Source organism: Ptychodera flava, chromosome 18 (assembly GCF_041260155.1).
Source record: "Ptychodera flava strain L36383 chromosome 18, AS_Pfla_20210202, whole genome shotgun sequence".
In the NCBI taxonomy this organism is placed as follows: Eukaryota; Metazoa; Hemichordata; class Enteropneusta; family Ptychoderidae; genus Ptychodera; species Ptychodera flava.
The window spans coordinates 16,178,452-16,422,051 of record NC_091945.1 but is presented as its reverse complement, the minus strand read 5'-3'; the positions used below and the strand labels follow the sequence as shown (position 1 = coordinate 16,422,051).

General features: G+C 36.1%; 8 protein-coding genes across 16 annotated transcripts in view; 4 read left to right on the top strand and 4 right to left on the bottom strand.

The window, feature by feature from the left end:
* Positions 1 to 1,504: 1,504 nt before the first annotated feature.
* Positions 1,505 to 27,014, bottom strand: LOC139116993 (uncharacterized). Of its 2 annotated transcripts, XM_070679785.1 has the most exons (15): positions 26,821 to 27,014; positions 18,251 to 18,393; positions 15,932 to 16,067; positions 15,212 to 15,309; positions 14,181 to 14,286; positions 12,660 to 12,787; positions 11,846 to 11,981; positions 11,306 to 11,394; positions 10,407 to 10,512; positions 8,765 to 8,961; positions 7,290 to 7,425; positions 6,320 to 6,568; positions 6,099 to 6,179; positions 5,864 to 5,953; positions 1,505 to 5,035 (listed from the first exon to the last, which is right to left on the bottom strand). In XM_070679785.1, exons 1-15 carry the CDS (start codon positions 26,864 to 26,866, stop codon positions 4,887 to 4,889), a joined length of 1,890 nt encoding a protein of 629 aa, XP_070535886.1. In that variant the 5' UTR covers positions 26,867 to 27,014; the 3' UTR covers positions 1,505 to 4,886. The 2 variants fall into 2 exon arrangements, with proteins under 2 accessions (XP_070535886.1, XP_070535887.1); XM_070679786.1 differs by lacking the exon at positions 6,099 to 6,179.
* Positions 27,015 to 29,796: 2,782 nt separating this feature from the next.
* LOC139116992 (protein arginine N-methyltransferase 3-like) lies at positions 29,797 to 43,205 on the bottom strand. The gene is made up of 14 exons (XM_070679784.1): positions 43,075 to 43,205; positions 41,774 to 41,980; positions 40,910 to 40,959; positions 40,253 to 40,361; positions 39,434 to 39,605; positions 38,049 to 38,259; positions 37,400 to 37,521; positions 36,518 to 36,590; positions 35,800 to 35,905; positions 35,248 to 35,435; positions 33,707 to 33,793; positions 31,685 to 31,735; positions 31,055 to 31,142; positions 29,797 to 30,002 (listed from the first exon to the last, which is right to left on the bottom strand). Exons 1-14 carry the CDS (start codon positions 43,088 to 43,090, stop codon positions 29,893 to 29,895), a joined length of 1,590 nt encoding a protein of 529 aa, XP_070535885.1. The 5' UTR covers positions 43,091 to 43,205; the 3' UTR covers positions 29,797 to 29,892.
* Positions 43,097 to 82,576, top strand: LOC139116991 (cold shock domain-containing protein E1-like). Of its 2 annotated transcripts, none has more exons than XM_070679782.1 (20): positions 43,097 to 43,192; positions 49,922 to 50,248; positions 53,179 to 53,264; positions 53,901 to 53,940; positions 54,973 to 55,069; positions 55,862 to 56,022; positions 56,873 to 56,929; positions 57,341 to 57,444; positions 60,220 to 60,346; positions 61,427 to 61,686; positions 63,706 to 63,973; positions 64,317 to 64,364; positions 65,118 to 65,243; positions 66,228 to 66,368; positions 66,754 to 66,926; positions 67,659 to 67,785; positions 68,525 to 68,627; positions 69,558 to 69,745; positions 70,459 to 70,625; positions 77,611 to 82,576. In XM_070679782.1, the coding sequence occupies exons 2-20, from the start codon at positions 50,228 to 50,230 to the stop codon at positions 77,756 to 77,758; spliced, it is 2,442 nt and encodes an 813-aa protein (XP_070535883.1). In that variant the 5' UTR covers positions 43,097 to 43,192; positions 49,922 to 50,227; the 3' UTR covers positions 77,759 to 82,576. The 2 variants fall into 2 exon arrangements, with proteins under 2 accessions (XP_070535883.1, XP_070535884.1); XM_070679783.1 differs by lacking the exon at positions 43,097 to 43,192 and adding an exon at positions 43,692 to 43,777.
* Positions 82,577 to 89,047: 6,471 nt separating this feature from the next.
* Positions 89,048 to 102,564, top strand: LOC139116990 (E3 ubiquitin-protein ligase Praja-2-like). 2 transcript variants are annotated; one of them, XM_070679781.1, is made up of 8 exons: positions 89,048 to 89,183; positions 91,428 to 91,614; positions 91,986 to 92,829; positions 93,253 to 93,418; positions 94,287 to 94,425; positions 95,148 to 95,268; positions 95,795 to 95,910; positions 96,752 to 99,031. In XM_070679781.1, the coding sequence occupies exons 2-8, from the start codon at positions 91,465 to 91,467 to the stop codon at positions 96,797 to 96,799; spliced, it is 1,584 nt and encodes a 527-aa protein (XP_070535882.1). In that variant the 5' UTR covers positions 89,048 to 89,183; positions 91,428 to 91,464; the 3' UTR covers positions 96,800 to 99,031. The 2 variants fall into 2 exon arrangements, with proteins under 2 accessions (XP_070535882.1, XP_070535881.1); XM_070679780.1 differs by having other exon boundaries at positions 91,986 to 93,418; positions 96,752 to 102,564.
* An 802-nt stretch (positions 102,565 to 103,366) lies between these two features.
* Positions 103,367 to 115,886, bottom strand: LOC139116989 (F-box/LRR-repeat protein 17-like). Of its 2 annotated transcripts, none has more exons than XM_070679777.1 (7): positions 115,779 to 115,886; positions 113,962 to 114,968; positions 112,200 to 112,311; positions 111,424 to 111,555; positions 110,754 to 110,861; positions 109,556 to 109,763; positions 103,367 to 108,733 (listed from the first exon to the last, which is right to left on the bottom strand). In XM_070679777.1, the coding sequence occupies exons 2-7, from the start codon at positions 114,882 to 114,884 to the stop codon at positions 108,135 to 108,137; spliced, it is 2,082 nt and encodes a 693-aa protein (XP_070535878.1). In that variant the 5' UTR covers positions 114,885 to 114,968; positions 115,779 to 115,886; the 3' UTR covers positions 103,367 to 108,134. The 2 variants fall into 2 exon arrangements, with proteins under 2 accessions (XP_070535878.1, XP_070535880.1); XM_070679779.1 differs by having other exon boundaries at positions 115,495 to 115,784.
* Positions 115,843 to 163,430, top strand: LOC139116987 (tyrosine-protein kinase Fer-like). 5 transcript variants are annotated; one of them, XM_070679775.1, is made up of 17 exons: positions 115,843 to 116,019; positions 136,318 to 136,548; positions 136,784 to 136,957; positions 138,308 to 138,404; positions 139,232 to 139,424; positions 140,024 to 140,161; positions 141,333 to 141,458; positions 141,696 to 141,827; positions 142,679 to 142,883; positions 143,491 to 143,628; positions 151,553 to 151,741; positions 154,136 to 154,309; positions 154,984 to 155,197; positions 155,620 to 155,743; positions 156,651 to 156,808; positions 157,271 to 157,393; positions 158,222 to 163,430. In XM_070679775.1, the coding sequence occupies exons 2-17, from the start codon at positions 136,336 to 136,338 to the stop codon at positions 158,362 to 158,364; spliced, it is 2,541 nt and encodes an 846-aa protein (XP_070535876.1). In that variant the 5' UTR covers positions 115,843 to 116,019; positions 136,318 to 136,335; the 3' UTR covers positions 158,365 to 163,430. The 5 variants fall into 5 exon arrangements, with proteins under 5 accessions (XP_070535876.1, XP_070535874.1, XP_070535877.1 ...); XM_070679773.1 differs by having other exon boundaries at positions 115,870 to 116,447; XM_070679776.1 differs by lacking the exon at positions 115,843 to 116,019 and adding an exon at positions 125,950 to 126,075.
* Positions 163,431 to 165,916: 2,486 nt separating this feature from the next.
* On the bottom strand, positions 165,917 to 233,884 carry LOC139116986 (alpha-1,3-mannosyl-glycoprotein 2-beta-N-acetylglucosaminyltransferase-like). Its single transcript, XM_070679771.1, has 12 exons — positions 233,743 to 233,884; positions 213,858 to 214,084; positions 203,524 to 203,638; positions 202,668 to 202,854; positions 179,772 to 179,880; positions 178,629 to 178,767; positions 177,957 to 178,091; positions 174,508 to 174,598; positions 173,542 to 173,646; positions 172,841 to 172,931; positions 172,118 to 172,288; positions 165,917 to 171,090 (listed from the first exon to the last, which is right to left on the bottom strand). The coding sequence occupies exons 2-12, from the start codon at positions 213,957 to 213,959 to the stop codon at positions 170,977 to 170,979; spliced, it is 1,359 nt and encodes a 452-aa protein (XP_070535872.1). The 5' UTR covers positions 213,960 to 214,084; positions 233,743 to 233,884; the 3' UTR covers positions 165,917 to 170,976.
* Positions 233,885 to 237,746: 3,862 nt separating this feature from the next.
* The window catches only part of LOC139116983 (uncharacterized), a 26,058-nt gene continuing 20,204 nt past the window's right edge, over positions 237,747 to 243,600 (top strand). Inside the window, exons 1-2 of the mRNA XM_070679765.1 lie at positions 237,747 to 237,801; positions 241,671 to 241,836. The gene's annotated coding sequence lies outside the window, so the exon portion shown is untranslated. The remainder of the gene's footprint in view (positions 237,802 to 241,670; positions 241,837 to 243,600) is intronic.

The following is a 243,600-nucleotide window of genomic DNA, read 5'->3' as shown; positions in this document are numbered from 1 at the left end:
AAAAAAAACAAAATAGAAGAAAAAATGAAATTAAAGAGAAAAATATAAACAAGCAAGTAAACAAAATAACAATTAAATAGATAAACAAATAAACAAACATAGACACATACAAACCAACAGCTGACAGCAAAAATTATATGACAAGTGCGTACAAAGCAATTGTTAGAATTCTAACACATGCATGTAATCAACTTGCTACAGAAGAACCTTCCTGTCTCTACATTAGAGAAAATTGGACCATTCCATAGCAGGGGTGATTTACCCTATGTACAATGATTACAAGTCTTGCAATTAGTGTACAGTACATTTTTATCATTCATATATTTTACACTGTTTGTTGTTTACTAGCTTTATTGTCTCTTTTATTTCATTCTCTTTTCTTGTTCTGTTTGTATGTTTGTTTCTTTTAGTTTACTTGTTACTTTGGTTACTTGTTAGTTATCCAGCACAAGTCCCATTACTTTTCAAATGAACTGAATATTTTACATCCATTCAACAAAAACTATAGCAGTACAACTTATTCATAAAGGGCTGTGTCCATGGTTTAACAGGCCTCAGAGGCAGTATAGTTTGTAGTTGTCTTACTCTCACTCACTCAGTCGAAAAATGTTCAAAACTTGATACAGATACTGTGCTTGAATTGATACTGCTCCATGGTCAGCTGTGTGTAATACCTACATTCAACACTGCTATGCATAAAATGTGGCTCAAGGAGTTTTTTGAAAAGTTCAAGTTACATAATTAAGTGAATTCTTGGACTGTTGACTCAGAGTGATCATTAATTTAACCCTTTGAGCGCTGTAATTTTCTCCCGCCAAATTTTAAGTGCAAATTTTCACTAATTTTTATGAATTTTTCTGTGATTTTTTGATAATTTTGGACCAAATGGACATCACATTTCATTTGGTTGTTTTTTCTCAAAATTTTGACAAAAATCTGAGGAAAATTGACGGGTTTATTTTATGAAGGGAACAAAAATATACTTTGGCGCTCAAAGGGTTAAGGTACTTCGCACCTTGAAAATGAAAGACTTGCATTTTTGCTCAAACTTTCCTCAAGCAAACTCTCTACCATTCTTTCAAACTCAAGAGTGAAAATCAGGGGTCACTGTGCTAATTTTGGTACCAGAGCAGCAAATTACTTGATATTTTCTGATATTTGAAATTCAAAATGGCCGCCATCCCTGTGTTAATGGATACAATAAAATCGGTGATTTTTCATGAAACTGAGCAGGTGCTGAGCTTCACAATGAACCCAATGAAGTGGTGGAATATCATATAATTGCAAAAGTTTGAGAGTTTGAATATCCGTCTCTCAAGTGCATTCTACTTTTACACTGTTTACCCAGCGGCATCGTTGTTTTATCGTGGTTGTTGAAACCAAAACATAAATATATTTCTCTAAAGTTCAGCTCAAGAGCTAGTTCCAGAGTCTTATTCAGATAGTTTCCGTGATATTCGACTGGTAACTCTTCATACAGAATTAATACACTGAGAAATCCAAGTTTTTCCCAACACATCTTTAAATACTTTATTTGTAATACTATACAGTGGAAGAAAGGATAATGATAAAAGAGAAAACTGTACATGAAAATACTACTCAAAGTTGAAAAGTCTATAGAAATTGTAAATGACATTTACAAGTGACCAATATAAATATGATGAATGTTTACCATTTTTACAAAAGGAAATGATTTTATAACATTTGGTTTCATCAGTTGTAAGTTTCAAATATATTCTTGTGGTACCTGGTTACAGTCTCGGAGATAGAATAGCTGACGAATGTACTGGCAATGAAGAAAACCCACTTATTGATAGAAAAGTTTGCATAGTTTTGGCAAAGTATGGGATAGCAAGCCGGAAGAAAACGGAGATAAAAATGGGTACAGTCAGACTGTGACCGTGAGTCATTGGCATCAGCAAGAACAGTTATTGCATGTCTTGTGAGTATACATACAGAGTATTGTGGTCAAATCACAGCTTAATGAGGAGATGAATACGGCAAGGCTACGGCACCGGTTTTCAAAGTATTCAGAGTGCTTGGGCTAGCTGTACAACACTGAGGTGAAGCCTGCCAATCACTCCTTAAAAATTATACAATACCTTTGAGATCTCTGATATTTAAGTCTCAAAAATCACACATGGAAACAATCACCAATTAAGATTTCAATAATGACCAAGTTCAATGTTGCAGAATGCCAAGAGTTTTCTCTTAATATTTTGATGTTTTCAATGACAAAAAACATGCTTCTGTGTTGTAGAATGGGCATTACCTGGTCATTTAATGCGCTATTTGGTTTGCCATCTCCCATGATGCCGTACATACTTGCAAGAAAAATGATTGGTGTATTATGAAATGATATAGACAAGGACAGCTAGCACAGATGAGGCTTTGAAGATGCTGAAGAACATATCATAAGTATGATGATGATGATGAAAATTATGCACCTGACCAAAAGGACATTTTTCAGCAGGGTTCAAAATCTATCCACACTTATACTTAGGTATGGCAACACTGCAAACCATGTGGAAAAAGTCTATCATTGTCTGTGGTTTTAAAGATATAACTGCATGGTTTTACTGAATGTGGCGACTTTGTGCCGTCCCAACATTGGACAAGACACCGTTTCCCAAGTGTCCTTGGACAACATCCAGCAAACATGACAGCAAGATTTGGCAATGTATTTTCAAGAGTGGAATACGGCCTACCGGTTCGTTAAAATTAAGCCCCTTGATGTTTCATAATCACATCAACATGGCATGCAGATTTCCCTTTTCCACTATGCAAGCAAACAGAAAAACCGTTACGTTGAATAGAAAAATGGGCAAGTGTAAAGACCAGTGGACACAGAAAAATGTTTTGCACTATTCTATAGTCGGGAATGAAGCATGTTTCTGTGTCTGTACGGCAGCTCTTTAGTTTCTATCAAAACGTTGGTGTCTACTGGATTCTCTCTTGCAAAATACGAGTACAGAAGATTTAATGTTACTGATCACCAAATGATTAATATAACAAAACTTAAAGAATGGCCAAACTATGTATTGACAAACAGAATAAACACTTCCTATGCTAGTACACAATATGCAGTCAAATCTGACTGAAACGACTCATAAAATGGTAACTTGTGAAAACACTTTATGGTAAATGTGAAAAAAACAACTTGTAAAACAATTTAAGAAAGACTGGTTTATCTAAAGGTGAAAAATTACGTCAAATGGAATGATAGTGATGAAAAATAGGAAAACTGTAAAAATATACAGCACTTATATTCTGTCGAGCAAGATCTTGGCTAAAGTACAACTAAATAACTAGATACTGGTAACTGACAAAAAAATTGGAAAAGAGCCTGGTGTCTAGTTTGGTGCTTGTCAGAGCGACTTCTTTAAAATATTGTACGGTTAAGTGTTTAAAATACTGGTAATGTACACTTATGTATATTTGGGCAGCTACTTTTTACTTGAAAAAGAAACAAATTGAAATTTGTACCATGGGTCTATTAATATATCTGTCCACACACTCTATTACTGGTATAATATGCACAATCATATTCATATGAAGGTCATCAGTGCTTCCAACTTGACAGAGAAACAATACAGAATTTTGACAAAACCGTTGCTACAGTGACAAATATGTTTCAAACAAAAAATAAGCCCTGTCATGTTTTTGTGTATGATTCAAGTTTTCACCCTGCCTGATATTTTGCACTGCTGCAGGATGCGGAGTTTTCGAGGTCCAAAATACAATTTCCCAGGTATCATCGATTTTACAATATATTATTTTATACAGCATTTCACATATCATATCAATGATATCATGACTGGTCATCTTGTCTTTTTTTGAAAATGGGGTGGTTTATTAATTACCGAGGACTTTCCAGTAGGTATTAAAAATCCAAGGAAGCATACGGACCCTGAACGCTATTATGGAACATCATTGTACTGCAAAGTGAAGTCAACCCCATGTCATGGTATTCTGAGGTGCAGTCCAAAAAAGTATTATTGTCACAACAGAAATATTGATATTGTGGTGCATGACATTATAAACTTTGAAGTAAGCATGGAAAGAGGGGCGACAATGGAAAATCACTATAAGTGAAGAGAAAGCTGTGTTTCTAATCAAACAAAATGTTCTTTCAATGGCAAGATTTTATATTAATTGTGCTAATGTAATAGTAGGATTAATGCTCTGTTGTGTGTTTTATATTATGTAGCATAATATACTCTTGCTCCCTGTTCCTCCAAATTCCCTTTACACAGATTTGCAATCACCATTGGTAACAATGGGTTTGAGCCAAACCATGGTGGTGAATAGGGTAAGTCATTTAGGCGACGTGAAGACTTTTACCAAGGATGGATCAGATTTAATTTAATTCCAGACATCTGGGACAAAAACACTGCAGCAGCCAAAATTCCATAGTGGGGACATAAGAGATCACAATGACCCCCAGTAGTGGACAGATAACATGACCAAGCATGTCAATTATGACCCAACCAGAAGGCGGTGGATTGGTAGGGAACTAGGCAAAAAGCCATCAATAAACATTTCATTAAGGGCTGCAGCAAATTATTCATGCATTTGTGAGGCTAGAATGCAGTGGCAAATTTTGCTTAACTGTAGAAATAGGGGGTATTCAACAGCATTTTTTGGGCTTCACTTTTACGATTCCGTGTAGTAATACTACCCCTTCATCTAATTATTCTAAGTGTTGGTACAAAACCCAATTACTGTAATAAATGTGTGAATTTGTTCTGAAACCACTCACTCTCACCCCTCCCCCAATCTGTTTTCAGCAACTTCAAGGATATGTGAATCAAAATGCCCTTGAAATTGATCACTCTTTTTTTTTTCTGATGAGCTAAAAACAATCTCTGATTGGTCAACGGTTTCTATATGACTGATGTTGACTGTGACTTGCTGTCCAATAGGATAGTTGTCCCTCCATACTTGAGGCACTGGTACCTTCGCAGGAGAACCACCGCCACGATGACGCCGAACACCACCAAGACAGCAACAACCACTCCCACTGCGATGGATGCTGTGATTATAAGAAGTCAATTTTAGCAGATGGTGGTGATTAATTACATCTTGCATTTGCAGTTGAATCTCTCATTAGGATTTAATTTTTTAGCATGACGGGGTACAGACTACATGCTTTAACCTGTTCACCCCTATTTCCTGTAAAAAAGGTCCATACTCACCATTGATAACAATGGGTTTGGACCAAACCATGGTGGTGAAAGGGTTAAAGACCAGATGGAACACTTATTGGTATGGTCAAAGTAAAAGATACATTGTAGACAAATTTTGCGCTCTAAATCTTCGCAGTAATGAAAGGAATGATCCACCCCATTATAACGTACTTCATGACATATGTATAAGGCAAAAAAAAATACATTGTGCTGTTCTGATAACATGGTTTCCAAAAATAAGGTAGGTAGGTCGGCAGTTTTTTTTTTCCAAAATATTTTTATTTTTAAATACGCATTTTTCAGGGGTTCAGTGCGGTCAAACACTGGCCACAACATTTCCAGAAAAATGTATCATACAGAAAAAAAACATAAAAGACATCCTCGTTCAAGCAAAAATCAAATGCTAAGTAATGAACGCATGATTTTATGGGGTTTTTTCTTTTTTTTACTTCCTTGTTTACGTAGCTTTAAAAAGTTTAGGGTCTGCTGGTAAAAATAGGGTAGGTCAGGTTCTCGGAACAGCACAATATTTTTTTGTTCAGCCTAACTATTGAGCAAAGTTAAAAATGAATATCATATTTGAATGTTATGATATCAATACATAATCACACTCATTTTCATAACGTTAAGTACAAGAGGGTAAAATCTTTCATCTTTATATGCAAGACACTTACTGGTATGAGGTGAGGAATCACCACTTTGTCCATGGAACTTGTCCGGTTTACCACCAGATGGTTTGGATGGACTTACTGGTTTATCAGTACCTGTTATAAAAAATAGAGTACTGCATAAATATCAAACATGTGATTGTTTTAGATAAAATATACTGTAAAGTTTCATTATATTTTAAGAATATGAGTGAGACAGCCGTTTAGAGAAGTTCAACATACACAGGCTGGGGACAATTACCTTTGCCAGGTATTGGGGGCGCTGCTGTCTTGATCGGTTTACCACCAGATGGTTTGGATGGACTTACTGGTTTATCAGTACCTGTTATAAAATACAGTACTGCATAAATATCAAACATGTTGTTTTAGATAAAATATTCTGTAAAGTTTCATTATATTTTAAGAATATGAGTGAGACAGCCATTTAGAGAAGTTCAACATACAGAGGCTGGGGACAATTACCTTTGCCAGGTATTGGGGGCGCTGCTGTCCTGATTGGTGGTGGTGGTGGTCTTGTTGATCCATCACATGTTGGTAGTGGAATGTCTTCATCTTGTACCAGTGGTAGCTTGGGCATTATGACAATGTCTCCCGGCTGATTCTTGCCAAATAATAGATACATACTCAAGATGAGGTCGTGCTCTTCTTTGATCATGTCTACCTGCATGTAGATCTGAACTCTTTCCAAAAGAGGAACATTTACACTCAGGCCTGTAAATCAGAAGAGAAAATCCTCTTTAACTCTGTTATGATGAAACAAATTGTCACAACAGTATCCAGCAATTGAGTGATTAGTTTGATTTCGAAAAGCCAAATAAAATATACTAGCTGTGTCAGGCTGGGAAATCAGTCTTGATTCTTGCTGTCTCTTGGCTATCATTGTTACAGAATATCAACATGACTGATCATGGCATGTCAGGTCATGAGATCATGAAAATACTCAATCTTTTACAGTTTCCTTTGGATGTACACATATTTTCAAAGTGACTGAGAGTTTGAGTGGCATTCAATAGTCATCCCTAAATTTACATCCTATTTACAGCCTATGTGGCTGAAAAGTCAAATTGCTCGAGTATAATAAAGGTTCTCCCTGATACAATTTTAGAATTGATGAACCAAAGGCAAAAGAAACAGATAATGGGGCTCTAACCATTTGAGTGCTGTAATTTTGCCCGCCAAAATTTTAGTGCAACATTTTTCAACTTTTATTATTTTTTCTCTAAGTTTTCTGACAATTTTGAACCAAATGGACATCACATTTCATTTGCTAAAGGTTTTTATCAAAATTTGGCAAAAAGACTGAAAAATATTGACTAGGGTATATTTTATAAGGGTAAAAAAAATTGACTTTGGCATTCAAAGGGTTAATTACCTTTCAAGTCCATAAATTTGTAATTTTACAATGTTTGTGTAAATAAGTATGATCCCTTACCATCAATGGGCACGGTTTCTCCATGGGTGAAAGTTTTCTGCCAGTCGAGGTTTTGAGACTTGCTTCTCAGAGCAATGATGAGCTCTATGGGGTCTTGGCAATGATGCAAGCCAATGTAGGCTTCATAGTCATCACCCTGCACATTTTTGAAATATTGTTGAGAAAATATTGATCAAAATAATGAAAAAGATAAGTCAAGCTTCATAGCCAATTGTCGCCGTTTTGCAACGTGATGTAATGATATCACCAAGATTTAAAAGTAAAATTCATTTCCAATTTAGCATATTCTTCCTCTGAAATTTTAATTTAAGTACAGGAATTGCAATGAAGTTTCAACATACAGCATGGTAGGCATGCATAACTGTAAGGCCCCATATAGATCTTGCTAATAAAGTTGTGTTGATATTGACATCATTTGACCTGTATGATTTGACATCTGCCGTCTTGTGAACTCTGACCTCCTATCTAAACATTATGTAAAACTGGATAACACTCCTGGACGTATCAATTAGTTTGTTGATCACTGTGATCATTGTGCCAAATGGTTCATTGAGGTTGTTTAATTTGGATTGTTGAATTGTCATAGAGACAAGACTTTCACCATGGTCAGCCTAATCTCCACACAATTTATAAAATTCATGTAACATACATGGCATATAGAAAACATTGCTAATTGACATCTGAATTTGCTGCGGAGGTGGCCAGGGTAATATAGGTATCAAAACTGAAAGTTTTGAAACTTTGGCTCACAGAAACCTTAAAGCCCATGTAATGCTAACTTTTGATGATAATTTCACCATTTTCATTTTGAATGTGAACCATAATTCCTCGTTCTTTCCCGAAAGAATGTTGATATACACAGTATCCACCTTGACAACTCAGCCCCTGTGGTTGTAAACTGCATTGTTATTGTTGAAAACTGACTTCTGGTCAGACAAGAATTCAAATGTAAACAATAACCATGCATTTTATAAGAAGTTATAATTGATTTATGAAATAAAAATAATGAAAAAATCACCAAAAGTTAGCATTACTGGGGCTTTAAATATGCGTTTCATACTAAATAAGAATGTCAGAAGTTACCATGTTAAGATTTCCTAATGTCTGAAATTCAAAATGGCCACTATCTTGTGTTAACTCTATGGCCAGAAATATTTGATTTTCACAAAAACAACACATCAAACTAATTTTGACTATCTTTGTAGCAATGTATTGAAAAACCTTGAAGAGTGTAAAAATCTTTTCTGGGGGTATTCTATGATAAACTGGTGCTATTTCCTGTAGAAAGAGCAAAATCAAGACCAATGAATATTCACCATTGATAATGAACCACTATCTGTTATTTCCATGCCCATATAATGCTCATTTACATGCTCATTTACATCTAATTTACATGCTCATTTACATTTGCATACTTCTGGCGAATGAAGACATTTACTCAGGGAATTCAAGTGTAAAGATGGTTTCTGACTTACATTATAAAGTGCAGTACAATTAATTCCTGTACAGTTGTCATTTCGAGTACATGTTGCGATGTGTTGATCTGGCTGAGGTGCGGTCAGCTGTCTGATCATATCATCCAAGGCTTTACATTCAGCATGAGGGGCAGGTGTAGGGTAGGTGGGGAGGCGTGGTGGGGGACGTGGCGGCAGGGTGGCAGAGGGCTCTGAATCTGTAAAGCAAAGCAATTCACTTTCAAGATATAATATCATTTAAAATTCTCAGACCATGTACTATTTAGCATTAAAAACTACCTACTGTTGATTGGCCAATCAGAGTGCTCAATTCAGGGTGTTTTATTTACTCGTAAAGCCTTGGTCACCAAATTCCAGAAACGAATGACAGCGCCGTAGTAAAGTACTGTCCAATCAAAAGTGAACATGTCATATTATGTAGACATCTGGTACGTTTTAATATTCAAATTTGGTAACACAGCGGAAACCAGCTGCAACACAAAATCTGCTGTGCCCTAGGGCATTTATAGGATGTTCCATTACATTGGAAGGCTATTTCACAAATAAAAGTTTTAATTCATATCCTAAACATGTTACATTGACAAAGGGGACGGTTGACGTAAACACATTGAAAACGAAAATATATCAGTTAGGGGCGATAGTTTTTAAGTCGGATAAAACCCTCGTACTCGGGCTCTTCTGGTATATAAAGTCCAGCCCTACGATAAAATGTCTCGGCCTGCGGCCTCGACATTTTATCGTTGGGTTGGACTTTATATACCAGAAGAGCCCTCGTACTCGGGCTTTATCCTATACTTATGACCAATGGCTGACCCAGTTTTTACCTTTAAAAATTTTTTCAAATTCGCGAAGATTTTCTATCCTTGTTATTGACCTTGTTCTTTTCAATCAATTAAGATAGTTTCTGCATTGAAATGAAAACTTTTACTCAAAAACTTTCATAAACAAACTTTAAACCATTCTTTCTCAATCAGAACAAAAATTGGGCGTCAGTGTGCAACATTTGGTACCAGAGAAACAAATTACACAATATTTACTGATATTTAAGATTTAAATTGGCTGCCATCCATCAGTTCTGTCGATTGGAGAAAATAAAACTCTCATCTAAAAAACTACGCTGCTGGAAACTTCAAAATGAGCTCCTGCAAGTAGAGGCTCAACATAGTAATGTAAAAGTTTAACCCTTTGAGCGCTGTAATTTTCTCCCGCCAAAATTTTAGTGCAAACTTTTACAAATTTTTATGAATTTGTTTGATATTTTTTTTAATTTTTGGCTGCAGTTTTTTCTCAAAATTTTGGCAAAAATCTGAGAAAAATTGACTGGGGTTTATTTTATAAAGGGGTCAAAAATAGACTTTGGCGCTCAAAGGGTTAAGAGTCTGAATATCTGCCCCAAGGCGCATTGTACTTTAAAGACAATGAATAAATTAACTGTGACCAATGTATGAAAATGAATAGCTCTCTGTTTTAACAAATATTGTAAATATATACCACATTTAAAATTAAGTAACAGTTTTCCAAAAGTGGAGATGTTCAAGAACCTTCACCTTCACTATGTCCTAACATTTGTGCTGAATTAATGTTATAAAAGAAAATATTGTAAATTATGTTGACGGTGTAACAAAACGCACAGTATACTTACGGCAAGGTGGCACAGGTATCAGCGAATTATCCAGAATTTCCACTCTGGCAGAGTCCGGACACACCAACCCAATAATCATCGTACTTGCACAACCTTGATATGTGAGCTGATGTGACAAAACACAAATGAATCTGTTTAAACAGTGATGATCTCTTGTGGTTACACAGTCAGGCTATTTCCAAAGACACTGGGAAAACGATGGCTGTATGATTGAGGTAGAATGCGCCTCAGGGACAGATATTCGGACTCTCAAACAATTCTTTTCTGATCTACCACTTGTTGAGGTTCATTTTAAAGCTCTTGGTGTAAGAAAACCTCTCACCATCATACTGTAGTAATCTTTCAAAAATCAAAAAGGTTATTTTTCTCCATATAGTTAGCACAATGATGGCGGCCATTTTGAATTTCAAATATCCGATATCTTAGGTGATTGTTTCTCTAGGGCCAAAATTTGCATGGTGACCCCCTGATTTTCATTCTTGATTTTGACAGAGAATGGTTGAAATATTCCTTTAGGAAAGTTTGAGCAAGAGTTTAAATCTTTCACTTTTGAGGCGCATATTACCTTAAGCATTGAAACATAACCACAGCACTGAGTATACACACGGCAAGCAGATGGAGTTCCTTGGTACTACTCAAGGACCACTGAAATTAGTGTGGATTGCCCATCAAGGCCCTTCAATACAACTGGTGACTGAAAACATACTGTTATATCAACTAAAGAATTTTTTTATTGAAAAATTGAAATCTTTTGCTCATGTCTGATGAAATTTTAAAAGCATGCACCACATCAACTATGATACTGTAACACTGATTGTTACAAAAGGATTTTTGGAAAAACGTATTTGGCATAATTTCAATATCAAACCTACAAATACTTTATTATTACCGCAACTTACTGAAGTCAGCATGTAGCCATCTTTGGGAGGTTCCATTTGCATGTCCAGTTTAACAAGGACAGGCATTCCATTCCACATATAATCAATATCTTGACAGAAATAATAAATCATAAATAAATAAAATCAGTAATTGTCATAAAAGAATAAAACAATAAATTATAGCTATGATTAATAATGGTAAATCCATGATCTGTGCATGCAAGTGAACATCAGTGCCTACTGAGTTGGATAATCCCTGGTTTGATGTCTGGTCATTACTGAATTCCTAGTCCTGCCATCAGCTAACCAAACAGACAGGTATAATGCTTTTCACAGACACAGGAAAACTCTGTGATGTAGGCAGAGTAAAACTTTGTGTGAGCGACTGCAATAAGGTCCACTGTGTAGGTGTTGGTGAGTATATTAAACATTAATTTCAAAGGTTTAGAGAGGCAGAGTTTTTTTTAACATCTCACATCATTGCCATCGGTCGAGATGTTGTTCTGCGTTTGAAAGATGCAAGAAAAAAGAAAATGCTTGGCAGGATTTTGTTATACTCACTGTCAATTTCCACAACTTCACTGTGAATGAAAGTATGCTGCCATGGGAAGTCCTGATGACTGCTGTCTAATGTGATTGTAAGCGCCACTGGGTCATCACAATTGTCAATCTCCATAGACGTTGTCACGTTCACTCCCTGTAACAGAACAAATGGTATAAGGGATAGTGATGCCCCTAAATATTTTCCTTGGGGATATTTCCCAACTGTAAGTCAGCAGTCCTGATTATAATGTCTAAAAAGGGCATAGTAGGATTGACCAATCAGTGATCGCGTTGACCGGACCTTATGAATAATTAATTATTCTCTTTTGCCTAGCATTGACAGCTTGTTTCAAAGATTATAGTCTAAGTTTAACCCTCTGTTTTAAAGCATTCAGAAGCTTTGTAATCACCACTCACAAGTATAACAGTTGTAAAAACGAAGACAAAAATGCACGAGATTTACAATTTTTCTGATTTTGCTTGTCATCTATGGCACAAAGAAATTAAGCTGCGAACATGACAGCAAAGGTCCTCTGTTAGAACTATTGCAGATCACTGTAAACTACTGGTTCGAAAAGTAGCTTTTATCATTTTTTAGCTTTTTCTAAATAGCAATGGTCAACAGCATTTAGATATAGACTGATAACACTAATTTACAGGCTAATTTTCTCCTCGGCAGTGATTTGCACTAACTTGAGAATTCTTCTCCTTGCACACATCAAACATTATCAAAGTTCAACTTTATCACTACAGTAAACCAAACAGTATTTTTGACAAGTTGAAATGACAGCACTACCTACTGTGAGCTATATTCATACCGTACGGTACTTACACTGATGGCACCAACACAGCCTATCCCCATACAGGATTCATTCTTTGCACAATCAAAATCATCTTGGTATGGTAACTCTGACATTAATCTGTCCATGTGACCACACTGCTCCTTTTTCAGGTTTGGGTCTGTGAAATGTAAACCAATCATAACATTTTAACATACAATTTGTGACATTTTTGTTAGATTTGCAAAGATTACTATTAGTGAAATTATTAGTTTAGATACTAAAACTCTTTAACTGTGAATGATAAAACTTATCTGATATGTTATGCTCCCACTTTAGTCAAAACACTTCAAACACTGATTGAAATAAGTAAATGGAATCATAATTCTATGAACTGTTTCATTCACGCTTTAGACATTTTATGATTATCAAAACAACAAAAATTTTCATAAAATAAAACCAGTAAACCTATCAGCACAAAAAGTTTCTCTTCAAGGATATTATGGGTGTCAGCCAAAGTTCAGGCTTCAATCACAGACAATTGTCGTCTTCTACTTCAGTGTCTAACTGTACCCTTCAAAGAAGGCACACATTAAGAAGACTGCCCTCTACAGGTCAGCTCGCAATAATTGGCCATCACTTCATGCGTTGCCCTCCTAACTACCCACTTTCCCATGCACAGGTCCAGCTACGCCATGGAAAACAATACAGATGAAACCATAGCATTTGAGAAACGGAGAAGGCAAGACTCTTACATACAAGCAATTGTTGGAAAAAAACATTTCACTTTTTCAACAATGTATGATACAAAGATAGTCCTAGTAACCATTAAGTCAAGAAAAACACAACAATAACATTCATATAAGAGGGCATGCCAACTGTGTCAGACAGTCTACTGTCTTCAACAGGCTTTCAGCTTATTTACGTTGGTATTATATAGCTGTGAGTTCATATACGGTAGGTGATTCTCTTTGTATTTGCCTATATTCACAGCTCTTTGTTGTCCTTCTTTGTTACCCCAGCTTTTGTGTGATCTTGAAGAACACAAATACGTGAAGGAGCCATTTCATCATGTACTCAAAAATCATCTACCTTTATATCGTGTAGCTTCTGATTCAATTTTAGCAAATGAATTGTAGAACCCTAGACAAAGTCTCAGCATGATTACGGTGAATAGCTGGCCATATATATGCAGTGTGTACTAGTGTGCCTTTGCAAACTGGGGCAAAATGTCCATAGGTAAACTATACAGAAACTTGTCCCAAACTTTCTAGTGTATGAGAAATCCTTCTACCCTTTTTCAAAGGGCCAACTTTGCCACAGAGGAAAACAATATGGATAAACCAAAATTTGTGATGAATCAGTTGCAAGAACTTTGTATATACCTCCCTCTCGGGTGAATCTCACAAAACTGGAACATAAATGACTTTCACATTTATTACAGAATTTCTTGGACTTTCCTGTTAAATAAAAATTGACATAGTATCGAGATCACAAATGTATAAAACAAAGAGTGTTAACGCTGTGAAATGAGGTAGAATTGACTCCAAAAATGACTAGAAGAATTTGCTTACCAAGATGTGGTCCTTTGATACATGGAGGGGTAGGAACCCTGTGATCTTGCAATATTGGTCTTTCAAACATTATCAGATCCTCACTCATGCCTGCCTCTAGTTTGATCTGATAAAATAGAATCAAAGCCAATTTGACAGATTGGATGGAATTTATGCACTTATTCCTTTATACACAATAATGAATCAATAACTCAGTATTAGTAGTCTTCTATCCCAAGAAGTACGTTGCAATACAAAGAACTGATCTTGCAAACAATTCATTGCAAACAATATGCAAAGATATATATAGTTGACAAATGAATGAAATTCTTGACCAAAATTTTCAGTTGTGAACCAAATTATTGGATGTTAACATAACCAGAGTTGATAAGTTGGGCAGAGGATATTTCAATATGGGAGTTGAACAAGAAACTGTATTTTACAAACACTGAAAAGATGGAAAATACATCAAAAGTTATAGCTTATGAGGCCTGGGGCTGTAACCTTTTGAGTGCTCCACTTTTTCCCCCAACATTTATTGCAACACTTTCCAAAATATTATGTATTTTTCTGTAATTTCTTAAATAATTTTAGACCAAATGGAAATCACTTTTAATTGGCCTCAATTTTTGATGAAAATTTTGGAAAAATCTGGAAAAAAAATTGTCTGGGTTGTATATTTTGTAAAGGTGACAAAAAATTTACTTCAGTACTCAAAGGGTTAAACAGGCATGATTAAATACTATTTAAAGCATATGATTCCCAGAGTTACACTGCACAGTCAGTACCAGACAAAACACCTACATTGGTATTGTTCTGAATTACTGTGTGGGCTGGAAAACCTTCCCATGAAACACCACTTTTGACTACAAAACTTAATATTGTACTGCATATTGAACTCAAATACAACCAGCGACACTTAATTACTGACTCCAACATTTTTACACTATACTATAGTGCTGTGTTTTTTAGAGTCAGTAGCATACTGTTATATCAGACAGTTGTGGTTATGTGTTCAGAATGGAAGGCAAGTGTTAACAGTAAAAACCTACCCCAATAATCAGCCCATCGTCGACTCTCTCAAAATCTGTTGCTATGTACACATGCATGAAATTTGCCAGCTCACTCAGCCCAGGGATTTCTGAGAAATCTGTTGAGGAACATACATACTCTCAATATCACAAGTCAGTAATAGTTTGCTATCTGTACTCCTAAGGATCACAAGTCAACAATGTTCAGATATCATATCATTGATCAACATTGTAATCTACCAAAGCTGTTGCCAATCCTTTATAATCAACCAATTCACACTCATATTCAGCAGTTTGCATGATGATGGCTTTTGGTGTTTTGTTTCAACATTTTATCTTGTCCTTTGAATATATACCTGACAAAAAAACTATTCAGCTTCACAAACCAAAGCTTTCTTATCTAATGATTTTTCCTCATCAAACAATCTGTAACATTTTTCTGCAAACTCAGAGAAAATTTCTTGATTTCAAGGGTTCCAAGCAGTTGTCATTCAAGGACCATTATCCTGCCACGTCAATGGTATTCAGTAAAGTATATAATTGCTAGCCAGCTGAAGTGATCGACACACACCATATTTGTGTAGGTGAATTTTGAGGGGGTTAAAACTGCCCCCTTAAACCGTGAGGGCTTAATTGAAGTCTATTTCTTACAACTGCTAGCACACATTCAATAATCATTTGTAAGATTTTGGCAATGCTGAAATATTCTCAAGCAATGATATGTAAAAATTTGCAACATACCCATGATTTCAAATTTTTCACCGTGGGTGACTGTTTTTTGGAAGTCGTACGTCCCATCAGAGGTGTACATTCTGAAATCCATGCTTGGTGGGGTGCGGCAATGATGGATGTCTAGAGTCACGTAGGTTGTCTGAGACTGAAAGAGGAAAGGCGAAGGGACAAACCATTATTGAAGAGACTGCTTCTATGGAGTATATATGTATCTTTTAAAAGTCAAGTACACAGATTTGAGATATCTTCAGAGAATCTCATTGTACAGTGCCTGTAGCAAACACTCTTTTCATAGCTCCAGTGCAGTGCAGTGGCCCTCTCCTTCTATCCTTGATCCTCAACCATAGTATAGCCCAGTTCAGCCAGCTGGCCTGACTTGGAAAGTTCTACCATTCACGTACCGGTATAAATGGCCTAATTTAACTCCACTGTTAAACAGTTGAGGGCACGTCTACTTTATGTAAAAATCAAAAATTGTTTGATAAAGAACCAAGCAACTGTGAGTAGAATTTGTGAATCAGTTATTTGACTTTCTGTTCAGAAACCGCGGACACATCTGGTTATCAGATTACTGTGAGGTATGAGGGTGTTGCAATGCAGAGAAAAATGTATGCACTCTTTACTGATAAACAGAATGACTACATATAATGGTTTTGAGGGACTACATGAGAAATGTTATTCATTTTCATGTGGCTGTGTATTTTCCTACTTATTATTTTATTATATTTATCAACATATTTGTTTGCTTGTTTATAGTGATTTTTACAATATTGCAAACCAGCATTATTGTAGAGCACTGAACTATTATGGTACTGAGGGTACATATTATGGTTATTGTTAATACTGTGGTATACTTTATTATCACTTGGAATTTATTTTTCGCTATGGAATAAAATCCTCTAAAATAAAATTCAAGTGAAAATTTGAATTTTCTATACTTTGCATGTAATCAGACTAGATGGAGTGAAAATAAGATATATATCACAGTGAAACATTGAAAGTCTGTTTTCAGTTAAAATAAATTCCAGTGAAAATAAAATAGTCCACAGTATTCTGTATTACTGCCCAATGGTAGCTACCACGCAGGTCAAGGAGATACATACTGATATATTTAACATAAGATTACAATACCATGTACATGTATATCAAAATTAACATCCCTTCCTCTAACACAATATGAGGCAACATTATTTCTGTAATTGCACAGCTGCAGATGTTTAATGCCTAGTGCAATGTACAATATGTTATGACTCAGCTTCAGGGGATAGATTTTCAGAAATTGTTTATCTGTTGTCTTGATTGTTTAATTTATTGAACACTGAAGGCAAAGTGAAAAGATTTTGAAAGCTGTAGTATGTGACATTTGACAGTCTTAGGCCAAGAAAAATAAATAAGTTTGTTTCTCATCCTTGCGCGCATCAACTCAGACCCGCCGCGTCAACCTTTTTGTTTCTACTCATGAGGAAATATTAAAAATAAAAAAAAAATAAACGCAAAAATATGCGACGATAGTGCATAACACAGAGCTGTATAATGTGAGCAAAGTAACTGACACTAACATTCAATTCAGAACTGTACACATATGTCACTGTTACATTAAGCTGTCAAAACTGTGCATTGCTGCACTAAAAGTCAAACCACAGAACTGTTGCTATACAAAAATACTAAAGCAACGCTGCTGTGCATTTGTCTCTGCGTGCATTACTACGTCGTTTTCATGTTTTTATGAGTCCTTGTTGAAGCATTAAAAAACATTGAGAAGAAAAAAACCATGTCACCACATCATTTTTGCTATATGTCTAGGATGAGAAACAACCTTTTTATTTTTCTTGGCCTAATATTTCAAAGACATTGACTTTATCCCCTGGATTTAGGATTATTGATGTGTCAATCTGGAAATTAAGCAACTTTGTTGAGTAAGACAAAATACTATCAGTCTGTTGAGCTTCAAATGTTTCCTGGCATCAGAGTGTCATGTCTTCATTAGAAGACTAAGTTTAGTGTAGCCATTTCATAATTTTTCACAACAGGAACTCAGCCATTCATGGAATATCAAGACATTTTCCTGCATTGAGAGATCAGCGGAAAGGCTGTTACACGAGATAATGATACCAGTACATGCATTGGTGTAAAAAAGAATGATCTTATGAAAAAAGAGAAATGATCTGACAAACACCTGTTCATTAATTTTCAAATACCGATAATATGTACCATATATTGAATGAATACCACGGTAAAAAATTCAGTCACGAATTTATCTGGCTCCACAGGTAAACTATCTGTGATGACATTAATTTTGTTCAAAATTCTCCAGAAGGACGTGTTTACCTGATATGTCAAGGCGCAGGATAATCCGGTGCATTCCCGGGACCTGTTGCAAGAGAGTTGTACATCTTGCAGTGGTGATGCAACACTGTTGCTCATATCATCCAAAGCTTGACATTCCGGACCGTATGGTATGGCTGTACTACCTGTATAAACAAGATGTATGGTAATCTTGACATGAATCTTATACTTGCAATGATTGAAAAAAAAAATCTTGGCTCCAGCAGTGTTTTCTCCAGGTTTCTTTCACAAGGGGGGAATGTCGCCCCCTGATTGAAAATTTAGGGGGATGTGGTTCTGGTTGAGGGTGACTTTAATAAATTATGCAAATTTAAGTGAGGCAAATTGATATTTTTTTGCAGTGTTGGCATATTGAGGTTATACTGGCACGTATCAAATAAAAGAAGCTCCTCTTTTTTTCTCATCTAGTAAATGTTGAATAAATTAGAAGCCTACAAAAATCATTCACACTTCTTTCATTTCAGTTCAAACACAATTTTGCAATCTGGAGGCAATTTTAGTTATATGTCTTTCAGCTATATCACATGTCTTCTGTAGATATGAAGCTTGTACCACTTCATTCACAGTAGCTACATATAGTGGATTACATCAACTGTATGATCTTACATCATAGACTAGAAATCATAAAGTGGAATGCTAATTCATATAGCCACTGTTCGCGATCCCTGGGATTGCCTTTATTCTAGTCTGTAAGATGATTATGGAGGTGTGAAAGCCTTCTGTTTTCCATTGAAATTGTAATCTGGTGGGTAAATTTTCTGATGAGACAATCTGGTGCCAACACAGGCCTTTAAATACTCTGTGTAAACCATAATCTCAAACCTAATTGTACATAGGTGACATGGACGTGGCATGGATTGTCATTCTTTGAAGGGGATTTGGATTAGATAGGAGGAGTCGTGCAATCAGGCATCCTGGAGAAAACACTGCCAGTAAGCTAATCTGAAGGTGAAGTAAATACAACAGTATCGAAAGGGGATTTGTTTATTTTTATTCACCACAAAGGCATGCACTCTAAGAGAAGCACTGCTGTTATGTATAAAAGGTGCAACCCATAATCGTTCAGGTGTGATGACAACTTGCAGTCCAAGCATTTGTGACTTGACTTTGACGATATTTTCAGGGAGACATCTGAATAAGGTTGTCAGGAAGACAGGAAAGGATCACAATTTGATTGCTGCAAGTTTAGTCAACTCTTTTATTTCATAGCATTGGAGCAACCAGATTGTCGTGACTCGACATAGGCAGCTCCAAGATCTTTAATAGTATACATGGTATATCTCTCTCGAACAGTTTTGTCTTTAATTTTGCCAAAATAGGACTTCAATTTCATAATGTCCTCGTATAACAAGTGCTGGAGATTGGGGGCAACAATTCAATTGACAAAGACAGCCAAGGTTGGTATTATATTTAAGTAGTACCGGTATGCACCTTGAAAGTGAAAGACTTTAACTTTTGCTCAAACTTTCCTGAATGAAACTTTCAACCATTCTCTTCCCGAATCAACGATAAAAATCGGGGGTCACTCCACAAAGTTTGGAACTAGTGAAACAAATTACCCAACATTTTGCGATATTTGAAACTCAAAATGGCCACCATTCCTGTGTTAAATGTATAGGAGAAAAAAATGAAAAAATGATTTTCGAAAAACTATGCGATGAAAATTTTTCTTTCTCCAAGAGCTTTAAAATGAGCCCCCACAAGTGGAAGATCAGAAAAGAATTGTAGAAATTTGAGAGTCAGACTATCTGTCCCCCAAGGCACCTTGTACCTTAATGTGAAGAAGATTGGGCCGAGTTGTTCTTCAAGTGTATTGATGTATATACTTGAACTACTGCTGAGTGCGTACACTTAAAGTGCATATATCTATTTAGGAAATTGAGTGTTATATGGTAAGTTTCTTGGTGTATAGGCCCTACAGCACTAGTTGACTTGTCAATGTAACCAACAGGCATAGGATGGAACCAATAAACATAATCAAAAGAATGCCCTGTTGCTCTATTTCCATTGTAAGCTGTACCAGGTACGGTGTGGTACAAAAACCTTTATCTATCACCAGGGTACTCTTAATTTTAAACACAACAACAAAACTACTCAGCCCTCACGTTTGACAGAAAAGTGCAGCATTCGGGTCAGTTGACATATTGATCTGTACAGTTATATATCACAGGTTGAATATGTCCGGTGTGTCGAAGTAAGCGTACTTAAATACAGCTATAAATCTAAGCTTTATTTAGAGGTTACAATCCGCAAGTGAGGGTATTTGGTTGCAGATATAAGACCTCTGGGGTGAAAATTAGCATATTTGGTGGCAAATAATCACAGAGCGAAGCAAGCGCACTGTTTACAACCTCATTATAATATGTTAAAGATAAAAACAAGTGGACAATGTCGTTCTTCAGGGCTTAAGTTGGAACAAGGGTTCAGGAGCACCCAGCCTCACACAAACTCTGAAAAGAATGTTTCAGAACACGCGCGTGCACATTCCGTAAAGAAATACTGTAAAGCAAGGCATCGGTGTTGCGATCACACATCGAACTGAAGAACTTTACCTAAAAATTGCTTTAAAAAACTTTAAAAAATTATGTTGTTTTTACATAGCCGTCTCCGCTTACACAATCTCTTCATTTGTGGGTTCATTGAGTTGCACTGGACTAAAATTTAACGATCAAAATCAATCTCAAGTGGCCATGGTCGAACAAGTGTACGGCTTGACTCAAGCCGTACACTTGTTCGACATTATGGTGCATTGAGTGCTCAAGCTGGTATTCGAAATTTGCGCGAGCACAGAAATATTACACGGCGCACAGGTCTTCTTGTTGAGGATATAAACTCCGGCTCCAGCCAATCAGATTGCCGGATTCCAGCAAAGCATAGTATAATCTGCTTTCTGACTTTACTCAAAATTTACTGCCACCACAGAACTTTGAAAGAGGTACTGGGGGGCAATCCTCCTGTTGATACAGAAATTTTTTTAAAGCTTTGCTCATACTTTCCACAAGGGGAAACTTTAGTGAAACCATTCTTTCATTTAAATCATGAATAAAAACAGGGGTCACTTTCATAAATAACAGAGTTGTTTTCTTAGTTATTTCCAACTTTCCCGCAATGCAAGTGCAAACAGTGAAGTTGGCATGTTAATTAGCTCCTCTCATATCCTTTCTTTGAACTGCACCAGATGTTTTGCTTTCATTTTGTTACACAATATAATTACGCAACCAAACTAGTATTAGAATCTTGATATTTACCATGAGATCAAAGAAAACTGATTCTCTAGTAAAAGAAGAAGTGGTTGTTCCTTTTTTTCCTTTTTTCCAATATCCTACAAATACATTCTATTATTAATTGTTATTTGCAATATAATACTTTGAGAAACTGCGAGTTCCATAAACTGTAAATAGCGTGTCTACAGTGCTGGAGATATTTATTGTTTGGTAGTTGACATTTACTTTCTATAGTCTGCTTGAAAATATCCTGAAATTACATAGCTGGTGAACTTTTTGTACTTGATGGAAAGTCAAAACAGGCTGAATGTCAACAGAATAGCATTTGTGCTAACATAAAGGATATTTTTCCGTGTGACTAAACTTCTAAAAATACAAGTGCTTGACTGGTTGACACTTCTTCGTGCACAGGTTGTTTGTATAGTCTTAAATGTTAGACTGTAATATTGGAGGAAACTATTGTACGTGATGGATTAACATGTGGCCAAATACTGAAGGCATATGTAAGCACTGGCTCTGTGTGTCATATGGTTACTGAGAAACATCAAAGTGCCAAAACAGCACAGGCGGATGCAGACAGGCTAAAATATGGATTGGTACTGAATAGATGTGGTATATGCATGCGTACGGCTTTTAGGACAGAATTTGAAACACTTTGGGTCATAAAACTATTTGCATGTTTCAAACTTACACACCTTAGCATTTTGAGAGCATATTGCACATCCCGCAAATTTCGGCAATGTCACCCCTTTTTGCCCTTTTCCTTGAGTTACACAACGAAAATAATATTGAAACTAGAACATTCTGAAAGTTTTGACAACCAACTTCACCTCCACATGCACTGCTGCAAGAAATGCTCTCTCTTTATTTCAGCCTTTTTCAATACCGTATATTTTCTAACACACACTCAGACACAAAAACTATTTTATGCCAAAACAATGGTATAATCACATCATGAATTATAAGAATCATCTGTGGCTCTGTTATATGGTTGTCTGAGTGTTCCAGACCTTGTTTCTAGTATGGGTCAGGGTTATCCAATCAATAGTCTATATGCAAATGTCAATGGCAAGACAGAATTGCCTAACCTTGACCACTGATTTCATCTGAAGGTCCTAAAACACAATTGGATCAATTCTTTGTTTGTTATTTGACCTACTGTATCTTTACATGCAGTGACCAAAAACTAGCTACCTCAATACCTATATAATGCATGCCTGTGTGTACACTCTGGAAAAAATTAACAAAGGGTGAAGAAAACTTCAAAACATCACAAAGAAAAACTTGTAAAACTCTACCAATAGGTTGTGGGCAGAGGGACGGTGGTTAAAGCAATCTTCTCAACACAAATGACAGACTAGGCTGATGACAGAACTGAGCTCTGCCTGGGGTTACAGATCTAAACATTGCCCACCTGGATTTTTTATTATATGGGACATCAATATGACAATGAACTCCAAGTCAAGGTTACACTTGTTTACCAGAATAATACAATAGTTTATAGGCAAGGGATTGAAAACAATACACTAGAGGTTAATCATTGTGAGAAAACTCCTTTCAACCTTGCCCTCAGAATTGGCTGTGAGGTAGAGTATGTTTCCCACAACTTATTACAAAGGCAGGACCACTGAAAAAATAGGATCTCACACTGTAATCAATAAATTTGCCATGACTGATCTCAAAAGGCAAAACAGAAGATTGATATGAAAAGGCTGATCTCAAAAGGAAAATTGAAAATATGAAGACTTGTCATTTCAGTGTTTCTTGAAAATTTGTAGTGTTGTGAAAGTGTTAATTTTGGAAGAGACAATGTCTGCTGTTGGTCGGCTGAGGAGGGAAAAGGCTCTGAACAGACAGGCCACAGACACAAGGCAAAGAAAACAAATGCCTTGTAGTAGAATTTGCACCACACGTAGCCTAGACTCTAAACAGAGTGTTTTGGTTCTTTTTGCCTTTGCCACATTGGAGTTTGGTGAAGGCAAAAAGAACTCTGAGGCTAAAACACTCCGTTTAGAGTCTAGGCTACATTGTACTACACCCCTCGGTGCAAACACTTTCTGTTGAGAGCCAGTATTGTCAATATGTTCAAATCTGTGTCATTGCTTGAAATGTATGACCTGAACAATCTATTATGGGCTGAGAAAAACATTAAGATGAAAGTTTTAGCCCTGGGCATTGTACCATTTGTCCTTCTCTATTGAAGAGTTCCAACAATTGTACTCGATTGGTACATTCATCATCACTGTCGAAATGTCGCAATATTTTGTGTTCATTTAAAATAGCTGATGGCAGTATCTTGAAACTGTTTTGCTGAAATTTTAGCAAGAGATGACCCATTTACTTGTTCTGAGGATTTGGCAAACTGTTAACCTGCCATATTGCGTATCTAACCTGCCATATTGCCTATCTACCTTTCCTTCACATATCCACTCTCTGTGTATGACCATAGACAGTAGAGAAACAGGAGTTTCTCTACCGTCTATGGTATGACATGATGTGCCATTTTGTGTACAGTAATAATTGTCGCTTGAAAGTATTTTAAACTGCATGAAGCTACCTAGGGTACACTATTGTACAGTCATGTTGCAATACTGGTTTTCCAAATTCTCATTAATTCTGATGCCATGTGATCAGTTGCATCTGCAACATCACTATTACTACAACACGCTCAGAGTGAAGGAAGTCAAAATTATGTTTACATGTAATTTTTTTATAAACTTACAAATCAAACTATCACCTTGCAAGTTCCACTCAATTTGAAATGTCACATCTGTTCAATGCCATAAGTTTCGAAGTAAGGCATTTATATATGTACAGATGACTCATTAGATAACATTATGATTATGATAATCACAATGGACCATGTCAAAAATATCCAGTTTCAGATCACGTTTCTCAAAAGGATTTTTAGCATGGTGCACTTGATGAATCTAATAGTGAGGTGGAATTTCACAAGCTTATATACCAGGTGCCATTTAATATTCAGCCCACTTTGTACAATATATCATATAAATATATCACATTAAAATTTTACAGACAGGTACTAATCCCAGGAACCGGATATATACAGACAAATATGTTCACTTATTGTTGATCTAAGGTATTAATTATTCAGGCCACTCAAAAGATTAAAATGTGACAAGAGTTTCAGAGCATACTTTTCCAAGTACATAACATTTGCTAAGATATTTTGTTCATAATTAACCCTTTTCCTGCCAAGTTCATATTTCACCATCAGGTCAGGTGCATTTTAACAAAGACTTGAAGATTTGAAGGTCTCTAAAGACAGAGATATTGTATTTTACAAAATTGCTATAACATACCAATATATGCCAAGTGGGTGAAAATACATATGGCTTTAGCTCAATACCACTTTTTACTGACTTGGCAGATGGGAAAGTGATACTGTCTGGCAGGTAAAGGGTTGAGGGTAGTCTCACCATTATAAATAATGTTCCTGATGGTTTTAAATATTGGTTGAGGATAATGAAGTATTTTTTCGAACAAAAATCTTAAATAAATGGCTGGAAAATCCTACTCATTTACGTCACTTGAGTTGGTTTATGTCACAGGTGCTTGGAGTGTTCAGTGTACAGTAACGTAAAAAGGGGTAGGTACCACACAGTTTTATCCTCTGGGACTTTAAAACCAATAAAATTTGACAAATTTCATTGTATAAGGCTAAATAGCCACCTGGCTCTATCATTTGATATGCCTGTCCCAGTGTAACACATGCTGATCATGATTTAGTTCCATTTTTCATCCCAAAATACACTGCTCTTGGTACATACATACCTTCGCAACAGCCGTGCAAAAATGGTTTTGAGCTATTAAACATTGTGACTGAATAAATCCTGGCAAATTCAAACTTAGGCATTATATAGCACAAGAGGTTTCAAAGTTCAACATTAAACGTCATATTCGTCATCTGGAGAGTATGATCATGTCATAACTTCAATAGCGCTGATTGCAATGACTTAATTTTTCTCTCATTAATATGCATAAATATTTGTCTGCATTTTCTGCAAGAATAATGAAAATAAAACCTGCCAGTGTTACAATGGGTACTAAAAGTCACATAATTTGTATGAATTATGGCTCAGACTACAAGCTGCAACAATAGCCTCGCATGCAGCAACAAAATTTGTCCGAATTTTAGGCAGCGTTGTCCGACGTCGCGCGCATGCAGCCATATTTAGTAACAAACCTGAAATCGCGATCAACGCTATTTGTGTCAGCGCATACCACAGATGACACTCAATGTGCCTGTGGGTTATATCTGTCTTGAGAGCAAATACAAACAATATTAATTGAAAAAAGGAGGGCTGTCAAAGATAACTGAGTAAAAAGGAATTCTGCACTCCTTATTGAAATTTGTGGTCAAACCCCAGAGGTGTTAATTTTTTATAGCTTCAAGCTGTACAAAACAAATTTTTTACATAATATATCAATTTCAAAAAATTTTTTGAGCCTAAGTTTTTGAAATTTCACTGAAAATTTTACACATTTTTCTACATATCATGATGGAAGGACTGTGACGTCATTTGGAATCAGCCTCTTATGTGTGGCAGTGATGCTATAGAGTAGATGGTGAGTAGAATTCACCTCAACAAAGACTGATAAAATTGTTTAATATTGCTACTCATAAATAACAGTTGTGAATTTCCACGGCAACGGTGCTGTTAACTTAGATCGGCAAGCTTCGATAAGTCGCATATGAAACCAATACATGACACGCAATACTCCAAAACAGAGCTTTTACTTGTATAACAAAACTGCGCAATAATGTTGTATGCATAACATTCGATCGGTACATATTGTTTCATCGAGGTCAGTTCCCTCCTGTGCTATCAAGGATACTGACGGCAGGGTGCAAATGTGAAAATTTGTAAAAGTGAGAATGTGTTTGTTTGGCATAACCCTGCTCTTATTGAATGGATCAATAGGCCGCAAAGCATATTGTTCCTGAACAACAACACAGCGAACACAGGGTGAACTCGCCACAGAATTTTGCAATGCCAGTCACCGTATCAAGATCACCACCACTAACAACGGCGGGCAGACGACTGTACACTGAGTGTGCGGTTCCCGGATTTTACAACCTCGGCAACACCGAGCACGTTTCTGATATTAAATAGGCGACTCACCGAATTCCGACTTCTTTAGGGTAAACTGGACAACAATGGCTTGTTCAAAATAACTTACTCGGCTATCGTTTTATCATGTATAACAATTAACATACCCGGCTATTGCGCTGTTCAAAATTTTAGCAGAGAAAGAAGGATCCAGTCGCGCAGCTCTCTGATCTTTGCATAGAACGAAACTCACCTGTCGTAAAAAAAGCTGCAAACAGGCACAAGTACAGAACTTCCATCTCTGTTGTGATAACACAAGTCGAAAACCCAGAAAATACTAAAAACCACGTCGACGATTAACCAAAAACTACGACATTTGGACGAAAGACTGAGCGCCTCCTGATATCTCTTTTGCGCTACGTCCCCAAACAAAAGTGAAATTGAATTGCGCCACCACACGACATGTTGTCGAAAGGCACAAAGTATGAATCAGTGAATATAGGGACTGGTTAGGGACGAACCATTAGATCTTGGGGGTGATCAAAAACAGAAAAAAAAATTCAAAGCAAAAAGTTTGGGAATAAATCTTCAGACTAGTTTGCAAAAAAAAAAATAAAACCAGAATGCAAATCTGTGAAAAAAATCTGCAAAATTCTTTAAAATCTTGAATTTTTTGAGATTATACCAGCAGGAAGCAACTATCTGTATCGAATATACCCCGAAAACCGAAGTTGGGGGTCATCTCATTTTTTCATGAATTTTGCATCTCTGATCACTTGAAAATTATAAAGTCAGTTTTCTGTGAGTTTCATGCATACAAAATTTAGAATGTACCAGGTATACCACTGAAACTACAGTATGGTGGTCAAGACAGAAATGTATATTTTGCTTTTTAAGATCTTGGTGTACGTCGTACAGATACAGGCCAAGTAAGAAAAAAGTCCAGTTGGCAAAAGCATTGAAACGTCAATGCCAGGCAATGATTTTGTTATTCCTTGAAATGAGGTAATGGCAAACACAAAGACAGGAAAGATATTCTGAGTATGGGAGGGAGGTTATTTTGATGATTACCATAGAAACAACAAGAATAATAAGAAAAGGACTCCCCACGTGCTTATCATATTTACCTGGCATGTATAAATCTAACTCTCTGCAGCTTCTCAGGAGATGTCATTTGAATCAAGTGAAATAGGCAGTTTTTGTCATGGCTTTTTATGGTTCGAACCATAAAAAGCCATGACAAAAACTGCCTATCAATAACTATCATTTTACTCATGAATACACACCTTTTTTGAAAACCTGACACAGGAAGGAAAATGTATCCCTTTTGTGTGTATCAATGAGAATGGAAAATATCTTTTCTTTCCCTAAGTAAAATATATATATCAATTTATTATGATGTATTATTACATGTTTGATTCTCATACAGAGATCGCAAAGAGAAAACACTAAAAGGATCGGGTCGTGCTTTGTATGTAATTTGCAGATTTCAAAATGACGAGTACATTTTGCAAAACAGCCTTTCAATTTGTAAACATTCAGATATCACATAGGATGTAACACCACAGGTGTGAGACACGTTGACAGTGTGTCTTGTGCCAAGGTCTTACAATTTCATTTCGTCACTGACAGTAGAAGCAAATATTTTGAAATATATTTGATCTTGCTTATGTTTTCAATAACTTCTGTCATTTGAGTTTTAGTTGTATTTATTTTTTTGGAGGAATCAAATTTACACAAAACAACTGGATATTTCTTTCTTTTAGCAAAATATACATTTCCATGGAGACTGAACAACTGAATTAACTCTGGAGAGTTGCAGAGCATTAGGCAACAGGCACTTTATTCTAAGATTTTAAAAAATCCCGATGACCTGAACATATATACAAGAGTATTCAAAATGATGCATTCCAATTTACCTTAAGCTGAGCAAATGAAAAATTGTGTATTTTAGATGCACTGAATTGAAAATAAATATTGTGTTTAACACAAATTTGTTTAAATCTTACCGGTAATAGGGTTTACAGGAGGGATGCAAATATGATTCAATTAAAAACAATTGTTGAAAAAACTGTCGTAAAATATGATATACTTTAATTGAACTGACAGAAAAATTTCAAGAAAATGAAAATATTTCAACAAATCTTTTCTGGCATTTTACAAAATGGAAACTTGAAAGCTGATCCATCCCTCTCTAAGAATAACCTTGAACTCCGATCCAAGAACATGTGATGGCACGATAACCAATTTCACTAAAATACTCCAACTGGAAGTCCGTACTTTATTATTCCATGCAAGATGCCAACCCAAAACAACGGATCCTTGTACTCGTTTTTCACAGAATACAGATGTTGGTTTGTTGAAAAAATTGGGTTGCTATGAAGAATTGTGTGCATGAATACATTACCTTTCTGGTAAACAGAATTTTCTATCTTTGTCTGATCATTTCTACACTACTACCACATCAAGTTATTTCTGTGGCTGAACAATTTTTACTACTTAAACCCCCATCAGCTGTATCTTTTTGCATATTTTTGATAAAATGGTTTGAAATCAAATGCAACTTACGTGAAGATGCTTATCAAAATGTGGCCACAGAATGTTTTTCAAACATTGGTGATGAACACACAAATTAGATTTTAAAGAAGGATGGTTGTCGAAACTGCACATATTTTTCTGTGCCACTTAACTAGTTTACAAACAATGTATTTCATGCATGATATGTAGATACATCACGTCAACATAGCTCCAACAGTTAAATTTTACAATATTCATTGGTAACAAACATGTTTTAATTTTCATCAATCGCCAACGTACCCTAGATAAAGTGTTTTCATTGGCCGTAGGGGTCCCTGGCAACCTTTAAGCAGAGTTCCGACAACCCCCTCCCTTTAACAACTAAATAATTTTTGAGTTGCAGCTCAAATATGCCTGGCCACTGCAAACACACACAAAAGTGCCTGAATTCAATTGATTGTATAAATCACCAAGGATTTTAAATTGGGGAGGGGTGTTACTATGTGACAAAGCCAATGGTGATGCACACTGGCACTGTTGCAAATTATATCAAACCATATCTGATTCAGTAATGTAGCAATAAAAAACTAGTCAGACAATCAAAGAAATTCCATTCATTTGAAAAGAAAGGAAACATCAAAATCTTTGACGCTAGATACGCCACCTATTTCACAGCGATATTGTTAGTTCTCCATGAACAATGACAACAGTCTTTTATCTTGCAATATTAATTTATTTCTCTTAACATATTAATATATCAATACAAAAATTGAATTGCAATTCTGTGAGAAAAATTTCCAATATTCATCTACTGGACACAATATTTTAATGTTTTGCCGTCGATGATGAAAGTCACCAGAAGAGATCGCTGGTCCTTCATGTTTTTCTTACAGCTGATCCGTCCATTGATGACGTCCCCTGAAAGTGAGAACACAAAGTTTTGAATTTGTTCCTTCTTTAAGTTTGATGATCGTATTTCACTTGTAAACTGTCAACAAAACTGATGATGTGTATGATACTGCTGTTACTGATAAATTGCAAACAAACTGTGGTTTCTGTAATTTAATACCATGCTAAAAGTTGAACCTCGTTGAACTCACATGTTATTTCGTGCAGTTCTTGTTTTTTGCTTGTACTGCATTCCTACCTGGCAAATTTGACCTGCATGAAACGATATGATAACATGTGTCGTTGGTCAGTTTCATGAAATTTATGACACATTTCTGATCTTTTTTATGTGCACATCATGCATGCAACTTTAGACAGTGCAGTGCATATCAAAAAGCGCTGGATAAATATTACAGGTAAACATATCCTATACGGTATTTTTTGTCACGTAAAAGAAGTCTGCCTTGTACAAGATTTTTTTCATTATTCTTGTTGTTTCTATGGTAATCATCAAAATAACCTCCCTCCCATACTTAGAATATCTTTCCTGTCTTTGTGTTTGCCATTACCTCATTTCAAGGAATAACAAAATCATTGCCAGGCATTGCCGTTTCAATGCTTTTGCCCACTGGACTTTTTTCTTATGCTACAAATCACTTTCAAGTACTTCCACACTACAATTTTTCTCACTGCTGTGTTTAGCCTGACACTCACTACTGTTCCTAAGTGCTTCATTTGCATGAAGTAAACAAATTTGTTAAAAAAAATATTTGTTTGTTTCTAGACTTGCAACAACCAGGTAAGGTGATATAAACACCACACAAATTTTCTGGTCTTTCTAAAAAAACTCACTCATCACTTCTATTTAATCTCACAAAGAAAATCTGTGGAGAAGTTGGTTTCCTCTAAGAGCATTATCATCTCTGAAAATCTTCAATAAATATTTGGAAGGTCCATAGAAGAAAAGCCTTTACACTGAAGGATATTATCTTCTTTTGAAGGTAGAGGCATTTTTCACTGAAGAAGCTACTGGTGACAGAATGTTGGGTAGCATAGCATTTTGAAGAATCGAAGATTATTACCTTTTTTGAGTGAAATGGGATTTGCCAAAGTAAACACAGTTTGTTTCCAGTGGGTCTTATCACAGTGAGGAGCTGTTGAAAATGAGACCTGCAAGGCAGAAGGTTGAAATGAAAACATATTCATAGACGCTTACTGTATGAATAGCCATGGCAACACAGAATTCATACCTGTTGGTGCACCTCAAGAAACCACTCGGTTATAGCCTCGTCTATCATAATACATTTACCTTACCATAACAGTACCCTCTAGCGTGGCACTGAATTGTAATATAGATGTAAAAAAACACAGCACTCCAGTCTTGCCATGCACTTCAACAAAATCTTGCAGCAAACGGCACATATATCAATATTGATTTGTCTTTTAAGGTCAGCTTATCCCAATTATTTTGACAGAGCTATATCTTTGAAGTACCATGCCCGTCATAGAATTAATTCTGTTTAATTAATGTGGCAATGACAGGTTAATTATCAAAGCAATGAGTAATATTCCTATAAACCAAGGTGAACGAACAAAAGGAAAAGTAATTTTCATTCCAGAATGTTCCTGAATGATACTTTTTTTTTGCCTTTTTTCTTTGAAATTTCTCTTCCTAGCAGAAAGAATTTTGGAACAAACTAGGACAAACACACCTTAGTACTGCAGTCTTTTTCAAAGAAAATGTCGAAGTATCCAACCAGTGCCTGAAGGGAGAAAACAAAGAAATGAAATCATTGGAAGACTTTCAGCTGTTTGCGCTGCTGGCAACTGGTATGGAATTGACGATATTGCTTAGAGGAAAACTTGGAAGGAGATAATGGAAGAGGGAAGCTATTATCTGGATGTACTGGGAAACGTGTCAGTATATAATGCTGCCAGAAGGATTTCAAAGAGCACGTTCACCTACATGAAAATATTATGGTACCTCACAACAGTTGGATAAATAAACCTTTACAGACAGCCTACATGTGTTCATCATGTGCGCATTAACCCTTTCACAACCTGACTTGGTTTCACCTCTCTCATTGTTTTCAATATGGTGAAGAGACCAATGTACAATAAGTAGTATTGGAGGTAGCTAGGGGAAGGATTGAGAGAGGATGGAAGCATCGACAAACTGTAGATGTTTCAAAGTTGTACATTTTTTTGGCAGGAACTGGATGTCCGCCAGTCGATACATGATTCCTACATCATAAACGTCACAGTTTCACGCTGATACAGAAAAGTAAATATTTGTCCACATGTTTTCCAGATACTTGCAATTATAATGATTAAAATATTGGTATGCTGGTGCAATCAATCTTAAATTGGTTGTAACTAATTATACCATACAATTAGGGAATGTAAGGGAATTAAAAAACAAAGGATGCACCCCTCTGCTCTTTCTGTAATGGCAATGACAATTGAATACGGGACTTTTCATTTTAAATTCTCTGACACCTTCTGGGATGAATTTTATAGACTACGAAGAGTACTCTTTTTTTCTTGTTGTGAGACTTCAAGATGTACTTTTTGGAGATACAAGTTTTGCATTTATCTATAACCATCTCATACTTACAGCAAAACAATTATTGATTTATGCAATGAAAATGAATAACAGGAGACCATCATTTGCTTTGTATTTGCTAAAGTCAAACACAATTACCACATTGCGTAGGAAATTATTCTGGAAAAGGACAAAGAGACACATTGTATAAAATGGCTTACAATACTACCTACACTGATAATTGAGAACTGTAGTGTTACACCTTTCTGACAAGCACTGTAACCATTTACTGATATCAGTAAAATGTCTTCAATGACAAAAAAAAACATAAAGAGCAGCAATACACGCAGGTCCAAAACGACAAAATATGTGATCGTTTTGTGTATTTTCCAAAAGAAATGGTTAATATGAAACATGGTAAACCATTTATGACAGACAAGTGAAATTTTATGGCCTGAATTTCAATACAATGTCTTGTAAAAGTGAACTTGGTGGTGTTGGTGTGTGCCAGGTACCGGTTTACTTGATTAATTGATGTTTGACAATGCCATCTTGTCCACACCATCTAACAATCTTATCAGCTTTAATAGTGATAATACCTTTGAGGAAGGTTTGCAAAAGAAAATATCAATACACGGGAATGAAATAAATTTCAAATGTTTGTGTTGATATGTTATACATGTATCATACAAAACCTTCTCAAAGGGTTATAACCACCAAGGTACTACCATGATAATAAGCCGTAGAACGAGATGATAACCCCATTATACAGAAACTTCACAAAGCACTGCCTGTAAGACGACAACACTGTCACCACTGTATCAACATTGTCAAGTTTACACATCAACGAATACATTTGTCATGATTTGATGCAGGAATATTGACAAGGAAAGGCAAAAGTGATGGAACACCAAAACAACATTAAAATGTCCTTTCTTCTGTGACATTGATAGAGATAAAAAAAACATGAAAATGCAGAAAAATTCAACCACAAACATTCTGCATCAATAAATCATGAAAATTGACTTCTCAATCTATAAGACATTATATCACAACCCGAGTGTTGCAACACATTATCTGATGTGTCACTTTGTTTATGCAGGGGGGGGGGGGTCACTTTGTTATATACCTTGTAATCATGTGACCAAAATAACTAAAATGATTGGCTGGATGGGGACTGGTTACTTACAGTGCAAAGGTCATCCTTGGTTATTTGAAGACAGAAATCTGAACTAAAATCCAAATCTTTGACATCCGTGCATCCAACATCAATCACCTGATAAACAACAAAAAGAAAATTTTATCAACTTCAGCTGGTAATAATTTGGAAAGAATAACTGACGTTTACAATAACATAAATGACTGAAAGTTAATAACTGTCAGTATAAGTTGTGACTTTCAATTTCTAATATATTTGCATGCAGATTGGAACTTCTATTATGGAGGTTCAAGTTGAAGTCGTAGATAATAATTTCAAAGAAGGGAACTAAAACTCAACAATGTATACGCAAATTGGAAATTGCATTCTGATTGGCTTTATGAAACGGGCATATTAAAAAACCAACTGTGAATTGTAACGCAATACTGAAGTAAACCAAAGTAGCTAAAATTTAGCAAGTTCAGTGTAAGGCATTTAATGCAAGAGCACCCATGCTCAGACAATACACCCAACCCCAACTTCGATGAAACTTTCAAACTGAGGCAATTTTTGGGTGAAGACTCAATTTGATTTTTCAATGTTTTCACAAAGGTCATGCATGGCATTCGTGTTTGTAGGAGAAATATGTCGCATCTTTAATGACCTTTAATGACCTTCATTGTCAATATCTTACCATCAGGTAAATACAGGAAAGAAATTACCAAAAATGGACTTTAAAGTAGTACATCAATGTCAAAAGGTCAAGACTACAGTTATTTCCATGATGATTGCTAGCCAAGTGTGAACTTTTTTTAACACATGAGGGTGGGGTCCAGGTACGGGTAAGCGCCCACCCAAAATATCTGAAGAAAATTACATGCTTGAGACCCTAGGCACTTACATGGATGAATTTGATACAATCATATGATGTTCAGTGGTAAAGAACTGATCTATATACACATTAAACATATTAAAGTAATAGGCAAGGACCATTTGATGTATTCACTTGAATTGTTATGCTTTGCATCTCTGCCGTGAAAGGTGAAAGGTTTAGCCATGTTGAGTTTTAGATTAATCATAAAATTTATTTATTTATTAACTGGTACTTTTTATTTTTTCTTATTACTCAAAATTTTGATGATCAGCATGTTGTCAGCTGGCTCATAATGATTAGAGTGTTGACCTACGAAAACCTCCAGAGCATTTTTAGTTCAAATTTTCAAGATGAATTTTCATTAATAATATCCTGTGTGCGAAAGACAGGATACAATAGTTGGTTTCTTCCCCCTCTACTGTCTATGGTTTCTTTCAATATGAGACTTGGTAGAACTTTCAATTGATCCTCAAGATGAAAGTAACAAAACAGATCCTCACGCTTGTGGCTAATTTTTAAATGTTTTTATGTTATACATTAATCATCAAACTCGTAGTGATATATTCAATTTCTTTTTATCCCTGAGCTAATATGTCATATAGGACACAGAAGCCTCACATTGAATTACCGTAGTTATGCATACCTCCACCGAATATATTTAAATAACACAAAAGCAACACGACTGCTTTTGTCTCGCTTGTCAATAAAATCTAATTACCTTGACTTCAGCTGGGGATGAGATAATACTGTCTGGGTTGACATCTTCAACACAGCTTTCTTGCAGGACACACGTCTTCATACAATTCATTTTGAAGCCGTACACATCTTCCCAGAATGCAATTCTAGAGTCGTGCATTTCTTTGTCACCGACGGCAACCAGGCTGATGGTACATCGGTCTGGGTAGACTGAGGAAGAAACGAATGATATCAATTTGAAAATTGCATTTCTTATTAATGTTGATTTCAGAATTTAAAACAGATGTCAGTAGAAATCTTATCACATTCAAAACTGTTTCTACAGAATTGATATTCAACAAGTATTTTTGAAATATTGAAAATTTTTTCTGTCAAAATTTCTTATTGTAAAAATTTCTATAAAATTTCTGTTGAAACAGATTAGTGAGTAAATATTATCAAGCAAGCTTTTCTTTTACTGAGAATTAATGCTACTTGGAGGACTATCTACAAGAAAAAATAGATCAGAGAAATAGAAATAAAACAAATTGCACAAGAAATTCTTGAGTTCTGTCTGTTAAAAAAATGTTAATACCTAAACCCTGAGGAGCCAGATACTTGTCCCTGGCATAGAGGACAGAATCTAACATTGATTCAAACAACAAGAAATATCCCATCCACTCAGAAATGATGACATCAACCTGGAACAAAATGTAATGAATTTATGTAAATACCATTGACGAGACAAAATAATGTCACTCTACAAAATAACTTTGATAAAGGATCTTGACAAACCTGTGTTGTTATTTTTAAAAAGTTGACCCACATTCACTTGTATTCAAATTTACATGTAACATGTTTCCTTCAAAAAAACAGAATGAAAAAAGGAAAAAAGAAAGAAAAATATGTATAAATGGTGACATAGATACAAAGGAAAGATGTTGCCAAGTCTAAATGCTGGTAAATAATAAGTTACATGTAAAATGATTGGCCTGAAGCTCTTGTTTCCAGCATCCTTTATTATTGAGTCCCTGTACAAACCCTGCTATTACACTTCATATCTCTTTTACCACACATGGATATGTGGATATATGCAATTAGGCGATGACAGAGTAATAGTTTACTGACTACCAAGTATTGCAATATGCTTTGGGGAATGGAGTGAGAAGTTGTAGTTGACACAAACAGTGGATATGAACAAAACAGAAATCATTGTGAAAACTCAGAAGAAAGTAAAACTGACACAAAAAGATTGTTTGGGATGCGATGGTAACATTCTAGGTAATAATGAAAATACAACAAAGGATTATCACCTTTTCCACAGGAAGGTCAACATCTTCTATTCTTCCTTTGATTAAAGTAATTTGTTTTTCAAGCCCATTTTCCCTGAAACCATAAACATTAAAATTTCAGGATAAAAAATTTTTTGAGTCAATACAAACCATAGACCCTGAAAAAGTTCACATGGCACAACCTTTGTTTTAGGGTCTATGAACAAACACACTTATACCATAGACCCTAGGGATTTTTAGGGTCTATGCTTATACTACATTAAAAACCTACTTCTATAATGTTTTCATATTTTCCATTTAACTCTTTGAGTGCTGTAATGTTTCCCACCAAAATTTTAATGCAACATTTTACCAATTTTTATGAATTTTTCTGTAATTTTTTTTATAATTTTGGACTGAACAGACATCACATTTTATTGGCTACACTTTTTTATCAAAATGTTAGCAAAAATCTGAAAAGAACTGTCTATAATTTATAAAAGCGACAAAAATTGACTTTGGCGCTCAAAGGCAAAGAAGCTTTACACCCCTAACGTTTTCCAGTACCAAAGTACATTGTATACCTTACCATTGAATAAAACAGGGTGAATGAATTCTTGTACAGGTAATTGACTGTTTGAAATTTGACTCATTTTTGTCGCTTAATAAAAATATGATCATACTTAATTAGCACGGTAATTGTGTCAAAGTAGCAATAAAATCATCACAATGACAGTCTGTTGAAAAAATCCAGCTGCCATGGCAACCATTATTTTTATTCATTCCTGAGAATTTAAAATCACTCACTGCACAAGGACAACAACCATAGTTAAATTACATGCATGTCTACAATGATGGAGACACACATGTTAAAATAAAATGTTGTTTTTTACAATTTGTCTTGAAGTAAAAACACAGTATCACCTGACTATGTCCATTGCTTGGTAAATAATTTCTGATTGGTCCACAGCGATCACCTGACGAGCACCAGCCTTGGCAGCAAACATTGAAAGGATACCGGTTCCACATCCCACATCGAGAACAACCTAAACCAAAGAGATAATAAAGGAATGAAAACGGGAGGGTAAGACTGAAGATCGCTGGGCCCATATACAGAACAATTTAGGGGGTTTGATTTTTGAATAACAATAGGAAGACTCCCTGAGTAAACTCAATTGTTTTCATAAGGAAGATTGAGTCTAATTTTCTTCATGTTTGCCAATGCAAGAATGGAGTCAAACTGAAAAGGACCAAGCTGTGATATCTTATTTATTTAAAATCTGTACTTTTCCTGTCTTCATTTTCCACATGTAGTGTTATCCTAAAAGAAGTGGTTACTCAAAATAGACAGGTATATTATCCTACACACATTGCTACCACTTTTATAAGGTGTAATCTCTGTGGTTGTGTTCGAATTATATGTACTCTTGCATGATACAGTTGATTTGTTGATTCTAATTTTACAACACCTCACAGACAATTTGCATTTCCATCATACTGTTAGCGCATGGCTTTACTATCAGAAAGTTCAAAACCAAAACTGGTAATGAACAAATAACAAACCATTTCTTACCTTGTCTTTGAAGACATGACTGTTTTTGTAAATGAAATCTCTATAGCTTTCAGTCCTCACTTTGTCTTTCAACATCTCCTCATGGATACCATAGTGACCGTATGATTCATAATACGCCTCCTCATCATCAGCTGTGAGTTGTAGTGTGTGGATAGTTTGGTCACCGGACACTGTGGCTTGTGATGACATCACAAAATTTTTGGCAAACATTCTGGAAAAAGTATGAAAATTGTAAGTTTGTCTTTCTTCAAGAACACAAAAATATATATACATATATATATATATTTTTTTGATTTTGCATAAAATAAACATTGGGCAACAACACAATACTCTTTCTATCACGTAGACAGCTGTAACTGATGCCATCAATATTCTAGTGCAACATTTTTGCAATTTTCTTGAATTTTTCACTCTCTGTATTTTTTTTAATTTTTGACCAAATGGACAGCTACAGTTTCTCATCAAAATTTTGGGAAAAATCTGAAAAAAAATTGTCTGAATCAGAAAATGTGTGTATTTTATAAAGGTGCTAAAAATTGACTTTGGCACTCAAAGGGTTTAATAGTGCTCATCACAATGGCTGATATCATAAATAAAGTATCATGCGTGTGACATTGTGTGCTATCAAAAGAAATTTGGACAAATTTTTTTTGTCCATCTTTATCACTGCAGCAGGTCAAAGTATAAATTTAGCCATTCCAACAAAAGTAGTTTACTTTTGGACAGATAAATAATTTTGAAGATATTTTGAGCATATTATTTCAAATCGAAGGAATTTGATAAAAGTTGCAAATCTTGTTATTATCATAGCAAAATGGTATATTAATAAATACCATGTCTGTAATCTTGAAGATACATTTTCCTCTGTAATTGTTATCAGAAACAAGTGATATCAAAGAACTCAAGCACAGAAAATTTTTTGGATGTTTTGCCTTAAGTGGTGTAAATTTTTTTGATCATTTTGTTGTAACTTTCAGATATAGGTACCTTCATGAGAAAAATACAGTTTGTGAAAGAAAAAAAACTAAATATTAGATAAATTTTGAACTTCAATACTGAAGGTGTAAGATCATTAAGAGTCAAAAGAGGGCACACTACATTTATTCCAAAGTACCGCCATCTAATGCTTTAATTTCCTAACATATTAATTTATGCAAAGAGTATTAATGAGCATTATTTGAATATGCAAATAACTAAAATGTATCATAATCAATGGAGAATGTTCATGGCCTAAAACTGAGTACAATGTAACTACTACATAGGTATGGTAGTAATACACTTATTCATATAAGATACATACTTTTAATATACCTGAAAAGAAATATACAGAGTCCAGTCGTGAAAAATGACAAAAGTTAGGTTTAAGATGACTTTAACCAGCTTACTTTGCTACATTGAGGTCCTGCATGGCTCTTACTAATGCACTTTCTGCATTGATAGCCCTCATCTCAAGTTGGTTCACTTTCTGTAAAAGTTGCTCAGTTTGGTCACTAGGGGGATCTGTCATACCCTGTTTTACACCTGACATTGCAACCTCTTCAGCTAAGGATTCAATGTCTGAAATTTGAAAAAAAAAGAAGATGAATCACCCTGTTCAGTGCACACAGAAAAACCATAAAAATGAAAATCTTTGATTTAATAATACTTTTATAGTGTCAATAAACAGAATGCTATCAACATAAGAAAGTCAAGTTAATAACATATAATAATGGTGCACAGAAAACCTTGATGATTTTCTAGTCTTTAAAAAATACATGAATTTAAGCAAATTTGGTACAACTTTTTTTGATATATGACAAATTTACAGCTGTTAAGGAAATTTTTTTAATTCTATACCAAAACTTAAATCATCACAAACATTGCAATTAAACGACAGCCTTTATTTTGGCAGACGGTCATACTAAGATTGATGATAAAAATGATGTTTACATGCAGTAATGTGAACCTGGACTATGCTTATACATAATCTTGAAGACTTGAATTCAACACCAGAATATTTCAGAATACTGCATTATCTGTGCCACTGAATTGTAATTACCAGGATCACAACGATTAATTAATGTAACAATTCTCTTCATGTTCTGCATCACCATCCCGAGAAGCTTAAATGCAGATCTTGAGACCTGTTATTTCTGCTGACAAATGCATTCTGCACTTGTATTTTACCAAGAAACTTGGCAAAGAGTTCAAAACTGCCAACCTACCAAACTGAAGCACTGGATCATTGTCTATCACAGGTTTCATGTAGGAGTCATTTTCCCATGGTGCTTTGCCATAAGGATGTTTTGTAGTAAGCGTCTCACTTGGTACATTCTGTACAACGAATGGAGCAACAAGAAAATTGTGAGAAATATAAAACTAAAGTTGTACTCTAATCTGTATGCTCTCTCCCTCCCTACTCTGTCTGTTTATCTCTGTCTGTCTGTCTATGTCTCCTTAATCGCTTCCCTTTCATCTACTTCTTTGCCATTGATTAGTGCATCAATTTAGTGTGACAAAGATTACCACTTCTTTTGACTGTTGTCCATTTTGTATTTTTTGAGAAGTAAGAAATATTGTTTGTTATCCTGAAAGAGCAAACTACAAAATATACCTTCAGTTATGCTTATATACAGAACTATAAAAGAAAGGTAATGATGATATCATTTCTGGTATCGATTACAATTTAACAAACAGCATATTAAACAAAGTCAAAAATTCAGTTTAAACATTTAACTATCAACATATCATACACTGACATAAATTCAGTTCACATTTCATTTCACAATGTCAGAATAAATTCTATTCCATGGACGAAAATAGCAACTTTCTCCTTTACGTCATAAGATGATTTCTCTTCACTGATACTCTTATGTACTTACTGTTGATCTTATGTAGTTGATCATCTTGATGTAGCTGATGCAATCAAGGCCTATTAGTGGAAAAAAAAAATTCATGAAAGGCCATATTAGATACAAAGAGATAAGCTATTTCACTGTCATTGCATGAATTACTGCAGTATACATTTGGGGTGTTCGAACTATTTATGGGGCTTGGAATTTTTGTTGCTGGCCAAATGTGGAAAGAAAATATTTGTTTCTGATGCTGAAGGGAAAAGTTTGCTCCAGGGGGGCTGTTAGATTAAAAATGCTGTGATGCATTGAAGCCAACCAAAGGATGGCAGACATGGCTTCGGTGATTTGTCTAGCTGCAGGCTGCCTGCATGCAGTTGCATTTGTGGGTATAAGTATCTCTAATTCTTTGGTGTCTTGCTTTGAGAATTTTTTTCATTTATTTTTCAGCGTAAGGTAAATGGCCTACAGGGACAATTACACTTGAATTGATCAAATTCTTAGATCTGACCCTGAATTATGTTCAGGAAACAAACACACACATGCACTGACAAGTGCACGTGGAATATAGGCTGTTGTGGATTCATTAACCCTTTGTTGTGCCAGGCCTATCATTTCCCCATTTGCCAAGTCTGTAAAAACAGGTACTGTGCAATCTCCTAGACAATATTTTCAACTACTTGGCATTATATTATAGCTGGTTCAGTAAGTAAAATCTTGTTTTAAGTATCTGTCTTTGAGGGCCTTAAAATGTTCAAATCCTTGTTATTAAAGTGCAATGGGCTATATTATGCCTTACTGGTTTTAACCAATTTGTCTTGATAGTGACATATGAACTTGGCAAAATATGGGTTCATTGTAACTTTTGGTAAAAGAGAACAACTTTCAACTTACAATGTAACCTTTGAATACTTCCAATATCAAAATTATGTTTTTCTCTGCAATGTTGGAATGTGATTTCAGGGGAAGTTTGCAGTTCTTCACAAAAGAGACATTTCACTGGCTCAGTGGTGAAACCCACCCCATCTTCAACATCTTGCCAAGCATCATCGTCATCATTGTCACACTCATCATCATCTTCCAGCTCTGGCATGTCCTCATCTAGAATGAGCAAAAAAATATTATCGGGTCAATCAATTTTTCATCTATCAACATTGTTAAAATGTGTTGGAAAATTAATACTGTTTATTTTTCACTTCAGCAAATGCATTAAATGAAAGCATTTTAAAGATTTATCAAAATGTGTCTTGGTTGTCAATTTTATATTGGTTTGGGTTTGCAATCTATGATACCCACAATAGACTATCTGGCAGCCATGGATATAATAACAAGGAAATTCTTAATGTTTGACAGACTTTATATTTATTCTATTATTTGACCTTATTTAATGAGGGTACTCTGGTAAACTCTGAAGAGAGATTACCCCCCCAGCGCCCCAATATTAAGAAATGAAATATGTTTTGTAGATGATATTGTTAATAATCACAGGCAGATATATTAATATCTGATATTAATAGACGAAATATGTTTTATGGTGAAATGAACTTACTTGATTGCAAATTCTTGTGTATATTCTCACAAAGGTTGGTAAAATCAATTTGTATTGCATTTGGCAATCTATCACACCCCCTGGGGTCCTAGTGGGAGTATGTTGTTGCACAACCTTAAGGTTCCCTTATATCTGTTCTCTTATATAAATATTGAAGCAGTAGATTATTACCGATAGGCACGAAACTGACCCTTTTCAACCATGGTTTGGCCTCAATCCATTGTTACCAATGGCGAGTGTGGATCCGATTATCGGAAATTGGGGGTGAACAGGTTGAATCAAATATCAAATTTCATGACCTCATTCGGGCCTCGCAGGTAAAATATATTTGTATCTATCTCGTTGAAAACATTGCTCGTGTGGTACATACTGGTGCCGGACGATATATTACGTATCATTCAACATGGTTCCATGTATACGGCAGCAAAAGCTGCATGTATCTTTATCTCAGTAGTTTCACCGTTTCCGAGTACTGGTTTTTGTAGGGCTTCACTGTTTCCGTCGTGACTGCCACTACACATACTTCTTAACATTTGAAAGATGAACAAGGAAAGGCATGAAATGCGAGCAAATATACGCACATCAGAATCACAAAACTGAACCAAATATACAATCAACTACACTCATACACACTTATCACGTGTACCTCTGTACGCAGCCATGATCTTTGCAATTATGCAAATAAGGCATGTCTGGAATGAAATTTCCCATCGTGCTATTCACAATATGGCGGAGCTGCAGTGCTGCTACTGTGCCGTGTTGGGGTAAGTTTTCCCGAAAAATGATTGAGTGTCTTCTCATATTTCCACCATACTGTGGCTTTATGCCCGAAATGTAGTGAATGTCGCTACTACTCAATGTTATGGCGAATAACCAACCAAAGATATTGCATTTACGGTTACTTCAAGCGACCACTTTAAATCAAGGTCTCAGACTGCGGGGTATTACCCGTATTGCGACATGTGTGGAGTCGGCGAGTTTGGGAGTTGGTTGAGAAACCATGTATTGACCGGGTAGCTCAATTTCACAGTCACTTATTCCTCCTTGGTCATTATGTGAAATGTCTGTAAGCAGTAAACTTAATAAGTTTTGAGCGAGTAAGCGTGAAAACGTTTGTGCTCTGACGTTTTCCTCGACGTAAACAACTAGTTTCTATTGTCGCGAGTAGCTGGTTGGGTAGATGACCGATATAGTACACTGTAATTGCGCAAAATCCTTACTCTGGGAAACTTGATACACCAACGACGCATTGACATTTAATGATGCTCTGCGACGATGTGATTAAGTCGCCCAGCCGCATGGACAAAGAAAGCGGGATTCGTCGACAGAGTCAAGGAATGTTTCGTTCAGTCAAAGTACCTCTGCTTCCAAAGGAAATTACGCCCACGGTATTTATCTACTACAAAGGAAATCTTTGTTTATTTTCTGTAGAACACGACTTCGGTTTTTGACTTTTTTCCACGTGTGTGTCTTCGTGAAGTCGAATCACTGCGCTATTTAAACTGCGCAGATCACAATGAACTCAGATTAAGTCACAGATATTTGCTGAATCAGTGGTTAACGTGACAGTGATTATTCTAGTTTGATAATGATATGATATCAGGATAATGTCAATTTTAAGAGCAAAAGTTAAAATATAATAAGTGGTTAACTTTAATGTCCATAATTAAAACTTGGTGTGAAAATATCGTTGGGCATTTATTTGTGGGTGGAATCTCAAATACATATGTTAAATAATTCTGTACAGTATAGGAACAGCAAGTTTGATCATTAATCAATCCTGGAAGGTCAGTGACGTGGGCATCATCATGTGAGGAGAAATGTGATATCAAAACCGCTGCATTGATGTTTATGCTTGCAAATTAGCTAGTAGTTTCCTACATCATCACATAAAAATTTGAATTCCTACAGCGTGATAAATACCCACTTGAAGGCAACACCGCTCATGGTGTTGTAATGAGGTGTCCTTGAGTTGAAACTTCAGCGAGAGTGCTGAAAGGTTTTTGTCATGTTATTTTTAAGAAGGAGATTTTTCATGTTGACAAATCATGATAGGTCAGTCACCTTTCAGTGCGGTTGTACCGATAACATAGTGTGCACACAAAACGTCACATGAATGAGATCAAGGACAGAACACAAATCAAGTACATACAGCCAAGTGAATCAGCTTGGCAAATATGGATATGGTATCTGCACAAAGTTGTTCACATTGAAATTTCCCAGCAAAAAGAAGTTGTCAAAGTACAAATACTTTACCCAATTCTAGATTGTTTGTTGTTGGTCAAGCTACATGTAAGCTATCAGACCACATGTTTAACGCAGTTTGGGGTTTCCACTTTCCAGACAGGTAAATAACACCCTTTCTAGTACTTATATTTTTAAGATTTTCTTATAACAGTTTTAAAATATCATGAAGTTATTTCTGTCAGTTCATGGGTCAATATTTCACCCAAGTATGAAGTTTGCATACTCAAAATTTGAAGTCATTAGCTTACAATTTCAAGCATATGAAAAATCGAGACATTCAAAATGCGTTTTTTTCATGTTTCTGAATATTCTCAGTAAAGTAATAAACTCTGCAAGCTTGAACTGTAGATAGCATGATAGGTACTTACAGTGGTTTGCGATGACACATTGGCATTGTACAAATGAGACATATTGTCTAAATCGAGGTGTTGCCAACACTGCCAGGTGTAATTATTAGCTGAGCAGCAATTCCAGTGGACCACAAAGAAATCAACTTGCCAAAGTTGAAACATTGTCTTGCAGGAGGTCAGACGTAGTCAAAACAAAAACACTTGAAAGCAAGTGATATGACTTGAACAGTGCGTGGACATATGTGGTGATGTTGTTTGACTACCACTATAGGGAAAAAGTGCGTGACTAGAGCGAGAAACTGACGCTTTCTCGCAATCGGTGAGAATCTTTTCTTATTCTCACCGCTGTCGGTGAGAAAATTTTAATCTCCACTGGAGATTGGTGAGAAATGCACTCCTTGGCGAGAATCAAGTGTGAGAACAAATTCTCACCGGTGAGAATGGAAATTCTCACTAAGTACAGCGAGAATTGAAATTCACTGGCGAGAATCATCAAGACTCGCCTTTCGGAGTCTTTATGATTCTCGCCAATGAACGGCGAGTCTTGATGATTCTCGCCAGTGAATTTCAATTCTCGCTGTACTAAGTGAGAATTTCCATTCTCAGCGGTGAGAATTTGTTCTCACACACTTGATTCTCGCCAAGGAGTGCATTTCTCACCAATCTCCAGTGGAGATTAAAATTTTCTCACCGACAGCGGTGAGAATAAGAAAAGATTCTCACCGATTGCGAGAAGGCGTCAGTTTCTCGCTCTAGTCACGCACTTTTTCCCTATAGTGTACTATGTCTGACCTCCTGCTAGACAATGTTTCAACTTTTGCGGAATTGATTCCTTTATGATCGACTCATGTCACTGCTTAGTTTATAATTGCATATGACAGTGTTGGCACCTCGATTTAGACAATATGTCTGGTTTGTCTGATGCCAATGCGTCAACACAAACCACTGTATTGGTTCAATTGTGTCCACTGCATCAAAGTGTAAAGTTACAAGTGTGGTATTTGCAATTCATACTACTACTGCAATATAGACAAATATCTATTTTGTTGTTTCCCTCTATGTCAACCCAACCAAATGTTGATGAAATTTTAGTTTAATGTATTTTGATTCAATCACTAGAGACTGTAATAGTATCATGGGCATCATGGGCCAGTGGCTAGAGCAGTGGACTCACGATCACAGGATGGTGAGTTCGAGCCCCGGCATGGCCATGGTGTTGTGTCCTTGAGCAAGGCACTTTATTCCTCATTGCTCCTCCCCACCCAGGAGTGATGGGTACCTGGTAGGACAGTGGTTGTAATGTGTGTGTTTAGCTCTGCTGCGCTTATTGGCTGCACCTGTGAGCTGTAGTTTGCTCCCCAGGGAGTTGAGTGGTATCATATTAGGTCCAGTGACCAGGGGTAATAATAATTGTAAAGCGCCTTGAGCACATGTACTTGTGGATATGTGCGCTATATAAGAACCCAATATTATAATTATTATTATTAATCTGATCAATTTACTTAAATTAAATTTAATAAAATTGAAGTAATTAAATCATTTCAAGTCTCTACAAAGAGATACACATATTACGTATCTGTATGGACAAATATTTTGAAGAAACAACTCTTTCATGCAGATTACCCTCTGCCTAAATAAAAAGTTTATCCAAGACATTCTGTAAAAAAAATATTATACTTTAAATGGTGCAAACAAATTGCCCATTTGCAAGCTAACAGTGCGTAGGGAAAACCTCTGAAGAGTATATTGAGTACAAAATGTGCATGATGTTGAAACTTTTTATCACTGATATGTTTGTGAATTTATGTGTCATACATAATTCTCAAAATTCTCTTACAGGTTTGTGATGCTTGTAAGGTTTCAGAAGGCATTATGCCTTTTATGTTACAATGACATGGTGAATAATACTGAGTTGTTAGCACTACTCGAGTTGTTGCTTTCTTTTGAAGGAAAACAGTCTGAAAATCATCTATCTGTTGAAAAGACATCTTTGCAAGCTTTTAGTATTGATCATACATACAAGGGGAAATTGGGGTCATAAGGTCAGACAACTTTGTGCTTGCTGTCCAAGTCATTCCGTGGGTGAATGACCTAGTTTCTGTGGATTTCCAATGTCATTTCACTCACATTTCAGAAGTGAATTTTTTTATTAGCATGGACGTTTTGAATTTTATATGGTGTTTCACAGGATTGCCAGTAGAATCTTTTGACTGGAATGTATTGTCAGTGCTTCAGAATCAGATGTTGCAATAAATTTCTTTAACCCTTTGAGAGAGCTGTAATTTTTCCAACTAAAATTTTAGTTCAACATTTTACCAAATTTTTATGAATTTTCTGTAATTTTTTTGATAATTTTGTACCAAATGGAAATCACATTTCCTTGGCTACAGTTCTTTATCAAAATTTTGACCAAAAATCTGAAAAAATTTGACCAAGATATATTCTGTAAAGGCGACAAAAATTGACTTTGGCACTCAAAGGGTTAAAATTTATATGTAAATCATTCATTACAATACTAGAACATAAGAACCATACCTATAGAATGTACTCATAATGTTTCAAATAATTATCAACGTGTTTTACTTGTTTTTTATGTACATGACATAATCTGTGACCTTTGAACGATACAAAACAAAGCATTTTATCAATTTTGAATCCTAATTTATTTAGTTTTATGACAAAACATGCACTGCATTCTTAATTAAGGACTAAAACATATCCTATTGTCTGGCTATTGTTACTAAAATTTGAGCCATAACCTTTGTAATTATAATTTTCCTCTATTTCAAATGGTGTTTTCCATGGAGTGGTTTATTTGAAACAGTTATAATAAGTCAAGCGATTGACTTGTAGTCCAGACTGAATGTATGGTCCTTGAATAGCTTTTATGTCATGACCTTCAAATTACAGTAGATAAATATTTTAAGTAAGAAAAAGTAGTACCGGATAGTCTTGAAAAGGGCAAATTAGGTCAAACTAACATATAAACTGTTTCGATCATGCCTCAGTGTTTATTCAAAGAAATGATTAAATGCCATCTTAGATAATATTAGTCTGGCAGAGACCCTGCGATTCGCGTTCTTCCCTGTTGGAACACGCGTGCCCTTCAGAGACGCGACGCGAATCCCAGGGTCTGGACGTTCTTGCAAGCGACCGGTCGGATTTCTGCCTGATCCGTGTACTTTATAGAACTCCACACATCCGTTAATCAAAACAAAAATGACAGGTAGCACAGCCAAATAAAATTAAAAATGAAAAATAAAAACATACCGCGTATATAGGTCTACCAGCTCTAGTATATATTCTCTCCGCCCAGTTAGATAGGTTTTTCTTTTGACGTCACACTACCCTTATGAATATACATTTACTTGCAAGAACCGACAGTCGCTGTGTCTGGCAGCGCGCACTCACAGCTGTGCAGCCTTTGAATGCAGGCCCATCGCGGCGCGCACAAAACAAGGCAGAGTCTAAGATAATATCATAATATATTGTTGAGAGTCTAAGATAATATCAACTGTAAACCAGTGGCAAGTTACAGCAATTGTCGGGACAATGAAGAATGACATCTTTTATTAGGTTCAGGGGCAAGTGGCTTGATTTGGTATGGTATATTAGTAATACCTCATGATATTTTGCTGCAGGGTGTCATTCGAGTGGTAGATCTACATGAACATGTACACAGAGGAGTCATTGTGCTTCTTTCTGCATACAAGTTGTTAGCTAGACAGTTGATTTGTTGAACAGGAGAGCAGGAAATTGTACGGGGGCGACAAACAATGTTGTCATCTTCAAATTAGCACAGCATGACATGGTTGTCAAGTAGTTATACATTAGAGACATTAAAGTCACAGCCCACTCATTTCCTTTTGTGGTTTGTACCCAGTAAGGAACGTTACTTCTAACTATTGTTGAAAAATAGGATGTCAAGAATAACTTGATTGTTTTAAGGTAGAATGCACCTCGGGACAGACATTCAGACTCTCAAACTTTTACAATTCTTTTCTTATTGACCTCTTGTTGAGGTTCATTTTAAAGCTCTTGGTTTAAGAAAACTTTTTACCGTCTTAGTATTTCAAAAATCGAAAATTTTATTTTTCTCCATAGAGTTTACACAGGGATGGCAGCCATTTTGAATTTCAAATGTCAGAAAATTTTGGGTAATTTGTGTCTTTAGTACAAAAATTTGCACAGTGACCCTGCGAATTTTATTCTTTTTGATTTTGAAAAATATTTGTATAAAGATTCCTTGAGGGAAGTTTGAGCAAAAGTTTAAATCTTTCACTTTTTAGGCGCATACTACCTTAACCCTTTGAGCGTCAAAGTCAATTTTTTTCACCTTTTTAAAATATACCCGAGTCAATTCTTTCAGATTTTTGCCAAAATTTTGATAAAAAACTGTAACCAATGAAATGTGATATCCATTTGGTCCAAAATTATCAAAAAAATTACAGAAAAATTCACAAAAATTCATAAAAATTGGTAAAATGTTATGGAAAAATAACAGCACTCAAAGTGTTAATTGACCCATATATTGAATTATAAAAACAGCAAACAACCCAAAATGGAAGCATCTTGAGTTGGGATATTCATAAGGTCCAATAATGTCAGTATCAGTTAAATAGCATACAGATATCTTTGTTAAGATGAATAGTATAAATAAAATTCTATGTCCTTTAAATCAACTTTATAAAGTTGTTGATATATGAAAGAGACTGATGTGGAAGTTTGAACCAAATATTTTATAATCAGGCTTTGCATGAGGTTATTTATATGCCTGTACTGTGTCTCTGTACTAGTTCATATTTGCTGTATTTTTATCCATGACAAATACATCTGGTATGTTCATTGAGTTTTCTCTCATGTTTCCCTCTTTTTTTCTTTCTTTTCCAACTCCAGTATCGCCCCTTTCTCTACAAGCTAGCCCATGAGAAGCATAGCAATTCTTGCAACTGGCCTAACACAGCACTAGTGAAAATTAGAGTCGACATTACAGTGAGAGACTTTCATAGCGGAATAAAAAAGAACCAGCTGATTGACGCCTCAGATAGTAAAAAAAGCGCTGTCGGCAAAGACAGCTTTTTGGGGGAATCAAAGAAAAGTGAATCAAAAACCAAACAAGACAGCAAGCAGCACTGTCAGGAAGATCATCAAGGAGTTGTTATTATTGTGAATTAAACAAGCAGAGGACTATAAAATCTCAGAATGGCTAGTCCTCAGTGGAAGGTAAGACTTTGTTACAAATAATACTTCTTCATTCATAAAGGTTACAGTTCACAACTACTAGTATGCTGAATTTAGTTGAGAGAACGTAAAATTTTTGATTAAATAGTCTAAAAGTCTACCCATATTGCATGCATATCTTCTGGATTTGATGTCATCTATTGAGTGCCCAGTAGAATATAATTGTTTGTTTTTAAAATAATAAGAATTACATTGACTATTGGTAACTGTTTTGAACGTGAATTTTCACCTTTCTTGAGAAGTTCAAATCAAAAAAATTACTCTTAATTAAGGTAGCAATTTTAAACTGTACTATAAACTCATATTTCCGGAGATGCCAAAGGCATAGAAAAAGGAAGAGCCGCACCAAATTGCAACTCTGTAAAGTATCAATATATCTTACATAAAATTGTACTTGAATATCTGGATAAACAATACATGCTATTTTAAGTTTTCCTGAAATGCCAAAATCTCTTAGATACCCAGAAATGTTTGAACTTAATACATTTTCATCATGTGCGGCAATACAGGTTATGATGCCATATTTTCAGTGTAAATTATCATAAACAGGAAGCCATAATACTGATTGACTGTTTCCTTGACCACCGGTCTCCATAGTGCCATGTTTCCTCCAGACATTCATCATTTTTTGCTCTATGGTGCCTGCACACTGCTGGAAATTCTGAGAACACGAACAACTGTCTATGATTGATCATAGAATTTCAAATGCCATGATTTAACCTGTTCACCCCCAATTCCCTATAAACAGGTCCAACTTTACCATAGATAACAATGGGATTGGGCCAAACCACGGTGGTGAAAGGGTTAATATGCCAAACATATGAGTTAGTACAGCTTTTGTCAAGCTGTCTACGTGTAACTTGCCCAACGCTACTTTTGTGAAGGATTTTGAATCGCTATAAATTGTACTAGATTTTGTATAGAACAGATTAGTTTGTATAATTTAATGTCCGTATGGAGTAGATTGATGGAACGTAATTAACTGCAAAGAGCGGAAATATGAAATAAGAGTTGAACTTATCAGTACTTGTCATAACGTTTCTTTGCTCAATATGACATCTATCACGGCGGCTTGCAAATCAAATTACTGTATGAAGCAATTATTCTCATTTATTGTCTTTTCTTTTATTGTGATTTTTGTCATCAGCTTTTTTCCATTTAACCCTTTGAGCGCCAAAGTCAATGTCTATCACCTTTATAAAATTTACCCCAGTCAGTTTTTTTCAGATTTTTGCCAAAATTTTGATGAAAAACCTTAGGCAATGAAATGTGATGTCTGTTTGGTCCAAAATTATCAAAAAAATTACAGAAAAATTCAAAAAATTGGTAAAATGTTGCGTTAAAACTTTGATGGGAAACATTACAGCACTCAAAGGGTTAATTTTGAACACCACAGAACAGGTCACAGAGTGCGTCATGATGGTTGCTCAGCATACAAGAGAAGTTCAATGTTATGTTTGTGTAGCTGAGCGGCAAACCTATTCCATGCTCACAGTGATTACATTGTGCACATTTGTTTTCTTTATGTTTTCATTTATCATTCATTTCTATATTTAATCATCATCTTCTTGTTAATTTTTGTTGCAATTCAGAATCCCTTTAGTGAAATGTCTACCCAGGGAAAATATGCTACAGTTTACATTACAATGTATAACAAATAAGCAACAATCATTGACGGATATGATATTATAACATTTGTAAAGCATACGTCATGAAATGGCAGGTCACACTTCTTGATGGTATTTTATTGGCATGTCTGGTCACAAGGTCACATACATGCAGTAGTAACTTTACCACGTGTCAAGGTGGCATTTCAGTCATCCTCAATAGTGTGCTTTGATTTATGGTGAACAGATTTGCTCTCAGATTGTGGCAGTTGGTTTTATTGCTGAGCTTCTGTTTCTGAAAAAGGAAGGTTGTTGACTTTAATACCAAATTTCATTTTCAGATTTTCTCATACTTTTTTTTTTGTTAAGTGTGTTATTAGCATGGCAATGAAAGCAGACACTGCTGTTAATTTGCTCTTTCACCCCATTTCAACGTTCAGAAGTCTAACTTCATTGTAGAAGGGAATATAGTTGTATCAAGTTTTGTGGTATTAACCCTTTTCCTGCCAGACAGTAATAACTGTATCACTTCCCGATCAGCCAGATCAGTAAAAAGCGGTATTGAGCCAAAACATGACGTATTTTCACCCACTTGGCTTGGTATGTTATAGCATCTTTGTCCACAAAAAATCAACTTTACAGTATTATGTTTTCAACAGCCTTCAAATGTACAGTATAATGTTAAAATACATCATATGGAATACGTTGTGTTTCATTAATTTTAACCATTTTGACCTGGTGGTGAAATATGGACTTGGCAGGAAAAGGGTTAAAGGGTTAATATTAATAGTCAATGTGGGTGCACAGTGATGAACTGGTCTTATTACAACGTTTCATCCAAATTTACTTTGCGAAGGTCAGACTGTACTATACCCTTCTACAGGGCCTTTAACCCTTTGGGCGCCAAAGTCAATTTTTGTCACCCTTATAAAATAAAACTCAGTCAATTTTTGTCAGATTTTTGCCAAAATTTTGATAAAAAACTGTGGCTGATGATATATTGTATACATTTGATCCAAAGTTATCAGAAAAATTACAGAAAAGTTCATAAAAATTGGTAAAATGTTGCATTAAAATTTTGGTGGGAAAAAATACAGCATTCAAAGGGTTAAGGGCTAAACCACACATAAAATGGTACCCCTTTCTACCAAATTTTAGTACAGCCATATAGATTTTTGTTGAAAAGTCAATGTCCATACATGTTAATGGGATCGAATATGGTCAAATCATATTGTCTATGTCAACAATGCTAAACTAAACATAATTAATAGATCATCAACAGTATATTTTGTTTTTTTCTTTCAGAGTTATCCCAAAGAACATCCGCCAACAAGTCGCAACAGTAAAGTTGCGTTCCAAAGATCTGTCAGTTACCCAGCTACTACCATCGGGTAAGACAGTGAATTTATATTTCAGCATGAGTGGCTAAAGTTTGAACCTTGATTGGTGTTGGGGAATCCCTCTGATGTCATAGGTTCTCAAGGGTCAAGGGTCAAAGTATCAATGAAGACCAGTATGTGTTCTATCACATGCTCTGTTTCAGTCATTTTCAGAATTTCTGGAAAATTCTGTGAAGCAGACTATATCAGTGTGTGTAGTAAATGACATTTTCCAGAGCAAGAGAGAACTTACTGGAATCAGTGTTGTGTCAATTTTGGGCACACAAAATTACAAAATTTTATCAGCACTATGCCAACACAAACTAGTTAATGGTGTCAAGACCTGTGATAATTGTGTTATGATCAGCTACTGTTCATGATTAAATAAAAGTATTGTTTTTTTCTCGACAATTTTAATTAGAGCTGTTATATATTTCCTTACCCTTGGCTTTGTTCATGTCTTTTTAGGGAGGTTGTTATCTGAGATGGACATTGAAGTTGCTTTCTTGAAAATTATTCAGGCTTTGAAACAACACATACAATAAACTTATTTGACAGAAATGTTACTGCAGTCGGGAACACAGCCAGCTACAGTATTTTTTTTCTGCGAATTGTCAAATTTTCTCTTGCTGTTTATCTTCTCAACAGGGTAAATTCAAGGGAAACAGGCGTTGTTGAAAAGTTACTGGTAAGTGTGATACACTTTACAGTTTTATTGATGAATTGTCTCTGCAGTGTTTTTACATCACAAATCTTTCTTGCAAAGTCATTTTCAAGGGAATACCTGTTCATCCAAATCCCTGAACACGGATCCATACTTCTATCTGATGCTCCGTTTCCTACATGATTGAATTCATTTATGCAAAGTATTAACCTTTTGAGCACCAAAGTCAATTTTTGTCGCCTTTATAAAATGTACACAAGTCAATTTTTTTCAGATCTTTGCCAAAAAATTTTCACGAAAAAATGTAGCCAATGATATGTGATGTCCCATTGGTCCAAAAGTATCAAAAAAAATTGCAGAAAAATTCATAAAATTTGGTAAAATGTTGCACTAAAATTTTGGTTGGAATAATTACAGCACACAAAGGGTTAATGAGCGTTGTTAGAATAATATGCAAATCAACCAATCATTAGTGGTTATTATCGGAGAATATTTATTGGCCTAGAATTGTGCATTATGTACCACACTCACCATCGACAAAAATAGGTTTTGGTGAAACCCATCTGAAAGGATCATTGAAACAGTCAAAGTTCAGCCCTCAATAGTATGTGCATCAGAAATGTAATAAAACAATTGCCCAATTCATTTTTAACCCCCCACAAACATCTTTGGGCATAACATATACAAATCATATTGAAACCTCATGTACACTACAAAACTAAAGTAAATTGAGTGTCGTTTGACAGGTTTTATTAAACCATAAATCATTTAGCCCACAATGCAGTAAAATGACTTTTATAGATGGTATGTATTATGAGTAATTTCATTATCACATTATACTTCTGCATTGGGTTGAAACCCCCCCCCCCCCACCCCATGCCCCTTTCAGCAAGAGAAATTATTAAGAATGAGGAAAAAAAATTAGAATCAGTGTATGGCAGATTCAATTATTTGTTCAGGAAAGCATGAAGTGAAACCTATATGGTACTCTTTCTTAGAATGTTTTGATGGGAATTTGAGTCTTACTTCAAAATTATATTTTGACACATCTTCCAGCACTCCTATGGATTTATCCAGTGTGCAGAGAGGGAAGATCGCCTGTTTTTCCATTACAGCCAATACGATGGCAACATTGAAAACATGAAAATAGGAGGTAAGTTTGTACAAATATCTTTGAAATACGTCTGTGCTGTCATCAAACCTTCATAGCTTTCATGAGGGTGTTACCAGCATTTAGCTTAAATTGAAGAGTGTTTGACTTCCATGTGTCTGTAGCATAGTTGATAGCAACCACCAAAAAACTGATATTTATTTTTGATAGAGAAATTCTAAATTTGGGAATAGAGTTTTAGAAACCAACTGGGATAAACAGAAATGACATTTAAGAGGATATTTGTGCAGACGTTGACACCTTGATAAAGATAAAAACAATAGTCAATAAAATGCAACTAATACATTTTATACGGATTTTACGCGGCACATGTAAAAATATCTGACACACAATAATCAAGTCATGATTCAGCATAATCTGCCCTTTTTGTGAGCACTGATCGTAAGCATTTAAATATCTCGGCAAGAATGAAAAATGCTTGAAGCAAACGGTGTTTGGCATTTATAACCAGTAACCTAGGGAGTTGTTAAGGTTAGGGGTAAAGTACATAACCAGATGTCCCCCTAGGAAACCCTTCAGTTTGTATCCCAATGTTTGTGTCCACTAACCTTCACTTATGCTAAATAACTCCAACATCTGTAGTTTCAATGATAGGATTTCAAGCAAATTTTCACATGGACATTGGTATTATTTGGCAATATTACAAGTACTTGGTTTGAAATGATTAACCAGTAGAGAAAATGTGGTACAAATGAGTCTGATGTGAGCAAATATTGGGAAATCAGTAACATCGATATGTGTGAAATATATTAAAATATATATAAACTGTTACAGATGAAGTGGAATTTGAGTCCACTTTAGATCGACGTACTGGTAAACCAATAGCTTGTCATATTGTGAAGCTGCGTCCCGGAACAGTGGCTGGTGAACTTCTGAGTGAGCAGAGAGTTATAGGAACTGTACTCAGTGAGGCTAAGGCCTCCAAGAAAAGAAATGTAAGTAAAGAAATTGTGCCTGCAAAACGTAATCAACTTCTGAATGACATCCATACAGCACCCAGTGTGGATATGCTGAAATGCAGCCTAAAAAACTCATCTTTGTCAATGTGCATTCTTGTGAACTGTGCACATCATTGAGCATCCTTGTGATGGATGTGAGGCGCTATATAAACAATTAAACTATAAACTATTACAGAAATGCCTCCTGTAATGAAAGCTTTAGGTTTTCTGAGTTTTGACATTTCTCCTCATCCAAGGGGTTATTAACATGAATCGTCATTGTGTGCTTACATGACTTGTTTGCCATGAGGGGGCAAAGGGTGTAGAATGAAAGGAGCAGACTGCATTTTGCCGGTTATTGAATCACTCTTTTTAGAGAGTGGGGATTTAGCCGAGCGGTTCTGTCTGTTGCCTCTCTGCTAGGTGACTGATGCCGTATGTTGTGAATTGGAACCCGACTGAAAACTAGCCGTATTATCACAAGTATTGATAACCAGAGGAGTCAAAGAATAGTATACATAGCTTAAGGCCTTGAAGGAAAACACTCTACTTTGCATCCAAAGTGTTTTTTCCCAAAAAGTATCACTTGTACTTGTAAAGAATTTCATTCAAGTTTAATCTTACAGTCTCATCTTTAGTTTCCATTGTTCATATGAAAATATCTACCATACACCCTCACTATGTGCTGGGAATCATTCAAGCTGAAGCAGCAAGCTGTCTAATTCACCCGTAATAGAACATAATGGAAGTTGTATTGAATGCAAAACTTTTACCCACTTCTGATGGTGTTATTGAAACCCTGCTGCAACCTCTGACCTCGGTGTTTTTGTGTGTATTGTACTTACAGTCTGGAGGAAGTCCTGCATCAGTTGATCTGGGCAAGGTGTCGTATGAAATGAATGGGGTGAGTGTGATTTGGCCTGATAAATACCCATCTCTCTTTAGTACACCCACCACAGTTCAGCTTCAACCCACTATACTCAACATGTTTCTCACAGGTTCAGGCACTGTAACAGACTCATTGCGTGACTCTTTTTGTCAAGTAGGTGACTATTCGTCTTGTTTTGGGGGGAAAAAGTCTGTGGTGCTCCATACCACTCCGCCGATATACTATTCACAGCTTCCAAGTACTGTAACAGACACAGTATGTGCCTGCTCTGTTGTGGTATGAGCATCATTACCCGTCAGGATTGTTTCCATGAATTTGAAAATTATTAACTATGAATTCTTATATTATTTGCTATGTCTATTCATGGACAAGTATTTAAAAATGTCAGATTTGAATAGGAAAATTTTCAATTCACTTTCCATCCAGGAATGTTTCTTTCTGTCCTTTGGACTGGACGACATTGAAGATAGTGAGCCAATGGATCTGAAGAAAGGAGACAAGGTCTCTTTCTATGTTGCAACTGATAAAAGGTAAGTGTAACTCTAGTATCATTTATTTGATTGTGTGCTTTCAATTTTTTTTCTGACAAATCTACTTTCCAATGTCCAGTGCAAAGTGAAGAAAGAAATGCGGGGGTGTATCTTTGATGCTTCAGGAGAGGAAAATAATGCTGATAGTGTAATTGTGAAATGAAATCTTATGGATTGCATAGTAACCCTTTGAGCGCTATAATTTTCTCCCGCCAAAATTTAAGTGCAAAATTTTACTAATTTTTATGAATTTGTCTGAAATTTTTTGATAATTTTGGAACAAATGGACATCACATTTCATTGGTTACAGTTTTTGCTCAAAATTTTGGTAAAAATCTGAGAGAAATTGACTGGGGTTTATTTTGTAAAGGGGACAAAAATAGACTTTGGCGCTCAAAGGGTTAAATATCATGAGATTTGAAGAAGGTGTTAGGTGCAATTTCGTGACACCTTTTGAAAGGTTTCAATTTAATTCAACCAGCAGGGTGTGAATTTTAGTTCCCTTGTGAGATAAAAAGGTTATAGTTGATTTGATGACCCATTCTATCATGCAATGTACTGTCTGAATATGGCATGTTTTTTCAGAATTTTAAAGTAACAGTTACTGGTATCAGTTGTTCTGAACTTGAATCTGTAACATTTTTGCAGATGTCAGGGCAGAAAAAAAGGCATTCAACAGAATTCAACATGGAAAAATAGGATTAAATTTCGTGTAGTATGCGCCTCAAAAGTTAAGACTTAAACATCTACTCAAACTTTCCTCAATGAAACTGAACCATTCACTCACCAAATCCAGAATAAAAATCAGGGGTCACTGTGCAAAGTTTGTACTGGAGAAACAAATTTCCTTACATTTACCGATCTTTGAAATTCAAAATGGCCACCATCCCTGTGTTAACTATATGCAGAAAAATAACATTTTCGATTTTCTAAAAACTGAGACTGTCAAATTCTTCTTACTCCAAGAGCTAAATATAACATTTTGATTTCGAAAAACTGAGACTGAAATTTTTCTTACTCCAAAAGCTGAAAAATAACATTTTCGATTTTCTAAAAACTGAGACTGTCAAATTCTTCTTACTCCAAGAGCTTTACAATGAGCCCCAAGAAATGATAGATCAGAAAAAAATTGTAAAAATTTGACAGTCCAAGTATCTGTCCCAGAGGCACACTCAATCTATAATACTGTGCAGTAAAGGTCCTTGGCACTAGGCTTTGGCAACAACAAAGAGTAGAGTCATTGTTAATGTTGCACAAAGGCCTTTCAAAATCAATGTGCCATTCACTCAATGTTATGTTAATTCCAGGAAGTACTTCTCAAGTTACATTAAAGTTGACAGGGAATGCTATAGACTCTCGCCAGTCGCTTGTACCGCTTGGTCTCGCGTATTGGCGTAGCTTCTGGTATTTGCTGGTACAAGCGACTGTTACGCCTCACGCAATCCCCCTTGCTATTACATATTCATGAGGTATCGCATCATAGTAATGGGTGGGGTAATTATACCATATTTGGATAGTGGAAGGTCATCCTTCGGTCATACATTCATGTGGAGTATAGTATATTAGCAGGTTTCCAGTTTCTGCCGTGATCGTAAAAGACTAGAACTTACTGAATAGAATGAATCAATTTTCAAACTTTTAAAACCGATTTTTAGCATCGTATTTGTAGTCAAAACAATTGGGGTTCGGCCGTCCCTGGACTCTGTCTAAGCATGGTCTAAGTGTTGTCAGGCCGCGGCCGTCGACCGTGCTAAGCCAAAGGGGTAATGTAAAGTGCTGTGAGCACAGGGACACTGCCGTTGTTTGAAACGTCTTGTCGCGATCGTCGCCGCGTTGCTCGTGTATTGCTCTTGCCCGTCATATACATGTATCCAGGGATACTCTGTGTCTGAAAACCTAACCCAACAAGTTTCTATGTCAGTAAAACAACTTTTTGATTCCATGATCCCAACTAGCTGGGCCCTTCCTTTACCATAGCCGCGCTGTGTTTTCATGTCAACAGTCATTGTCTGGGAAGCACGTACAATCAAGGAATAGCGCTACCCCTTTCGGTGTCACTCGTTGTGACGTCACCGTCGCCTTTTTCATACGGTTCTGTGAGGGCGCATACAAGGTATAACAGTCCTCGTGCCTTCGGCACTCGATCTCGCGCCTTCGGCACTTCGGCCTCGCGCCTTCGGCGCTCGATCGCCTACGTTGGATTGCTACCGCACTTTAATAAAGTGAATCCGGTCAAAGAAGGCACGAGGGACTGTCGACAGTCTAGGAATGCTACTGTTCTAGAACAGATGTACATCTCTGTAGTCAGGGATATCTCAAGGGCATTGAACTCTGTCATAGCTGACCCTGTGACTATATTACTGTTTTCAATGTGTGTAGTTGGATACATCAACTGATAATTTACAGGGGCAGGGTATATCAACTGTTCTGCAGACATTTTCATCAATTTAGAAGTTTGGTCGTACCAATGTAATAAATTATCACAATATACATGCTTTATTATTTCCTAACCCCCCCCCCCCCCCCCCCCCCCCCCCCCCCCCCCCCCCCCCCCCCCCCCCCCCCCCCCCCCCCCCCCCCCCCCCCCCCCCCCACCCCCCTTCCCCAGGAGGGTATACTCTCAATGCAAAAATTGAGCCCTTCTGCATGTAATTATCATTGTCTCCAGTTACAAGTCATTCCCAAATAATTCTAGCCCTTATTTTCCCAGTGCAAATGAAATATATTGTTTTCTAGATTTCCTTTTCATGTTTTCCTTGCTCTTTTGCCTCGCAGGAATGGTAACATCAGGGCTGCCAAAATTGTCCTGGAAGAGCCGGTACCTCTGGAAAAATGCCAGGGAGTTGTATGCTCAATGAAGGAATCATTTGGATTCATTGAAAGAGGTGACTTAGTCAAGGAGGTAGGTTATCCTGGATGGGTGATGTAACAGCAGAGCTTTGCTACAGTAGTGTTTAACCCTCTCACCACAGTGGTTTGACCCAATCCTATTGTTTTCTATGGTAAGGTTGGACCTCTAGAGAGGGAAATGGGGTGAAACATTTAACCCTTGCACAAACAGTTTTAGTTTCTGTGGCTTATCTAGATGTACATTTACTTAAAGTACCATACTCCTTGGGGACAGATAGACTCAAAATTTTTACAATTTTTCTGATCTGTCACTCATTGAGGCTCATTTTAAAGCTGTTAGAGTAAGAAAATGTTCATAGTTTTTTAGAAATTGAAAAATTATTGTTTCCCATAGAGTTAACACAGGGATGTGCCCATTTTGAATTTCAGATATTTCGGTAAATGTTGGTATTTTGTTTCTCTAGTACCAAAATTTGCACAATGACCCCTTATTTTTATTCTTGATTTGATGGGAGAATCGTTGAAAGTTTCATTGAAGAAATTTTGAGCCAAAGTTTAATGTCTTTCACTTTCAAGGCGCGTACTACCTTAACAAGTCTGCAAATCTAGAAACAGTGACTTGTCATTTTCGAGAATGTTCATGTACTGTTTAGATGACAGTTAAAGTACAATAGAAGACCTTCATGTTGTGAAATAAGAGCAGCACAAAGTTTTCAGAAATCTACAATAGAGTGAAATAAAAATGTGAGTTTGATCTACAGGGATAAATTAAATAAAATATCAGTCATACAGGAATTTGTATCATAGTGATTTAAATAAAGGGAGAGGTTTAATATCAGCTCTAGTTCTATCTCTGAGCATATTGACTAACTGTGCACAACTTCTTGAAAGAGAACAGAGGATTAAAATCACATAAACAGTCAATGTCAACAAGCACTAGTGTGAGAAGTAGGGATTGAGGATTTTGCTGGTATCCACAGTCTGTCCTTCAAGTATGGAAAGTGAATGAGATACTTCTGAAGGTTTTTCTCACATGCCATTCCTTTACTGAAGAACAGATCTTGAAATTTAAGAAATCGGAAATGTACATACAAAAGCTAATTGCCATCTCTTTGTTTTGTTTACTCTACAGATATTCTTTCACTACAGTGAGTACACGGGCAACATCAACGACTTGCAACTCGGGGACGATGTTGAATTCACGGTTCAGATGAGAAACGGTAAAGAGGTCGCCATAAGCATCTGCAAGCTCCCGCCCGGCACAGTTGTCTTTGAAGATGTACAGAAAGCCAAGACAGTGGGAACAGTGCACAAACCACTGTCCAGATTCAACACCCGGAAATCTAACGACCCTTTGCCGGGGAAACTCATCTATGACAGTGCGGATGGAGGGTAAGAGGGGGACTCTGAAGGGGGGACTGTTGTATGAAGTTGAAATGCTCACGGAAACTAAGTAATAGAAGTGAAAGAATAAACAGTTACAATAGCAAAAACATGTTTGACAGTGTTTTTTATTTATATATTATGTCTAACACCTATTATTCATGTGTTGAAGTATATAAACTAACCTTAAACATGTAAAATTTAATCTCTTAGAGATGAGGAATAGTGTATAAATATCTTGAAACAACTACAGTGCTTTCATACAAAGTGTATAAATATTTACTCATCCAATCTACTGTATAAACTTTTTATCATGGTAAAACAATTTGAATGTATGAAAAAATGTTAATTTTATCAATATGTAGTGAGGCATATATATTACAATTAACCCTTTGAACGCCAATGCCAATTTTTGTCACGTTTGAAAAATATACCCAGTGGATTTTTTTCAGATTTTTGCCAAACTTTTGATAAGAATCTTTAGCCAATAAAATGTGATGTCTGTTTGGTCCAAAATTATCAAAAAATAACAGAAAAATTCATAAGAAATTGGTAAAATGTTGCAGTAAAATTTTGGTGGGAAAAAATTACAGCACTCAAAGGGTTAATCTAACACTAAGGGTTTGAAAGTTCTGATATGAGTAGTGAGAGTACTGCATGCATTAGGAATGTTTACTTCTTAATTGCAATTAAAAGCCAAATCAGAAATTGTTAAAAGTATGTGTTGATCGTATCGGTTAAGTTTTTGTCATTGCATGTCTCTGTTAAAAGTGATAACCATGAATGCAATACAGGAATGCCATTTGTTGCATATTTAAGCCGCCATAACATCAGGGCATGCTTTCACTGTTAAAATCATTTAAATGTTTAGGCATGTCAAATGGTGGCAGTCTTACTGAGCTCAAACTCTGCATGATCAAAGTATGTACTGCTTTCATTGGATGAAAAATACAGCACAAAACAGCCAGGTGTTGAATAAAAATTATTGATACAGGTGGGAATTCTGTTTCACAGGAACTTACTTTGTCTTATTTGGCTTTCTCATGTCAACATGTAAGCCAATCATATAAAAATGTTCTGCGTTCTAATATACGAAATTTGTGCCTTGAAACAGAAAGTTTTAAGCTTTGGCTCAAATTTTCTCTAGGGGACTTTAACCTGTTCACCCCCAGTGCCCTTTAACCCTTTACCTGCCAGATAGTATCACTTCCCCATCTGCCAAGTCTGTAAAAATCGGTACTGAGCCAAACCTTATGTATTTTCGCCCACTTGGCTTGGTACCTTATGGCAGCTTTAGTCTGCAAAAATTATTTTTACAGTATCTCTGTCATCAGGGACCTTCAAATCTTCAAGTCTTTGTTAAAATGCACCATATAGGACATGTTTTGCTTCACTAGTTTTATCCAGCTTGACCTGATGGTGAAATGTGAACTTGGCAGAAAAGGTTAAAAAGGTCCACAATCACTGTTCATAACAATCAGTTTGTACCAAACTATGGTGGTGGAAGGGTCAAGCCATTCTGATTTACCAATGGATGCAATTGCAAAATGGCTGCCTTGCCCTGCTCAACTCAATGGGAAAAAATTAAATTTTTGATATTCGCAAAAAAAGACAGTAAAAGCTCCTTCCACTCAACAGCTTTCAAAATGAAAACACACAGGCAGCAGACCAGAAAAGAATAATAAATATTGGATTGTCCAAAAAGCTGCATAGACGTCATTCTACTTTCAATCTACTATCTCTTCTTTTGTGTTGAAGTCCGTACAATGAAAATTTGTGCATCAGTCTAATTAAATCTACTGCCATAAACCTCAACTTTGTCATACAAGACATAAGTAAGCAAAATTTCTACCCGTATCAGTCAAATTTAATCAACACCATGCTGTCCACTGCTGTTGATACCGTAAAGAAAATTCCGGTACTTTCACACTCAAATTAGGTATTCGCTTCTATTTGTGGTATCAATGTTTGCTGTTTTGTTTTTTGTTTTGTCCGTGTTTGTGTTTTTTATTTCCAATGGCTTCTCAGGCAAAAGGAGATTCCGTTTGGAGACAAGGACCAAGTCGGCGACTACACTCTACAAGTTGGGGACTTAGTGCAATTTAACATAGCCACAGACAGACGAGATTTACTGCAAAGAGCAACGAACATTGAACTCCTTGAGGAAAGTTTCCTTAAATCTCGTGAGAAGAGAGAAAATGGGATTGTTGCGGCTGTGAAGGAAGGCTTCGGATTTATAAAATGTGTGGATCGAGACGCCAGAATGTTCTTCCATTTCAGTGAATTGCTCAAGTCAGTAAGTATTTGCAGTTGTCCTATTGTCAGAATCTAATCAGTCCTTGGCAAGGAAAGCTTGATTCAGATTCAGAATCAGCACCAATACCAGGATTCAGATACTCTTATATTTTATCAGGATGTCAATTATAACTGTTTGTACAAATTTCATCTGTGTGTCCTGGGGACAGCAAACATTACAGAATTGATACAGAATAACCTTATTTTTATAGCATGATTATGGTAACCAAGAGTGCCTGACTACAGTATAATTCATTGTACATTTTGACAAGGTTGTGAACAGTCAATCTAGCCTGTCATTTGTCACTTTTCTCCTTATCATGGTATTTGTCATTGTTTTACAGGCTCATGAAATCAAGATATCAGATGAAGTGGAATTTACTGTTATACCTGTAAGTTGTTACTTTTTGTAAAATGCATCTTCTTATAAACCCCTTTGTCCCTTAACCAACTTGGCTCATTTTTGTAACCAAAATCCAGCCATCAAAAATTACAACAATTTCATATTTACTGTTTGTTTGGAGATATCTCCAGACCAAATTCAACTTTCCCTTGTCAAATTGCAAATTCACTTTTGAAGCTTTTGATTCATCGCCAAAGAACTTTCCCTCACAGTCAATCAAACATGCATACACTGCACATACACTTTCTGGAAGAGGGAAAAAAATATTTCCATGATTGTCAAGATGCCTCAATAAGAAAGGAGTGCTTTCAGTGTAGTCCACTTTTTATCTCCAAGTCAGAGTAACCTAATAAAAGTGGTTAATGGACCAATACCAGCTGTATGTTATTCACCAACTCGTCCTCCAATATACAGCGTGTCCTACTGCCCCTGTAAAGACTACAGATCACAAAAAGTACAGTTGCTTTTAGCAACTTACATGTACCCATCGAATGTATCACAGAAATTTTGTTTTCTACACTTCAGCACCACATGAATATTACAAGAGTCCATGTTCTTATGCAATCAATAATATAAGTTTTTATCAAATTTTTACACTCTGGAATCAAATTCCTATTGGATTACCATCTCAAAACATATACAAATGTGATCTCTTTAATGGTTATGTTGTAATTGTTTGCTGAATTCTGCATGCATTTTGCTTTGAAATCTCACAAATGGTGTGGTTTTTTTTCTTCAACAGGACCCAACTGTAGCTCAAAGGTTGATAGCAGTTAGGATAAAACCTTTGCCAAAAGGATCTGTGACATTCCAGACTGTTTTACCTGACAAGTACCAGGGCCATATAATGAAAGTTCCAATCAACCAGGTACGGCTACACATGGCTTGTCTTCAGAGCCCTCATAATGTCACCTCTCATTGCATATTTTAACCTAATGCATAGGCTTGACCCAATACTCTGTATGAATGAGCCTTGAACACATCCTGGGCAAAACAACCATACTGCCTGTGTACTTTGAAAATGCTTTCACAGAAGAATTTTATAAATTACCAATATTCACATGAAGTGAAATGTTATCAAGGCATAGCTGATTTTGTCACTGATCCACCACAGCATACAGTTGGTCATTGTAAATTGGATGAACGAAATAAATGAAACATCCGATAACCACATTTTAACTGTTTCACCACCACGGTTTGGCCCAAACCCATTGTATCCATGGTGATCATGGCCCTGTTTACAGGGAATTGGGATAGAACAGGTTAACATAGTATGCGCCTCGAAAGTGAAAGACTTAAACTTTTGCTCAAATTTTCTTGAACGAAACTTTCAACCTTTCTCTTTCCTAATCAACAATAACAATCGGGGTAACCGTGCAAAGTTTGGAACCAGCAAAACAAATTACCCAATTACCCATCATTTTGTGATATCTGAAATCCAAAATGGCCTCCATTCTTGTGTTAACTCTATGGGGGGAAATTAAATTTTGAATTTTCGAAATACTAAGATGTGAAAGAGCTTTAAAATGAGCCCCCACAAGTGATAGATCAGAAAAGAATTGTAGAACTTTGAGAGTCTGACTATCTGTCCCCAAGGTGCGTTCTGCCTTTAAAGTATAATTGAACTCATTAAATTGCTATTCTGTATACAGTATGACAGCTTTTCAATGGTTCAGACATTAGCAGAAATTATATTGTTATGATCAGTTCATACCGTGCACCAATTACTGTGTAAGTGTTGTAGCCTGGACAATGATTTTATCCATGGGAGCTATAGTGAAATGATTGGGAAATACAACTCAGTTGTATAGTAACATAGATACTTTGTCCTCATTCATCGCATCATTGTCAGTGGGGGAAGAGTCCCGGGAAGAACAAAGACAAAGAAGCGGATCTTGGTTCCATACAGTACGAAGTCAACGGAGAGAAAGTGACCATTCCGTACCACGCCAAGGATACTGACATCAGACAAGTGCCGGACGAAGGCGATAAAGTAAGTTAAAATTTAAGTAATACGCCGTTCAAGGACTGTTATTCTGCCCAATCAGTGGAATTCAGAAATGTCTCCATAGAGTTGCAAGCTGAGTGCAGTGACACACACACACGTCACCAATATTTTAGGGGCTGAAAATGACAAACTGAGAACATGTTAGTTAAAATGGGTTGGGGGTCTTTACCGATCATTATTGACTTGGCAAGCTGGTGGCCAATGGATGCAGCAGGAAAAAAGGTTGACCCCTTTGTGTATGAATACAAGGTTCTACCAATGTTCATGAAGTGGGGTAAAGGGGTGATTTTAGTGGTGTTAAATACTCAATATGGAAATGTGCAAAATATTCATCTTTTCAACCATCTTTTCTTCAATTCTTTTTTCGTAGGTTGAATTTCACATTGCTGAAATCAAGCGTAACAATGTGCAGATGGCAATAGATATCCAAGTTCTAGACCGCAAAATAGACACTCGAAAGCAAGGCTTTATAGCCACGTTGAAGGAGAATTTTGGATTTATAGAAACTGCAGAACATGACAGAGAAGTTTTCTTCCACTATAGGTAAGTAACAATCAAGAGAAACTCACATGTGGAAAAAATATTACATAATTCTTAACAGAACATGATATTCACCCTTTTCCTGCCAGAGAGTATCACTTCCCTATCAGCCAACTCAGTGAAAAGTGGTATTGAGCCAAAGCCATACGTATTTCCACCCATTTGGCTTGGTCTGTTCCAACAGCTTTTGTCCATAAGAATCATGTTTACAGTATCTGTGATTTCAGAGCCTTCATATGTTCAATTTTTCCTTAAAATGCACCGAATGAGACATATTGTGCTTCACTACTTTTTACGAACTTGACCTGATGGTGAAATATGAACTTGGCAAGAAAAGGTTTAAGCATGCTGCTTCTAGATGCGTCATCAAGTTAGAGGGGTTTATGCAAATCAGACATGTACCTTTTAGTTTAGATATGTGGTGGTTCACCTTTGAAATATGTGACATATAACCTACTAGGTGCCTGGGACAATAATATTTAGTTTAAAAATATAAAACCTTTGACGCCAAATGATAGAGATATATCACCTGCTATATGCTGCAGGGGACTGAGGCCATCTTGGTATCTCTGTATGTTTTATTTTAAAACATTATTAAATATTTATCGTTTAAACAATTTGCATATGTCATGAAGGCTTTTTGCTCAGATATTTGCAATCATTTGCACTCCTGATGTGCCTACCAATGGTGTGTCCTGGTGTAACAGAAAGTTTGTGTGACTCTTTCTGTTTCAGTGAATTTGAAGGTGATGTGAATGCCCTTGACATTGGAGATGAAGTTGAATACTCGGTAACCAGGAAAGGTGCTAAAGTCTGTGCGGAATCTATCAAGAAATTACTGAAAGGAACTATACCAGGAGAGGTACGAATTCACTTCTTTCAATTCTGTTTATTGATTTTCATAATTGTCAATGATGTGATTGAATTCATATACAGGACAATGAAAAGGATATGCTTAACAAAAATATGAATTGATATCTCTATGCTGGTCTTTTGATACATTTTCACTGCATGTATTTTACTTCTGATCCAGTGATTGTGCCAGATTGTTTTTGCAAACTATTTTGCTACCAGAAACAATGTTGTAAAACAAAATTTCTCACATACTCTTACATTGATGTGCTTAATCAGCGGAAGTGTAAAAACATTGAAGCAGCATTCCATAATTCTGGTCCTGGCTAGAATTCAAGATAAACCATAACAGTGCATTCAACAGATACAGATAGATGCTGTGTTGACAAGCTGAATACTGGATGTTTCAACATGCTTTGGGGAGTAGAACAACAATTGATACACAGTTTACAAAACAAAATGAAAAATAGTAAAAATAACATCAAAAGTTACAGTTTCTGACCCTGTAATGTATTCATCTGTATATCACCAAACAGACTGATTCCCAGTCACAACATTTTATTTCCAGTGCTTTTCCTTGAGAAAGTCTGTAAGCATTAGTTAAACTACACTCGCAAACAACACATATTAAAACTGTATTTAAGAGCCTAAGGAGAAAATTACAAAATGTAATATCCTTAAAGGAAAAAGTTGACAGAACCACCGATGACTTCAGTCATATAACTATCTCTATATTTACTTTCACCCAGACTGTACAGCCAGGCACTAATCAGGGTAAAATCATTCGTCCTCTACGTAACATTGACCCTCAACAGAGTGAATATGAGGGTTTGGTGCAGCAAATGGAGGGAGGTGAGTACTAGATGTGTGGGACATCCAATGCCATCAAATAAGTGAACCTTTTATAGTCAAGTGTATGCACTCAAAATGTTGTATGTTACAAAAGTTGTGTTTTGTTGAGATATATTTTGTTATTAGCTAGTGTTGTGTTCGTGTCTTCCAAACACATACCAGTATTCATAAAGCCTTACTGAAGATATGAGCAGGTGCAGAGTGGAGCCACAGAACCAAAAAAGTATATTACTCAGAGAGACAATAGAGATTGAAATAAAAAAAATTTGTATTGTTGTTGATAGACAAATAAACTCAGAAACGTGATGTTCTTGTCAAATAGGCAAATGTGAAGATTACTGGACCCACAGTGTTTTGCATGAAACACCAGTAATCTGGGGAGTCATTAGAAGTAGGTTTAGGGATAGAATAGTTTGAGGCCCCTCAGGAAAACCTTTTATATTTGTATGCAAAAGTCTGTGTCCACTGGCTTTTACTCATACTCTTGGAGTATGACAACAAGATTTCATTGAGTACAAACACGATACTGATAGATGTGTATAAATAATTTTTCTCCTTTAAAAATATAACACTCATCAGATGTACCTGCTATATAGCAGAGCTGCCCTGTAAATATATAAACATGAAAGTGATCAAACAACCACAGTATCAATAAGCTTCCACATCCTTTGAAGGGACATGAAGCATGCTAGCAATATAGCAATACCAGAAAAAGTACATCTATTCAGTTCTTTGAAATAGCCAACATTCATCTTTGATACAGCATATAATCAAAATTGCATTATGGAAGGCATGCAATATCATTAAAAATCATTAGTCATTCAAAACATACAGTCACAAACAGAACACATCTTTCCGATGAAGACAATACACCGTAGCCACACAATCTCTCCCTGTATATCAACATATGCTAATTACCTATTTTTCCAGATTCCAACGAGGGAGCGATCTACCCGTATGGGATAACTGGCCTGGCTGACAAAAAGGATTTTCTTCAAAAGGGCGATGTGGTGCGTTTCCAAATTGGCATGTCCAAGACCAGTGGCAAAGAGAGGGCTTGCAACATTTCAGCCATTAGAAAATTTGTCAGAGCGTATGTGGACTCTATCAAGGGACAGGTAGGACCATCTCTGGTCTCTTTTTGAAATGTCCAACAGAAGGGAGCTTAGTGTCACCACAAATGGAAGCTTTCTCTAAACCTGTGCTGGTTTATGTATTATATGTATTAATCCTTTGAGTGCCAAAGATAATTTTTTGTTGCCTTTGTAAAATAAAACGCAGACAATTCTGGGCAATGTTTTCTTCAGATATTTACCAAAATTTTAATCAAAAACTCTAGCCAATGAAAAGTTTCGTCCATTTGGTCCAAAATTATCAAAATAATCAAAGAAAAATTCATAAAACTGTTGCACAAAATTTTGGTGGGAAAAATTACAGCACTCAAAGAGTTAATATTAATAATCATTTCATTAACTGAGAGTATAACTGCGTATCCAAACATGAAAGAACAAATTTAATATCTACTGTTTTGTTTTCACACACAGCACACATTTAATTTTAGGAATGACATAGTCAATGAAACTGTTGTAAAAAAACTATCCCCCTTATTTCACTTGAAAAGAAAAATGTATAGTCAGTTTGGGAAGGGTAATAACTGTTTTGTCACAGAATGTGAGCTTCAAAATACAATTTTTCCATTTCAAATTTCTTGAGAAAGTTGATTTCTTCAGAAGGTATGGTCAACTTACATCCATGAGATATTCATGTCTTCTGGGTGACTTTCTGCTTAAGCATCTCATAATAAATGTTTTTTTCACTTCCATCCACACAGTTTGGTTTCATAGATTATGAAGTCGGTGAAGAAAACAAGAAGCTCTTTTTTCACATGAGTGAGGTCCATGAAGGATCCGAACTGCAGCCAGGAGATGAAGTCCAGTTTGTTATAGTACAAAATCAACGTAGTGGCAAATATAGTGCATGCAATGTTCGTCGTATTAGGTGAGTTTGTCAACTGTCGATTGACCATTTCCTTTTTTTTACAAAGAAAGCATAAAGGCCTTTAAATGTGTAGGAATGAAGAATGATTGTCACATTCACAGCTGCTGTTTAATTAAATGTCTTTTAGGGATGTTTGTATTTATTCACCATTACAGTAGCCATGTCAAACACCCGAAAAATTGTTCTGCCGAGTGAAGTTCACATAAAAAGTCCCAACTTTAAAGGCATATTTCTCCTAAATAAATGATGGTTTTTTTTCACTCATGATACTTCATTTTGATTGTCATAAACTTCTCTCTTCATTTGTAAAGAAATAAAATCGAAAAAATAAAACAAATAAAAAGTTATAAAAACTTGAAAATGGGATTTCATTCTCTTGCGCAGATCGCCAGAAAAGGGTGATTTTGCGACCCCTATATTAAATGGAACATTCCACCTAAACGTATGGGCCGATTTTAATGTATGACACCTTGTTGGAAACGTCATATAATTTTCTAATGCGTCAGAGCCCAAATGTTGCAATATTCACATGTTGTCATCGTTTGAAATTGAAAGAAGAACTTTGATCGAAAATCTCGACCTCAAGACAGCAAAATTTTGGATGAGCGGCTATCTGATGATAAAATGTAGTCCATATTTAGTAAGATTCGAAGGTTTCATGAAATTTTGTTGAGCGGTTTCGATGGAAATTGATCGACAAGTACGTTGAGCGCGATCGGGAGGTAGCGTGAGTGCCACTATCGACATTTCCGCTGCAAAAATTTTAGCCCACGGGCCTTTGTTTGCCGTGTTGGCTGTCGACATAGCTGCAATAATTGTAGTCCACGTGTCTTTGTTTTGCCGTGTTGGCTATTCAGCCACTGGCATGGCCGGGGCTGAATAGCCTACACGGTAAACAAAGGCCCGTGGGCTACAATTATTGCAGCTACCGACATTGTGACTTGAGTGAGGCCAGTGTGTACGCTATCGCGTACTGCGTAGACAGTTTGGATGAGTGTATATTCGCGTAAAAACAAAATATTTACTCGTAGTTTTGGAAAGTTTGAAACCACTGTGATTCAGGATTTACTTCAGAAGATGCTTTAAAAATGGAACTTGTAATTTTTTTCTGAACGAATGGACAATATGGCTTTATTGTTAACAAATGCTAATAAACATCGGGTGGCAGCTCGCAGTATGCAAAACGAACGAACTTTGATGGAAATTTTTGACCTCAAGACAGCAAAATTGGGGGTAACTGACTTTCTGATGATAAAGTTTAGTTCATAATTAGTAAGATTGTGAAGTGTCATGAAAATTTGACGAGCGATTTTGATGGAAATTGATCGACAAGTGCGTTGAGTCAATTAGAAGCCCGAGCGCCACCGACATTATGACCGAGCAAGGCCGGGTGCGTGTGCTCATAGATTGTATATATCCGCGTAAAACAAAGTGTTTACTCATATCTTTGGAAAGTTTGAAACCACTGCAATTCAGAATTACTTCAGAAGATGCTTCGGGACTGGTAAATTTTCGTAAACTGAACAAAATGTTACTTTTTTTAATGTTAACATATGCAAACAAAATTTAGTGGCAGAATGCATACATCGCACACCATGAGTGTTTTTTATGGGCTAGTCTGGCACCAATGATTGTAGTTACCCATTTAGCTGACATATTGCTAATTATAGAAACTTACAATGATTAATCTTTTTGAAATGTAATAATTTGCATAAATTAGCATACCTGAAAGGCTGATCAGGAAAACTACATAGGATATGGTCAGACATCATTTTGAATGATTTCATCGAATTCAGCATGTTTGAAAACCTCCAAATTGAAAATTCTATGTCTCTATGTGGAAGAATAATCGAGATATTTAATTTTTGCATATTTAATTAGGTGGACTTAGTTTTTACTCACATTTGGTATACCAATGTGAGGTTATCGTATAAGCTGAATTGATTTGCATGTCTGTATATTTGTGGGTATGTGCGGATGTATGTCCGTCACACACAAAGGCTCCCATACTGCCAAAGCTACCGTCTCAGTATTTGGTGTACAGGTAGATGTAGGGGTTGAGATGTGAATTTGTTCAAATGAACACATCAGTGTCAAAAATGTGCAAATGAGGTAAGAAAAAGGGAATTTCTGCATGTGTGCAGGAGTGACAGGCAAACTCCACTTATCTTGAGTCATTTCCTGTCATTGTTTATGAACTGTTACATATTAACAGAACTGCCCAAACCATAGACAGTAGAGGGGAGGAAGACCGTCAGTAGAGGGGAGTTGTTTATGAACTGTTACATATTAACAGAACTCTCCAAACCATAGACAGTAGAGGGGGGGGAAGACCGTCAGTAGAGGGGAGGAAGAGCGTCTATGGTCAAACTAAGAGGGGCTAGCTGCCTCTCAGCTATGCATGTTGCTAAAGTTGACCTCCAGTACCTAAAATTTCAGACCTTAATTACTTTTGTCATTCTTGTTTTTCTGGTTTAAATATTTCTTGTTGTTTTTCTGGTTGTACTGTGCAGAAATCTATTGCGGTATTTTTTTCTGGTTGTACTGTGCAGAAATCATTGTCATAACATCAACGTAGAATTTTCCTCCACTGAACAGATAGAAACAACATTTATTGTTGATCTTTGGTACCAGGGTTAGCGGTAGGATTTTCAAGTTAGTAGCCACACTTACACAGTGTGGCTTATTTGGTCCTAATTTTATTAGCCACACGCAACTTTCATTAGCCACACATACTAAATACTGGTAGAAACATGCTTCAGTCTTGAAGTTTTTGATGTGATACATTCATAAATACACACACACACACACACACACACACACACACACACACACACACACACACACATATATATATATATATATATATATATATATATATATATATGAGATACATGAGACTATTCATTTCTTTTTTCACTGCAAAGGCTACACAGACAGTAGACATGATCTTTAAGTAAACTAAACATTTGTAAAAACACATTCAGAGACACACAAGACCTTATAAACATTTTTCAAGAACAGTCAAATCATCATTATCATGATTATGTGATATGGGAAAATTGTTTGAACTCAGACCAAAATAAAAATGAAAATGAGTAAAATATTGATGAACATGTTACATCCTCATCTATATATACTCTTTTGTTGTTGATTTTGCAAAACCTGTATTGCACTTTATGATCAAGATCCCCAATTGGGATAGGATTTCAATAAAGGCTTACTTCACTTTACTTTACATGCCTACCCTAGTTAAACCCCGATACGGAAAGGTGATGAGCGTATAATAGATCATTATAGTTAGTAAAATTACTTTTCCGATCAGCAAAACTATTAAAAAGGTGTTACAACAATGAGACATTGAAGTTCCCGCGACAGCATCGTTAGGGAAATGGCACGTTTTGCCAGTACCTTCATGAATCTGTGTCCCTCCGTACCCCCATTACCTAAATGGAATAGTCCCACTCCGCCCATCCGCCATTGTTATTCTCACTCAAGGCCACGATGCGACGCTGGTTTTCCTTCTCTAAATATGCAATTTCATTTGTTTGACGCTATTATCCTTTCATCAGTGAAGAGTTTTTACCGGTGACTATTACAACTTTCAATGCTATGTCGTTGTTTTCACAAGATGTAGACCGTTTGATATTGCAATGTCGACTTGCTTTTATGTGCAGTCAATGCACATGCCATGCCAGTTAGTTTACGGTTCACACTATGCTGTTGATCGACAGCATACACGACGTCTTTGTTTCACGTTTACTTTTTTCAAGTTATGATTAATGTGGAAATTTCACTAAAATGTCGCTGATCCAGGGATTGTGTAATCAGTTTGATTTGATACTCCGATATGAAATACTGTGTCCGATATGAAATACTGTGTCAATAAAGCTCGGAATCGTCGCTGAGTTTTGCTGCTTTTGGCTATGGTTGTCTATCTTTAAATAGTATCAACGTGATCGGAATGCCAGTTCATGGAGATCGAGATCGTGAGAATGTAATTGTAACTGTTTTCTGTATTTTGTCTTCCTTTACAATTTCAAGTAAGTGCTTTAAATAAAGAGTTTTTTATGTTGTCTTTAGCATATCAGTGGAAAAGCATTAAGATTTGGACTGTTTTATCAATTTCGACTATAGAAATCAGCTGTCGCCACGCTTTGAGATCGTGGCGCCGGCGACTGCCGATGGGTTTTTGTTCGCCACAAACAAGTTTTAGTCGCATTTTGCGACTGTGGCGACCTCTACCGCGAACCCTGGGTACCCATACTGGTATATACCAATTTTGATCAAATGTGAGCGACACCGTATAATTGCGGTATTTTCTGTGAACGCACTGTATTTACGATCTGTGAAATTAGATAATATTCAAATTTTGAATATAATTTGTAGTTGAACAAGTTTTTTCAGAGTGAATGGCCACAATTGGTTTCAAAAGGAATATTGCAACAGGTTTTAAGCTTTCATCAAAGTTATTTATGTATTATTTCTGATATATTGACATCAAAACTTCATTAAAATTAAAAACGTTAAAAACTTTTAATGAACGGCAGAAAAAAATACGAAAATTTATCACTTTAAAAATCTGTATCTCCGGAACTACTCGTCCAATCTTGATCATTCAAGGCTTGTTTTGTTCCCCTCACAGAGATCTATATATATTGAAGTACATTCCAATTCTCTACTCCAAATATTTAAAATTGGCCTGACATGGCTAATTACAGGCACCTCTAAACAAGCATCAGGATGTGGCCAAGTCTTGTTCATATGTCTCCCTCATAAGAAAGTTTTGGTTCATATTCGGTACACAGATAATCAAAAAAGCTTAAACTACTCAATTGTTTTAAAATTGTACGGATAGACTTCAGAATGTAACATTGTATCTCTGTGTGCTTTGAACCCTCAATCAGAAGGCGCTGTTTGCAATTTTGATGAGATCTCTCATTGTGGAGAGTGTTGCCAGGGACATAGGTGTCTAGTTATGGCCAATGGCATCAGGGCATCTCAATAAGAACTCTTGAAGTGTCTGTGGTGATCTGTCTATTGTTTCGACGTGTAATATATGATTGTCATGTCATATCGTATCACATCACCTTACATTATATTACATTACATTACATTACATTACATTACATTACATTACATTACATTACATTACATTACATTGCATTCAATTACATTACATTACATGATATTACATTGCATTCAATTACATTACATTACTATCTTACATTGCATTGCATGACTTACATTGCATTCGTTACATCACATCACATCACATCACATCACATCACATCACATCGCATCACATCACATCGCATCACATCACATCACATCGCATCACATCACATCACATCACATCACATCACATCACATCACATCACATCACATCACATCACATCACATCACATCACATCACATCACATCACATCACATCACATCACATCACATCACATCGCATCACATCGCATCACATCACATCACATCACATCACATCACATCACATCACATCACATCACATCACATCACATCACATCACATCACATCACATCACATCACATCACATCACATCACATCACATCACATCACATCACATCTCATCACATCACATCACATCACATCACATCACATCTCATCACATTACATCACATCACATCACATCACATCACATCACATCACATCACATCCCATCACATCACATCACATCACATCACATCACATCACATCACATCACATCACATCACATCACATCACATCACATCACATCACACCACACCACACCACACCACACCACACCACACCACATCACATCACATCACATCACATCACATCACATCACATCACATCACATCACATCACATCACATCACATCACATCACATCACATCACATCACATCACATCACATCACATCACATCACATCACATCACTCACATCACATTTCATCACATTACATAACATATAGTATAACTTTTATTACATGCCTCGATGCGAATACAAATCACTGCATTGATTTGAATAGGAACATCCGGGAAGTCATCGGTCTATGTGAATGATGTACTGATCGGTTTCCATAGTTACCCGGTCCAGTGAAGCCCTTCGACATTTCCAACATCAAAGTACAGGCTTAACGCTAGATGTAAAATATCCATGCGCGTTGCTATTTTGACTTTCTGTAAAATTTGTTTGATGCTGGTCGATCATGGTAAAATTGTTTGAAAAGGCCCTGCATGTACTTAATGTCATATAGCATTAACTGTGAAGAGGCATGTAATAAAAATATTATTGCCTGAATACATGGGTTTATGTGCCCTCGCAGCAGGAGACAATTTGCCCTCCTGGCGTCGGGCAAATTGTCACCTGCTCTCGGGCACATAAACCCATGTATTCAGGCAATAATATATAATATTGCACTTACATTTCATCCAACTACATTACATTACATTACATTACATTACATTGATACTACATTGACATTACACTGACATCACATCACGTTAGATCACATTACTTCGTGAAACTGCTCCACATCTATATGAACATAGACTGATAGACTGAAACACAAATACCTACGTACACTGTAGAAGAAGCTTGCGATGACATCACTAACCAATGAGGTTGATACTGTAGGCCTTGGTAGTACATTTCCATAGCAGTGTTTTCTGCTAAGATTTAGGAAAATTTGTGTTTGGTTTGGTGTAGAGCTATAGTTACATTTTGACAGTCTCCCCTAGGCTATACAATTGCTTTTTTGTGCTGTTGAGAATTTGTAACTGGTTTAGAATTCCAGCAATATTTACTGCCTAGTTGGCCTAGAATGGCGGCAAAATCTTGAGCAAGATGTGAAAGGTAACAAGCAGTGTATCAATTTTGCCAGGTACACATGAAATGTAAATTAGGCATCCCGGTCAATGACATTGTACACATACTGGCTACCAAGTCCACAATTCTTAACTTATGTACACCAATTTCTTTTTTTTTTTCCACAGTGACATGCAGAGACCAGAACACTTACTACGCAGACAAAACTCAATAATTCCAAAGGTTATCGTGATTCGACAACCTCGTGGTCCGGATGGAACGAAGGGATTCACTATGAAGAGACAGCCAACTGACAACTCCGTTGCTCCGCCATAAAAAATACAATCTGTGATTTACGATTGCTGAAGGGTGAAAGACATTTTTTGCGTCCTCGTAGGCCTAATCTGACCCCCCTGCCCCATTGTAGAAAATGCTCCAATGATGTAATTTGGTTCTCAGAGCTTCTACTGGTCCCTCAAGTGTGTTAAAATTGTTAGAGATGCCCTAACTTACCGGAAATTGGTAGCATTATCAAATTTTTGTTAATATGTAGAATATTTTTCCTGCTTGGTTGGACATGTTCTGTTTGTCTCATCAAGTCAGTGCTGATTGGATAAAAGCAATACTGGCAATGTGCCAAGGTTGTAAAGGTTTGGAATTCTGCCAAGAAACTGAGACATATCGAGTGAAGCATAATAATTTACATATGAAAATAGCCGCTTTTTGTAGACGTTATTCAAAATTAAAGAAGGGAGGACATTTTAACAAACTCATAATCAACAAATTGAATTTGAGCCACCAAACCAATTCCAAGTTTGAACCGGAAAAAAGGCAAAAAGAGACAAGTTCAACCATGCAGGCTCTGTGTGGTGGTGTGATTAGTGATCAAAACAAAAACAAAATATTCATTTGTCATTTACAATTACCTCATTATTTTTTTTTAACGTTCTCCGTCTGCCGAATCATGAAACTGATGACAATAATTTGTCACGCAAGTCACTACCCTTGCAATCATGGTGCCATAAATTTAATATCCAAGAAATTATCTGTAAACTTGTGGTAGCATCTTTGAAGTGAATATTAGGCTTGGATAGCCAGAATAATTAGGATCTGTCATGGCAGACATTAGGAGTAGAAAGCTTTGTGTTTTCTTTGCCTTCATGGGCATAAAATGGTATGGTTATGGATTTCTTAATTCCTGTCACTCAACCTTATGACCTTTGTGCCGGGTACCCAGAATGCAACACTGCACTGACAATGCCAGGCCTATATCGTGCTTTTTTTAGGCGGCAGCTGTGCATCATGCAGGAACTGGGGTTAAAGTTCAACCTTGCGCATAAAATACTGTGTTTCGTTATAGAATTGGGCAAAACACTGTGTGTTTTTGGAAGTCAGAATTTTGGTTGAACTCTGTTGATACATATCTGAATCAATATATAATCAATATAAGTTGTATATTCTCAACTTATTTTCAAGATATTCACACACGATGTTCCTGTTCTTATAGATTCATGTGACAGAAGAATTTATCTTTAGAACATGGACTGCCATGCATGCCACTTGCTCACTAGAAAATGTAACACAAAAACAAAACTACCACCCAACCACCATCCCTCCATCATGGAAGGGACCGTGACCCCAGCATAGTGAAAAAAGCTAGCATAACAAGTTGCTTCAAATGATTTTCCTGTAGTTTCGGTTGTCAAGATAATCTTTAAAACAATACTAGACGCGTATGGCCCATTACTAAACCCACATTAGTGAAAATATAAAGGTCACAACAATTTTTATGAAAATTAGAGTGACAGTATTTTGATAAATGATAGATATTGATGTCAGGGACAAACCCTTGACCTTTTGAACCTTGACCTAGTGACCTACGACATCACAAGGGTATTTACCTATAACAAGGTTTAAAGGGTTAATTTGAAAGTGGTACATGTCCTACCGTCTTCCATTATTTTCTAATGTTGTGTCCAAAGGATATTTTACTTGAGTGATTGATACTTTCACAGATTTCAAGTTTTCTTATGATTTTTTTCATTAATGTTAGACAAAAACCAAAATGACCAACTCAATACTTTCAAATTGAAAAATTACAAATTTAATGAAAAACTGAAAAAAATTATCAACGATTATACGTTCTTATCAAAAGATTAAAGAATAGATTCAATCTGAAAACATTAATTGAAGTGTAATATAGTATGTTTCCAGTTTTTGTCTCCCAAGTCTGCAGAAGTTAGATTCGTAAAATTCCCATGATGCACTTGCCGCTCAACAGCTGGCCACAGGACAGAGCAGTGAGTCATTTTTGAAAGAGTAATTTTTGAAGATGCTGAATTGTTAAATCACTTTCAGATCCATTTGCCGTGTCATCATCAGGTCATTAGACTAGGGCAAATGCTTGCCACTGTTTCTGCATAGGAACAAGTAACAAACTTCTCTCCCCAAAAGAATGAGTAATTTCAGATCTGTAATTCACCTAATGATAACAGTGCATTATGGGATAGATAACCACCTTTTGGAGATAAAAACGTTCTCAGTATTCAACAAAGTATATTTACAAAAGTTGTTATTTTTGTCATGAACTCAAATTTATTTGATGATCAGGGTCAAATTTGATTACTTTGTGGAGTGTAGACTTCCTGGTCGCTTCTTTCTTTAGCAATATTCTCATTTGACCTCTAGTTGTAATTATTGAAAGTGACTTTTTAAAAAAAAATCTCATTGCAACTTTATCTGCTATTTCATCTGAGCTACGTATTTATTATAATTAGAATGACTTACCGGTAGTTTGCCCTCATATGTCCCTGAGAACAAAGCTTATGATGTGCTGTTCTGGAAATGGCCAGTAACCATTTCACAGAACTGTAACTTTCAGCAAAGGTGTGGATGACATATTTTAGGATAGTGCGCCACCAAGTTGTCAATATACCGTACCCAATGACTGAGCTTTTGTTTTTACAACAGGGGACACTGTAACTTCAGAATAACTTCAAAATGTCACCATATTGTGGCTTGATAAACTTTTTTCTCACAATCTCTTGCAATCAAATGAAAACTTTGTCCCTGTATAGTGATCTTTCTGATTCGAGTGATTTTAATATAGCATTTTATGTTGACTTGAAAGAATATCATTTCATGTATTCACTCATTTACCAGAAAACTAAAAAGTATATGCTTATCAAGCAAATGATAAATACAAGGAAGCTCCAAGAACCAACATCCTCAAATTGCAATTCTCTTGACTTGAGTTCCTATATAGATAGATCGTTTGGTGTTTCTAAAAGTCATTCATTTTTTAAAATTCAGTGCATTATACAGTGAAAGCAACTTGTGATCCGATGTCAAGACTGCCGATTGGATTTCAAAATAAGGGAATGAGTTATTTATTAAATTTTCTAGCTGATTTTTCTTGTATTTTTGGGTTCTTAAGACATCCTCTGTTTCCCACCCGTTTATTGTGTATTTGCTCAAAACATTTCATTTAAATTTCTGATCTGAATGTTGTAAACGTGTGCTCATATTTGGCGTTGTAGATCTATGATATTTCATCCTGGGAACATGAATATAAAATGATAGTATGGGATTTCAGAACACGGTCACCATGTGTATAATGTGAAATTCATGAATATTGCAAGTTATTCAGAAATGATAAAAAGTTCATGAAAAAAGAATGCTCATGGAAACAATAGCAAGAATCAATCAATGTTGATATGAAGTTCAGAAAATCTGAAAAGTTGTATTGAACAAAAAAAAAAGTTAAGTAATCAACTTCATGTCTTATACTACTGAAGGTAAAGAGATACAATGAAAATAAATTTTTATAGAATGTAGAAAGTCTTGACACTAAGAGGAGACTTAGAAATATCTGAAAACTTTTGCTGTATCAAACAAATCCTCATACCCATTGGTGCTCTGAAGTTGATACTTCAATAGAAATATATAGGAACTCAAAAAGGGAGACAAATTTTGTGCGCAAGCTTTGTTTCAGAAAAGATCTTGCAGTTTTGCAAGATTTCACTATTTGAGGACGCAGCAGAATTATTTCATAAATGTTTACCTTTATAAATTCAGTATTTTTTTATTTTGTATCCCTTCCCCAGTATCCTGTCTTTTTTAGTGGGTATGCTTACACATTGTCTCTCACGTGAGGTGATGGGAGCACCCTCAATGATTTGCCCTTCAAACTGAAGTGGAAATTTGCAACTGCTTATTTTTACAGTTTAGAAGAGCAATATGTAACGTACAGTTGCCAAGGTAACTTGGAAGGGGAAGAAGATATGTTAGAGTTTGTAATTGTTAAACAGTAATGTTTATGTATTTTCAGAGCCTGAAGTGACCATACAAAGTCCATCCTCCGAAATGTATGGACGATTTTGATGATGAAGGATTTGGCAAAAAAGTGTTGATCTTTTGTGATGAATGTGGAAAATGAGTAGCCTATGGAAAAAAAAAAGATCTAATGAGAAACGAATGGAAATTGAAAAGTTGTAAAAGTGTGATGCTTTAGAATTATGTAATGTACACGATAAGTTGTAATCTGTAGGATTGTGTTGTCTGTAAGAGGACTATTCATTGATGATACACCAGTTTAATATCAGGTCCTTCGACATATGGTATCAGAATCAGAATGATTTTCAGAGAGTGAAAACTAAAGCAGGCAAAAAGCGTCTGCCTTAACGTCACTCAGTATACAGGTATTGTCATGATCCTGCTTGTCAGTCACATTGAAACTGATAGGTCTCCGAAGGTGAAGTTGTGAGAGCGCCCTCAACGTTCAACTCAGTCCTGTGTAATGGTCGTCGGGGCCAGTTTTCATGCTTTTGTCACGAAAGTTAGGGGGATCATGCTCTGGAAATATGGTGTATATAAAAAAATTCAGAAGTGTGTATCGTACCATGGTTGAATTCAGATTCTTGAGATCAATCAGAATCGAAATTTCAAAAAAAATTCAAAATGAAAATGCACAAAAAAAGACTATTGTAAGACTTGTAATTTTGAACTGTTGCGACCAACAGGGTAATGTAATTTGCATATAGAGTGTGTCATCCAGATATTGTCATGGTTACATACCATTGAGATAATCATATTGAGATCAGGTTGTCGACAAAATCACAAATACTATATGAAAATAAAACAGTGACAAATATACATCTTGTGCAGCTTCTTTTTTTTTCCAAATTCCCATTCTGTTGTCAAAAGTCAACCGGTAGTCCCTAAAAGTGGTTCCTGTAACAAAATTTTAGGCAATGTTTGAGCAATGTCATGATTTTCTTTCTTTTGCCCACCTGACTGGAATAGGAAACATGTATTTTTGTGCATAGGCTTCCCACTTGCTATTGCCATCCACTTTCTGTATGAATTTTCAAAATCCCTCTCAACCTATCTTTAACCTTTCTAGCTTCGTTTTCTTGAATATACAACAGCACTATCTATCCTATTCAAAACCAGGATGGATAGATATGTACCCCCGAATGTGAGTAATCTCATAAACAACTTTTCAGCTAAAACAAAAATCGTAATTTGTACAAGGATCATAATCAATCACAAAATACCAGATATGAACTGAAAATGCTCATGTGTTTCAATATATATTGCAAATTCTGTTTGAATTTGAACCTTTGCCACATGTTTGCAACTTCATTGAAAGTATTATGATCAACATAATGAACAATATTCACCACATTAATTCTAAAAGGCCATGAATTATACAAATATGTAATTAGCTGAAATAAAAATACTAAATTTCTTTGACTGCTGTCATTGTATCACCACTTTATATAGCAAGTGTAATTACCTTTTGCCAAGTCCTTAAAGCCATACATACCAAACTGTGAAAGCTCATTAGATATGCAAATTATAAATAAGCTGACATGAACATGTGAATCGGCTGAAGAGAAAATGCTAAATAACTTTTAATAATATTGTATTATATTGTCTTTAATGAAGATAGCAAGTTTCATCAATTTTGATCAAGTCAATTCAGATATATATCCCTAATTAGAAATTCATTTGATATGTAAATTGGGGATTGACTGAAGTAGAAATGTCTTTTGACTTTCAATAATGTTACATCATAGTGTCTTTATTGTACATAGCAAGTTTCATCAATTTTGATCAAGTCAATTCAGATGTATATCCCTAACTAGGAAAGTTCATTAAATATGCAAATTTGGTATTGGCTGAAGTAAAAATGCGTAATGACTTTCAATAATATTGTATCATAGTAGCTTCAATATATGTAGCAAGTTTCATCAACTTTGGTCCAGTCAATTCAGATATATATCCCTAATTAGCAAAGTTCATAAAATATGCAAATTAGGAATTGGCTGAAGTTAAAATGCTTAATGACTTTCAATAATGTTTAATCATAGTATCTTCAATATACATACCAAGTTTGGTCAATTTTGATCAAGTCAAATCAGATATATATCCCTAATTAGGAAAGTTCATTAAATATGCAAATTAGCAACTATCTTTCATGTCACCCCTAAATGGTTCCTACTGCTAATATATCTTGGTGTGATCAACATTTGTAGCAAGTCTCATCAAATTGTGTGCAGTCATTCTCAATGTATAGCCGTTTTTTCTAAAATCATTAATTATGCAAATGAGCAAAAAGTAAGCAAGCCACACCCACCAAAAACTAATCAGTTCTTGCCATTTGCTAACTGAATCTATGTACCAGATTTGATTCTGATCTGATCAGCCGTTTTTGAGATATCGGACCAACAGACAGACAGACAGACAGACACAGACAGACAGACAGACAGACAGACAGACAGACAGACAGACATCGCTGCGACATATGCTCACGTGTGTGAACACGTGAGCAAAAAATGGAACACTTGTGGTCCAATTTAGACACTTTTTGAGAAAATCTCCAGATTTGCAAAATTTTTACAGCGCGTACTACTGACTAACAAGTTCTGGGCCCTGATGTCGTTCACGTGGGAAATTTTCGAAAATTTTGACAGTTTGGGGGTTCGTTGATAATATAATGGAAATTAGAGACTCGGCATTGACTATTAAAGTTTATTTATGGGCGTGGGCGGGAGGAAAGCCAAAATTAACGGGCTCAGCAAGCCTTGCCCGTTAATTTGCATCGCATGTTATTTCTATAATATTATATACAGAGTATTTATAAAATAGTTTCGGTATAACATCAGGGTTGAGCTTAGTTTGTTCTCTAAAATACATTGAAATTCACTCAACAGGTACTGATCATACTTGAAAAAGCTATGGACTGCATGTCCACATCATTTTACACATATACATTGATGCCTGAAGACAGCTATGTTACAGTAAGAGTCGTCTGGTCCCGATCCATGATTTTTCAAATATTGTAGAGCAGAAAGGAATTTCAACCCAGATGAAATATCCAAAACAATTTTATTACATGCTGTAATGATAGACATATTCGTATTGATATTATTTTAATGATTGATATTGATGTAGTATTTCTTTAACTAATTCATGCCTATTAGCCAGCATGTGTGCTTTTTTCGTCATTTCAATTTTGATGACATTACAAATAAAATGTGAACTGTAAATGCTCACGTGTTTCATTATATATTGAAGTTATGTGTAAATTTGAACCTTTGCCACATGTTTGCAACTTCATTGAAATTATTATGATCAACATAATGAACAATAATCACCGCCGATTAATTCTAAAAGGTCATGAAGTATACAAATATGTAATTAGCTGAAATAAAAATATTAAAGTTATTTGACTGCTCTTATTGTATCACCACTTTATCTAGCAAGTGTAATTACCGTTGGCCAAGTCCTTCAAGCCATATATGCCGAGCTGTGAAAGCTCATTAGATATGCAAATTATAAATTAGCTGACATGAAAATGTGAAATGACTTTCGATATTGTTTTGACCTAGTACCTGGTATAATCATCAATGTACATAGCATGTTTTGCCAACTTTGATCAAGTAAATCCCGGTATATATCCCTAATAAGCAAAGTTAATTAAATATGTAAATTAGGAAGTGGCTTTAGTAAAAATGCTTAGTGATGTGAATGTTGTATCATGGTATCTGCAATATGTGTAGCAAATTTTGTCAACTTAGGTCAAGTCAATTCAGATATATATCTCTAATTAGGAAAGTTCATTATATATGCAAATTAGGAATTGGCTGAAGAGAAAATGCTTGATGATTTTCAATAATATTGTATTATAGAGTCTTCAATGTACATAGCAAGTTTCATAAATTTTGATCAAGTCCATTCAGATAAATATCCCTAATTATGAAAATTCATTTAATATTAAAATTAGGTTTTGGCTGAAGTAAAAATGTCTTTTGACTTTCAATAATGTTATATCACAGTATCTTTGATGTATATAGTAAGTTTGAACAACTACAATCAAGTTAATTCAGATATATATCCTAATTGGGAAAGTTCATTAAATATGCAAATTCGGAATTGGCATTTGTAGCAAATCTCATCAAATTGTGTGTAGTCGTTTTTTGCTCACATGTTTACACACGTGGGCATATGTCGCAGCGATGTCTGTCTGTCTGTTTGTCTGTCCGTCTGTGTGTCTGTCTGTCTGTCTGTTGGTCCATTATCTCAAAAACGGCTTATCAGATCAGAGTCAAATCTGGTACATATATTCAGTTAGCAAATGGCAAGAACTGATTAGTTTTTGGTGGGTGTGGCTTGCATACTTTTTTGCTCATTTGCATAATTAATGATTTTAGAAAAATGGATATATATTAAAAACAACTACACAAAATTTGATGAGATTAGCTACAATGTTGATCACACCAAGATATATCAGCAGTGGGAACCATTAAGGGTGACATGAAAGATAAATGCTAATTTGCATATTTAATGAACTTTCCTAACTAGGGATATATGTCTGATTTGACTCGATCAAAATTAACCAAACTTGGTATGTATATTAAAGATACTATGATTTAACATTATTGAAAGTCATTAAGCGTTTTAACTTCAGCCAATTCCTAATTTGCATATTTCATGAACTTTGTTAATTAGGAATATATATTTGAAATGACTGGACCAAAGTTGATGAAACTTGCTACATGTATTGAAGCCACTATGATACAACATTTTTGAAAGTCATTACACATTTTTACTTCAGCCAATTCCATATTTGCATATTTAATGAACTTTCCCAATTAGGGATATATATCTGAATTAACTTGATTGTAGTTGTTGAAACTTACTTAGACTTGGTTCAAGTCGGTGAATTTTAAAAAAATAAAATCATTTATAATAGTTTCTCTTGTGTCTCTCCTATTTCGTACAAACCTATCCGGAATTTGGCAGCTCACGCCAGGTTTTCCCAGCGATTGAATGCGTCACGTTTGAGTCTGCGCAGTAGTGAGGGATGTTTCTGCCGGATTCACTGACTTGGACTTCTTGCAAAGTACAGGCGGTGAGACGGACTGTGTACACAGTGACGTAGCGCAAATACAAAATGATTGACAGCCCCCGCCGTTATTCTGGCCAATAAGAAGAACGCATGCTAATAAACCTCTGCATGCATTAAAAAGTTTGTTGTCATCGCCGTGCAAAGCTAGACATCGAGTACGTTTTATATCTGGGCGAATAATGGCATCAAGTTCGTACATCAACCGCGTTTTACGACTGATCGGTCGACCATAGCTAATCATGCAAGATTACCAAAGAAAGCTTGTTGAGAGTTACATTGAGGGAAAAGATGTGTTCGTCTGCGCACCAACCGGCACAAGGCAGCGGAAAATCTGACATACGAAGTCGCCCCAAATTGTTTTGATTTCCATCGCTTTGGGCACGTAAGAGAACAGGCTACAACTGTAAGGACGGTGTTTTTTCCATCCTTGAATAACCGGCGACGATTTTCGCATTTTGCAACATGGGCCCCACAAACAACACAGATATTTTCACGCGTTTTCGGTGATACAACAGAGGTCGTGCTGACTTCTTGTGGAAGTGATCGCACTCGACATTTTGTCAACAACGCCATGTGAGTTTTATGCACGTCTCGTTTGGGTCAATTGGTAACTCCTCCCAATGTGTAAAATTTAGTGATGTCATCTTATGAATAATATATGAGTAAAGAAAACATCATCTCATGAATAATTTATAGCAACGCAGATCGTGCAAGAAAGCCAAGTCTGTGATTCCGGGTGAAACTCCGCTAGCTGTATAGCGTTCACTCCACTCATCGCAACCACTCACGCGCGCGTTTCACATGAAAGCAGAATACAAATCATTGCGTTCACTCCACTCAAACATTCACAAATCACAGACTTGAACCAAGTCTAAAACTTACTATATACATCAAAGATACTGTGATATAACATTATTGAAAGTCAAAGACATTTTTACTTCAGCCAAAACCTAATTTTAATATTAAATGAATTTTCATAATTAGGTATATTTATCTTAATGGACTTGATCAAAATTGATGAAACTTACTATGTATATTAAAGACTCTATAATTCAATATTATTGAAAGTCATCAAGCATTTTCTCTTCAGCCAATTCCTAATTTGCATATTTAATGAACTTTCCTAATCAGAGATATATGTCTGAATTGACTTGACCAAAGTTGACAAAATTTGCTACACATATTGCAGATACTAAAGCCACTTCCTAATTTACATATTTAATTAACTTTGCTTATTAGGGATATATACCGGGATTTACTTGATCAAAGTTGGCAAAACATGCATGTACATTGATGATTATACCAGGTACTAGATCAGAACAATATCGAAAGTCATTTCACATTTTCATGTCAGCTTATTTATAATTTGCATATCTAATGAGCTTTCACAGCTCGGCATATATGGCTTGAAGGACTTGGCCAACGGTAATTACACTTGCTAGATAAAGTGGTGATACAATAAGAGCAGTAAATAACTTTAATATTTTTATTTCAGCTAATTACATATTTGTATACTTCATGACCTTTTAGAATTAATCGGCGGTGATTATTGTTCATTATGTTGATCATAATAATTTCGATGAAGTTGCAAACATGTGGCAAAGGTTCAAATTTACACATAACTTCAATCACGGTCCGGACCGTGCTTCAATATATAATGAAACACGTGAGCATTTACAGTTCATATCTGGTTAATTATATATATATCCATTTTTTCTAAAATCACAATTACGCAAATGAGCAAAAACTATGCAAGCCACACCCACCAAAAACTAATCAGTTCTTGCCATTTGCTAACTGAATATATGTACCAGATTTGATTCTGATCTGATAAGCCGTTTTTGAGATAATGGATCGACCAACAGACAGACAGACAGACACACAGACGGACAGACAGACAGACATCGCTGCGACATATGCCCACATGTGTAAACAAGTGAGCAAATAAAATTTCTATTGTTTCGTTGATGTGTTTTTGAATTTTTACAGTTCAAATAATATTTCTAGGAATCCTACAAGTGCCAGTTAAAGGTGCAAAGGAGAAGTGGTAAAAATCATTAGAGGACAACACCGAAACATAAATCTATTTCGACATGGCCTAGCCAAACCCGTATATCACTTCCCCGTGCGGGTCCTACTGCTGGCTGCCGTGAGCAGCGCAGCCAGCGGTAAAAATGAGACAGGACCGTGCTACTGGAGAAATTTTGTTTCAAACAAACAGGAGTTCTGGTCGTGATCGTCATTTCCGCCGTGAACTGTTTCTGTTTTCACTGCACTGAAACCTGTACGTACAGTCACAACCAACTACCATTATCATTGCAGAGATATGCCAAGAGAATGACAGTAAGTACAAAAATACTACTCGTTTCACTACACTACTTTTTTATGATTATGCTTTCCATAGTGCAACGCGTACATCAGAGTTCGCCTTGGCCTTTGCATCAAAACTCGCAAAACCAGCCGTTTACGCAACGGTTGCACTCGCCTACAGCGCGCAGCGCTTAAATTCCGCACTCAGGTTTACAGTATTTTCTTGCAAATGCTATGTTGAAAAAGCCGTGATACTGTCATCCATCGTCATGCTGTCATCACATCTTAGACGCATGAAGGTGGCACACAGATTCTGTGTACTGTGTCCATAAGCAATCCCGTTACAAATCAGACAGTATTGGTGAAAGTGCTGAACCGACGGTGTTTGCGTGGCCATAGAGCCTTTGTAGGTAAAAAAGTATCTTTTTTACCTCCATGATATTCCAAATTTGCTTAATTAACGCAAAATGTTTTCGCACAAGCTGCTAACATTACTAGTAATAACACCTGGGTCTTTTCGTCCGTACGGTTTGTGTTGGCCCATGGAAAACTCCGATAGTTTCAGTACAGATGACAAAAATGAGGAAACACTTGACCCTAGTTGTTGAAGTAGCAGTAAAAATGGTAAAATTTTAAAGTCTACCGATATTATTAGGCAATGCAATAAGTCGTTGTGTAGGTTTACACATGACACCTACAGAACACATGCATGTACATATATTTTCAAACAATCACTGGGAAGTTCATTACCAGAGTGACACTGTTACATTTAGTCCTACCCTTGGTTGTGAAGTTAGTCGTGAATGGTATCTGTTCAAGCATCGGAACCTACCTTATAATATTCATGGATTATCCTAGTCACAGTCCCTCCACTTATCTTGAAATGCTCATTGTTTAAGGTGTAAATTATTCCTACCCAAAGGACAAGGCTTGATATGGGCTGACAGTCTCTGAATTTGTCACTTGTTTTTCAGCACTGATAAGTGAACAAACTCCCAAACTTTGATAAATAGGTGATTTATAGTTATGAAAATGTAATGTGTCATTTAAGGTCTCAAGTCAATATCATTTCCGAAAAAGAAAAACCTTCAGAAACTTTCATTTACCATTGGCTTTCACATCCTACTTAGGGTGATAATAATATAGCAATTTTTTTTCCCCTTATACTTGTTTCACAAAATGTAGTATACACAAAACTTGAAATAATGTACATTCTGAAGTTTCTTGAAGGTAATATGGCCTTCAGTTTTGCAATATTTTTTACAAAGAGCATGGAAAGTGTGATAATGTTGTAATTCGTAATTGAAATGTAGATCACATGGACAATGTCAACTAAGATGTTCATAATATCGACATCAAGCCCTGTCAGAAAGAAATCAGCCATGTTTCTAGAACTGTGATGGAGAGACTGTCTCTCATCGTACCTACATGCTAACACAATGGCTCCATCACTGGTCTGGAAATTTGGCTGGTTTCTTTCCATGGAAAAAAGTGAAAATATTTTAGGGAGCGAAAATGACATGATAATAGCATGCACAGCATTCGCGAATGTGTCAATTCTTGTGTACCCGTATAAACTTTGTCACAAGGAAACCAGTGCATTTTGAGACCAGTGAGGGAGTGACTGTGGTCATTGACTAATTCACTATACAAGAGGCTATCACATTGCCTAATCAATACACCCGTTGACACCATAAGTAGGTTACTTTGATAAGGTCAACACCTGGCCTACCTAGGAGATAGCTCATCAATTACTCGTAAACTACAAAGGTGTCCACAGCCTAAAGGGACCACAGTCCTTCCACCTATGCACAGACTAATCGACTAGGAGTTGTTAATGAGGTAAAAGCCTATATGTTGGGTAAACAACTGGCTTCAAGTTATGTGCGATATAAAAAATATAAAACAGTGCAGAAACAGTTTTCTTACACCAGATAAAGTTTCTAAAAAAGGGACATCGTCAAAGTTCTATAGTGGCATTTGAGATACCTTCTATGCAACTATTTTTTGATTTTATTATGAAATAGAATTCCAGTCAGAGGGGTTGCTTCATACATCACAGCTTGTTGCAACATCATTTACACCTGAAAACAATACCTGTTTGCAAACTGGTCATTGAGACAGAGTGCCCAACCCCCCTCCCCTTTCCACATGTACTAGCACATTCATTAAAACAGTGCTAAATAGTATCCAAACATTCTTCCTATTCCTCTTTACGGGTATTTCACAGTTATTCTTTTTGTAAAGTGGACCTTTGAATGATTGATTCTCTTCCAGGTTGGTGGGTCAACTCTTGGGTTTGGACCCTGGTAGCATGGAAAGGGGCCAGGAACCAAACAGACAAGGCACAGGATATCATTCAGCCTCTGGAAGACGTTATGGACGACAATACGCATACATGACCTACAGACCCATGCTATCTGCTGATACAGCCGATTACCCATGTGATGAATATAGCAGATCGGTAGGTTACTGTTACTCCACTCTAAATCAGACAGACTAACATAGACATCTTCATTAAAAAAACTTTCGGCCAGCTCGAAATCCTCTTGTGGAGAATCCTGTGATTTGTCCAATTTGATTATTATACATTGGACAGCACAGTACAGAAAGCTGTTCGGGCTGATGTGCAGCATCCTGGAAGCTGTTATCCAATTTGGTGGCTAAATCTGACTTTTATAATTGAATATTACAAATAGACTCCCTAAGTTGCTGTGAATAGTGACAATCAACCAATCAGATATAATCTTCTGACCACGCTGCACATCAGCAGAGCTTTCCTTCTTGGTAGGTAATCTCACAGCTGTCACTGTTACATTCTATATACCATTGCAGGACCAAGAAGAAATAAAAGTTGTGCACCAGGATAAAGACGTGTGCTCCTTGAATGAGAGCAAGGCCACAGTTGCAAAGGTAGCACTGGAGTACGCGAACCTTGGTGATAACAAGCCAAACATGAAGAAGAAAGAATCAAAATCTTCAAGCAAAACCATGGCAGATGCTTCTCACAGTGGCAGTAGTATCAGCAGTCATCTGCGACCAAAAGAGAAGAATTCTAGCGAGAAAAAGGAGAAGTCACACACCAAAGGGAAGAAAGTTTCACAGTCAAGAAGTAAGAAAGCAGTGTTGGACTCCTCAGTTGATGATGGTGGGAGAAGCAAAAGTCGAAAGACAAAGACAATCATTGAGAACAATGAAGGGGCTTGCTCTCAGAAGCAAAGTGGTGTGAACGGATCGGAGAGAGACTGGAACCTTGAAGGAGGCCGGCCCAAAAGCACTAGGAAAAGCAGTCCCAAGCAGCCAGCTGGTGATTCTGTGGATCAGCAGAGACAAGGCAAGAAACAGCTCCGGAGAAAGAGAGCTGTGTCCTCCAGCGACAAACAAGGAGTTCTGAAACATTTGAAGCACGGGACAAAATCGGTGTCTAGTGTCAGCAGTGCTTCTGTGAGCAATTCACCGAGTACCAAGCACAAGGCTAAGACTCAGAAAGACAGTCCCAGGAGCAGTTCTAGTGGAGCAGACTCCAGAAATCAGAAATCCTCACGCAGCAAGAAGTCGGGGAAGGACGGACAGCCAAAGAGTTCAAAGAGCAAGATGCACAGGGACAATCAAGGGGTTGCTGGCAGTCCCAAAAGTTCAGAAAAAAGAAAAAAGACAGGGAAATCAAAAAGACAGAGAAGTGAGTGTCAATCACGAAAACGTAACCCTGTGGTAGATAGTGTCGCCTCCCTTCCTAGCTTATGTGATAGTTCTGATTCAGAAACTGATGAGGACTCTAGTATGAGACGCACGCCCCCTCACCGACCTCGCACTCGCACCCAAAATAGCGGCCCCGAGCAGGGGCCAAGCATGCAGGCTTATGGGTCTGTAGTTCATGACATGATGGCGAACTTGTTTTCCAGTATGTTGGCCAGGTCTAGCAATACTGAACATTCAGAGAGTGACAATAGCATAGGCAGCCCTGATGACCAGATCCCTGACTTAGTAGATTTTGGCTCTAGCTTCTCCTCCAGCTCAGCTAGCTCTTGCCAGCTATCTGACAATGAAGAAGGGTCAATGCCTTCTCTGACCTCTGACACCAATTCCGACTCTGATCTTTCAGAGTTATCCTCCGTTAGCCACGGCGGCAGTAGCCTTGGCGAGACCAGCATGGAGAGTGCCATCGTGTGGTCTGGTCTTCCAGCTTTGATTTCAGACAGCAACTCAGACGATTCCGAGTACACAGCCGAGGAAATTTCAGATATGGAAGAGGATGATGAGCTATATAGGTAAGACTTTATTCTTGCTCACTTTAAACCCACTTTCATCACCAGAAATTGGTACTACCTCAATGTCACAACAATAAGGCTTGAACTTGTACACTCTGAAGTAAGTGTGAAAATGTTGAAATTTCACCTCAAAGATTTGACTTTCAGTTTAAGGGTATTTTTTCAGACCCATGGCTGCTCTCGTGCACAAATTATGTTATTATTGGAAGTTTGTCTCTCCTTTCTCTTTGAAAGTGTAAGATTTGCCAGGGCTAACCCTTCTCTGACTTTGAAACAAAGAAGGGGATCAAAGTACAATCATACAGAAGTGATTTATATTATGTGACTGCACTCAAATTGAATCAATTTGTATCAAGGGAGACTTAGGTGACAAATGTCATCACAACAATTAAGATTTTTACCCTTCCAGCGCCAAACTTTGGTCCGTCCCTATTGCTTTCAATGGCAAGTTCACTTACATTGTATAGAAATATAGGGGGGATTACAAAATAATTATTGTACTACATTGATTTCAAAACATGTGGCTAAAATTTCATACAGCATCAGGTTGATTCCCTCAATGGATACAAGACTTTATTACCATATTCCTTTCATTATAGAATAAAGTCACGTCACCCTACAGTGCATTTTGTATAGCATCAAATTGTCTCAGTAATATCAAAAGTATCATTTCACTTTTGTCACCACAAAGATAACAAAGATTGAACAAGTGATGGAGGCCCGATGATGAATCTTCCTATTTATGTGATAGACGAGACCCTTTCATGCAATATCATAAGGTTCTCTCACTCTTAAAAGGAGTCCTGTCTGTGGAAAACATAATGCTTGAGTTGAGAAAGCTTTGAGATGCTGTTATTTCATTTGACAGAGCTGCTGATGAGTTCAGTGAAGAGATAGAAGATGCCTTCTTTCCGTTCATTCAACTACCTCCTCCAACCAACCCCTTGGAAGAAATTATACACAACAGACTACATCACACACAAGAAGTTATGCAGACCCTGTTTGAGGTAAGTGGGATTCCAATATCTGATTGTCACATTTTGTATCCAGCACAACCAGCTGTATCTGTATTGGGTGTCAAATTTACCCTAACCAATGTGTAATTAAGAAATCAGAATTATCTTTTGTTGGAAAAGGTGCAATTCTCCCAGAAAAAAATATTTTCAACCACATTTAGTCATTTTGCTTGTTTGTATGTGTGCATAATTTAAAAGTATTACATTCCCCAATTTCTCACACTACTTTTGAATGTTAGGACTTTTACAATGATTTCGAACAATGTGTGGGATTTGATCGCATGATTAGGCAATCTGACTATCTGAATAGCTTGTGGTCTCGAAACATGTAAAGTGAGATAGTAAATTGTGCACATCCTTATGAAGAATACCTAAAAGATTTGTGAATGTCAAAGCGTGATACAACAGCAAATCACCCACTATTTCTTAAGGATCAGGTGATCAACTATCTACAGAAAGTTCTCAAAATTTGTCTTGTGGAATGCAATATTCTTTTTGTATGAGTGATTCTTTGGTTATTTGCATATCTTTACTTTGACATATTACAAAGCAAATGATAAGTGTGTATTTTTTGTTGATCTACATAGGTATGTACCCTGCCCTGAACCATGGTGGCTCCCTCTGAAAAGGTCCATATAATGTTACTTTTCGTGTACGCTCACATCACATTGGTATCCTGACTTCATTTGGTTCGCTTTTTTTTTTTCTTTCAGAATGCGATTCTTCACATGCTAGCATTACACCCTGATTTGCAAGGTGACCAAGCCCCTCCCCCTGCTACCAAAGAAGTCATCGACGACTTGCCCCTGGTCAAAATCCAGCAAAAACATATCGGTAAGTTGTGATCATTTTAGATGAAATACTGAGAAATATGCACAAAGACATGGGTGTCGTGTATAGTCTGGAAATTCACGGTCATGATGTCTGGCTGCATACTGTACATTCTTTTTGTAATAATCCAGTTATAGTACCTCGTAAATCCATTGTACCTGTGTAAGGCCCTCAGTGAAAGTCCATGGTATAAGGAATTTGAAATCATAGTGGATCAAAGACCATTTGAATGACAATTCTGTTATGACATATTTCTTTGAAACTGTTGCTTCTAGTAGTTAAAAAAATGTTTTACTATCTGTTCTAGTTCTGTTCATAACTGCAGATGAATATGTTAACGCTTGTTTCACCCAAACAGTCTAAATTTTGTGGATGTGTTGAGATTTCTATAGCCTTTGCAGGATAAAACTTTTGCACAATTACTTGTATTCTTTCAAAAACTGATCAACGTTATTTTGTAGTATGTATGTGTTATTTCCTACCTGTGACGTGAAAATCATTCATATCATTATGATTTCATTGCTTCCAGATGAAGAACTCAGTTGTGCTGTCTGTCAGTGTGAATATAAACTGAATGACTCTGTCAACAAGTTACCGTGTGATCATTTGTTTCATCCTATGTGCATCACAGCATGGCTTCAGAAGGTGAGATTTTGCACTACCATTTTCAATGCTTTTTCACTTCTTTGTCAGTGTAGTTTGTTATATTAGCTGATTTGATCTTTGATGTCGCAGTCCACTGTCTTCTACAGGATTGAAATGCCTTGAACAAGACAAAAGTTAATTACAGATATCTGTCAGCCCCACGATCCTCGTCCGATTAGGCCATATCTCAGTAAAATATGCCAAGGGGATGGAATTAAGACTTTCAAATTTTTACAAATCTCTTCTGGTATACCATGTGTCAGGGCCCATTTTAAAGCTTTTGGTTTAGATGAAGTTTTTGTATCTTGTTCTTGTGCACATCAAAATTTTATGTTTTGCCATCGAGTTGACTTAAATGATTGCAGCCATTCTGAGTTCCAATTTTAGACATTTTGTTTCACTGATACAAAAATTTGCACAGTAATCTCCCGATTTTGATTCTAAATTATGGAAGGGAATGAATGGTTTAAAGTTTTCTCTGGGAAAATATGAGCAATGTTTAAATCCTTGAGTTTTGAGGTGCGTACTCCCGTAAGGCTATTGCTTTAATCATCTATGTACATTGAATGCCTTGAAAGTAAGGACATGCTTGTTGTATTGCTAATGATTCTGTCCTGTACAGTTTGCACATTACGGTGTTCACAGCACCACAGTGTATCATTGGATAATTGGTGATACAACTACATCTAAAATGAAGTTCAAGGATAGCTGAAATGTTCATCAAGTTCAAAATCTTATCAAGGCCTGTGCGGGCAGTTTATCACGAACACAAAACTATGTCAAGATATCCATAAAAGCAGGATTATATGACAATAATCAAATTTTTGTTTTTATTTTGCAGTCTGGTACATGCCCTGTGTGTCGCCATGTCCTTAATCCTGACAGCTGAAGGGATAGATGGAGGCATATTAACACAGAGCAACGTTTTTATTTCAAGAGAAGGCTCCAGTACCCAACAACAAGCCGTCGAAGCCTGTCCTTGCTAAGCTTCAACATGATATCAGGTGTTGAGCACATGCACATGCTCTAAGGAATGAACGCTTTGTAAGAGCCAGTCAGTATTGAAAAAACTTCTTTAATTTTGTAAGTGTTCATAAAAGCATTGAAAATGTAACTTACACAGGTCAAAAAGTTGTGCTGGCGGGAAATTGTCACAAAATATTGATATTCTGTTTTTGTCAATTTTTTTTGTCCTAAAAAGCCAAAAGTTTAATTGCTTCAAATAAGTTCATCAGTGTTTGAAATTTCTACTATGAAAACATGGAGAAACTTTCATAGAATAATTCTTTGCTGATGCACCCACATTACACTATTTTCTTAGACTTGGTGTGTAGAGGGGGGCAGTACAGAAGTGAGATCTGTCTTTGAGATTTTAAAATGGACATTGGCTAACACATGACATGAGTAACAGCAATATTCTCATGCTAGATCAGGTGGCATTTGAGTTATATACTGAGCGTTGCATAGTGTAACACAGTGTAATGTGTGTAAACACAAAATGACAGATGTGTTATGTCAAATTCATGCCATGGTAACACATTTGGTAACACTGTGTTCTCTGCAACACCACATAAGAGTTTGTAGTACATAAGTGTTCACCTTACATCAATATACTGTCACTGTCGGCGGTTGTGTACGTACCATCTTCATCATTTGACATTTGATAGTCTTTAATGGCTTTGGACAGTGATTGAGGAAGATATTATTGTACTCAGAACAGGATTCAGGCAGTGTGTTGACAAATGTTGCAGATGAGTTCATGAAGCTGAAGCAGTTTATAATTCTTGCCTTGAAAAAGGGAGATCCCCCTCACAGACGAAAAGCCAAGATTTGATGTGTCAAAAACTGACTCACATTCTGCAAGTGCAAGACTGTCAGATTTTATTGCTGATGGGAGTGAGGGAAAGCAAACACAGAGTACTTCTAATTCTAATTTACAGAAAATAAAGCATTTGCATAGGAATTTTACAGTAGGTGACTAGCACAGAGAAGTTCATTGCTTGGCTGTAGCCTTTGTTTGAAACAAATATAGTTGATGCAAGACAAAAAGTGAGGTTTACACTTTTTGATAAAATACATTCACTCTGGCTACAAATTTGAGAACCACATGTAGATTTGATTAGATTGTTATTTATTGTACACAGTTGGCCATAACCTTGACAATTTAGCAACTACAGACACTTTTTGTTCCCTACAAACAATGTCTCATTTGTATAAACAAAGCCTTATGAACACCTGGCTGTCCTGTGCTGTACCATGTTTTAGTTTTTGCATTTTAAATGGTAAAGTATGCTACTTTACTTGACGCGGTGTGTTTACAAGCAGAGTATAAGGTGTTTCAAGGAGATAGAGGAATCAACAACACTGGGGAAATTATCAAAAGTCATGGCACAGGCCCTCAATGCACTGTTCATAGTTTCTGGGGCTTCAGCCCACCTCCCTGTGCAGATATACAACCTCAAACCACAGAAAACAATGGAACTGCCCCAAAAGTTTATGATGTGAGACAGTATACCAGTTCTCCCCAAATCTCTTGTAAAAAGTTCCTCAATCACCTTGACAACAATGGCGTTTGGACCAAACCATGGTGGTGAAAGGGTTTAAAAATTGTTGAGGATCTTTCGTTTTGAGGTTATTGAACTTAAGTAAAAGTTGAGTACTTAGCCATGTCTTCTCTGTACAAAGGAACAGGAAGATTTGTGCCTGATGCTCTGTTCCATATGCCTTGAAGGCTTACAGTTTACAAAAAGCTCACTTTTATTTATAAGAGCTAGAACAAGCTCTGTTATATTATGTCATAATCAAGGATATTTATGTTGTCTGTGTTATTTTGTTAGGTTTTTTGTCAGTCTTTTTCATCCCACCTTTTGTGGTATAACTGCTCACCAGTCCTGCTATCCGGTACCAATTAAGTTATTCAGTCACTCCTTGAGTAAGGTTTGCTCAGGGTACGTAACAGATGGAATTAATTCCAACTGTACTTTTGATTTCATTTGTATCACTGTCTAAGTGAAGACAGAACAAGAGGGCATACAAGAAACTCATTTCATGTCACAGAATTGAAGTTGCATCATTGAAAACAGTTTAGCGATGACAAAGATCTGCATTGCTTGACATTGACAAAAGAAAAAACAAACCAAATTGTACTTATCAAAATGTCCACATTTGAAACTTAATCAAATATTCATTGCATTCCTTGAAAGATATAATCAAGCCAGTGTCGGCTTCATTAACACATTTTTAACTACTATAGACTATAGTCTATAGAAGCTATTGGGATGGGTATCTGTCCGGCGTCCGTCGTCAGTCTGTATGTATGTATGTATGTATGTATGTATGTATGTATGTCCGTTTGTGAGGCGTCCGTCCACTCAAATATCTTGAGAACCGCAGTACTTACTGATTTGATATTTGTTGTGTAGATGAAAAATACGATTTTGAGAAACTATTTTTTTTAATTTTTTGATATTGTTGAAAATAGGCAAATTAATGCCAAAAAAGGTGTTTTTGGTAAAAAATCTTCTTCTATATAACCGCTGGTCAGACAGCTTTGTTATTTGGTATACAGGTCCCTAGGGGTAACCCAACTTAGACTTGTTCAAATTGTGATGAAATATGCAAATCTGTATTTTTAAGGAATTTTTTTGTCATTTTTGGTCAAAATTTGACTTACATTGTATGTAATTCTTGTACTGTATAAACCCTATCAATTCACCCAGAAAAAAATAATTAATATGATTTTAAATAATTGAATTAATTAGGAAATCATCAAAGCCAAAATAATTTTAGTGTAGAATTATCAGAAAGTTCAACTTTTTTTGACAGTTCATAGTGAAATGCTTACCATCTTGGAGGATTAAAACATGTAAAGGCAACTTTCCTGAATCCCAACTTTGACATATTCTGAACCGTCATTTATTGTGCCCTGTATGTTATCTAAAAGAAATTGCTCAAAATAGTCAATAGAGATAGAGATAATAGAGATAGAGATAGAGATAGAGAAAGTTCTAATTTCCATTTATGGTTGACTTGGTAAGGATAAATAAAATTACTTTTTGAGGAAAAAATAGAGTGGTCAATTAAAGAGTGGTCAAAGTGATAGGGTTTTTATGGTAAAGCTGGGCTGTATAAAGATTCCTCATGTGCTATTTATAGCAATTATGCAATCTGTGTAAACAGTGCAATGAAAGTGTAACATGATTCCTTATAATGCTTTTGATGACCTTGAACTTCTTAAGTTTCAAACCTTTGTCTCTTCAGTGTGCTTTCTCTGAGTATGTACAGTCTCAACTTATTAACAGAACTCAGTTACAATGTTAATCAAAGATATCCACCTTCTTCATCAATACATGTGTCACAAAAGGTTATTCTCTACATAACTCAACAGAGCTCTGTCAACTGTTGAGTTGCTTGTTCTTTCAAAACCGCTGGTCAGACAGCTTTAATATTTAGTTTACTTGTCCGTAGGATGACCTTAGTGAGATAATTTCATACAGTAAGGAAATACTTAATTTTGTATCCATGTCTATAGTAGCTTCAGGGACTTGGGCCCTATTTTTAATCAACCATATAGCCCCTTTTTGATTGTGAAAGCCTTTTTTTGAATCATTTTGTTTTTACATGACATCAATATTTACACAAGTACACCTTGTGCAATTTTCTGTAAAGTACTAATGATCGGTAATAATTTCATCTAAAATTTATTTTAATTTCTTCACAAGACAACCTGGATGTAGTGTGTAAGATAGTCTCAATGCTTCTCATATACAGTGTCACAAATTAGCAATGTTTCTAACAATGGGCTCAGGGGTAAAATTGTACTACAAAACACAAGTACCCGAGAGAGCTCTTCATCGTTGTGCCATTTATTTCAAGAATCCATTGAGTCAGTTTTTGAATGTTTTGAAATTTCTGTGAGTCGGCACGACCATAATGTGAACCATTTCAATATTTTTTTTGTTTCTGGTGTGTCAATTGAAGAAGGGTGTGCCTCAAAATTGAAAGATTAAAGCTTTTGCTCAAGAAAACTTTCAAGAATTCTCATTCAAAATCAAGAGTAACAAACTGGAGGTCACTGAGCAAATTTTTGTAATGTGGAAACAAATTACTCTAAATATACTGATATTTAAAATTCAAAATGGCTGCCATCTTTGGGGGAAATTAGATTTTGGAAGACTGTGAAATGAGCCCCACAAGTGGGAGATCAGAAAATTATTTTAAAAATTGCAGTGTGAATATGGGTCCTGAGGCCACGTTTTATCTGAAGCTGAGTACGTACACTGCTCTTCATTCATATACTCCTCTCTTACAATCCATTGAAGCTGTTCGTTCAGAAATTCCAGTTTTTACAATCTACCTGTAGCTCATTTATAAGGTACAATGATTTTTTTTCTGTTGAAGAACAATTTCATGTGCACGTAATGTGCCGTATTTCCTGGTAACGCAAAGCACTGACCATGACTGTTGCTTGACCATGACTTCATACAATCATAAATTGTAAAAGAAAAGAGATATTGGCAAAATAGAAACTACATGCAAATTGAAATAGGGATTTTGCAGAGCCACAGCACTGGTAGTAAGTGTAGACAGAATGCCAGACCTGTTCTAGGATGGTCATCCCCTGGACAGTTATCTGCCTTTGACTGCACTAGAGTGTTGTAAAGGCCGAACGTATGCCATGATGGTTGCCCCCCTGACATTTACCCACCTTTCACAGAACTAAAATGTGGTAAAGGCTGGACTTATTCTGGTATGGTCAACCCCTGGACATTTAACTGCCTGTTACTGAACTTGAGTGTGGTAAATGTACAGATGGTAACTGCCCCAATACTGCCAGACTATTTTGGACTTACTGGAGTACTTACGAATATCAAAGTGAGTGTCAAACGTAGAGCTTGGATTTGAAGGTCCACATGCCATATGAATTGCATTGTGTTTAGTCTCATCCAACATTTGTGTTGTTTAATTTTTGTATGGTATTGTTTGTTTACTAAATATTTCCCTTTGAGGATATCTAGCAACACTGGCAAGTAAAGGCATGAAAGAGACCTACAGCGATGCCAGTAATGTCTAGAGAGCTAGGCAGCAATGGAGAAGGATGGGGTGGAATCCAATCGGCCTATACTGGTTATCCTGAACACCTATCTTGACTTCAGTTTGATGATTGATTTTGAGAAACCATCCGTGTACATTCGCACAGTTGAAAAGTGAAGGTGAATTTATTAGGAATCTCAACTGTGGTGTCTTACAGGGGAAGAGATCATATAGACACTGATTGTACATTCTGGTTGGAATGGTAAATCATTGTCTCCTGTCTCTGTAATTTGTATGATTCCTATATTATTAAGGAAGGAAACCCAGTCTGAAATAGAAGCACAGTTAATTACCAATTGTTTCTTTGTTTTGATAAAAGAAAAAAAAAATGCCTGAAATGATTGAAGATGTAATTTGCTTCTGTGTTATTGTTGTAAATCTTGATTATGTTTATTTTGAAAAGATGTGTTTTTCTGAAAACTGTAAATCCGTTTTCTAACACTTAATGAAACTGTTGTAAAATCATTGCAAACATCCATGTACACATTTTGTAAAGATGTGCCATCAAAGAATACCACGGTTGCGTAATTTAAATAAAAAAAAATGTCATGGTTTCTTGAATTAATGTGTTGTTCGTCATTTTGTATGATGTTGTGACTGTGCTATTATAGTTTGCCTGAAATGTGCTCATCAATTCCATTCATTGTCTGGGCCATACTGCTTGGTAAGATCAGCGTAGTGCAGCTTTAAGGTAATATGCACCTCGAAAGTGAAAGACTTAAACTTTTGCTCAAATTTAAGTTTCCTCAGTGAACTTTCAAGCATTCTCTTACCAAAGCAAGAATAAAAATCAGGGTCACCATGCAAACTTTGGTACTAGAGAGACAAATAACTTGTAATTTCTCGATATTTGAAATCCAAATGGCCGCCATCCCTGTGTTAACTCTATGAGAAAAAATAAAATTTTCGATTTTCAAAAAACCAAGACAGTGATAACTTTTCTTTCGCCAAGAGCTTCACAATGAGCCCCAACAAGTGGTAGGTCAGAAGAAAATTGATAAAATTTGAAGGCCTGAATTTCTGTCCCCGAGGTGCGTTCTACCTTAAGTACTGGAGATACAAATTGCCTAAGATTTACCGATATTTGAAATTCAAAATGGCTGCCATGCCTGTGTTAACTCTATGAAGAAAAATGAAATTTTTGATTTTCGAAAAACTAAGACCATGAAAAGTTTTCTCACACCAAGAGCTTTAAAATGGACCCCAACAAGTGGAAGATCAGAGAGTCTGAATATCTGTGCCCGAGGTGCGTTCTACCTTAATAAAGCAGAGCTTCACAAAAAAACTGTGTTTGAAACTGTTGGAAGAACGATGGATTCAATCTAAAAGCATACATGTACAATTACGCTACCAATACCACTCATTGATTTTGCACAATTTCCATCATTTATTATACATCATTTTTCAGAATCTTTAACAAATAACATGTAATATAGTTAAGTCCACTTCTCTTTTATACAAAATAAGGACAGCTGTTTATCAAATAAACATTCCCTTGTTTCAGTGACCGAATAACTGTACGAGAATCAAGACCATACCCAACAATGCTTGAAGAAAGCAATGTCAACTTTGTAGTAATACAGAGACTGTTGCATAAAAACGGTCAAAAGAATCATCAAGAAAATTGAGAGAAAAAATGTTACAATTCCAAATTTGTCTTTACTGGTAATATGTCACTAACTCTTCACTCACATGAGGTGCATATGATCAATTACTATAACTGAGAGGATAATGATCGCCAGTGTGATACGGGAAACCACGTAAAAAACTTCTAAGTGAAAAAAAGACATGAAAAGAATCAAAGTAAACATAGAGGGAGATACAATGCAGAAAGGATTAATATTTCTAAAAATGCATCAATAAATGGAGGATTTTCAGATATTCAATCTTGAAAGTTAAAGGCAAAAGTTAAATTGGACGTGTTAGATACCACAAAAGTTACTTATATTTGGTGGTTCTGATACTACTATTTGGTAAAAACAGTATAATTCAGAGGCATCAGCTTGACTTTTCAGAGACAGAAAGTGCCCTGTCAGTTTATTAAATCAATGGTTAGTGAAATAGTTTATCGCTAGGTTTTGAAAGCCTGAAAATACAAAATGAGCTTTCATCTCAGACCCAAGGTCATCAAATATCCAACAAATTGAATGTCTGGTGAGCAAATTAGCAATAAATCTTGATTTTTTATGACTTGAAATATTATGCCATCAGAATACTTCTCTTCTATTCTTTTTGTTGTGAGCCAGCCTTGAATGTTTGGCGCATTTTATGAACCATACGAAACCAAAAATCTGATAACCCAGACATACATTGACCTTTGAACTCCATGTATCCACATTTATTTTTGTTCTAAACTTTAACAGCATTCAGATCTCTGATTATAGACTAGATTTACGAGGTTGTTCGAAGAAATGTACCAAGAAGATCATACAGCTCATTTGCATACAGATATTTGTTGAGCAATATAACACGTTTCACTTTACTATGGCATGTATCAGAACTGTATATCTTAGCCAAACTAGAGGTTCACTAACTACATCAGGGCTTGGCCCAAAAGAAATGTGAAAAAAGTTAGCACTTTCCAAATAACTCTTATTTTCTTTAAAACAAAACATTTTCCATCAGATAAATGATTTTACATCTCAGAAATCAAATTAACAATGCTCTTTTCAAACCCTTGTCATTTCACATTTGCCAAAAAAAACCCAACAATTATGTAAAGCACTCAGTGAAGTTTACAAGTTTACAACAAACACAATTCTATTTACAATTCACAATTGTCAATATAAAACACCAAACATTTAAAAAGTATACACATTGACAAAAAATACTTGAGACATACTGAGACAGTCTTTACAAAGAATGCTGCTAAAATCAGGTGCACATCACAAAAGTTTTGTTAAAACTTTGACAAGTATGAAAACAGATTCAGAATCAGATTGCACAGGAATGAAAGAACTAAGTCATGCATAGTCCACTTTGTGAATAGACCGTGTTTCAGTGAAATAAATCTGAAATTTCTACCCCACTGAATTGTTGACCCAATTGATATCTGAATCTAGAGTGAAATAGGACTTTATACATGCATGCAAAAGTGAAATTCATTTTTTTCAAGTGGATCAACGTCATTTGTTAGATTTAAATAACATAAAATGTCTCAGGAAGCGTAAGTTTGTTACAAGTATGGTAAGTTCTGCCCATGATATTTTCATTGAACACAGTCAACACCACTTCACAAAATACCATAATATTCTACTACATGTCTCAAACAAAACTATCTATGTGGAATAATACTCTCAGGAACACAAACTTTGGCTTGCTGGAAAATGACAAATAATAACGAGGGAACAATATCCTAGAGTGAAGGAATGAATCGACAAATACTACAGACATTCTGACCGATAAAACATTATGACGGACTAAAAATTTCATGTCATAAAACTGTAAAGTAACCATTTTGATCCCAGACTGGGAAAATATATATGTCTATTGATGACTACAATAGATGTAGTCAACCTTCCAAAAAATCGGTATATTTGACCTCCTCCTAGCACTGAATTCAAACATACATCAGAAAGATGGCAATTGGTAAAAAATGTCTGAAGAACAGGAGCAAAACTAACAGTTCCAGAAGGCGCCTATGCAGGCCCTGTGGATCTAACAATGAGCTGTTGTCAACAATCTCAGTTTAGCACAGTGGAACTGTCTTGAACTTCTCTGATAATTTTTTTGTATTCACGTTTTAAAGGAAAAGCCAGAATATGTGGCTCTGTAGTGTGCATAGCCAGAGAAGCTTTAATTAAAACATATTCCAGTTTCTCAGTAATATGCGATGGATATAAAATATAACAGTGCTGAAGAAGTCTGCAATGGGATATCACGTTATCATCATCCGCTACAATAATTCAAAAAAATTTCTAAAAAGACCCTAACCAATTTCAACAGTCATAGTCATATATAATTAATTTCTCCAAGTCTTCTACTCTTTCATGTCCTGTGATATATATTTATGAGATACATCTGAATAAATCTAAGACATACATGTATAAAATAAGGACTTTACCTTTCTTAAAGGATAAGAGACTATGGATTATATCCGACAGAGTTTAAATTTGTTAGATGTTTGAAGAGAAAAATATCTGTACACACTTGTACTTCATAGAACGTTTTCTAGAAAGGTCACATGTACTATATATTTCATCATACTTTCTTTGCTCGGTACTTGTACATGACTTGTACTTTACTTATTGTACGTACGCACACCTTATTTTGCCACTTCATAGGTTTTCTTGTCGTAGCCAGATCCATGCACAAGAAAAGAGGGATACAAGAGAATGATATGTTCTCTTCTGATAATTTTACGCCATTATTACTTCTGCTGATATCTTACTTTTGTTGACTAAGCAGAAAAAAGCCAAACAGAAACGGATGCAAAAAAAGAAACTGAAGAAATTACAAACATATATGGAAATATCCCCCTAATCGAGGTTTGAATTTAAGGTTGTACCCCCCAGGTACTTTTCAACCTTTCACCACCATGGTTTGAACCAATCCTATTGTTGTCTATGGCAAAGTTGGACCTCTAGAGAGGGAAAAGGGGGTGAAAGGGTTACAGTGGATTTTTAAAACCACACTGAGACCTCTGAGATGACCAGACAATTGAAAACCATCAATACTTTTGATTTTTCAACATTGAAATCCCTTGCAGATTTGACCTTTCACTTAAAATAGTACTGTCTATAATTATTTACAAAAAATTATACATATTGGCACTGAACAGCCAGCTCAAATCAGTTTGTGTCTATGTACATCTGTAAATATTTACACCTTGATTGTCTATTTGTAGCTTTAGGACAGAATTTCTGAAAACAAATTTTTTTCTTATTCATAAAAATGATGTCCAATGCCATGACCAGAACACTACAGTCAAAATTTCTCAAATTCTGAAATCTGAGAAGTTCTGTTACAGTTACCTTCAGTCGAGCCATTATACAATGACAATCGCTAGTGTGGTCAAGTTCAAAATACAAACTCGCACATACCAATTTGTAAGGTATATGTGTCCACTGTATGAGTTTATAATTTACTGGACATCAAAATTCAGTACCTTAATGATTTTGAGTAGATTTTTCCAGTTGCATAATTGATACAATGCACACTATAGATATCAGTGTTAGCATACTGTTAATAAAGGTTAGTGAGAAACAAGCTTTGTCAATAATTGCACATTCATGTTATAAAGATTATCTGTATTACCAAATACATGACAGCAGATGCATGGAGCGCTAATCATACAGTTTTAAATCAAATGCTGTATTTGTTAACATGTCAAGAAACAGAATCAAATCATGAGTTTACTTTGTGCTGTTAAACATATCATTCAATTTACTCCATAATAATTTTTGTATCTTTTAGGGTGTTATAGTATCATTTACCAGGCTACCAGTGAGTAACCTACTAGTATCTCCTTTGAGGGATCTGGCCAAGCTCTCCATTGCGCTTTAGTGCATAATTCATTTAGTATGATGGACACAATGTAGCTGGCAACAGTGCATCACTCATTTCTCATAGTGCAATATGGTGATTAGTATTCATTTATGCAAATTATTTTAACAAGCATTGCTTCATATTCAAATTCTATGCAAATTCTTCCTTATCAATACCAAATATTCATGTACCGGTACCTATAATTCATTCAGTATAATGTAAACGATGTGGCTTATTTTCAAACTGTAAAGGGGCACTTGTAATGACGTGAAATCTGTGACAGATAAAAAAGAAAATCAGTAAAAATTTGTTTATTGAAATATTAAAATATATGTTGATTATAATCATGATCACGTGATTGATCATTACACACTGCGTCCACTTAAAGGTATACTGTCACCTGTTCAAATTTTGCCACAATTACCATGGAAAGAGAAAATCTAAAAAATCACAGATTTTAGGCGGGTGGCCGCTTTTTAAAAACAGCGCCTTCACATGGACATTTTGATACAAAGGAACGCCCCTTTGACCATACATGGGCATATTTAGATTACAGGTGACTGTATACCATTAACCTCAGCATCCTGATTTTGGTGCTGAGGTGCTGTCTCTTGCATACAGATTCACACCATACTCTGAGTTGCCTAGGACTTCCCTTTGCCACCACCTTTGCTGCCTTTTCGGAGCACCAGATTCGTGCTGCAGCCGATAGCACCTTCCTTGGGTCTTCGGTATGGCGCACTCGCCCTGGATGTAGTACCACTACTACTGCTGGTGCTGGCACCGCTATTGTCAGTGCCGCTGGTGCCGCTGCCGGAGGCAGTGCCACTGCCGCTGGCACCACCACTGCTGGTACCTTGGTTAGGCTTACCCCTTCCTTTGGAAACAAGTGTGAAAGTGTACGTGCTTCTGGAAGATCCACCTTGACTAGTGTTGCCACCATCACTGCCGCCACTTCCACTACCACTAGAGCCATCGCCTTTGAAAGTGATGCCGCTCTTCTTGGCTTTGTTCATCACCCTCTCACTGTCCAACTGGAACGTGCTGTAGTGGATGTGAGGGTACCTCTCCACAAGGTCAAGTACAGTCGTATGCTGGACTTGGTCGCATCTTGTCAGACCCAGGTAGGTCAGCTGTTGGCAGTTCTCTGATATGCTGATGGCTCCCCTGTCACTCACCGCCCTGCACCAGCCAACATCCATGTGGATGATGCTCTTGCTGTACTTCCCAACACTGATCAACGCTAGAAACAAAATCACAAATCAAAAGTAAAAGATAAGGCAAAGTTGACTAAATAGTACAAGGACATTTTATACAGAGAGAGATGATTGTTATTTGTCTCAGTGTCAGTTACACTTTATATTACATTTTGCAGACCCAATGCATTTTTGAAGTGCAAAAACAGTCACAATGGCCTAATTCATTTGAATTTTTTTCCCCGATGTGATCTGATCAGTTGTTGATGTCCAGTGTTTTGTAGTAAGATGATACGTTTGGTCTCAACATGGGATGTAAGAAATCAACTATTTTGTAAATTCAGATAGCAGTATAATATCAATGAAACTGCAGTCTTTCATCTCAGACATTGATGATCCTGATGTGAAGGTCTCACTGAAAGCAAAGTGGTATAGCAAAGTGTACCAAAATATAGCAGTAGAGACTGACTTAATCATGCATGAATATTATAGTTGCTGAGGGAAGAAAGGGCACTCTAAATTTACAAAACGGATTAAAAAGGGGTTAATTTTATCATAATATCTTTAATTGACGTATATTCCTACAAACCTGTACTTCCTGTGTGTTGTCTGATCAGAATATTGGTCAAAATCATCTCAAAACATCAGCCAAAGAAAGGTTTGAAAAATTTGTGCAGATAATCTGAGAAAACATGTATCAATAACATTTTATCTCTGCATTGAGATAGCACGCTTGGACATGAAAATTTTCAAAACCAAGTTTAACTCTGTGAAGGAACCAAAGCTTGTCATGAAAATTGGAATTTTCTATCCAAAACTCTAATACAGTAAGTACACATGAGGTGCACTTGGCATCTAGTTGGCCTTACCTTCATCAGTGACTTTGCAAGACACTAGATAGAGATTTTTCAGGTTCTTGGCAGTTTTGGCAATGTAGGCAATGGTGTCGTCAGTGACTTGGACGCACAGACACAGATTTAGCGTGATTAGAATATTACATTTGAGGACCAGGTTCTTGATAGCAGCATTGGTCACCATACACAGATCAGTCAGGTCTATGCTCTTTAGATATTTCAACTGAAAATAACATAGAGGTAGTGACCATTAGAAGACAGAACAAATGCCAATTTGGATCGGTCGCGTGGTTTGGCCGCCATATTGGATTTTGCAGTGCAAGAGCTCTGGTTCTAAAATTGAGTAGACAGGTAAGTAAAATGAATGAAATAGAAGGTGAAATAGAAGGCAACTACGTATTTCATTCATCAAACTTTGTTGGATCTGAATACAGGTTCTAATTTTCTGTACAGAAGCAATTTGATTGGTTTAGGTTACTTTTCAATTTTTTTCATGAACACTCTCTGTAGAATTGTGATATAACTTTGTGACATGGTTGTATTTAACAGTCTTGAAAAAATTATAGCAACTTTTTCCGGTTTTATTGGGAGACTGGGGACGACAGTACAACAACTCACATGTCAAAATTGACACAGAACTTTCATGAGACATTTGATTGATGACAAAGTATATTTTGTAGAACTCAGTATTTGCTGATAAATTTTCACTTCAGAATTCTCATCCTTAAATGTTCTTTGTATTTGATGTTTTACAGTATTGAGATCATTTCACAGAGCCTGAAATACAAAACAAGCTAACAATCTGAAGTATATATATTTTATAACATGTAAAAATTTGACTCTGAAGACTTAAAGCAATTGGAAACTGTAATGGAACTTTGGAAAATGATATGGCTGATACCTAGCACTTAATAAAATAATTGACATTGAATTCTACTGTTGGGTATGTTTTGGAACATAAAATCCCACAAGACACACTGAAATCTTCAGTCCTGAGGGTGATGTCGGAAAAGGTTCACAGAATATTTAAACGTGGGAATCTGACAGGAACTGTTTCAATATTAAGCACAGCTTCTATCGTCTTCAAGTTTGTCTGTCACATACTCTAGTGTCATGATTGTTGCCGACACCTCTTGTGGTATGCTCCTTTGTATGTTTGAAACAAAGCGTCCTGACCTTTGACCCTTGAGCTTTGGACCAGCATGCACTTTACCTTTGATATTTCCCAAATGCCACTGTCTCCGACATTTGTTGCATGCAGACACAATATCTGCAGGTGTTTGAAGCTGGCCACCATTTCAGGTATACAGTCATCTGTGATCTGTAGGAAACGATAACAAATTAGAAACTATTCTCGTGTTGTTGTTGGTTTGTATGAGGGCAGTGCTCATTCACTACTATCTCATGATACCCTGGCAAATACTGGTATAAAAGGTAACTTATTAACTTAGCTACACAAAGTTGTCCTGTTGTCTGCATTCCACCAAAACAGCAGTAGCAGTACAACAAAGTTTAACCACTATCGATGTGACACAAGACATTGCAGAGGAAGATTGCATCTGTCATGTCTCACTTAAAATGTCTTGTGGAGAATAAATATATGAATAAATAAATAGATAAATGAATAAAATAAATAAATGAATGAATGAATAAATAAATAAAATAAACATATAAACAAATATTTAAAAATATAATTGATTCTACATTTCTAGCATTTCCCTGAATTTTACAATGACAACTTGGTCTCAAATATTTTTTCCTTCTGGAGAGTTCTTGACTGAATACAAAAGTCAAGCTTTAAACAGTGCTATATTATATATTTCATGTCACTAAACTGGGCTCTATTCAAAACTGAAAATTGAAAATCTTTAGATGAACTTCACCTTGGAGTCTTCTTGGAATGTTAAAACCCACAAATTGGGAGCCTTTCTGGCCAACTCCTTGACACCTTCATCACTGACTTTGGTACAAGAACTCAACCTGACATGAGTTAACTTGGGGCAACCTGCAGCAATCTGAAAAAATATGGCATGATATGATGTGTGAATCAGGGACTGTAGAGGAACACACGTTAAAAATCAACGGGTTTTAAAACAGATGAGCATGCTGATCAAAATTTATGAACATTCATGAACATTTCAAAGTCGTGTATAGCAAACTAGCTGCTGAAAACACTGGGGTTTATGTTATTACATTGAACCTCAGAGAGTCGGTTACAATATTCACTATAAAAAAAATCAAGGTCATTAAATCAAATTTAAACTGTAGTACAGTTATAGCACTCAACTACTGATGTACACTTTGACAATAAAAAAAATTCCCTCAAAATACTAATTTTATTGATAATACAACTAATAATATGCCTTAAAACCATGTTCAGTAACTGGCAACATCCTCAATAAACAAAAAATTTAAATTACAACTTTTGATCTGTAAATTTAAATAGTACCTATTTAATACTCTGTCACAACTGATGTGACTGATAAAAACACAAACAAACCATCAATTAATTACAGACCTATAACTATTTTACTTTTCCTGGGGCATACTTGATGAATGAAACATACAATATGGTCACTACACATATAACCCTACACAATCACAGACCGGTCAGATCCCAATACTGATGATAAATAACATGGGCAACATGACAACTCACCTTCTTGAGACAGTCATCATCAAACTCCTTACACCCTGATACGTTGAGTATCTGTAACTTTGGACAGAAGTCAGCGACAGCATTGAAACTCCTGTATGTCAGCTGTGTGCATCTGGAATATAGGTATTGAAAGATTGGTGAAAGATCTGTTGAAGTCTGTTCGCCAAGGCACGGTGATGCATTCATTTCCTCCCCTTTCCCTACATGCGAGGTCACAAAATACCATTGAAAACATTAGGGTCACAGTAAAGTGTTGTGGGAAAAAGGGGGAGTGGTTAACTTTGGTTTTGTGAATCCCTATTGCCTCCCAGTCACTGCATAAGGTCATGGGGTTAGAAGATTAAGGTCACAAGGTAATCTCTTAGGCTTCTTTCTCTGTCTGTCACAAATTCAGTGAATGACATGATTCCATCATCACTTCTCTTAAGACTTCATTTCTTAAGGTAGAATGCGCCTCGGGGACAGATATTCGGACTCTCAAACTTTAACAATTTTTTTCTGATCTACCACTTGTGGGGGGTTCATTTTCAAGCTCTTTGTGTAAGAAAACTTTTCACCATCATATTTTTTCATAAATTGAAAATTTTATTTTTCTCGATAAAGATGGCAGCCATTTTGAATTTCCAATATCGGTAAATTAAAATGTTTGGTAAATTGTTTCTCTCTAGTACTTCAATTGCACCGTGACACCCGATTTTTATTCTTGATCTTGAAAGAGAATGATTGAAAGATTCCTTGAGGAAAGTTTGAGCAAAAGTTTAAGTCTTTCACTTTCACAGAATTCGCAAGCAGACAGAGCGACCTATTTGCCACAAGCAGAAAGTTACTGTACAAGTAGCTATTTCAAAATTTTGATACCTGAGGCGCACATGAATGTTTTACTCTCTCGATTTTTTGTGAAAATCAAAAATTTAATTTTTCTCCATAGCTCTAACATAGGGAATAGCTGCTATTTTGAATTTTAATTTTGGTAAATATGTACTGGACCCTTAATTTTTATTGTTGATGATGAAAGAGAATGGTTTAAAGTTTTCTTGAGGAAAGTTTAAGCAAATGTTTCAACTGTACATTGTGAACATGTATTACCTTAAATCAATGTTGTCCCTCCAGAAATACAAATATACTCAGCACCACCAACAAAAATTACCACCTTATTTAATAATATAACATTTGTGTCACCGTTTGCCATGTTAAATATGACAGAGACGGACAAATGGTGAAACTGCATGTATCCACATAAATAAAATTATTATTACTCAACATATTTCAATATTAGTTTTGATTTATAGTCCGTACTAACATTTGACTTTTTCACCTCCTTAACCAGTTTCCCTGTAAACAGGTCCACACTCACCATTGATCACAATGGGGTGCAGATGAAACCAAAGCAGTGAAAGGAATAAATTCTTGAATTTTGGTATCTTTTTACCATGGCAACTATTCCATCACTTTTCAGCTTTTCAATGGTCACTGGAGCTGATAGATATCGGTGTTTCCCTAATCTGAAGATTTCTGTAGTTTTTTTATCCATACGTGAAAAATAAGTTTACAATAAATGATACCAATGACCAATATTTTTGCCCAGCTCACATTACGTAAATCATGAATAAAGCATTTTGTTTAATGTTTATGATAGTAGCCTAGGGCTACGATAATTGGAAATACGTGAAAGTGAAAGTGTCCAGAAAAACAATGCATCCATTATGACCAAATTTTCATATTTATTTTGATCCACAGTGATACTGATGTATACTTGTTTTACCTCATTGATTTAAACTCTTGGAGATTGGGACATTGCTTGAGCATGGCGACTATTCCATCATCTGTAACCTTTGTGCAATCACCAAAGCTGACACAAAGTACATTATCACTTAGGCTTGTCAGGTGGATCAGCGTGCTGTCCACCACATTTTTGTACTCATCCACGTTGATTCTCCGCCAAAGGCTTGGATCCTGGGCCAGTTGGTGCCAGTCTTTGCTGATGTATGAGACACTGTTTACCAGTATTGGCATGGGCAAGTATGAGAGTATGCGCACGAGAAGAAATCTTGGTAGACTGTGAATGTGCAGTTCTTGGTGCTCATCATCTGGCTCTGACATTGCAGCGTCACTATCTTTGTCATTGGTAATTTCAAGACGTGGTCTTTTAAGAGATGAGACCTCATCCTTCAGGTCTGAATCTTTCATATTACATTCAGAATCAACATGCTCTTCTGAATTTTCACCATTTGTGCCTTCACCATCCTGAGTTGACGGTGCAGAATTCCCATCATCGCTGGACAAGCGTCGTTTACGAGATCCTACATTGCTTTGGATTCCTGCAGCTTCACTGTCGTGACTGATGTTTTTGTCTTCACAGGAAGAATCTCCCTGAGTGCTCACACTCCTCGCAGTGTCCACTCCAGAATTATCTTTGGTAGTCATCATTATGACAGAAACCTGGTGACCATTGCCATGGCTGCTGGTGTTTCCTCCTTCTGTTTCATCATCATCTCTATTAGGACTGTTATATTCTGCTGAACATATCACCGTATTAGATGATGACACACCATCTGCTGTGTTCTGGATGTTGTTATCATTATCTCGGATAAACGTCTGACATTTACGTGTTTCATTCCTTTTCTCCTCCTGGCTTGGTAATCTATTTCCATAAACCTTAGTACTTTCAGAGTTATCCATTTCCATGGTGGCCTACGTTCACCAACAAGGAGGTGGCTTTACACGACTAGAATTCTGCCAGCCCTTTCCTGCCATTCAATGTATGTACACCTGTGCAAGAATCAAAAATGAAATTGTTTCGGTATTCAAAATTTTCTACTCAAAACAGCAATGGACAACAACCTCTTCCACTGCATGTTTTGACAATGTTCAACCTGACAGCTGATGACCTAATTTATTATAGCAGAAAAGAAATTTGTGCTTTCTGGATTATTATGGATTTACAAAACTGTGTGAATTATATATAAGAATTAACAGCCTGGACCTGACACTGAAGAAATTACTCTTTAAATGTTTCATAGCTGGCACTTCTACGGAAACAGCTTTCATAATTTTTCATGGATTAAATGCATCCATCGTTTGTACGTTTGTGTCCCTCCCCGACCCAGCACTCGCAGTGTCAATATGATAAACACCAGCAACACCGTTCACTTGCCCAAAGTCATTTTTCAGCTGTCCATAGTTGATTTTGATATAGTTGTTGTATAACTCACATACTTCCAGTTGTCTGTGATCTACATACATTTCCTAAATTAATAACATTATGTGGACATTTTGAAAAGGTTTCTATAATTACGGTGTCAAAGTCCAACGCATTGTGGTGCCTTTCTGCCTCTTATGTTACAGTGTTAGAGTGTCGCCTTTGGTGTATGTCAACACAACCGATACGAGTTTCTGTTCTGCTTGTAAAAGATATTAAACGTTCGCCATATATTCCCGATTGAAAAGGCAGAAAAGCGAGATTTAGGCGTTGGAGACCTTTCTGTGGGTGCACCGTGTCATTCAGGTGATTTCTTTTACGTTACTGTGAAAATTTCAGAGTCATGGCCCGACAAGGAGGAAGTGGACCTAGCACCTTACCTGAAACGATTCGTAGGTTTGAGCTTTTCGTCATCAAGTAGTGTGTGGACAAAGTTGATGACGTAGTACACAAGTTTAAAAGGCGGAAACAGGAAGAAAAGTTTTCATGGCGAAGAAGACAGCTAAAATTTTATGTTTAACAAGTTTTCAGCGTTTAGAGAAGTAGTAGACCACCCCCACGCTCGGATTTGGTTTTTTTCTGCCTCTCGTAAACATCCCTAATTGACGTGAGCAAAAGGGGGTAAGTCTCGCTTCCATATCGATTCGAAACCGGGAGACAATTTGTATAACAAAAGAAATCGATGACATTGCCATTGGCAGGTTCAATCCCAGAACGCTTTCCCTTCTTATTTGCATATGATTACTTTACTATCCAAGCGAGATCGCTGCTGTCATTTCCTAGTTCAAGTCCCACACTTGTGAAGTATTTAAGGGGTAACTATTTGTAACGGTAAAATGTCCGGCGGTTTTAATCTGCCGGGGATGTCGCAGGGTCCGAGGATAGCTTTTGGTGGACCCTTGCGAAAAGAGAAACCCGCGTTGAAGCCAAAGCCCAAATTGACGTCGGACCCAGGCCCAGCAGAGAGTAATGACGATGAATTGGGATCGTCGGGAGGATCAACGTTACTTAATGACCTGAACGAGAGTTTGTCAAGACATTCAAACACGGTTGGGCAATTTACTACTTTTTCTTCTTCTTTCATAGTCATTCTATTTCTAGATTAGTCTGCGACACCGCGCGAAGAGGTGTGCTGAGAGACATGTTCACTTTGTGCCGCAGAGAAACAAGCATTGCATTTGTATATCGTTAGTGTTATGCGTTGGCTTTTAAGCTTGTAGTCAGGGTGGAATTCGGATTCTACTAGTACTAGTGCACATCGTGGTTATGGCATGGCGAAGAAGCCAACAAAATACTGGCCGGAAAAAGGTGTTTGTTGTCGTTCGAAATATGATATTACAGTTACAGCTGCGACCTCGACCATGGAGCTGCCAAAACTGGCAAAAGATTCCATGCTGCGACCCAGTTCAACCTCAGATCTCAACAGAGGTTCCACGGTTGAACAGACGTGATTTTTGCACGCGACGTTTTCTCGGTGAATCTCTGTCACGGCATATCATCATCAAACACAGGCCACTCGATATCTAACTTAGAAAGGAAGTCGATCGAGTGACGGTTTCGAGTTAATGTCCACTCGTCCAACGGAGCTGTAACAACCGGATCATTAAATGTTGTTTAAAAACCCAAGTGGGTGATAGGGCCTCATTAGACGGCAAACACTCCAGTCGGGTTGTATAATGCTTTGAGGTAGCACACCTCAATAGATTGTACAGACAATTTTCAAGTTAACCTTATTGTTATAACAAACACTTACATGTCAACACAATCAACAATTTTGTTATCAATAACCAAATTTTAGATAACTTACATGTAAAGCGGTGATAACACTTGTATCTTAAACCCAGCTTGTGCTTCTCATTTAAGTTTACGAGAGTTCCCATCCCATGCAGTTTGGCAATATATCAATAGATCCTCTGTCTGAGCATTTCTTTCATTCAAATAGAAATTTCCTTGAAAAACTTTACAATTTCTAATGGTAAGCTTCTATATGTTACCCAGATTTTATTCTACTTGAAAAGTCCTGTGTAACCTACATTGTTGATACACAGCAGGCAATAAATTCAGTGTTTTGCCCAGGAATTGTAAAGGTGGGACACAGTGTCCCATGATTGTCAAAATAGGGGGACACTGAGTTACAATAGGGGTCAATGTGTGAGCGAAGAACGCAAAGCAAAGTCAAGTCACCAAGGCAGAAAGGTATACATTCATTTTAAAATTAATATTGCTGGACGTCTCCTATAATGGTTTGTGGCAAAGTCATTTTAACTGGTTGTATTTACAGTTTCGAATTGTAAAAAAAGACATCATCATGATAAAATCAATTTCATGCGCATTTTTCTTTTATGGTGATTCTTGCCAGTGACTGCATTACATGTGTTTAACAGAAATAAAGAAGATGTTTCATTACGCTTATGACTCCAGAACTAGAAGTGGTTGAAGACAATAGTTTGATGCACATTGTAACCTGGGTTTTTATCATTACTGCTATAAAGTTCTCTTCTTTTTTATAATTGCTCCAATGACTGACAATTTTCCCTGAAAATTGCAAAAAATATACTTTGAAAACACAAATATCTGAGAGAACTCCTTGATCCTCATGGTAACACATTGCCATAAAGCTGTTTTGACAAGCTAGGTGGTTCTTGTTAAGATCAGCTACAATCGAGCTAGGGGGTCTTGACTATATAAGGAATTCAGCATGGTGACCTCGATCTCTCTGGCCTGCAGACGATCGGAGAGTTGTATGAGATTCCTTCTGGGGAAATTTAAGGCAAATTACTACTTTGAAAGTCAGGGATATAGTGTTTCAACAAAATTGTGGGGTTGATGATATTTTTAGGTGAAGTCATGAGCTTCCAGTACACCAAAATACACGTACAGTCAATTCCGTTTGATGCCATGTGCCCGGGCTAGTATAGTGACTGAAAATTTGATTCTCCGTACTTCACTGTACTAGCATATATTTACAAGTAAAAGTTTCATTCAAAGTTGGTGGTCAATAAAATTTGCTTTGTGAAAAGTTTGTTGTTCTTTTTACAACTTGAAGCCTTCCGCTTCCGAAATCATTGTCTGGCTATCGGGATCGTACGTGGCCTGGTATTTGAGTCTGTCCCCAAGGCTAGGCTGCAGGGCTCAGTGGACGCACATCGCCTTGCTCATACCCTGAATCGTAAACTGTAACAGACTAACTGATTTTCCAATAGTGTTTACATTGTGACGAAAAAATAGACTAAATTTTAAATGTTTCATTGTCTCAATAGAGGAGCAATAACTGTACGGGCTATCAAGTATGTAATTTGGTAGCTAAAAAAGTAGTCTCTCTGTGGACGCTGGACTTACAATTCTAGCCCTGATTTTAGTGCGTCCCTGTGACCCATGTCCGGTATTTTTGCGGGACATTGTTGCTAATTTTGCGTCAAAAGACGCAAGAACGCACTCTGGGCAAAACACTGTAAATTGCACATGGAACTGATCCGTTCAGTTGTATTTTTATACCTTCTTGATGTGTACAGTACATAAAATCCACATTTCAAGTCAGCTGTGCCATATATCAACATGAACTGTTACAGACAATTTAATCCTATGTAATAATGCAAGAAGTTTTATAGAGATTAATTTTCAACAAAGAGTTCTTTGTATGGTCCTAGTCAAAAGTCAAAGCAAACAACAAGTTGTTTCAGTCAATTACATATGTAATTAAATTTCATTAGATTGGAAGACAAAGAATTGTCACATAAATTAGATAAGTGAACATGTACAAGTAGAACAAAACTAGGCCCACTTTTGCGAGAATTAAACCTAAAAGGACCAGTTGCTGTAACTTTTGATATTTTTTTTCACTATTGTTGTCCTGTATGTCAAGTTGTCATACTCCCCAAAGCATGATAAAACATCAACTATTCAGCTTATCAATGCATCGTCGAAACTTGAGCAGTGTGCTTTCATTATTTATATTTGCATTCTAGTTCATACCAGAATTCTCTTGTCAACAATAACAATGCAGTTTACAGACAAACAGGCTAAGTGTCTATGCATTTGGGAGTAGAACAAGAAACTGTCTTTTACAAGAAAAACAAAAGTAGTGAAGAAGTCAAAATTCACAGCTACTGTCCGTTTGATTAGTTTTGTCACAGGTTGAGAAACTGTTTTTGTGCACAGAAACTAAAATTTACCTACTGATTCTAAATGTAAAATGCTACAGGTGTCACCTAGCTCTGCTATATGGTAATTTCACGTCATATGCTATGCAGTGTTAATCTATTGTTGAGATATGTTAAATGAATGCAGATCATATTGTATATATAAAGGATCCGTCAGACTGTCTATTCGAGGACAGTACAGTGAAATGGATGAAGCAATTACAGGGCTATGCAAACCAGGAAGTTATTTCATTAAATGGAGAATTTTAATATTCAACATCACTACAACATTTTTAAGATGGATACACCAAATTCACCTGTCACAAAGTTGTTAAGTATTTCGCTGATATACTCCCATGAAAATATTGGATTCTGACTAAGTTATAAAATGCTAATCAAGGTTTAACATATAATTGATTAGCTTAAAAAAGTATTACTTTGTATGAATATAGATCAATATGTACACTCTTGTGGCTGATACTGTGACAGGTATAAAATTCAAATAATTAGGGTTTTCCATAAAAGGTAATTTTGCTCATTTACTTGATGTGTGTTCAGTCACATCTTATCAAAAAAAAGTTGTTTTCCATATGTGCCTTTTAGACAATGATTATTGTGGTTATTAATACTCCTGTCTTGTCTCCATATATTTATGTGCAACTCTATAGAACCATGGATTTATTGACGATCGCTAATAACAAAATAAAGTAACAGCTTGTTTTTTCAACTCAAGGTCAAGGTTTGAAAAAACTTGACAGCCTGGACAAATTGCCAGTTGCTAAAATGTATTCCTAATGGATTTTAACAACTTTTCCTTGTCGACTCATATATTTTTATAATGCACACATCTTTAAAATCCTGGGTGCTTGACTTGGGCATTGTTGTGTACCAGCTTCTAAATCCCTGTGGTTAAAAACATTCTGAGGATCATCACATTGAGATCAGTTATGCAGTCATGTGCAATAATTAAATTTCGACCTTTGAACTGTAAACCACAGTATCCTATGGCATGGCCCAGGGCCTCTTTATCTGTACAGTACCTTGTATGTTATCCATGCCAACAATTGACTATTCATCAAATATGATACCAGCCCCGCAAGAGAAGGGAATCTGAGAAATATTGATTGGTATGGCCAAGTTGACAGCTGCAATTTTCTGATCAAGGCACACATTCCAATTTAAAGCTTGTAGTGTCATTGATAATGTAACATACACGAAGGTCTTGGGCAGTTATGTGAAATATGTTTATCAACAACTTCAGATACTTATACAGGCTTATCAATTTTCAAAGCTTGTTCAAAGAGTATACAAGATAAATTGCATGACGGAAGACCAAGTGCATTGTATTCCTGTCATATTTATAGCATCTGGTGACATGATTGATACTGTTCTTTATGTTTTCCAATATTTGTCGTGTAGATCATCTTCTTCAGGTTTTGAAAAGAAGGGACAGTCATATCACATCACAGTAAATAGGTACATAGTACTGTAGATATTCTTTGACATAATTAGATGTCTGCATGGCTATGTGTGTACAGTATTTCTCAGAAATGAATCACATCCTGTCCGGTTTATATAATTGTGCAATTTGCAAAAACATACTACTTGATTCAGTTTTGCATGTTGGTAGTGGACAAGCCAAATCAGTAATTATAGTTTAGTGGTCCCTTTCACTGTGATAAAGCAAAGTACTTTGAACTAAAAAGTTCTGAAGTGTATGCATAAAAAGAATAGTTTGTAAAGGCCATTATATGCTTATAAGGTGAGCAGCATGTAGGTCACTTGTGAGAAGATCTGAAGTGTAGTTTTGCCAGCTTGTTCAGACAAAGCCAGGGACTTATGAAAAACCTCCCAACAAAAGCATTGAACAAATATTTATTTGTTTGTTTCTTTTTCTGAATACCTTTGTGCAGTAAATCATGTGATATGACAGAAAATATATTTTGATGATATAAATCAGACTGCACAGTATGAAGGTTTTTATGGACATATTTAAAAAGTGAAAGTAAATAAACAAATGGACAAACACAGTTTTCCATATTCCATGCTGTACAATGTAGTTTAACCCTTTGAGCACTATTATTTTTCCCCAAAAATATCAGGGCAACATTTTACCAACTTTTATGAATTTTTCTGTAATTTTTAGTCCCCACGGACACCGTCCGGGGGGACTTATAGGTTTGGTCATGTCCGTGCGTGCGTGCGTGCGTGCGTGCGTCCGTCCGTGCGTCCGTCCGTTCACGCAGATATCTCAGAGATGCAAGGAGCGATTTCATTCAAACTTGGTACAAGGATTACTTCATATGTCATACAGATGCACGTCGATTTGTTTTGTGATACGATCCAATATGGCCGCCAGGCGGCCATTTTATTACGATATTTTCATGTACAGAGCCATAACTCAGACATGTTTCAACTGATTTTATTCAAAGTTGGTACAAGGACATTGACCAGTGTCATAGATATGCATGTCGATTTGTTTTGTGATACGATCCAATATGGCCGCCAGGCGGCCATTTTATTACAATTTTTTTCATGTACAGAGCCATAACTCAGACATGTTTCAACCAATTTTATTCAAAGTTGATACAAGGACATTGACCAATGTCATAGATATGCAACTTTATGTGTTTTGTGATCGGATCTAATATGGCCGCCTGGCGGCCATTTTATTATGATTTTTTCATGTACAGAGCCATAACTCAGACATGTTTCAACCGATTTTATTCAAAGTTGGTACAAGGACATTGACCAATGTCATAGATATGCATGTAAATTTGTTTTGTGATACAATCCAATATGGCCGCCAGGCGGCCATTTTATTACAATTTTTTCATGTACAGAGCCATAACTCAGACATGTTTCAACCAATTTTATTCAAAGTTGGTAAAAGGACATTGATCAATGTCATAGATATGCATGTCGATTTGTTTTGTGATACGATCCAATATGGCCGCCAGACGGCCATTTTATTACAATTTTTTCATGTATAGAGCCAAAACTCAGGCATATCTCAACCGATTTTATTCCAAGTTGGTACAAGGACATTGACCTATGTCATATATATGTACCTCTATTTGTTTTGTGATACGATCCAATATGGCCGCTAGGCAGCCATTTATTACGATGTTTTCATGTACAGAGCCATAATACTCAGACATGTATCAAGCGAATTTATTCAAAGTTGGTAAAAGGAGATTGACTACTGTCATACATATGCATGTCAATTTGTTATGTGATACGATCCAATATGGCTGCCGTGCGGCCATTTTGTTACGATTTTTTCATGTACAGAGCCATAATACTCAGGCATATCTCAACCGATTTTATTCAAAGTTGGTACAAGGACATTAACCTATGTCATACATATGTAGGTCTTTCTTGTATGTAGTCATTCTTGGCCATTGAGCGCTATCTGTATCAAAGTATTTTTATCACAGACCTAATTAATGAAGAGGACTCTATCCTCTCTGAGGACATGTAATCAAAGTACCCATTAACAGTGGGGACTGTGTCATCAACGAGACTTGTTTTCCATGATTTGAACTTAATGGATATAAATGTTCACAGGCAAACATTTTTTGACCAAAATTTTGGAGAGAAATCTGAAAAAAATTGTCTACATCTGAAAGACATTGTTGGTGTTATTTGGTATAAAAGCAACAAAAATCGACTTTGGCACTCAAAGGGTTAATCACTGTCATAATGATGTCAAACCAAACGAGCCAACTAGTTGCTTGGCATTTGTTAGACTCTCAGTCTCGTACTAGTTGCTTGGCATTTGTAAGACTCTCTCACAGCCGCTTGCCTGCTACATATTATGGTTAGTGTCACCTAGCTCAGCTAGCTGGCGTAGTCTTGCTGGCTACACCAGGTTGCTGAGCCAGTTATTCTGGCCTTTGGTCAGTCAGGGTAGATCAGGGGACTATGAAAGAGTATATGTATTTGTGTAGGTGATCTCTGCTGACATCTTTTCACATGGTCAGTTTCACACAAAGAAATGTTCTCACTTAGTGTATTGAAGATATTGTGTGATACTGGTATTTTCATTGGCATTGTTATAGCAAGAAAAACCACCAGTTTGAAACACGGCTCTTGTAACATGGTGATACAGTTATTGATGAAAAAGGGAAACTTGGAATCACTGAAAAAAGCACTCATCATTTACGTACTTGAAATACCCAAAATATTTTACCAGAAAGTCATTGTCAAGCAAGATTTGTGTATGTATTGTGTTTTCTAGAAATGCTGTAATTTTCCCACAAGATACTAATATGTACAGCGCAATAAATGTACATGTTTATGCACTGTAATAGTTATGTACATAGTTTTAAAACAGAAGTGTTAAATTTTGATAAACTTCTGCCACAGTACAAAGTTTACGATGGCTACATAATTGGTATATCCAGAATAGATATATCTAAAGGACAGGTAGCTGTAACTGTCAATGGTGCTGTAACAATTTTTCTTCAAAAGCAAGTTCTTGTTCTATTCTCAAAAAGCCCAAAACATGTTGAAACACAACTATATCGCTTGTCTACAAAGTATTTATGTGCAAATGGACAGTATTATTTGTTCATATTTAAATTCTAGGATACACCAGAATTCACTTGTCAACAATAACAATGTCAGTCTACACATGTACAGGCTGAGTTGACAAGCTGAACACTGTATGACATGCTCTGGAGAACAAGAAACTGTCTTTGCCATTAAAACAAAAATGGAGGGAAAAAAATCATCAAAAGTTACATTCACTGGCTTTCCTCTTTTAGGATCATGAGAAGCACGTATTAATCATGTAGTAATCAATATTCAAAAAGTTAAGTTACCAATTATCGGTAAAGTAAATTTTAATATCCATAGAAAAACAAATATATCCAGCTGTGTAGAAGAAGTTGCATGTATTTATATTTAGCTTCCCCACTGTACTTGACCCTAAAAAAGCACTCATGAGTGTTTTCATTTTAAGCAATGTGCAGCTTAGTTTAAAGCATGTTCATGTATGTTTCTTACAAGTTTGTCATGGTTAGAAATTTGCCAAAGGTCCTTAAGCTCCCCCCTAAAATGACCCAGGATGAAAATTAAGATCTTGAATGTGTATGTATGCATGATTGATAAGTCAAAGTTAATTTTTAAAATGCAGCCATGTACATGTATGGACAAGGTATTCTTGGCTCACTGGACAAGCCGCAGGTGAGGTGGAAGGTCAGTCATGGCGCCTGAACCTATAGATGGCAGTGTTTCATGATAGAGAGACTGTGATTTCATGAAAAACCATACACCATCGTAAGACAGTTCTTTAAGAAACTAGCAAAAAGTAAAAAGAGACTACTGTATAAAGGCAAGATGTTCAAAATTACTGAGTGGTTTTCAATGTGAATCTATCTAGTATAAATTTCTATATACACTTTTGGTTTACAATTTACACTGTGCATTCATAATAACCCCTGTAATACAGGTATATTGACAGTGCATACTATGATTGTATAATGCATGTTATTAAAGCTTGATTATTGAATTGTTCCAATAACCTTGATACACCGGAGAAAAATGTCACAGGTCAACTGTTTTCATTGTAGTTTGTGGCTAGATGCACACTGGCAAATTAATTCATTAGAAAGCACTAGAAAAGCTTAAGGCTATAGGAACTCAGCTTAGAAATTGATTTTGATTTATTGCTCTTAAAAGCCTGTCAGGGGTTTTTCTAAAAGTGTTCCTACATGCACTTAACACAGTAGGAAGCCGCTTCTTTTGGAAGGTGATGTCAAGTCTACCACACGGAGAAAGTCGGTGCAGTGTTTAGCTTAGTACATTTTATTGTGAAACGTTGTAGTACATGTACATTTAACAGCAATCAAGCCACGTGTTTCGGTAGACAGATCATCAACAAGGTATGTTTTGTTGCTGTCAGATGTGATGTTATGACATGATTGTAAACCAGTATCCAGTGGGCGTCATATTCATGGAAACATGTTTGCCGATGAATTACACAATACTAGTATAGCTCAGATAGTTGTGCTTGTTCTGTTATCCAAGTACCTGTGAGTGAATGTCTGGTGAAGTATGTGCCCCATCGTGAATCTGTGAAATAATTCAGAAAACCTAAATGAAAAAAAAAAACTGAATAGTCAGTAAACTTATTGTTGTTACACTTTCATTATTTGTTGCTTCAAGTATATAGTCAAATTATGATATTACAATATGACACATTGTAAATTGGCGTGGTTCAATGCATTAGATATTGTTTTGTCCAGTATTTTGTCACTTTTCATGTTGTTTCCTACGGCTTATAAGTAACCACATATGCTGTCAACGTGTGGTTTGACTGACCAACAGGGAAATAACAATAGGAATATTAAAGCAGGTGTATTGACTGACCATTCAGCCAGTGAGGGCAATATTTTGGTGCTGTGCACATCAGAAATTTATTCATGGACATAGTTATTTTCTTGTTGGGAGAAAATCCCCTGCATTACTTTAAAATTCCAGATGATTTGGCCGCAACAACAGCAGTAGAGTGGTAGTCCTGGAGTCATTGGTGAGTTACAATTGTTTGGATTTGAAATCAAGTATTTTTTAGAATAGTACAGTATTTTAGTCTGCCAGTCAGCGTGACATAATCATAGGGTAGGCAGTTACATGTATTTCTTTTCCGCCAGGACCATTACAAGTTCGAGTACAGTCACTTTGGAGGGGTCCTTAGGACTTTTATGCTATAAAGCTGGACTCTAGAGTTAATAATACACCACAAAAACTTACCAAATAACTCACGTGCAGAAAAAGAACTAATGGAAAACCTTTACAAGCACACACATACTATGACTGATACCTGCTGTGCAAGTAATTTTGAACCATCCATTGAAATGTCGTGCATCGCCATGACCAATAATGTACTGTATTGAGGGTAAATTGTTTTCCATAGTCTGAGTAAAATTTTGCAGTGTACAGTAGTATAATGTGTACATGGAATTGAAAGAATTATTTTCACAGGTAAACAAGTTCCAGATTTTCAAGTTCTTCAAATATTTGCAGTAGAACAATTTCGCTTTGGAATCACCCCTTCCGTATATTGTTAAGTTTGTTTGGTTTTCAATAGACAGCTCATTTCCCTTCAGTTAAATATCAAGATAGGGTTTGATTGTCTGCTACTTCTCTTAGACTGACAAGGATTTAAATTCAGAAACTATAACAAGCAAACCAGTGAGAAATTCTGTGAAAAAAAGATTTAAAAATGAAAGTGTATGCCATGTTTTTCCACTAGTATACTTGTAATAAATCAAATTGCAAAGTACTCTATGTATAGTACATGTTTGCTGCAGAATTTATTGTGAAAGTTGCTGTAAAACACAACAATTGTTGTAGCGACTGGGCACACATCACACTACAAGTCTGCTTCATATGTACTGCTTGTATCCCAAACTGTGTTGATGTACATGTACCTTATCGTATACAGAAAATCAATTTCTGAACTTTTAGTGGGCAAAGGTGCTCAACCAATTGGGTGCCAAAGTCAATTTTTCTCATCTTCAGAAGATATACTCCAGTTAATTTTTTTTTTCAGATTCTTGTCAAAATTTTGATAACAAACTGTAGCCAATGAAATGTGATGTCCATTTGATCCAAATTTATAAAAAAATTACAGAAAAATTCATAAAAGTTGGTAAAAATGTTGTACTAAAATTTTGGGGGGTAAAAAGGGTTAACTGAAAAACACCAGTCCTTCATGTAACATCCTCCGTTTAATTTATATTTAATAGCTGATGTACATAATGAATTCATTTGTAATGTAAATTTATATTGTGTAGGTATAAAATTTAAGGGCTGGGGACCCATACTATTTGTAGTGATACTTCCCTTCAGAATATCAATTTGTGACTGAAAAAAGTATCTTTTGCATAATGCTGCATATGCTTTCACAATAGTGATAAATTTGGTTGTAACATGAGAGATGCTAGTAATTCATGGCATTGATGCTGTACAATGTACTACCATCAAAGATAATAAATCACATAACTGGACTATCACAAAAACTGTTGTTTGTAAAGAGCACACCATTACAGCTTTATCACCCACTCATAAAATCACACTCACAGCAAATAAACATTTTGTAGTAGTTATCTATGCTGGTAGTGAGTTATTACTTTTTATTTGTAGGGAAGTTACAGTCAGTTTTGTCAAAATAGAAATTTCACCATGTCAATACAAATAGTATTATTGGAATTCCTCGCTAGTCTAGTATGAAATTTTGTCACAGAGACAGATGAACCATGTCAGATTTAACCCAACGTAGTTCTGCTTGAAGGTTTAATTTCCTTGTCTTGACCATTTCTGAGTCGTTTTACTCTAATTAATAAATCATTAGATACTGTTGCATACATGTATAATATCTGTATGGAGTTGATGCAAATTTTCTGTTTTGTTGTGTTCATGATATGTACTGTGAGCTTTCAGCTGAATCAGAGTTCTAATAATTTTCAGCAGTTTATTGAATTCAGCAAGGAAATACATTGTAATGCATATCATGCAAACTGTTTACTCATATTTTGTGACTTGCAGATGTGAAAAAGTGACCAATATTCAACCCCTCACCACAGCAAAAATAGTTATGAAAATCAAAATTACAATATACCATAAGAATATGTGTAATTGCATAAAATGCTTTAAACAAATGTATTGCTGATACATTTACTTGAAATAAAAATAGAAAATTTGACTGGGTTATTTTTGATTTGTGATCAGGTCAGACCATTTCATATTATCATAAAGGGGAAGTGGCGTTATTGTATTTGCCGAGAAACAAACCCGCATGATAGTAAATAATTTATTTCCTGCAATAAGCATTATGCAAATTTACACCATGGTCATATCATACTAGCTTCTTCAATGGTTAGTGTGAAATTGATACATTTTTAAATGCATATGTGTGTTTACATGTGTGTGTGTGTGTGTGTGTGTATCTATTTGACTTCGTATGATTTATTCATGAGCTGCAGAAATTTTATATGGAAAAATTCTCATTGCCAGAACATGTGTACATGTGTTGACTGATATTTTTTGCAGAACCTTGTCAAAAATATTATTAATAGGTATAATTACATGTAATGCCATAAAACTTCCAGAAACTGACATTTGACAATTTCAGTTTCAGATATCATTCACCACAGAAACGTCTTGTGTGTCAATATACCCTGTATTTAATGAGTGTGACTTTTTTGACAAATAAATAAATTCAGATTTAGATATGAATTTATAGTTGACAACAAAAACGATGCATAGAATCCATCCACTGGTTGTATAGCCAAAGTCAAATACCTGGTATTTTGCATAGGATCCATCCACTGGTTGTATAGCCAAAGTCAAATACCTGGTATTTTGCATAGGATCCATCCACTGGTTGTATAGCCAAAGTCAAATACCTGGTATTTTGCATAGGATCCATCCACTGGTTGTATAGCCAAAGCCAAATACCTAGTATTTTGCATAGGATCCATCCACTGGTTGTATAGCCAAAGTCAAATACCTAGTATTTTGCATAGGATCCATCCACTGGTTGTATAGCCAAAGTCAAATACCTGGTATTTTGCATAGGATCCATCCACTGGTTGTGTAGCCAAAGTCAAATACCTGGTATTTTGCACAGGATCCATCCACTGGTTGTATAGCCAAAGTCAAATACCTGGTATTTTGTAATTACTCAGAAGGTAAACTGATTAGCTAGTTCATACATTGCCATACTTTGTACTGACGTTTGATCAAAAATGAAACACCAAAATATTGAAAAATATTGTCAAACAGTTACACTTCAGTATAGGGTCTTTTCAAAGCAGACTTGATACAATACATTCTTTTAGTTTTCGACAGAATGGGTGACTCTATATTCTCAGAAATGGGAGTGTAGAGGCTGAGTAATTTTACTATTACTCATGTAACAAGTGAGTGTAACATTTCACCAAACCCTTCACATCCGTGTATTTTTTGTCCAGGACAACGACGAGTGGCTACGAGCACTGTCCTACATCGCAGGTCTGTTTTTTCCAGCATTACTGTATCTAATCATAATCATACTAGTTTTTGGTGTCACAATATAAGATTACAGAAAGCAAACAGAGTTTGAACTGATAGCATTAGTAAGTGTCAGGGCCCTTTCTCATTTCCTTCCTGGATTTGGAACTACCACAAGGAAAAATGATATGTGAGACGTTGCCAAAATGAAACAAGGATGTCACAGATTATTGTGTCATATACCAATCAAAGTCCCTGAAAATACACAGAGACAAAGGAATGTGTTCGTTGTCACAATTACAGCTATACCAGTTGAGGGTACTCATTCAAGTACTTCAAGATGCTGTGAAGACCTTTGTCCTTGAAAAGCGAAGATTTCTGAAAATATTGATGTCATCAGCCATAACATCCAATCTTGTGTCAGTCTTGGATCATTGCTTTCAATCATATATACAAATGTAAATCATGAAGAAATTTTTAGGAATTTGGCAGAGATTGCCAAGATCTGATAGCAGTTTGAATCCCTATACATTCTACACATTGTCAGCAACAATTGTTAGTTTGCAAGTGATTCAATGTTCTGTGATTTCATTGATTTCTTATTTATAGTTTCTTTTTGGATATCTAATTTGAACAATAACATTGCATAATTTTGTCTGATTATTTACACGACCCACCCCCTAAGAAAACACCCATAGTGCAGAAAACTGGCTGGGATAGGGTTCTAACCTTGCAAGTTTTGTCAATGTCACCCCCCGACTCTCCACACATAGATACAATCCCATTGTTGTCGGTGGCAAAGTTTGGTCATTTTAAAGAAAAATCACGGTAAAGGGCTTCAATAAGACATAATTACTCCAATGTTGACCTTAGCATGCCAGTATTTTATCCTTTTCTGCGGACAGGCCAAGCGTCCTTCACCCAATCACCATAGCTGAATTCTATAGAACCAGGAAGTGGACATTAATTAAATTCTTTGACAATGGTGCAGTGCTTGAGTGTTATGTACACTGAAGTTCCACCCACAGTAGTCAGCAACAAATAGTGCAGGTCAGCTTTCAGTAAAAATAGATGCAGTGTATCTGTAATGTTGGTTATCTCTCTTTTACTTAGTCTAAAGTTCATTGTCGGTGATTATTGCGTTTAATTTTCAAACAAGCTGGGATCTCTTGTGATGGAAATATGGTGTTGTTTGTTGACAACATTCAAAACTTTAGAGATGTAGAATATTCACATTTTGTTTTCCTCCTTCATTCCATAATTACGTTTAATAATTTTTACATGGTATTTACTGGTATTATGCAATGCACTTGATTTTCGTACTGTAATTATTTCAAGAATGTGTTTGCTAACAAAGGTCAAAGTTCAAGTAGATTTTTTGAAGGTCAAACTTCAGTTGACTGCATTCTTCAGGTGCCTCTGTCTATCAGAAGTAGGTGGTTTTATTTTACATGAAAATATAGAAGGTCAGATTCTCTTTGACCCCCGACCTTTAAGTCTATTTCCTTTTGAGATCCATCAGATTCAAACCTTGCCGCAAGGCTTACAGGTAATCGTCATATCAGAACTAAAGTTTCCATGGTTTCTTTCCTTCTGTGGATTCATTTGCATACGCTGATTCCATAATCTTTGAATGGTGTTTTTGTTGGATGTGTGCTATTTTGACTTTGTCGGACGTGGTTGCAGTCAGGTAGGACAGACTTTAAATTTTGCGGCCTCAGAATAGCCTACTGTCTGAGCACTTTTAATACAGTTGTCTTGTATTTGGTACTTAGGCATATGGATCACCACGGCTGGGGTGATCTAAAAGTGCCAAATATGTGTAGTGAAGTACCTTATATATCCAAATCCTTGGCTGAGGGAATCAATCTGTGACAAAATAGCCATATTTGATTGCATGTATACCACACTACCAGGTATATCATGTACAGATTTATTGACTGTACCATGCTATGACTAAAGTACATTCGTACCCTACATCACTGTACAGTGCAGAACTTGGCAGTATTGTTCTGTGTTATAGCCAGGTCAAATGTACAAGTAAACTTACTGCTGCTCCAGAACTACCGGTACAACAAATGTCAATACTAGAACAAAATATTGCAAGATTGCCTCATTCTGACATCTGGAGGTGTGAGGTTCCTAGAATTAGAATTACCGTATGTGCCTGTTGTCATCAGAAAAATCATTCCGTCTTCTCAGTGTCAACAGGTTTGCGGGCGATGACTACATTCAGTATTTATGCATTTCATTCAATCCATTGGTGAGGTAAAACATAACTTTTAAAAAATTCCTGTCAGACAGTATCACCTCCCTGTCTGCCAAGTCAGCAAAAAGCAGCATTGAGCCAAGTCCATACATATTGTCACCCACTTAGCCATGATGTATCAGCTTTTGTCTATAAAACTCATGTTTACAGTATCTGTGTTTTCAAGGGCCTTCAAATGTTAATTTTTTTGTTAAAATGCAATGTATGGGACATGTTGTGCTTCACTAGTGTTCACCAACTTGACGTGGTGGTTACCATACACATGAACTTGGTAGGATAACGGGAAATGGAGTGTGAACCTTACTAATAATTATAACATAGACCCCAGTATGAAAGCCAGTTATGTTTGTTCCTGTATGTTAAGACTATTTGTTGATGCAAATAATGAAAAGATACCAGAACACCAAGTAAATACACTGATTCTTAAAAGAGCTAAGTAATTAGAAAAAGTACATAGCTCATTTATATACATGTACCTCCATTTTACTGTGTCAAAAGTGATATGTGTCAAACAAAAAATGTGTCACTGATTTTAGAATTATATCTTTGATTGATTTTTGCTGTGAAAACTACAACTGTTGAACTTGAAGCTAAGTGTGATTTTGAAGTTTACAATTGATTTCCTGAAAGCTTTTCCAAAACAGTCAATTACATTTGAAGGGCTGTAATAGACATGCCCCAAGTCACTTCGGCAGCATTTACTTGCTGGCCAAGCATTCCCCCCACAATCTACACAACGGCCCATAGAACCACTAACATGACAGTTTGCTGAAGTTTATTTCTTCAGTGTATTCTGTTTTGATATTTATATGCCTGCAGACTTTTGAGCAAGTCTAGGGCTGTAACTATATCACGTATTTCGCAACTGCATTTCAGGACTTTTGCTTTGCTTGACAAAAAAGGAATGTAACAATACGTTTTGCTGTCTGCATATATTAGCATCACCTAAATGGGAACAGTTCACAAGGAAGTTGAAAATGTTGAACAGGAAAAAGTGATTCCCTGTGATAAAATTTCAAAACAAGGGACAGTTTTACAGCGTTTCCTTCTTTCACGACAGGAGTTTCCCAGTTTTGAAGAAACACTCTAGAATGCCACCAAGTATTTAGCAAAACCCATATTATTCTGTGACGAACCACCTTAGAGGCATTGTATTAGGAAATAAAATAAGCCACATTCTATAAAGGTGTATAAATACAGAATCTGGAACAGTGTGGACCATCTCAGCTTTCGGTTTCACCATAACTGAAATGGCATTTGTTTTTAAGTCCATTAGCCATAACTTTTAATGTCTTGCCAGTATTTTTTTTTCTGTTTGTAAAATACAGGTTCTTATTTTGCTCTTTCTGAATCATGTCAACTTGCAAACACAGCCTATAAACAGGTTGTGTTCAAGGTCATCATTGACAACTGAATTTTGTGTAAACTGGAATCATTTGTCAACATTACATAATTTGTAATATTGCTCATCTCAGACAATACTGCATTGTGTTAGGATTGCTAATGCTTTATACATGTAATTCAACTTACAGTAATAACGGGAGGTGAATAAGAAAATGTATTTGATTTCTTGAGTGAAATAATGAAAAAAGCACAAGTTATAAGTACTGTCCCTACAATTAGCAGCATATGTATAAACATTGTTTTTGCGAAGTGTTAGGAAGGAATTACACTTTGTTCAAGTCTGTGATTTGTAAACATGTGAATGGGGTGACCTCGATGAGAAGAATGAACGCGATACAGGGGATTTTCACCCCGAATCCAGCAGAAACTAACTCACTACTGCATTGACTCTAACAGACTCTAACGTGTCCGATAGCTAGGAAAACGTGACCTGGGCTGGCAAATTTCAAATAAGCTTAGGTTTGTATGAAATAGAAGAGATACAAGACAAACTTTTGCAAATTATTTTATTTTTTAAAAATTCACTGACTTGAACCAAGTCCAGGAAGGAAAGTAAGCGGTGCACAGGAACCTTGGTACCATTTCTGATGCCCTCTTGTAATTAATATGTAGATATTCAAAGGGGAACCTCATTAAATGACTTGGGAATCCCAATGAAATTATAGGAGTACCAGCCTTCAGAAAAAAACCTGCATAAGGTCTCTATTAGGGTGTATACATATGACATAGTCTATGTACCAGGCTGTTCTGGGTTATCACCATGGCTAGCATGGCATTTTTGAGCGATGTTGTTTCCTGTTCGACATACATTTAAAATGACAGTCGCTTTGTTGTGTCAAGACAAATGTACTTGACACCGATAAGTTGTCACACCATGAGCAAGAATCATTGTCTTGACACACCTACCCAGAGGATATGTAACGTAGTGTTTTTAGGATTTGTTTTATTTTTCCTTTTTCACCACAACATTTCTTCCCAAGTGGATTATACAACGTAAGTGACATGGGTGCCCCAGGGGAAATACATAAAATTGATGTATGACTGATAATGAAACCTTGAAGGCCACATGTCATAGATCACAAGATTGCTAAACTTAGAATTAAATTATTACAAATTGTGATATTGTATGCCAAATATGATACACTGGTTGTGTTCTAAAATTTAACGCAATATATCTGTCCTCTTTCCTGCTGAAAACTTCTAAAAAATTTGAATGAGCCTTTTTTAATTCTAACAGAGTGGAATATTTTTGTTGAGTTGTTGGCGTCTCAAATTGGAACAGAAAGAATGTTGAAATTTAGAACATTTTTACTCAAGCTTGATTATTTTTCTGCTAACTTTAGGGGTAACATGAAACGTGAATGCCTTTTCGATGTTTCCTACTTTATACCTGCCCTCACAGCCCTATGTTGAACTAAAGCAGCTCAACTGCAGTGGAAACCTTTGTAGTATTAGAAGGCCCAAAACATTGTCAAGCACCTAATTATAGTTTCAATATAGTTGTTACATACTTTTACCTATGAACACTCCAGTAGACTGCGTGAAAGGCTTGGATAGCTCTGAAACTGAAAAAAATCTTGTTGATTGAATTGCACAAACATTCAGATATTTTTTACATGTATCTCTCTAGCTGCCCTGTATGGCAGAGCTGATTAGACAAAAGAGATATGTCCAGCATTCAAAGTCAGAGATCCTAATGATAACCAGTAGTTCATGACATATTCAGGTTACTGATCGAAATTTCCGAATCGACCTACCTTTCCCAAACCACCGTTGGTGTAGAATTCTCAACTATATGCATAATGTCCAGATGTGTAACGGTTATGAGAGTGTTACATTTTGCCAACCCTCTCTACACTGACACCTTGTTCATCTCGTTGCGTGCAACAAGTTTTAACATTGATCAAAAAGCAATCCTGTCCTATAAACTTATCATCATGTCATAAATTATCAGGCATGATGTGTGACTGACAATAGATTGATGAACCTTGGATTGGCCAAAAATATCTTCTCATTATAATGAATCTCTTGACCCATCAAATACCACTGGTCACCCATATACTAATAAAATGACATATTTGTTATGGGTAATAAGGTACTCCTGATGTCTTTTTCACATGATATGGTCCCATAAGTGTTCTCTTTACGTTATGTCAAGAATAATATTTCAGTCAGTATGCTACGAGGTTAATATGAAAATGGTGCAAAGGATGCACATGGGCATTGACGCAGTGCATATACGGAGGGCGATATGCAATGCGAATGTCCGAGTGAATCTTTTATGATATTAGAGTAATAACCTTATTATTATACATCTTACATTCATGATTGCGTTATTGACTTGGCCGGGTATGGACTGTATTCATTGCAAGTTCAACTGTTTTTCTTATAATTGTGCAAGTGTGGAATGCTATTTTGTATGTGGTTCTGGATTGCCTGTGAAATATAGAGGTGCAAAACATATTCTAGCAATCGTCCAATTAGTCCCTTGAAACCATTCACCAGTGAACATGCAAATGCAGCCACAGAATGTACTACATATAGGGTCTGATATGGGATGCCTTAAAATGGTAAATGTATATTACAGAACAGGCGTTCCGTGCGCCTTTTTTTCGGCGCACGCAAAACTGTGGTTCTCAAAAATATTTTTTTAAAATATTGTCTGTGCAAAATTAAAACAAGGTTGTGCAAAAACACGTTTTTGGCATAGTTGATTTTGTTCAGCTTTTGTGTAATTTGAGCAGCTCAATACTGTCTTTAAAAATAAGTATTGAATTCTTGTATTAACCATTTGAGCGCCAAAGTCAATTTTTGTCACCTATATAAGAAAAGCCAAGTAAAATTTTTTTCAGTTTGCCAAAATTTTGATCCATTACTGTAGCCGATGAAATGCAATGTCCATTTGGTCTAAAATTATCAAAATAATCACAGAAAAATTCACAAAAATTGGTAACATCTTGCACTAAAATATTGATGGGAAAAATTACAGTGCTGTAAAGGTTAAATGTTGATATTTTTTCAAGGCCCTTTCAATATGCTCATTCAAAAGACAAAGTACTGATCAAAGTGATTTCTGATCAAAGTGATTTCTCTTTTGTCTTTCAGAACAAAACTACATCGAGAATGGGGTTTGGCACAGATCTCCAAGCCAAGTCTTGCCACGATGCCCTTCTAAAACTTAGCGAGCATGAGATACGCATGCTCGAAACCATGAAAAAATGCTTAACCCTACGTGTGAAGTACGACAAAGACTATGCGACGGCGCTGTCTGGATTTATATCAACTGCAGGCAAAATAGACGCTGATAACAACACACATGAAAGTCCAGTTTTCAGTGTATGTATCATCTTCAACTTGCATCACATGTCTGGAGATTTTTATCCAGCTTACTTGCCTTGGATACTTTGCAATATATATATATATATATTTATTTATTTATTTATTTATATAATGTAATATTTTGTTTCATAACAGGCATGGACAACCGTATATATATATATATATATATATATATATATATATATATATATATATATATATATATATATTGTAATGTTTTGTTTCATAACAGGCATGGACAACCATAGTGAAACAAACAGAAGAAATTAGCCAACTCATCAAGAGGAATTCAGAGTCCATCACTGAGAATGTCATCAACAAACTAAACACAATAATCAAAGAAAAAATTGAAATCAAGAGAACTTACAATCATGAAAGAAACAAACTTGATGGCGACTTTTCAAAAGTAAGTGACCTTAGAGGGATAAAATTTTTGATAAAAATTTTCAGTTTTGTCTAGTAGAAAACGTTTTTTTTCGATCTTTTTTTCCATCTTCTGTTTGAAACATTGTAAGATACAAAGTATTAGCCTAGCAAACAGAATGCATCGTGTAAAATATGCATTGATACTGTTGACAAAGTAATTTTACTCCGGACTGAAAATTAGTTGTCAATAATAACATCTGACAATGCATGTACGTGTACAAATGCTACATTGACACGATGAAGACTTGGCATAGAAATATGAGTTTGGAAGGAGGACAGAAAATAAATTCTACAGACAGAGAAAAAAAATAAAAAATATATCAAAGGTTACAGATAATGTGGCTTAAAATTTTAGATTTGTACTGGTCAGAGGTCAATTGAAACATCAGCTATCATCCACAAGTAGGGATTTACTCCATTGATAAAAGTCTCCAATATTACTTTGAAACTGGCTTTAAAATGTGTCTGTTATCTGAATCTACATCAAGTATATTTGTAGAGAAATCAGAAATCAGGAAATCATATCATATTGGATCTATTGGAATATCCAGTCAATGTAATAAGAAAAAGCTAGGTGTCATTATCATGGAGCCTTTAGTAGCAAATCATTTTTCAAGGAAATCCAAAGACCTTTCATGAATCAATGTTGGCATGAAACGGAACATCATCTAACCATTTCACCCCCCTCAATATAAGTACCACCCTGTTGTTCTCCAAGGCCAAGCTTGAACTCTGTACAGGGAAATGGGTGTGAATTGGTCAGAGGAAAATGTAGAAATCAGTGAGTCAGATCAACATAGTGACAATCACCGAATAGTTCAAGCATAGGGGAAAGGGGCACACATCTCCTGTTTTGCAGCACTGGAAGCAAATGCCATCTGTACTAGAAGAGAGAATATAATGAGAATAAAATTCTAGTCTTCTTCGTAGTATTATAGAAAATTCAAAGTTTTATTTCATAGTCTATCCAAGCTGTGTTTTTTGTGCAGTTTGTCCTCAAATCTTTTAGACAACGAATTAATTTTGTTGAATTCTAGTGGATGCTGTAAATACTGTAAAGACATTACATTTATAATCATTCCATTCAATTCAATTTCACTTTTTTCAGTGATCAGTAAAATCAGCGAAATTACATTCCAGTCAAAATGTTAGGTATCAATGGATGCTATTCTTTTTGTAGCAAAGTCGGTGAATTTGAATCCATATGAAAATGTCTCCAGCGTCAAATAAATATATGTAAATGTACCGTACTTGATTCAAATTTTCTTGATTCAAAGGGAATTCAGAAGTATTGAAAGCTACACATTGTTTTTGATCTTTCCTCTCATAGATTTCAGATGAAGTGAACGACAATTACAACAAGTACGTCAAGAGTGCCAAGGAAACTCAAGATGCAAGGAACAAGTTTGAAGAAGTTGTGAACAGAGGTGAGAAACTCCCTCCTGGTCAGTCTTGGGTCAAAGGTTGCCATTGTCACTCCAAAAGTTCAACAAGAATGTCACCGCCATTTAAAAAAATTACTTGTAGCATCAAGAATGTTTAGCCAGAAGGATAGAAATTTTTAGGATGATCAGGTCTTTATGGTAACTGATATGACGTGATTCAAAAGTGACGGGCGATGAGTAATATATCACAATAAGAGATTGCAAAATTTGAGGTAATAAGTGCCTCAAAATTGAATGACATAAAGTTTTGCTCTAACTTGCCTCAAGGAAACTTTCAAACATCCTCTTTCAAATCAAAAATAAAAGTGTTCAATTATGTCGGAGTGCAAGGTGTTTGCATTTCAAACACCATGACTTGTGCACTGTAGGAAGTGTTATTGTTGACAAATGAATCCCCTTGCAAAATGAAACTCAGTTGTCAACAATAACATTTGAGATGGCACACACAGGCTGCGTCAACGAGTTGATTTACAGGGCATTACGACACGTGAGTAGGACAAGGAACTATAGTTTACAAATAGAACCAGAAAAAAGGAAATACATCAAAACTTTCATTTTAAGCACAATGAATAACAGAATCCAAACAGAAACAGATAGTTATGTTGATTAACATTTCCATACCATGAAATATATGTGAAACATTTTTTTGACTGAATTGTCTGTCATTTATAATAATATCAGAACATATTCCTCACTCTGACATTGTGGTACCAAGTCCAATTCATGCATATTTTCTCGCATTTGTGTACATTTTTAACAAAATTTTCAAACATTTTCCTGGTTTTGTTTGTGTGTATTTGTGCATGTAGGCAAAGGTGAGAAGGACGTTGAAAAGATGAAAGATAAACTCCGGAAAGCTACGGTGAAAATTCATAAAATTCACAACGAGTATGTCCTGTCGATCAAAGCTGCAGAGGTACACCAGGATCACTACAGATCGACCATGTTGCCAAGGTTACTGGACATGCACCAGCAAGCGCAAGAAAGCCATGTTTCTCAAATGTAAGTGGAGTGCGCAGTTCCATTTATGTTAGGATGCCCAGTTTGCCCTGTCATTATGAAATTAATGTTTACTTTCAGCACAACTGTTGGTTTTGTGATTAGTAAATGAGAAATGGCTCAATGGATGATAGCTGTCTTTCAAGTCAAGTTCACAAGCATTGTATCTAGAGGAACTCTAAAAGGGTCATTAGCTATAACTTTTGATAATTTTTTTCAGTTCTTTGTTTGGTATGTCAACTGCAAGTTTTTGTCCTACCCCCCAAACAACACAGTCTCTACAAATAAACTTGAATGTTATTATTGTTCACATTTATATTTTAGTTCGGACTAAAATTCAGTTGCTAACAATAATAATGCAGTCTATGCTCGGTTTACAAGCTAAATACTGTGTATCTCAACATTGCTTTTTAGAGTAGAATAAGAAATTGTGAATACCATAAAAGAAAATTAGTGAAATATTTATCAAAAGTGACAGCTACTGGCTCTTTAACCCTGTTACCATGCATGTTGGCATGCATGCTGTTGGCCAATATAGTTTCAAATTTCATAACAGCTTACGTACTTCACATATATTATTTTTTGACTTTTTTTGAATACAGCAAAGACCTGTTGTACAAGTACGCTTCCCTGACCAACTTCTCTTCTGAGAATTATCGAAATGCCTTTGATACGATTGATGGCAGTATTAAGGAAATAAACCCAGAGCAGGAGTACAATACATTCATCGAACAATACAGGTATTTATCAGAGGAAAGTAGATGTGATTTTTGTAGACCAGGGTCTCGAGACAGGAGATTTTAACCTGTTCACCCCTATTCCCTGTAAACAGGTCCACAATCACTATTGATAACAATTGGTTTGGGGTAAACCATTGTGGCGAAAAGGTACAGAGGGGCATAGAGGTACGAAAACTGAGGTCCCCTCAAAGACTACCCAGTTCATAAAGTGTAATCATATACAATATGCATGGTTAGATGTCTTGCAAATTAATTTTAACATTTCTGAAGAAAAAGGCTTACAGCATCAGTTTTATAAACCTGAAAAAGTCACATACCATTGCATATTCATTACAGATATTGTGTCTTGCACTCATCTTCATAAAATAGGGATGTTTGTTTGTTTGTTTGTTTGCCATATTTGGGCGTGTTGCTCTTAGGTAAGATATCGGAGCATACACTGTATGAAAAGAACCCTTTTCCATGGCAATGCATGTTGGGCCAATGTACACAATTTTATGTAGACACCTTATGATAATACTCGCCCAGTTTACACGATGTATGTATTCATTGCTTCGATATAAAGTTTGTGTGTGATGTGTGATGTGTGATAGTTGAGTGTGCGAGTGTGAGTGCTTCTGAACTCTACAACGTGTGGAGAGGTAGCAGTCAGAAAAATGTAACAACTTAGCTCGGTGATTGAACCACTCTTTTTTGAGAGTGGGGATTTGGCGGAGCGGTTCTGTCTGTTGCTTCTCCGCTAGGTGACTGGATGCCGTATGTTGTGGGTTAGAACCCCGAATGAAGAAACTGTATGCTTCAAGAAAGTTGAAGTTTCATTCAATTCTTTAACAAAGAAACTTCAAACCATCCTATGTCATAACAAGAATTAAAAGTCAGGGACCACCATGTATATTTTGAGATTAGAGAAACAAATTTACCAATATTTAAAGTTAAAGATGACCCCTAGTCCTTATGTTAACTGTATGGGAAAATTGAATTTTTAAAATTTTCTCAAAAAGACAAGACAGTGAATGGTTCATGAGGCCCAAAGGTTCCAAAATGGGTCCACACAAGCACCAGATCAGGAGAACATTGTACACTCTTTGGCATCCAAATATTTCTGTGCCCAAGGTGCATTCTACCGCCAGTTTTTTTCAAAATTCCTAATATTGATGTGTTTATGTTTCAGCTCTGATTTCCCAGAAGCAATTGAGTTTGCCTTCAAAACTGACTTGGAGGATGAATACCAAGATGATTATCTCAAGGCGGATGAAATTGCTGTCGACAATCTGACAATCGAAACAGTCACACACAGGTCAGTTGAATTGGACCATCTGAGATTTTCAGTGTCAAGGTCTGATGAAAGAGGTGTCCGGTCTGTGAAGGCTAATGCCAAATATTGGTTGGTCTTCATGGGCTTCCTATCCCCTCAAATATGAAATACTGAATATCATTATGGCTACATGCGAGCAGAGTCTGAGCAGAATTCTGAGAGAAAATGTTTAGGCAGTGTGTCACCACTAAAACTTCCGATGTTTTACTTCTATTTTAGGCACACAGAGCTCAGTGATGAACTCACAAAATGCCAGGAAAACATCAGTGAAAAGGAAAAAGAACTGGAAAATCTAGATATTGAAATCAGATCAATCAGTCCAACAGAGGCGGAGGATACCATGATCTCTGAGTGAGTTCACAATGTAGATAGATGCTGTTACGATATCATCCGTGATATTATTGCTAAGTTTATTCATGCTGAATCCCATGTTGTAACAAGCAGCCACCCTGATGCTGAATTATTTGTACCAAGATAAGCTTTATGGCAACATGCCCCAGACATGCACAGAGTAACTGCAGTAGACTGAAATGAAAAAATGATGTCATTATCAAATGAACAAAGTGGCTCACTACTTTACCTAGTGAATCCACTATGTGGCTCACTATATAGCAGAGTAACGTACTGATTAGCTTAGGTGTCCACTTTCCAATCATCTCTGCTGTAGAGTATGCTGCTAGTGATTCCTCAAGTGGCTGTCATGTCCCGTCTGAGACTTTAGTCGATAATGCAAATATACCGTCTAGTAATGCATTTGCTTGAATATTATTATTACTGTTTGAAAATGAATGTTACTGAGAATGAAAATATCAGCACTGATAATATTAACGGTAATTCTAAAACTACTGCCAACACTGGTTACTTGGTTCACTCTTTCCTGCCCATGACATCTCCAAAATTACAACAAAATTCAAGTTTAAAATAAAAAAGTTGTACGCCTATTAAATTACTAAAGGAATATTGTTGTTTATACGTTCAAGTTGCATTGCACAGATGATGTAATTGGAGCTTGTGTTTGAAGTTTATTGAGTATTTGGCATAGTCACTTGCCACTAAGTTCAACTGAGCAACAGGGAGAAAGCAAATTTCCCTTTCCAGTTTATACTACCCCTTCCACAACAGCTAATCCGGAGAAGGATCCGGTGAAATGGACAACAGTGCACATATCTTGGTTGCTACATCATTGTCTGTTTCTGTTGCAGCCTTTTGGATAAACAGAAAACCTACCGGGAAGTGTTCAAGTCATTGGGAGAGCTGAAGTGTCTGGAAGCCAAACTGACCGCACAGTACACAGCACTGAACACAAAACTTGACGAACTCGGTGATGCCACGCCCCCAGCTGGAATCGAATTCGCATACGCTGATGTTTCCAAGGGATCTACGCTACCAAGTAACAAAACTAATAAGGTACTGTAAACGCACATTTCCAAAAAGGTATCAGCCTTAACAATGTATTCTTTTATGAAGACTGTAATCTCCTAATTAACAACATGCAAGCAATGATGTTGGGAAATTTCTCATTTGTCTGTTAAAATTTCTGTGACTTCCCTACCAATCTGTGACACTCAGATTTGCACTCAGTTGAAGTTCATCCTGAAATACCTTTTACATTTTTTGTTTCTTTGTTTTTGTGTTTTTTATTTACATGTTTATTTATTGATTAATTCACTTATTTGTAAACTTTTTACCCTTAAGTTATTTTCTATTCAGTTTGCAATGCTGACTTATCACTTTTTTGATAGTTTTCTAACATTTTCTTTTCCTCTTTCTGAATTCATTTTTGTATTTCAGATTTTTCACCAATATGAAATAATGTTGTATTAAAGCATATATCAAACATTCTTGACTTGATTCAGTGTCTGGCGCCACCAGTGTTGACATAAACAGTGCTGCCCGGAAACAATGTAAACTAACACGAAGGCTGTAAACTTGCTTCGCATCTTTCCCCATACTAGTTGAACAACTTGTGTCAGAATGTTTGCATCACATCATGAAATATTTTCTCTTTCAAAAGTCGGACAGCTTGGGCAAAAAGGAGAAAGAAAAGGAGAAGAAAAAGAAGGCAGCCACGAAATTCTTCAAGAAGAAGCCCAAACAAGATGACGATCACTCCAGTCAGGGCCCATCAGAGGAAGGCGAAGAATATTCTGAGGTACCTCCTATTTCCCCTCATAAAGTTACAACAATAACTGTAGCTGAGAGATCCAGCAATAACAATGAATCCTTTTCGTTCACAAGTGATACGTTCACTGGTTTGCCGAGACACAGCATCTCGTATGACAATGATAGTGGCAGCAGCAGTGTTGGCGGTGGTGACACTGTTGCTGCTACTGGTGGTCAGGGTGAGGCAGATTCGGCCTTTGCTGCATCTGCGAGTTTCGAAGGCGGCGGTGACGATGGCACTTCTGCCGCCTCGTCTGAAAACGCCCAAGAAGTTGTCGCTGTCAAATCAAATAAGCCCTCTAAGCGTGGCCTCTTGAGGCGGAAACGCTCTGAATCAAGCATTCAGGTTGATACGTCACAAGCCCAGTCACCCACCGGAAATAAAAGTATGGCGTGGTCATACAGTTAAAACATTAAAGTAAAGCCATTCCGAAATTATCATCCCATCCACCGATGTGAGATTCCAAATGCTATACCAAAACTGACCAATCTTCGCAACATTATATTCTATGAGACAAGTGTTTGTGGGGGGTTTTTTTGTGAAGAGAAGTCATCCAGAACACATCTTTTGAGACAATTTCTCAAGGTGTTTTTGAATTTAGAAGTGTTGAAATCCAGCCAATATGCTATAGCCGTCCATGTGATCCTGTGACCACCCACCTAGTATTTATGTTTTCCATGTTATAATCATTGTTAGGGTAATTGAAAGTACAAAGGCAGCTAATTCTTCAATATTTTGTAAATTTTTAGGTCAATGTATTTTTACCCTGACACTTATTTCAGGGCCATTAATCTGCAACATGACTTTTTTTCTGAGTTTTTAGCATGTGGTCCATGCAACATATTCCCTGTAAGATAAAAGAGCGTTTATATGGTGTTATTAAAGTGTGAATAGTTCAGTGTACAGATTTCAGATATATAGACTCAAAGGCCTTGAGTTTATGCAATCCTATGAATCACCTTTTTTCCCCAAAGCCAATATTTATATTTTCAATCTTTTGTTGAGTGAATTCTAATATTCCAGTACTTACGGGTACTTATTTTTTTTTGTGGCAGTACTAGAACAGTGTGTCCAGCATAGGCTATTACCAAATAGAGTCTCGTCTGCCAAAGTTAATATTTATAAACTCTGTATTTGAATCTAATGAGTTTCATTGAAGTCAACAAGGCACTTTAAGGTGCCTATGCAAAATCCCCCTAATCCTAGGCATAAAACACTTGTGTTGTGCTGCTTTTGAATCGACTATGGAGAAATTAATTCATAGAAAAAAGTAGGTCAGGTTTTGCATTTGTCTCCCTGTTGCTTGTCTGTTAGCTGTGTAATTTGCATATTAGAAGTGGTGTTGCAGATAACGTACTGAGTGAGTGATTCTTGCAGAATGCCATTTGGAAGTATTACAAAGATACAAACCCTTACAAAGATATGAGAAAGGTCTCCATTTACAAAGATTCGAAAAGTTTCGAGGTTTAAAAAGAAATGGCGTGGAAAAGTCTAGTGCGAATAGGGCTGTTCACAAATGATTTCTCTCATCAATATGCAAAAACAAACATGTCTGCATTTTTAGGTTACACTTTTGGAAATACTATGCATAGAGGACTTAGTAGGCAACTGCTGTACGTCTTACAAAAACTAATAAGAGACATAAGCGGCTCAGACTACAAACTTCAACAGCAGCCATGTATGCAATACTGACAAAATTAGTTGCATTTCAAGCATCAATATTTAATATTTAATAAGAATCCTATATTGGTGAACAATGCTATTTACATGTAGTTGAACTCTTCAGACGTTCCCTCTTCCAACTTTCACCTACATGATTATTCATTAATATCACTATCAATGACAGTACAAATGAAAATACTTTGACACCTAGCCATACAGGGTCCACGAGGGCTTTGCATAGGCACTTTAACGTTTGATTTTGTGCATATTCTTAAACCAACATAAGCCATGAAAGTGCTTTTACACAGATATGAATCCCTTCAAACACAAATTAGTAGCTTTAGTGAATTAAAATCAGTTAACATACTTGTTGTTGGTGACAAAGGTCTTAGTCACTGGAATTGAGCTTGTTCTGGGTTGAAACAGGATTAAGTTAGAGTCCAAGTTCTGTTCTTCCAATAAAACCTTGAAGTTTCTTCCAAATTTATCCAAGCCCAAGATCGACCTTTACAAGCCCAAGATCGACCTTTACAAAGACTGTAAAATTCTTGCTTGATTGCTTTCTCTGACTAGCAAGTAATGTTATATATTGCTATAATATGTAAAAGTGAAGCTCACTATTTCTGCCTTTTAAGACTTTTACGTATGTTTTCTATTACGATGTTGTCATAAAAAATCTTAACTTCCTTCATAAGCAGTCATCTGCCTTTTTTGTGTCCAGTAATTTTGTCTTTGTAATGTAAATAGTCACCAAAGCAGCTATTTTATGTAACCTTCGATGCTTACATTACATATTTATTTATTTTTTTGTTAAAAATTTTTTTTTTTTACTAAATGCTTGGCAACATTGTAGCAAATAATTCCACTGCTTTGTTACAGTGTTAAAACGTCACATTCCATATTGTTACACAGTATCACAGAATTACTGACATTCCTACTTCAATCATACATTCTGTACCAATTGATTGTCACATTGTTTCAAACATACATTCCATTTCATGTGTGACATTTCAGTAAGTTATGTCTTATCAAAGTGGCATTTTGCTACCTTGTTACATTGTATCAATACCCTTCCATGACAAATGGCTGCCATTTTCAGGAATTATTATGTAAATTTGTAAACTGAGTACCTCACTTATTCATTGACTCATAAGTGAGGCCCATGTAATTCAAAAATCCAACCATCAAAGGAACAAAGTTGCTATCTTTCTGGACTATTTTGGACATTTATGTTTCATGGGAGCAACTTCTCATGTTGTTCTGCATACTGAAACCATGGTCCCTCAACAAAATTGTGGAGGGACCGTGCTGAAGCATGCTAAATTGTCAGTCATCATATCTCGATTCCCTCCCTGCTAGTTTATAAACAACTAATGCTTCAGTGACATAATTTATGATACGTACTGTAATTATGTCATATTTACAGATCATGTGTATATGCAAGATATAGGAAGGAGATCAATGATAGTTGATAATTCAAAATGTTTCAATGAGCTGTATATTAAACATAGATCACTTCTAACATGAAACACAAATAACCAAAATACTTTGAAAAGATAGCAAATTTATACCGATGAAGTTGGCATAGCAATATAGTTTAATTCAAAATTTGTTAGTGTCATTTAAGTTGTACAAATTTAAAATTGAAAGATCAGCTTCAACATGTTTTGTCTCTCATCAAAATGCTACTTCTTCTCTGTCAACTCTCTATGAATTTGGCATGCAGACAGTCCTTTCCAAAACATGCAAAATATTTAGCAAGTCTTGAAAAGCACTTTCAAAGATGTGAGAATCCTCTCAGATCGAAGCATGGGTAAAATATTTCACAGAGACGGTAAAAATCTCATGTACAAGGTCATCTTTCCAAGACAGCCTTTATTTTCGATACATCAACAGATTCTGTGTTAGCATCTGTAGCTCGGTATCTTGCCATCGTTAGAAAGTACATTTTTTCAATCAACAAATCATTTCAGTGCATTCTGCTTTGTAATATAGTCGTAGCTGTATGTAAGTAGTTTAAATAGTTTGTATGTTAATTATTCAAAGCGTAATAAATATAAGCAATGTAGATATTGTCGCTATCGTTTCGCATTTAATGTCCCATCACGTAGTTCTTAGATTGTATGCACACGTTGTACAGTATGTGAAACAAATACATATTTTGATGTGCTTTCACTTGTCACGTCAATTCTGTCATTATAAGGTCCCACTACCGGCCTGGATTCAGTTGCAAACATAATTCGCTTTTCCTCAGCAAGACCCAGCATGCCTTGAATGTCTGTCTAACCCACACCATGGAAGTCGCACTTTGCATGTCAACCAATTAGAGCCCAGCTTGCTTAGCACCCTACCCACAATTCCCAATGCAGCTGTCAACCAAACCTGTACTCCCTTCCAAAAAATACTTATTGAAAACCGACTCTCATTGTTTCTGTTATGTTTTTTCTATGAGTAGGGTAGAGCCCTGTATTAATTAAGGCAGTTTTCACTTTTCGACATGTCAGCACATTATTCAAACCTCTGCCCGTAGACAGTAATACCCCATTCCTTGACCCCGGCAAAAAAACATCTGAAATGTTTCATCCTGCGAGGGATCATACTTAGGGATGATAGATTTTTACATGTTCTGTGTGAAAGACATTTCATCCCATGCTTCAGAGAGCCAACGGAGGATTTCAATTCACATTGGTAAGTTTGCTCAGTGGTATCATGTCACTTGCCTAATAGTTTGCTGTGCAATGCATGCCTCTGTTTTCATGCGTAACCCACCAGTCTTAACCTCCTCATCTAACTCACCCAAACATTCCATCCATCTTACTTACCTTATGTTACCATTGTAGAAGATAACATTTAAACTCAAAATTCACTTCAACTAGATCATTTTTTTTGTGTTGACAGGACAGATACCATAGTTTTAAAACTTTATAATACAATGTTTTCTGATACAGGAGAAACATGGAAGAGATGTGTTAAAAGGTCTATCAGTGTACAACTTGTATTAATATGTGAGCATAATAAATTTCCAATATGGACTCTTGTCTATGGTAGTGTATACTACCGGTACACTGTGAGGTACACAAATGTCCTCTATCGATAATCACTCATTTTTTGATATACATACTGAAGCAGTATTTCTTAATACACTACTTGTATGGGGAAATCATTTTATCAGACTTTGAGCATTATATGTATTGGTATTTAAAGGCAATTATCATGAGTAACAATGCAACCTAGATATGCAGACAGACTGTAGCATAACGTATGGGCTCTGTTACAGGGGTCTGAGGACCAGAGAGATTGTGAACTTGTTATCAAATAGAACGAGAGAAAAAAAACTAGGAACAGAAAGTACCGGTCTACATTACAGTTCCTGTCACCAATAGTTACAGAAGTAAATTCAGCTAATTTTCATTCACAGATATTGTGTATTGCAGTTGAATTTTTCTAAGAGTTCCTGCTTTAATGACGTGTTGTTTCTAGGTACAGCAAGAACTAAAGTGATATTATATTTTTGCTATTTGTTACTGCTTTTTTCACATTCATGATAGGAGCCAAATTCATAATTTATTTTCATCAGTTGATAAAAACATGCAGTCAGATAACAGACCTGGATTTCCAACGGACTTCCTCATTTCTTCATTGAACTATTCTTTTACTCGGAGCAAAATAACAAATCAATAACTGGTATTCCAATTTGAATTACAGTCTGTGAAAAATGTTTTGATGGCGGGGAGGACCTATAAAAATATCTATAGACATCTTGTTACAAATTGTGTCTTTCGAATTTGCGCAAGAAATTGTCCTGTGGTTTTAATAATCCAAAATACCTCCAAGTGTACAAATGTGTTTCAGAAAAATTTGATCAACTAATATTTGTTGCCTGTCATGTAATAGGGGATTTTTTTACATGTACTATTCGGGGTAGACTTTATTAGAGTTGTACGTAAACAAGCTATGAGATTGTTGTACTCAGTCTCTTCTTGAGCAAAACAGTCTCTTCTCTGTACCTGCAGGTCACTTGATACTGTTAAGGTCATTACACCCATTTAGCAACTCACAGGTGAAACAACCATCCTAGCAGTTCTGGTATACAAAATGTAATTGTACCTTTGCCGCTCATAAGATATTCTCTCGGTTACACACATCTGTTAGATCACATAAGCCTCATGCACATTTTCGGAAATTGCCAATGAACCACTGCATTTGTGAAGAGCTGTGGAATTATCTGCAACTTGGTGTTCAGAGTCAGCAATAATCAAGCATTCATTGGTCACGGGCTTGGATTGGAAAGTGTTTTTAATCATTTTTGAATCAATTCTACAGTGAATATCTCATATTACGACAGGAATGTTGCTCCGTAACTTCCAACCCTTCATGGCTCAGTAGTGATGAGAGTATATAGCGTACAGTATGCATGTCATAGCCAGCCTTTGCTGTGTAATAAACTATAGATTACATGATGATTGCATAGAAATCATAAATACCAATAGGGGTCGTTCCTAATAACAGCACAGTTGATATGTAGCAAAAATGTACATTTAAAAGTTTTTATAAGACCTTAGGAAATAATCATTTAAGGAATGACAAAATTGGTACTTCCTTACAAGTGATATTACTGTAGTTATGAGTTAAATCTATAAATATTACTGATCAAGGGAGAATGGTAATAAACACAGGTGCGAAAAAGACAAAATTTGTCTTAACTTCTGTCGGTAGGAACTGATATTATACATATAATGCTGTACTCAGTAACACAACCACGATCAATGCTACAAAGCTGTGTGTTTGTGTGACGACAGACAAACCCCAATATCAGTATTGCGACTGATGTTAATTGATGGTGTAACCTTTTTAAAGATCACAGGGTATATTAGTTGTTTTTCCACCTGAAAATGTCTATAATTATGTAAATCTTAAATAAGTGTACATCGTTATATTAACTTTAGATGAGAAGTATTTATTTTTGTTGAAAATAATGCAAATAATTACTTTGAATGCAACAAATACCCGATGGGAGGTGATGGTAAAATTTTATACCATTGACCTCATAACTGTGTTTGTATCATTGGTTATATTTTGCTAGATGTTTGTATTAACCATTGTATTTTTAACTCTTACATCCAGTGTTGCAGCCAGGAATTTTAAATCAGAGGACACCATGTCCCACCATCGTTTATTTTTTGGGATATTTTGTAAATTTTGGGGACAATATTTGGCAGTTTGCAATCAAATTTTATGTTACTTTGTAACAAATTAGTTTCACACAAAAAAGTAAAGTTATTGAGACTGTGTCATTATTCTTGAATTTAAGGCAAGTATACCATATCTGCTGCCAATCAGAGCTCAGTCAGACTACAAGTACGTTATGATACCAAGCGAAGCATTCTAATTACTTTTACATGTAATCATTGTCTCTGAAAGTATGGAAATATAAGCCTCAAAATGATCATGCTAACCAAAGGTAGTAGTCGGTAACAGATATTACTTGCAGACTTCACCAAACAGTTGACTCATGAGTGTACCCTAGATGGCCCGCAGTACACAAGAATGCGGGACAATGGGTTCCGTTTCGGGGATATTGTTGCAAGGGTGCATCCTGGCTGCAACACTGTTACATCATGCCAGAAAAGTTGGCATCAAAAATCAGCATCCAATTCAAAAGCAAAATGTTTGAATAGATCCTGATTTTCTGATGCACATCAGATTCAGCATCAGATTTCTTTGTTGTGAATTATGCTGATACAGTGATGTAAAAAGTAGCATAAAAGTGACATAAACATCAACTTTGTGCAATTTCTCATAAAATGTTTCCATTTGTGAGAAAAACAGCACAAGTATGTCATGTCCTCTGTGTAGTTTGTTTGCATCTGGTTTTATAATTTGGACTTCAGCATTGCCAGCGTTGATGATATGCAGGTGTTGTAGGCAATCCAAACAGAATCAGTATTCACTTTGAAAATAATGCTGTATCTGAATTTGTCTGATGTTGATTCTGAATCCATCTTGTTGAATTTATTTTCTCATGTTAGTTCTGAGTGGTCCATATTCCAGAGTAGAAGTAAACTTTTCCATTCTCCCTTCCACCCTCTGTAAACCCAAACCTCAAGGCAAAGTGTGGCTTTGACAGCCGGCTTTATACCGGTACTTTCATGAAACAGATAGCGTTGTGAAGTATCAGCTTTCAGCTTTGTGTGAATGGTCAAGTTTCTGTGCAACCATCGGTCTAACACCATTTTGTTCCGCGTTTCAGGTTTCAAACAGCAAAACCCTGGACGATGAGGACTGGTACCATGGCTGTATCCCTAGGCTGGAAGCTGTTGAACTTCTTCAGAACAACGGAGATTTCCTTGTGAGACAGAAAGGAGACAACACGGGACAGCTTGTGTTGTCTGTGAAGTGGCAAGACAAACACAAACACTTCCCCATACAGGAAAAAGATGTGAGTTGAAAAATTAAACTTGGAGAAATTCACAGTTAAATCAATAGATTTGGAGCATAATAAGATAGAGAAGAAATTAAGCATGGACAACTTTAAAGGTCTGGTGAAATGCCCATGTTGCAAAATCACAGAAATACAGTTGATGGTCTATAAAACAGTTACATTCATTTCTTTTTTCGTTTAGCGCGCGTGATTATGAAATATGGCAAAAGAAAAATGCAATGTGGGCGTGTCCCCCGAGCCTCTCCAGTCGACTTTTTTCGGCTTTCCGAAGTTTGCCCGACGCCGTATCTCATAACGGGAATTAAAGTATTTCACACCTCCGTAAGCTCCCTACGGGGGGTAACTTCTAGGGTTTCCGCTTACATGATCAGGACAGTGTCCTCCTTCACTATGGGAGAACGTTGTTCTTTGGTGCTGTGACAGCGGCAAGAACATGAACGGCTCAACTGTAAACTTTTTCAAGTTCCCGTCAAGTGTTGAGTGTTTGAACCATAATGTGCTTGTCTCTGCTGGTTCGTACGATCGGCCACGGTCCCTCGGCTGAGCCTGCCTCGCTACTCGCTACACAGAAGGTTGGGACCGCAATGCAAATCAACAGCATGAACACCAACACTGAACGTTGTGACTGCCATTATTTTTAAAATGCACTTGTCTTCAACACGGAACGTCGGGAACGCAATGCAAATCGACAGTAACTTAAAACGTAAATGGGACCGTGATTAAAATGCACTATAACTACAAATCAGCTGCATGAACAGCAACACTGAATAGACTACCATTAAAACGAACAACAATACGGAACGTAGAGATCGCGATACAAATCATGGAGGTAGAGTCCTTCATGATACAAATCGACAGCAACACGGAACGCGTCGTTGGGACGGCAATTGAAGAACAACGGGGAATACCGGGCCACGGGGACCGCGATGCAAATCGGCCGCAACATGGAATGTTGAAGACTGTGATTAAAATGCACAACACAGAACATCGAGACCGCAATGTAAATCAACTGCAACACCGATCCTTGTTGCCTCGATTAAAATGCGTATGTCTGCTATGTATAGCAAAAGTTTCAATTCTCGCGAGCGAGCGTTCCTATGCCCGCTGTACACTAGACAAAATGACGTCAAATTTATCGCGAGGGCTCGATTGCGTGTGTCTAAGTTTCAATTCTCGCGAGAGCCATTTATGCATGCTGTACACTAGACTAAATGACGTCAAATCTCTCGCGAGACTTGGCTCGATTGCAAATACGTACGACGGAAAGAACGCAATATACGGAAGTAGACACAGTTTTTGCGAATCGCCGAGAGAGAGAGAGACGCAGATTAAACAAAAGACTAAAAAACCAACGTTTTTTCTTTATTTTACCATATTTTTTAAACAAAATCAGTTTCGCCGCTGTGGCGAATTAGGATCGATTTTTTTCGCCACTTCGGATTTCGATTCGCATTGGCGAACGCGGCAAATGGGCAGCGCGAACACTGGAGCCTGTTTTGTTAGCGGATACCGGGCAGAGATAAGGCGGCGTTGGACCGCTATTCGATGTAAATGAACACACTGTGACGTCACAGACGGCCAACTATATCCCCGCTATGGGCGTGACCTGAGTGTGGCAAAATGACCCCATGAAGCCCGCGCATAGAAATATAAAAAAAATTAACACTTGCACGTACTTTTAGGTTGCAATTCTGTTGCGAGTGTAATAGTATTGACCCCCTTGAAGATATTCAGTCACACGAACGGGACCATTTCACCAGACCTTTAAGCAATACTCATATTACCCGAAAATAACAGTAAAAAGTTATATGGTGTAAGATGTAAGAGAGGTAACAGTTTTTGAGAAACAATGAGGAAGACATGGCATGATTTGCTGAAAAGGTGCTGTTTAGTCGCCCTGTTAAAAGTGGGTTTTTTGACCATTTCATCTCCAAAAATATGACAAAGTCAAGTTCAGAACAAAAAACAATAAGTGTAATCCTGAAGTTTTGAATGTCAACGCCCATATTCTGACCATGGATAAACATGAAAGTTTTGAAAGATCATTTGAGAAGATCAAAGAAAATTGTGCATACTTTTGGTTCAATAAGCTTTGCAGTGGCGAACTCCATTGGAGTAAGATGGTTATATTTATCTGCAGTCATTACCTACTTCCAAAATCATGAATGAAACAGAATTGATATAAACATTCATCACAATAAGCTCCTTCAGAATCATCTGACATTTCGTCATTTGTACAACTCTCTCTCTCTCTCTCTCTCTCTCTCTCTCTCTCTCTCTCTCTCTCATGTTGTACATATCTTTATTTATTGGTCACCATTTTTTTGACATGTCATATGGTTTTACTTACTTTCAAATTGACGGTGACTAACAATGTTCTTTTTTGAGCAGGGATGTTATCGTCTGGAAGGAGAAGGATTTGCCACCGTTTCTGATCTGATCGAATACCAATTATCAAGTGGCAAGCCAGTTACCAAAGCGTCACTGGCTGTTATTAGCAATCCAATCATCAAAGAGTGGGACCTTACTCATGATGACATCATCATAGGTCAATTCCTCGGCAAGGTAATTCAACCTACAAACAGTATGTCATAGATTGGCTGTGTTTATAATACACCGAAAGCTTTAGAAGGGTTCGCTGTGTGAAAATTTAATGGTGAAATGTACTTTCTTAATACTTTGGTCATAAGCTGTGATCGCATGATGCCAGTTGTGATTTTTTTAAGTTCAATTGTTGACCAAAATTTGATGTGTTCGAATTCTGAAGAAATCTGCAATTTTGTATTTTTGGGGCAATTTTTGTCATTTTTGGTCGAAAAATGTATTTCTCAAAACCTACTTGTTTGATAGCTTTAATATTCGGTATACAGGTTCCTAGGGTCTACCTTAATATGATATATTGAAATTAGAATGAAATCTGCAATTTTGTATTTTGGGGCACTTTGTGCCATTTTTGGTAAAAAAATTTGTTTCTCAAAAACTGCCTGTCTGATAGCTTTGATATTTTTAGTCAGGTCGACCTGAAGTGGGCTATTGAAGATTTCCTCCTCCATCAACACACGTGTCACAAAAAGTTATTCTCTAGGTACTTCAGCTGTTAGGTTGCTTGTTTTAAATTTTCAGAGAAATTTCTTCAATTTTGTATTTTTGTGAAGTTTTCCTAATACATACATTTTTCAGCTTGTTTTGATAACTCTGTGGGAGCAACTCGTGACATTGCCACTATTTTTAAATTGCAGGGTAACTTTGGTGACGTCGTGAAGGGAACCTTGAAGAGAGACAACACCCCAGTCGCCGTGAAGACATGCCGGGAAAATGTCGACCCGACTGTGCGGCAAAAATTCCTGATGGAGGCCAGAATCCTTCGACAGTACGACCATCCAAATATAGTGAAATTGGTCGGAGTTTGTACGGAGAGACATCCAATCTATATTGTGATGGAATTCATCTCTGGTAAATGACAGTGTTCACAGAAAATAAATCTCATTGCACTCCCGAAATAGAGAAATGAAATGAAATGAAAATTCAGTAGATTTTTGATCATATTCAAACTCACAATGTACGGCACCCAGTCACGTAACGAAGACATCACAGTCAAAACCACTCAGCCAAATCCTTCAAGAGTGACACAGTTGACTATTTTAGGATTCTTTTAACATACAGTACATGATTTTCACTGTCTCTGTCATGTTGTAAATGTTGAAAATGTCTCTATGCTCTTTATATAATAATATCAAAACATTTTTGTGGCTTCCTAGATATCATGATATTTCTAGCAATACACCTGAAAGAAAATTAGTTCCAGTAAAAGAATTATTTACAAGTTTTTTTTATCAGAAAAGATTTTCAGTTTCATAATTTTGGCATTTTTCCAGGCGGTGATTTCTTGACATTCTTGCGAAACAAAGGTGGTGGTTTATCAGTGCCTCAGTTGGTGAGAATGAGCGAAAATGCTGCCGCTGGGATGGCCTACCTCGCTTCCAAGAAGTGTATACACAGGTATGTAAACCTATCTCTCTTCAAATTTATGGAATTTCCCTGATATTTTTTCAGTGGATGTCTCATGACGCATGACCCTGTTGTGGCTGTGACTGTTTTGAAAAGTGAGAACTTAGGTTTTGCTCAGAAGTGCCTGCTTGTGTCTCTCACATGGCTGAAAAACAGATTTCAGACTTGTTATGAAGATAATTTTCCATGTGTGGCAAGCCTGTGGAAATTGTATAAATGGACAAGTTTGAAAGATCATTTTAATATCTGTGTTAGCAGGAGCATAAGCAACCTTGAAGGAGCGGATCCAAAACTGGCCAACAAGAAGTTCGGCAAACCAAAATGGAATTCACTTTCAGACAAATAGGCTACAGAAATGATACAAAACAGATTGCTTCTGACCCCTACCTTTATATCCTGTTCACCCCTAATTTCCTGTAAGCAAGTCCACACTTACCATTGATAACAATTGATTTTGGGCCAAACCATGGTGGTAAAAGGGTGAATGCTTTTTACATGAATGCTAGGTTTTATGGTATTATGAAGTCATTGATCCTGAATAACAGAAATATATCCTGCCCTTTTGATGTCACAGATCTCACTCAAAAGTTTTAAATTTTATTTTCAGCCAAATTTGGTCCATGGCATTTGTAGGCACTTGAATATCTGCCAGTCTTCAGAACTGATCTGCATATTTTCTTGTTCACAAATCTGTGAAAAACTATTACAATTTGATATTCATTTAGCAATTATTGTCGTTCCAATTTTGCAGCTTCCCTCTTTTTACCTCAAAATTCATTTAGCTATAAAGAATGCACCTCATAAAGGGATTTCTCGGTATTTGTCTGTCACTGTTATTATCACAGGTGTAATCGCTGTAGCATTCACATTCTTGCAATAAATATTCCACTTTACACAGGGATTTAGCTGCTCGAAACTGCCTGGTTGGTGACAATGACGTTGTCAAAATCAGTGACTTTGGCATGTCGAGGCAAGAGGACGATGGAATTTACATGGTCTCTGGAGGAATGAAACAGATTCCCATCAAATGGACAGCACCTGAAGCCATGAACTATGGTAAGGGTGAATTAGATTTTGGTTGTACAGAGTAGTACCTTTATGAGAATAGTTTTGTGGAGAATATTTATTAAATTCTTCTACCTGAAATACACTTACACTATTTGACAATGCTGTTCATACCCAAATTATAGACGTTAACAAAATTCATTTTATGACAGATAACTTTCTATATCAAAAGCCTCCGTTGATGTTCAGTATAGGGTTTCAGTTGGCATTCACCAACAAAAACCAGCTACCCTACTATGGAATCCATAAAATCTTTTCACAAAACAATAATCATGTCAAAATATGGCAAAATGTATTTGTACATCAGCATGAAGGTATAAAGAAAAAACTAATTTGAGGATGGTCACTGAAAACACACAAAAGCATTTTCCTCTTAATTATGCAAACATTAAAATTTCCTATGGTAAATGATAAATATGTCAAATTCTAACTCTAAATTTCATTTGATGCTAGGTGAATATACAATAGAGTGCGACATTTGGAGTTATGGTATTCTAATGTGGGAGATATTCTCAAGAGGTAATATCCCATACCCAGGAATGGGTAACCAAGTTGCCAGGGAAAAAATTGAAAATGGTAAGTTTTATCTTTTCTGATATTTTTTTTTGCTTGATAGCCAGTTACTACAAACAAAAGTAAATGTGCCCATTAAATGTAAGATCTCCCTTAATATGGAACTTGCTGTTGGGATATATAAAATAATTATGTTTAATACTAGGCTCTTGCTATTAAAGCCGTATTACAACTGAAAACTATTCTAGGGGGTATATTATTTACAAAGAAGGCACCATAACTTGATCAGATATATACTTTCAGGATTTTCTTGGCTGGTCCCCTCCTCAGTGACAAGCACAAAGAGGCAGGTAATGGGAAAACCGCCATTACGAAATCTGATTGGTTGAATCATGGGGCGCTGTCATTGGCTGTTCAATTTTACTTGGAAGTAAAGCTAAAATTATCACAGCTTCATGATGCGAACATGGCTAGAATTTGACCAAGAATTTAATAACCATACTTATAAGTTTTGAAGCTACCAGACTAGACTAAAATCACGCGACAAAAAAGGATGCACTATGTGCGGACATGTGCAATTAACAACTTCCCGGAGACCAAAGACTACCACATTTCAAAATGGCGGTTTGCCTGTATCTGCATCTTACTACGTGCTGCTGGTCTGGTCTCGTGAGACGCAGTGATCAGCGAAAGGATTTTCTTATTCTACTGCGTTACCCACTATCATAAGAGAGCACCAAAAACTATTCTGTAGATAACATCAAGACTTTAACCAATCAGAGTATTTCATCGCACTAACATGATAACCTTTCGCTACTGGGACACAATTGTATTTTGCTGCTTGAATATTTTACAAGTTGATGGGGTTTCCTCTATTTTCTGTGTGAACAGGTTACAGAATGACGGCACCAGAGGGCACCCCGCCAGAAGTTTATGACATCATGAAGAAATGCTGGCAGTACCACCCGGCAGACAGAATAACATTCGATGAAATTCACAAAATACTGAAAAAGCTCTGCAAAACCGTCAGATAAAGTCACTTTTCAGTGTAGCGGTAGAAACCTTGAGTAGTTTGAAATATTTGAAATGATAAGCAGTATTTACAAGCAAAATATCAGACCGTCTTCCCCACACTTTGCCTTTTTTGGCATGTTCAACAATATTGCCAGTTACATGGAGCAAACTCTCCATTCTTTATATATTGAATTGAATTTGTAAGAAATGATCAAATGTTTTCTTCGGGCACAGAATTCCTAAACATTTGTATTAGAAAATATACTTGGAAGTAGTTGATGACATCAAACTAAATTTCATAACATGCAATATAGAAATGGGTTTCGATGTATATTGAAAGAAAATATATTTTGACAGGAAAATTTACTGTATTGTTGATCATGGTGGAGTTATGATGAGCGAAATTTTTGTAACAGTGAAAATATGCGACAAGTGGATAAAGATTTTCAGATGGCAAGATTTGTTACTGTTTCACGTCCATACATAATGATTATCAGAGACCTTTTTAACATAAAACCGTATTCACTTACAAGTTTTGTTTTTTTTTCCAAGAATTGCTGTCATAACTAATTTTCAAGGGAAAAGTCCACTCCGTGAGCAAAATGTTGAACATGACATAACCATCATAAATATCAGGATATTAATGGATTCGTGAGAGTGCGACACTGAACTAACATACTCTCCGTTTTCATAGAATTTATGGCAAAGAACAGTATCAGCTTGCTCTACCAGTGTCCATGCAGTGAGATATTGCTTTGTTCTGTAGATTTTGTATTATGTATGGGATTTTCAGACTCATAATTATCTACTTCTATTCTGAAATCTGTACCAGACAACAATGCTTTCCACAGAAAAAAACCAAAAAACCTTCATGCCAGTTGATATGCAAGTATAATATCTATAAGATATTTGACTGCACTTTCTTCAAAGAGTATCTGTACAGGGATTTATGAAAACAGTGTAACCCTAAGAAATAAGCCACAGTGCCTTTTATGAAAGTCTTCCTTTGCATGTATGAACAACGTTGCTATCACATTCTGACCACCACGGGGTGGGGGCCACTGGAAGTCGTGATGCTTCTCATGTCATATTCATGAGTGATCTCTTGGAATGAGTTCAGTTACACCATTTTAGCTTTCTGTTTTGCTATCGGAACTTTTGCTCGAAAACCTTTAAAAAAGACGTTTTGGAAAGTACATATTTCGGAATGTACATATTTTTATATCTTCCGAAAAAAGCAATACTGCATTGAAAATAACTAATCCAGTAGGTCAAAGATGACTTCAATAATACGCTATACCCGGCTTAAAAGGGTTTCTTCATTTATTTTACGTGTGACAAATATTTATTTGGAAGCTGCCAAGTCGGGAAATGCTGAAACTTTGGATTGAATTATTTATGGAGCTGTGCTTGGCCAGGGATTGGCTTTTTAAACTTGATGCCTAATACAGCGGTGAAGGACTATGAAATTGGTCGATACAAGCAAAGACATCGGCCAAAAGTTACATGAAAAAGCAGACAGTCATTGAAAGAATGGCTTGTTGTAATACAGCGTTTCAAAGACAATTTCTGTAGTATTTTAGCCTGCCAATCAATCTATTGTTATTGCAGTGTTTAGATGAAATATGAAACAAATATAAAAACCAATCATGTAGCATTGTAGAATTTTTTGGAATGTGATTAGTATTTATAAAAGAGCTGTTGACGTTTCTTTTCTTTGAAGTCTGGAGTACATCAGCTAATGTCTTCCCTTCTAATGCAGAGAGTGTGACAGGCCAACAATTGTCTCCTGCAAAGATCATGTACCTCAACATAATTTTTTCCCATTTCACACTACTATTTAATACCCAGGCAATGTTGTAAACTACTTATTCAAGTCAGCATTGGTGGTAAAATCAACATTTTTAATATGGTTTCTTTCTTTATAGTAGGAAAAATCGCCCGCATGATAGATATCAATGAAGAATTAATCTTGTGACATCTTTGCATTCTTGTTTGAACATCACATATATAAAGGTTATAAATTATAATGGAATAAGTGTGGATCATTTTCACACAGTGCTCTGCACTGACCTTTTTTTATAAAATAACTGCATTTGTGCCTTATTGAAGTTTACAAGGAGATTTTGTGCCATTATGTCTAGCCTGTATAATGAGACAGAGGTTTATCAAGTGTTTTCTACAGTGTGGTATCCCATAATTATTAACAACCTTGACCTTCGACAATCAATGAGAAGTATGTAACTGTCACGTCCTTACTTCCATATGTAATACCTACTAACAAGAGACAATAGCTTTATACATAGTTCTGAGGTGCCACCTCGTGTATTTCATACATCTTCCTGTGCACAGGGTGTCATGGTGTTCACTGACCAATCACAGAAATTTCGTAGGTCACATGATACATGTCAGCCAATGAAATCAAACACAATGGAAATACTAGGTGAAAATTTCATACACATCATTTTTTCTTTCTGTCCATAAAGTCAGAAGTGAATTTTTATTTGAAAACCATCATCTGAATAGTTTTAGTGTTGCTAATCAGTATTTTAAGTCTACAAGTATAGAGTTACGATTATATTTAATTATCACGAAGACAAACTTTAATAGACAACGTGAATTCTTATGCATTATTAGGTAAGAAACTATTTACAGTCTGTTTTCATTTTAATCAGGTATAGGATTGTTTACCAGGCATAGTGATAATTCACATTTGTGTAATTCCACAAATAATTGGATTATGGATGTTTATTTAAATAATTGTGTGGGATGTAACATGATTTCAGATTTTGATTTCGTTGTGAAGTATCTTGTAGGATATGAAGCATGAAGTTTCAAAAATTGTCAGTTTTCACATAATTTTGTTTGTTTCCAACTAAAATTCTGCTCTGTTGCATTTTGACATTATTGGACGTTTTCACCTCATATAAAATAGGGCATGTTTTGTCAAGGCCAATTGAGGGCGCTGTCCATAAAAGCGATCATACTGAGTGCAAAATTGGTAGAAATTCATAAAAAATGAATGCTTGAAATAGAAAACGTTCCCCATGTAGCTGTTACTGCCATTTTCATTGTACAGTAATACTGCAGATTTTGCCAGTTTAAATAACTATCATTTGTTACACCATGCAAAGGGTTCAGCCCATGCTACATTCCAGCCAGGCTACCAGAGGTTAGAAAATTAATGTTCACATTTTAAACTCAGTGTATATTCACCCATTATTGTGCATTATCATATTTGTTAGGATAGTTTTACCAGATTTCTTGATGTCAGGTTGATTTTGTAGACTGCAAATTATTTGATAATCCTGAATCTGCCAATGTGTGTTCTGTTGCCTAATTTCTGTATCAGCATTTGTTCATTCCATTGTGATTAACCGACAATTGTAGAAGTTAGACCAGTTTCATCACACTGTGTACTTGTCAGGGTATCCCATAATATGTTACATCAGGCACCAAGTCTTTTTATGGTAGTATAGGCTTTGGCCAGCACTCTTTAGTCAAATTATTTCAATACTTTTCAGGTCTACCGCTTGGAGAGACTTATTTTAACCTGTTCACCCCCAATTCCCTGTAAACAGGTCAACTACCACCATTGATAACAATGAGATTTGGCCAAACCATGGTGGTGAAAGGGTTAAAAGCTCTTGGAGTCATGAAAATTTTCACCATAATTTTTCAAACATCAACAATTTTGCTTTTCCCTATAGAGTTAACACAGGACGTGGCCATTTTGAATTTCAAATATCAATTAATAATTAATATCAAACTTTGCGCAGTGACCCCTAATTTTTGTTCGTGATTTACTAAGAAAGTGGTTGAAAGTTTGTTTTGAGGAAAAGTTTGGGCAAAATTTCGATCTTTCACTTTTGAGGTGCATACTTCCTTAAAGTCACCATGTTCACTATGCTTGCAAAACATTTACAGGCCTGTAATCTATGCAAGTGAAAATTACTTGACAAATTTTTGCCTCCAAAATATCAGAGTTATGATCATTTAAATCCAGTGCCAAAAATTTAAGAAAAAAATTTTGTGCCAAAATGATTTTGGATGAGTTTTTCCCCGAGACAGAGGTTCAAGCAGTGGAGATATTTATGTATGAAGAGAATGCATAGAGAAATTACTGTACATTTTGACTTATTTGATAGTTTAGAATGTATTCAGTAAATTTGTGTTTGAACTAGTATGAATGTTTGTTGTTAGACAAGTGGCAGCTGTTTATTATAATAGCATGATAAAAACATAGCAGCGATGAAACTCGTAAAAGAGATGCTTTTGCAAAATTCCCATAAAGTGATGTGACTGTCATGCAGGTCAACTTGAGAATCAGTCAATAAGTTCTAAACAAACTTGAGTGAATCCCTTTATTTAGTCCTTGTGTTTTTCCTGAATTTTTTAACCAGATGAAGTTTCATGTCATCATGCGTATGTTATTGTTGAACTTGTAAAACAATTGTTTACACCAGTTAACATTTCTTTTTTAATTTTATAGCTTTCCTGGTATTTAAAGTCTTTTTTTCTAGTGTTTATTTCACAATGCTGTCAATCAGTTTACCTGTTGAAAATGTCCTGGGCTTGAAATAATATTTCGTGAGGCATTGGCCTCCTTGTTCTTCATCGTAGTACCAGAGTTCAGACACCTCAAAGGCAACCACAAAGTTTTGCACCTCCCCTCCCCAAAGAAAATTAGATTAAAATTTATCTAAAATTGTGGGTTTCATTGTTGCCAATAAAAAGGAATAGAAAAACATTTTTTTCCATTTTGTAATTCAAGAATTTGTAAATTTTAAGCTGTAAGTTTTCAATGCAGAAGTGTAAACCACAAAATTTGCAAAATGTAAGAAACACTTGTAATACAAACAGTTATATAATGCTTTTAATACCAGTATTCCTACTCTTGACAAAATAAAAAAGGATGGCGTAGAATGGTGCCTTTTGATTCAATTCATATGTAAAAAATGTTTTTCGTTTTTTTTTGTCCATTTACCAGATTCATCTGAGTCTTACATAGATATGTTGTTAATAATCAGGAGTTTCCAACAGCTGTATATTGGACTGTGCTTGCAATAAAATATGAATAAAGTAAGAGGCTGTCCTATCATTTCATTGGTGATGTCGGGATGAGATATCTCGCGGGTAATCCAGGATTTTCTCGAATTGTGTGCCATTTGTCATAAAGATGGGGTAGACATATTTGGGAGAGTTTGAGAAGCAGGAAAATACAGTAATTTACCAATTCCATTTGATCATCACATCTAGCAATGAAATGACTATGAAGATGATATTTCCCAAAATTTGCATTGCGATGTTTTTCAAACATGCAAATGTACGCTGCGCTTCTGTTCCTAGATACTGAACTGCAAACATTCCTCACATACTGTTTTGTGAACACAATCACAGCAGAATGACTGGCATAATTTTTCCTCTCCTCATGATATAACATCACTGGTAATATTTGATTAGTAGCTCTTCAAAAATATCTATATCTTAATCATGTTCAGGTAATATGCACCCTCGCTCAAATTTTCCTCAAGGAATCTTTCAATCATACACTTTCAAAATCAGGAATAAAAACTGTTGGTCACTGTTTAAATTTTGGTACTAGAAAAACTTACAAATTACACAAGATTTACCGATATTTGAATTCAAAATGGCAGCCATCCATGTGTTATGGTAACTCCATGGAGAAAAATAAAATTTTCGATTTTCAAAAACCGAAGACGAAATTTGTACTCAAATAGTTTCAAAATGAACCTTCACAAGTGGTAGATCAGAAAAGAATTGAAAAAGTTTTAGAGTCTAAATATCTGTCCCTGAGGCGCATTCTACCTTAAAGAAAACTCACTATGCCTAATCTCATTGTGAGCTCTACACACGGGAGAGAATAGGAAGACCTATAGAAGTAGAGAATAGGTGGAAAGGAAATCAATCTATCTATGAATAAAATTAAATTATAAACATCTGAAAATAAATTGGTGTGATTTCTGCAATGAGGGAAAGAACATTACTCAATATCTATTTAATTTTATTTACAATTCAATTGTTATTCATACATTGCTATTAATACAATTTTATCTTTGATACAGTAGAATGAAAGTAAGAAACATCAGGATTACATGCTCATACAAGAAATGGAAAATGTTCTCCAAAGTATAAACAAAATGAGTGATTGGTACTTTAAAGGGAGGCTGTCGTTGGAACTACACATGTGCAACTTTCTTGTTTACAAACAATGCATTTCTTGCACGATGTCTAGGTACACCATGTAAACATAGCTGAATCTAGGTACACCATGTAAACATAGCTGCATGCGACATTTACATTGTAAATGTTACGATATTCATTGTTAACAAACATGTATTAACTTTCACCATCACCAACATACCTGAATTCAGTGTTTACATCGGTCGTTAGGGATCCCTGGAAACCTTTGAGCAGAGTTCCGATGACAGCCTCTCTTGAATAATGTGGGAGAATGATACCCAATACCACTAGAATTTCACATAAATGATGCAAGCTACAATCAAATGGGGATAAAAGTAATAGTGGGCAAAGAGTAAAACAAAGAAATCAAGGTTGATAATGAAAGATTTCAGGGCATGCTTAAACTATGTTCAGTGTTAAGGTAGTTTATGCCTTGAAAGTGAAAGACTTAGACTTCTTTGATCAAACTTTCTTCAATGAAACTTTCAATCATTCTCGTACCAAATCAACAATAAAACTTAGGGTCACTGTGCAAAGTTTGGAACTAGCGAAACAAATTACCAAACGTTTTGCGATATTTGAAATTCAAAATTACCGCCGTTGTGTTAACTCTATGGGGAAAAATAAAATTTTGGATTTTCGAAAACTAAGATGGTAAAAGTTTTTCTTTCTGCTAGTGGTAGATCAGAAAAGAACTGTAGGAAATTTGAGTCGGAATGTCTGTTCACAGGGCAAATTCTACCTAAAACACTTCTATTCTATGCTGTTTAGCACTGTAATTCGACAAAGGTGAAGTTTGCATTTTGGTGACAGAAAGGACGAGTTGGATCTGGTAGTGTACTGTGAGTGAGAACAAGGGAAATAGCTATTGAGGCTATTCGGGAGATAGCTGAGCAAAAGGTCATGAATGAAAATCCCAATCTGATATTCAAACTGATTGTAGATGTTCAAGACATTCAACTTCTTGAAGATTGGTTCATTAGGAATAGTCAGTCACTTGAAGATTAAACTCTTTACTCCCTTTTTTTCAAATATGGAATTGAAGTAATGTGATAAACATTTCCCCACAACTCCAAACAGTATGAAATATGAGGAAGGATAATAGCATTGTACAGTGTTAATGAGAATGTGCTGGAAATATGTGCCAAAGGTTTGCCAATAAACCTATTTTTGGACTGATTTTGGTACAGACTTCATGAACGTGGTGTTTAGAGATTTGGTGGTGGTCGATTCAACTCCCAGATGTGAAATATGATCTACTAGGTTCTGTTGGATTTTGTGTATGACAACGAGACTATGAAGCAACACAAACATACACTACGGTGTCTAGAGGGTCAAAATAAAATCAAGTAATATACTCAATAAAAGTTATGGAAGACCTGAGTTTATTTTACGATTCATAACTACAATCATCGGGTACATTGTTACGTTCTGTTTATTGTTTACATAGACCTTATATACAATCTGCGTGACAAATGAAGGCATCTCTATCTACTGCCAAATGTATTTTTTCAAATAACTGAAATTAGCATTAATCCATCTACTTGCAAAAATTTGAGTTAAAGCTGGAGTGAACATTTCATTTTCCCGTGGAATGTTAGATAACAAAATTGCTCTCGAATACATACAGCCATAGATGTATATCAATGTACAAGGAGGTAGCAGAACAAAGCACTATAATGAGAAAATAGAAAGCGCAAGTAGTTTCTAGAAAAGAGGTTTTTCAAAGTTCCGGATACAATTTACCCATGCAAATGATAGGAACAAAGATAATGACCACAATGAGTGTTTACAGTAAGTGTTTTGGGATTGTGTTCCCAAATGTGTAAATGGAACATTCCTGTAGCACTGCCAACAGTACACAGCAGAAGGCAAACTGTAGCGCCCTCTGTTGACAAAGTATAACCCTCATGTGACAAAGACTACATCCTTTGAGGAAACGGAAAGAATTGTTCAAGAAGGAACTCTTGCACAAGATGAGTTTAAGTTTGCATAGAAACAGATGAAACTAAAACTTTTTCAAAACATTTCTGGAATATTGACACGTGATAGTGGAAAAAATCAACCCAACATGCAGAAGGCAGGCCTTGACATTACAGGTTCACCAATTTTGAACACTTCTTGAGATTTCAAAGGTGACATTCTTGGAAACTTCTCCCTCTACAGAAATTGCAAGTTATGTGGATAGTAGACTGACAGTTTACTTGGCCAACTCTCAAGCATACTGCCTTGAAAGTTCCTGTGGTTAAAAAACCAAGTGATGTTTCTCATTGATGAAAAACCATATAGTGGTTTGTTCAGAACTTTATAAAATAACTATGAAAGAACTTTATAAAATCTGGACTGAAAGATCTGTCGCCTGAGGGCGCTGTCTAGAGAGCGTCCTTGAGCGACGGATTTTTCAGTCTAGGTAAAACCACACAGCCTGAAAAGACGCACGGTAGATGTTACAGATAATTACAAAACATGCATGATGCACCTCATTGCATTTGGTGTTTTAGTTCTATTTCTATTACCATGTACAAATTTTCACTAAACTGAGTACCTGCGTTATACTTAATGGACATAAAAAATTTTGTTTAGTTGCTCACAAACCTGTGTAAACTTCTAACAACGTGTATCAGTAAGATACCACAATAAAGGAATACAGATCATATTTCCAGATTTAGGCACGTCCAACTTTTGCTTAGAGAAAGCGAGAAGTTGAGATCAAATGCAATGAGTTTCATTGAGATTCATAAAGCAATGTGAGTGTTTTATCTAAAGACCTTTCAAAAATGACTACAGATTGGAGTTCAAACTCCTTGTTAAATTGCTAGCCAGCTATTCCAAAGTTCCTGCGTAATTACTGTCAAATTACATAACTCAACGATCAAGCGACTGTCCAGTGCATCCTATTAACACGTACACAGGTCCATGGAATTATAGAAAATTGAAAATCCTTAGAGGATGTTTATTGCAATATTAAAGCTTGAATAAAGTCACAAAATGAAGTTGTAGTTCAGTCTCGCATTTTCGAGAAATAAACATTACTTTTAAAATCACATGCATTATAAGTTTGGTGGCTAATTCACCAACTCTCCTCTTCTCTGATAAATGTTGGCATGATGATTGTTCATATCTGCCCTTCATAAAGTGTAAGCAAAAGCATGTTTGAAAAAATTAACAGAACAGTAAGTCAACAATAAAAGATTACAGAACATTTCAAAGGATAATAGCACTGCGGCACAAGGTAACATTTTCAGTGGTTGGCTAAATTGCAGCTCTACGGCTGAAAAATCACAGCCTGTCATTTCTATCCCAGAAAACTCAAATTATAAACCAAATACATTATTATCTTCCATGCAGCTCAGGCATGCTTGACATGAGTACATAATTTCATTGACGTAGCATGATGTCCTTTGCTATCCTGAAATACGATTGAGTTAGGCCATTATCTGCCAATGGGACTGCCTTGCCTGTTGCCAGCCATGAAATTTTCTCGATATGATAACCTCAAAAGTGCTTGCAGTCTTGGTGTTGAAACTTAGCCACCTCATCTTGTCTATCTTGGACATTCTATCAAAACCAGACACCCTGTACAGCCCATCTCAAAAGACGGTTCATATTTTATTGTACACAGACTCTGTAGCCTACTTAAGGGTCTATCCTGCAATAAACCTTTAATAGGCAAGAACACCTGTGCATCTCATTAATAGTTGTTGGATGTACTGTGTCCATCTACGTCAAATTTCTCTCATCTAATGCTAAATCTCCTGAATAATTATATTCATTTATGCAAATGTATTCATGGATGTAATTTGAATATGCACATTGATCGACGAGTCATCAATGGAGAATATTTGATTGTGCATTACGTAGTTTTCTCATCTTTGGTGATTAATAAAACCGCAAGTGGCAGTAGTTCAATGTCTGTGGGGAAAAAAGACAAAAACTTTCGAAAAAATTCCTTCCGACATAAAACAAATTATTGACAACCGCAACTTGTAACCACAAGGTCTATGGTAAGTACAACTATTATTACACATCACTGGACCCCCTTAAAATCATACTGGAATTTAATAAATATTAAAGAAATTAGCACAGTACTCACTTAAAATGGATAAGTATATCTTGGCATATTTTGTTTAATTACTACAGTCAAAGAAAACCCTTGAACTTCAATTAAAAGGACACTTCCACAGCATAGAGCAGATAGTTGTGTCTGAATTTATTTGATATCATGGTAATTTACGTGGAACTTCTCATGAAATTCGTTAAAAAAGCAATAGTTTTAAAACATTACAATCTTTCCTTCTGCGCATCTAAGCTTGGCAACAGCAAACATTGTAACACACCTGGTCCAAACTCTCTGTCCTTAATTTATGGTCACCTGGCGTGCATTACTTTGACACTGGTACATGAATAGAACAAATTACCAATCAACAGTTTCCAAAACTGTTGACCGGTTATCAGTTCAGTAAACGATTGACTGTGACTGGGGAAGTTTGAAAGTGCTGTTTACACATGCGCACATTCTAGAAAGTGTGAAGAAGATGGCAGTGTCGCCTGCAACCAAGACAAGGGATGATAGCTGAGGAACTTCTTGATTTTTTGGCAAGAGAGTTCAATGGAGTGTGTTACAAAACACATATTGACTGCCTGTTTTTGGATAAGAGCATACGTTTTCCTTCTCTCTGGCCTGAGGGTCAGCTATCTGTTTCCCATGGCCTACGGCCTCATAAAACATGTTGTTTTGGGAATGACTCTCAAGCCCCTGGGCAACAAATGTATACAGTTACTGTACCGGCCAGTCAATATATGTATACAGTCATAGACTGTTTGCAAAGACTCCTACACAGGAATGCCAAGATGTGTTCAAGCTCATTTTGTTCGCAACTACAGATCCTAAAGGGTCAATGTTGCAACTCACATTTTGGGGATAAATTGCATTTCTGATTTCTCTCTATGTCAAAATAACATAGTTATTTGCAGCACGGAGCAATGATAATTCACACAGCAGAAACTGAATGTATTTCAACAAAATTTACCATTTACATATAAAGGGCAAGTATAGTAGCTGTAACTTTTGACGGTTTTCTACGTTTTTCTTTTTAGTATTGTATGTCAATTGTAAGTTCACAAACCATTCAGCTTGCCAACATAGTATCCATACGCGTAAAACGAAATTTTGTTTACATTTGAATTCTAGCACACACCAGAATTCACTTGTCAACAATAATAATGCAGTCTACACATGTATAGGCTGAGTTGACAAGCTGAATACTGTGTATCTCAACATGCTTTGGGGAGTAGAACAACAAACTGTAGTTGACATTAACATCAAAAATAGAGGAAAAAATCATAAAACGCCACAGTTCCTACTGGCCCTTTAAAATATGAAAACTATTTACAAGTTGATTTACATAGCAACAGCCACTTTCCTTTGAATATCAACTGTTTACCCTGTTAACACAAGTATTTGCACTGGTATCACAAAGTCTGTACTTCTTTTTCACCAATACCTTGTACAGCCCTGATGTTCAAAAAAGCACACATTGCGACTATCGACAGCAAAACTAGATTGACGTGGACAGTGAAAAACAGAAACTTCAAATCTAACAGATCTCCAGGTGTACAGGTGTACATATTTCAGGTCAAATGCAGAACGCCAAACATTCACAATTTTTGAAAGAAATTATGATATTTATCAAAAATGACCATACCGTAACAATAAAGAAACCATTGCAGTATGACAAATACTATTGCCGGGGAAAAAATGTCTGCTCTCACTGTAATATGAGTGGTAAAATTCACACCATGACATATGTCTATATTTTGTCAAGAATGTTTTTTTTTCTTCTATGGAATGAAATCATTAAGCAAATATTTGTACAGGAAAAAAGAAAAATAAAATTGAGTGCTGTCTAAACAACAGGATTATACCGGTAATTTTTTACTGATGCCATCTATATTCCATTGGTATGATAAGTTGTTGGTTTTGTAGTTATTCCAAATGGACATGTTGTCAGAGAGAGTACAGAGGTCATAGGTCAAAGTTCATGATATGAAATGTAAGGATATACTAATAAGTACTGCATATTTATTTCCAAAAACTAAATTTATAATGAATATTTTAGACCTCAAAGAGATCAAAATATTCAAACATTGAGAAAGAAAAAATTTCAGATTTAATAAATCATAACAAATATTCCAGCATGAATGAAACGCAAGCAAATGAGTTTTTGTTTTGAATTTCTTGATTTTTTAAACTTTTTTCACTCAGGTCCATTTTTCTAATAAACATACTCCGTCTTTGGGCAGAAAGTACTCCATACTGTGTTGAGGTCCTTTACTCCAGTTCAACATTCTGCCGCGATACAAAAATACACAAGCTTTTCTGTGTAAAAAATTAATTGAAAAATTTGCAAGGTTCCTGAAGTTGTGTGTTAGCTCCAGGTCAGATCATATCCTTCCCAGGACTCTGAGGGCGCTAGATATACTCTGATGTGATTGTATATGCAGGTCACAACCCCTTTGTAGCCAGTCCTTGGAACACCAGCCTGGAACACAGATTAGAGAGAAGAAGATATTGTATGTGAATAAAGTAAGGCTATTTTACAGGTCTTTTTTCACAATAAAATGTTTCACATAAAAGGTCTCCATTTCTATATGCTTGAAATCAAAGAGGAAAAAAAGGCCATAGTAGTTAATTCTTTGTTTCACGTACACTCAAAATTTTTAAAGTTAAGCGCGTAACTAAAAAAACACACGCAGAAAATTGTACACATACAAGTTTTATATTTACTTGATTGTTTCCATGTAATATGAGCAAAAACTTCTTTTCCAAATTCACAATTTACTCTACAATGAGACATTCTGCAGGCATGCAGGCTAAGCTAGTATATTTTACAAAATTTGTAAATATAGATCTATAGTCAGAAAAAACTGCGTGATAAAGTCCCATTCAAATACACTGGTTTTTTTACCTGAAAAACTCCAAAAGCTACATGAGCTGGGATATAAAATGGAGAATTTAATTGCTCTGGCCTAACTTGAAAAATCACAGAAGATGTATACAAATTTTCTGTTGATTACTACAATGTTTTCCTTGAATAACATTTTCTGGTATGCTTATGAAAAGCTTTTGTGATTATTTTAACAGAAATCTACCGAGAGCATAATATTTGGATATTGTTCAAGCACTTCTTGTCAATTTTCTAAAAGTCTTTAAAACACTTCATTGTCATTGCAATATCAGTTTTTGGGTATAATTAAACGATTTGATAACTGAAGGTTGTTGGTGTGAATATCATCTATTGTGAAATATGGAATTATCACTTAAAATTTAATTCATTTAGAAAACATAACTTCCATGAATTATACAGAGCAAGTATCTGCACTATATATCAAGCTAAAGACTATGAGAACACAACTGCTCTATGAATCACATTCCTTTTTCTGAAAGAGCGTTTCATACTTCACTTGTTACATGGCCATTACTGGCATGAAATGCAAGTCTGAAATATCGCCACTCTATGTGGCACATGATCGGCAAAGAAACAAAATCACAAAAATCTAGAAACTTACCTTAAAATCATTCATGATTCCAAGAACTTTTGCATGGTTTTTAAATGTATCTTTATCTGTGTACTGGATTCTGACAACTGTGTGTCCCAGACCATTCTCTTTGGTCAGCTGATTCAAAGTGATACTTGGTGCATCGTACACCTCTTTTAAAAATGCTGCATCATAGTTTGTCTGTCGAAATGTTAGAGATGGAGAGAGAGAGAGAGAGAGAGAGAGAGAGAGGAGAGAGAGAGAGAGAGAGAGAGAGAGGGAGGGAGAGAGAGATGAATATACCAATACGGGAAGAGAAAATGTCGGAATCCTTTAAATTTGTTAAATTATGAAACAAGACCACGACATTGGCTTCAGCAATAAATTTTATCAGGAAAATGTTCTGCTGTCAATTCCAAAACATCAATCTACACCTTGTTTTGCATTCCGGACGAAATTCGCAGATAATTTTAATCTGAATTAATCATTAAAAGAATACTATGTCCACACAATTGAATGTTGTTGTTTATTGTCTCCCATTTGATCAAAGAATCACTCTCTGCCAGAAAAGTAAAATGGACTATGCTACAAGAAATGTCACCATTTTGATCCAAAACACAATATAAATAATAAATCACTATTTGAATAGATGAAAACAATGCAATTCCCTACATGAACAAAAATTGTCTATCACACAACAGACAAAAGCTAATGAAATTCAAATGTTAAACATCATTCTTTGGAATCACTCACCTTTTTAAGGTAGCTAAGGTCTTTTTTTGTAAATTCTACAAATTGTGAATTCAGTTTTATATATTTCAGGTGCTGCTCAAAAAACAAACCCCTGTAAGAAACAAGAAACAATTAAATTTTAACTGATAGTTTTTTATGAGTGATATTTCAAATTAAATTCGCAGATTACCTTCAGTAACTAGAGGTATGCATTATGTTAAAATGCGCACTTCATTTCCTGATGAATTTTCACCTTACAGCATACTCTGCTTTCAGGTACTAACTTTGACTGTGTCGGGAAATAGAATACGCTAAGAGATTTATTACTGTGGCTAGCAGTGAGCTTAGAATGTTTGAACACAGGCCAAGAGACAGATTCCATATTCTACTGAGAAAAGTGAAGATTTTGCGAGGCAAGTATAAGAATTCACATAATTCTTAAATACCTTTCTTTTAAACATTTATGTCAATTGCTTTTATACCAAGTCAAACACTCCTGAAAGCTACTCAATCACTATAAATTTGCAATTATCCATATATGGCAAAACGGGAGTGTCCGCCATGTTTACTCAAAGAATGTCCATTGCACCGCTGGTTGTGCACTTGTCTGTGCATCTCTACCCAAAAGAACATCAGTGATTGGCTATTAGCGATCAGGTGACAGTTATTCTGGCCCATCAGTCTGCTCTGCTTCATCATTTCGCATTTTTATTTTTACTTACTTGCTAACTCCAATCTTTCCAAAAGTGTCTGTCCTGGAGATTTCCGGTCGTATACAAGCTCTGTCATTCCTCTGTTCTGGAAGTCTCATCCAGTCGTCCCAAAACCTGGAAACCAGCAAACATGTCACTAGTGGAAAACCACATTTTTTTCTCTCTCTTTTTCATTTTACTAAAATGCTGATAACATACTTTAGAAACTTCCAAAAATTGCAACATTATGTACATTTCAGATTGGGAGACTTAAATCAATTTAAAACCTGTTTAAAGGGCAGTAAAGTGAAACTTTTGGTGATTTTTTTGCTACTTTTATTTTTCAATATCAATGACAGTTTCTTGTTCAACTCCTACAAGGATGTTGAAACACTTCATATTTAGTTTGTCAAAACAGCATTCACACATGTAATCTACACTGTTATTATTGACAAGTGAATTCTAATCTAGACAAGCTTTCACTTGTCATCAATAACAATGCAGTTTACACATGTAAAGACCTGGTTGACATACTTTGCCAAAGAAAATTAGAAACTGTTGTTCACATTTAACATAAATATATAAAGTGTAAATAATCATCTAAGCTACAGCTACTGACTCTTTAACATGGAGTAGTGACAAAAATTGTCACATTCCCAACAGAAGAAAAATAAGGAAAAATCAAACACTTTTGATAAAGCCAAATTTATCCTTTTAGAAATGACAAGGATACATGCTGATGTCCAATCTTTTCAAAACCAATTGCGGTACATGCTTAATGTTTTCCATGGCAAAGTTGGCCCTCATTGTAGAAGTATCAGGGATAAAACCATTAGCCAAAGGGATTCTAAATTGTGTTGCTGATACGTTAAATTTACAGAAACAGCATCTCTATATCTATCAGAGACCGAGTCTCACATGTGAAATGGTTTCAGCACTCAATAATAGTAACATAACAAACTTAAAGTTGAATATGATATGAAACTTGTCACTTACCCACCCGGCCACTTTGGTTCAAGTTCTTGCCAGAGTTGACTTGTCATCATCCATCCTAACCCTGGGAAAAAGTCTGTCCTGTATAGCAGTGCTGCGATAACAATGGAAAGAGCATTTGCTATTAAACTCCAAAATGTTTGTAAGGTTGGGCTTCTGACACTGGCACAATGCAGGATTTTCTCCTGAGTCGATTGTGTGAGAAGCCACTTATCATGATACAGATCATAAAATAAACACTTTCATCGCCAAAGTCAATTTTTGTCGCCTTTATAAAATATACCAAAGTCGATTTTTTTTCAGAGTTTTGACAAAATTTTGATAAAAAACTTTAGCCAATGAAATTTGATATCCTTTTGGTCCAAAATTATCCAAAAAATTACAGAAAAATTCATAAAAATTGGTAAAATGCAGTGTTTCAGCCAGCTTTTGCTAGCATGGGGACACAGTGACCCATAGTAGGTCTGAATGGGGGACAAATTAAATTTTTGGGGGACATGTAATGTATTTCAATAAAACAACACAGTACAGTGTCATTATGTGTCATTATGACCTGGTACTATATTTGGTGTTCAATTGGCAAGTCAGGTGAGTGCATTAACGGTAAGTATATATAGTAGGCCAATGGTGTTGTGCAAAATTGTGCCGACATGAAACTTGAAGTATCATTAAGTTTACTGCTACATGTACCATGTGGTATACACATAAACTGTAGGGCTCCCCCTAAGTCACCAAGATGATTAGCCAACTCATTAGCCAAATCAAAAATCTTGTAGCCAATTTGAACAAATTTTAGGCAGTTTATGATCTCAAGTGTGGCAACAACTTTCTTGGTATTCAGGAGTTCTTCATTTTTCAAATCAAAATGTTTTGTATTTTACATTAAAGAAATATTTGTTCAGTTTTTATTGCATTAATTATCTGTGTTTTTATGACATTAAAGTGATAGAAATATTTTTTCATTTCTGGTGGTATACTTATACCACCAGAAATAAAAAAATTAGGTGGCAATTCTAAAAATCAGGTAGCAATGTGAAGTGTATATTACCAAAGGTACAGAATATTTCTGTAGCATTCTGTCAGTGTTCACAGAATGACAACTTAAAACATTTAAGCTACAAGCTCCTAATGTGGCAAATTGGTGCAGTTTTTAAGTCATGATGAAAATTTTGTGAGCCACACAGATAAAAATTTTCCATGCAGAAGAGAGCATTGGGTAGCATAGTGGCAATGTAGATACAATTATTGTGGTGTTTAAGGCCCTGGTGTTGTGTCATAGTTGTGATCAAGCAGGCTCAATAGCATCTTAAGCACAAGTATTTTTCTTGAGACAAAAATGGTTTGGCCAAACCCAAATCCTGTAAAACAATACACAATATTGATATTGTTCATTTAATTTCCCAATGTTTTAGAGTAATCATTGTTTCAAAGATTATGATAACACTTTTAAGCCCAGAAATATTTTCATTTATATTTTGATATCATCAAGAAATGTCTAGTGATGTTCACTATTATATCATTAAACTGGTGGAATCTGCAGAAATATTAAAATCATTCAGAATCACATCATTTCTTGTATAAGTTATAGCAGTTTGAAATATGCCAAATGGACAATTTTAATAGCTCTACTTTTGAATTGTTGCTTCGATGTTAAGTTACCATGCAAAATTGCAGCTCTCAAATGTGAAGATTTGAAAATGAATATGCTTACTGCAAGTACTGTTGACAATTTCCCTTTGCCATGACTCTTAATAAAGTATAATTTAAAACTGATAGTCAAGCTAAATGCCATTTAAATTGGAAGGCACCAAGAAATTTCTTTTTAACATAAGATTGTACCTATTGGCCCTCCCTAGGTGGTTTCTTTTGAACCATAATTGTGTACTTAAGAGGTCTTCATTGATGACATCACGTGAAATGACCCAGATTTGACCTTTCAGAAAACCTCAGTTTTTCTCCTTTTCACTTGTACAATGACTCTGCTTGTGAAAGTTTCCTTAGAAATTATGGTTTTTACTATCAAACTGAGTAGCTGCAGGCCAAATTTTGATGCAAGCAATGTAGGTAAAACTTGAACTCAAGGACGACCGGTACGCGGCACTCACCTATGCAGAACCAAGCCTCAGTGTATTCATGGACGTTGTGCGTCCGTGATGTATTGCAGTATCGAAAAGCAACAATGTTTGTTTTACGTACCAGGGAATTTGTAACTTTGTAGAAAGGAGAGTAAACTGTTTCAATACATTGCAACTTTGTAGGAAGGAGGGTAAACTGTTTTATTATTTGGTACGTTCAGACTGACGACTTTGCGTCGGCCCAGGTCCCGACCAGGGCCGGGGCCGACGTAAAAAACCAATGCGGACACGCTGAGTCGGCCCTGGGCCGACTCAGTTTGGTCCCGGTTAGAAGGGGGGGTTCAGGGCCGACTCAGGGCCGGCGCAAAATTTGGTCTGACGCAAATCGCCAGTGTGGACACGTTACATCGGCCCTGGTCCCAGTTGACCAGGCCTCCGCTATGGATCGAAGTTGAACTAGTCACACTATTCGCACAAAACAAACGACGTTTGAAACTAAAGTTTACACCTATCGAAAGTTTTCAATCCAGTCTTCACATTTTAATATCATCCCATGTACGCTGAACTTCCCACCAACCTTTGTTCCGCAAACGAGACCATGTCATTCGATTCCACAGTGCACGTAATAGACTAGAGAGGCATGTCAAAAATGCCGCGCACTGGTTATTTCTCCACCGCGGTCTTATATATACCATATGCTCATCCAATAAATGGTGAAGATCTCTCCGATGATTAAAAGGGTGAGTGGTAGTCATATTTGCCCTTCTTGTGCGTAAAAACACAGGAAAATCATGAACAGTAGAAACAGCGTGCCATATTCAAAAGCGCCATTTTGAACTTTGACAGGTCAGAGGTCACAAAGGAAGGTAAAGTTACGTCGGCCCTAATTCTGGTACCAGTAAGTGTGGACACGGACCAAATTTAATCCCAAAAGGACAATTATTTTGCGTCGGGCCAAATTTCAGTTGGGTTGCCAATGTGAACAAGATAATTAGTTGTAGTTTTCTGTCCAGGAGGCACTGTCTAAAAATTCAATACCACTAAAATGTGGCCTACTCAGATTGCGTCATGGTGACCCACAACGGTTATTTTATCGGGACAAAACAAAAAAAATTGCGTCAAATGTCGCAATGCCGCACGCTGGCTGAAACACTGAAAATGTTGCACAAAAATTTTGGTGGGAAAATTACAGCACTCAAAAGGTTAAGCAAAACGGTGAACATTGTGAATATTATAACAGTTTATCAAAATGCACTACACTAGTGTTGCTTGTCCTCTGTGAATCACCAAAAGCATTGATGGAAACAGCGCCCTCTTTTGACAAGCTCTGCGTGTCTTTTTTGACGCAACAGGATTGCTGATTTGAAGAGAACTTACCATTGTCTCTTGATATGAGTTTCTCTTTACCATTGTCATTCCATGCTGAGACACACCAAAGTGTCGGGTCATCTCGTAATATTGGGTAACTTGCAAGAAAGTATTCATAGAAATCCGGTGCTACATCTAAATCATCTGAAATTTTACGATACATGTAGATTCTTTTTAATGTCTGCCTGATGTTTATATAAAATAAAGGAGTTGAACGCTGATTTAATTTTGCAGGAAAATCCAATCAAAGTTTAAAGTCTCCCTCAAAAATCTTAATTTGCAGTAAGATTGTCCTTTCGTAAATGGTACGCGTACTGCAAGTCTGCTGCATTGTAATTTTAACACAATTCTCAAAGGACAGCACAATGTTCCCACAAGAAGAACAGAGCATGAGGCAGGAAACTGTTTGGAATAGGAATGGCCAAGGGAGCCTTTCAACCTCTGCGCTTCATAAATTTGCCATTACAGCACACAATATGGTGAAATTTCAAATAGCATGAAAGCAGTTGAGAAAACAAAAATGTAAATTGATATCGTTATCATTGAACAAATACTGCCCCTGAATTTTTCAACACTGAATTTTGGGGAAAACATTAACTTGCTTGTACTAAAAAACATAAATTTAACTGCAAGGATTTTTAGTTTAGATTTTTTTATCAATATTTTCTATGATTCACCTACCTTCTACAATGATAACACTGTCATATTTAAAATGATTAAATATCTGTCCCAATGCCCACTTGTAATGCCTGGATATTCTGTAGTAACCCTGATACTTGACTTCCTTGGGTGGCAAGTAGATATTGCTCTGATCTGGTTGCTAAGAAAAAAAAAAGAAAAGAAACTTTGAGCATTGTCTTTGAGGCAGACACGTTAGAGGTTGAACTTTTGATCTGTTTGTATTTCCTAGGGGACGTGTACATGCAACAATCACCAGTATAAGATATAACTTTTCATTTTAAATTCTCGGCTGTTTGCCTTGGATGCTGGAACTGAAGACTGAGGTACATGTTTGCATAGACCCTGGTTTTCTCTGCAGTCAATGGTTTTTGGCTGTATACCGTACATATTCATACATGCATGAAAAGACAAATGCTGGGCACAACATTGAAAATATTTTATCCAAGATAATTAGTATAGTCTAATTTGAAAGCTGGGGATCAACCAAAAAGATAAATTTTATTTCGTTAACACGGTCTTAAATTTTGTCTCAATCATATTGCTTGGCTTGTACATCACAACATGTAGGTGTACAGATAGAGAGGTGAAACCCCTGCGGACTCATTACTGATCTCTGACATTTAAGAAATCAATGAAGATAAAAGCCTCATTTCATTTTGATTTGGTTTGATCATCTGCCACAAAGAAGACCTCTGTGCCACCACAATGATACCAGCGAGTCATACAAACGAGAATTTCTCAACTTCCTTCAGTGATTATCATTCCCAGATAGTGGTGAATTGTCATTTCATGTCATGAGTGCTGCTCACCGTTGGGAGAAAAATTATCTTGACTAATGAGAATTGCCTTCATTCTGTATGCATGAGATGACCGACCTGGGTATGAACACACAACTTGACGAAAAAGGTGATAAAAGATAATTTGGTTGTTCATTCAAGCAGAATATCAAAGGGAGGTCTGTTTGTTTGATAGATAGCGTGTACATTGCTTAACAGTCGTAAATTAAACCATCAGTTCATAATGTAATATCCAATCTCCATGTTGTTCATAGTAGGGTCCGGTGACCTGGAAGTGCCATGAGTAAGAGGATATGTGAACCTGATTTTTGTTGATTCAAGTTCAGGACCATTTGACAACGCTTACCTTTATGTGTGTAAGTTTATCTCCATAGTTACTTATTACTTTGGCTGTTTCTTGATGGTTGCAATCTTGACTCACTATGATTGGAAACTTTTCTTTGGAAGGTCTGTATCTGTCTCACAAAAAAAAAAGGAAAAGTAAATGAGAAATGCACTTCATAGTGATTTTTTCATTGTTAACAAGTTAATTTTAAAGTTCAACACCTTGCTCAATTATGACGAACACACTTGTAACAAGATGACCTAGACTACTGATTAACCCTTTGAGTGCTGTAATTTTTCCCTCCAAATTTAAGTGCAACATTTTATCAATTTTAGTGAATTTTTCTGTGATTTTTTATACTTTTGGACCAAATGGAAATCACATTTCATTAGCTACAGTTTCTTACCAAAATTTTGGCAAAAATGTGATAAAACTTGACTGCAGTATACTTTATAAAGCCAGAAAAAAATTGACTTTGGCGCTCAAAGGGTTAATGGTGTATCTGATCACCACTTTGAAATGAAGTCAGTCAGTATGTCTGTATCTCAGAATGGGTCACATTCTACTTGATTTCCTAAATAGTTGCATTCATCATGTGTATGACTATTGTTGGAGTATGCAAATCAACTCATATTGAGTTATTGATAGAGTTTATTCATTGGCCTAAATCATACACTGTATTGTATAGCGTAGTTATACAGAAACATTTAAGATAAAAAAAAAATCGAAAAAAATCATGGCAATTTGAAAGTCATGTTCAATGAGATTCACAGTATTGTCATTGTGAAATGTTTGACATGAATTCAGTCAGGCATGTCCAAGTTATAACAAAGTATGTGCAAAGAAATCTACACAAAATGCTTGTCATAGTCTGGTCAGCCATATTGGAATGTACCACACAACTGCACACACAAGTAACATGTCTCAGCATGTTTGACTGATGACTTCAACAGAATCATCAAACTAGAAGCTGAATTGCATTGTACCAATAATAAACCTTCCATGCCTATTAATACTAGTCAAAGGCATTTTTCAGGGGTTGCGTACTACGATGAAAATTGAAAGCACAGAACGTAGTCTGTTGTTCGGATAAGAAATAGGCAGCTGCATGTCAAAGAACTGCTTATTTTTGATACAGCATGCCTACCTAGCAGTCAACACACTGACTTTATCCATGAAGTAGGATAAATGGCACTTACTTCACTAACAATGCGATTATCCAGTTTAAAACAAATAACACCAATATATATTCATTGACTGAGCACTACATGTTGCTGACCAAATGAAAGCCCCGTTGCAGAAAGAATACGCAGTAACTACCAATCATCAAAACAGCTTTTCATTTGGAATAAAATAAAAATATGAATAAAATACTATCATATTAAGATGGACGCAATAAGTCAGAGTCGACACTTGATCTGTAATATCAAACACATATCTTCACAAAACACACTGTTTCATTCAGTAACTGTCAACAACTTCAGTGTCTGTTATTTTACCAAAGCAATTACGGAAATTAAACTATCAAAAGATTCAGTTCCTGTATGTACATGAATTAAATTAATTTCTATCCAGCATGACACATGGTGTTGATTTATGATAGCATGTGATCAACCCCATCAAATTTGAAAACACATGAATTTTTCATAAACCGCAATCTAACTAGGCTAAAGACTGCATTTTTGGCAATGCAGTTTCATTGGCTATGTCACACATGACTTCACTGGCACATTTTGCACATTTCACACACTAGTAGTTCCATAGTATGTAGATGAACACAAAATGAACAGGTGCTTGTTAAATCCCCGTTTGTTTCATCTTTTTGCATTTTGCCTTTCAAAAAAACCCTTTCATAAAGTTTTTTATTCCTGTTTTTAAACTGTATTGTGTTTGATATGTCACTATTTCAATCCTTGGCAACGGATTCAGTTGATTGTTCACAGTTAATGTGTACTTGCTAGAGGCAGCCATATATGACTTACAAGTCAAGTTGTCAAAACCTAGGTACATTTGTGGCCAATGTTTGAAAAACCTTGTATTTTCATACTTTGATCAGCATTTTTATATTAGTTGCATGCTTTTGATTTCAAACCATCTTCTCGAAAAAAATTGCAAAAAGTTACTTGGGCTTTAATGTGTTACGAAAAACCGCAAATTAAAGCTAATGTTATTGATGCATATAGAAGGAGGCAAAAATCCCAAAAGAGCCGTAATGTTTTTCAGTGTTATCAATATTTTCTGCAAAGACAGGCATATAAGACAGCTTCCTACGGTAATTCAGGTAATAATCGGGAAATTGTTCTCCCAGTCAATTTTTGTCTGTAGCAAAGAGTAAAGCCATTTCATATGTTTATCATTCATATTTTTTTACAGAAAGGTATTATTTTCATAAATTGTTTCATGTATTTAAAACTATATGAATAAATATTCTCATAATATTTAAGAATGTAAAAAACTGTCTGACTGGAAGATAGAAATCGTCCCTTCACAACCGCGCTTTTGTGTCCCAAATAATGTTGTTGTTTTCACAACACCATTGGATCTCTATTGAAATGTACACAGATCATGATTTCCATGGAGGGCTGGAGACATGGAATGGCATTGAAATCAAAATATTTCCAAATCTTGTACCTTTATATCACTAAAACTAGAAATATTTTGTAATAGCCACCTTTGTGAAGGTAATTTGGCATTTATTAACTGTGCGACCTTCCATTAAATGGACAATAACATTGCTGTATAAGTGAATAATTGTGACGGAAATCGACTGGTGACATCTGGTCTCACAGATGACGATCACTCTCTAGGACAAAGCCACTTCTTCCATGTACTCCTTTTGGCTGTCAGATAAATAATTCAGACTTTTTTTAACAGCTATCTCATTGGTTTTATTTAATTTCTGGGTCTGGTAATAGGTATTGCTACAGGGCTGGCAATTTTGCAGGATTTGAAAAAAAAATGATAACACTAATAGAACTTTGGGAGATATAACTAGCTAAACTCTGAAGCCATTTCCTTGGTTACAGGGTCACTCACCATATTGAAAGCAATGGGTAGATACAACAGTCTGGAGGTCAAAGGGTAATTTCATGGTACTTCCCTGCGGCAAATACAGTATTTCTTTTCCTGAACAAGTATGATCATTATAATACAATTTAAATTCATGAAAGCGATAAACAAATCATGGCTTGGCAATAAAGTCCTAACTGCTTGTTAATACCACTCCTCTGACCTGGCAAGACAACTCCTCTCAAACGCTTTATAATTTAGCACATAATACATCTTTTTGATAAATTTATGACCTACTTTTCCTTTTGAGACACAATGAAATATGATCATTATCATGTGAACTTGTATTATCTTTGACTCTATCAAAAGGTTTGGCCTTTTGTACATTGATATTGCCACTTCAGATCTACACACTAAACCTGGCAACAAGCAGCAAAACACAGCACAGACAAGAGAGGCATATAACAGACTGTAACATCACACAGCCTGAAAAATGAGTCTGCAGACTGTGTAATACCTGTGAACTATGCAGACTAAACTATCTATGGTTCTCTTAATTCGGCATATTTTACCGTTTGTAAATATAATGATTGAATTAGCAAATGTCAGTTTTCTGACTAACTGCATCATTATCAAGAAATATCACAAAATATGAGTGAAATTTGTATCTACCCATACAATTAATTTCATCAGCAACAGTGTTACAGTAGGAAATATTGCACAACCTTATATAGTCTTACTGTGTCCCTTTTTTTCATCGAGCAAATTCTAAAATCTACAGGAGCATTGGAATTACCGACATAGTTTTCTGATTTTACTGCTCCGTAATGGACGATTCTGAGTTTATCCAATGTGGACACTTGTCCAGTGATTCGCTTGTAGATTGCCAAGGTTTCTTGAAGCCAAACTGTTTCCTTGTATTACACAAATTATGATTCAACAACCGACCTGTGTAGCCTGTTGCATTAAAAATTTAAACATCCAAAACAACATCAAAACACTGCTGCACATTGTAATGTTTGTACGTACACTGTCGTTTTTTATATCCCGTCAATTAGCCTTGCATATCATTAGTAATTCACAATTTTCTCTCAAATGATAGAAGTATTTTTAGAATTTTCCGGCTTCATGTAATGCATGTCTGAGTCACAATAATGCTCTGAAAGCCCTTTGAAGAGTTTTAAATACAAACACTTCACATGAATACTTTATTTACTTTTGGGTTCATATCTCTAAATATTCTTTGCATCTGTGCCTATGTATACTGCACCATATGGAAAAACATACACCGGCAGTAGATGCATGTCATGGGTGGACATTGTGTCACGAAATATCTAGTCTGCACAGGAGCAAATTTTACTTATAACAACCTTCACGCTGGCAATAAACTATCTTTACTACATAAAACAAAGACAAAACGATGGAAAAATGGAATAGAAAAAGAGCAGATATTATTGAGAAGCATATGAAATGACAAACTATGCGAAATACGGCAAAAGGTTGTAACGCAGATGTTTGATGTAGTTAAGTCTGCCGTTAAGCTATTTGAATGTAAGAGTTCAGTCATTTGCAAGCAAATGGAATTATTTTTCATCCTATGGAGATAAAGTTTGATCACGACAGGCACATAACTAAAGGTTATATCCTGTAAAAGCGTTAATGATGGCAAAGGTTAGATAATTTGATAGATAGTCTCGGTCATGAGTCAAAAGCTCTACACACATGAAATATGTGTGGTCTATTACTCTGTAGTGTTCGTCACTCTTGATAATAATTTAAATTGTTTAGCTGTGTGGAGGTGAAATCTGTAGCAGGGTGACCACACTGCACCTGTTACAGTATGTAATAGGTCGTGATGATACCACGGTGATTAAGGATGCCAAGATCTCTTTGCATTATGACTTTTGAGATGTACACAGGGTGCACACAAAATAGTCACTTAAAATTCACAGACTTCGAGGACTCTTTCAGTTATTTTCAAGGACTGTTTGAGGTCAAAGATACCACTTTTAGGGTATCATTTTTACACTATATCATTTTTATATATCATTTAACATTTCAGTTTGCGATATCATGACTGGTCATCTCCCAATTTTTGATAACTGTGGATGGATTATCGATCTTCCAGGACTTTCCAGGACTCAATTTCATTTTTCCAGGACTTTTTCAGGACATTCAAGAAGGCTTTAACAGTCAAGGACTTCCAAGGACTCAAGAGGAGTGTACAGAACCTGTGTACAAGTAGCTGCCAAAGAGACAGATTCTAAATAATTATGTAATGGCTTTTGGCCTTTAGGACAGGAAATAATATTACCCATGATGTAATCGTAGCATACGACCCTTGACCCAGATCGATACACTTTGTCGTATGGAGACCAAGAGAAATTCACAAATATCTTATGTGACATTTTCTCCAGCAAAAGATTTGTCTGTAAAGTCAATTATTTAGAGAAAGTAAATTTACACTCAGTCTGTCGTTAAATGTCAGTGTTCCATTTTCGGTAATTTGACAATCAAAGACTATGAAATCAAATATGAAAGTACCATAATTGAATTTACAGTGAAGAAAGATACCATACTTGAGTGATGCAAATTTGACTTATAAAAACACACTTTTCAAACGCCACGAAGGAGAAATGGAAAATAATAAATGAATCAGCTTGCATGAAGGGTGTAAAAGCCACACTCTTTATGCAATGTTACTTTAAATTTACTTTCATCAAAACCTTTACCAATCAGTGATGAGTATATAGCTTAGAAAGATGATGGAGAACTGAAGATTGCTGATAGACCGTGAAACCACTGTGTATTTCAGTCTTCTTAGTAGACACTGAAACTGCTGCTAACCCTCTTCATCAAATTCTAAAATAGTTGATGCATGAAGAGAAGATGCAAAAGTAAAATGATAGAAAATCAAAGTAAGAGAATATTAATGTTGATACTAGAAACATGTTGCTATAGCTACATGGTATATGCTAACCCTGAAAGTGCATGGATGTTCTTAGTGTAATGCTACTGGCACATCTCCATGTGTTGCTGTGAGTCAAGAGGATTATAGGTAAGTCAGTCTGGATGACTGCAGGGTAATTGAGGAACTAAAGCCCCTGTGTATTGAGTGCGTTTCAAACTTTTCAATTGATGTGGAACTGAATCACGCAACATCTAAATATTTTTGACATCTTTATCAAACTAATCAAATGAGGTTCTCTACATTCAATTCACTGAACTTACACCTCTGTCTATGTGATAACACTTCATAGATAACTGATCTCAAGCTGTCAGCAGTATTCTCAAATCATTACAAGTATTCACCAGACAAACTATTCAAGAACTGCATTCCCTAAAGAAGATTCTTCTGTACAATTCTTCATGTAAAATTTTGTCATCAAAAAGTGCAATTTTTTTTCAAAAACTGACATAATTGCTCCATTTTAAAACCAAGACATTCATTTTGAACTGAATTTCCTTTTTGTTTTAAAAGCATGTTGAGCTGAAAAATTGGTCAAAACTTCTAACTTGAGGCAACAAAAGGACATAAAGAGCCATTGGCTGAGGAAAGTAGACTAATGCTAGCATATCAGGACACTGGACAACATCCTCCTCACCGTGCAAATCAGTACTTGTCTAGGGGTGCCTGATGGTGAATAAACACAAGCATATGCCCTAACATGATGTTGAATTGCACTATGGCTTGTAAGGACCTGGTGTTCTGTCTTTTCCTAGAGCTGAAATGATGACTCATTTCACATGAAATGGAACTAAGTTTCAGTCTGTAAACAGTAAATTCACAATCTCCTCCATTGCAGTAAATCAATAATTCTGGATCCTATGAGAAATCCGTTTATGGTGCTTCTGTTTTCTCTTTCCTTACTTTAGAGTTTTACTGAAGCATTGCTTGACTCACTTTGGAAATTCACTCCGATGAATTATTGAGAGCAAGTTTGTTACTCCTATGAACAAACGTACCGTACTGAAACCTTGTAAACCTGTCACTGCGTGCATTATTGTGCAGTTGAATGTCCATCACATAACAAATAAGAATCGGAAGACATGAATTTTGTAGTGCGATTTCTAGACTAAACACTGGCAAAACTGGCATTTCACAAATGCTGAGTGAAATTTGTGACAGCTGTGACCCTTGGTTAAGTATGTAACTTCTGACCCTGCCATGATTTATGACCTATGACCTTGCATCATCCATGCTGCCATTGAATACACATCTTTGAAGTTCAATACATGATGATAGCTATCCTTGCTTGATTGGTGACTTGCTAAACCAATAAGTAACCAGTCCCTGTCATCACTGTGCTACTGCATGGCAGGATAGTGTTGAAGTGAAGGAGGAGGAAAAGAATGTAGGTCAACTCACATGATCATGACACTTTCATATTTGTCAATTTTCTGCAGTGATGAATTACCTGTTACACATGATAGTTACCTGTGTCAACTACATGCATGATAAATCAACTATATGACTCAAACCAATCAGTAGCACAGACCACCCTGAGACTGCTCCACCGTGAAAACAATTATAAAATGTTTTCATAGCAAAATGAGTATAGTCTGATTGATAGTAACATCAGGGATATCATCTTGAAAGTTTCACTGAACCTTTGGCGAACTTTCCTGAGGGGAACAGCACCTGAGGTGAAGATGGATGCAATATATCAGAACTTCACAGACTATCTACATGTCACTAAAGGAGCATATTTTATCCAAAAGAGATCTCCAAAATTCATTGAAATGAGTCGTACTGAGCAAGCGGAGCCCCCTAAGAGGTCAAAGTCAACATCAATCAACATTCAGGGTGCTACAAGTGCATAATGAATATTCAGAGTCTACCAAACCATTGTATTTGATGGATTGGATAAGCTTACATGCATTGCACTTGATTATTCAAAGCAACGACACACACCAGAGGTGACAGTATAACAAGTGACTTCAAACTGAAAAAAATAAGAAAAAGATCACACATTACTTCCTTGTATTCATCAATCTCATTCTGAACCATGGACACTTTGCTGATCAATATATGCCGTTCATGAAGCGTAGATTTTGTGCAGTTTTAACACTGCTCCTACCACACTTTGCTTGTAATATTCTTCTTTCACCATGATGCGGATGGATACACACCCAATGAACAGTAGGAGACAGGTAGTGATAGAGAGATGGGGGTACACAGATTGGAAATGATTACAAACAGACGTACGGTACAAAGGAGGGCAGCATAGTGAAATTTTACATGGACAGATGGAAACTGTTTATAATAAAGACTTTTATAGATGAAAAACCCAAAAATGATCTCCAACCGTATTGCTTGGGCAAAAAACTCAATATTGTTTACTTTTTATCTGCAGTACATTACAAATAATTTTTGCTTATCATGAGTGAAATATCATTGATGTGCAAAGTTATATTTCTTTTCATAATATTTTAATACATTGTTTCTGCAAAAATATGGTTATTGACTTTTTCCAATGTCAGCATACTACAATATGGATTTTTTGATGTTTCAGTTTTAACATTTTCCAAGATTGTATTTTCAACAATAAGATAACTCCTGGTATGTGATACAACTAAATAATGTCTACATTGATCAGTGTTATGTACAAAAGAAATTTCATTGCTGTGGGGGGATTTTTTTCATTTCTGTAGCTTACTTTTTTCAAAGGGTTGTAAGTGTTCAGTTGTGAATTCTGACAGTCTGGGATGAGAAACAAGCGACTGACGGTGGAGAGTAGTTTCCCTCTCTTTGCTGGTATCTATGGCAACTGCAGAAAGAGAGAGACACTACGGTACACTCCAGTAAAGATCACGTGTGGTTGAATTGCAAAAAGTATTTGCCTGATTGTTGTTCAGCATTCAATCAAACATCCTGTTCCTAAATGCCAAGCCATAAATTCAAAAGAAACTGTACCATCATTTCCTAAATAACAATGGCAATACAACAAAACTACCAACCATCCGGGAAAATACTGAACACTGAAATTATATTATGCCACCACATAACACACCATTAATGTTCATTACATAGTATGAGATTAAGATTTGAGAATAATTTGAACTTCCAAAAGGAATTTCTTTAGAATTTCTGTTCTTTTACAATTCAGCTACACCTGTTAAACAAATAACAATTTTTGAGGGGATCTGACATTGTCAACAAGGCTTACTTCCACAGCCTCTTTTAGAACTTTATTTAATATCAAATGTGTTCCCTTATACAACAGCTTTGATTGCTGGTTTTGCACTATAAATTGAAAATTAAAATCACACAGAAATATCAATATTATACATTGTTAAACTTGTTTTCATTCATAGGCTTTTGAAAAATCCATACTTCAAAGTGTCATCACAGCTATGCGCAGTTATCAGATCTAGTGCAGTCTGCCATTCCCACCAACTACGGTACATTGACTCAATATGACATTTACTTGTGGTTTTCCCTGTGCATATTTGTGATACACCAACATCAAGCTACTTGGAGATTGAACGATGCAACAAGATAAACACAATCCAGGTAGATGCAACGCACTAGCTGAAATGGCTTTGTAAAATTCTGGAACGACGGACTCAGTAACCTCAGAAAGTGTATATTGATGGGTTGAAAGCCCTCAATAAACTTTCAACAGAAAATAGATAGCTCTTTTGAATGTCTGTACAATGAAATGACGCCCAATGACATCAAACATTTTCTAGCTAAAATACTATGAATGTGATAGGTAGTTCAAGATTTTACCTTCGCTTTAATAACCTGTTCACCCCAATTCCCTGTAAACAGGTCCACAATCACCATTGATAACAATAGGTTTGGACCAAACCATGGTGGTGAAAGGGTTAATGTACAAGATGTATTGAAACACTGACAAAATTGTTCAACTCTGGATTTTTCTATCATAAGCGATGGCGGTTCATACTGTACACAGGTATACACTGGCTATGCTTACCAACTACATACCTTGTACATCAATATCCTGTCCCACATAAAAGGAGTTATTAGTTTATACTCAGAACAAAAATTACTTCACAAAATTATCTTAATTCCAGATGCTGAAGCTGCTGATACTGTAATGATATTCATTGACATGAAAATTCTCAATGCAATAATGATTTCCACAAATTATTTTACTGATTATGGTTTCCACAGGGAAATAGATAGAAAACAGTGAACAAAAAACACAGCTGAGCGAAAGTAATGTCTCAGTCAGTACCTTGTAAATGCACAATCTATCTACAATGTTTGCTTTTTTTAAATGCACAGAATTTTGTATTTATTTATTTATTTATTTATTTATTTTATTTATCTATTTCTTTCTTTACATATTTCACAGTTATTCATGCCTTGGGCTAGACAAAGAGAAATATTTTCTTTTTGATATTCATGACGAAACAAAAAAAGCAGCTGGCAATTTTTTTTCAAAACTGAATTTCCGGATAACTTTCTGACACTGAATATCTTGACATTGCAAAAGTATACCCCGGGCTAGGATGGGCTTGATGTTGTTTCAAAGAAACATTAGCAATATCATAAAACCATGACAACCTGGTCAGTGAATAAGAAATACTACAATGCAGGAACATTCACCACAGATTTTGAGGAATTTTTTGAATTCAAAATCGGTGGCAAAATGGGAAGTGGCACATCTGAGAAATAATCCTTCAATTTTATCAAGCCTTGAAGGGAATAAAACATCATATTGTGTAAGCTTCAACACTTCCAAGTGAGTGTTGCTATTTGCATTGAACTTACGGTGTTCCTTGCTCACACACAAATTTCAATAAATTGTTCAAAAATCGACAATGATGCCTTTGCAGATTTGTCAAAAATGCACTTTATCATAGAAAATCTCTCATTTAGATTTAATTTATGGGAGAAACAAATGTCATTTCACCTACAACAAACATGTACGAAGGCTTACTTCTGGTATGAGATAATTCTCCAGGTAAGAAGGGTCAAATGGCTCATATTGAGTTATATTTCACACACACCCGGAATTTTGACATCTAACATTATATTCCCTTTATCAGTTGATTTTCCTTTCAATTTGCTACCCCTACCATATGGATACAATGACAATATATTTAAAAGCTCTGAAAACCGAAACAGAAATTCTTGTAAAGATCTAAATATTTTGCAGAATGAAAGAAACACTCATGACGACCCTTGACCTCATAATTACAACTGATCATGATACGAATATGGTTCAACAGAAAATGATCAGACAGCCTTCAGGTTCTTCTTTGTAAAATCTCTTACTATGGTTGGTTTCCTTTGTGATAGCATATGTATCCTTGAATCTCGAAAATGGATTTAAAAATGCATGTATACAGATATCCATACGAAGAAAATGTGAACACTTTGAATCGATTGAATTAAATGAACTTCCTGGATGTAATCTACCTTATAGACACCATCAGAAATCAATTACTCAAGACTGTTGTTCATGGCCTTGGGGATTCCTGAACTCTCCTTTTATTCATTATCCAAATCAAAAAGAGTTGGCTGGTAATGGAAAATGGGGGAAAAAATGAACATATTTCCATCTTATTGAAAATCATCTGCCTGTAAGGGCAATTCCATTTCCTCAATGATACAGTATACAGATCTGGACTGTACTAAAGTTTTGTGATGATAGGGGGTGTGGAGGAGTATGCCCACGCATATCAAATATAACTATAGGGGTGGAGAAGAGGTGCACACCAAAGCCAAGCTATAGTTCACTGATATCCACTGCAGCCCAAGTTGTGCATGTCTACAGTCCGAGTCATTTCAAAAATTGGTGATGCTATACCGTAATATTTTTTTCCCTATCATTAGCCAATCAGCAGCCAGCATGCCATCAGGAAAAATTTGACACCAACAGTTCCAGAGTGTATTTCCTGGCACCTAACTTCCACAAGCATCCATGGTTACGTAAACCATAGTGTGTTGAACTCTATCTTGCTATAAACTCCTCTACTGCACCATTCACATAACTTTTTTGTGCATTATTATATACAATAGCCCAAACATGGGACTATGTGCCTGAGGGTAGGTGACCATTTGCCCGACGTAAGGAGGGCAAATGGTCTCCTGCCCCAAGGGTACATAGTCCCTTGTTTGGGCTATAATGTTTTATTACATGCCTCTCTTACACACATTTTTCACTCAAAATATTTAGGTTTATTGGTAAATGATAATCAAATGCTTTTATTTCCATCTAAGAAGAAAAACCATTAAAAATGGAACGATTTTTACAATGGAATGGCGCATTGATATATTTAAAATACTGTTATGCGGTTTATCAATTTTTTTTCTGCAAAATTTTCCAAAAATCGATTACTTATGCGAAACATGAAATTTCAACATTTTTACATCAAAAAGTTTTCAAGTTGAAAATAGTTCCAGTTCACTTTCAGTCCAGTGATGACTATGCGGCCCGCGACGTCATCAACGAGTTACCATTGAATCCTATGGAGCGCGCGATGTTCGATATACGAGGCATGTAATAAAGAAGATCCGTGTCAAAGATATTGTCAGTTGTAAAAGAGCGGTTTTGCCAAAACGCTTGGCGTTGCACATTTAATAATCTTGAACAGTTGTGTGGCCACTCTGTCAACACACATTTTCAAAATTGCATACCATTTTTGTCTGGCTCAGACAACAAAACCCCATATTGCTTTGATGCCCGGACTGAAGTCCCTGCGAAATATATATCTTTGAAATATGTACCATGTACCTACACAGATCATTCAGATAACCCTATTTGTATTGGAGATGGCACCTATCAAAAATTCTGCGCAAGAGAGATGAAGGAATCAGGAAAGGGGTGATCAAAATGAATCACCAATATCTTGTTGCTGCTTTGCTTGATGGTCTTATTGTTTGTCGTTCTTAGAGAACGTAGGAACATGTTAATCATGAAAGAAGTGTGGAGTTTTGGATTTTACGGCCTACACGAGGGCGGAAAGTAGCTGATAGAGATTCATACAATGCTGGCAAACCTGCAGTGACTGCAATCTTATCAATGACATAATCAGATTGGTGATTGGCTAATGGTGGAAATAACATTATGGTACAGCATCACCAATTTTGGAATTGACCTGGCATATGTCAAGGCTATACTCTAAACACTGTCTGAAGTAAGTCAGGCCGTATTCACTCCTTCCACAGTGACAGCTACTATACTGACTTCTACACGTAGCCAAATTCCTTTTCTTTTCTATATGGGAAGCATTGTAAAGGCTGGACGCCAATCCTCACACTGGGATATTAAAACTGTTATACACGCTTGATTTTTTTTACTCACTCAATACACTAGCACTGTCACAATGCAACAGAGAAAGTCCATAAACATCAACGTTCAGAGCAAAATCAGTCAAACATATGGCATTTTAATATCAATTAAAAAGTGAAATTTTTGTGACGACGTAAAGTATTCAACTTTGAATGCTTTTATAGTTGGTAACATATGGTACTTCTACATCTGATTCTTTCCAATGGCTACTTAGCTGTGTAGTAACACCCTAGTGCCTTTGGGAAAATTGAATAACACCCTAGGGCCCTGGGGAAAATTGTAGAACACCCTAGGGCCCTGGGGGAAATTGAAGAACACCCTAGGGCCCTGGGGAAAGTTATAGTAACACTCTATGGCCCTGGGGAAAGTTGTAGTGACACCCTGGGGCATGTCAATATCATGCAAATTAGATGAAAAGACTAAGTACTATTTATGATATGAGACAAAAATATCAACCAGCAAACTGCCTAATGGATTTGTCTAAGGTTAAGAATGCATTGGTGGCCTTACATTCTGTCTATGTATGGCGGCCAATTATCCACAATGTGAACGTACATGCAATGTATATTACCAGTACAAATTACATGAAATAAAATAGCTGATAATTTTATCAGTTCTTGCAAACGGATAGGCATTTTGTGTGTTAATTACATCAGATCTGCAGCTTAAGCCAAAAAGAGAAAAGCTTTTGTTTCACATCCTGGTGCATATCCATCACAACTGCCCGCATCAACTTCTTTCATGTTCACTTGGAAAATTTGCATGGAAAAAATGACTGTTTGTTACACACGGCATAAAATGTCTCATTTACAATCTGTAGGATTTCATGCACACAATGTACAGTTCCGATCAGTAAAGTTATCACCATCATCATGTAAGATGTTAGCATTTGCATATGTAACATTTCTGATTTGGATTTGACTCACGTCAGTAGTTGGATCTTCTGAGCTTAAAAAAACGAAATTAACTGGTTCTTCCCTTGAGAATGATACATTGATAACACTCTATTGGCCAAGTTGAACATCTTTGAACCTCAAGACACCTTACAAAATTTGTTGAAGTTCAAGATATAGCTTACAAAACTACCAAATAAATAGCATGGTAATGGCCCTTGGTCACAATTTGAAAGGTAATAAAAACGTTTTGACAAATATTTATTTTTACATATTAATTAAAGAACTGAGACATTGTCAAGAATCGGTCCAGTATTGTAAATGTAACTTTGATATTTCAAAAGCTAATAAGATTATTTGTAAGTATTGGAATGATCTCATGCAAAATTAGAAAATCTTTGCAAAAGGTATATTTTGAACTACAAGTTCATTGTGTACTGAGTGAAACTTGTAACTGAATTCAAAATGGCAGCTGTAAACTGTGAGCATGTGAGGAAAATGTTGCCGCAATTCCAACAAATCAAAATTTTATTGCCGTATAAACTGTGTCAGACAGCTGCAAACTGAGAGCCATATGCTTTAATTTGCTTACACTGTGAATATGAAGCACAAATTCCAGAAGATCAATGCAACGCTGAATTTCTCACCTGGCTAGTTGTATGTACTCACACTTTACAATTGTACTTTTGTCATCTTATTATTAAAACTGGAGTTATGTTTCATATGCCTGCGGGGAGTCATACGCATGGTTTTCTACGCAACCAGTGCACAACAATTTGTTCTGCACAGAAAAGATGCACAATAAACTCAGGTACGTCTGCAGCAGTCAAGATCATCTCACTGGACACAGAAACGCTGAACACAATACTGTGAGGTATATCTACGGTACAGCGGTCAAAATTACCTAATCGAAACGAGCGTGCAACAAGTCTCTTACTGTAAACCATGTTTCTAATCACTTTTTTTCAATATGCCATGACGTGACTGTTTAAGTCCAAGCCAATCACAATGATAGAATGATATGTGTTGTGTAATAAACAGCACTACTTTGGCACTCACTGGGTTAATGATGCATGTGTGTGGTAGAAGTCAATTTTTGTAACCCACACAAATTTTTTCAGATTTTTTCCAAAATTTTGATCAAAAACTATATAGCCAATGAAAAGAGATGTCCATCTAGTCCAAAATTGTCAAAATTACAGAGAGATTAAATTTTTTGGGGAAATTTACAGCAAGCTGTTGGCGACACAATATAGAAGCCATAAATTATCTTGTCACATGATAGAGACACTTGCTCTTTCACTGTTCAGCTGATGTCAAAATATCAAGAAAGGGTTCTCTATTTCAAATCCAAATGTCTCTGCTTTTCTCTACATAATTTGTAAAAACAGTTAACTTTTTTCATTTTTCGCAAAAACAAGAATTTGAAAGCGTACATTCATTCAAAAGGTTTCAAAATGAGCCTGTGTAATCTCTAGACCAGAGAAGCATCATAAATATTTTAGATTTCCATAATCTGTCTATAGACTTGTGCTTTACAACAACTATATCTTCACAGTGGGGTGATACTTTTTAGAGGAAACGGGTTGAGAAATAACACCTGCAGGTGTTGTACAATGTAAATTATTCAAGGTAACTTACTACTGATATCAAACAAATCCCTATAAAAAATTTATTTCAGTGTCTAGATAATATATTATTTGTATGATTAATGGTGTCTTATAGGTTTTTCCAGATGTAGTTGAGCATAAAATTGTTCACTGCCTAAATGTAAATATTTTTGGCTCACATTTACAAGATACTAGACAGACTTTTGATTGCAATGACAATCTTTGCCAAGGTTTTATTTTTAAAGTCATTATCAGATGTCCACAAGTTGTAAATTTGAAAAATTTTGAAATATGTTTGTTCTTTGCATGTTTTGGGAAACAATGTTTCTTGTTCTACGCCAAAAATGACATTGAAATGCCGTATGTTCGATATATCAAGACAGACTGTGTCCAAAGTTATTGTTGATGAATGGATTCTAGTCCAGAGTTAGAATTAATGTGTAAAATAGTTGACTGTAACTTAACATACATTGCATCAGGCTTAAAAGGGAGGTCTGAGCTAGGGCTGAGGCAAATGCTTAATATTTCAACAGATTTTTGGGAGGAAAAGATGAAGATGTATTTGTAAAACAAAAACTAATGATATATTACTGGTATCACAGGTAAACAGGTCCACACTGACCATTGATAACAATGGGTTAGGACCAAACTATGGTGGTGAAAGGGTTAACCCTTTGAGCGCTGTAATTTTTTCCCACCCAAATTTTAGTGCAAAATTTTACCGATGGTAATCACATGGATGGACATCACATTTCGTTGGCTACAATTTTTTTCTCAAAATTTTGGCAAAAATCTGAGAAAAATTGACTGGGGTTTATTATATAAAGGGGACAGAAATAGACTTTGGCGCTCAAAGCGGTAAATAACAGGTAAGTGGTGACTGCCATGAGTTTGCAGTCAACTTTTCAAATGTTAAAGGGCTGACACTCTAAGATTTGCAGTGAAACTCTTCTACTACAGTATGAAGGTTTATATCTGATAGAGACACGGAGAACATATCTGGGGGCAAAAGGTATCAAACTTATAGAACACTGTGTGACATCCTGCTTATGTCTAGGTGTGCCTTTAATGGTAAATAAATACAAACATACCCTCTAGGAAAGTATTAAATTACACTACGGCTGGGCTTAGGTCTAGTATTCATCCTTGCCGGAAAGGTAAACGGATATTGGAGATTTCAGAAAGCTTTGGATATTGCACACAAATATTCTGTCATTTTGCAGGGGTGTGAGAAGGACACGTAATCCAAAGTCTGTTATGCACTAGCCTATTGGCAATACTTGACACAGATATATATTCAAGGATGTTATAAATAATGCACAAAATTGACCACTATGTCATGACAGATGTTGGATGTAATCACAGTGCTGTCTGAAGGCAGTCTGATACATACATCCAACTCAGTGTCATTTACATATCATATACAAACTGACACTTAGGCCAAAGAAAATTGATTTGTTTCTGGTCACCGCCCGCATCACTTCAAAGTGTGTGCGTGAACTCTTTTTTTTCCTGTTTTTCATTTGCCCCTATGGAAAAAAAGGGGAAAATGTATCAAAGTCCAACAACAATAAAAAAATACCGTCAATGACGCTGTACCTTCTCTAATGTGTGGCCAGGTCAGGTAATTGGTTGTTGGCATGGAGTTATTGGTAAATAGTTGATGATGTAGGGGCATGAGGTGAGATATGGACCCAAAGAACCCAAAAGATGATTAAATACATCAATCAAAAAAAATTCTAAGCTACAGTATAAACTGCCTAAAGATAGTTCAGTGTGGAAAAAAGGTTAAATAATTCAGAAATAAGAATTAACAGTCCAAAATAGTAATGACGCACTTCCCTACTGACCTGAGTGCATGTGAAATACACAACCTGGCATCTGTAAATTAAATGTATACCAAGTGATCATTTTAAGTCACTTTTAACTGTTTTTAAGGGATATTCCAAAGAGTCCTGTGGAAACGATGAAAAACGCTTATCTGGTCTTGTGTTTGTAAAACCTCATGGCTGATAATTGTCATAGTATTCAAAAGAAATTGAAAGTGAAGAAATTACTGTTTTAAATAGGCATATTTTCCTTGAAATACATGACCGTGTAAAGAATATATGCTTAAAGTGTTTAAGAGTAAATTTCTTTTAAAAAAATAATTTAATCTGTGACCAAAGGATTTTTATTCTTTGAGTTTACAAATTCAAACATTGCAATTTGTTCAATCATCTTGTGCAGTGCAAAATTTATAAAATGACTGAAAAACAAAAAAAAAATTAGCAGAATTACAGTCTTTGTGATGTGATGTAAAATCATGGGTTGACATCACGATAATTGTTAATCTGTTCGAAGTACTTTCTATATTTAAAAAAGCAAAGTTCATGCAGAAACGGTAACATATATTGTCAGCAATGTAGTGTAAATTTTGACTTTACATCAAAATATGCCTTTGCTGGATACCAAATATGTAGGGCGAAATATTAAAATCAGCCGTGTTCAGCAAAATTCACACAACAGCATTGATCCTTTTCTAATTTGATTTGATTTGCTTATGTTATCCTTGTATGACAGTCAGTACAATATGGAACTTGAACACAACACAGTGAATAAGTATGCTGTAAATGAAATGGTGTGGCTGCATCCACATGCAGCAATAGGAGTGCCTTTGTCTCTCACCCCTCATTTCCAACCTGTCCCATCCCTGAAAAATAGTTTGGCCTTATATTTATAATGTTAATAATTTCTGTATTTGTTAAAATGTGCGCATCTCAAAAACTTTTGATCATAAACATTTTCATTGTTTTTTATAGCTGAACAGTCAGTTAACCTGTTTATTTTGAATATTTGCGCATTTTTTCTCAGTATTTGACATTTTCAGAATAGCTTCTTATTCAATTTGTCATTTTCTAAAAGTTAAAATGCTCCTTTGTGTGGTCAAGCTTTCCACAAGCATCAAATGTTCTACTTCATATAGGAAGGTCTGCCTCTAGAGGGCGGGCATCATGAATAGTGTTTGTTAGTTATTTCCTCCACATAATCTTCTGATTGTACTGTAAACATTGAACATGGCCGACGTCCGATTTTCCTGTCAAAAACTTTCACTCATTTTCGTTCATATGACTCTGAAACTCAAGGAAACGATTGGGAAGAAAGAGTTATCTTGAAATATTGAGGTACTCGCCGATATTTTGCAAAATTAAATGAGAAAAAATGCAAGGAAAATGCCGACAGGCTTACACAACGACCGTTTTCAGACTCAGAAGCGTATGATCATCTGCAGATTATGCAACAGGCCCATATCACGTGAGGCCATGAGGGGATATCCACGCAACTCAGTACCAAACACTAGCGCACACAGGGTGAGCAAACACAAAGTGAGTATATACCCCTAACGTCAGCTCAGTAGTCTGTAATAGATCGTAGTCAACTAAGAACCTTGGAGAAAGGCTTACATGTAACACTGTGGCTATGCCACTAAGTCCCTTTTGATTTTTGTCACAGCTCAAAATCGTTCTCCTACACCTCAACCTGAACCATGAACACCCCCACCAGTTTATGATATGACCCATCACAATGGCATAACGTCAACGGATCTTGACAGACGGAAGTATTGACAGACGGAAGTAGTTGACACCAGCATACTGGTTTTCAACTCTAATACCTTCTCTGTCTATAAATAGACATGAGAAGGTAAAAAATTGAAAAAGAAATAGCATCGCTGCATCATTTTTGCCACATGTAAATGACCAGAAACAAACCTACTATTTCCTTTGGCCTTACATGTTAACACACACCTTCCCTCCACGTCAAATGACGATAAAATCAAGAACAGATTCATAGAAACTGTCAACAATACATCGTCCCTGTAATCTCACTCTATCATGATTGGTCAATTAAATATCAAATCAAACAGAAGAAGGGATTGTAGTTTGATGTAACAGTTCATTGAAAATTGAGCCTACTTTCAAATAAATTCAGTTTTGTAATTGTAAACTGTATTCAAAACGAAGAAATAAGACTTAAAAACAATAAAACATTCAAGTTAGACTGACAACTTAAAATAGCACTGGGTGTAGCAAACACAGCTATGTAATATGTATTGCCTGTGCCAGACAGTTGAGACACCATATTTTAAACTTTATGAAATCAGAATATACTGTGCAGCTGCCACCAGCACAAAGCAGATTATTGTAAAATGCAACCCATGGACAGATATTCAGAGTCAAATTTTACACAAAATATGTTGCAAGTCTGCTGTTTGTACGAATACACTTTAAAGCTGGTGGAATGAATGAAGCTTTCACCTTTTTTGGTGAAAATTGAAAATTTTCCCCACAGTATAATGATAATTTAGAATTTCGAATATCAGTAAATTTTTGATGATTTGCTCTCTTATGTAGAACTTTGCATGGTGACCCCAGATTTTTTATTCTTGACCATGAAAGCGACAAGTTTAAAGTTCTGTTTGGGAAAATTTGAAAAACAATTGTAAACTTTCTGTTTTGAGCCACATTGAGGTAACATCTGATAACACGTAAGGGTGACAAAATTACAGATATCTGCATTCTGTACTTTAATCAGATTTTCAGATTTACAACTTCAAAATATAAGGATATATTAAAGTTGACATCAATAAATGCTTTAAAATTTGAGTTTCATGGGAATGCATCGGTGTTTTATGAATACAAACCATCAACACATACATGTCTTAACTGTGATAAATTTCCTGTCCTTGAACTAGAAGCTGGTGATTAGAGAGAATAACCAAAAACATCGTTTTCTAACTTTCTGCATGATACTCCCACTGTAAAAAAAATTCACGTAAAAGTGCTCTATCCGGATATTTTTCCTACTATTTTTATATCACCATCTGTGCAATGCTGATTTCTATAGAGGATTATTTACAGGGCAATATTTTCATGTTATGTATCTCTTTAATAGAATAAATAGTCCATCTCTTTCATTTCTGGCTGTCAGAGTTTTATTCTCTTTTTCTACTTTTCTTGTAAAACTTGTCAAATCATCTCACAGGAAAATATTTCTGTCAAGATTTCAAGAATACCGTCCCGTTCCAATAATTTAACATTGACAAATCTCAGTCTGTTAATGTACACCTATGAATACTCTTCTTGTTTATGTTGATAGACTCACTCAGGACACAACTGACCTCAAAACAAATGAACTCAGATTAATTCTTGCTATTGCAAATACCTTAAGTCTTGTGCTAAGTGGGCAAACTACAGGATATTGAAATGAATTGTGGGTAAAAAGTGTACTTCTCACCACAGCAAGAGTTTGAGATTGTGATCTCATATATACTTTTCATGCATATATATAAATGTTTTCTTTGGCAGAAAGCTCTATTTATTTGTGAAACGAGCAAAAGTCATGCATCTTTTCATCTTTTTAGACATTTCTGGTGTGAAATTCCTGTACCCAAAAAACTTCACTTTTGCTTCTGTAATCTTGTGTGGTTTACCTGTTGAAATCTGCCATATTGAAAATATGGTCGACCGCCTGTGACTTGTATGACTTACTTAGGTGGCAAAATCATATTTAAGTTACCAAGAATTATACAGCAAACATACCCTTTCATACTTGCCTGCTTTCCCTCTCTCGATGAATGTGAAAAGGAAACAAATTCTGCATAAATAGCACAACTCAAAACTCAGTTTAAACATTTTCCCATTCACAGTCTGTAAAGGGTATTTCCTATTCCATGCTCAGCCAAAATAAATTTGTAAACTGAGAAAACTATAAGGACAGCATAAATTTTTTTTAGGAACTGCTGAGATAAGAAAAACTCTTGATGTATGAATGCATTTGGTAATAACTATAGTTCTCATGATTGGATACTCTCATTGGAACAATCTTTTCCATATTTGCTGTGATCACACTGAGAGCAGGATCTGAATTTGAAGAACCATTTCATGTATAATGCACCCTAGAAAATGTAACTTTGAAATCAAGTAGGGATGCTGTCACAATATCTTGATGACAAACTGATCCAATAAAATTTAGCAACTTTCAATTTTAACACTACATGCGCAGATATAGGAGACAAAAATTACAATATCAAAAGTTATTCTGGTCTTGAGTCATAATTATGACAGGAAATTGCAAATAGAGGAAGGATGTAAACATATTCCAACTGTAACATATTCAAATCAGACTCCTAGTCCGCCCTACTTATCGAAACTAATCAAGTGATAAGTGGCAACAATTACCGCAATAAACATGTTTGATGAAATTTAAAGATACAATTAGATGCAATTAGTCCAATTTTAAAATTGCATACATAAGACAATTATGCCACAATAATTCCATTCCCCATGGTCTCATAAAAAGTCATTTTGCACAATTTCTAGCCATATTTATTGCAACCTTCGTTGTTGCGCTTTATGTCTGGAAATTATTACAGGAAAGGCTTACTGTATTCTATACTTCTAAGATCAGAAATTCTAGGAATCATCATTGACAGGTTCAAATGCATGTCAGTCTCTATCTACCCTTTTATCGAATGGTTTCATCCAAGAAGATTGATTTTTTAATAATTGGAAGAGGTATCCTGTATGTACCCGTATTATTGTCTACAGCTAATGGTAGACAAATGGTATGCTGTCCACAGGGGTTACACAGAGGAGCCTGGACACTGAATTTGAAAACTAGCAGACATGTTGTTATTGAGTAAATTTTAAGAGAAATGGGAAAAAAAAATTTGCATATGCAAATTAAATGCCAATTAAACAAATGTGAATTGAGGCATCCCTAGAGGAAATGCCTTTCAACAAAATGTCAAAGCAACGGTTACACTCCAGAACAAAGAGGACACATAGTGTTCCAAAGCCCAGTATGCCCACGAGATCATGTGACGGCAGTACAAACAAAGTCATGCTACAAATGCACATGGAAATACATGTAATTCTGTGCACATTTGCGCATGTCATTTGTTTGTACTATGGTCTATCCACCTTGCAGGTTTAACCCATGAAGCATCCTTAGGAAATACTCCGGATGAAATGTCAAAAGAATTGGACAATTGGCTTCTGAGAAAACAGTCTGCAAACCCAAAAGTTGGTGGACGACACCTGCCACAAAACAGTGAAAATAAACAGATAATGGCAAAAAAGAATTACTTACTTTAAAAGTAAATCAAGGCACTTTCTGACCGTGGGTCTATTGCATGCTATCACTACTACAGGAATAACATAGCTCTCGTAGGGATACACTTGTTGCACGGTGTCTGCTACTACTGGTTTTGCCGGCTCCACTCGTTCTGGAATTTTCACATCAAGCGGGTTTGGGCGTCCTAATGCTTTTTGTTGCCCTGGAGAAGATAAATCAATTCATGTGATAAAGCATAGACGGTGTATGCAGAAGACTGTCTATGGATAAGGCAGAGTGGTTTTAGGGTGAAAAACTAATGGCGTGTGCTGGGTGTACTGTAAAAGCGTCAAATAGCACTGGTTTTCATTGTGTACATGTATCAGACGAGCAGAGCCATTTGACCAACAGAGCTCTAGTAAAACTAGATTTTTCATTTAATTTTGTACTGGACAGCAAAGACTTTGGTACACGCAACTGTAAAAAACACTGCCAATGTTTCTCTGGTGTTTTATCTGTTACTACACCCATGTTGTTCCATGCAACTGTGAAAAACACTGCCAATGTTTCTCTGGTGTTTTATCTGTTACTGCACCCATGTTGTTGTACAGGAAAGTGCCTTTTTTTCTACTGTTCATGCATTCAAGACTCCTATCAGTAGTTCTGCGGACCAAAGAAAGAAATTATGAATCCTAAAGATATATGGTCTGTCTTTTGTTGGTCTACTATTGACAATAAATGAGACAATTTATTTTGAATGCAATTGCTCTTTCAGACTCTCCACCACCATATCAGCTTATTCAATGTATAGAAATTTAGAAAGAACTGTGTTTGAAAGGATAAAATTTAGGTTATCTTAACACTGTTATAAAGGCACAATTTCTAGTCTTACTGAGTAAAATATCTTTCTGCAGTTTGATCTCCTCAAGAAGGTCATCATTGTCTCGGATTTGTCTGTGCACTTCTTCTTTCAGCGTCAGCAGCTGGTCATTGAGTCTTGTGAGAACCTGCAACATTGCAAAGCAGAGCCATTAAAGCTGGATTCAGAATCACACACAGAATGTACATCAATGTGGTCAATACACGGAAAATCTGAAAAAGATTGTGAATCTTGGGGGAATTCCTGAATAACAGCACCGTAATCATTGTGTTGAATGCTGAGAAGAAACACATGACAAGTACTGATTATGAGAACTGTAGCATCATTAGGTAGGCAACTACCGGTACATGACCAGAAAATGGAGTATCGGGATAAATTGCCTTGAAAGGTACCTTACAGATTACGCAAATGAACACGAAAACGAGCAATAGTTATACTGCTTCAGTTTAAGGAGAACCATTGATTACCGCAACATTTCTGCAGAGATTGCTTGTGACTTTGATTGGTACTTTACGCCTAATCACCAATCCACTTTAAACTTATCTCTGTTTTCATACATTCCTTATCACTGAACCACACACTAGTACGCCACAAACGGTTATTCAGGAGAAAATATTTTCAACTCGGATACAGTAGTCTGCTATGCTAAATGGCCCCTGAAGTCACCTATAGCATCAAACTGCGTATTACATCTGAGACTAAATTTGCTCAGAAATTGCACAAAAACAACGCACACTGCAAGTATATCGCTATGTACGTCAATGATTTTGGTTGTAATGTAAACATGTCATAACAAAATGTATCACTTTAGAACCAGTCCCTATATTCATTCAAAACCTCTGGATCATATTGAAATGGAATAATACTTATAAAGAATTTTGAACTAACAATGCAAATAATACTGGGTTGATGTGATGGATGTGTACACACTGTATAACATGCCATTTTTTTCAAATGATATTTACATAGCATGTTCATGTAAGTCTACAAACACACTGGAACAAGTCAGATTCCAGTGAAGCATGTCAAATGTATGGTTGACGGCATAACAGAGTAGATGGTATTAGCACGCAATACAGTGTTACCAGCATAGACATTTATATGAGTGTGATGGGAAACAGTACAAAAGCATACAAGCTGTGCTATGCCGGAAGATACAGATGATATCATAATGCAACAATAACGCTGTGAACATTTCACTTGATTACAGTACTGAGTATTACAACAACCTATTACGTGGCAGATTGGGCAATACAAAACAGTTAATAAATGGAATGTGACAGTTTACAACGGGCAAAAGATACTATGGCAGAGCATGCATATACAAGAATGAGACTGTATATGAACTAATAATGATTTAACAATGGAAATCAATGGAATGTGACCAAAAAAAATTTACGGCTGGGCATGCTGTCGCAAGAATGAGACTGTGTATATACTGATGATTTAACAATGGAAGTCAATGGAATGTGAAAATATTACGGAAGCAAAACAATCTATGGCTGGGCATGCTATCACAAGAATGAGACTGCGTATATAACTAATGATGATTTAACAATGGAAGTCAATGGAATGGGAAAATATTATGGAAGCAAAACAATCTACGGCTGGGCATGCTTTCACAAGAATGAGACTGTGTATATACTAATGATGATTTAACAATGGAAGTCAATGGAATGGGAAAATATTACGGAAGCAAAAAAATCTATGGCTGGGCATGCTATCACAAGAATAGTAGCAGAATTACATGAAATGGACCTCAAAGAGCTATTCTAATTTTTAAAACCTCTCCTGTAGAGGAGCACTTCATCACAACTATCTCCTTCAGCTATAAATATTACATGTATAATGCCCTGAGCTGTATCAAGGTATATATGCAAATTTGTCTACGAAAAGTGGTCATTACATCCAGCTTCTGGAAATGTAACAGTTTTCATTTACTAGTATGTTTATCGTGTTTCCAAATGTGCTGAACTGGACTGAAGGGATGTTGCATTGTACGTGTGCAGCATCTGCAATCACCAATCTATGACGCAAGCAGTCGCAGAAAATGTTTCCCTTGGGGATTCTAATGTCTGGTTGTTAAACTTTATTTCTGCTTCAGCATCCAGATAAATGTTCTGCAAATACAGATATGACATATCCATATAAAAGCTGTTCTAATTTTAGGTACTTTGTGCATCACTGTGTATATACATAAATGTATGAAAATCGTTTTTTAAGACTGTAGAAAAGAAGTGACATTATTCACTAAACATAATTCGAAACGATTTTTTTTTGTCTCATATGGTATGATGATGTGCATGCATGTGTGTGACTTCATATTAAAAGTATGGTGAAAATATTCATTAGTTATTGCTAATAGGAATAAAAAACTGGACACCTATGTATCAACCACAGGTGTTTTGCACATTACCAAATCAATTAATTCATGCTCAATAAACGTGCAAATGGAAATTACAAAGGTCGGTTTACGATGTTAAATGAATCAATAGAATGGCCGGGCACACCTGTGGTGTGTTAAGTATATCTCTGTTCTGTGACTGGAGCCGTGCTTGATGCTCCGCTGCTTGACTTCCCTCCACTCACTCACTGGCTGCTCAGCCCTCTCACTAAACAATACAAAAGGTAGGAAAGCTTTCACCAAATAGATTTTAGAGCCAAAGTCAATTTTGTTGCCTTTACAGAATATATCTCAGTCAATTTTTTTCAGATTTTTGCCAAATTTTGATAAAGAACTGCAGCAAGTGAAATGTGATGTCCACTTGGTCCAAAATTATCAAAAAATTACAGAAAAATTCTTAAAAATTTGGTAAAATGTTGCACTAAAATTTTAGTTAGAAAAATTAATAATGCACTCAAAGGCTTAAATGGTGATCTTCCATCCTAAACTGCTCCATGATCACATAGGGGAGGGTAGGGGGTGTACTTATGAACTTACAAAGTTGATCCATTGGCTTTTTTCTTTGCAACGACAACTTCATAAAATAATAAACAGCTAATTTCACTCTCTTTACAAGTCAATTCCACCACCATTTTGCTAATCATTCAACTGGGAAACTTGGGCAAATCGATAACCTCAATGTGCACATTTATTGCGCATAAATCAATTTTGAACAAGTACATTAAGACCATGGACTTGGCAATGTGCTGAACACCTGAACAGCAGCCTGTAAAGTGCGGCTAAAAAGTAAACTGAAAAAACGTGTTTTTGGAGCCTTTTAACAATGTACTTCAGACTTTCATCAAGTACTCCACCAATGAAGTTTGTCAACATGTGTATATTATAAACAAAGAAAAATCCAGTTCAAGACTTTACACTTTTGACAATGAAATATTAAAAAGCAAAAGTGACAAATTTCTTTAAAAAAAACAGTACTTTCAATAACATTTTGCACTTGGCATTTCATGGAAGGGTGAAATTTGTTCAATGATGAAGTCATACTGGCAAAGGCCAATTTCAATAACTACACCTACTTTGAGATAATATCATGTTTATATCATATCGCATCATTCAGCAGCTAACTTCCTATAAATCATTTACAGTAATAAATATGGCAAACAGTGATGTGAATAAACACTAATGAGTGAGAGGCACTTGTGGTTCAAATACACGTGTTAAACACTTAGAAATCACTTTACTAGTAAAAGACTGACAAACCCAATTATCTGGTTTATCCATCAAATGGGAAAATATTCATAGAAGTTTAATTCAGAAGCAAAATTGTGGACAGTGGCAGACAGTTCCTTTTACCCTTTTTTAAGATTTAGACTGTCACTATGGCTAATCACACCACCACTTGAGTACGACAGGTGAATGCTGAGGGGATGGTCTTCAGATATGGCATTGTTTCCCAAATGCAAAAGGCTTGGACCTGCTCTCGACCTGAAATTTAGGTATACCAACTGTTTCTAAGTGGCACATTTAGTGGGGAAGCACTCCCTCTTAAAATTTTTGTCCTTTGACCACACAGCCACTTCACTGCAGAAGTGGCTGTCAACAAGTTGGCAAACTTCAACAATTTGACGATTGTTAAGTAGTCTCTTCCAAATCAGTGAACATACAGTATCACCAATTAGCACATTCTTTTCCTGCGAACCAGACTCTTAATTCATACACAGACACACAAGCTAACTGTTAGACGTAAGCACAATTGAAATATGCGCTAGCAATGAAAACAGATGCTCCATGGCCACACAAACACCACAACCAATCACCTAAAATGCAACCACAAGTATGCCTGATGAAACACAGATGCATATTATTTGCGATTCACCACAATTTTGTTGTATCCATGATGTGAACCAAGGGTAATAGTGTGGGTGACAATTTGCCCTCCTTACGTCAGGCAAATGGTCACCTACCCTTGGGCACATAGTCCCTTGTTTGGGCTATGTATTTATTACATGCCTCTCTTACACAATTTTCACTCAAAATATTTAGGTTTATTGGCAAATGATAGTCAAATGCTGTATTTCCATCTTGGACGAAAATCAGTTAAAAATGGAACGATTTTCATCATCGAATGGCGCAATGATATATTTAAACAAGCGACCTAGTGGCCGATATAGCTCCGCTGTGTTTATGTAGAGAATAACTATTTTTGACACATGTTGATGAAGAAGGTGGAAATCTTTGATAGCTCAATGCAGTGGCCAGAAAAAAGTTGCTAAAGCTGCAAAAGTACACAATTGAAGATTTCATCATACTTTGAATATATCACATCAGATCATCTCCCAAGAACATGTCAACCAAAGCTATCGGATGAGTAGTTTTTTGAGAATAAAATTTTCTGACCAAAATGGCAACAATTGCCCCAAAAATAAAAATCGCAGATTTCATCATAATTTCAAAAGATCAAATTTAGTTCATCTATAGAAACCTATATACCAAATTTCAAAGCTGTTAGACCAGTACTTTTGAGAAACACATTTTTTGACCAAAATGGAAAAAATTGCGCCAAAAATACAAAATTGCAGATTTCATCATATTTTCGATAAATAAAATTTAGTTCATCTATAGAAACCTGTATACCAAATTTCAAAGCTATCAGATGAGTAGTTTTGGAAATACACATTTTTCGACCAAGAATGGAAAAATTGCCCCAAAAATATAAAATTACAGATTTCATCAGAAATTCAATATATATTACTTAGCTCATCTGTAGAAACCTTTACACCAATTTTCAAAGCTATCAGACCAGTACTTTTTGAGAAACACATTTTTTGACCAAAAATTGCAAAAATCGCCCCAAAATTACAAAATTGCAATTTTCATCATAATTTCATTAATATCATTAAGGTGATCTGTAGGAACCTGTATACCAAACTTCAAAGCTATCAGATGAGTAGTTTGGAAATACACATTTTTTGACCAAAAATGGCAAAATTGCCCCAAAAATACAAAATTACAGATCTCATCAGAAATTCAATATATATTACTTAGTTCATCAATACAAACCTGTACACCAAATTTCAAAACTATCAGTTGAGTACTTTATGAGAAACACATTTTTTGACCAAAAATGGCAAAAATTGCCTTAAAAATGCAAATTTGCATATTTCTCTGCACATTTGAACAAATCTAAAATAAATCATCCCTAGAGACATATGTACCAAATATCAAAGCTATCTGACTGTAAGTTTTGAAGGAGAAGATTTTTAAGATTTTTTTACCAAAAATGACAAAATTGCCTTAAAAATACAAATATGCAAATTTCACCACAATTTGAACAAATCTGACTGAAGTCACCCTAAGTAAACTGCGTATCAAATTTCAAAGCAATCGGACAAGCGGTTTCAGAGAAGAAGATTTTTTTACCAAAAACACCAAAAAATGCCCAAAAATACAAATATGCAAATTTCACCACGATTTGAACAAACTTAAGTGAGGTCACCCCAAGTGAACTGCATATAAAATTTCACAGCAATCGGACCTGCGGTTTCAGAGGAGAAGGCAATTGTTGACGGACGACGACGGACGACGGACGACGACGGAAAATCAACCTATTTGATAAGCTCCGCGTCGCTGACAGCGGAGCTAACAACTGTTATGAGGTTTATCAATTTTTTTATGCAAAATTTTCCTAAACTGCATTTCCTATACAAAACATGAAATTTCAATATTCTTACATTAAAAAGTTGTCAAGTTGAAAATAGTTCTGGTTCACTTTCAGGCAAGCGGCCTGTGACGTCATCGATGAGTTACCATTAAATCCTACGGAGCGTGCAACGTTCGATATACGAGGCATGTAATAAGATGTAATGAAGCACACCCAGACACACTCAGTCACATATCACTAAGTGCAAGCACACAATGTGAACACTCAAGTCTACAACCACAGACTGGAAAAAAAAAACGAGGGTCTATGCTACAACTCACAAATTCTTTTATTTAAAATATCTGACAAAACGCTCTTACCTCCTGATTTTATCCCGTCAAGATGCAAAAAAGATAAGGAAATGCAGCATTAGAGTTATGACATGTTTTATACTTTCCTTGCTTCCACTGACAGTGAAATTTGTTGATATAAATTCTTTCATAAATGGTTCAACTTCACTATAGAAACCAATGAGGTCGGACCGAAACATGGTTTCAAAAGAGTTCTGAGTAAATTCTGCGGATGGTGTGAAACGAGCCATCCACAACAGTTTTCTAACTAGTTCAATATATATTTGTACAGAGCAGCATATGGTGGCAAGAATCACAGAATACAAATGAGGTTTAAAGTTGACAAAGCCTGGTGATGGTTCTGTCATTGAGTTGTTTAGACAGGCAATTTCTGCGCTGAGATCTGTTCAAATACAAATCTCTATACCACATAGCATTATACTTACCAACCTATTGTTTAGGTTCTATTTTTCAAATTCAGTATCATTAGATAGGCAACTCACAATAAAATCACAATTGGAAAATGTGTGATAAACTCTGACGGGTAAATTTGTTGATTAATAAATGGTAGTTTTGAATGGATGATGGGTATATGATATATATTCTATGAGCACAACAAGACTTGCAATTTAATCCCCACTTCTACTTTCGAAGACATTTCAACTACTTGCTACTCATAGTTTAGAAATGAGATGCAGTGAATTAATGCTTGAAATACACATCTGAGATCCACGGTAACACCCCATTTGGACTAGAATGCAAGGTGCACAGTTTGGAAGCATTATGCTACAGTTTGGAAGCATTATGCTGTGACCTTGGCATGACACAATCAGATCATGAACTTGTCTTTCCCATTGGTTTGTTTTGTTTCCAAAAGTGGAGGCACATTAGGGCAGTGTCTTACAAGAGCATGGGCTGAGTTGAGATCTGAGTTTGATGAGGTGTATCACCAATGGAGAATGGATTCATGCTTCGCTGATAGTACATCATGGTAAATCAAACCAGACACACGCTACCATACTTTGTACGAATTATTTCAACAAGAATTATGTTGGCGACTGAAGAGTCCCCATTTGGAACATCGGCTCAATTCTTACATGTTTCATTTTACATTTGTAAATGCAATTGCTCATAGAGGGTCAAACACACGTGTCATCTATACCATCTGCGTACTCATTTAGCGATTTAGGCCCAGAATACGCTGTGCCTTGTGGCAAAAGAATGCAAACTCATATGATCTGAGAGATGGTATTTTTCCAAATGATTAGAATAGATTATGAGTCACACAGGGGCAGCATTTTCAAAAAGGAATGTTAGTTGCGCATGACAAGGTGACTAACTGTTCCTTGAGACATTTTTCAACAGAATGAGCGACAAAAATCAAGCATGTGCAGATGGAAATATTCCAACACATTGTAGAAACCTGTGAATGAAGGCAACATACTGGTCAGTCAACATCTATTTTACAGTTTTCACAGAGTAACATTAAACAAGCACATGTAAGTGTATTACACTACAAACACTGTCTATTTGTAAATTTTTCATTCAAACTTTTTCCACAAGATTTGCTAGTATTTTGTTCAGAATGGCTGAACAGCTGGTAGGGTCGCTTCCTACACACCCATCTCCATCTGTCACGATCTCTGAGCTCCAGATGTGACCACTGACAGCTATTCGATGATGATAACATCATCATGTATCATAAACTGCCACATGAACTTTTCCCCTGCAACCTCTGTGTATCCCAACAACAGGTCAAAATATATTCTACTTTTTTTACATGGTTTTATGAAGCGAAAACCTTTGTAACATGTAATGGCTGGTAGGTTCTCTATTAAGGTAGAAAGCGCCTCGGGGACAGATGTTCAGACTCTCAAACTTTTACAATTCTTTTCTGATATACCACTTTTGGGGATTTATTTCAAAGCCCTTGGTGTAGAAAAACTTTTCACAGGCACAGTTTTTCGAAAATCGAAAAATTTTATTTTTTCTCCATAGAGTTAACACAGGGGTGGGGGCCATTTTGAATTTTAAATATCGGTAAATCTTGAGTTATTTGTTTCTCTAGTACCAAAATTTGCAAGATTTTATTCTTGATTTAGTAAGAGAATGGCTGAAAGTTTCATTGAGGAAAGTTTGAGCAAAAGTTTAAAGTCTTTCACTTGCGAGGTGCTTACTACCTATAATACCATCATTCAAAATCCAGATGTGGGCACTGACAGTGACAGCTCATCAATGATGAAACACTGTCCTATGTCATCAATAAATTGCAACCTGCTCGAATATTTTACAAAAATAACCCTCTGCATCAGATACAAAAAATTACTGTCATATTTTGGTACGAGTTGCATGTAAGAAGGTCCATCAGAAATGTACAACTGTAGAAACTGTCACAAAGCTAAAGATTTCAGGGAGAAGGTGTTGGGCCATTGCAAACTGATAGCCTGGTGCTCCGCAGGGAAAAGTATCACTGAGATCGTATTGCAGAAATCCTCTTTGGTGTTTTTCAGTGGCATGACACAACCAATTGAGAGATTACCGATAAATATGTGACAGAATTCTAGTACTGTAGGAAAATCCAGACATGTATATAATGTCAGAAAATATGCAGGGCCTGGGGGACCTTCCAGACTGAAAAGTTCAAAGCATCAAGTCACTGCGAGATTTCTGTGTTTGTTTTTAAAGATACAATGTTGAATTATGTTTCATAATACAGTTTCCCAATGCACACAGAGTGAAAAATGTTAGGTTTCATAGTACATTTGTTTTGTTTTTTAATAGATTGACGGCCGATTTTAAAATAAACACAAGTAAAATTAAATTTGGAAAGAGTAAATACATGTGAAAGAAGAACCTGATATCAACCTTTGGTGAGGGATTAATTTACAAACTTTGTCATAGTTGTACTTTCAGTGATTATTCTACGATGTGTTCTTTACGGTAAACCGCGTCAAAGATTTTTATGCATTTAAATGTATACTGAAGGAAGAAAGCAGGTAATGGCAAATGTCTTTCAAAATTTCAATGTGGACATACAGTTAATTTCAACATAAATTTGATGATGAGGTTTGTAGACCTTTTACTGAGTTGCTAAATACCCATTGTGTACTTTGTTTGTGAAACTGCCTCAAATTAAAGCGCTAGTCGCAAATGACATCATTTTTTCTCTCATTAATATGCTTAAATAAATACTTGTCCGTACTTTCCGCAAGAACGATGAAAATAAAACCTGCCAGTGTTACAATGTATACTAAAAGTAATGCTACGAGAAAATTTGTCTGAATTTTAGGTAGCATTGTCCGATGTCATATGCGTTACTTAACAAACCTGATATCGCCATCAACGCTATTGCCTGTACATTGTAGATAACCTATACACACTATATGGTGAATAAGTTTTATTTATCTGTAACTGTGAAAATTGGTTCATATGATTTCAGGTATTTACATATAAACTGTGTAGCTAACAAGACACCTAGCAGGAATTTACATAGGCTAGCGGATTTCTTGTAAGCAAACATTTGATGTACTGTAGTATGTGCCAGTCTTGTTGTTGAAGACCTGATGCCAAAAGACAATATTTAAAGGAGCCTCCATGGTTCTCCATGAGGGCAAAAATGAGGGATGGGTCAACCTTACACTTTTGGGCAAATCTATACATATGTGAATGCATGAACAAAAGAACTCATTTGCATAATAAAAGAAAATACAAATCACATATTGTTATCTAAATTAGCAATCCATCTATGTTTACAAGCTGTGCAGAACAGTGAGCTTCAGTGGATTTGGAATACTTGTAGTATTTTTGATTACACAGACTGGTGATAAGCTACAATTATCTCAATGTATTTTTGCTCAAGTTTGTTGAAAACGTATCTCGACAACACAGAAATACCTCATTTTCAAGAACTGAGTGAAATAAGAAAAATATCTTCTAACAAAAATAATGCACTTACTCCTCTACTGTGTATATTATTAAGGAAGACATAATAGGTGACGATATTCCAACAGAGGAAAAGAGCAGCTCCTATCACGTAGATCTTTCTCCAACGCATCATGGTCCGACACGAAACAGGCTGACACACAGACGCATGTATTTCTGATGTGGCTCAAAACATCAACGGTATGGTTAAAGCTGTGACCTCACTGGGTAAACCATTGCGTTTGCACCAATCAGAACGCTCTGAAAAAAATTGAATTATTAAGAAATTTACAAATATGAAAGAGAGACCAGGTTCATGTTACTCCATAAACTGAAAACTGTTTTTGAGCGAAAAACATAATTCGTTGAACGTCAATTGTGATGGTGAATACACAAATTGTTATTGCTAAATCTAATGGAAAAAGCAAGCACTGGTGGTACAATTAATACCACGGTGTAAAATGTGAGGGTGGGTTGAACAAAGAGACAGGTCCGTAGGTTTGTAAAATGCCCACACGGGCATTTATAACAAGTAAGGACAGGTACCAACATACGCTCTACATCGAATTTTATTTGAAACAGCCTTTGATTTACCTTAGTATTTATCAAATGGCTGTTCAAACAACTACAAGAAATAAGATGCACTGGACGGTCCATTCCCTTTTATAAATGCAATATTGCAACATATCTTATGCATTACTTTCCACACTGATCAACCATATCTCATTCATAGGCTTTAAATCAAATGCTCACACCAGTTTCTAGTCCTTTAAGCAAAACAAATACGGTTGATTCTCTGAATATAAATCTGTCAAATGATACTGGACAAACCGGATCTAAATTATGGGCTATTTATTAATTAATTACCAGGTAGGTGCTGCCACTACTAAATACTGCATAAAGAGTGGATCAACATGTGTAATTTGGGTGAAACATTCAGAATTTGTTATTGTGGAAGTCTATAGTTACATGTATCTGTGGTTATATACATGGCCAGATCAGAGCTGAGATAATTTTGTCTAGACTTTTTTACAGGCCCTCAACATATCAGCTACAAAATAGGGACCTATTTGTTTGCTTGTACATGCTCTCTAAATGATGCAGTGGAGCCAAGCACATCTCAAAAAATTTCAATATGCAATGCCAGACTGGAAGATTTCTTGCTTGAGGGCTCTTCTTTCTCTTGCTGCTTCTTTAAAACCTTGTTGCAGCAAGGAGAAGGCAGAACAGAGGAGCATCCTCGACAGACTGATCCTTCTGTATCTGTGATGAGTGTCTCATTAGACTGCAAGACTGACGGCACATCCATATATGCTCTACAGCACAGTATACATGTATTTAAAGCGAATGACACACAGTATGACAGAGTCTGGCCAGGCTTTGAAAAAATAACATCATGGGGAAAACTCATGGGTATCATGAGTTAAAGGTATACTGTCACCTGTTCCAATTTTGCCACAGTTACCATGGAGAGAGAAGATCTAACCAATCACAGATTTTAAGCGGGTGGCCGCTTTTTAAAAACAGTGCCCTCACATGGGCATTTTGAATACCAAGGAACGCCCCTTTGACCATATATGGGCATATTTAGATTACGGGTGACTGTATACCTTTAAGTTACATGCACTGTCAGCACAAATATGGATATTAAAAGTTACATGTAAAGCTAGAAATCTTGCAGGTCAACCTGTGACAGGAAGGTACATGTACATGAACAGGCCAGTAGCTGTAACTTTTAATGATTTTTTTCATTTTTTAATTTTAAGTTTCAGCTAAAGATTCTTCCAAAAGCATGTTAAGATACACAGTGACCGTTCAACTTAGTCTGTACATGTATAAACTGTACTGATATTGTTGACAAGTAAATTCTGGACTGGACTAGAATTCAAATCTGAACAATAATATCATCTTATATAAATGATATGTTGACAAGCCAAAAAGTCAGTGTTTCAACATGCTTTGGGCAGCAGTGCAAGAACTTGTAGTTGACGTACAAAAAATAGTGAAAAAATCATCAAAAGTTCAACTACTGGCCCTTAAAATAAAATACATGTACATCAATATGAAATCATTCACAGACATTCCACTAACCAGAAAGATTGCTGACTTTGTCTATAATATTCTAAAGATTGCAATACGTATGAAAACTAGATACTCATGTTCACACACGTATGTGGAAGCAGTCCAGGAAAGGAAATTGGGGCATAACGATACAATTCTCATCTATCTTATTTTTGTCAGTGATGCATTTCTATTTTTACACTTATTGTAACTTTTCCAGACAGATATGTCTATGTTGTCACCAAAAATACACACAAAATGTTTCAATCAAGATAGCTGGAATATGCTCAGCTGGATTGACAATTGGATATCCTTTGCAAAACCACTGCCCTACAGTATATTTCACTCTATGTTTCACATCATACCTGTGATAGTTGAGAGCAAACATAAATCATGAAACCACACAAGAACTCAACAAATTGTCTAAAACTATCATGAATGAATATAAACATGTGTATGATAGGACGGGCAACTTTGGAAAAGCCATAATAGCGCAGTAAACATAGTTTAGCCAAAATCAAATTCATCTTGAGACTTTGTAATCATACGGGGAAATTTCCTTCATCACTTCAAAATCAAATTTCAGCACATCTTTCCCTTCCTATGCCAAAAATTGCGAAGCTGGACATCAAAAGACTGATGAAACACTGAACACGGACACATGTAGTACATGTAGATGGTTGATGGACATTAGCCGATAATGTAGATGTACACCTGGTTTATAGACTTTGATGGGGGGAAGTATGGACACGCTGTTTATACCGTACTAAGGAATGGTAAATGGACCTTATGGATGGACAGATATTGCATCAGAGGTGCTGGTGTCCATGACAACCGAAAGGCACTCAATGTGTGCATGAGCACCAGAAACACAAAATTCCACTTTAGGAAAAGACAAAAACTGCGTCACCCTGGAGGCTTGGTCACTGTCATGGATCTCCCGAATCATTTTGGAGTTTATGAGACTATTCACAGTGTGCGCAGTAGCTGAGATTTCTCATGTGTTTTCCCGTAATTTGGTTCTGTCTGCGAAATAGTTTCTTCTTCCATTCAAAACAAATCTTGTCAAATTGCTTAGGTGTTGAACTTGTCAGCACAACCTCTGTATGTGTATTGTAACTTGAATCTATTCATCAAGACATTTTCATAAAGAATCTATTGTGTTGGGACGGCTGATGCTTTGTACTTCTACACACATCGAGGAGAGAAAGAAGAATACAGTGTGTCAGTGTTAAAAGACGGTGAAGAATATCATCAAAAGAAACTGCCATTGATCTCTTGAAACAGAATGTACCATTTATATACTAGTTTCCAATACCAGTATCTTTTTCAATGAAACTTGTCGAATCCAAAGAGCTCCGATACTGGTTTCTTTCAGCTTTCTTCATATACAGTGTGTAATTGTTTTTCTTGCCGTATCACTGCCACATAATACTTGGACAAAAGAGCAACTTATCATCGCCCGCTGTAATTATCAACATATAGTATTCCTCTGAGACTGCCATAATAAGACAGACTATAGGCGGACTTGAAATTAATCAATTAATTGACTGAGTAGTAAAATTTACTTGGACTCTCCTTCTAAATTAGTTACTTAGTTACGAAAGATAAAAAGATCCTTTTTTCTCTTTTGGTTGCACAGCAATGTCTACTTCTTGAAGGCAATGAAGCAAGACAGCTCTGGCTCATTACATTGGTGACTGTGAGATCCTAATGTACATCCAATGCATACATTTAGTAGTTCTATCACTGCCTATCCTAACAGGTACAATTTACAGCTCTGTAACTGTCATTTTCTACTCTCTTCCAATCCATCGAAAGAGTCATCTAGCCCCTGGAGACGTAGAAAACAGAAACTGCAGTTCACTCTGGTTTGGTGACCAAAACCACACATGTACTTTGTCTCTCATCTATCCACTGTTTCAGTTGCCAAAACATCACAGATGGATCCCAGACAACGCCCTACCTAGTCAATTTTCAATTGTATACATTTCAAAAATACAACGACAGGAAATTTGAAAGTTAGTGTTGATTCACATAACCATCACCTTTTTCTCATGAATGTTTAACACAAATTTGTTTGGAGTCACACTTAGGGGTCATGGATAATTAAAACACGCGTTCGGTAAACGCAACTAATTGCGTTTGGCCTCAATCCTCCTCTGCCCCCCTCCCCACCCAAGGAAAGTTTGGAAGTGCGAATATCCAACTAAGCCTCATTCTGTATCAACATACCTACAATCGGTAATTACGTCCCTATTTCGTGAACCACATGTATCCCAAAAGAATGCTGGTGTAGCGCCGATGCCGCCACTGGCCTGGTACACACCAAACAATATAGTGTAATATTTTGCAATTTGAAAATCGCGTAACGAGATGTTGCGATCTAAAAACATGTTGTGCAATTTTTGCGCACTGTAAATATAGCCAAACCTACTCCCTCAATCTTAATACAGAAATTGTGTTTACTGTGCACGTGTTTTAATTATCCACGGCCCCTAACAAGTACACAAACAAGATACTTCCATTCAAATAAGAATACAGCAATTTTTAAACTTTGCACATGTAACTTTATCTTCAAGCTGCTTATTCTCGATAAGTTATCATGTCTACAGAACATATATCCCCGATTATCCATTTTGAAACAATACACAACTTTTGGTAACAACGCACCAAACTCATCTCAAAACCTGCGCAAATGTGATATATCATACATCGCATCCTGTTCAGAAGTGTATACCATTGGCAAAATTTATTCCATGATGGTATGCAATTCCCGCTTGTACAATAACAGAATACTGTTGAACTTTCAATGAACTTTTACGCCCCCATCTGAACTCTTGACGCTCTTCATACTGGTAAACTGGATAGGATTACACCAACATTCAATGCGTTCATTTCAACATTGGAAACATACAATAATTTCACAATAGTTTATATCCAGACCTCTTCTCTTGTTGGACATGTCTATGTCTGAAACATACATTCTCCACAGCTTGGAAAAACATGAGGGTCTAATTTACATATCCTTGTGTTGTGCAAATGAATTCTTATATGTGGTTTTTAATATATGAATAAATTTGTCCAAACACACAGGGTTGGCAAACCCCTGAAAATTATCCAAGGGAGAATCGTGACAATTCACAACAGTGCATGACCAAGCTATCCATGACTGAGTCTCGCAGGGCTCAAGTATAATTTCAGCATTTTGAAAATAGACTGGTATTCAAACTACTGATGGATATTTGATAGATGAGATATCAAGTCAGACAATTCAGGACAGCAGGGTTCTCCATAAAAGGATTTTGAGGGACATGCCACCCCACTGCTTTGTGAGCAATCTGTTCTTACTTTCATCACCATGCATACAAAGGGCAATATTACGATTGAGGAATATGCAAATTATACATTGTTATGTAAATTACCACCCCTCTATTTTTTCCAAGCTATGGAGAACACTGGAAAGATAGTTGAAATGCCATTTCACTCACATCTTTTATTATTGGACTATATATCAACCATGAAAACTCTTTCAGCTGTAATTTTGGATGCGTTTCCCAATAAATGTATTCTGTTCGTCAAATACGTTTTCTTTTTTATACTCAAAAACTCATGTGGAAAAGGACTAGTTAGTTAAACTTTTTACTGCAGTCTGAGAGTAAAATCCCATGTTAATGTTAATGAGTGAACTTCAAGTCCAAAGCAGAATTCCTCTGTCAATATAAATGACATTGCCTATCCTACACATGTGTAATGTGATGTGTGAGCAATACTGTCACTTTATATATCAGATGTTACTGCATCTGACAGCAGAATCCTAGTGCAGCGTGTGATTGATTTGTCTGCATTAACCCTTTCCCTGCCAGATAGTATCACTTCTCTATAAGCCAACTCAGTGAAAAGCAGTATTGAGCCAAAATCGTACGTATTTCCACCCATTGGTCTGTTACAACAGCTTTGGTCCATAAAAATCATGTTTACAGTATCTGTGATTTCAGGGGCCTTAAAACATCCAATTTTTTGTTAAAATGCACCAACTGGGATATATTGTGCTTCACCAGTTTTAATGAACTTGACCTGATGGTGAAATATGAACTTGGAAAAGGGTTAACATTGTTCATTACACATGAGTTGTCGCATGGGCAAGACTAAATACTTTGTATTTCAGCGTACTTTTTTTCTGGAAAACAAATAATGAAAATGTAATCAAAAGTTACCATGACTGCACCTTAACTTTTACTTGCAAACTTACATTTATGTGAACAAGGTGTTGCCCTTTGGCAGTCTAGTATCCGTCCATCCATTTTTATACTAAACCAAGTAATTTTAGGGTTCACACAGACAGAGAGACACTAGACTGCCTTTTGGGACTGCAATTTTATTATTTTTCTTTTTTTGGCAAGAATTATATCTCTGCATCAAACACTGAGGTTATCTTCAAAAGATCAGCTGGGTAGACCATGGTACAGCTACCCACAAGGCTTTGCTTTCATTGGCCCTTGAAGTATGTATGTTAACCATCTGTTATTTAAACTTGTCTCTTAGGAGACGACTCAACTGACTCACAAATTTCGATGTTGCCATGGCGACAAGTAAGGGGAAGTACTAATCTGTCTTCACTGAACAATTGTAACCAGTATAACTGATAAAACACTTGGCAAATCTAAACCAATCCAGGAAGTGTTGTCATGGACTTATAAAGCTTGTTTTCCGGCATTGTAATGTGTTTTTGTATCCAAGCTATGAGACGTATGGTTGTGCATTTGCCTCTGTCAAATTCCAAATCCCTAGGTTAAATGAAATATGTGAGCTTACCAACCTGAAAATATTTCCATGGAAATGCCAACTTTTATGCAAATTGTGAAAAATTTATGCAAATGATATGCTAATTAGTTAACCATATTGTCTTACCAACTGTGGAGACTACTCTGCAGATTGATGTGAATTAGATCCAAAGCTCGTTGGACTGTGAGAAATCAGCAATCAGGAAATTCTGAGTGGTTGATCTGACAGTCAAAGCGAAATACAAAACCCAGGCTGCACTTCACGGCATCCTGCGTTGATGACAAGCTATGGAGTTTGATTAAATTAAGAATACATGAAGGCCGTCTAAGTCAATTACCATCAAGCATATTTGATTGCCTGTGCCTGATTATCAGAACTCCAAGGCAAAAATAGCTTTTCCACAGTTTCGACTGAGTACAATGCATATGAATTTCACTGGCAAGCCAAAAGACCAAACACTGATGAATAATGCGCCTCTGTAGAAGCAAGACTGATGAAACCACAGTGATAAGCTATAGACTGTATTTCCTGTTCTTTCTGGCTTTCTCACCCTCCGATGATTATCACATCCACTGCATACTTTGACTGCTGACAAGGGTGTTGACCTCATCCCCAAACAGTATTCCAAATTTTTGATGGCCAGATTGGTTATTGTATGGTCGAGTGAGAATTCTGTTTATGTATCATAATAGCTGGCAAATTACCCTCTTCATGACTGTTGATAGATCTGTAGCTGACGTAGGTCAACACAGTGATTAGACTTGAAATTTTCCAGTCACACTCATGCATTTCTGATGTTTTGCTACGGGTAAATAATCTGTGTCTTGAATTCTGACACAAGCTCTTTGAATACGACAACGTTCAATCTTGAAGATGTAATGTATCAATGCATGGCTCGTGCATGTCGCAGTGCCGTTCACCACTGGCGAATCACTCAAGGAGCATGTAATTACGAGAAAATATGCCAAATTCAGGGGTTTTTTTTAATTTAATTTCAAAATTTCTGTCGGTTAAACAAACTTTCATTGATTATGCTTTTGAAGCAGTGTTTATGCAAAGTACCAGTACACTAGTGTTTATAAATAACTTTAGCTGTGATATCGCAGTGGTGCTGTGGCATCTATCGATCACACTTGGGTCAAGGGTCATTGCCACAGAACCACTGTGAGTCACCCCATAGACTTTTTTGGTAGTTTATTACGACAGTGATTGGTGTCGCTGATTTAGCTCTCAAAATAATGAAATACATTCAATAAATTGACATGCCATAGTACTTTATCTGTGTACAAACATTGAACGAAATTGGTTCAGGGATAGTTGAGTTATGGTTCAAAAACATGAAAAATTCACGATAAAATGGCCGCCCTGCAGCCATATTGGATCATATCGCGAAATAAATTGACGTGCATATGTATCGCAAAGTACTTTATCATTGCACAGAGTTTGAAGAAAATCAGCTCAGCGGTGACAGAGAAACGGCTGCTGATGGACAGATGGATGGACAGACGGACAGACAGATAGACGGGACCCAAACTATAAGTCCCCGCCGGACTACGTCTGCAGGGACTAATAAACTTGTATCCAATTTATTACTGACTATCTATGATTCATCCTCTACTCCTGGTTACTACCTAGAAAATACGAACATGTATTTTCAAACATTTTCCCAGAAGCTGTTAACAGTTTCTGCTCGAATTTGAACTTTTGACCTTCAACCTATCCAGTGCGTTGTAAGTGAGAGCGGGCAAATGTCGCAGAAACCGTCGACAGCTCATGGGAAAATGGTTGAAAATACATGTTCTTATCATTGAGGTAGTTAGCAGGGTAGAGAATGAGTTTTAGATGGTCAATGATAAAGATTATACAAGTTTATTTATTCAAAGAATAATGTATTTCATTATTTTGCGAGCCAAATCAGTGACTCTGAGTGGTGTTGTAGTAAACTACCAAAAAGTTGATGGGGTGGCTTGCAGTGGTTCTGTGGCGATGACCCTTGACCCCAGCACTTTCCATAGATGCCACAGCACCACTGCATTATCACAGCTAGAATAACTTATGAAAAGGTATAGCAAAGAAACCAAAGCATGCAAATATATTCATCTGATTGAGGAAGATCTTGATAATTATGGGCTAGAACAGAAAGCAACTAAGGAGTTCAAATTTAATGGAATGTTATTATAAGATTTGCAAGCTGTGAATTATCCATGTAGCACAATTGGTACGTCAAAATAATGAAGAAAACACAAGGCACTTGTGAAACAACCCAGTTTCTTTATAACTGTATGAATACACTTCCTGCTATATTACCAGTACATACTGTATGGTATGGGAGCACATAAAATCAAGTGTAGGCTGCCTCAACTTGGTTTTGCAGTCCTTCTGAAAATTCACAAATGAACCATCTGCTTTATAATGAGATTAAGCATCCACTATCAGACTCTGACCTGAAAAAATATCTTATCTTCAATAATTGTTGATGGCCTAGAAGATGTGCAAACAATAAAGATGCATCAATCATGGCAGAATTACATTCTGCTTGGGTCAATGCGTTCAATGACACGTGAGTGATCTGTCACTGTATCTGCAATATACCTCACATAAAAGAAATTACAATGTATGCGATGTTCAGCACTTGTTCACGTCTGAATATTCCTCTGTATGCTCTTGCATGCATACCCTGTACAGCCATACTGGAAACAAAGTTACAACAAAACGTGAGATCGCAAGCGCCAAATCACAATCTATCATCTTTCATCGTTATCGACAACTCACCCCATTCTAACAATACTTCCATTTTTTTAATGGCACTTGTTGTGGGAAAGTAAGAGGAGAACATAAAAAGGTGACTTTTTCACAAACATTTGACATTTCACAGGTGTATTTCTATAGCTAAATTCACAGGTTGTGTGGAACATTGTCCCCAACCATTTCTCTATCTGATATTTTCTTGTTCAACTTCACAAATTGGCTTTCATGCTTTGAAAGTGAATCCTGTTTGATGTTTTAGTTGATGAAAGTTTAATGCAAAATGACAGACATGAATATCTGAAAATTTTTTCTTGGTTTTCATATATTCAAATTTTGGATTTCTCCTTTAAAGTGCCAGTAGGCCAACTTGGGAGAAGAAAATACTGTGAGAAGTTTTTTCACTACTACCCTACCTGTACACATGACATCAAGCTAAAAATTTTGTCTAAATGGATTACTGATTCAAAAATTTAAAGATTTCAATAAAAATATAAGCTTTAACATGTGGAAAGTAATTTAACAAATGTTCATCAAATTATTGCAAATTAATTTTGTTAAAAATAAGTCCTTTTTACTGCAATGCAAACAATGCACTTAATCCTTTTGTCATTTTTTGCTTTTCATTAATTTTCGTAAGTCATTTAGCAACCTTATCATTATTTTTAATTATGTTTCATCATTATAATTGGTCATTTAATAGTTTTTTCATAATTATATTCTGTGAAATCAAAAAATGTAATAAACTGAAACTACTAATCATCCAGTTATATACACACATTTTTCCTTGAATATTTTACAGTAACAAATGACAGTGAACGTGCCAAGGAGCTCGAAAAAGCAGCTGTCACTGCAATTACCACATTTGAAACTCCATCTCCCCCTTTAAACAATGGCTTAACCCAGTGAATGTACATGTTAACCCATATGCCTGGAAATGGGTTTTTAAAGGCTGTGAGCAACCTTGTTGATCAGTTCAGCTGTTGAATTATCGGATTCTTCCGATGGCCTTGCCAATAATTCCACTGCATTCAGATTCAGTGGACTGAACACAAGGCATATAATTGCTGAACAGTTGGGCGGGGGCCATGTTGGGATATCAAGATAGGAAATGACAGGCAGCTTAGTATGTATCCCATTGTCAACATTTTAATAGTGCCAAAGGCTATTTATGTCTTGGCCATTATTATGTCTGATTCACTTGTTAAACCTGGGAAGTTAAAAATTCTTGTTCTTTATCACGATTACAAAATGAAAATTATGAATTATTTTCCGGCAAGCCATGTAGCATCTGGTGTAATTTGTAGCAGCCAACAATGAGAATTTGTAGGGAGAGAGTTGAGAGTGGCACTGCTGTTTGCACAGGTTACGGACAAGGACTGACAAACATTTCAAACAGCCACCACACTTGACATAAAGGGTGACACAGTATTTGCAATCTGAGCCTATCTGTGATAAGTATCTGTCTTGTAGGTGAAAAGGGGGTGGGAGAAGTTGACGTGACTGGAAAGGGCTGACTTGAACAAATATTTTTATTGAGAAGGAAAGCTCTCAAAGTCTGCTTTTCTCAGTGCATTCAAAGAAACTCTGCCACTGCTGCTGATAATGTATATACCAAACAAGGGTGCTGGCTAAATCTATGCAAAAGCACAGAATATGCCATCTGGAACACAAGGACACCGGCACAAATTTTGTAGTATCAGTGGGATCAAATCATGTGACTACAGTCAATATTTGGCAAAAAAAAAGGTTTCATAACATTATCTTGACAGTCACAGGTATTTTTCCTACAATTTAAAGTCTGTTTGGAAAGTTATCAAGGCCATCATCACCTAAAGCACTGATACACACGATGGATGGCTCTCGGTGTGACCACATGCATTTATTTTATTGGTACACATAATCTACAGTACATCTGCTTTAAAATGCTACTCAATGCATGAAATACTGATGGCCTGATTTGGGTAAAAGTGAATAATTTGTTCAGATTTTAATGCTCGTGTGCAAGATATCAGACAAAAATAGACACTTTTTTGATTCATTCATAAATGTACATGAACATGTGATAGATAAAGGGACCAACGGTCATAAAAACTGACCCCTAAAAAATACAAATTTCTATATTTTCCTCTATAGCTGTACACCACAATTCAACCCCCATCCCTGAAACATTGAAATTTTCATGTTTGAAAAAGACTTTGTGGTTGACCCCTTACATCGTGCAAACCTTAATTATCGTGATCAATGGTCCGTAAATTATCAAATTCACTTGGCAAGTTTATTAGATCATACACGCGATAGATTAATAAGTTTCTCACGCTCAACTCACTTTCCTGAATGAACACTCAAGCTGTGGTCCCACAATTCATAAGCTGAGTATGGGATAACTAGGGTTTACAACATCCTGTAAAATGTGTATGTCTTCATCTAGCAAGTAGACTGTATTTAGTATTGTTTGAGAGAAAGGACGGTGGAGGGAGCATTTTTTCAATTTTATGAATGAAGACTTGAAAACATATAAGCCTGACCCTGCCACAGCACACACTTAATATACAAAGCAAGGGTTAATAGGTTCACAAAATGCTACAGAATGCATTTTCCTACAATAATACAAATTAGTTTCATCTGACATAATGTATGTTTGAAGAAAGGAAGATGAAGAATTAATTAGTATGAATAATTACCGATCTTTTACAATTATTAGAATTTCCAACTTGAACAATGGGAAATTTGAAAAAAGCCTCACAATATATCTTGTCATCAAAAGTATGAACTTGTGAAGAAAATTTCCCTCCCTCCTTCCCTTCCCCTCCGACAAAAGAATTTACTGCAAATGTGATTCTATGATACCCATGATTTCACGGTTGCAATTTCGACATGTGAAAAGCAATTTTCAGTCTAACCCCTAACATTTTGCACACACCAGTTCTTGCCACTATTGGCCTATAAATTATCACCTACATTTCGATTTTATTAGACCGTAAATGTGATAGATTAATAACTTTCTTGCGCAACTCAATTCCATCAGTGAACACACTTCAAAGCACAAGTTTGACACATCTTACTGCAAATGTGCCGTAACTGTAAGGTCAACATCCAATACAATGTGTGCATGTGTCTCCATGAATACATGGGGCTGGACTCTACTTAGCATGTTCTAAAGTAAGACAGAACAATGGAGAGGATTTCCACGCCTTTCATAATGTCACCAAATTTTTGAATCTGAATTATGGAAAACTTAAAATATCAAATTGAAAAACTTAATGGGTATTCAAAGTCCTGAAGAAAAGGTTTAAAATACATACAACTTTTGAAACTTTTCAAACAGATGCAAAACTTGAACTGCATTCAGATTTGTGATACTGATAAGATCAGACAGAAAAGAAATAGTTCAGCATTTAAATTTCATTGAATAAAGGGAGTAAATACAGGAATTAGAGTCTACAGGGACCATATGTTCAAGTCATTCAAAATTCAAATACTTATCAGCAGTTTTTGCGCATTTTTGGGGTCCAAAATACCATTTTCCAATAACATGTATCATTTTTACGACACATATTTTTATACATCATTTTACATATCATTTTTTTTCAACATCATAAACTAATCGTATGGGTAACAGTAGGTCTGTGCAACTATATTAAACCAGCTAGTGGGAAACATGCTCCTGTGGTGTTAAAGGTCATTAAATTTTTTACAGTTGCCCAAGTAGGGTAACAATAACATAGATTACAATGGCAGGCAGGATAGATAATAATATCAGTATGCTGTCCCTACATTTTTACAACGTACCAGCAACTTCTTGAAACTATGCCACATTGAAATTCCATACACAGATACCGTATGCAACCTAAAACTCCATTCACAGTTTCCCGTGCCCTATTCCCTACCAGTAGCTATGAATACACTTTTGGTAATGTATTCATGTTTTTGATCATGAGTAACTTTTTACAAACCTTTACCACTCAGCAATTGCATCCTTCAAGTTCCACCATCTTGCATATTGATTATTCTAAAAGCAAAGACTGGGTCCATCTATGTGGAAATGGGAGGCAGCATCGTAAAATTCACATTTCCTCCACAACAGGACTGTCGTCAAGCCATCAAATCCATCAAATTCACAATATTCATTTCCCGGATAGAAATTTAAATTCAGGATATTTACGAAATTTTTTAAAATTTTGGATGAATATTCACATATTTATAGATTTTTCTATTTAATAGTTATTTAATTATTTTTATATTTATTCATAAACTATTGATTTATTAGTCAGGTAACTTACAGTACAGGCACATTTTTACTTGAATTCAACAACATTATTTCTATCGTTAAAATATCTAGGATTGAAAGTATAAATTCCAGACTATTTATTTCTGTATCAATATATTCATCACTTTGTTCATCAAATTCATGACTTGTTTGATACTAACCATGATTCTACGCAAATAAATCAATGCAAATTTACACTTTTCGTGAAATTTGATTCATGCGTGGTTCATTCATGCATTCATTCATTCATTCATTCATTCATTGAAGATTCATTCAATATTTTGAAGCAAATTTGAAATTTACAGCTTCAAACTTCCACTCTGACTTTGGACATACCTACAACATTCACCTAAAGATGCTAATGAACAGGTAAACTCCATTTTCAACAGGTGCCCTACAAGTGTCTCAAGTTATCGCTGCAGCCACTCAGGGACTTGAAAAAAGCCGGAGGGTGCTGCATCTCTCAAATTCCATCAACTTGGTTTCCGACATGTCAGAGAGATCATCATGGTTGGTTTGCAACAATGTACTGGACTAAATTAAAACGTGCCCTCTGTCACAACAAAAGTGTCAAATAACAGGTGTAGCTGCACTTTAAGTATCTTAATCATACACCACCCAAGTTTCCAGTTTCACGTTTTTTGATTGATCAAATCTGCACTAATTTGCAACTCAAATTGAGATCACGACAGCAATTTATTAAAGTGTGATGAGAAAATGTGAGCACATATTCAGCTGTCACCGAATCCTAAAAATTATAGGATTCTGTTTCTGAATATGATCTTCATGAAAACCCCATTGGTTTATTCCAGTTATTAAATGTCAATCAATATTTGAACACATTAGAAATCACGACAGCAAAGGTAACACAGAACTGTACCCTTAACATCAAATTTCTATGTAGCTCTCCATAAGCCCTACATGCAATATTGTGAGTTTACAAATATTGTGAACCCGTCATAATTTGATTTCACCCCTCAAGGAATAGAAGATACACAAAGTGCATATGGTACTGGAGTGACCAACATATTCAAGTGAACATGCTTATTCAAAACTGTGAAAATATCAGACGAATAAAATATCAAACTTTCAAAAATACTGTCAGAGACAGCGCACATATTTTCTTAAATGAAGAGAAATGATATACAAAAATGTACAACCTGGCTCTTGGTTGGAGTGTATCTAGAACATTAACAGATGGTTGACTATCAATGATAAAACAATCCAGACGAGCTGTACACAATCATCAGTTGCCTACACAGTGAAAATTACCATGTAGATGACTGTACTGTGATGTCAGCCTTTGTAAATTCCCATGGACAGGGGTAGCTGGTGGCTCGAAACAAATGTTCTGGATGGTGCTTGCATGACAAAACACTAAATATAGATCATGGAGGGTATAGCTGTGCAAATATGTTCATATCAATGTGTTTATGGCAGCTCCTTTTGTGCTGCTTTGTTACCAGTGCCTCAGGTTACCATGGCTTTTTTTGCTGTTTCTAAAGCGGCAATCAATTCGAATGGCAGTGATGCACATTTGCCGGATAAATGGAATTTGCAATGCGAGCTGTTGGCTACTTTTCAGAGCAGTGATAGGTACAAAAACGTCGCCATCACCATCACTGATGATAAATTCTTCAGCAGTGATGCAGCGCTGTCCTAACATGTAACTTTTCACAATTGAGATGCGCCAAAACATTAATGGCTTATGTAATGCGTAAAGGGGAGACCAGAAAGCTGCAAAAATCCATAATGCAAACTGTTGGTTTTTGATGGACATTACAAAGGAGTGACGTATTAAAGATGTATTGTAAACTCCTCAGGTCAGTTATGACTCATTTTTTGCACTGTAACAGGATACACTGCATAGGTTAATGCTTTGATGCAGTGTCAATAAAGACATAACTATTGCAGACACAGACATAACTGTCACATGTGATTCACTGAACAACATTGTTTAAGGTGGAGCTGCATGTTGACAACACAGTTTTTTTCAAAGCAATATTTCTCATCAAAGATGACAAGGAAACCCCCTCATACTATATATTTTCAAAAAGCAGAGACTCTAAAGTTTAGTGTGGTAGCAGTAGTTTAATCAAAGGATGAAGTGGGTGTATGTTTGGGGTAAAAAACCTCAACTTTGGTATTAATGATAAAAATTAATTTAGGTCAAAAACTTGACGCTATTTTCTGAAATGTAATATTTCACTTGAAATAAGTGTATATGTAGGAAAAAAAGATTATTTTATTTTGCATTATCTATCCTCATTCTAAAATGACATGGGTTGAAAGATGGACACTCAAAAAAGTGATTAAAAACATAATTAGCAAAATTAAAATGCCTCTCATTCAAAATGTAAGAATTTTATTGCCAAGCAAAATACTCGTTTTGTAATATAGCATTTAAAGAACATAATTTGAAAATTTCAGAAAATTTGACCCAGCCAGAGTGGAATTAAATTCTTTGGAAATTTTGAAATCAAAAGGTGAAAGAAGCCAGGAAATCGGGTGATTTGTATACATTTGCACAAATTAACACTTCTTTATCACGCAACTTACAACTGCTTGACAAACAAAAAGGTGAACCCAACCAATATTTTAATCTTGGGTTAACAAATTAAGTACAATTGAATGAATATTTGCAAAAAAAGTGATTTTTGAGCAAAATACGCCATGTTGGGTGCAGCGCCCCCTTAAAATCAGATTTAGTATGATATGTATTTCCTATTAAATGGCACTACTTGTAAAACTTCATGCAGCCATCAAGCTAGACATTTGAGTTTACGCTAAGTGGTAACTTGCTCAAAAAATCAATGTTGACATTCAGCAACTTCATGAACCATTTTTTTCATTCACTGTGTTATACACTGTATTTATTATTACTCACGGTATTTACAATTCGCTGCATTAACCATGGAGACTTCACAAGAGTTTGTCCTCTTTTTCTCAAGGTGTTAAAATTCACACCTTGCAGATTGGATTTACTTGAAAGTACGCATGATACTCAATGAACTTAAAGGCACTGTTCACGTTCCCTGGGATCGCCTTTGTTCTAGTCTGTAAGCGGTTCTAGTCTGTAAGCGGATTATGGAAGTGTGAAAGCCTTTTGTTTTCCAATGAAAATATAATCTGGTGGGTAAATTTTCTGATGAGACAATCTGGTGCCAACACAGGCCTTTAAAGTATAAACCTAAACTTTCAAGAGTTTCAATTGATGTGGATGTGCCATCAATTCAGTGCAAATCACTAGACTTAATTGTATGTGTCCGTTTGAATATCAAAATTATCCTTGAAATTTCAAAGTGTCTTTAGCTGTGGATTTATAACGTTCAAGATGTCTTGTTCTTGTTGACAGCATAATACTCAACTTTGCGGGAAGAGGATAATCCTTTGTGCAATTATGATTGAGAGTGATTTGGTCATTATTCCCTCATGGGTGAGAGTTTCTTGAAGTCACCTGATCGAACAAGCCTATCAAATCAAAGATATTGCTCAATTACAGAGTGCGGTTTATGTGGGTCAGCAAGTCAACATGTGAAGGAGGAAGGTCAACTGGGCGGTGGCATGGAACCTTGGGGCACACTTTTCACAATACAGTGTCTGGGATTTCAAGCAATTGCAACAATTTTCCAATCCCAGTACCTGTATGAACCTGCTACCTGAGCATCATAAAATTCAGCCAAATTTATAGTAGAGATTTTAATTAATGAAGATTTCATGCAGTGACAGGAAACTTTGCTACGATTTTAGGTCACGTCAGAGGATTAATTCATAAAGAAATTCCATCTTTCTTGAATTGGTCACTCTGCTTTCAGTCCACAAATTTGTTGCTTCTCTATGATTTTTTCATTCCATTTTAATACAAAAAGATTCTCTCACGGTCCCTTCTCTTTATTCCGATGTGCAAAAATTGAACAGATCATTTCCTTGGTTGTCTTTACAACTGCAGTACAGAAACTTAATTTACTTCAACACAATCACATTCACTTCATCAAAGTCATACATTGACTTTTTCACATTCAGATTGACTTTATCACAGTCACATTGACTTCATCACACTTATATTAACTTCATCACAGTAATATTGACCCCATCACTGTCATATTGACACAGTCACATTGACTTTATCAGTCGCATGAACTCCATCAGCGTCACATTGACTTTATCAGCGTCACACTGACTTTATTAGTCAAATTACTTCATCACAGTCACATTGATTTCATCAGAGTCATACATTGACTTCTTCACATTCAGATTGACTTTATCAGTCACATTGACTTCATCACACTTACATTAACTTCATCACAGTAATATCGACCCCATCACTGTCATATTGACAGTCACATATACTTTATCAGTTCTCATGAACTTCATCAGTCATATTGACTTCAACAGCGTCACATTGACTTTATTAGTCAAATTACAAATCACAGTCACATTGACTTCTTCACATTCAGATTGACTTTATCACAGTCACATTGACTTCATCACACTTATATTAACTTCATCACACTTATATTAACTTCATCACAGTAATATCAACCCCATCACTGTCATATTGACCGTCACATTGACTTTATCTGTCTCATGAACTTCATCAGAGTCATATTGACTTCATCAGCGTCACATTGACTTTATTAGTCAAATTACTTCATCACAGTCATATTGACTTTATCACAGTCATATTAACTTCATCAAAGTCACACTGACTTTATCAGTCACATTAACTTCATCATAGTCATATTGACTTTATCACAGTAACATTGACTTCATCACAGTCATATTGACCACATCAGAGTCTTATGACAACATCACAGTCATGGTGACTTTATCACAGTCACACTGACATCCACACTCATATTAAAGACATCATGTTATGTTAGGATTATTTCAAAAAAATGTGTGTATGACTTTACTTTTTGTGACAAACAGATATTACCCACTCCGCCAGAGAATGTTAGTAGCTTTGGTTGGACTGCATGCAGGTGGACAGACTATGATGTTGAGTTTCTCATAGACGCATAATTGGATCATACATAGGATGGCGTTTCTCATGGAAGCACCATTGCATATTGGGATGGAGGAATCTGAATCAGAATATGAACCAGCAAAGTCTTTTACCGATTTGGCATTCTCTCAGGGAAGAGAAAGTGCTGGTGTTTTTGGCGGTATTTTTGGTTTTGTTTTGTTTTATGGGGGGTTTTGTTTTGGGGAGGGGCTACTTTTGTTTTTATGAAATGCACTGACACTTTTTGTTCAGATTCAAGTTCAGTTTTCAGTTGTCTGATTTTTTTAAAGACGGCTGAATAAAAAATATCTACTTTCCCTCAGCACCCTATCAAATTACTTCTCGGTTTGTAACTAAGTGGAAAGACTTATCTTGGAAATGGAAGTTTTCAATGAAATTTTCAAAACGTGACTGACCCTAACAAAAGTGTCCCGGTGTGTAATGTTTACACACAGTCCCTCCACAAGGGACTGTGTAATGTTTACAAGCAATGAAGTTGCTCGTCGCATGTGTTCCACTGATATTAAGGTTTTGTCATTTAGTATAGTGCCACAGTACGTGACTTACAAACAGTTTTGATGAGCCTAAAAAACACTGCTACACAATTAGCAGTCATTCACAATTCACTTATTTCAACACGCACTGGATGAACCTGCACCGCAAAATTTAAATATGTACTGAAGTTTCGGTCCGGACATGAAGTTAATGATTTTCGAATCAGCCTCGACAACTTCATAAACCAGTTGTTGATATAATTGGACGTTATGTTCGGGCCAATGGGTGTATTGTCAACATCTATAGAACCGTTCAAGGAGGCATCAAACCACAGTTGTGATAAACAGGGACCTTTTCAGACGCAAGCCAAGGGCAACGGTACGAACCGTGCTTCCGATACGCGATATTGAACTCGAGCTCGATTCAGTTGGCCGTGATAGTACGTACCTGTGTATGAACGAGGCCGATTTCTCTGCAGAGAAAGAAAATGTGTACGCTATAACAGACCAGTTTAGTGACAGTGTCAATTCTAAAATGTTCTCAAACTGTACTCACCACACAGACTTAAAGAACCATGGTTACTCGATCGTAAACGGTCTCCGATTGCTTACAAATCGCCACAAGACACGTTGACATAGGGGAGGAAAATAACCTTGCTCGCGACGTCCGATGTATAGGGGTCAAAGTGTATCACGCAAACTCATATTAAGCTTGTAATTTTAGAAGGATTTTCCGTGTTAGTCGCTAGCTGGCGCTCACCAAGACAAACGCAGAGGTACAGAGGTACTAGGTACCCGATGCTTCACGTTGAACTCCTTCGTAAAGCAGTAAACTTTTTTATATCACTTCAAGAATTTCGTAGCTTTGTTCATTTAGAGTTAAGTATTTATTTATTTATCTATCTATCTATCTATTTATCTATCTATCTATTTATTTATTTATTTATTTATTTATTTATTTCGAACTCCAACACAGATATAATACAGTTTAAAACCGTATACATCCACACTAAGAGGAGAATTTCAGTAAACAGAAATAAAAAGTGGTTACAGGACAAATAAGCCAGTTAAGTGACAAACAGCCAGTCCAAAATATAATCATATCGTATTTCTTTTAAAAGTCAAAACAGAAACAATGAAAATTGGTAATCTTTTAAAAATCTAATATACAGCCTCTGAATGCAATTAAAAAGTGAATTGTTGGTGAATTTAACTCTACCACCAGTTTCATAAAATGTTCTTTCTTTCTAGTCGATCACCCAGGAATATGTAAATTGAAAAATCTGTTGACAATCAAGAGCATTAATTGATTTGTGCAAAACTGCCAGGTCAAAATAAATGTGCCTGTTAGACAGCATTGGTAAATCAGGTTTACCTCACAGATATTCATCAAATCTTTCTTTTAAAACATGGCACAGATATTTAATAAAAGTACACTGAACACACTTTGTCAATACTGTTCCAAACAACTGAGGCATATTCTAGTTAGTTCTGACAAAGAGCTTTGAAAACCATGGGTGAGGTAGCGGTTAGCCATAGACTACCCTTGCCAAAATCTTTTTTACTATGAAAACCATTTACAAATGGATGATAAATTGCTCTATATGTAATCACATCTGTGTAGTTGGTTTTAAAGTTGTTCCAGTATTTGCCTCAAGAGTTGCACTCACTTGTTGTAACTGCAGTGAAAATCAAAGAGCGTTTAACGACCCATAATAACACACACCAGGGAGTACACTGTGAGGTGCACTACATATCCACTGAATCATATAACATTCCTTTACCGGCCTTCATTGTATCACAGCTGAGTCAGAGTCAAGTTATCGTAAGACTCTTGTCCTTGCCTTTGCATGGTTTGAAGTTATTTGACAAAAAACTCATAGTCCGCATGAAAAGAGGTGTGCATTAACCAGAAGCTATTGGGGAGAAAGTTGTCAAAATGTACATGGGCAAAAGGTTTGTCAACACTGGTGAATTGACATGCAGGAGTTAGGGTACACAGCCATATCTAGACAATTGCAGTGGAAGCCTAATGTGAAACACCACTCTCATCCATCTGTTGTTTGCCTCAGCTTCAATAATTGCAAGTACTGATACTGCAGTAAATTTAGGAACAACTGTACAAACCAATTACGCAAGCGTGATAACATTTAGACCAATTTCATCGGCTATTCTTCAGCAGTTTTCACTGTAACATATCAAGTAATCTTCAAGTATCAGTAATACTGGTGATGGAAATAACATGGGTTGTGAAAGTTAATTTGGAGTCCATTTTCATGCCGAATTCACTTCAACAGTAAACTGTCACCAAGCTGTACTTTGTGTGCATTAATTTTACAAACCCCGTAAGTTGGAAATCTTTTCAAAGAAAGACGAAGTATTATGCATTGTATTTCCCATACCATTTTGAATGAGTGACTGATATCATCTTGTAACGCTGAACAGTCCATTTTACAAATGATCTTGAACAGTTTGAGATTGTTAGCGCATACTAAATTCTAAAAGTTGCCAAAAATGTCATTCAAATACAATAAAACAAAATAGGCGAACTTGTGACAAAAGTTTTTTGTCTTTTTATTTACTGTTATGTTGAAATAACTTTTCATGCTGAAGATGCATGTATCAGGATTTTATTATTTTGATACTTGTTTAACTTTTCAACAGTGCATACAAAAGATATCCATAAAGAATTTCTTTATAATTGTCCTCTGAGCAGGTTTTTCAACATATGTCCATACATTCCAACTGTTTTCAAATTGGAAAAAAAGGCATAAAACGAGAGAAGTACTCAATTTTATGCATAAAACTTTTCGTGAGCCTACGGTTCAGTGTATTTATCATTCCGCTCCATCTATGGTAAGGCGGAATAGCCAGCTGCGCGACGAATTTTATTTAAAAGTGATCGTTGGTGGCGCTCTTTATAATGACACAAATTACTTCAAGAACAATCTGTTCATGCATCAGACAGAAGTGAAAGGATTCTTCCGTCTGAAGATTGAGGATGCATGAAACTTAAGCAACAGATATTATTACTTTGTACTTGAAGTAATTTGTGTTAATTATTTAAATGCTCTGCTTTCCACATTGAGCTCTGTAATTTCCCACAAAACGTCTGTAAACTTATATATATATATATATATATATATATATATATATATATATAAAGTATAGTCTTTCGTTTTGTTTTGCTTTATCAACTCATAAATGGAAAGTTACACAGTAAATATAACTGAATTGAGAACAGAGGAACCAGAGTGTATTATCTAGTTGAATCTAAAATAGAATGTTTCGTTTGATAAAAACTCCGGAATAAAAAGGACGCGATGTATAGTTCTTTTACCGGTTCCATGATGCAGTGCGCGCCAGGGTATACAAAGCGTACGTTACGCATAGAACTTTTTAGCCGTAGGGTACACGCAGGGTACGTTAATCATAGAACTCTATGGCAGGGTACATCCTGACCTATATTTTCGTTGCTGATGGTTAGATTATACACGGGGCATTATTTGGCATTGCAAATTTGTGTCATTCTTCTATAACAATCCGTTGTACAGCACAAATCAGCATGTTTTCGCTGTTTTGAGCTTATATACGATGTTTGATAAAGTCACTGCAATGCATTGTGGGATAACCGGGAAAAGGTCTATTCTACAGACTCAGTACGCCCAAATAATCACGTGATGCCGGTACAAAAATCCCACATGTGTACGAACGCGTATGGAAATACACGTACGTCTGTGCGTGTTTGCGCACATGGCTTTGTTTGTACCGCGGTCGATTCGAATTCCGGGTTTGGACTATTCAACAGCAATTAAAAAATGTTTTGGGAAAAATGCACATGTGTACACAAATTCAACAAAATACCTGAAAGTCTGGAATACCGGTAGTGTAAGTACTGTTTACTTTTGAAATGAACAATAGCACATATTACTAAGCTTGAGAAGATGTACTGCTGCATAGCTGACAACGAAATCAATCAATTTTTATGAATCTGTCAGTTGTTCAGTTCATTTGACATGATATAGGCATAGAATGGCAAATTTTTACATTTTTATTCCAATGGTACAGTAAAACCACATTATTAATTTCATACTAGGAGGCCCTTCATCACAGGTTCATACCTTCCCAAAGGGTTTATATTTGCTGACAAATCACTGTCCCTCCATACCTATCGACTTCTTTCATTATGCTTTCTTGCAATTTATGCTGGGGAAGGTATATATGTCAGGTGTCAGTCAATTACCAGCAAATGATCAGTATTTTTGTCTCCGGGAAGGTCGTCTACGGTTGCGTAATTGTTTCTATTTGTGTACCATATCGACCGGTACAGTAGTTGTATTACGTGTATAATACAGTTTGGACGGTCACTATTTACTTCTTAAACATACATGCCCTTTACACAAAGCGCGTGACGGTGAAAGTCTCGAGGCAGCACCACAGCACATTGAGGGCCTAAGCTGCGTTTGACTGTTTATGCCCATTGCTATAGTGAGCCGACGTCATCAATTCATATGCAAATAAGGGCTTTCCATGGTAGGAAAGCCGTGCGTACACTTGGAAGTGTAGTGAGCTTTCGCTTGAATTTGCACTGATTGCTGAACATTTACAGAAATTGGTGAGTATTTATCACTCATTTTCGATAATTCGAACATTGAGTATTCTTCACATTGGCAGTAAAAGTTCGCAGATGCCGTTGGCTGACAAGAATTGTTGTTGTCTTCGATAGCACAACTTCACTTCACGTCAAGTTGTTGCAGCGGTTTGGGTTGTTGGGTTGTCGTCGATGGCAAAAAGAACTGAACGAGCAACGTGTAAACGGTGTAACTTCGCGTTGAAATTCTCTAGTTTTTAGTAGGGAATCTACAGCATGGTCTCCCGAAGACCAGCGCATAAAAATATATGTATTCCATGTTCCACGAAACGAGCGAATTTCTCTAAGCATGTTCCAGGATATTGATGGTTTCCTCAGACACGTCAATGACCTAAAAACGCGAAACGATATTTTTCTTGACCCCCGCCCCCGTTACAACAGGTGCTTCTGTTCTCAGAAAAGCAAGCAGAAATTTTTGATAAATTACGACCCGATGCAATTTTGTCTACCTCGCTCGTCATTAGCGCACTTTTCGCCTATTTCGTTGTCTGTTGTTCATCGATCCTGAAATCACGGAGAAAAGGGAGAGTCTTTCCCGAGCTCAATAATCACCATCAGTCGTCGTTGTCATTGTGGTTCTGCATAGCGTATCGTGTGACAGCACTGTGGTGGTGCCTCTATAATATTCCAAATAACGATGAAAAAAATCCAAAGTGCACGCACCACATATAGGAATCCAAATTCATTCACAGAATTATGAAATAAATAATTTTTGCAGGTGATATGCTATCAGTAGTGTAACTGTAATACAGTAATAACCATAAAAATTGCTGAAAATATTATTTTAAGGAAGAACGTGCCTCAGGGACAGACGTTCGGACTCTCAAATTTCTACAATTCTTTTCTGATCTATCACGTGTGGGGGCTCATTTTAAAGCTCTAGGAGAGAAAAAAACTTTTATTGTCTTAGTATTTCAAAAATCCAAGATTTTATTTTTCCCCATAGATTTAACACAGGGTTGGCGGCCATTTTGAATTTGAAATATCAGGAGATGTTAAGTACTTTGTTTCGCTACTTCCAAACTTTGCACAGTGACCCCTGATTTTTATTGTTGATTTGGTAAGAGGATGGTTGAAAGCTTTATTTAGGAAAGTTTGAGCAAAAGTTTATTAGTCTTTCACTTTCGAGGTGCATACTACCTTAAGCGAACTGCTTCTTGATGACACCATGACGGTTTCTGGTGCAGCTTCTCACTAAATATGATTTTCAGCAAACTGAGGTTTCCGACGGGCTACCAAGTATGTCAACTTCAGGTGGTTGCTAAATACTCAGTCATGATAAAGAAGATATTTAAAACAGTTTATTAAGAAACTTGAAATACATAAAAAAATCTAATACCTGTGCCACAGAAGTCTGAAAATTATTGCATCATCATGTTGTCAAGGCTGGTGACTTACTGCACTGGTTGTTGTATAAAATACCTCGGCATAATTGTAGTACATTTCCTTGTCATGGCTGCCAACAGAGTGTCATTCCTGTGTTCTCAAGAAAGAGGGTATTTCCAAGAATCCCACACACACATCCCCCCCCCCAAGCCCCCTTGGACAAGGATGACATGGTGAATACAAGACAAAATCTGTTGAAGACCACACACGAAATGCAATGAGAATAGGATGCATCAAACAAATATCATATTTGGAAAACATTCAGACTCTAAAAGACAAAAAGTACAATTTTCACAAAGTTATACATATTTCTCAGCTTTTCTCATTATAATATATTATAGTAGTGTAAATGGCTATGCTATCGATAAAAAGGAAAATTACTCGTTTGTATAACTTTTCCACTGTAGCTTTTTTAAGCGATGTCGTAGGTTAGTTTTTTATTAGTGTTTTACTTTTTTGTATTTATGACTCTTTTCAGCTTTATGTTTACTTCAATGTTATACTTTTCCTGTTTTTTTTTTTTTATTGTATGCACCAATGGCCTGAAATGAAGATAATAATGAGCTGTTTTGTTCAGATGGCAACATCAAACCCCATTCAGGTTTGAAGCTGCATAACCAAAAGTGGAATCAAGTTTCTATTTTTTACAAATGTAATTACCAAAATTTATCATGGACCCTGCAAAATCCTATTGTTTGATGAAATTGCAAGTTGTTCACACTATAAGAGCCACCAGTAACATTATTGGCCTATATTGCCATAAAGAGGGCTGGTTTACCAAATGCCAGCAATTAAGTCACAGAAGTGCTAGCAAATTTGCGTTGGTTATTTTTCACTGCTAATCATCATTCACAATCAAACCATAAATTAAGTGATCACAAATGAAATGATAGCAAGTTACCCCGTCACTACAATATCATGCACTATGGAGATGAAATATATTTAACATTGCATCAATATACCGGTAGCTATAAGTACTTAAAAAAACCCAGGAAATTGTTTTGTCACTTTTGTGAAGCAGTTTAACATCGTTATAATGACCGAGATTTGATCATTGAAATCTCATGATATTCTTATTCAGATATTTAGACGTTTCATGGCTATCATGTGTAGATAATGCTATTGAGAGATTAGAAAGAAATTTTCTGGTTGTGAGAACTAAAATGATGATAATGGCATTCATCATACTGTACATTTTATATTCTTCCATATGGGTATGGCAAATAATCTGTGACAAATTTTTGACGTGTACCCAGGACAAGGATGCAATGTGACGACGCACACGTACAGCGTAATATCTACTCAGTAACAGTGGAATGTGACAAGGAATCCCACGTTACTTCAAAGTGTCAATCTTACATTGCCATTTCCCATGACGTAGGTCCGACCTTTCCTGCAATTAGCAAGCCAGGTAGATCAGATGCGTGATGGTGATATAGTTTTATTGCTTATTTTGACATACCCATATGCCTTGGAGTCATACAATGTACAGCGTGAGAAACAGCAAGTCTTAACCTTTTCACAACCTGATTGTGGTACATTCTCATTATTTTCAATAGGGTGAAGGTGGACTTTTACACAATAGCATAGGGGTGACAGGGTTAAATGCAACCCTGGTTATTAAGAGGCTAATAGAAATGATGCTGATTCCAGGAATTTAATTATACTGAATCCAGGAATTTAATGGTACTGAATCCAGGAATTTAATGATATTGAATCCAGAAATTTGTTGATTTTCATCTTATGAAAAGCAGGAAGAAATTGCTAAGAATTTTGCTATAGAGCTTTTATAAACATACATTTACAGATATATGATTGGAAAACCAGGAAATTGTCATGACTTTGATTTTGTGGATTGTAAAAGAAAACTTTGTAAAGGTATTTTGTAGGAAATACATACATCTATCCTTCCAGCAACTTTAGCTTTGCAATAGGGTTTGAATGGGGTTATTCCGCCAGGCTTTGGAATTTACAAGGCTGAAAAAGTTATTATGTGCCATAGATGGGGGAGGGTTTTAGATTAAAATTCCCTATTTATCCTCAGAGGCAGCCACTACAGATCTCTGGTCATGTGGTACAAATAATTTTGTGGGAATCTGGTCTTTGCTGCTGTTTGTATTAAACCAAGTTTATGTGTGAAGGGCTTTAGCATTGTGCAATAACTAATTTGTTTTGTGGCCTGTTTCTAGTGAAAGAGACAAACAAAATAAGCAAGGTAAACCAACTGAGATTTTGCAATCTTTCAATAAATCAGTCCATTTAGCCAATTCTGTTGTTAGTTGTTGTGTTTAGAAAACTCTGTGAGTGTGATTTATGACACGAGAATGGGTACCATAGGCAGTTACTTGAAAGGCATGCACAGCCCACGTACTGTACCTGCAGTTCCCATGAAATCATTTGCGTTTTCTCCCCTCTGAGTACAAACTTTTTGAATCGTTCCAAAGCAGGCCAATCATGGGGTGTGCTGCGTCGGCAGAGGTATCACAGCCAAGGAATGATGTAACAATGCAGTCTGCACATCGTCCAGTAGCATCAGTACCTCCTCAGCAATCACAGAATGCCAGCCCACCAAAGCCAGCCAACCAGGTGGAAGATGATGACGATGATGAAGAGGTGGGTTTATATTTATGTATTTTTACACTCATTATCCCAACAAAGGTAATTCTTCCCATGTACCTCAAAAGTCCAATCTCTAAAAATAACCACCATTTTCTTGCAAGAGGTAAACCACCATTTGAGATGGTCTTGTCCATGAACTTTAATAATTCGTATGTATAGTTTGTTGTTACACGCCTCTAACTCCACAGTTTTATTAGCTCAATATTTGGTTTTATATATAAATACCAAAAAGAGCTTATATTTATCCTTATTTATCTAAAAATACGAGGCTGGTGGACAAGCTCCCACTTGACCTTTGCTTTATTCAGCACCAGCAACTATCCATGTTTTCATTGTCTGAAAATATGCCATATATGTTACTTGACACTTGATTGTTTTATGTGTCCTTCATTCAAACCGAAGACATAAGAGGACCATAATCTTTGATTCATGTGGCCTAGAAGTAAAATCATCAAAAATTTAACACTGGATGGAAGATACTCAAAATAAGCTTTTGAATTTGGTCAGATATTATACCTGTATGAGAACATATATTTCACAAGAGAACAGCCTTGTTTTCATGGAAATATTATTAATAATATAGAAAAGTTAGTGATTATTAAATTTTAGAATAATTTATAGTGATAGTTTGACAAACATTTATTTTCCAATATCATTATCCATATTCGTATAATCTTGATGTTGTCATTCCGCATTATGTCGGAGAGTTAGTCATAAATTATTAGATTAATTCAAAAGGATAGTTTGACAAATATTTATTTTCCAGTATCATGATACATATCCATATAATCTTGAAGTTGTCCTTCTGTTTTCATGTGTTTTCACATGTAAATATATTTCCTTTGTCTAAAGTTAGCAATCTTGGATGTCCATGCTCACAGACCAAAACTTTACTTAAATCGGAACAGAGTTTGTGTAATATTGTAATTTTTGAAGAAAACAGTAGGCATATGACTTATTCTATTCCAAATGTTGCCTGTATTGTTTGCAATTATTTTAAACATTCCTCGTAAAAGCACTCATTGATGTATATTTTGTAAATGATACTTGCCTATAGGTTTTTACAGTTTTCAAAATGTCAACAACAATAGCGGTATCCTTTTTGTTAAAGATTTATTGGCAATTTAGCTTCAAACAAGTCGGAGAAGGAAATGTGCAAAAAGACAAAGAAAAATAAACAAAAACTTTGGTTTGATTTATGTCAATAAAAGAAGTTATTGTGGCGAACAGTTTTATGATTGAATGCCAACATAGAGAGTAGAAGTGAAATGCCCATATCAGTTATTGATAAAAACATTTTAAAAATCTACTGCAGAGCTGTTTGTTTGAAAATGATGAAATGTGAACATGTCACATTAAAGCTGTCATATTTCATAATTGAGCTAGGAATAAACAATTTTGTATTTGTGTAATGTATTTTCCTGCACAATGAATAAGCCGTAATAATGTGGAAAATGCACTTTTTATTGAAACTTGTGAAAAACAAATTTTCAACAGTAATTTTTTTTTACAAAATTGTCCTTGAACATTATTGACATATCTCAATAACTCAATAATTGATAAAATAATGGTGACACAATCTTGCTTGTTCTGATCTTAAAGTCGCTCACAGCATTTGCAAGAAATACAGGGAACTTTGTATGATTATCTCACTGGCTTGATTTTCTGACATTAAGTGATGCTGTTTCCATGGTTATGACATGTGAAATGCAAGTGGAAACCTCACAAAAATGCTACTGTACTCTCAGAAGCAAATTT

Bases quoted from the DNA above. Each gene is read 5' to 3' on its own strand.
- LOC139116993 (XM_070679785.1), bottom strand. From the start codon at position 26,866: ATGGAAGTTCTGTACTTGTGCCTGTTTGCAGCTTTTTTTACGACAG. The intron at 14,287-15,211 runs GTAGGTTTTTAC...CTATTTTATCAG, and splicing joins ACGATGGGCTGATTATTGGG to ATCAAACTAGAGGCAGGCAT. The intron at 5,954-6,098 runs GTAATTGTCCCC...TTTTTATAACAG, and splicing joins GCCCCCAATACCTGGCAAAG to GTACTGATAAACCAGTAAGT.
- LOC139116992 (XM_070679784.1), bottom strand. The intron at 36,591-37,399 runs GTGATACTGTGT...TTATGGTTTCAG, and splicing joins CAAGCAATGGACATAGTCAG to GGAAAATGGGCTTGAAAAAC. The intron at 33,794-35,247 runs GTAATTAGATTT...GTTGTTTATCAG, and splicing joins CATCCCCAGCTGAAGTCAAG to GTGATTGATGTTGGATGCAC.
- LOC139116991 (XM_070679782.1), top strand. From the start codon at position 50,228: ATGGCTAGTCCTCAGTGGAAG. The intron at 50,249-53,178 runs GTAAGACTTTGT...TTTTTCTTTCAG, and splicing joins TGGCTAGTCCTCAGTGGAAG to AGTTATCCCAAAGAACATCC. The intron at 61,687-63,705 runs GTAAGAGGGGGA...ATGGCTTCTCAG, and splicing joins TATGACAGTGCGGATGGAGG to GCAAAAGGAGATTCCGTTTG.
- LOC139116990 (XM_070679780.1), top strand. From the start codon at position 91,465: ATGGAAAGGGGCCAGGAACCAAACAGACAAGGCACAGGATATCATTCA. The intron at 95,269-95,794 runs GTAAGTTGTGAT...CATTGCTTCCAG, and splicing joins AATCCAGCAAAAACATATCG to ATGAAGAACTCAGTTGTGCT. The intron at 95,911-96,751 runs GTGAGATTTTGC...TTTATTTTGCAG, and splicing joins TCACAGCATGGCTTCAGAAG to TCTGGTACATGCCCTGTGTG.
- LOC139116989 (XM_070679777.1), bottom strand. From the start codon at position 114,884: ATGGAAATGGATAACTCTGAAAGTACTAAGGTTTATGGAAATAGATTA. The intron at 110,862-111,423 runs GTGAAGTTCATC...CGTTTCCTACAG, and splicing joins CATTCCAAGAAGACTCCAAG to ATCACAGATGACTGTATACC. The intron at 108,734-109,555 runs GTAAGGCCAACT...TTTTGTTTCTAG, and splicing joins TTGCAAAGTCACTGATGAAG to CGTTGATCAGTGTTGGGAAG.
- LOC139116987 (XM_070679773.1), top strand. From the start codon at position 116,235: ATGTCCGGCGGTTTTAATCTGCCGGGGATGTCGCAGGGTCCGAGGATA. The intron at 136,549-136,783 runs GTATGTATCATC...GTTTCATAACAG, and splicing joins ATGAAAGTCCAGTTTTCAGT to GCATGGACAACCATAGTGAA. The intron at 143,629-151,552 runs GTACCTCCTATT...TCCGCGTTTCAG, and splicing joins AAGGCGAAGAATATTCTGAG to GTTTCAAACAGCAAAACCCT.
- LOC139116986 (XM_070679771.1), bottom strand. From the start codon at position 213,959: ATGATGCGTTGGAGAAAGATCTACGTGATAGGAGCTGCTCTTTTCCTC. The intron at 202,855-203,523 runs GTAAGACTAGAA...TATCTTCTCCAG, and splicing joins GCAGAAAGATATTTTACTCA to GGCAACAAAAAGCATTAGGA. The intron at 172,932-173,541 runs GTAAGTAAAAAT...TGTTTCTTACAG, and splicing joins GGAAAGATTGGAGTTAGCAA to GGGTTTGTTTTTTGAGCAGC.